General features: G+C 42.8%; 2 protein-coding genes and 1 pseudogene across 5 annotated transcripts; 1 reads left to right on the top strand and 2 right to left on the bottom strand.

Moving 5' to 3' along the window:
- The first annotated feature begins 99,273 nt into the window (after window positions 1-99,273).
- On the top strand, window positions 99,274-259,639 carry TBL1X (transducin beta like 1 X-linked). 4 transcript variants are annotated; one of them, XM_066620350.1, is made up of 17 exons: window positions 99,274-99,283; window positions 159,255-159,332; window positions 202,712-202,819; window positions 223,597-223,704; window positions 233,827-233,972; window positions 241,204-241,462; window positions 244,162-244,294; window positions 244,852-244,993; window positions 249,183-249,246; window positions 249,356-249,453; window positions 251,774-251,834; window positions 253,202-253,323; window positions 253,814-253,888; window positions 254,138-254,265; window positions 254,915-255,080; window positions 256,471-256,572; window positions 257,193-259,639. In XM_066620350.1, exons 4-17 carry the CDS (start codon window positions 223,647-223,649, stop codon window positions 257,217-257,219), a joined length of 1,581 nt encoding a protein of 526 aa, XP_066476447.1. In that variant the 5' UTR covers window positions 99,274-99,283; window positions 159,255-159,332; window positions 202,712-202,819; window positions 223,597-223,646; the 3' UTR covers window positions 257,220-259,639. The 4 variants fall into 4 exon arrangements, with proteins under 4 accessions (XP_066476447.1, XP_066476446.1, XP_066476448.1 ...); XM_066620349.1 differs by lacking the exon at window positions 99,274-99,283 and adding an exon at window positions 100,693-101,035; XM_066620351.1 differs by lacking the exon at window positions 99,274-99,283 and adding an exon at window positions 126,685-126,705.
- Window positions 232,574-232,691, bottom strand: LOC136646664 (5S ribosomal RNA; annotated as a pseudogene).
- A 4,738-nt stretch (window positions 259,640-264,377) lies between the features above and the next one.
- On the bottom strand, window positions 264,378-280,167 carry GPR143 (G protein-coupled receptor 143). Its single transcript, XM_066621791.1, has 8 exons — window positions 279,853-280,167; window positions 275,579-275,688; window positions 272,184-272,278; window positions 270,365-270,457; window positions 269,292-269,401; window positions 267,582-267,690; window positions 266,924-267,041; window positions 264,378-265,055 (listed from the first exon to the last, which is right to left on the bottom strand). The coding sequence occupies exons 1-8, from the start codon at window positions 280,094-280,096 to the stop codon at window positions 264,756-264,758; spliced, it is 1,179 nt and encodes a 392-aa protein (XP_066477888.1). The 5' UTR covers window positions 280,097-280,167; the 3' UTR covers window positions 264,378-264,755.
- Between the last annotated feature and the right edge of the window lie 8,191 nt (window positions 280,168-288,358).

Here is a 288,358-nt window from a genome sequence, read left to right as displayed (position 1 = left end):
GACTTGCACTTACTATATTTATGGAAAATTTTTGCATTGGCAGGGGAGATAATCAGAGAGATTTACAACACAGTTTTCAAAGGGCTGGAAGAAAATTAAGACCAAGCATGAAAATTCACTTAACCATTTGGTTGTTCTGTGACAAACCCCCAGCCAATTCTATCCCCACTGAGTGAATTTAATGTAAAGATAGTATTGCCCTGTAATGCACTAACCTATATCAAGATCTAAAGAAAATGTGTGGCACTGAAAGATGATTTCAATCATGTCTTCAACTCATCTCTACTGCATCGTTCCTAAGAAACATTTACAGCGTTTGACTCTCTCGTGGGTAACTGGCACTTAAGGGGGAAATTAGTATATAATATATTCCTCCCACACAACATTTTCAAAAGAAAGTGAAAAACAAAACACATTTCTCTCCCACGTATTATACCATTTCAGTTCAACAATCATCTGACACGCATCTCATTGGCTTTTTGGGAGCCAGAAATTAGAAAGTTATGTACAGAAAACGGCATATGAAGGAGGAAATTAATCAAACCTTCAGAATAGTCCAAAATGGAGACTGAATTTGAGGTGCTCCAGGCTTCACTGGGAAGACCCCAAATTTGTGACACATATATTCAGTAAATGCATTTGCTCCACAAAAATCCCAGTTATTCTTGAGTTCTGCTAGATACACATCATGACGTTAGAACTACATATGCAGATGAAATGCAGCAAAACTGGGCAGGGGGAGGGCAAGGAGAAGGGTGGTTCAGGTCCAGGGGGGGGCAGGGCAATGAAGGAGGACTTTGCCAGATTCTAAGCCCTAGAAACCCTACATGGGGCTCTCAGTTACGTGCCAGTGATTGAGCTGGTCCAGATCTGAGTAGCCCCATACAGCAGGCTGGGGCTTGCCACGAGGTAAGGGAACAAATGCTCCCTTACTTCATGGAGACCGCCAGCTGCCTCACCACTCATGCGGTATACAGTGGTGGCACTGTATCACACACAGGCAGCTACATTAGGATTGGGCTACCCATCTAGACAAGATGGAAGGGCTCTGAGTCACAGAAGGATACTGACCAGGGAAGAGAGTTTCACCCTGCGTTGGATGAGTTTGTACTCCCTCTGAATATGACCTGGAGTTGTTGTGCCTGGATTAGCTGCTGCCTCCATTTCTAGGCTGAATTCAAGGCCTACAGCATCTAAATAAATAAATATCCCCCCCCCCCCCCCCCGAGACAGCATAATCCATGGTTATGACATCAGAACTAAGACTCCCCTGTTGGGCCAGTTCTTTCCCCTCAGATCAGCCTTGGGGACAGGATTTGCCAAGATCCAGTGAGAGACAGAAGACCCTTCCCCCTGTAAGGATAACTGGGGGGAGGAAGACTAGATATGGATGACAGATTGATAAATGACCTTGTTGACCCTCCCTATCTATTCTGGAAAAATAAACCTCTTTTCAGAAACATATTTCAGTTGCAGCATGATCCCTTGAGCAAGGAAAACCCTTCTGATGTTGCACCAGACCCCCTTTGCTGTGGCTCTTCCCCCCCCCCCCTTGGAATGAGATGGAAGGAGGGGCAGCAACACTCTCAGTCCAGTTTTTTGGGTTTATTTGTTTATAAAGAGCTTTCATGCAGACAAAGTAGTTGCAGACCATCTAGTACAAAGAACAGCCTCACTATCTGAAGCAACAGCCTTTCCCCTTTGAATAATGCCTTTCCCCCTCAGTTTCACTTATCATAATGATTGCTTGAGTCTCCACCTGATAGTACATTTTCAAGGTCATGTTTTTATATTAGGAATTAAGAACTGTGAAAATGGCCTCTTTTCTTTTTTTGACTTTTGGCTTTCACTAACATAAAACCAAAAGTGCTGAGACGAATAAAGAATGCAAAACTGAAAGCTCTTTACTCATGACTTCTGCATATAATTATAGGGGTTTCACTGAGAACAGTGTTCTTTGCCAGCCGATGACTTCAAGGTGGAGCTAGGTACAGTATTTTTCAAGATGCAACATTATAGCCATCAAGACAGTTTATGGGTTTGTCAAGGAACAATTAGTATGGTGGTTGATCGTTGTTTGGTCTGCTAATTTTGTTTCTTTTGCTGTACCTCTAAATTCCAAATAAATCCCTCTAGCAATGTTTTTGCTAAAGAAATGCTGAGGCTCAGACTTGTTCTAAAGTTCCCAAAAGTTACGTCATGTTTGTGATGAGCAAGACTTTGGGGTGTGCTTCTAGCAGGTCAGTCAGCAGCACTTGACATGGCATCAGGATTCTGAAGACCTCACTCTCATTTCTTGAACTGTCTCATTTCACTCACCTCCCCATCAATATTTATTTATAGGATTTTTATCCCGCCTTTCTCCCATACCAAAGGGGACTCCATAGCATTGACCATCTTCTCCCCATCGCTGCAACAGTTAAGGTGACAAAAGACATCGTGCTGGCCCAGTTTTCCATTTAAAACCAAAAGAGTTCTCACTACATATGGCATGTCTTTATTGCTAGATTTTAAGAACCAGAAATCTCCTGGTGTAGTGCAGTACATTTCAGGCAAAATGCAAACTTGAAACTGCTTGCCTCTGCAAAAATGTCAGTTGACCCTGTGTTTGGGAGTGACAGCACAACCAAAGCTAGAGTCACTCTAACTCTGCCATTATCATGTTTGCTAATGTTGCCATTTAATCTGAGCAGAGTATGTACTATGAAATTAGGATCAGCTCTGTCCACCACTCACAGTACCTGTGATGAACCCAGAATTGGAAAGCACATGTCATTTCAACAGTCTCCATGAAATGGAGTAAGGAGTCTGTATTGGTGTCCTCTTTATAATTGACATGATCTGGTAAATTTCTGAGAAATGATACCAAACTCTGAATATCAACTCATAGCCTGCTCCTGCAGGCACATTATGCTCCTGGAACTAGTACTTCCCGCTGTCACGAGAAGCGATTGCTGGAAATGGATGCCCACCACCCAGGTAGGACCATGCAGGGTGTGGGAGGGTGGTGAGGAGGAATGGGATGGGGAGGGGTAGTGGGCAGAGTGGGCCCAGGAAGGGGGTGGGTTCAGCACCAGTTGCATGTGATAAATCCTCACCCCCTCCTTGGGACCCTCTGCCTACAAGGATCCACTTGGACTTGTAGATCCAAGTAGATTCATTGGGCTAGCAGGGCCTTCCCTATGGTAAGGGAATATTTCCTTGCCCCAAGGGAGCCTCTGGAGGTCAAAATTCCTCCACAGGATACAGTGGATGCAACGCTGGTGCCACTGAATCACTGCATGGAGTGTTAGGTAGGATTGGGCTGTTGGTAGAGTAGAATTGTGGCATTTTGCATCTGAACATTCCTTTTCCATGTACCTGTTTGGATAACAACTTGGGAGCTCATTAATGATTCCATCCTATCCCCCACCAACAGGGTGCGCACTGCATCCAATGGTGGGTATGGTGATCTGGAGGCCTGCCAGAGGTAAGTAAAAACACTTGCTACTTACCTCTGCATAGGTTTTCTGGTGGCCTGTGGATCTCCTCAGAGGAGAGAAACACCTCAGGAGAGACAGGTTGGAAAATAGGAGATAATATTGCACCCTAAGTCTGATATGTTCTGGCTTCCAATTAATTAACACATAGCTTGAGGATGTGCACTGCTTGCACTCATTTCATGATTATGTTTTCTGACTCTAATTATATTTCAAAAGTCTGCAAGCTATGAATATTATTGGATTGTGTTTGCAATTGAGCAAGTAAATTAATAGAAAGACTTTTTCTCATCCTGTTTGAACAGATACATACACAGTGTACAAAAAAATGTAGATACCGGTAATCAAGGGTAAGTTGAAAGAAATAATTGAGTATTAACTTAGCCTGCCATCTCCATTTTTGGAAAATTCATTCATGGTCTTGTGATGTTTTTCAAAATGCAATTGCCATTCATACGTATCTACTATGTTCAAAATTTGTGTCAATAGTGAAAAAACACAATAATATTCCTTGCCACAGGTTCTACTCTTTTCACACCTTATTGCTTTCAAATATTACTGCTTCAAAATGTATCTGGAAAAGGGATCTGGCAAATAGTGAGATGTCTCATAACAAAATAGTTATGTTGGAAAAGTCAATTTTTTCAGATATTTCAAATTGTTAATTCCAAATATAATTAATCTTTTATCTCAGGCAGTGCAATTCTATACATGTCTAATCAGAAATAAAGTCTTAATCCTATCCAACTTTCCAGCTCTGGTGTAGCCACAATGCAGCCCCATAGTAAGAAAATGAATGTTCCCATATCTTAAGAAAGTCTCAGTGACTGCTCCTCAACCACAGGATGCAGTGCACACGCCACTGGAAAACTGGATAGGATTGGGCCCTGAGACATAGTAAAATGTAAAATTCTACTGCTCAGCTATTAGGCAATTTTTTAACCCCAGCATACTTAATGTTCATTTGCTTTTCATGAGAAGAACTCCTTTAGATGACCTGTCCTGATTAGATGGTTTTTATTTTTTGTGACCCATTCATTAACTATGCAAACGAGTTACTACAACATATGTTTTAAAGCTTTTTTCATCTATGCGGTTTTTGTGGCAAACGGGACTTCGCAATTAAACTTAAACAAGATATCCACCCCCTGAAAAAGAGTTTAGATTAGAATAAAAATGTACTAAGATGCTTGAAATTTATCCAGGAAGTTCACATACAGTATATATGATTTTTGGTAAGACTTGTACCATATATGTCATTTTTTACTGTCCTTTTTACCTGCAATAAAAGCTGAAAAATTGGACTCCCCCATATGTAGTTTATCTTCTGTTTAAATGAATAAGATGATAAAGTGTAATATGGTGAACTCTGCATCAGGATGCTTACAAGTCATTATCCTACAGAAAAGACACCATTATTTTTTGTCAAAATATCATATGCAGCTTGAGTCACACATCCAGATGAGCATCACTTGCTTCCTCCATACTTTATTATTGCGTTATTGATGACAGGCAGCCAAATGTACAAATTCAGTTCTCCTTTGAAAAATTGTTTTTGAAGTGATGTGAAGAGATTTGAACTTCTATCTGTGATGCTGCATGTAAAGTTCCAAATCTCTTCATAGACCTGCCATCACTAAATGTTGCGATCGTGAACCTGCATCCACGTCTATTAGACCATCTTCCAGGCAGACATCAGAGCAGTGGCATAGCTGACCCAGAAATAATTGTGGTGATACAATTGTGTCTCCACAATTACTTCCAGGAGGAGTTTGGAGGCACAGGAAGGCCATCTCCTCAACTTCACTCTCTCTACTCCAAATGGCTCTGAAGGCAAAGAGAGGGGCTGCTTTACACCATCATTCAGGCACCTGAAACACTTAGCATTCTGCCCCCCTCTTTAGGAACCCCAGTGTCCACCATCAGCTTCCTCAGAGTGATAATCTAGCAAGGCAATTTAAAAAAGAGAACACACAAGGCTTTCCATAACTGGTTACACCAGAAGTGCAGTCTTCCTGCATTGGGCTTCTGATCATGTCCCTCTCTTGTAACCTGTGCACAGGGTCACTCTGTTCAAGTCTGTCCTCACAACTGTCCTTAAAATATTTTGGACTACTTAGCCCTTTTGATAATTATGCTTGCTCTGTTCCTTATGTGCTGCACTATTGTTGTCACAATTACCACCCAGAGAGTCAAGAAGGGGGATTCCCAAACTCTGGCAGGATGCAACCAACACCTTCTTTCACCAGCCTACTCCACCTAACCCTTAAGGATAATGTGGTGCACTTATAACACCATAAGTATCTAGGTTCTTTTAAAATACATTTCCTTGGTCAATAAAAATAGAAGGATTTTATTATTAAAAAGGTTAGCACTTAAGGGAGCTCCATAAACATTAGTAACAGGCATTTTCAGAAGCATAAAAAACAGGAAGAGTTAGCTAGCTTACCTAACAGGATACTAAGAGTTACCAACATTACAGGACAGCCAGCCACATGATGCTCCTTCTAACATACTGTAGCACACAGACTACTAACCCAAGTTCCCATCCTGCTGTCCACTAGTCTGTGAACCCACACCCAGGTTTTAAACTCCAGATTACCAATGAACCACACCTGGAGAGCCTCTTGTTTTCTTCTACTTAGTAACCAGCTTAAAACCTCTCTTAAAGGAAAAGGCCATTTGCCCAACCCCATGACAACTGTTGCTGACCAGAGGCAACCTGAGGGTGCATTGCAGCCGGTTTTAGGGTGTTCAGCATTCCAGAAGTTCAGGGGTTACACAGTGACATAAGCACATCACCCCCTATCTTCTGCCCTATCACATTACTTTTAATGCAATAGGCCTGCCTCCAGACTGCCTCCATTTGGTGGTCTTCATGTTCTTGCCAGTAAGCAGCAAAAACACAGTCATCAGCTAGAGGATGTCAGCCCAATCCTGAGCTGCCCTGGAGCCTGGGGCTGCAGCGGCACCAAAAATGGCAGCCGCCACATCCTGCACACTCCAGGTAGCCACCGGCAGCTCCTCAGGAGAAGGGGACTTTCGTCTTCTTCCCCCAGATAAAGCAAGTAGCCCCACAATGGGGCTACTTGATTCACCTCCAACCAGAAGGTTGGCAGCGAATCAAGAACCTCCATGTTGGGTGGTGAGCAGAACACAAAGGCTCTGGATCTGGTGCAGCAAAGCTCCACCGGTCCCACCTCCCTCTCTCCCTGCTCCCTCCCCCTGGAACACCTCCTCCCTGCCTCCCCCCCACCCGCCTCCCCTTTACCTCTCCACTGCTCAGCATTCTGTGCAATCGTCGGTAGGGCCTGCAAACGTGCCTGTTCAGGATTGGATCTTGAGGTAGCTGCGCCAAGAGAGGGCCAAAGAATGCTAAACAGAGGCTCTAGTGCTGTGGTGTCATGATGTGCGTGCACCAGCACCGCGCAGTGACGTCACTGTTGCTGGCATATTGGTACTATCCCTGTTTTACAGAGTTTTTAAAATGACAGAATTGAAAGGAAGGAAGAATCTTTTTACTCGCTTTACTGATTTTATGTTTGTATTGCAATTTAGCTATTTCTGCAATAAAGAAAATATATTTTGTTTGAAATGCCATATCATTTGTGAATTGAATAGTTCCCCCCCCCCTTTTCCTGCCTTAAATTCTGGTGTCAATAATTTAACTGGTATGTGGGACTTGAGCTATAGCAGCAGAGAGATTATCACTCCCCGACAACAGATACTTCCTTCCAAAAATGCTGGCAGCATCTCCGGTTAAAGGAGATAAAGAAGACTTTGATTTTGACTGGAGGCAGCTGCAGGAGATGAATGGCTTCATTTGGGAAATGAGCAGGTCCCGTTTTTATTTCTGCAAAACAAACAAATAAATAAATAAATCCCCGTCTGGCACGGTAATTGAGTAGCACTCTTTCTCTGCTGACTTCACATAAAACTATGTTTTCTTCCTTTCCACTTAGTGACACATCTAAGAACTCCTGACCCATAAGAACATTGGAACAGCCCCGCTAGATCAGGGCATAGGCCCATCTAGTCCAGCTTCCTGTATCTCACAGCGGCCCACCAAATGCCCCAGGGAGTACACCAGATAACAAGAGACCTGCATCCTGGTGCCCTCCATTGCATCTGGCATTCCGACATAGCCCATTTCTAGACCCCTTTTCAGACCAGGGAGGGAGGTTCTCCATGATGGCCTCTCTCTATTTAGCCTTGGTGATGATAGGACCAACAAATAAAGTTCCCAAATAATAATAATAATAATAATAATAATAATAATAATAATAATAATAATAATAATACAGGTATTTATATACCGCCTTTCTTGGTTGTCAGATTTCTCCTCAGACTTTAATTCAAGGCGGTTTACATAGGCAGGCTATACTAAATCCCAATAGGGATTTTTACAATTGAAGAAGGTTCTGTCTTTCAAGAGCCACAACATTTCAGATGGATCTTTAATGATCTGGTATCGCATTCTGGCCTCCGTTTTCCTCCCACACAGGCTGACAGCGGCCAAAGAGCAGGTGGAATAACTCAGCATAATTTGGTTGGGCTTGTCAGCTGCTTCAAGGTCTCGCTGTTCATGGTGCCGGTGGCCTCGAACTGGCGACCTTCGGATGTTATCTTCAGGCAAACAGCAGCTCTACCCTCTAGATCAGACCTCCTGCCTATACCCATAGACCAACCAGTGGAATAGAGAAGAGGGAGTGTAAGTGCCATAAACTGCTACATCTTGCACCTCTTTTGCCTTCCTTCTGCATTTTCTTCATGTGTTGTCTTCCATCATGAAGTGGAAAACCTACAAAAACTAGTTTGACTAGTAATGGTACAAAAGGTGCTGTCTGATATTTATTTCTTATATTTGTGTAAAACTAGAAGGAAATGAACAGCTACAGATAAATATTTACAGGAAATTAGCCTAAGCGTTTCCAGGTGATTTCAGCACATTAGTTACAATAATTATAAACCACAAAATAATAATGTCAGCAAGACATTAAATTAAGTGCAATAAAATTATTTTCATATTAGAGCCACTAACAGCACAATCCTAACTTGCACTGAACCAGGCATGCTGGTGGGCCTGTGCTGTATCCAGTGCAAGTTTGGGGCAGGCTGTGACTCAGTCTGAGGCAAGGGGAACTAATTCCCCTTACCCCGTGTCGCACTGCAGCAGCCCCAATGGAGCTACTCGGATCTGCGCCACCTAAAGAGGTGGCACAAATCTGAGCAACCTGGAGCTGCCCCGGCTGCCTCAGAACGGAGCTAGAATCCAGCATAAGTGCCAAACCCTGGCCCTGCCTCCCACTCGGGACTGCCCGTTGGCCACCCTCCCCCACCTTGAAATGCCTTCTCCTCACCCTCGCCACACACACCCCCAGACCCCACACCCCCCAACCCCTGTGCCAGCCTGGAAAGGCCAGTGCAAACTTGGAAAGCCCACAGTGCAGAGCCCACATCAGCGTGGCAAGGCCAGCACACATCCTTGCACCAGCCTCCCTGACTCCCAAGTCAGTGCAAACATGCCTTATTGCGACAATCCTGAGACAGCACAAGCGACTTGCGCCAGCCCAAGGACGCATTAGGATTGCATCCTAAGAAAAACAAAACATCCATTACACAGCAGAGTATACCAAATCTCTGCTTGTTCCCTTGTATTGTAATGTGCTTCAGGACGCAATCCAAAGCAGCCTCTGGTGCAGGCCCAGAGCTGTTGCACAAGCACCGTAAGGCACTTTTGTGCCATCTTGGGAGTCGGGAGGCTGGCACACAGACGTGTGCCGGCCTCCAGAGGCTGCCTCTGGAGCCATTACATTGGAGGAAAGGTAGGCATGTGCTGACTGTGTTGGGCTGGCATGGGGGTCTGGGGCAGGCAGTACAGAGGCGTTCTGGAAAGGGGGAGGGCAACCAGCAGGCTGACCCATGGGTGGGCCCAGCCTGGGGCCAGGCAGAGGAGTGGGGCCAGGATCTAGCACTTGGACTGGATCCTAACCCAACTCCCAAGTGACTGGGTGCAGCTCCAGGCTGTTCAGATCCGCACCACCTCTTTAGGTGGCGCAGAGCTGAGTAGCCCCATTGGGGCTTCTGTGGCTTTAGCTAATGCATTCCCCTTGCCCCAGGCTGTGCTGCAGGTAGCTTCAACCCCACTCTGAATACGAGGCTGGCCAGCTGGCCTCCCCGTTCCAGAGCGGGTTAAGATTGGACTGTCAGCTTGTAAACAGGAATGTGGTTCTGAGACGACTCGTATATAATGTGGAAGAGATCAGACATGAAATGATTTCTCTGCCTTCTTTCCATGGTTCTAGAACTTGTGAGAAAGAGACATTCATGCATTTCTCTAGGGGGAGATATGTGCACTCTTGATGAAGGGACAGAAGCTTCTGGAGATTTGTGAAAAGAGGAACTCATGCATCCACAGGAAACTTGAACTTCCTTTGCACAAGACCCAGAAGTGTGAAATCCATGAACAACTCTCGCATCCTATGTCTCTACTGTAGTATGAGGAGCCACTCTAAGCATGCAGCTAAAAGCAAGCACATTCCTGGAACTACTCTGGATCAAGAGGTCAGTCACTTGAAGGGCTGGAAGTGTTCTGAAAGGAGCCTCTGACAATCCAAATGGGGATTCCATTTTGGATTCTATTTTGAAGTGCATGGAACAAACAAGCCCCTGGCCATTCACTTTGTCTTTCAACAAAGGTAAGCCGTCTTTTTGACATGATCACCTGCATTCAGCTACTACTCCAACCCTATTAAAAAAACATTCCAGCGGATCCAACTGTTCAATCAATAATGATCTGTATAGCATTTCAGGTATTGATCCAGATTCTGTTTTGTTTCTGTCTTGCCTGAAATGTCAGCTTCCTGATTTGGAATTAGCAGCGGCAAATAATTCAAATTCTAAGTTATGCACTACAGACAAAATACTGAACTCAGAACATCCAGTACACAGAAGTACTCACTTTTATGTTTATCTCTATCAACGACTAGCTGGGATTTAATTTGGAGCTTTATTTATATCAGTAATGTACCAATCCCATGCCCCCATTGCATCACCAGAATGCACATTCTAGCAACACAGCCACTGGTAAGTCAGTACGGGGGTAAGTCAGATGGGATAGCGGCAGAACTGATCTAGGATAGAATTGAGTATTTCGTGTTCTGAAGATGCTGACCTATAAAAGCATTCAGTGGGCAACTGGATATAAAAATGAATGTTCAAATCAGGAACCAAAAATCAGGAAGCAGCCTCACATTACTGTGTTGGACTTCTTTCATTCTATAGGTGGTATTTTCATCTTGTAAGTGGAAAAAGAAACAGATATCTTGAGCCTGTATTCCACCCTGAGACCTTCAGCCAGGGGTTTCCAATTTATGCATTGCAATGCCCACTGGGGTAGCTAGAGGGGGGCGGCACACTAAGTTTTGCAGGGAGCCTCCCTGCAGCATGCAAGTGGCTCCTCCCCCTCCCCTTGGGAGCCATGTGGGTGGGGGGGAAAACAGAGGTGAATGGCTTCCAAGGGGAGGGGGAGGAGCCGCTTGCATGCTGCAGGGAGGTTCCCTGTAAAACTTAGTGTGCCACCCCCCCTCTAGCTACACCAGTGGCAACGCCCCAGGCTGTTGTGATGCACCCCCCAGGGGCGCATCACAGGAGACCTGCCGTCCAGTGGCAAGACCATGGTGCAAGCCTAAAAACTGTTTCAGGAAATTTGGCATGGCAGGCAGAGTTGCTGCACACAAAAACCATGCACTTGAAAAGCCCACTCACCCTGGCCTCTTTACCACTATTGTTAGACTCTGTTCAGCCTCACAAACCAGAAGTAAGTGGCCAGTGACCTTCTCACATGATGTTTTGTTTCGTTGCCATTTACTTATGGGTTCCAGTGCTGGGGGGTGGCATCACCATCCAGGTAAGTTTGGGAAGTGCTGCAAAGAGAGGCTAATAGATTCCATAAATGAATAAATATTACATCGCTCTAAGAGTGTTTCTTGTATATGTGTATTTTTTTTGTCTCTTTTAATTGGCTGTCACTACTTTTTGCACGCTGCTTGCCACCTGTACGCAACATTTGACTCTACCTTCTCTGAATCATTCTCCTAAATACATTCATTTCAAATTCTATGTGATTTCAAGCTTCCGTTTTTGCGTATGCAATTTCCCCTTGAAACGCGCAAGAGAAAATCACTTCACTTGCAGAAAATGAGGGAGATAATGAATTTCTCTTATACTGCTGATCATTAATAAATGAGGTTATTTTCCCACTAGCTCTTGGAATTAGATGTGACACAACACCATAATGCAATCGGTTTGCTCTGAGACCCTGAAATTAGGAACCCATCAGCTTGCAGACATAAAGGGGAATTCATTATCTGCCCGCTAATTACTCGACACAAGAGAGTGGAGACAATGGTGAGCACAGCTTCTTAGATTTTAAATATGCTATTCAAGTACTTCCATGTCTGGTAAGACTGCAGTTCATGAAAGGTGATCATCAGTGATATTTCAAGCATCTCTACCTCTAGAGCATCTCTAGAGATATTTATCTCTAGTAAAATGCAATTGTGCCTTATTTTCCACAATGTTAATTGTAGTTTAGCTTGGAAATATATGCAGATGGTTTCTGAATGTCTCTGTGGAGCCCACCTGTTTTCTGTCTATCCAGAGTATTATTGACAATAGCTAATCTTCTCTGAGATCCACCTTCAGTCAACAGGCCTCTTCCATGATACAATTACAGGAATGTATAAGCTTCAAAACACCTGCATGCCTTGTGTTTGTTTCCAGGGGGGTAAGATCTGTCTGTCTGTCTGTCAAGGCAGCTCACAAAGGGGCAGGTACAAAAAATAAAATCACAGTTAAAACAATCGTACTCTGCCCTAAAAAAAAAAAAAATCAATAAAACTTGAAATCATTCAAACAAACTTTAAAACAACCATAAAACATAATTTACAACCAAACAGTAACAAAAACATCCAAAAAGGACAAGCCTGTAAAAGCTGGATGTTAATTGAAAAGACCAAGACTCAGAAGACTTGTCTGAATAAAAAAAGACTTCAGGCCCCTCCAGAAGGTCTGCAAGGAGGAAACAGTTCATAGCTCAAGAGGGAGGGAATTCCTGAGACTTGGTGCCACCATTGAGGATTACAGCCTACAGGCCCAACAGAGAAAGGGTGAGGGAGGGAGGAGGGAGGTAGGTAGAGCAGAGTAGGAGAGAGCACCAACAATGGTTTGCTGCTGTTTTACAGTAGTGTGCCCATCCAGCCTTAATACATTTCCAGTTTCTTTCAGCCACTCTGCATATGTGCAGGTTATAGTAATGGCAAGAGTGGCCAGTTGTTTGTTCTGTAGCTCGAGCAAATTGAAATGTCTGTGAGTGGTGGACTATTTCTAATTCCTCCACAGGGCCACAACAAATATGAAGGCTCAAGTAACTTAGATCTACATGTGATAGAACTGAATGCAAAACACACCTGAAGGTTAAGAGAAGAGAAAAGAATTAATCCTAAGGCTGCCCTACACAGCAAAGGACACACAGTTGCATGTAGGTCAAGTCTGACAAAAGTCTAAGTACTGTTACATCAATCATGGAGGATAACAAAGCAGGGGTATGGCAGCTATTTTCATCCCACTGAATGAGCAGAAACAGTTGTTACTTGGACAATATTGTAATTTGATTTATCTCACTTAATTCAGGGTATGCAGAAGACGTGCATCTAAACACATGTACTTGGTGCTAAGTGCCCTATCTAGAAATCAAGGGTCAAACCAGTCATGTGACCACTTTCAGGAATATGGTAAAGTACCCCAGATCAGTGGGCCAGGCAGACCATACTTTTGATGTAAAGCCATGTAATCACCTTGCCCCCCCTCTCCGCCTTAATTGATCCATGGATCTCAATATCCCAAATTTGAATGGAGACTTGTTTACTCCTTAAATGTTCATTGCATTTTCACATCTCCAAAATTCAGATGAAACTATCCACCCTTCAATCTATTTACAACAGCATATTTGATTGTTTGTGACCCTAACCACTTCCTTGGACTCCTGAATTTGGGAAAAACAACTTTTCTAAAACAAAAGTTTCACACCTCCAACAGTCTTCACTCAACTCCATGACTGAACTCCATCAAGGACAGAAGCAAAGAAGCCCAAGAGTGGTCCTGGCCTCTATGGCACCCTGGAGGTGCCACCTCGCTTCTAAGGTCAGGGGGGCAGAAGGCCTTCTGAGGGCCTTAAAATGTTATTTCCAAAACGTTTTGACCAAAAACTGGAAGTGATGTTTAAAGGTGTTCCAGAAGTCTTAGCCTTCTGAGGGCCTTTAAATGTCACTTTGGTTTTCAGTCAAAAACTGGAAGTGACATTTAAAGGTCCTCCAGATGCCTTAGGAGGCCTTCTGATGGCCAGACATGCTGTGCATGGTCTCTCCGGCCCACAGAACGCTTCCAGGGGGAGGGAGCAGGCATGGGGCAGTATGGCTGGAGTGGCGGTGGCACCTCCAGCTGTGCTGCCTGGGGTCACATGGACCCCCCCAGGTACACCACTGAAGAAGCCTACAGCCCATCCAAACCAACTACCACACCAACTGTTTTCCCTCTCTAAGTGGGAAAGCAAAGGCAGAACCCAACACCCATGCCTACACCATGGCATATGTTACTCAGACCGGTGCAGCATCAGTATAGGATCACATTGTACAGCTTCATTCCTATACACACTCGCCTGAGAATAAGTCCCATAGGACTCAACAAGGCTTACTTCTCAGTAGACATGCATAAGATTGCGCTTTCAGTAATCTGCTTATATACATTCTTGCACTTCCTCAGTTAGCTGGGTTTCAAGGAATCCAACAGATATGGCCATTGCTATATTTAATAGCATTCTGCAAATGAATGTTCTTTCCTCTATTCAATCCGATTTGAAGTCACACAATGATGGCTCTGTTTGCAGACATCAGTTATTTGGCAGGCGTCACCGGCCTCCGTGTCAAATTGTCTTGCTCTTATTTTTTTTAATAGCTTGTTTATTTAATACACAGGTAACCCTTTGGATTTTAATTAAATTGTCTGAGTTCTTCACCTCTCCAGAGAGAGAGATGGTATTTCTTAGCAGAGCTGCTTAATCAGTTGTCCTGCTGTTGTGATTTCAGATAATTCCTTTTCCTTGCCGGTTATTACTGCATGACTGCTGACATTTTTCAATTATTCTGTTATTTGTCATCATCTCCATCTCCACTGGATAGGATCAACATTTTATAGGCCTCCTCGGTGACAAGTGGTTTCATTTATTTTATGACTGGCGACTCGCAAGCATGCAAAAATGTGTTTAACTTTTGCCACACAAAGTATGAAAGTCCTTCTGTTCTTCCACTTCGGCCGTTCAGAGAGGTAGAAAATAAGCGCTTATGTTTGAGGATCCACCTCATTTTGTTCACACTGACTGTGCTCTGTGATTCTCCGGCATGGGTTATTGGATATGAGCATGAGACGAAAGCTATCTGAAGCCCACTGCATGAAATTTTAATACCCAACTTAAAGCAGTTGCTCTACAGCTCACAGATTCCAACAGTTATAAAATTTTGAACAAATGGACCGTTCAAAGACAGCAACCCAGTGTAAGCAAGGGACAATATTATTTCTTGAACAAAGTAATACATTACCCTCATTAATCTACCAGGGCCATAATTCAGATCACCAGTGTGGTGTGAAATCTGCCATATCCAATATCCTCCCCAGCCAGGCTTCATGCTTTGCACAGGTTATTCGTGAAGATGTTGTCAGCTCCAACTCCAGAACTCCAGTGGACTGAGGGATTGGATAAAACCAACTTATTTGTACTAGAAATGAGATTGGGAAGGTTAAGAATATTATTGGATAGGAAAACCATTCTCTTCTTTAATATTGATTTAGCATATGCATACACCCTGAACCCCCCCTGAACTACCCACAGCCCACACCCACCACCACCTTACCAGGTCTGGCATGGGCCAGGTCCATTGGTGGCACGTGCATGGAGCTGCTGGCCATTTGCACCAGCAGCTCCAAAGCACTCAGCAGCAGTGCACTATTTAAGGTGGCTTCCCAGCATTTATGACTGCAAGTTTTGATGAGGCCACCATTTACTGCTGGCCTCAAGGCAGTATACGAGTTAAAAACAATATAAGAAAATAAGTCAAAATGTCAGACAGATGTGTGTGTGTACATATACCTAACCTGATAAAAATGGTGATAAATCAGAGTTACTACATGCTTTAGAAAGTTAAGTCTTTTTACCAACTTAAGGTTTATTACCAAGAATATCCCCCCCCCTTTTTTTTCTTGGCCTCTAGCTCTTCTTTCGTGGCCAAAAATATGTGCTGGCCGATTACACTGCTGTTTGGTAGTATTTCCTGTTCACATTGTTAGTAGATTTTGAATTTGTTTTTCCTACATTTTAAACATTATGGAAGTGACCCAGCCAAGTTAAGCACTTTTAAGGCTGCAACCCCAAGTGTACTTTCTTGGAAGTAAATCAGGCTGAGAGCTGCGGGCTTTATTTCCAAGAAAAACTGCATAGTAAACCTATGATCCATTGATATCAATGGGAAACTTAATCAAATGCTATAATCTTTCACCTTGAAAAAGGTTCCATGAGAATCCAAAGTACTGACATTTGGCTGGACCATGTTCTGTATATTTAGTAAATACTTAAAACCAAGGCACTGAGTATTATCCTGTCACCACCCTATTCCTGCACCACAATGGCAGCTGCCAAGTCTGATCTCTGCAGCATATCAACAATGGTTGGAGCTGGAATGGCAGCTCTCATATAATGGTTGGAGCTGGAATGGCAGCTCTCTAGCCCAGGTGAGCAGAGAAAACAATATCACCTGTCTGCCTTGATATGACCACTTCTCCAGACATGGTTTTCAGTTGTTGTTTTTTTTAAACTTTATTTCTAGTTTTCCAACAAAAATATAATGTACATCAATAAATATCTATAAACCATTGAGGAGAGCTTTTCCTTATCAGGCAGAGTAGCAGAATGTGGACTCCAAGGACAGAACTGGCAACCCAGTAACAGAAACACAGACAGGGCAGATATCTACCACCATGGGCCTTTGGCATATGAGGTCATCACATCACAAAGTCTGTATTTACAAATATTTACAGCGACGGCAGCAGCAAAATAGGCAAAGTAGTCATTTGCAGCACAGCGAAGAGGACACAGCAAATAACACCATCACACATGACTTTCCACAACTACCAACGACCCAGACATGCGGGCATTCACAGCCTTGCTTATAAGGAACTGTGAGCTAATCAGGATGGGCATGACATCATCCTCATATCTCGTCCTGTCTTGTGATGTATGACATCTCAGAGATTGCATCAGCCAAATACACTGTAGTGCGTTGCCATGGTTGGCAACCTTCAGTCTCGAAAGACTATGGTATAAGCCTACAGCATCTGGTATTCCCAGGCGGTCTCCCATCCAAGTACTAACCAGGCCTGACCCTGCTTAGCTTCTGAGATCAGATGAGATCTGAGGCATGTGTAGGGCAACACATTATGGAAAAGGCTTCAGGAGTCAACCTCGAGGCAAAATCCAGAGCCGGAGTCCCTGAGGCAGTTCACGGCTGAACACAGTCACATTCTGGCAACTCCTGCGACGCCGCTGGAACCAACTGTATTGGCTTCTGCCTTTCCATTGGACCATTTCAGCGACGTGGAGAGGGGGGATTTGCTGCATGGGTAACAGCCTATCCTCCATACCTACTTTACCCAGGCTTCGCGCACTGGAGAGGACACTCTGTTCCAGAGCCACCATTCAGAGCGTGACACCATAGTCTTCCGAGACTGAAGGATGCCAACACATGCGTTGCCATGATGACTCAGCATTTTACTCACAGGCTTATATGAGACTCATACATTTTGGCCCTGCCTTATTCAGGCCTGCAGATTCAGTCTGGGTCATGCTCCAACCCTGACATAAACTAACACAGAAATGTGTACCAAGACACCAAACAGAACCACACAACCAAGAGAGAGGGGGGGGGGGAGGGAGGGACAAAAGAATGTACTTATTATCAGGGTATTACTTATTGCCAAATAATCTACATGGTTCTTCAGTTTGATCCTCAGTGATGAGTGTCATCAAGCAGCAACATAGACTATCAGCGTGTAATTAATTTGTGGAACTCCTTGCCACAGGGTGTGGTGATGGTTCCTGGCCTCAATGCCTTTAAAAGGGGATTGGACAGCTTTCTGGAAGAAACACCCATCACAGGTTACAAGCCATGATGGATGTATGCAACCTCCTGGTTTTAGAAATAGCCTACCTCAGAATAGCAGGTGCAACAGAGTGGCACTGGGACGCAGGTCTCTTGATGTCTTGTGTGCTCCCTGAGGCATCTGGTGGGCCACTGTGAGATACTAAATGGGCCTTTGGCCTATGATGTCATCACATCACATTCACTATGTAATTCCTGACTGGTTGAGATCTCCTAAAAAGAAAAGAAAAAAGAGGAGCAAAATACCTGAAAGTATAAGAGAACAAGATTAAATAAACGAACCTTCCTTCAATTAAAGACATTATTTGGAAATAGCCCCCTCACACAGCAGGAGTGTGTGGATTAGCAGGGATTGAGTGTGTGGGCCAACATCCATTGAAGGGCCCATCTGACTATTGCCTGAAGCCTCAGTATGGATTTCCTTGGCAGCTACAAGAGTGCTGGGCCCATATTCTCATAGACCACCTAGTCTATTTAAAATCCTTACTCCCAAGTTACGTTTGAGATATTTGTGTGTGGTGTTAATCTAATGTTGCCTTTCCATGATGCAATGCAATTACTTCCAATTAGATCTCTCTATGAAGTATTAATAAGTCCTATTTAATACTTGGCTACCTCCCATTTTATTTAGTCAACATAAATAATTCTTCCTCTTCCTGATCAATTTTGTTGCTTTTATTGTAACGTCTTGTAATTTGTCAGTTTCTAATGAGGTGTTTATAGGGTAATGAAAAACTTGCATGTGCGCCAACAAGAAATATTTTTTTACTGAAGCCCCCTTCAAATGAGTAAGCATTTAAAATACAATTTATTGTGGTCAAAGTAAGTCACAGCTGTGTATGGTCAGTGATGATCTTTATCTACACAGCATGTTCAGTTCTCTCTGTCCCTTGATACACTCTACTCTTTTATCTGTTCCTCTCATCCCTTAGAATTTCCCAAGGATTCCTGAAATTCTACAGCAATACTCCACAGACAGACAGCTTTTTCAGAGGTATGAACTAAACTCATGTACAAATAAGTGGCATGGGAGAAAGGGCATTTTTCACGTATCCAATGCATTCATCCCAAACATGAGCACATATGAGCATATCACTTTTCACCGACATGTCCATTACATCAGCAATAACACAACTTTAATTCTGAAATGTACTGCATTCAGGGTGACCAGATGTCATAATCACAAAAGAGAATCTCAAAATGTAGGACATCCAAGAAAAATGTAGGACATGAGAAATAAAAGTTTAAAAGACTCATATATTGATTTCATGTGGTTAATTTAAACGCTATATCACTTATTATTAAATTTAAAACTATATTACATATAGGGAAAGGGAGGGCATTTAAGCTCTTTTCCAGGAAACGAGGCTAAATTAAGAGGACATGTCCTGGAATAAAACAACATCTGGTCGACCCTGAATTGAGGAACAGATAAATATATGTCAAAGAAGACAACTTATGCTTAGAAGTGTACTAATAAATAACTAAGGGTGCAATCCTAATCCCTTATATCAGTGCTTTCCAGCTGTGCCAATGGGACGTGTGCTGCATCCTGCAGTTGGGTGTGACTCACGGAGGCCTCCACAAAGTAAGGGAATGTGTGTTTCCTTGCCTCAGAGCTGCATTGCCCTTAGGTCAGTACTGGAAAGCACTGACATAAGGGGTTGGGATTGCACCCTAAATGGCATTCAGTTGAAGGTATTCCCTCAAAAAAGGGAATGCAGCCTTCTGGTCTTAATATATTTCCCTTTGTTTGTTTGTTTGTTTGTTTGTTTGTTTGTTTGTTTGTTTGTTTGTTTGTTTGTTTGTTTGTTTGTTTGTCCAAGATGTTGTCCATCTTTCACAGACAGAATAATGTTTTAGTTCATAATTCCTGCCACTTGCACTAAGAAGCTTGAAGAAGCATGTTGAGCAACCTCTGTAAACAAATGAAATGAATAATAAATGGCAGGATAATGTTACATTTAACCAAAACAAATCTAGGCTTTTCCACCATTTTGTTATCAGCAGGTACAAAAATCCCTGTACATAAGGAACTGCCTCGTGCTGAGACAGTTTATTGATCTAACTCAGCATTGGCTGCACTGCCAGCAGCTTTCAGGGTTTCAGATGCTTCCCAGCCCTAGTATTGAAACCCATTCACCTTATATTACACATGCACTCTTGAGTTTCATCAAACCGTGGAAAGTAACTTCATTTTAGTGGAAGATACAACACACAACACAGGCACACAGATAGATAGATATGAAAAACCCAGTTCATTTATTCCATATGTGATACCAACTGCAATGCTGTGATTCCTTTTGTAATATAAAAGGCCAAAACTTGCCATACTGCGATGTCTTCTTTTTTTTAACCGAAAGATTTAACATTCTCCATATTTTGCTATTTTATTATCTCGTGTTTCGAGTCAGTGGAACTAGTGGCCACAAGAGGCCACTACAACCTCAACCCTCTTTTGCAGTTCTAAAGAGGTTCAACACTTCTGCCTTTGCTGGTGGAGGAGCTGTTGACTTTACTTGAAAGAGGAATATTCCTTGGGGCTTCCAGATAAAATACTTCAGGCTGAGTCATGTTGATCACCAGAGGACAATCTACATAGCAGAAGAAATAGGAGAGACTGTCATTGGTAGCACACTATTTTCAAAGTACCAGAAATAAAATCTGCAGATATAAACCATGTGGTCACCTTATACACAATAGCTTTGCAATTTTTGTAAAAAAAAAACTATCACATAACACCATTGACTGACTCTGGCCAAAAAGGGGGGCAATTATGAGAACCGTTCTCTCAGTAAAAGAGAGCAACTAAGTGCAAAAGAGAGTGACTAAGATGATTACTGGGCTGGGGCACCTTCCTTATAAGGAAAGACTAGGTGTTTGGGCCTCTTCAGCCTAGAAAAGAGACACTTGAGGGGGGACATGATTGACACATACAAAATTATGCAGGGGATGGAGAGAGTGGATCGAGAGATGCTCTTTAAACTCTCACATAACACCAGAACCACTAAAATTGAGTGTTGGGAGGGTTAGGACAGACAAAAGAAAATATTTCTTTACTCAGCATGTCGTTGGTCTGTGGAACTCCTTGCCGCAGGATGTGGTGATGGCGTCTGGCCTGGATGCCTTTAAAAGGAGATTGGACAAGTTTCTGGAGGAAAAATTCATTACAGGTTACAAGCCATGATGTGCATGGGCAACCTCCTGATTTTAGAAATGGGCTACGTTAGAATGCCAGATGCAAGGGAGGGCACCAGGATGAGGTCTCTTGTTGTCTGGTGTGCTCCCTGGGGCATTTGGTGGGCCGCTGTGAGATACAGGAAACTGAACTAGATGGCCCTATGGCCTGATCCAGTGGGGCTGTTCTTATGTTCAGTAGATGGATGTTACTGCTATTACAGCCCAACCCTAAACTGCACTAGCTCAGCCAGCATGCAGTGCAACTCAGGAAGCTTTGGAGGTCTCCTCGGGGTAAGGGGATGTATTTCCCCTTACCCGGGGTAAAGCCCCAGCCACCTGTAGGGGGCTTCTCCAATCTGCACCAGCTATATCGCTGGTAAAAATCCAGAAAGCAGTATGTAGGGCTACCCGGCCTGGGAAGGGGGTTTGGATGTGACCTGCGCTGCTGGCACCAGTCCCACTCCCTCCTGGACCTGATTCTACCCTCATTCTGTCCTTCCCTGCCAACATGTTCCCCCACCACCCTCTCCCAGTCCCCATGCCGCCCAGCACGATCTTACCTTTGCCAGCCAGTGCTGTGATGGGATGTGGCACCAGCAAGCAGGTGCAGGCTGTTGGGCTCACAAGTACCCAGCAGTGGGCTCCTTTGGGGAGAAAGCCAGGATAGAAATACAGTAAGTAAGCAAGCCACAAACATGCCTTACGTTTGCAACACTCTGAGCACAGTGTTCAGAGTGTTCAGTGTACAGCACAGGGACAGCTCAACAAAGAGTTAGGATTGCGGTGTTAGTCACTTATATAAGACTGTACAATGCTTAGTTGTAGGATCTATGTTCATTTTCAAGTTTCAGATCCAAACAAGAGAGATTATTCCTCCCACCCCCGTTTCCTTATAATTTAGCAATTCTGGAAAAAAGAGGAAGTAGTCCTATTCTTTGCTTTATACTGATTTCACAAGTGCCACTAGAGCACTTTTGAATCTCATTCTCGCTGTTGGTTTGCATGAAAAAAAGACATCAGTTCCGTTTCAAACACTCTTTGCTTTTTTTAACAATTCAAAATGGATTTGTGATCAGATTTCATCCTTCTTGCATTTCTCTGTGTGTCACCTGAGTTTTGCCCTCTGGAAATGTTGTTATGAATTTCTTTTCTGTAGTTTTTGTGCCTAGGGTCATGTTTTTAATGGGGGTGGGGTCTGAGAACACACTTTGCAGGATTCCATTTAATTTAGACTGCATCCGGAACCTGTCTTGAGACTCCAAGTGCCTGTTTAGAGATATTTGGAATGGCTACTTGCCCTACTCTGACAGTTCCACAACAGGCTGTACAGCAGTGGTCCTTAACCTTTTGGTGGGGGAGTCATGCATCTCTTTGAGAATCTGATGAAAGCTATGGATGCCTTCTGCCAAAAAAAGAATAAAATGCACATAAACACATACAGCACACACACAGTTTTGCATACAATCATAAGAACATAAGAACATAAGAACAGCCCCACTGGATCAGGCCATAGGCCCATCTAGTCCAGCTTCCTGTATCTCACAGCGGCCCACCAAATGCCCCAGGGAGCACACCAGATAACAAGAGACCACATCCTGGTGCTCTCCCCTACATCTGGCATTCTGACTTCACCCATTCCTAAAATCAGGAGGTTGCGCATACACATCATGGCTTGTACCCCATAATGGATTTTTCCTCCAGAAACTCATCCAATCCCCTTTTAAAGGCATCTAGGCTAGACGCCAGCACCACATCCTGTGGCAAGGAGTTCCACAGATCGACCACGCGCTGAGTAAAGAAATATTTTCTTTTGTCTGTCCTAACCCTCCCAACACTCAATTTTAGTGGATGTCCCCTGGTTCTGGTATTATGTGAAAGTGTAAAGAGCATCTCCCTATCCACTCTGTCCATCCCCTGCATAATTTTGTATGTCTCAATCATGTCCCCCCTCAAGCGTCTCTTTTCTAGGCTGAAGAGGCCCAAACGCCGTAGCCTTTCCTCATAAGGAAGGTGCCCCAGCCCCATAATCATCTTAGTCGCTCTCTTTTGCACCTTTTCCATTTCCACTATGTCTTTTTTGAGATGCGGCGACCAGAACTGGACACAATACTCCAGGTGTGGCCTTACCATAGATTTGTACAACGGCATTATAATACTAACCGTTTTGTTCTCAATACCTTTCCTAATGATCCCAAGCATAGAATTGGCCTTCTTCACTGCCACTGCACATTGGGTCGACACTTTCATCGACCTGTCCACCACCACCCCAAGATCTCTCTCCTGATCTGTCACAGACAGCTCAGAACCCATCAGCCTATATCTAAAGTTTTGATTTTTTTGCCCCAATGTGCATGACTTTACACTTACTGACATTGAAGCGCATCTGTCATTTTGCTGCCCATTCTGCCAGTCTGGAGAGATCCTTCTAGAGCTCCTCACAATCACTTCTGGTCTTTACCACTCGGAAAAGTTTGGTGTCGTCTGCAAACTTAGCCACTTCACTGCTCAACCCTGTCTCCAGGTCATTTATGAAGAGGTTGAAAAGCACCGGTCCCAGGTGCTTTTCAGGTCACAGGTCACAGGTCCAGGTCCAATCTATTGCATTGGAAATTTATTTCCTTCATACAGTCTGAAACAAAAATAAATTACAATGACTACTTGAAAAGACTAAATTTTTACCTTAAAATTTACTGTCACCCAATGTAAACAGACAGATGTCCATAATTATAATTGCAGGATATGTTTTCTTTCATTCCAACATTGGGAAATTATTTTAAATATCATGACATTGTGATAATGACAAGTGTATGTTACCTGAACACGTACAGTAACATCCCATGTCACCCTACATTTCTTTGGAATGAAGAAATACTTTAAAATAATTTGACATTAAAAAATTATTTTTTTCACAAAGTTCCAAGTAACAACAAGGAAATTGAAGAAGCAATTTTTTTGTACTTAAGGGCACAATCCTAACCCCTTATGTCAGTGCTTTCCAGCACTGGCACAGCGGTGCCAATGGGACATGCGCTGCATCTTGCTGTTGGGTGTCACTTGCGGAGGCCTCCTCAAAATAAGGGAATGTTTGTTCCCTTATCTCAGAGTTGCATTGCCTTATGTCAGTGCTGGAAAGTAACATTATGTCAGTGCTGGAAAGTGCTGGAAAGTAACAGTGCTGGAAAGCACTGACATAAGGGGTTAGAATTGCACCCTAATTTACAGAGCCCTGAACCCCATTCACACATTAAAAGCAAAATGAGGAGCTACCTGAAATGAGGCTGCTATAAGGACCTTTGGATACTAATTCCCAAGACCCAGTGGAAAAATCTCTCCCTAGAGAGGTAGCGGGTCTTATACCTTTTGTTTGAAAAAGATCTGGTCTGGAAAGTAGAAAGCCATTTTATTGATTTACAGCAAGAGGTCACTAAGGGCTCAATCCTACTCAATTTTCCATTGCTGGTGCAGCTGCAGTGCAGCCCTGAGGCAAGGGAACAAATGTTCCCTGGTGGAGGCCTCCATAACTGTCCTCCCATCACAGGATGCAAAACACACACCCCATTGGCATAGCTACAGCGGCACTGGAAAGTTGGTTAAGATTTGTCCCTAAATCCCCTAATTCACACACTGATTCCCATTCATTCAGTCACTCAGAACTGGCTTGAATTTGCTACCAACCAATAGTAATCCTGGCCCCTAGCCTCCTCAACCGAATCCTATCCCCCATATTGGGCTGAAAAGACCTCCGGCAGCCTCCCAGAATCCGCAGGAAACAACAGTCACCATTTTGGCGCCTCTGTCCCTCCGGGCACTGGGAAATTTAGGATTGGGCTGCCATAATGTTGGTGATAGAATGAAATCTTGTGCAAATCTGCTTCAGATTACAGGGTGACGTGGCAAAGGGCTCAGTGACAGAACTGAGTTCTCAGATAAGCTCATACTGGAGGAAATACAGGCGTGCTGCCATTTCCCTGGAGATTCCATTCTGGAACCTCCGCAGTTAGTGAAACCACAGAAACTCCTCCCTACCCTCCAGAGCCAAGAGGAGTCCTCTGAGCCCAGCAGAAGCCACAGACCTGTTTTTAATGCCTTATAAGGTATTAGGAGGCCTGGGGAAGGCATTAAAAATGTCACTTCCAGTTTCACGGAGAAACCAGAAGTAGCATTTTTTTATTTTATTGTTGGGCTCAGTCCAAGGTCCAGTCGAGTCTTGGGGAGCTCAGAGTGAGTGTGTAGAGTGTGATTGTTGGAATTGTAGTATATATTTATGCTTGTATGTCAACGGTGCATAAATTTCATTGTGCTGTAGCACAATGACAATAAAGTTACTACTACTACTACTACTACTATTACTACTACTACTACTACTACTACTATCTCCAGAGGGGGCATGCAGGAGGGGGTGCACAGAGGACTGTAGACCTGCTCAGTGGATAAGTGGATCCACGGATACGGGATCCCTGGATACAGGGGCCCCCTGCACTTTATTTTCAGGCTACTGAGGGCTTTCAAGGTAATCTTGAATTGAACCCAGAAACAAATGGGAACCAGTGAAGATGGAAAACAATCTGCTTGGTATGATCCAATCTCCTGGTCCCAAACAAAACAATGGCAATGGCATTCTGAACAAATTGAAGATTCTGGCTGGCTTGCAAGGACAGTACCGCATAAAGCCCCCTACACAGCCCATCCATCCAGGGGTTTGATCAGCCAAGTGAAGATGCCAGTGGCAACCACATGATCTTTCGGGAGCTATAAATAGCTAAAAACAAAGAAACAGAATGTGCATGCATGTGTGACCTGGCCCTGACTTTACATATCAGAATCTGTAATAAAAGGGTGTGATCTTGGGGTGCATCCCAAGATGTCCAGCTATCTATTCATAGAAATAATGAATAGAAAGATGTCCAGCTATCTATTCATAGAAAGAATGAATAGATTTGGCACATGCTCTGACAAAGGGAAGGTAACCCAGTCTCAGTGTGCCTGCTTTTTCTAGTGTTTTTACTTCAGAAAATAATGACTTTGAAAGCTCAATCCCAGCTGCCCATGTGTATTTAGTAGCATATTCAACTTCATTTCCAAGACACAAAGAGCAAGTTCAGTAAGCAGCTAACTTTTTGAATTTTTAATCACTCCTTTTTCCTTTATTTTCACTGCGCTGGGGCACCTCTCTTATGAGGAAAGGCTACAGCATTTGGAGCTCTTCAGTCTAGAAAAAAAGATGCCTGAGGAGGGACACGATTGAGACATACAAAATTATGCAGGGGATGGATAGAGAGATGCTCTTTTCCCTCTCACAAAACACCAGGGGTCATCCACTAAAATTGAGTGTTGGGAGAGTTAGGACAGACAAGAGAAAATATTTCTTTACCCAGCATGTAATTAGTCTGTGGAACTCCTTGCCACAGGATGTGGTGGTGGCATCTGGCCTAGATGCCTTTAAAAGGAGATTGGACAAATTTCTGGAGGAAAAGTGCATAACAGGTTACAAACCATGATGGGTATGTGCAACCTCTTGATTTTAAAGGTAGGCTCTAAAATGCAAGGGAGGGCACCAGGATGCAGGTCTCTTGTTGCCTTGTGTGCTCCCTGAGGCATCTGATGAGGCACTGTGAGATACAGGAGGCTGAACTAGATGAGCCTTTGGCCTCATCCAGTGGGGCTCTTCTTATGTTCTTATTGCATTTCTAGAATTCTCGATACATTATCAAAGGTAGATGGAAACCATTCACGGTCCTTTGAGACTCCTGAACTAAACAGGAGTCCAAAAGCAGTAGGTGTGGGATAATCTGTTGGAAATGTGCTGGCAGCAGATCATTTGGGTGTGTGTTGAGCAGTGTGTTGAAACTAAAAGTGTTTGGATTCTATCCTCGATTGCTGAGGTTGGCTTAAAGATGGCCTTGGCCAGTTGACATTTCTTCCAAACAGAAAGAGCATTTAATTTGATTTTTTTTCTTTGTTTATTTTGCCTGAAAGGGAACAGCTGTAAACTGTAAAAATAAAATTTCTGGTGCAATGATTTTAGTACTTGAAAGTGTTGCCAGAGCCATAAACAATGACATTTGTAAGCTGTTTTCTTACTTTTAAAAAAGAAAAACCTTAGGAAACCTGAACATTATACTGCAAGTCCTCAGACAAAACTGGAGATCAAATTCTTCACTGACATTCATTTACAGCCTGGATCCATAAACGTGAAATCAGATTGGTTAAATTTGTTCCCAACCTATGTCAATATCACTGTCCAACTTTGCCCAAGAAGGAATACTGCTTGCTTGAAATCTTCAGCATGTCAGCAGGACATATTCAGAAGTCTTATAAATTGTTTGGTTACTCGTATGGAATAACACCATTCATATGTACTTCCTCTCTTCTGCTCCTTTCTGATGCACCTATCAGTCACTAGACTCCTAGGAGTGCTACAGTGTGCCTTGGCAGATCCAATGAACAATTTCTGCTGTGGGTTGGCTGCTTTCCCATAGTAGGCGGGGCTGTGTGATTGCTCCATACAGGGTCCAAATGTGGTACTGGCTGCAGGACTCAGCATCTTAGCAGTCTAAATATTTCAGACAATTCAAACCCCTTTGCACTCAGGTGACCTGAGTATACATGCACTTAGAATTGCACTGGGAGCCTTGGAAGCCAGGACTAGAACTGGTAGGAAGGGGTGCATGTCCACACACATGTTAAACAGAATTTCCACTGGTTAGGAGCAAGGTTCCCTGTACAGTGCCCTGTACAGGCACCAATACGCATCACCACCAATGCGTGTGCATGTGTGTGTATGTGAGAGAGAGAAATTCAACTCCCTTGTTCACCAGAATTAGGTATATTATGAGGTCACCTGCTTGGGAGAAAGTAAAGAATAGTGTTCTTCTCCCTGCCCCCAACTGCAGAGTGCATTAAGCTCACATGGCTATGCTGCAGAAGTCAAATGTGCCTGTAGGTGGTGCTGTCGCATGTCATACAAGGCTCTTCCAGGTTACAACTTTCCAAAACAAGAGAGGATCTACCCTAGCTGCTAAAACCACTCAGTTGATGTACTGCAGCCTAAGTTTCCCTTGAGATTTAGAAGGTAGAGCAAAAGAGGGGAGAGGGAAAAGGTTGTATATAGATGCTGGAGAAACAGAGAAACAAGGAAAGAAATAGGAAGTAGCACACTAGAGGAGAACTGTGGAAAGGTCTGTGGTTAGGTTGGGACATATTAGTCGTCGTCGTCGTCGTCGTCGTCGTCGTCGTAGTAGTAGTAGTAGTAGTAGTAACTTTATTGTCATTGTGCTACAGCACAATGAAATTTATGCACCTTTGAGATACAAGCATAAATATATACTGTTGTTGTTGTTGTTGTTGTTGTTGGCAACCTTCAGTCTTGAAAGACTATGGTATCGCGCTCTGAATGGTGGTTCTGGAACAGTGTCTAGTGTGGCTGAAAAGGCCGATTCGGGAGTGACAATCCCTTCCACACCGGGAGCAAGTGCAGTCTGTCCCTGGTCTGTCTCCCTGGCTATGGGCCTTCCTTCTTTGCCTTTTTGCCTCAGACTGTCGGCCAAGTGTCTCTTCAAACTGGGAAAGGCCATGCTGCACAGCCTGCCTCCAAGCGGGCGGCTCAGAGGCCAGGGTTTCCCAGCTGTTGAGGTCCACTCCTAAGGCCTTCAGATCCCTCTTGCAGATGTCCTTGTATTGCAGCTGTGGTCTACCTGTAGGGTGCTTTCCTTGCACGAGTTCTCCATAGAGGAGATCCTTTGGGATCCGGCCATCATCCATTCTCACGACATGACCGAGCCAATGCAGGCGTCTCTGTTTCAGCAGTGCATACATGCTAGGGATTCCAGCTCATTCCAGGACTGCGTTGTTGCTGACGGAACATACCAAGATCCAGGTCTACAGAGCTTGCGTCCCGAGTACACTTCTGTACTGCAGTGAGTCATGGACTCGTCGCTCACAACAGGAGAGGAAACCGAACACTTTCCACAAGCGCTGCCTCCGATGCATCCTCAGCATCACCTGGCAGGACAAACTTCCAAACAACACAGTCCTGGAACGAGCTGGAAATATATACTACAATTCCAACTATCACACTCTACACACTCACCCACACATTCTATACAACATGCATCGTAATATAAAAACAGTATAACAGGCCATAATGCCCAGGAGCATGGTAACAACTATATCGCCTTATTCAACGTAATTATGGCTGTGGGATAAAAACTGTTCAGGAGTTGTGTGGTGCTGCTCTAATAGTTCTGTATCATCTACCCGAAGGCAACAGTTCAAAGAACTTACGAGCCGGATCGAAGGGGTCTCTCAGAATACTATGTGACTTCTGCAGACAGGGAGATGTATAGATGTCCTCCAAAGCTGGTAGATGAAGGTTGATGATGTGCTGCGCGATCTTAATAATTCTCTGCAGAGCTTTTTTGTCCCCTGCAGAGCAATTTCCGTACCACACCAAGATATCATAGGTTAGGACACTCTCAATGGTGCAACGATAGTAAGACACAAGCAGCTGCTGTGACAAATTTAACCTCCCAAGCTTCCTCAGAAAATATAACCGCTTTTGTGCCTTTTTTTATCAACATGCTGGTGTTAATAGTCCATGGGAGGTCCTCTGTGATATAAATACCTAGGAATTTGAAACTAGCAACCCTCTCCACCTCCTCACCATTTATGTATAATGGTGTGTGTATATCCCTCTTTTTCCAGAAGTCAATTATAAATTCTTTAGTTTTTTTGATGTTAAGTGAGAGATTATTTTCTTTGCACCACAATAACAACTCCTGTATTAGAAGAGTCTGGTATGAGGAATCTACTTCTGCTTTTTATGTAGTGTTTACTCTGCAATAGATTTGACCAACGTCATTGTTTCTGCACTCTCAACAGACATGTCAGAGAGGTCATTTTTATTTCCAGCTTATAGATTGGAGGTTGAGACTGACAGTGGGGAAGCTTGGCTGATACCACATGGTGAATCCATTGCCGAGGCTAAACTTGAACCTAAGTTCTTAACTTCGATGGTCCCCAAATGGTAAAGCAGCCAAAATCGACCCCATTTTCTAGTTCGCCTGCTTTTCACTGCTTTTGTGTCCTTAAAGGGAGCCTGCTGTGCAGACATTAGCAGGTGACCTTTCTATCCATCATGACAAGAAAGCTTCCAACACCTGGATTATGTCAAATTATCTCCTGTTCTCTCATCAAGCCGCCTTTCAGACTGTACCAGTGCCATGATGCAATGCATCTCATATGCAAAATAGCTTGGAAGTACTAGTGAGAGCTGGTGTAGCCAAGGCATGTTGGGGATTTGTCACTCAAATCTCACTTCAGTCATGAACTCATGAGAACTCATGGGTCCCCTCGGGGAGAAAGAGAGGGTAAAAATACTGTTAATAAATAGATAAATAAATAATACCTCCTTAGACAAGCTTATTTTTCCCTCAGTTTCAGCCTTCCATCTATAGTGCCCTACTTTGGAATGCGGCTGCAAGGGTTACTTCAGTAGTGTTCGTGAAGTGCTCTAAATGGTTAAAATGAGCAGTGGTTACATAATAAAAGGTAGAAGTACATGAAAACAATGCTAAAATAATTAACAGTGCAATCCTAACCTGTGCTGGCACAGTCAAGCTACATGGCCTGAGCTGCATCCTATGCAGGGCAGGAGGTATTTGGAAGTCACCTCAGGGTGAGGCAATATATTTCAAACTGCCCCTGTGGGGCTTCTCGGATCCACGCTATTTAGCTGGCACAAATCTGGGAAGCCCAGTGCAACGCCAGACTGGCCGGGAGGATACGGTGAAGGCCTGCTCTGCTGATCTCGCCCCCTCCCGGGTCAAATCTTCCCACTGTTTTATCGTCCCCACCCAGAAATGGCCCCCACCCTAACAGCAAACCGCCCTCCTGCCATCCTCTCCCAGCCCCTGCGCCACGTGGTGCACACTTACCTGTGCTGGCCAGTACAGGGTTAGGATCTAGCCTGGTCGAGCCAGCACAGGCCTCAGAGCCGGTGCTGCCAGATACTGAGTAGGCACAAATATGCTTTACTGAACATTGGCAACATTTGTAGCTGGCGCAGAGAGGCTTGCACCATCTCAATGCCACATTAAGATTGGGCTGCCAGTGTCTCTTCCACAAGCAGATGGGGTTTCCTTTTGCACAGTGAGGAAGGAATGATCACCACCAATCTCTCCTTAATTCTGAACCCCCTGTAGCCCATGCAGTCCTCATCTGGGAGGTCCCCTGACCACCATAGCCCTTGGGTGGATCTTCAGTGGGCACAGAGGGCTCCTGTGCTGAGGAGATGGTGTGGAAGTGTGCTTCCATGAGCTTCCTTCTATACGTGCAAGCCAACAAAGCAGCAATGCAAACAATAGTGAAATAAGTCCACAACATAGCATGAAACCACAGAATAAGATGCTTCTCAGAACAGAAAAGTCTTTATCTAAAGACAGTCAAAGAGGAAGCCAGCCTAGTCTTTCTGGAAAAGGAATCTCATAAGCAAGGGGCCTTCACTGAAAAGGTCAGATCTTGATACCAGCCAACTGCAAACCAGAAAGCAAGATTCCTGATAACCCAGAGTCATATGGGAGAAGATAGTCTCTAAAGCACCATGTGAATTTTTTTCTCATTCCGCCCCCCCCCCCACCAAATTCTGACACTTTTTTTTTTTAAACTGGAAAAAAGGTTATTCTATGGTTGCGGTTCTGTGAAAACCTGTGGCATAATTCTCTAGGGAGTTTCGCTGCAGCATTATTATTAACCAGCCAACCAGCTCAGTCTCAAAACATCAGCACTTTGTTAATCAGTATGTAGGAGGTCAGGATTTTTGCATACATGTGAACCAGTTTTGCATAAGAGCTCTGGGTATTATACAGATATCTGTGAGTCTGCTCTCCTGAAGCACTAATATCAGTCCACAGCATCACTTCCCGGAGACAGTGGAACATGCAGGCACTTTCTCAAATAAGTACCTTGTAATGACACCTTCAACTCATAACCCCCTTTTAGTTTTGCTCAACTTGGCTGAAAATCCAGTCGAGGGGAGTGTATGTGAGACACTGGCCACCTTCTGCTTCATAAATGTTTCCTTTTTGTAAAGCATGTCTTGATTTCTCAGAAAAATAAAGACAAACATGATCAAATTAAAGTACTGTATTTCCCTGAAACAGCTTTTGAGTTGCTTCTGGTCTTTGCTTATCTGAAAAAATAAAACCACATCAAGGATCTTCCTAACTGTACTAAATTCTTACCAATTTGAGTGTAGCACTTTATAGCACTTGTGGTGGTGTGTTCTTTTTTTCTGTTTAACCGATCTTTGTGTTTGCTGCCCAAGCCTTCATACCTCCAACCCTATAGCCTGAGATACAGCTAAGAACATATGCCACAACTGTCAAAGGATGTGTGCGTGTGTCATTAGAAGGCAACTTCAACAGTGAGACATCACACATAACTTCCTCATTTCATAATAATTAGCATAGATAGATAACTTTTGGATATTGCAAAGCTTTCCACTTTTATTATCTTTATAACAACTCTGAGCCCAATCCTAACTCCCCCAGTGCCAATGGAGCCGTGTGTGTTGGGGTGCGTGTTGCATCCTGCTGAGGGGAGAGTCATGGAGGTCTTCCCAAAGTAAGGGAACATTAATGCCAATAAAGGTTCTCAAAATCGGTCGAAGTAAGGGAACTCTCATTCCCTTACTACTGGGTAAGGTCCACATCCTCAGTGAGTTGCCTCAGATCTACCCCCAGCTATTTTGCCCCTCACTCCTCCGTTCCACCTCCCATTTTCCCAGGGTGACCAGATAACATTACTGCAAATGAGGTCAAGGCACTCCAAAATGTGGGGCTTCCAAGAAAAATGTAGGACATGACAAAATAAAAGCGAAAAACACCCATACATTGATTTCATGTGGTTAATTTTAACACTATACTACTTATTACTAAATAAGTATAATAATAATACATATAATTTATTGCATATAATTTTAATTACAAGGAGGTAATGTTCTGCCTCCAGGGGCCCACTCACAGGAAAAAGGAGGACATTTAAGTGCTTTTCTAGGACATGAGGCTTTAAAAAGAGGATAAGTCCTGGAAAAAGAGGACAACTGATCACCCTGCGTTCTCCCCTTGCCCCCCTCCAACCAGAAACTCCCTTGCTCCTCCCTCTTCCCACCCCTTCCTCCCATTGCCTGCCCCCTGCACTGGTTTATCTGTATTCCTGCAGATAGCCAGAAGCGGCAGTGGGCCACCAACACTGCCACTATTTATGCCAGTGACTCCAAAATGGTCAGTGATTGCACACACGGTGGTGTTCCTGACGGGGGGTCAAAATGCTAAGTTTTTTCAGGTGCATGGACACCTGTGTAAAGTGTCCCCTTCCCCTTGCCTTCAGAGCCAGTCGCAGCTGCAAAAGCCTTTGCTTTACAGCCATGACTGGCTCTGAAGGCAAGGGAGAGGGGGCGCTTTACAATGGCATCCCCGCACCTGAAAAAAATCTTAGCGTTTTGCCCCCCCTCCAAGAATGCCAGAGACAGAATGCACTGCCATATCACCATTTATGATACCAATGTCCATGACAATAATATTTAATCATAGTCTAAGCTCTGGGGTCCTTATTTTCTTACTTGTTAATATAAGTATCATTCAAGAAATCTGAAATTGAATCTTCATCATGCAATCGATGTGTTACAGACAATTCTCATCTTTCCTTACAATTCAATTGTAAATTCTATTTTCAATAGAATAGAATATTTGGTTAAAAACTTCTTGATATTGTTCACTGCTGCAATACCAGTTCCTGGTGTGGCTGAAAAGCTTTACTGTACTGGCAAAATTCAACTTGCATTTCTAATCCTTAATAGCTCCATGTAGGTTAGTAGGGGGGGGAAATTGTCTGTACCAACTTCATTGTTTACTGCTTCATATATTGCTTTGTCGACTGTATAAATCGTGACCTTTAAGCTTAATACTTTTGACATGCTTTTCAAGCTTACTGTTGGCAAGGATATCCTTTTCTAGGCTGTCTGCTCTGAAGTGAAACAGAGTAGATCTGGAATAGAAATAATTAAATCCTGACTGGACTTTATTTTTTAATTAAAGAAAAGTTAAGACCGCTAGAAAACACAAGGAATATTATCTTTCTTCACTGAAATATCCTCCATGCAGTTACTTCTCTATTTGGATGGCAAGAGCATAACTTAGATGTGTACATAAAGCACTTGCTCACATCAGAGTGCCACTTCTGAATGGCTGCTGTCTGCTTCTGAGAAGAGCTTTACTGACTGCTACATGTGCAACATTAGCATAACAGCAATTTGCAACCCGCATGCTATCACTGCAAGTGTATTGAACAGTGTGCTCAGTAAGCACCTTTTAAATATGTTGCTGACCATAGAGGAAAGTACTATAGATGAAAGTGCCTCACACAGGGCAGCACTAAGTCTAAATCAGAGCAGAATAAAGATAAACAGCCTGCTGAGAGTGGTATCTTGCCTAGTAAGCAGAACTGTTCCAAAAGAGCTTCTTCTTATGTCATAAGCATATGAACTCTGGTGCACAGCAGACATTAATACACTGCATGCATCCCATAGCAACATTTAATTGGGACATTGGGCATTAGTACGTATTATCGATCAACACCAGCCTACTTGCATTGGTTCCTGACTGATCTCTAGTCAAAAGTTATGGCAGACATGGGACTGGACCAGACATATATTCTGCATTGGTGGAATAGTACCACAGCTGGAGAGCATAAGTTGTTAATGAAGGTAACATAGGATTCCCAATCCCATGACTCCTAAACTGGGCGCTGGAAACTATTTGCAGGGGAAAATTAGGCAGGAGATCATTTTTGTTTGACCTGCCCGTTACTTATTGCGTAAGGACCTTTATGGCTGTCACAAAAGTCGACACACCATTTCAAGGAGCCAGGCCACCACTGCAAGCAGTGACCCAACGGATTCTCCATGTCTCCCAGTGCTGGTAAGTCAGTACAGGGGACGGAAGAGAATGGAGAATGGAATGGAGTGGGAAGGGGAGGAACTGGTGCAGAACCAGTTGGGAGAGGCTGATGTGGAATGGGGCATGGGTTAGAACAAGGCCTGGAAAGGGGCAGTATTTGCAGCAGCAGCACAGTTAATATCTTATCCAGGCTTCAGTCTGCATTTCTGGATCCACTCAAACTTGTGCCAGTTAAACTGCTGTCGAGTAGACCCATTCAGGCAGCAGATGCCTTCCCAGAGGCAACCTCCAGGACTGCTTTCCCCTCCCCCGCAGGATGTAGTGCATGATCTGGCAATATGGCTGCATTGACAAAGGAGGGAAGGACTAGAATTGGGTTGTTACTAACATTACCCTGCTGCAACCCTGAGGAGGTGATTTTAAAAGATTTTTTCATCCCCACCTGCGTGTTGAAATTGGAAGTGAATCAGGTAAGAAGAAAACAACCTCAAGGGCATTTTCAAGAAGAATTAATTAGTGTAGTACCAAAGTATGTTTCACAGCCATGTATCTCCCCCTGTGTTTCCTGCCTGTGTTCCTGTTTGCTCAGCAATGGAGAGTTGAAACCCTGTGCTGAGATAGCATATAGTTAAATCCTTCCTTTGCTGGCTTCTTTCAGTTCTACTTTAGCATGGAAATACTAAAACAAAATGAAAGCTGTTGTCCAGTAGTTGCATCAATACCTTCAATCTTGTGCTTAACCAGCATTCCATGAATGTCCTATGGAAGATCTTTAGCTAGAGCAAAACGTCCAGCTGCCTTGCCACTAGAATAGGGCACTGCACTTCCATGGGCAGCGCAATCCTATCTTGCATTGTATCCAGTGCAAGTTTGGGGCTGGCTGTGGCTTGGCCTGAGGTGAGAGGAAATAATTCCCCTCCTGTGTTGAACGGCAGCATCCCCAATGGAGCTACTAAGATCTGCACCTAAAGAGGTGGTGCAAATCCAAGCAGTCCAGAGCTGGCCCAGGCTGCCTGGGAACGGGGCTAGGATCCAGCATAAGATCCTGGCCCCACCTCCCACACCCGCCCGCTTGCCCACGGGACCACCTGCGGCCCACCCTCCCCCACCATGAAGCACCTCCTCCCCACCCTCCCCATGTCCCTCCCCTAGACCCCTGCACCGACCTGGAAAGGCCAGCGCAATCTTACTGGGCCCAAACCCCACTTCAGCACAGGGAGTGCCCACATTAGCACGTGCACCTGCCTCCCCGATTCCCAAGTAGGCACAAAATGCCTTATGGCACGTTTGGGACAGTCTCAGGTTGGCGCAAAGGACAAGGGCATGTTAAGTCTGAGCCCTGAATTAATTACCCTGAAGTATATCATTTATGCTCCATAAAGATTTCCCACAAAGATTTAAAAGATTTCCCATAAGGATTTAAAAGATTAAGGGCACAATCCTAAGTGCCCCTTCGGCCGGTGCAAGCCCCTTACACTGGCTGAAGAGAGTCACAAAATTGCCATAAAGCACTTTCACATCACTCTTCAGGGAGATAGGCTGGCGCACGGATGTATGCCGCAGTGTCGGACCTCCCCAGCCCTTTGCCTCAGGGCAAAGGTCTGCGATGGTGCCACTCTGTGGGATGTCACATGCAAATCTCCCCCCCCCCACTTACCTGGACCTCACGGTTATGGAGCCTCACGTGACTCCAGGACACATCGGGGAAGACTCTCTGAGGTTCCCCAACGCTTTAAACAGTCCTTCCAGAAAACCAGAAGCACAGTTTCTGACTGCGTCGGGAGCCACAGATAGGCTTCCATGGGGTCCTAAATGCACACGAGGCTCTGTGCCCAGGGCATTTGCCCCATAGGAATGGGAATGGGAAGGAATTAATGGGAGGTCCGCCACTGGTGTGCTGACATGAGCCCTGGGACAGACACGCTTGCATTGGCTGCGTTCCACCAGTGCAGGGGTCTGAGGGGCATGGGGAGGGCAGGGAGGAGGCAGTAAAGAGGAATTTGGGGGCGGGAGAGAGTGGGCGATGGGCATTCCAAGGGGTGGGCGGGGAGTGGGAGGCGGGGCCAAGATCCAGCATGCCAGATCCTAGCCCCATTCCTGGGGGACTCAGTGCAGTCCTGGGTTGCTCGGATTTGTGCCACCAATTTCGGTGGCGCAGATCTGAGTAGCCACATTGGGCAGGTCAGAGCCTTCCTTCATGCCAGCAAAGTGGCAGAAGCCCACTGGAGTGGGCAAGCCCAGCGCAGAGTGAGGGGAGAGCAGCAGAGGGCGGTGTTGAACCAGGCAGGGGAAGAGTGGAACAGGGCTATGACTGGGGCAGAAAGAGCACTGATCAGGCTCAGGAAGGGGGTTGAATCAGCAGTATACACCATATTCAATCTCCCTTCTTGGCCTGATTTGCCTGCACGAATCAAAGCAAATTTGTGCCAGCTATATCACTGGTGCCGAATCGAGTTTACCCATTTTGGCTTCTGGGGCTTATTCTGGAAATATCCAGCAGCCAAAAATCCCCTGCTGGATACAGCATAGGATACACCAGCATTGATGCATTGCCATGCAGGGATTTAGGTAGGATTGGGCTGTGAAACTTCCAGCTTTTACCACTGGAAAATCTTTGATGCAAGGAAATGTTGTCTGTTCACGTCTTCCAGACATTAGAAGGCAAAACACACTGAGAGAAGAATGAATCTGACAGATGGAGTATCTTCCCTAATCTCTGCAACGTGAGACCCCTCCCCTTGTGAATAGGATTTATTCTTTGCCAGGAATAAAGAAAAAGTCCAGATGTTGCAAGGTGAGGAAAAGGAGGGTATGATGGAAAAAAACTAGCCTGGTGATATGGCAGGCAAGATGAAAAACAGAAAGATCACCCATTTCCTTTAAGCAGAGTATTTTGTAAGAGCTGAGCTAAAAAATTCCAACCTGTTTAATTTAATTTCAAATCCACCTTAGGCAAAAGTGTACCCCAAATGGCATGCCCCCTACTTTGCAAAGCACATGCATGCACCACCTCCCCCCCCCCCCACACACACACACACAGTGTCCAGGAACCAAGCAAACACAAATCCTTTTCATGCTGCCATGCCCATTTACAGCAATAGTGGTGAAAGATGAGTGTTGCCTGTTTGCCGCTCAGTTCTTGATTAAGTTTCCTGGCCGGGCATCATCAATAGTACCCAGCCAGGAAAGCTAACTGGGGAGTGGACAAGCAACTGTTCTGCTTCACTGCAGCTGCTATAATTATGGATGGCAGCATGAAAGAGAACTCAAGTCTGCTGCTCCCGCCTCTTCCCTACTTCTTCCTTGGAAGCCTCCCCATTGGACCCGGGGCCCTAAGCCTCAATGGCTTAGTAGTGGGAAGCAGCTACAGCAGCAGCTGGAAAGCAGTCCCACAGATCCTGGTATATTGGGCAATGGTGGAGATTAGTGGTAATAGCAAACTCATACTGCCGGGGGGGGGGGTTGGCTGGGGTTGGGGTCAGGGACCTATCAAAAAGGGGGAAGAATGGCAGCAGCTGAAGTTCCTGCCAGTCAAGAACCAGCAAGTGTTTCAGCTTTTGTCACAATCCCTTCTGGATCACTCTCCAGAATCTGGAGCTGGGGTGGTAGCAAGAATCAACAAGGTGGGGCACTGGCCAAGCATCCACGCCCATCAGAGGGCCCACCTGGCTACATTGTTCTGAAACCTCAATACCAGTGGCAGTGGTTGCACTCAGTATGTAGGGGTGTTTGTTTCTGGTAAGACAGAATTACAACCTAAGTCTTGCTGAACACAATGGGTTTATTTCCGAGTAAAATAAATAACGCCATTTTCAGAAACCTCTATCGGTATGCCATCAAGAGCTGAGAAGAGGATACCATGGGGGGGGGAGGCTCACTGAAGGGCTTTGCCCCATTGCCCCCAGTAACCTGGCAGTGGCCCTTTCTGGAGCAATCCAGAAGGTGAGGGTGGCAACCAGATCAATGACTTGGGGGCTCTTGGGTCTTAAGCCCCCCCCCCCCGGCTGAATGCTTTCATGTCCAAGGCTGAATAGGCACCCAAAGCCAACATACAATTCCCAGAACTTGTGGCTGAGTACAGCCTCTGTTCTCCTTTCTCCTCTTCAATCCCTCTTCAGAGCCTGAAAATGTGTCCTCATTGTAGGAAAATGTGCAGTAACATTAGTCTCCCTGGCTCACAATAATCAGGATTCTATCATAAGCAAAATATGATTTGCTCAGTTGTCCACACATTCTTTCCCTTCCTGTTTCATGCTGTCTGGAGGCTTTAGGCAGCAGGCCTCAAGGCATTGCTGGCTCCATAATGGAGATGACCTCATCTGCATGCCACACAGCTGCAGGGACAAGCTGTGTGCACTCTGCTTGAAACAACAAGATTTCTGGGGGGGTTATTTGTTCGCACATGAACAGTAAATCAGTTTTCAGGGGTTTTTGTTGTTGTTGTTTTTAACATTATGGGAAATGCCTAAGCATAAGGTTTCTATTTCACTGTTCAAAGTAAAGTGGAGAGATGCAGAATCTGGCTAACAAAAGCAATGAAAAGATAGCCTCCAGTAAACTGGAGTATCCCCACACATCTACATTCCGCCCAATCCATCAGAAGTAACTCCCACTGTGTTCAGTGAGACTTATTTCTAGGTAACTATGGAAGGCTAGTGCAGCCTTACGTATTTAACCACCCAACCAGTGTCCAAAATGAATGATTCCAAACACAATGAAGTGCAAGGGATGAAAATAAGATGCTTCCGAACCCCCCAAAATTGGTGAATTTCATGTTAGTTCCAAAGAATTTCAAGGAGAGTTTCAGGTCCTCAGCCCTGATGTGCACATGATACAGTTTAGTTTGCCACTCATAAGGCAACCATGTGGGTCAGAAACCACTTATTTGAGTAGTTCTCTAAACAGCTGGGGCGGATTCCAACCCACAATGTTCAGAAGTAATGGCTACTCTATGGTTTGGATTTCAGGAATGTGAACCCTGCTCTTCTGCTCTCTTCTTCTCTTCCCCCCCCCCCTTTTCTTATTATACATCCTAGTTCTCTCCTGCACATCCTGGTTTACAGTGGTTTCTGCAATTCTATTCATATTTTGCCTGTTCCAGATATCACTGCAAACCATGGTTACTGTATACCAGGAAGTGAGGATGGAGCTAGAAAACATAAGGGCAAAAAAGAGGGTAAGAAAGGAGCAGGTGATATGTTCTACATTCCTGACAGTCAAACCATTATTTGACAGGGGTGGAGGCCTTTGAAAGAGAGACCAGGCAGTAAAAGTTTGTTTAGCTGCCTTATACCTTCTAATTGTCCCTGAAAATTGTCCCTCTCTCTTGGCCATTTTTACCCCCAGGACTTAGATGTAAGCATGGCCAGGAAGGAATGGGCAGGGGATATTTGCAGAAGTGAATAAAAGAGAGCTGGCAGAGGACTAGGGTTCTTTCTGCTTCCTAAGTCGCATTTATTTGCATTAGGCATATTAGGGCACAATCCTAACCCACTTTCCAGCACTGACATAAGGGCAATGCAGCTCTGAGGTAAAGGAACAAACATTCCCTTACTTTGAGGAGGCCTCTGTGAGTGCCACCCAACTGCAGAATGCAGCACACATCCCATTGGCATTACTATGCCAGAGCTAGAAAGTTAATTAGGATTAGGGCACAATCCTAACCCCTTCTGTCGGTGCTTTCCAGCACTGACATAAGGGCAATGCAGCTCTGAGGTAAGGGAACAAACATTATTTGAGGAGGCCTCCGTGAGTGACACCCAACTGCAGGATGCAGCACATGTCCCACTGGCACCGCTATGCAAGTGCTGGAAAGCACTGACATAAGGGGTTAGGACTGCATCCTTAGACACTCTTGCGGAAACATTGTTGCTGTCATTATTGTTCAACAGGACTCCTATGTACATATACTGCAGTGGCTATGGCAGCGAGTGGGCGTAGCAAGTGAGGGCAGGGGCTGACCCACCCCAGGTACCAGGGGTGCCGCACAAGGCCCAACCAAGATGGCAGAAGCGGGCACCCTTTTTGGGTTCCTTCTTCTGCAACTTGGTCAAGCTCAGAACAACACCTCTTTGCTCTGAACTTCTTCACCGAACCTAGAAGTGATACCACAACATCACGTGATGTCATGATATCATCATCCCAGATGCCACAGCCCCTTGCAATGCTGCTGATATATTGTGCACAGTATTGTGGCCCCAAAGAAAGTTTCAGTAGTGACTCTAAAATGTACACTTGCTGCATTTGTAAATGTGAATGAAAAAGCCACATATACCAAAACTGCATTTAGTTTTAAAATAGTTCACCTTCTTTGAACAAAAGGAGTTCTTAAAACTGTCTGTGAAAATATTTTCAGTCCCTCCCCTGCTCCATCCCCTGTAAAAACAATTTATGATCACAAACTGGAAGTGAGTTGCGATCAGATAAAAGTACCTTTCTGAGCAGCGGGGAGGCCTGCAGGGGGAACTTTGAGCTCCCCAAGCCCTCCAGATGGCCAGCGCTACCCCCCCCCAGTACATTAGAAACCCCTTGGTTGTGGCGGTGTCGCAATTGCTGTGGCGCCATCACAGACATCCATGCTGGGCCACAGACCATAAGCAGGAGTGGGTCACAATCCATCAGTTTGGGAACTACTAAATAAACCAGGATGTATTGCCTTTCTGTTCATTTTTGTGTGTATTGTATTGTAAACCCCGTTTTATTAATCCTGTAAACTATTGCAGAATGTCTACTTCCCTATGCAGCACAAAGCCAACGGCTAATTTAGCAAATAAACTATTGATTCATGTTGGCATACATTTATCTCTTAGCTCATTGCTTCCCTCTTGACCTGAAATACACACTTGCCAGGCAAGGCCATTCTCTGTAGATTAATCAATAACACCCCACCAATCAATGACTAAGGGTTTTTAAAATGACCCACCCAACAGAATGATAGGTAGATCTCCGCTTCAGTGTGGATTTGCTTATCACACTGACCTCTGCTCCACATAAGCTACTTTTGATACTAAACTAGCTATTCCCTGTACAACTTGATCAGAGGTGTCCTTGCAGCTGTAATATTTATAACTACCAAGTAGAGGTGCAGAGCAACACCGCCCACAGCTGACTACCCTAATCACCTCAAGCAGCCAGGAATGCTGTATTGTGTTGTCTTAGCACACTTGCCTAATGAGACATGTTTCATGATGGAATGAAGAAGAAAATCAATGGATTGATGGCCAGAAAGCAGATATTCCTGTTCTGAATGGTTTCAGTTTAGAAAAGCACTACCCAAGCCCCTCTGACACTATAAACAGCTGGAAGGAAATATGTAAAGGAATAGCTCAGGGCCAGTTTATACTCCAGTGTTTTCAGGTTTCCAATGAAAACAAGGCTACCAGGACTTTTGGCCTCTCTGCTATCTGGTGTAATGTTAAATTTTTCAAATCACTTATAACCGATGGAAGGCAACATCACTAAACAACTTTTTATACAGAATGATAACATTTTCATTTAAGATCAAAATTGGACACTTCCAAGGAACTCTCGGCACTTTCAACTCTCTAGCATCACCTCCTTAGATCGTAGGCTAGCCAAAAATGCTTTCAAAGCATGGACTCCCAAAAATCAACACAGGTTATTTATTTCAGTGTGTAGCGGTTGCTGCTGCTTGAATAACAAATAAAGAACCCACATTTAGTAGTAATTTAACATCATGAACCCACATTCCTTTAGTGGGTGGAGGATTTTTTAATGGACATGTAATAGACATATGCTGTTTGTTATATGTTAATAAATGTTACTTTTGCATTTTCTAGGAAGCTCAGCCATAGGCACTTTAAGCATGAAGCTGTTCTATTGCACAACAATGATTATGGGTTCCTTCATTTAAAACTACTATGAATAGTAGTTGTAAATAGGATAGACAGCTCTACTTTAAACTTCTTGAGTGTCTTGGATATAGGTTCCATATAAATATAAGAAACAGATCTATGGAGGAAATTGTAATAAGGGCATATGAACAAAGGGGTTAATATAATGCAGTGGTTCTCAAACTTTGAAAGAGCTTTACTCCCTCGGTAAGTCTTTGTGGGGAAGGGCAAGGGCAGGGAAGCGATCCCCAGGATCGCATCCCTAAGGGGGGGCGAAAGGGGGTTCTGTTTGCAGGAGGTGCTTTGCGATGTCTCTTCTATTTGAACATTCCAAGACTTGCGGGGCCCTGTGGAGGGCTGTGCTGGGCTCCCCGCACCTCCTGCAGCCTCCAGCAGCCCTCATTGAGTCCAAGTAACTGCAAGCACACACACCCTTTACAGGATCCTGGGGATCGCCTCCCTGCCTCTCCTCTTCCCTTGCCCCTTAAAGGGATGGGGGAAGTGTTACATGAACTGGTGGGTCATGACCCATCAGTTTGAGAACCACAGATATATTACACTATATGCTTTAACACTATGTTTACATTCACTGTATATGGTACATATACAGTATGAAACACCACCAGATGGGAATCAAGGAAACAACATAATGTAAATACCTTACTTTGTTTAGATTTTCCAGTCTTTTATATATAGTATATATATTTTTGACATGTACAAGCTACACAATGCTTGTCACCAAATATCAATAATTGTGTTCTACAGTCGGAATTGGACTGGTTTCCCTGACCGTATGCTTGATCTCTTTTTAGTCTTATGCCAACTAGCTAAACAATTTCATTTCATTAGAAACGGCTTCTCTCATCACTGGCAAAATGAACGTACTGATGAAAACACCGTGCGCTTAAAAATAGCTCCTATCTCCAATTGTGGAGGTAATAAGCAATAAGACTACAGCTGTTTGGGCCACAGGTTTAAATATGCATGGAAAAGAATAACAGCCTTCCATAGAAGCTTCAGTCATGTGAAAAGGGAATCCCTTCTTTTGACCATGTAAGGTAACAAACGTGCAGTGGAAAGACAAACCTCCCAGAAAACCAGCCAGCTAGAAAGAGCACTGACAATATGATTTACAATATGTACCATCTAAATTCCTATGGGATCTCAAACACAGGTGGGGAATGAGAATTTCTTTGACCTAGACACCAGATGCCTTCTTTTAGTAAACAGAAGGGGGGGGAATCACATGCAGACATTAAAACTATATTTACATCTGACAAAACAGAAATATTTGCACAGGGAATTTGAAACAGGGTGTATGTGCAATGAGGGCAGCGGCTGAGAAAACATCAGGCTCAGTAGTTATAGCAAAATGACTGGAGAGAGCCCCCCACCCGCACATTCAAATTTAGAGTCTGTACAGCTGTAAATTCCCAGCCAGTTTCATGTCAGCTGAGTTCAGTGAGCTGTAATGTGGAGGGGGGGGAGCAGCAAAAGAAATTTGAGCTCTGTGTGTGTGTGTGTGTGTGTGTGTGTGTGTGTGATGACAGAGCAATCATGCAGATACTCCCTATTTCTTTCTGCTTGATCCAGAAGCAATATGGAAAGCTCTTGTGGTTTGCCCAAATGACCACAGACATGCTGCTTCTCTTCCCCCTTCCCCTTGCTGAGCATCACCAGCATGAAACTGCCAAAAAAGCTATAACCACAGAGTTAAAGCAGCAGTGACAACTGTAGCAGCGACCCATGGTCCTCACTCCCATGCTAGGGTGACCAGAAAGCATAGTGTATTGATACAGGTGGCCACTTGTCAGGGACTGTGCAACCTGGGATGCTGCTTGATGCTGCCTCAGGTCCATCTCCCCCTTGCAATACCAAAAAAAAAAAAATGCTTACCGTACTCTTTGCATGCTGCTATAGAACCTGGAAGTGTGGGAGTTCCTATTTCATTCACTGGGACCATGTGTCCCTGTAAATGAAATCTGTAGTCCCACCATTCTGGGTTTCATGGCAGTGTGCAAGGAGCACGATAAAATGGGGAATGATCTGCTTCTCACTTCTCATGAGTGGAAAGCAGATCTGTTAGGCCTGCATTGGCAGTAGGTCAGAGGAAGGCAGCAGAAACAGACTCCGGATTAAAGGCACTCTGAATCCACTGCCCCCTCAGACCCCTCTCATTCTGCTGCCAATGCAACCTGCATCAAGGAAGGGCCAGCACTGCATCTTGTTCTCAACCTGCTTCTCCCAACATCTGTTTTTGACAGTATTACAAAAAGGACAGGGGACCGGAAAAGCATATATGACAGGGTGTCCAACACATGGCCATGGGGCCACATGAGGCCCCGAGGCCCTTTTTGCAGCCCCCAAAGCACTGCGAAAATGGAAGAAATATACTCCCCTTACGTCATGGAAGGAATATACTCCCTGAAAGTCATGTTTCTAGGTCTTGGGGTTTGGGCTGGGCGTTGATGAGCCAGGCATACCTACATACCTACATACCTAGATAGATAGATAGATAGATAGATAGATAGATAGATAGATAGATAGATAGATAGATAGATAGATAGATAGATAGATAGGAAAAACTAGCTTTTTAAAGAAAAACCTTGAATGCTTGCGCAATCTATGCCAGGTATCAATCACAGTATTATAGAACGGCTACCCTATTACTTTTTATGGAGGATTTTCTGCAAACAGCTTTCTCTGAATTGTTCTAGGTATTGCCTGTCTCTTTGGTCTGTCCTTCCTCTCTGGCAATGGGATGCTCTTACATTAACCCTTCCATTTCTTACTAGCAGTATCCTCTGTTATTTTTGGTTTGTTATGCTTTTTGAACTGAGCTGCAGGGGAGGGGAGCTGGAAAGGAGGCTGCCTAACTGGATGTATATGTGGAAGCAGTGTTGCTACACTATATGCAATATGAAGCGGGGGGGGGGGAATGATTGAGTGCCACTACTACATCCTTGCCTGGAAGTTGCTTTCTGTTTGGGTCCCAATTTGTTATTTCTCCCTTTGCCTTCTCCCCCATTATTAAGAAAAGCTGAGCTGCTATGGTGTGTTGTTTTTTTCCTTACAGCTGACTTTCCAATGTTCAATGTTTTGAAACACCATGTGATTAAATTATCTCCTTTGTATATGCGTCTTTCTTTCTTAAACAGCCAAATTTGGGCAAAGAAGAGGCAGAGAGAGAGAAAAATCAAGACTATGAAAACTTGTTAGGAAATTGATACCGTACACAGTATTAAATGACATTGAAGGTAATCTGAGAAGATAATTTTGCTCTAGTGGAGAGCCTAAGCATTTCCCAAGCAGTCAGTCAGGTGAAGCTCAAACGTAGTAAAGCAGCTAATGACAAACTACTGTTTCTGTTTTGTACCAAGAGTAACAGCCTCAAGGCTCAGCTTAGCTTTCAGTTCACCATTTAATGTATTCTGAAATCCTGCTAGTTTGAACACACCCACAGGTCTCATCAGTGTTTTAAAGTTTCTGTTGACATGCACTCCAGTTTGGAGGGACAGGTATTCCAGTTTGGAAGGGCTCCGACACATTCCACTTTGGAGGGAAACACAAATAGCCGTTGTAGTTGTTTTATGGTATAAAAGTATTTTTTCATGTATAACAAAGTGGCTTACTGTCTCTGTACCACATAGGAAGTAGGTCAACATTTCTACTAGTCGTGAAAAGAAAGGCATGATGAATGCTCAGCAAAAATTACAAGCCTTTGATTATTTCTGAATATGGGGCAGAGGGGCTCAGAATCTGTTGTGTCTTCAGAGAAATTCAGGTTAACAAATCTACAGAATAAGCACACACAATTTAGATAGAGGGGTATGTGTGTGTGAGAGAGAAAGTATTTGCTGTTGCAGTAAATATACAAAAATACAATGTGAATGCCTGTGAATGCCATACTTCTGTGAATGCCTTAACCCAGAGACATAATGAGCCATTTCAGGCAATACTATAATTGTGCAGCTGGGCCCACATGATTAAGGATGGCACATGCATGTCCTGACTTCTGTCCCATATTAGTGCATTTTCTCAATAATTTAGGAAAGTGGTTCCCAAACTGTGTGCTGCAATGCTTGACGGCACTGTTACAAACTCACACAGGTGCCACAATAAGTCCCCATCAAGTTCCCCTTACAAATGTATAAATCCTAATCTCACTTTAGGCTAATTAGCTTCCCTTATCCAAAAATAGCCAGTTGAGCAGCCCAATCCTGAGCTCCCATGGCGCACGGCATTGACGGCACTGAAAACGGCTGCCGCCACATCCTGCATGCCTTGGGCAGCCATGGGCGGCACCTTGAGAGAAGGGGAGAAGCAGCCCACAATGGGGCTATTCGATTCACCACCAACCAAGAGGTCGGTGGTGAGGGAAGAACATTCGTGTCAGTCAGTGAGCCCCACATGAACGCTCAGAATCCGCTGCTGCCTCCTTCCCTCCCCACTCCCTTCCCCCCCACACCTCCCCCTGCCCTCTCCCTGCCCTCCACCTGCCTCCCCTTCCCCAGAATGCCTCCTCCCTGCCTCCCCACCGCCCCCGCTTTCTGCTCCACAGTTTGGCAGTCTGTGTGACCACCGAGCTGTGGAAGCTGGGCGCCCACCTGGCACTAGCCCAGCGCCAGCCAGCACTGGGCTAGCACGGGAACCGACCTGGCGTTAGGCCTCACAAACATGCCTTATGGCACATTTGCGACAATGTGTGCCAGCGATAAGCTGGCACGTCAAGCCCAGGATTGGGCTCTTAGTTATGTGCGAAGCCCTGGTGAACACCACCATCTCTGTAAAGGCAACTGGTTTGTAGCTCACCTGTTCAAGCTGTCAGGGTTCTTCTTCCCCTCTCCTGCTTCAGTCAGCAAATTCTCTGGCCCCAGTACCAACACCTTGGTTCTCTGCCATCACACAACAGTTTCCAGCCGTCTCCAACAACCTTCAGCAATCTGGTACCTGCACTCTGGCATCCCCATCCACACACCCACACACCCACATAAACACACACTCTGTCTCCTTCTACCCCCACAACCTCTGGCAATGATTCTTTCACCTTTATCTCCAAAGTCCTCATTATCCCTATGAGGGATTAACCCTAGTAGGTTACGGCTGTAAACCACACTACATTACAAACGAAAGTTCTGGAATAAACTCTGTACTTCCCAGACCCATCAACACAAAGGGTCACTGCTGACACTACACACTATCTCCTCCGGGGGAATCTTCTGCATTTCCACTACACCCTGGCGGCCTCATCTTACCAGTGCAATCCAAGATGGTGGTGCTTAGGAGAGCTGGAAGATGAGGCCTCAACAAAAGAAGGGTGTTGCAACCACAGTAAGTTTGGTGCAGGGCAGGGGTGCCCAAACCCTGGCCCTTGGGCCACTTGCAGCCCTCGAGGCCTCTCAATGCGGCCCTCAGGGAGCCCCCAGTCTCCAATGAGCCTCTGGTCCTCCAGAGATTTGTTGGAGCCCACACTGGCCCGACGCAACTGCTCTCAGTGTGAGGGCGACTGTTTGATCTCTCGCGTGAGCTGTGGGATGAGGGCTCCCTCCAGTGCTTGCTGTTTCACGTCTGTGATGCAGCAGCAACAGCAAAGGAAAGGCCGGCCTTGCTTTGTGCAAGGCCTTTTATAGGCCTTGAGCTATTCCAAGACCTTTATTCATTCATATAAGTTCATCTTTAATATATTCATGTAGGTAAATTTATGTAAAGGTATTCAAATTTGAAATGTAAATTAATTCTTTTTTCCCCTGGCCGCTACACAGTGTCAGAGAGATGATGTGGCCTTCCTGCCAAAAACTTTGGACACCCCTGGTGTAGGGGATAATTGCAATTAAGAAAACGTGTGAATGTAAAGGGTGGGGCAGATCATGAGCTATCAAGTTCCAGATACACTGTGGATCAATTCTACAGTACTTCCACCACCACGACCACCACCACCACCATTATGTCCACGCAGAGATACTTGTAAAAGATTCTTACACCTGAAGGTAAAATCCATATTAATTTTGCATTCCTGTACAGTATTTGATATATAATGTATAAGACTCTTCCACTGAAGAAAACTATCCTGCTGTGTTCCATCCTGTGATTTCTTGCTATTCCTCACCTCATTCATTATATAAAAACTGGAAAAATATGATCCTCATATGTGCACAGCTGCTAGGGACATAATGACTGTAGGAAAGTGCTTGTGAAGCCTGCAAATTGTAGTTCCCTAGCCTGTGGAGAGCCCGTCCTGTGCATCTGCCACCCCACAGGATCTTTTCCAATGTACCCTTCAGAACAATTGCTTTTCTAGAGCTTCCCAATGCCACCTAAAAATGGAGTCCTGCCAAAGGGTGGCAAGTGCACCCAACTTAATTATCCCAGGCTAGCTGCCACCATGCACCCAGGTATTTGTGGGTCTAGACAGACTGCCTGATAACTTGGTTTGCTAATTCATCCCATCCCTCTAAAACATCAGTGTTCCAACACTGGACCTAAATTATTTACAATCTTCTTGTATACCTGCCAAAATTAATCTCAATGGACAACAGTGCCTATTCTGTTTGGTTTCCTTTATGATGGAATTCTCCTTTAGAAAGCAAAGTGCTTCACCATTCTTCTGAGTTCAATTATCTAACCCTTGCACTCCACTCCTATTAGAAATGAGTAATAAAACAAGAACCTGAAATACGCCTCAGAAAGCTGTTACTGCCAACTTTCAGCTTTTCTGTCAGATTTTCAGCACCAGAGTGTGTCACTTATCAACTGTAGCATGGCATAAAAGATCTCTCCAGAAAATTGGAACAAACAAGCAGACATACACACACTTACAGAAAATCTGATATATTTAATGACAACTGCAATTGGGCACTTTTTTCCTTTTGTACCTTTCTTGCTATTCTCTTGAAACTTTATAGGGCCAAGCCTGTTCTCTGCCTTTAGTCAATTGGCATTTACACTTAACTGTGCTTTCACACTTCACAAAATTGGCCTAGGTTTGTCCCAGCACGAGGACTCAGAAGACTAATTTAATATGGAGTAAAATAAATAAACCTGAAGCAATTGGCAAAAACTGTGCAGTAACAAGAGTTTGCTCTGTATTATTTGGTCCGCTGTTCAGCCCCTGATAGTTCCATTGCCTTGTGTTTGCTCTTTAAAATGTCATGAAATTAGTCTTCAGAGCCACCCTCTTGGTGAAGCCAAAGATTGCGGTAAATGAAATTGTGCTTTGGTATTCTCTCCTGGCTCCTTAGAATACCGCTGTAAATCAACCAACTCTTTGGGATGAGGTAATGCTGTTTAAACTGTAGTGTTTTCAGATTATGTTGCTGCTCATGCAGTGTCTTCAACATGGAAAATACAAAAGATGCATTCACATCACTTGTTGAGTATTCCCAGCCTAAGCCAAAGCAGCATCCAATGTGTTCACCATATTTTCTTCCCCAGTGATGCACCAGTTGCTGTTCTTTTTCAAATCAAGGGACAGTGGAAGAAAGTAGCAACTGGTGCATCATTGAGGAAGACAATGAAGGGACATGAAGTGGAAGAGAAGGTGTGGGGGAGATGAGAGGAGCTGCTCCTCTACTCCTTTCCTAATTCACTGGAAAAGGGGTGGCACATAACCCCTGTCATCAATCTGCCAATCTGGTGTGACATCAATCTGGTGTGACTGCCTTGGGGTCCAATGCTATGGGCCAGTAGTGCCATCGCTGAAGCCCAGTGCCAGTGCTAGGTGTTTGTAAACAGCCCAGTAGATGTGCTGTAAAACATATTTGTGGCACTGGGGGAGCGCAAGCACCAGGCCAGTGCCAGGTGGACAGTGGCCGGCAGTAAGTGGCACCATCAAGTGGTGGTGTGGGGGTTGTGGTGTGGGTGGGGGAAAGCGTTCCAGGATGGGGAGGAGAGACCGGTAAATGCCTCCTCTGCTGGATCCTAACCTCCATATCGGTCTTTTCAGCCAGAAATGGAGCAAAATAGCCAGCGCAGACTTGAGTAATCCCATTGCAGAGCCTTTTATGTATTAAAGGTAGAACATAATACACAGAAACACAGTTCACAACTAATGAGGGTGAGAATAAAAGTTTTTATTGGTTAGCCTCCACTGCAAATTGCATCCTCCATTGCGTTGTTGAAAAGAAAATGTGTGTGTGTGTGTGTGAGATGCACTTTAAGAAGCTACCTTCAGGTATGGTGCACTATTGTTGATCATATTTTAGAAGTCAAATTCATACTCAAATCCTATACTGTGATATGGAAAAACAGAATTCACTTTGGATACACAAAGACTTTTTAATATTACTTCTACATCAGAATTTTACTTTAAGGCATCAGTTTCAAGTGAGAGCATTAGTGGTGCTTGTAATGCATCCAAGATTTCTGATGGATTCGCATCAAGCTCTAGCAGTTATCCCACTTGGATGTGCTCTGTGAAGAGGTCTTATTTTTCTGTCACTTCACCCTTTTCATCATAAATTTCTTTAAGAAAACAGCTTGAGTAACACTCCTCCAGAAATGCCATGGATTAGGCATACTATAAAATCCATATCTGAAAAATATGTAATGATGAGTTCCACTTTCTGTAAAGAATGTTTGTATGAATTTTACAATACAAATTAAATTATCTGTATTAGACTAGGATTCCAGAGATCTGGGTTCAAATCCTTGTTTACTCATGGGATACCTCAGATCAATTGTTAACTCTTTTTTCCAGCCTAATCCCAGGGCACCAGTTTGGATGATACCAAACCCACAGTGAGATGCTCTTATATGCATGCTGTGCACATTATGTGCATGTCCCACCCATTCCAGATGCACTGGCCTGCTACTGCACAGTTACATGAGTGATAGTAAATCTGAGCTGCCCGTCATGTGTGATTTAAATAGCACCTTAACGTAGTATTTAAATCACCACACAGAGAGAGATAATTTGGAGTTACTCCCACATATGATTACAAGGTATAGGAGCAAGGACATGCATGTACAGCACATTTCTCCCATGGGATTCATCACATTGCAGTGTCATTCAAGCTGACCCACAGTTGTTGTGAATATCAAAAAAGCAACTCCTGCATGTCCCTCCTGCAAAACAGAAGTACTTTGCACCCGCTTTACTGAACCTTCCAAGCCTTGGGGAGCACTGTGCAGGGCTTCCTGCAGCCTCCAGCACCCCTACCTACTTAAAAGTAAGTGAAAGCACCTCCTTCCACCCCCCCACCCCCCCCACAGGGATGCGATCCTGGGGATCACTTCCTTGCCTCTCCCTTCCCCTACCCCTTAAAGGTACAGGGGGAACCTTTACACAAACTGGTGGGTAGTGACCCACCAATTTGAGAAACACTGCTTTGTCTGGTTCTTTTTCCTACAGTGCTATCCTATGCATGCCAACTCAGAAGCAAGTTTCATTGTGTTCATTAGGGGTTATTCCCAGGAAAGTATGCATAGGATGGCAGCCCTGAAGTGCCAGCCTATACAGGTTTACTCATATTTACTATTGTAGTCATAGGGCTTACTCTCAGATAAGTGTTATAGGATTGCAGCCCTAGCTCATGTAGATTGTCCACCTGGCTTTTGACCTCCAACTGATGATCACTTCAGTTGCTGTAATTTGTTATCTGGTCTGAACTGAAACACCCATTTCTGACACCCATTTCTGACATTTCTTTTAGAATTCTTTGAAAAGGTCAACAGGCATGTGGATGCAGGAGAACTGGTGGACATTATATATCTGGACTTTCAGAAGGCGGTCGACCAAAGGCTACTGAAAAAACTCCACAGTCAGGGAATTAGAGGGCAGGTCCTCTCCTGGATTGAGACTTGGTTGAAGACAAGGAAACAGAGAGTGGGTGTCAATGGGCAATTTTCACAATGGAGAGAGTGAAAAGCGGTGTGCCCCAAGGATCTGTCCTGGGACCGGTGCTTTTCAATCTCTTCATAAATGACCTGGAGACAGGGGTGAACAGTGAGGTGGCAAAGTTTGCAAACGACACCAAATTTTTCCAAGTGGTGAAGACCAGACGTGATTGTGAGGAGCTCCAGAAGGATCTGTCCAAACTGGCAGAATGGGTAGCAAAAGGGCAGATGCGTTTCAATGTAAGTAAGTGTAAAGTCATGCACATTGGGGCAAAAAAATCAAAACTTCACATACAGGCTAATGGGTTCTGAGCTGTCTGTGACAGATCAGGAGAGAGATCTTGGGGTGGTGGTGGACAGGTCGATGAAAGTGTCGACCCAATGTGCAACGGCAGTAAAGAAGGCCAATTCTATGCTTGGGATCATTAGAAAAGATACTGAGAACAAAACGGCTAATATTATAATGCCGTTGTACAAATCGATGGTAAGGCCACACCTGGAGTATTGTGTCCAGTTCTGGTCTCCACATCTCAAAAAAGACATAGTGGAAATGGAAAAGGTGTAAAAGAAAGCGACTAAGATGATTACTGGGCTGGGGCACCTTCCTTATGAGGAAAGGCTACGGCGTTTGGGCCTCTTCAGCCTAGAAAAGAGACGCCTGAGGGGGGACATGATTGAGACATACAAAATTATGCATGGGAAGGATAAAGTGGACAGAGAGATGCTCTTTACACTCTCACATAACACCAGAACCAGGGGACATCCACTAAAATTGAGTGTTGGGAGGGTTAGGACAGACAAAAGAAAATATTTCTTTACTCAGCGTGTGGTTGGTCTGTGGAACTCCTTGCCACAGGATGTGGTGACAGCATCTGGCCTGGATGCCTTTAAAAGGGGATTGGACATGTTTCTGGAGGAAAAATCCATTATGGGTTACAAGCCATGATGTGTATGTGCAACCTCCTGATTTTAGAAATGGGCTATGTCAGAATGCCAATGCAAGGGAGGGCACCAGGATGCAAGTTTCTTGTTATCTGGTGTACTCCCTGGGGTATTTGGTGGGCCGTTGTGAGATACAGAAAGCTGAACTAGATGGGCCTATGGCCTGATCCAGTGGGGCTGTTCTTATGTTCTTAGGACCCAGGATGCTTCTTGATTTCACTAGTTGCCAACTTGTGTGTTTTGAAGGTGTTATTTCTCCACTCCACCTAATCTTAGTCCTATAAAGGCTGCCATATGCCATGACTTCCAACTGCTAGTTAAGTTTCTATTTTTATCCTTGAAATCTCTAGTATCCTTCTCCCCCCTCCTACCACTGTAGAAGTGAAGATAGGATGATAAATTTTTCCTTTTCTTTTTTTAAACCAGCTTTAAAAAAAAAAAAAACTCAGCCTAAGTACAAAGCACACAATACTGTGCCTTAAGCACATAAAATATAAAAAATAAAAATTAGTGAATCCATCCTCTGATAAGAGGGTTACATTATGGAACAGAAGCTATTTTTAAATGCTGTTAAATTAAAATTAAGATTTATTTTTTTTTAGTAAACAATGTTTCTTTCATATAACGTTTTCTGGTGTGCATAATGTTTTTCAGCTGTATGTCATTTTCTTTAATCAACGGCACATTTTCTCCAACTAGGTTTTGCTTTTAAAGAGTCATAATGTGAGAGTCCACAGCTGAATCCGTGGGGCAAGGTGAACAAAGTGGATAGGGGAGACTTGAATGGGGGGGGGGAGGGTGAGACTGTTTTCTCCCTATCTGTCCCATAGCTGACCAAGACAAATGATGCATCAATGCGAATTGAGAGGAGGATTCTTTCTGCTAGGGAAATCTTTAAATATATATATATATATATATATATATATATTGTGTGTGTGTGTGTGTGTATATATATATATATATATATATATATATATATATATATATATATATATATATTAAATATATATATGCCTTTGTATCTTTATATAAGCTCTGCACAACCATCGCCCACATTTCATTTGCAGTCAGAAAACCTAATGTGTGTTCAGGTTGTCTGCCTGAGCTGGAAAGGAAACTGTAAATTTTATACAGTCTGCTGGTAAAAATATTTGGCATTTGCATCTTAATAAGTCTGTGGAATGAAGCCCTCGTCTGGGCTGCTCCCTTCCCCCACGATCTGCTCTGCTCCCAGCTAAGGTTTCAGTACAGCAGTGCAGTGTGCGAGCTGCCTGCTCCCTTCCCCCACCAGCACACATTACCATCCGAATTCTGTGCTGTCTAGAAAGGTCATGTGACCCTCATCAGTCTCCTGGGGTGGAGGAGGGGAAGCAGATTGAACCTGTTCTTTGTTAAGAGGTCAACGCCAGCTCCCAGAGTAAGGGAAGAATTACCGAGCACTCTCGAAAAGCAGCGCACTTGCTTTTTTTTTTTGGCCTCTCTGCTGCCACTGAAAGGCACTTTGCTGAAGGAGGCTTTAGCTTGTCCTCCTTCTGCTTGCACTTTTTTGCTTTCCAACATGTGACAACCCGATCCTAGGCATGTCTACTCAGAAGTAAGTCCCACTCTAGTCAATGGGGCTTACTCCCAGGAAAGTGTGAATAGGATTGCACCCTGAGTCTGCGCAAGACATTGCTCTCAGCTTCAATTCTTGCCCAGCCCACAGGTGGGTATGCATTTGGTCCCTGTTGCGTTGGTGCAACGTTGGGCGGAAATGGCTTTTAAGAGGGCTCACAACCCGGTACATAAGAAAACGGCAAATTTGGAGGCTCGGCAAACGTTTTGTCCTGCTGGGGTATGGAATGCAGTAGCTTCACTAGGAGGAAGTACTGCAGGCGCCACAATGCGTGGTGTATTTGGCCCCTCTCACTCTTCTGGATGGCACCCCAGATGCAAGGGAGGGCACCGGGATGCAGGTCTCTTGTTGTCTGTGTGCTCCCTGGGGCATTTGGAGGGCCTCTGTGAGGTACAGGAAGCTGGACTAGATGGGCCTATGGCCTGATCCAGCGGGGCTCTTCTTACGTGTATCATCAGAGCCACCCTGGGAAGTGGCAGTAGTGCACATTTGGTGTGGCGAGCACCTGTGGGTTGTAGTCACTGCCCGGAATGACTCTAATGGTGAGGGGAGTGCTTAATTGGTGGCACTGCTGCTGTTGAGCCTGCTTCGGAATGTAATAATGATGGAACAATCATAATGGCAGAATTAGGACCCAATCCTATCCAACTTTCCAGCACCGGTACAGCTGCAATGCAGCCCCTAAGAACACAAGAACAGCCCCGCCAGGGAAGCCCCAGAAGGGCATAGCTTCTGAGGGCCTCAGAAAGCCTCTGGAAGCAAGGGGAGCTAAGCTCCCCGCACCTCCAGAGGGCTAGGGGCATCCATGGTTATCTGCAATTTCAATTAACCATTGGGGGGAGTGTTCTGGAATAGAACCCCCATGGATACTGGGGTATGCCTGTATCTGCATACTTAATGATAAATGGATGGTTGACTGATCCTATAGACCAGGTTAACATCAGTCATGCTTTGGAATCCATACACCATTCTCCACTCTCATAATTGTTCCATGTCTACCTCTTGACCTCATTAGAGGAAAGATGGGATACAAATGGCATAAACTTGTATTAATTTATGGTATTTAGTCCCACCCTCACTCCAGGGAGGTCAACAGGATAATTTAGCTGGTTCTTCCCATTCATTCCTTTTATTTTCCCAACAAACTAAGGCTTGAGCTCCATGGAAGTGTACATGCTTTGCATGCTTAAGGTTCCAGTCTCTAAGTAGGGCAACATAAGACCTATGTCTGAAATCCTGAAGTGTTTCTGCCAGTCAGTGTCAACAATACTAAGCTAGATGACCTATGGTCTAACACATGATGAGCCCTCTTCCTTATGATGGTAAAAAAGCGACTTGTCTATAATCGCCCAGTGAGCGATTATAGGCAGTGTCTGAGTCTCCAGGTCATTCACTAACCGCTAAACCACCCTGGATCTCTCTAGCCAGGGAAATTGCCCCTATTCTGCTGATGCATTTTTTCCACTCTTTTTGTGATTATTTCTGTAACTTCAATGAGCCATAAATGTCCATAGAATGCTTCACTGGTGAATGGGAGGGATCCCGCTGGCCAAAGAGCAGAATGGCCCTTGCATGGCTCAGCTGTTTGCAATGAGAAAGGTAACACAAGCTAGCACATGTGAATGCAGCTGCTACACTGTTGTCAGAGTTGGGTCCTGTTGCTGCTGCTACAAGGAAATGGGCAGTCCACTTGCTCTGGTATTGGGATATGTATATTGCAGAAACTCGTAGAATGAAGTTGTTGGCTCTGTATGAGTAAGCCACTACTCAGCCTTGAGTCAGATCTCAGTCGTTTCACCATTCCAGGTAGTTCCTGCTTCACCAGTGCTTCACTGAGGCAGCCCACTCACTTGTTCTTTTTCCTTTTTAATTGATGTACACATATTACATTTTCATCTCACCAGATAAAATCAGAACAGCATACATGCTGATTCCCCAGTCCCCATATTATTCCCTCACAACTCTGTGAGATAAATTAGGCTAAGGAACAGTGACTGGCCTCAGGATATCCAGTGAGCTTCATAGATGAGTAGATATTTGAACTTTGCTGTCTCCAGGCCTTGTCTGACACTCTAACCACAACACTACAAAGGTCTTTACGTGACACAGTTCACAGCCAGAGTCCTAAATCTGATAGCATAAAGAGAGGGGGGGAGGCTGAATTACCAGAGTAGAAAATGTAAAATGTTGCTCTAGAGCTCTTTGGGAAAGGTACATAATCAAGCACATGCTGACATTGAAATGCATAATGATGAACTATTTCCCAGCTGTCAGATCCTCTTCACACAAACACCTTCACACATTGGAGCAGGGAATTGGTCCACTGTTCCTGGCCTTACCCACCGCATTCATGCATCCTGCTGACCCCCTTCCTGACATTCATGTGTTTACCACAAATGTGAATGGCCCCTATGCAGGAATGCACACAGGTCACATTCCCTGTGGGCCAGTGGTTCCATTTGACCCACCACTCTCATTCTCTGAATACCTAGAGGCATTTGTGTGAAAAAGGCTGAGATCTGTGAATTTCTGGTTCACGCACTGAGTACATACTAGTATGGATAGGAAAAAGGTGCGCAAACCATCCTGGGGGTCAAACTACATCTAATATTGAACTGTCATTAGAAGATGGACTTCATTTGTGAGTGGACTGGAAGCAGTTCTTCTATCTGTAAAAATTAGCTCAGAGGCAGCATGATCTGGTGTGACATGTAGGATGTGGGTTAATAATTGCCATTGTTCTGATTTTGCCCAAAGTTACTCCGCCAACTGGTAGCTTGCCGCCCCCCAAAGGGTTCTTTACAACAAGCAGCCACTTGAGGGGTAAACCACAGCTTCAGAGCACCAGTTTTTGGCATGAAAATGGTATTGGGGTAAACTGCTAAACTCCCCCTACACTCCTGGGTCCCCCCTCCCCCACACTCCTGGGTCAGATTGGAACCCTAAAGGAATTTTTAGAGACAAAAGGACAGCTTCAGGTCTTTATTTGCATGAAGCAACACTTCTAACAACAGGTTTAAAGTCATGTATACTTTGGCCCAGAAATGTCCTGCTGAAGAGCTGGTTGGGTTGGAATACCTAATTGCAGAGTATTTTGCCTACTACTTTTCAGTTGGTATTTTTCCCTGCCAAAACAACTCTTTCTGAAGAAATGAATGCCCTTCTCCTTTCAGGTTGCCCAACAGGGAATGGAATTTCCTTGTACCACAGTAGTAAATCTCTTCCTAAAAGCTGCAATGAGGAGATAGTTGTGGCCTAGAGACGTCAATACCTCCAATGTACTATTGGTGTTATACTTTAAACAAAACAAAAAAAGCTGAGACTCTGTATATGGCCTATCAGATTTCCCACAGTCTTCTATATGTCAGGACCTTGGTAAGAAGGAACACCACCATTGCTGCCATTGTCCTAAGCCAAATAGCTGGTCTACTTGGTGAAAATGTACATACTTGTGCTTGCCCAGCCAAGAGTCTCAATGTACAAAGGGCCCCAATGAAAAATGGTGCCCATGAAAAATAGCAGCCTCGTGGCATTTTCCCATTCTATAATGTAGTAAACCTCACCAATGTCCTTATATCATCACACCACGCACTTCTGCAGTAGCGACAGCTAATGATATTTGTTTGGCAGGAAAACACAGTACGTCAGTGTTTATCAAGTTTTGTCCTCTGCCGTACCACTTCACTTTGAAGTACCACTGAAAGTAAATGGAGATGACATCATCACCAGTTACTTCTGGGTTGGGAGGCCAGATGCGACACAACAAACACCTGTAGGAGACTCAGGATGAATGGGAGGGCTTTTTGGAGTACAGAAAAGCATGATTTGGAGCAACGCTCACCTAGCCAAGTCTCCTACTGCTTTTTGTAGCATTGTTTTCCTGGTCTCACTGCCAGACAGCAGGTGTCCGGGGGGGGGGTGCTAACCTGCACATAGGGCTGCTATTTTCAGAGGCAGCCCCATGTTTGTCATAATAACTAACAATAATAACTAGGTATTTATATACCGCCTTTCTGGTCATCGGATTACTCCTCTGACTTTATTCAAGGTGGTTTACATAGGCAGGCATTTCTAAATCCCTCAAGGGGATTTTTACAATCATAGAGGTTCTCTCTCTCAAGAACCAACAACATTTCAGAATGGATCTTCCTGGTTTGGTCTCACTTCTGGCCTCCAGTTCTCCCACGCAGGCTGACAAGCAGCTCCATCTCTCACATGGAGGGCAGCCAAGATGCTTCTTGCTCACACCAGGAGCAGGTGGAATCACTCAGCTCGGCTTGTCAGCTGCTTCAAGGTCTTGCCATTCTCAGCCGTTCAGGGAGCTGCCGGTGTCTTCGAACTGGCGACCTTCTGATGTTAACTTTGGGCTAACGGAAGCTCTACCCTCTAGACCAGACCTCCTGCCCGTCATCATGTCTGTTCTCAGTGAATGTTACCGTAACATTAATATGGATGGTGCACTTTCTCTCTTTTCCAGCCTGCTAATTCATTAAGCCACAAAGATGAGTGCTACGGTCCAGCCATCTTCAAAAAACAGAAGGTATGGCCAAATGGAAAATAACAGAAAGATGCATCTTTTCCCTACTCTGTCCTTTCTCCTCTGCTTCATTGTACTTGCTTTGATCACTTCTCCAAGCTGAATAATAAATTGAATGCTAGCTTTTGACACCTTTTCCCCACTTCCTCTTCCTCTCTTCCTCTGCCCCTTCATTGTGAACTACAGACATCTGCTTTTGACCACTTAGGTTAACCTCCTCCTCCACACTGAAAGCTTAACTTTCTAAATGGGGGAAGGGAGGAAGGGACAAGATGATAAACTAGAAGCTGATTCTTGACCTTTGTCCTCTGTTTAGGCAGAGGAGTAGGTGAAAAGGTCAAGGAAAACAATTGTGGGGCTCCTTTCTTTCTCTCCCCCCCCCCCCGTCATTTACTTTAATTGTCTACGAAATAAATCCATGCAGCGGATTTTAAATGATCTATTTCTGGGAATTTATTTTTAAAATCTTCCCCCAGGATTGCACATGTTATTGGCTCTGTTGGAACGGAGGTGATTCTCAAATATTTCATGATGGGACCAGAGGCGCCTCCAACTCTGCTTCATACAGCATATTATTGCCGAAAATACATTTAAAACTAATGGCTGGGGAACCACCTAAGGATGTTATCCAACTGAAGGGTTTTTTTTTGTTTTTTGTTTTTTGCAATTACAGCAGTGATGCCTGTGTTAAGGAGCTCTCATTTCCTGTTACTATTTAGAGTGTGTAATCATTTGAGACTCAATATGATGCAAAGAAAATGTAGGCCTGGTTGATCTCATACTCCGTGTACCAGCAGTTGACTTAAAAGTGTTCCTGGCATTATACACATTTGCAGTCCAATCTTAATTATGTTTACTTAGTTATGTACTTGCATCCAAGTACATATTCTTAGGTCATCGCCCTTAGTTTGATACCATTTTAATTTTATTTATGAAGAAGTCTCTTTAGTAGAACACCCATGTTGCTTTAAAATTTTGCCCAGTTGGGTATAGTTGGTTTGTGCAGAGATACTTTGCAGCCTTATAACTTTCTTTGGTATAATTTCTTTTTTCTTTTTTTTTTTTATTAATAAAACAATTCTCTTTTCTGCTATAATGAAGCTAACAAAATATAATTGTGAAAAAATGAATGATTGCATATGCTGGGTCTGTTTATGAGCCAACTGAACATTTTCCAACAAACTTTATTTTAACTGCAAACAGATTTGTTTGTTTGCAATTTCCTGAAAGTTGTTGTGTGTGTTGTTGTTTTTTTTAACATGGAACTATACAAATGTTTAGTATTGGGTGAAACGTTTGGTTGCCAAATATCTTGGGAAAGCATTCTACAAGAACTTTGGTTTCCTTCCTTCATTAATAAGAAGAAAACCATTCAAAAATTCTAAATGGCATTTTGTGTGTGGGATTCTTCCTACAAATCAACTTTTAAGATTAAACCAGCCTAATTCAGCATCACCACTACTAAAAATTAAATAATGGTTTACCAAGGAGCTCACTGATCCAGCAAGTAGATAATCATATAAAAGCAGGATTCCAAACACAAATTTCTTAGGTCAGTGTTTTATAAATTGTTTTCCTAAGAGACTGACAGCCCAATCCTGAGCTGCCTGGCACCCAAAATGGCTACCACTGTATCCTAGGCATGTATCCTAAAAGTTGAGAAGTCCCATGTCATGCAGGCAGGCCTAACACATGGTTCTGGATCCAGTGGACTCCCCTCCTGCCATGTTCCACCCCGCTCTGCCCTCCCCTGCCTTCCTCCCGCCCCAGAATGCCTCCCTGCCCCAACTAACCTCTCCACTGCCCAGAGCTCGCCCCCTGTGGAAGGATCATTATTTTTTTTCTCCACTAAAATTGAGTGTTGGGAGAGTTAGAACAGACAAAAGAAAATATTTCGTCACTCAGCGTGTGGTTGGTCTGTGGAACTCCTTGCCACAGGATGTGGTGATGTCATCTGGCCTGGATGCCTTTAAAAGGGGATTGGACAAGTTTCTGGAGGAAAAATCCATTAGGGGTTACAAGCCCTGATGTGTATGTGCAACCTCCTGATTTTAGAAATGGGTTATGTCAGAATGCCAATGCAAGGGAGGGCACCACTCTTTGCCATCCCATCACACTACCCAGCGCAGGGACTGGATTTGGTGCCAGCAGGCAGATGCGTGTTGTTGTACCAGGGCTGCTGGCTCTCAAGTTGGCCTGCTCTGGCTCACTTCCAGGTTTGGATTGGGCTGCTCATTTGCTAATGAAATCTGTACCAATTTTTTTAAAAAGCTAAAAAACAACAGCTATTAGGTGGCTTGTAGGAAGCTCCCCCGGCATCTCAAGTGTCAAGAGTTTCCCTGTATACTTCCAAGTAGCCCAGTTTTAGGTTGGTGGACCCTTCTCTGTCGTATATACCAGGAGTGTCCAAAGTTTTTGGCAGGAGGGCCACATCAGCTCTTTGACACTGTGTCGGGGGCCAGGGAAAAAAGAATTAATTTACATGTAAAATTTGAATAAATTTACATAAGTTTACATAAATGAATATATTAAAGATGAACTTATATGAATGAATGAATGAATGAAGGTCTTGCAATAGTTCATGGCCAATAAAAGGCCTTGCACAAAGCAAGGCTGACCTTTCCTTTGCTGCCGCTGCTGCATCACAGACATGAAACAGCAAGCAGTGGAGAGAGCCCTCATCCCACAGCTCACACGAGAGGTCAAACAGTCGCCCTCACGCTGGGAGTAGCTGCGTAGGGCCAGTGTGGGCTCCAACAAATCTCCAGAGGGCCAGAGGCTCATTGGAGACTGGGGGCTCCCTGAGGGTTGTATTGAGAGGCCTCAAGGGCCACAAGTGGCCCCAGGACCAGGGTTTGGGCAACCCTGGTATATGCTAAAGATATATATCTATCTCATCACAAACAAGATGAGGGCAGTCTAGAAACTAAAATATGAATAAGCATGCTTCTTGAATATTACTAACTTTCATGTGCATGGGCAACTTGCTGTACTTTACCTTTGCTCTCCTGTTGTGAATCATAAAGGAATGGAAAACATTACTGAAATTATGCCGCAACAGTAAACGTTCGTTTATGGTGGGGCAGTGTTTTCAAAGCGTGAGATGGGCTCTCTTGAGAACACACTGAAAATTGTCAGGCATCAATTTTTTCATGTGTGGCATGAACTTCTCAACTATCTCCGAGTTACTTTCTTTTACCTGAACAGGCCCAAGTGCTATACAAATGCTAAGTACCCTCGTATCATTACTGAAGAACGTGTGCCAATTACTGCATTGGTCAGTTTCATATGGCAATAGGAAAATTCATTTCTTCAGGGCCAAGATTACTATAACTTCCTGCAATTTTAAATAACTTTTAAGATCACTTGTTCAGACATCTGAAAGCCAGTTCACATGTGCATGTATTTCAAGATTTCTCATCACTTCATTTTGATGACAGGAGCCAAATGTAACAGTTGACTCTTTGGAAATTTTTTGGACTGGTTTGACCAATCCCATCCTCTGACCCCATCCACCACATCATTAAACCCACATGCTTCCCTCACTGAATATAAGTAAGAGGTGGAACATACAAATTGCACTATTAACCATGTGGTTGCGGGGGGGGGGGGGGGGAGAGCAGATGCCATTGCACAACCCAGCTCATTGTGTTTGGGTGATCTAAGAATACTATCTCATTCTTGGATTTTGTTCATTAACACATGAAAGTTATCACTTGATGCTCATTTGCCATAGAGACATGTGACCTGGGTTTTTTTTTTCAATTTCAATTGCTTTTCTGCTCAGACACTTGGAAAAGCTAGACCTTTGTCCTGCCAGTTTAGGGAGGCTTACTATAATGTCTTTTAAGAAACCCTAGCCAATGACATTACTGCATTGTAAATAGTTTAGCACATGATAACACAAGTGAGTGTTCAAGGATATTGCTTTCCTCCCCGCCCTTACAGTTACTTCCTCAAGGTGGTGGAAATTACTGTTTGACTGCAGCAATGACACTTCTCCAAAGACAAAGGTAACCTTTAGAAAGCATAAACATTCAAGGGTCCCAGTTTTATTGTCTGGACATTGCTTATAGCACAATCAACTGTTTTATTGTATAATAACATTATGTTATGAAACCATATTGTGAGGGAGCTAGAGGAAAGGATTTATGAAGGAGATTAAATGCTTCCATAATTTTAATACAACTGCTACATCTGCTGGAGTCTATGTAGGAAAAAGGGTCAAGTTCCAGGATAATAGATGTTTCAGTTCACTGAAACAAAAGCAGCAAAATGATGCCTTTAAGACAAAGTTGGTACACATATGAGTATGGTACAGGCAGAGGGAAGCAGTTTTACACAATGTTATGGGTAATCCTGGAGGTTTCTGGAAGTATAATGAAATTTGTGATCCAAACAGCAGCATCAAAGGATCTGGAGCATAGAAAAGCGCCATACTGAGTAAGGCCACTGGTCCATCTAGCTCAATATTGTTGATCTTGACTGGCTACAGTCTCCCAAGAATTCATGCAGCAATTTTTCTCTGCCCTACCTGAGAATACCTGGATTAAACCTGCAAAGCATGTACTCTCCCCTTTGACCTACAGCTCCTCCCTGTAAATGCAGCGTGTGGTGATGTCACAGCATAGAATAAGTGATTCATCCTTGTGTGGGATTGACTGAAGATATTCCTGGAAATTTTTCCCCCATAACATTTAACATTTTTCATTTTCCAATCCTAACTAAACCACACACACAAGCTGATGCAGTCACATGAACACACACAGCATCCTGTGGGAGGTAGTCGTGGAGGTCTCCTCAAGGTAAGGAAACTCTCATTCTCTTATCCGGGGCATGCATCTGCTGCTTGAGTGGGTCTCCTCAGATCTGCCTGGACAATTTTGCTGCCCCAGAAGTGAGAAGAGTAAGGGAGAAGGAATGGGGAAAAGATCCTGACACATGCCTCTGCTGCTGGAATCCACCCCTTCCTTTCCCATTCAACCTCCCAGGTCTTCCTCCCTTCCCACCCTCTTCTTTCCACCACCCACCCTCAGCACCAGCTTATCGGCACTCCCACAGGTAGCTGGTTTTGGCAGCAGGCCACTGATACAGCCAACGTTTAAGGTAGCAGTTCCAAAATACCCATTGGCAGCACAGGTCCCAATGCCTTAAACATCAGTTAGGATAGTGGTGGACCTCCCCTCGAATTTAATGACGTGAAGAATTTGACCTGCCGTGGGGCTTGAGATATGAGCGGACAAAAACAGGACCATCAGAACAAGAAAACTTTGGTTGACTGTAAGAAAAAGACAACAGAAGAGTGCCACAGCTGGACAAGAATGGATGACTCTGTTGCCTAAAAGGAACAAACAAAACTTACAGGAAAACAGCTTCTTGTAATTCTTATGTTAGCACAGTTGAAACAACAACCATTGAGCAGTGAACGCAATGAAATGTATGTATATTGAATTTAACCAAACAGTTTTGTTTGTTCCTTTTAGGCAACAGAGTCATCCATTCTTGTCCAGCTGTGGCACTCTTCTGTTGTCTTTTTCTTACAGTCAACCAAAGTTTTCTTGTTCTGATGGTCCTGTTTTTGTCCGCTCATATCTCAAGCCCCACGGCAGGTCAAATTCTTCACGTCATTAAATTCTACAATGAAAGCAACATGTTTGCAATATTCAAACAAAAAGGAATGTGCTGTGAACTATGATCACATGTTCTGGAACTATTAGCAGTGGCCCGCTATAAGATTCAATACTGTTTGAATGAATTAGTTTCTGATGAGGATATTTTGGGTAAAAGAATGCTGCTGGCCTGGAGATTTTGGATTCAAATCACATCTCAGCTCTGAACTCATTAGATGGCCTTAGACAAACCTCTTTTTCTCAGCCTCAGCCCCTTACCTGCAATACAGGGACAATCATACCATGATGGCAGTAGGGTGATAAGCACCACATGTGTGAAGTGCTTTGAATACTCCAAAAAGCAGAACCTAAATCTTAAATATTATTATGCATGTTTTGCAAAACAAAAAGGGCACATAATTGAAATGTCTGTATGTATGTTGATCAGTGGGTCTGAATCGTTTAGCACGGGACCCACTTTTTAGAATGAGTATCTGTCAGGACCCACTGGAAGTGATGTCATGACCCGAAGTGACATCATCAAGCAGGAAAATGTTTAACAATCCTGCTCTGTAATCCTATCCACCTAGGAGTGAGTCCCATTTACTATCATTGGCAAAAGTATATACACAGTAAACAGTTAAAAGTACAGGTCTGTAAAATTTCCCCAGATGCCGTCACATACCATGGTAGCATCAAGTCTAATATATTAAAAATAAAATATTGAAATGAATGGGGACCCACCTGAAATTGGTTTTCAACTCACCTAGTAGGTCCCAACCCACAGTTTGAGAAACACTGATGTAGACAATGATACTACTTTCTGAGTGTTACAGCATGTCAACAGCCCTAGATGGAAAGAGAGTCCAAGCAGGAGACATGGCTCTGGGGATCCTTTGACTTCCTTGTACTGCACTGTCAAGGTTAGCTGTTTTCTCCTGCACAGTCCTCTTACACCCTTGACCAAATGTTCCAGGACCCAACCCTTGCCATTCCCCTCCAGACAACAACAGCAGCTTTCTTTTGCATGAGTCAGATTCTGCAGCCTGCTCAAGGGAAAACTTAAATCTTTCTTATCTCTCTTGTCAATCTGTGCACTCCCAATGGCAGTATTATGCAATCTGTCCTTTTAGCTTTCCTTTGTAATGCCCTCACAAATGCACATTTAAAACCCCTTCAGGGGAGGGGTGATTTATAGCAGACAAGCAGCTGGTAAGGAAGGGTTAAGGACTCTCCCCCCCACCCCAGTCATAATTTTTTCCACTTTCAATTGCTCCACTAAAAGCAATGCTGTTGTTTTACAATGGCCTTATACATATTTGCAGGTAACATAGGGCTAGGGCCAAGGTCTTTCTTAGTTGCTTTGTGCAATCTGAAACTGCACGCATGCAAAGCAGGTGTCCTAGCACTGAGTAATGAACCCATTCCAATGTTACATTTTTATACATTCAAGATCACATGTATGTATCTGGTAACATGGAACCCCCACATTGGTAAGCAACCCTTGAATCCACTTTCTAAAAGTATTAAGGGATTTTTCATATCTAACAAATGAGAATCTCTGGGGTATAGTGGTTAGAGAAGCAATTTTCAACCATTGGGCCGTGGCACACTGGTATGCTATGAATGGCCCAAAGGTGTGCCGCAAGAGTTTGGGGGAGAGTCATTATTAGTAGGGCCATTGAGGGATGTGAGCACTCCCACAGGTAGTGTGGTGTGCCTGGTCAATGTAAAAAAAATCTGGTAGTGTTCTTTGACTGTTTTAGTGCTTTGTCAGTGTGTCATGAGATGAAAAATGTTGAAAATTGCTGGGTTAGAGTGTTGGAGATGGATCAAGAAGACCTGGGTTCAAACCTCTATTCATTTATAATGCTAACTAAGGCTGCAATCCTATGCACACTTTCATGGGAGTAGGCCCCATTTGACACAATGGGACTTACTTCTGAGTAGACCTGCATAGGATTGGGTTGTAAATTACCTTTGGCCAGTCACTCTCTTTTAGCCTCACCTATTTCACAGGGCTGCTGTGAGAATGAGAGGAGGTGGAAGAGCCATGTACACTGCCCTAAGCTCCTTGCAGGAAGGACAGCATATAAATGTGAATAAGAAGATTGGTAATTGTAGCAGGTTTACAAATAATCCAACTGAGAATGTGGATTGCAAGTGAGGTATGTGATCTTTTGTCTGTGACTCTGGCTGGCTGCATTGCAGAATGTGAAGTGGTATGGGATAGGTGAGAGGTTGTAAGCCAAGATTGTAGAAAGGTAAGATTCCCGTTCTGATGAGACAAGGTCAGTCTGATCAGAACAATGTGGTGACTGGGCAGTGGTGGCAACTGTGCTGCTTGCTTTTGCATAAGAACAGGCTGCTCCCTTTCTTTCTGCCAGCTCTAACCACAGGAGCAAACAGAAGGCTTATACTATTAACTGTGCATCAAAATCCACTTCCTGGTCCTAAAGTTTTTGGGTTTTTTTAATAAAGGCTGGCAACCTTTAGATATATTCAAAGTGCAATCCTATGCACATCTACTTAGAAGTAAGTCCCATTGTATGCACTGGGGCTTACTGCTAGGCATGGAAGATCCAGCAAACTGAGGAGACATAACTGTATAAAGTTTGTGAAATGCTGTACAATATATCCAATACAAATAGTTGGCTTAAAATTATTTTCAAGCAACAGGCACGGAAACATTTTGTAACATGACAAGTATAACTTTATAATGGACATGCGCAAAATGCAAGAAAAAAATCTACCATAAAGTTCCATAGTGCAAGGATTAAACACTGAGATCATGTATCAGAAGTGGATGTGATTTTATTAAGACAACTGGAAACTGCTCATTACCATCAGTCCACTGTCAGCACTGTTGTTCTTTGCCCTTACTTTGCCTCTGGGGAATTTTTTAGGCTAACTTTCTATTTACAGAAGTCACAGTCTGTGCCTGACAGCAGATTTCTAAAGACTGAGATCATTAGAACTGTTTTTTAAGCATATAAAACAAATTGTTGGATTAGAACATCTATTGTTGTAATGGTTACTTTAAAAACAAAAAAAAACCCAGTTTGACAGCAATTGCAATATATCATTATTTTGTTGTTGTTATGTATTTTTTTTATCCATAAAGTATTAAAATGGCATTTTGACAAAGGGCACAATTCAGACAGAATTCACAATTTCAATCTCTGAAATGGTAATTTGAAAAAAGTGCAACTTCAATGATTTTTGGTTTTAACAGTGCAAGGCAAAGACCCCTACCTTGAAAACATCATAAAGGGGCGGTAAGACACTTCGAACTGGTTTGAGTGGCATGTTTTCCACTGGATACAGAAAGTTATTCATACACAGTAAATTGGGGTTTTTTTTAAACTCCATATGTTCTCTAATAATATGTTCTTTGTCATAATCATTGTTTTCTGGTAATCAAAGACTTTAAAGATGCTTGTTATAAATGTGTAATTCAACTCAGGAACATGCTCTTTCAAGGACTATGGCTATATTATTAACTGGAATAAAACAGGAATGTTCAGAATTAACACTCAGGAAGTCACTCCCCTAGAAACATGCATCATTAAATAATTTCATCTTTTAAGTATGCTCATGAGAATACAATAGAGGACAGATCAAATTTTACAAAATATTTTCTCCTTTGGGCCTCAAAAGACAGCTGCTTGGTATGACTGAAAAGCCAGATTCTAACACAGTGATGGAAGCCAAGATTTTACTTCTTAATTGTTAAATGATAGGTGAAACACTTCAAGTTACGAGTTAGTCTCACAGTATGAAGAAGCTGGATGTACAGCTGTGCCACTAAAATATTATATAACATTTCAGTGGCCTCTTTGTTACCAGCAGACACAGCCAGCCCAGCCATGACATCACTTGGAGGGAGGTAGGCTATCCACAGTTTTGGACAGATGAAGATTTGAGTGAAGAGTTCTCTGAAGCTGACATCCCCTCACCTGTGTTATCTGCTGCTGGTGTGAGCCACATTGATCCATTTCCCGCTTGCTAAAAGCAAACAAAAAGTGCTTATAGGTCTGTACAAATGTTGAAAGTGATATAGATTGAAACAGCCAGTTCTTGACTGTCTAGTACTATTGTGCCTGTACAAAAGTACTGACACAGCTGTCCATAACTTGGACATCTCTAACTCAGGGAGCCAGTGTAGTTTATTCCCAACTTGTTGTTAACTCATCCCCAGGTTATATCACGAAATAATAAGCCTCCACATGGGGCTGTAAAGCCTCTATCAGCTGATTGGAAAATGATGTTCTGATGAAAGGACAGCAGAACATGCTGAGCCCATATGATAAGCTGACTTGCACATTTCTTCACACCAGAAATGTTTTAGCTGACTTGTATCTTCACTGATATCTGTTCTACTGCTTAAAACAGATATTCCATCTGTTTATCAACACTGTCTTTGCAGCCTGATATGTCTGAAGGTGGACAGTTCAGACATTTTCCAATAGCAGAAAAAAAAAACATGCTTGAAACTTGTCAGAAAAATAACAATTTCTGTGAGTCTGAATGTTCTCTGTTAGTTCAATTAAACAGCCATTTTTAAAGATCTTCTGTAAACCCTTGGTTTGGGTTTAGATTTTTGTATCCCTCTGTAAAATTCTGTCTTTCTCTGGGGTCTAGATTCTTTGCTAATTAGAAAAAACAATCAGAGTAGCTGACCACCAGTAGCTATTTGTAATTAATTGGAAATTAATTTCCACCCATATTATCTTCCACAGACTGAAATTAGGTATCCTCTTCTTAATGCCTATAAGTTTTATGGCTCTCTCTCTCTCTCTCTCTCTCTCTCTCTCTCTCTCTCTTTCTCCCCAGCCATCGCAAATGGCTTTCCAAAAGCACACATAGGGTGAATTCTAACCCACTTTCCAGCACTGACATAAGGGCAGTGTAGCTCTGAGGTAAGGGAACAAACATTCCCTTACTTTGAGGAGGGCTCCATGAGTGACACCCAAATGCAGGATGCAGCACACATCCCATTGGCACTGCTATGCCAGTGCTGGAAAGTTGGTTAGGATTTGGGCCAGAATTGCACAATTCCAGAATGCCAGCAGCAAGGCACAGGGTGGAACAGCCCTGTGTGTGTTGGCACAACATGGAGCAACACTGACCCAGGTAAGTTGGCAGAAGAGGTGGGTGGGAGGAGGGTAGAATGGGGAGTGGGAGGGTGGGATGGGGCAGGGTGGGGAGCAGGGCGGATTGTATTCTTTGCTATTGAGCATCCCCAAAGAAAAGCCACACGGAAGTTATCTAGACTAGTGGTTCTCAAACTGTGGGTCATGACGCACTACGTGGGTCACGAGCCAATTTCAGGTGGGTTCCCATTCATTTTATTTTTAATATATCAGACTTGATGCTACCATGGGATGTGACTGCATTTGGGGAAATGTTAAAAGTACGTACAGGTTGAGTCTCATTATTTGCACTTCCCGGAAATCGCACTATAGCAAATCAATATAAAAAACAAAGTGCCTTTGCAACTCTTCCTCCCCACCTCCTCCTTGCCCTCCCCATGCCCCCCCAGACCCCTGCACTGGCCAAGATTGGCCAACGCGAACTTACTCTACCCTGGGGTCTGCATCAGTACAGGGAGGCCAGCGCACATTCATGTGCTGACCTATCTCCCCCAAGAATGGTGTGAAACAGCTTTGTGGCATCTTCGCAACACTCATCGGCCGGCGCAAGGGACTTGCGCCAGCCAAACGGGCGCTTTGGATTGCACCCTTAATTTTTGAACTGGAACACAGCATTGCTGTGGTTCTCATCCTGATGCATATCACAGCATCTTTTCTTCCTGAACACTATAGTTGGTGAGGCTCTCAATTTAAACGGCAGGGCACTTCAAACTAAATGAGCAGCTTTATCATTAATCTAATATGGCTATTGGCACTGCCTTGGCATAATGCAAATTGAAAAACTAGACTCACGAGGGAAGTTAATAATTTCCCAGGGTGTCTTCCTCTTTTAAGAACAGGATGGAATTGCCACACACAGTCCTGACTGTAGGGCTTAAAGGAAGATCATTGACCTTTCTGCTATTTGTGCAGCTAGCAAAGAAACTACTATATGGTAAGCGTGGTGAAACCAAACCATTAATGAGATGTTTTCTTGCCAACATGGAGGAAAGTCTGCTGTGTCCTGATTTGACACACAGTTCTGAGGAATAAGAAACAGGAACAGAATATCAAACTGTTTCCAAAACCAAATACTGAGTGTTAAGTATCAAGAGTGTACCTCTGTATGGACAGATTCATTTTGAGTTCCAAAATTCACATTTTATTTTTGATAGTTATTTTTACTTCACTTTTACATTTGGCACTGTTTGTTCCTACATGATATTTCATGCTGTAGACCAGGTGTCTCCAAACCCCGGCCCAGGGGCCAGATGCGGCCCGTGGCGAACCTCTATCCGGCCCGCAGCCAGCCTCTTGTCCCATGAAAGCCCCTGGCCCACTTTACCAAACATGACTGGAACTATGCTCTGGTTGCATCTGGAGGGTGTTCTACGCGCCAGAGAGGTTGAATGAATGAGCCCATTCATTCATTTATTCACATATCTAAGTTGCATCTCTAATTTATTTATATAAATTTTATATTTAAATTTTTTTTCCAGCCCTCAGAACCTTGCCAGACATTTGATGCAGCCCGCTGGTCAAAAAATTTGGAGACCCCTGCTGTAGACCAAGGGAGGGCAGAGGCAAAATGTTGGAAATTTTGGCATGATGTCTGCTTCAGTTGGATTTGGCATCATTTTATTTTAATAACCAGAACCATTGAATAGATTTTACAACTTGTGAACCACATTCCCACCCCAACAAAAGCACTTTAGGGCCCAATCCTATCCAACTTTCCAGCGCTCATGCAGCTGCAATGCTATCCCAAAGTAAGGGATCAGCTGTTCCCTTTCCTTGCTCCATGATGCTCTCCCTCTGGATGCAGTCCATACCCTGTTGGTACAGCTGCATTAGCGCTGGAAGGTTGGATTGGACGCAAACATGCTGTAAGGCACATTTGCAAGCCGTTATTGCAGGCCCAGTGCTGGAGCTAGCCCAGCGCAAGCCCACTCTGTGCCAGTTCTAGTGCTGGGCCCATGTTCCATCACCTGGAACACAGGCAGGAGGGAAGTTAGGATTCAGCCTAAGTGCCAGAGGCCAGTCCCACCCATCTCTGCGGCCCAGTCCATCCACCGGCCCTCCCCGCGCCCTGAGATGCCCCCAAAACACCCTCCCTAACCCCTCACACTGGCCTCCCCAGGCCTGCACAACCTTTGCTTGGGCTGGTGTGGAGGCTGGAAGTGTCCTCCATGGGCTGGTGTGTCCTTGCACTGACCCAGCCAACTCCTGAGGTACGTTTGCCTGGGACTTGCAGCGGCCCAGGATTATGCTCACAGTCACATGACTAAAAATCTTACATATGTTTACTTTGAAGGAAATCTTATTATGTCCAGTGGGACCTATTCCATAGTACATGTGTTTAAGAGAACAGCCTGAACATATAAAGTGGCCTTCATGGATATTCACAAAACATAAAATTCTAGTCATTGAGCTTTTATCTGTCACTGACAAGTCATCAAAGATAGCAGTAGCAAGATTTTTCTTATGCAACTGAGTGCAACCCTGTTACATGGTTGGGAGGCACCCTGTAAAAATGAGAGAGAGAGAGAGAGAGAGAGAGAGAGAGAGAGTGTACCTTGTTTGTTCAGTGTTAATGATTCCCTGATGACCAAGCTGAACAGGGAGTACTTCTTCTGAACTGCAGATTGTGATCACCAACCTGTAATGTCTGTTGTTCTCCTAATTTGGAAAGGTGCCAAGCTAGACCAAAGGTAAAAGAAAGGAAAAGATTGTCTGCAGACTTTTAAAAAAAGCAACTGCTGGGGCTTCAGCTTTTCAGTTTCTACCTTGTCACACACCTCATCGCTGTAATAAAGCAACCCTTTCTGTAAGGTTTAAGTGTCACCTACACTAGAGATAAAATGGTGTGCTCCTCACATGCTTTTTTTTTTTAACTGCACCTCATTTCTCCTAAAAGTATTCTTCTGATTTGATTGCCTGCAGTACTAAAATGAATTCAGAAATAAAAATCACTTAGTATTGCTCTGTCACATTTCTTATTTATTGCAACTCAGATATGCAAAGTGCCTCACTAACTCAGCAATCCTTTCAGCATTCTGTGGATAACATATACTTTTAGGAGTCTGTTCTTGATTCCATTTTACCAACTGGAAACTGAAACTTGTCAAAAGAACTGAATTATTTTTAATGGGCAGCCCAATTATATCCTTTCCTCATGCCCAGGGCTACAGCGGCACCAAAATGGCAACCACTGTATCTTATGGGACCAGGGAAGCAGTGCTAGGTCTCCTCAGGGTAAGGGCACAAATATTCCCTTACCCTGTGTAGCATCTGGCAGCCCCAATGGGTTTCCCTGCCCCTTCTCCTGCCCTTCTCACCCTTCCCCCCACCCCAAAAAGTCCTGCTGCCAGGAGCTCTCAGTGCCTGTCTTTGGGCACTGTGTTATCTGAAATGTCCCCTCCTTTGTCTTTTAGCTTTGATTTTCTCTTTCTGTGCCTGGTTATGCTATATTATGGACTCTAATATCAAGCAGTCTTATTTCACATTTCACATCCCCCCCTTCCATAGACACACATTCTGGGAGGTCACACATTCTATAGTCACACATTCTTACTTGTGTCTTAATCGCTGTTTAAGCATATTGTATGCAAACTTGAACTGCCTTCCCTGAGACCCCCAAATGCCTGCATCTGATTCATTGTACCTACATCCTGCATTTTCCACATAGCCATTGTAAACTCCTCCCTTCAGGAGGCCCAACCATCAACCCCCTGATGACATTTGCATTTTGAGCTGATAACAGATGTACCTATATCTTGATCCCAATTCAAACTTCAGGTACAAATCTGCACATGAAAGCAGAATCCCCCAAGGTCCTTTTAGCATCTGCAATCATAGGTACTCCTGCCTATTTCCAACTCTGCAGGTAGTCAACTCACTTAAACCTTTATAAAGTATTTTTCACTAGAACCTTGTTCACTCCAAGACCTGTGAGAGTGTCCATTGGCCACAGGACCCTGTGGAAGACGATTCTCTACAAGAAAGGTAAATATAATTGCGCTTGGAAACCTTTTACTATCACCCTCCCCTGCCAATTTTCCCATTCTGTCTGTCTTTAGTGGCTAGCAGTTGGGGTGAAAGAACAGGGACCCCTAAAATCCTTCCCTAAAACCTCCTTCCTTTTCCTGATCTCTCCCGGGTGCACCAAATACACTTCACATGCAACCACCATGAAAGTTAGGCACCCTGTATTCAATTACCAGGAGGAAAAAGAAACATAGTCCTTACTTCTCCATATGCATTATTTTTTACCTTTGTTCTTTTGTAATAAAACAATTATCTTTTATTGGAAGTTATTTTTCTCTCAGTCTCTTCTTAAAGCAAAAGACTGTGTGATCAGGGTGATCAAACGTCCTCTTTTTCCGGGACATGTCCTCTTTTTAGCCTAATGTCCTGGAAAATAACTTGAATGTCCTCCTTTTCCCTGTGAGCGGCCCCTGCAAGCAGCACATAGCCTTCCTGTAATTAATAAATTATATGTAATATAGTTGTAAATTTAATAATAAGTAATAGGGTGTTTAAATTAACCACATGAAATTAATATACAAGTGTTTTTAACTTTTATTTTGTCATATCTATTTTTCTTGGATGTCCTACATTTTAGAGTGCCTTGTCCTCTTCTGCAGTTATGACTTCTCCTCATCCTATGTGTGAAGCACATTAATTCTCCTAAGAATCAGCTCATTTGGTAACAAATGAGGGCCCAGCCTCAGAGGAACATTTTTAACACTGGCGCAAAAGTGGCTTATGACACTTTTGCAACAGCCTGGGTCAGCTGCAGCCTTTAGGACTGGGCCCTCAGATTTCCTTCTTGAAACTTGTGTGCAAACTACTTGCTACATAGCACTGGTGTCTGGCACAAGATTATTACATAATATGACAAAAACGTAGTTCCCCCAAACAGCAGATGAGGTAGTAAATCTGTTGGGAAATGTACCACTCCAGACAGCATGTGGAGTGCATGAGAGTGAGTGCTTCTCCATACCCCCAAAGTACAAACAAACATGACCCCTCTTGCATGTATAAAACTAAACATGTCAAGGAGAAGGCTAACTTGACTTCAGTGGGAATTAGCCCCAAGTAAGTGTGCAGAGGATTGGATTTTGAGAAATAATGTACTACAGTTAACATCTTGAGCTATTATCTGGAACCTACTGTTTTTAATCTGCGTTATTAGGTATCCTAATATAGGCCACTGTAAACACAGAATCTTACCTTCAGCCATTCTGTTCACCCAGTGAGACACAAGTTGTCATGTTGCTAAAAACCTCCCTTCACAAAAATGTAAGCAGTGTATCTTAAACTCAGCTGTGGTTATAGGTGTCAATCCTAGGAACTGTGTAGGAGGGTGTTGTAATGCTGAACTCCTGGGCCATTAGTGGGAAGGAAGGCTGTCATGTTATGGGAATCTGTGTTTCTTTTCTTCCAAGGCCTTGCAAGTTTGGGTGCCTCCTCCTGATGGAAACTAACTGGCAGCCACTACAGCAGTGATCTGACAGAGTCAGACAGCTAACCTGGGGGTTTTCCCCACTCACAGCTGCTCCTGGATTTTGTTGGTTTTTGCCTGGTTTTTGCCCATTTGGCTGATTCACCAGCTGCTACCATATGCACCAACTGAATCTGGCCACAGTAGTCCATGCTGTGGTGACATCAAGATTCACAGCTGCTCCAGTGAATCTTTTAATGTGACTTTTTAAATGTGCTCTATGTGGAACTGCTCTTGAAGACTGCTTGAAAGCTGCAGTTAGTGCAGAATGCGGCAGCTTGGGAGGGGGATTTCCTGGACCTGGAGGGCTTAGGATTGCACTCCTGAGTTTCCTTTTGTGCTGAGAAAGTGTTAAAATGATCAGGAAAAAGTAAGAGAAGCTTACTGGCGAAATGATTCTTACTTGTAACTGTTTTTGCACTTTTAGAAAGGTATGATGCATCTGAATATTTCCAGGCTGAAAATCAAAATGTGAATTTTACTGATACATTGACTTGTTTGAATGGCTACATTTTGAATTAAGGTTGTTATCTGTATTAAGGTTGTTATCTGTATTAAGGTTGTTATCTGTATAGCACTGGTCTGCTTCCTAATAATATTCAGAACAGCTGCATTACCTTTGATATTTGTTGTACTAAATGATCAAATTTAGCACATCCTCAACTTTGCTAATGATAAAAATAAATATTCTGCTCTATATTTCTTTATTCCTATATTTATTTATTTATTTTACAAGTATACCATATCTTTTTACAAAGGAACTATTACCATTTATTTTGTCTTAAAGGCTGCTAACTGGGATTTTGTAGGGATTTACAGATCAAATTGAGAAATAATGGGTTATATTTAAAGAATGCTGTGATTGAGTCCCACTGCAAGTAATGGGACTTATGTTATGCACAATCCTAAGGAAGGAAGTGTTGCTCCAGCAGAGTGAGTGCTCTGCCTGCATGCACCGTCGCAAACATGTCATAAAGCATGTTGCGACAACACACCATATAGGCCTGCCAGTGGGAAAGCCTTCCTACTGACACCAGCATGCACCAGATGAGGTATGCTCCCTGCCAAGCAGCACAGGGGTGGGGGAAGGGCAAGGGGAGAATCAGAACGGTGTGGGGGAGGGCAGTGATGGGAATGGGGGATGGGCAGATCAGGCCCAGGAAGAGGTGGAATTGGCAGTGCATCCTTTCTCAGGCCCAGTCTGGCAACATGGAACATGAACTTGCATCTGTGATTTCACTGGCGCAGGTTCAAGTAGACCCACTGTGCAGGCTGAGGCTTTCCCTGGGACATGGGGACAATATCCCCTTACCAAGGAGACTTTCTGCCTACTAAACTTACCCACAGGATGTAGGCACAGGATGTAGGCACAGTTTGCTTCCCTCTCCCTGGCTGGAGCTCAGCCAACTCCAATTCCACTTCACATTAATTGATTCTGGAATCTATATGTTTTGGATTTCAACATTCTAGTTAGAATAAGGTCTCTGTGGATGAAACAGGTACAGTATGTTGACAAAATGGTTTATCTGACTGATCTAGAGACATTTGTCTATGAAATGTCACATGCAAGCTCAATGTTCTGTTTGTTTCACCACCAAGTTTATCATTAAAATATATCATTAAAATATATATGATGGGTGATATTCAGTATTCATAATATTGCGATTGAAAACATGTAGGCCCTGGTGTGGGAGATGTTGAGGTGAATATTGATGTTATCTGTGTGAAGATAAATAGGCTAGAATATGTCAGATGTTGCAAAAAGGTAGTGGAAAAGTTATTAAGACTATAACATCAGGGTTGTGATACAGCAGTTAACATTGAGAGCGTGAGAGATGAAGAAGAGGCATGTAAAAACACAAGGCTTAAGTAATATTAATGTGAAAATGTGTTTAGGATTGGTGGAAAATATTTTATTAAATCAATCACAGATGGAAAACATAAATAAAAATGCTGATATGTTTTTAAAGTGTTAGACAAAAGTAAGGTAATAGAAAGGCATGAGGGCGTATGCACCACACAAATGCATACAAACACAAACACATGAAAGGAAACAAGGGGAGTACAAAATATTCATTCAAAGGGGACATAAGACACAATGGGCAGGGACTTGCAGCAAGACTCAGACACTTGACTCCTTGAACCACCACAATTCCTAGGAAAGGAAATTATTAGCCTACAACAGTGCTACCCTATTGGCTGGAGGTGGTACTGCAGCTCTTCAGGTGATCTGTAAACCAACAGGGGCCTAGCTGCCACTATAAAACCGTTACTCCAAGACTGATTTCTTAGGCTGAGCTTTACTTTGTCATACTACTACTTGGCCACACACCTCTCCACTACCATAGCTTCTGCCTCAGTTCCTTCTGCTCTTCATCTGCCTAGGTCAGCACACGACACCAGCCTTTCTTTATCACATCTACTGCTCTTGCCCCTTGAAGTTCATCTGTCTGTTCCAGCAGCAACTTGTCTTGGACTCAGGTCAATGCCTATCAGCTGTGCCAGTGCTAAGTAACTGGAGTGTGAAGACCAATGCTGGACCCCTGGTGGCATTTCCCACCCTGTATCTGATTGTATCACTGCCACTGGTAGTGAGGTGAGTCTTCCAATACATGTGGATTCTCGATCAGTGTCCAGTGTAGCTGAGCCCTGATGCCACCCTTACATAACCAGTTAGAATAGATCAAGTTTTGCAAAGCCCTGTTGAAAATACTACTGTTTGATGTGACTGATATGTTTGCTTTTATTATACCTCTCAGACTCTGGCTAATAAAAACATGTCCTGATCTGCTATATTGTCACAACAAATAGACTACATTGACTCTCATTTTACAGATAAGAGACATAGAAGCCTGCCCAAAGTTCAAAAAAGTGACATGACTGATATGGTATTTGAATCCATGTGCCCTGGGTAATGCCCAATGCACTGAATTAATCCATTTCTGCTCAGCCGATAGGTGTACCCATTGATCCCTGTTGCATATATGCAACATTGGGCAGAAATGACTAAAAAGTGGTGGTATATAAGAGTAATAAAACAATAGTGTCCTTCGGTCCTTCTTAAGGACAATGTGGAAAGCTGAATTGTAGGAGCTAGCAGAACACAAGCTTACAGCATTAGCAATTCTAATTAATCATGCAACTTTCATCACTGTGGAGTAAATGCTTGTGCTGCTGGCATGCACAACAGTCACAGTCCAACACAGAGTTCAGTTAGGCACGATTAAGCCCATTGAGCTTAGTGAGTTTGAAACTCCTTAACATTGTCTTGGACTATGGCCAGTGTGGTTATCTGTGTGATCCTGTAAACAGGGTATTGGTGCTGATTTTCAGCCATGAGTTCACTTTAACAAATCATGTGAGTCTTATTTATTTATTTATTGCTATGTTACCTGACTTTCTGTTAGCAAATGACAAAAAGTCATGTGATTTTTTTTTAAAGGAGTTGGTGTATTGTAGAATGAACTTTTTTGAGATTTTAGCTTCAGTATTATAAGGCACAACTCAGAGGAAGTTAATAGGTGCTTCGGTGCAGACCTTTCTTCAAGGAATTTATATGCAATCTTTCCACCACCTCTAAGGCCTTCAAGGTGGGTCACCCTGAGTTTTAGGAACAGTTCATCTTTGAAAAGGTACAGCAGACATTGATGGTGATGGGGCCCCTGCCTTGCTAGCTCACAATGACAGATGGTGCTTCTGAATATGGTTCATGACATATAACATGCAAGGGTACTTAATAGACCTCAGCTATTAAAAAAAAAACTTTCCTATGCTGCTATTTTAGATAAGATGGACGAAGGGTACATGCAGCCCTTTTCCCAATAACTGCTAGAATTTTAGGCCCAAATCCTAATCAACTTTCCAGCACTGGCATAGCAGTGCCAATGGAATGTGTGCTGCATCCTGCAGTTGGGTGGCATTCACGGAGACCTCCTCAAAGTAAGGGAATATTTGTTCCCTTACCTTGGAGCTGCATTGCCCTTATGTGGTGCTGGAAAATGGGTTAGGATTGCGCCCTTAAGTGTTTAATTGCAATCACACAGGATCAAAAAATTCCTTAACACCTTTCTGCTTTTCTAAATACACTTTTGTGGTCTTCTGAAAATGTCTGTTGTGCTGTTGGTTGATTTTTGTTTCTCTCTGTCATAGCATCTCAAATTGTGGCGATATAGTAGTAAAATTAATTCATAAGGATTGCTGCATTAATAGAGCAAACTATGTGGCATTTTCACAGAGCTGAATGATTTTACTTTATTGGAAAGGGCACGCACCTGGCATGTATTGGCTGCAGAAAGCTGCCGTTTTCACCTCAGACCCCAGGTGTACTCAGCTAGAAAAAGACACTTTTGTCTCCTTACTCCTCAAATGTGTATTAGCACTGGCAGCTTTTAGAGCTGTTGGGTGGGTACAATCGATTCCTAGGGGGGGAAAACATACCATGAAGGGAGAATGCAAAGCATGCTTTCAAGAAGAAGCTATGTGACTTTTTTTTTCTTTAATTAAGAGTAAAACTCGGGAGAAAGCAAAACATTAATTGAAACATAAAATATAAACAATGTTCAAGCCAGATGTCAAAAGAAAAAGCTATCAGTGCACAAAATGTGGAGTGGAGATGAGGAGTAATTCATTTTTCATCACTTGCATTTTTTCAAAGCACCTGCCTCACTTTATCAGTTTTCTGTCTTTCACAAAAGCAATAAGACTAGTAGTGAAAAGATGTACATGTCTTAACAGACATTTAAAATGAGGCAGATGTCTTCAGAAGGGAAAGTTGAAAGCCTCTATTTTAGCTGAGAGGTAATGAACTGTAGTGGTTAAGAGAATGAGCTGTGAAGTACTCCGTTCAAATTTCAGGTCAGCCATGACTTCACCTGGTGGTCTAGCCAGACCCATTACAATGCCTTGCTTAGGCTACAGTCTTACAGATTTACCTGGGACTGGGAGTAAGCTCAATTGAATTTAATTGAGCTTACTCCCAGTAGGCAACCACTACTCAGTCTTTAAGTAAGCCATTTACTTACAGCCTAATCCTAAGCCCCAGGTCCAGTACGAAGAACAGTGGCACCAAAATGGCCTCCACTGTATCCAGTGAGGCTGGGGCAGCCACAGGAGGCTCCTCTGGATAAAGGAACAAATGTTTCCATGTTGAGCCCAATCGTTTAAGCCAGGTGGCCCAATGGCTCTCTTCAGTGCTGCGCCAGCTATTTTGTTGGTGTAGAGCCAAGGAAGCCCACGTGGGGCTCCATGGCTTGGGAGGGGTCATAGGATACAGGTGGCAACCCCGCCTGGGCCCAATCCTCCCTTCGCCCTGAAAAGCCGCACCACCGGCCAGCAGAAGCACTTACTGCTTACTCCCCATCATCATCTTCCCAGCTCTGAGGCTCAGCATTCATTGGCACTGCGCCTTAGCACTGCTGCCAGTTTCCTCTCCACTGGCGCAGAAGTGCCTAATGGCACTTTTGCGAAGCTGTCAGCATTGCCCCAGCTGAGGGTCAAGGCCTTAGTATATTTATATACAATCTATATTATATGCAGTATTTATATACTGCATTTCTGCCTTTGCATTCAAGGTGGTTTACAATTTAAAATATGGAATCAAAAACAACTGCATATTATGATGACACCCTTCAGTAGCCAATGGTATGAACACCCGTGGCCTGAGCTGTGTTTCTTTCTTCCCTCAAAGTAGTCCTTGGGCAAGTGGGAGAGGGACTGCTCCAGCAGACCAGTGCTGGTCCCTTCAGGAGCTTTCTTGTTATATGGTTGATAGGAGCATATCAGGAGCATATCGTTGGTCTGTCTGTCTCTGGAGCTAGCTCCAGATTTCAGCAAAGGCAGGAGGAGCTTGTGCTCTGTTTGGGAACAGACAAGAAGCCATTCTATCTATTCGCAATGTAATCAGATTAGGGGAGGAAATATTTTGTGGTACAGTATATACGTTTGGGTTCCTATGTTTAGCAATTGTGTGTGTATGTATGTACAATTCTTTTTGTATGTGAAATTGTACTTGCTTGGTCTACCTGTGATTAGGCAGTTTCAACATTCTCCCCCTTTCTACATCGGGATGATTTCTTTTGCACGGAAAACGTTCCAGAAAATTTCAGGGTTGTTTGCTTCAGAACATAGACTCTAGTCAACGTAATTTGTTTTGATCTACCATGGGGGTCTTCAGCTTGTAGCAAATGGAGACCAAATGGTAATTATCTCTTTCTGAAGCCAAATCTATAATAACTACCATCACAGAAGAATGGGGGTGGGAAGAGGAGACGCTATCTTCGTAAACTGTTAACATTTGGTTTAGGGGAAAAAAAACTCTTCCAAATATATTAAAAGAAACAAGAAACATTTTTGCTTGTCAATTTTAAGTGATGAAGTACGCATGGGAACAACACATATGACTATCAGCAATACCTTCAGTTAATAGCAAACAGTTATTAGTTAGACACAAACAAATGTATTATAGAATAAGCTTTGGGCAGACTTGTGCTGTCACAGCCAAGCAGCATGATCTGCGCTGTATCCAGTGCAGATTAGGGGGCAGCTGGAGGTCTCCTTGGGGTAAGGGGATATTTTTCTCCTTATGCCAAGTAATGCCCTAGCCTGCCCTATGGGGCTACTTGGATCTCCACCATCTTTATAGCTGGTGGAAGTCCAAATGGACCTATGTAATGCTGCCTGGCCTGGGAAGGAGGATAGGATAAAGCAGATCCTGCCTCCACCAATCCTGCCCCCTCCTGGGTCTGATCTGCCCCCATCTCAAATCTCCCACTACTCAGAAACACCTCCCCCCACCGCTGAAACATCCTCTTGCCACCCTCTTCCATCCCCTGCACTGGTTGGAGTGAAACTCATTTCCCCCAGTGGCCAAGGGCTCAGATCCAGTGCTAGCGGACTAGCACATGCCATCTCGCCGGCGCTGCTTGCTCCTGAGTCGTCTAGTGCTTTACAGTGCTTTTACGATGACTTGCACAGGCGTAGATGGGTAGATGGGACTCGTCACCGGGTAGATGGGACTCGTCAGCCTGGGAAGGCAGCTCATCTGAGAGAAGGAAAACTCTGATCCCAAACCTCCACTGCCTTGTGGCTACATCCAGTTATGGAAAAGGCTTCAGGAGTCAACCTCAAGGCAAAATCCGGAGACGGAGTCCCTGAGGCAGTTCATGGCTGAACACAGTCACGTTCTGGCAACTCCTGCAACGCCAACCATATTGGCTTCTGGCTTTCCATTGGACCATTTCAGTGACGTGGAGAGGGGGGATTTGCTGCATGGGTAACAGCCTATCCTCCATACCTACTTTACCCAGGCTTCGCGCACTGGAGAGGACACTTTGTTCCAGAGCCACCATTCAGAGCGTGACACCATGGTCTTCCGAGACTGAAGGATGCCAACATGCATGCACAGGCGTAACAACCACTGTACCAGTGGAACCAGAATTGCACTGTGAGTCTGTTAAGTGGACTGCAGTCAACAAAAACTTTAGCTATCGTGAACTTGTTCGCCTTTATAAAGTGCCACAAGACAGTTGTTTTTCTGCCACAGACTAACATGGCACCCCCTCAGGAAATGATTTTTAATTAAGTAAAGCTGTGAAAATCTGACCACAAGTATTTTGTAGCTGGAAAATATGAGTATTACAGAGTGTGGGATTTTCGCTCACTTTCATTCTTAGTGTTATTTTTACAGAAGCAGATGGATAGCAATCAACTGTATTTCCTTTCCAAAATTGTGGTGCATTTTTATCATAGTACATTTGTTACATGTATGGCCATGAGAAGGATTGTGGTAACAAACGAGTGAGAGCTGAACATTTCTTCAGGACTTTGTTTTGTTAACATTGTCCAACTTCACACTGTTTCCTGCATGCAAATAATATGTGTGCATGAAGTAGCTGCCTCCTTTGCACGTTTATGCTGTGAAAAGCAGTCATGCCATGCTTCACACACTATGGTAGATTCTGATATTCCTAACTGAGGTTATCACTATTTAAGAAAACCATAATATGAAGCAGCTGTATACTCAGTCAGCCCATTGATCCATCCATCCAGTCCAGAACTATCTCCTCCGATTGTCACCAACTCTCCAAGGCCTCAGTTGGATATATGCAACATCCTGGTCTTAGAAGTAGGCAACCTCAGAATGCCAGATGCAAGGAAGTGGCAACCGGATGTAGGTTTCGTTTGTGCTCCCTCAGGTAGGCCACTGTGAGATACAGGAAGATGGACTAGATTGGCCTTTGGCTTGATCCAGCAGGGCTCTTCTTATGTTCTTATAGTTATTCTCATAGTCACCCAATGACCAAAAGCAAAAGATTACAGTAGCGATTCCCAAACTCTCCAAGAGAGTTTGGGCCACTGTAAGTTGGGGAGGGAAGGGGGTGGCACCAGTGTTCCTGCAATTGCGCCAGCACTGGGGACATTGGGGCTATTTTCAGACTTACTGAGGTCCGCAGATACCCTCCGGAGAGTGGGGGAAGCCTGCAGAACCCTCTGTAATTCTCCCCGCACCTTATAATTGCTGAATAATGCTCATGCAACCCATTTCTGGTTTTTGTCGTGACCCACTTCCAGTTTTCAACGCTGCCTTAATGGGGCAGGGTCAGAGCTTCTCAGGCTGGGGTGTTGCGATGCCCTATTTTGAGAACCTCTGAATTACAAACTGAAGCCTCAAGGCTATTGTTTCTTTCCTGAGTGACCTCCTTGAGTGACCAAACACAGGATCTTTGGGAGATTGTTGGGGTTGTTTCACATTATACTTAGCAACATATTTAAACCATTGATAAGTCATAGTACATTACTGAAAGAACTCACATGATCACAGAAATCAAAAGATACAATTGTTTGCATGTTCATCATCATGCAACTACAATGTGCAGAAATGGTTTTGTCAGCTCATGTGGTCTACCTTATTTTAGATGTATTCTTCATAGATTTTTGCCAACTTGCAGGATTTTAGTGTGTGGGCTCCTTCCTTTGGCAGAAATTCCACTGATCATAACTAACGTGTCTGCAGAAACTAATTATTAAATGAGTTTGCAATGAATCTTTCCTGTCATGCAGCAAGCTGTATCATAATTACATAAATGGAAATGTAATACCTTAAAGGTGATAGCTCCCTAGCTCAGCTAGTATGTGAGCATGAATCACAGGATTATAGAAACTAGAAAATGTTCCATTTGCTGCCCCCTCAGGGAATGCTCCTTGAGAGACAGAGCATTGTAAAGACCTCTGTGAAAAAGTGAACTTAAGCACTGTAGAGAAGCTAATTCAAGACTTGTAAAAATCCCAATAGATTTTTGGGTACAAAGAAAAATAAATAATTTCTCATCTAGTTAAAAAAATGATTCATATATAATTAGAAGCAAGGAACGGAAATGAGTTTTTTAATGGGCAAAAAAATACAATAATTGCAACAAAAATGTTTACTGAATATAGATGTTGAACAATTTCAGTTAAGGTGTAGAAATAACAGAGCCCTTTCTCAATCATTGTTAAGGGATCAGGGATATGCTATGAAATGGCATGCTCTCAGCCCATGTTCTCTAGCTTTAATTATGACTGAAGCTGCAGTCATAATTCATAATAACATCCTTATTTGGAAGTAAGTCCCACTGAACATGTAATAAATGTGTAGAATTTGCCACCATGAAAGGTGGTGATGGCTACCAGTTATTTTAAAAGATCACTTTTAAAATAGTAATTTAAAATAACTTTTAAAAGTTATTTTAAAAGATTAGATAAATTCCTTAGAACCCTTAGCTGTACATGTTTCTAAAGCAGTGGTTCTCAAACTTTTAGCACTGGGACCCCTTTATAGAATGAGAATCTGTCATGACCCACAGGAAGTGATGTCTTGACTGGAAGTGACATCATCAAGTTGGAAAATTTTTTATCAATCCTTGGCTGCAATCCTACCTACACTTACCCAGTAGTAAATCCCACTGACTATATTGTTAAAAGCATATACATAGTAGCCTGTTAAAAGTATAGATGTTTAATATTTTCCCAAATGCAGTCACATACCTTGGTAGAATCAAGTATAATATATTAAAAATAAAATAATAAAATGAATGGGGACCCACCTGAAATTGGCTTGTGACCCACCTAGTGGGTCCCAACTCACAGTTTGAGAAACACTGCTAAAGAGTTTAGGAATCTTTGAACTCTATAGAGAGTGCAAGTGGACAAGGCTAATGAATATACTGCAAATGAACATTTCTGTGGCTTATGAGACATAATTTGTTCAGAAAAAACTTCTGCATTAAACTTTAGATCTGATCAGGAAGTTAAAAGTTGCCACTTGAAGTTCTTTCACTTTTCATTTCCAAATGGATAGGGTTCTATTGTCAACGCTGTCTGTATGCATTGTACTGACAAGGGTGGTATGTGCATGTAGCCACGGAACATTACCTTAGAACAGACCCAACATGATAAAGCTCTGATGACACGGCTACCTGGAGCGTGAGTGCATTACTTTCCCCTTTGGGTAGACAAGCACAGAACACTCTGTAAGTAATATATAGGTCTGGCTCTTTTTGCTGACAGAATAAGTGTATGAAGGAACTCAGTATTTGTGAGAAGGTGACATATATACTCTCAACATTAACCTGCCTGTAGACAAAGATACTAACATCACATCTGCATTAACTCTCTTGGAGTCCTATGCCCCAAACAGTTAGCCTAGCTTCCCTTCACATTTTTAGATAAGTAGGATGAATGGTTTTCCAAAAAAGGCACCTTTGCCAGGCCACATATCGTTCCAATTTTGCAGTCATTTGTTAAACTATTTTTTCTTCCATAACACTGTAATATTTTCCATAACACTCCATTTTCCAAAGCACTATCCAAGCTTCCCCTGGATTCATTAATATGATTTATTTTCCCATTGTATTGTATTTCTGATACACCTGGTGTTTCATCAAACATGGATTTGAAGGCCTATCCTGGTCTGTTCTCCTGATGCATGCATTGACATACCACAGGTATTGTACCACTTTCTCAGTACACATTAGAGACAGTTTCACATGGCAAACCATTTGTGCGACATGGCTTAGATGCATTGGATTCATTTCTACTGCACTACTATAAACACTGTTGGTACATGAAAATCACCTGAATCACATGGAGATGCCCTTCCCATGAGCGACTTTTCACATGAAGCTATTTCCAAGGTAGCTTTATAATCATCTACCACGTCACTGTTTGCTTGTGTTAATTTGGACTGTGTTAATTCACTTATTTGATTTAGGAGGCAATCCTAACCAGCTTTCCAGCACTGACATAGCTGTGCCAATGTGGCATGCACTGCATCTTGCAGTGGGAGGCAGTCAAGGGAGCCTCTTCAAGGTAAGGGCATGTTTCTTACCTTAACTTGGGGCTGCATTTCGGCTCGGCCAGTGCTGGAAAGTTGGTTAGGATTGCGCACTCCTGACTTCCTGAACACTTAGTATCAGTAGCAGTGAAAATGTGTGTCAGACAACAGATCTGCGCTGTTTCTGCACTACTGCTCCATCCATCTACACATGGAAGTTATGTCATTGCAAGGTCTCTAGGGAATGCTCTCACTGGCCAGTGGAGAGGAGAAGCTATGACTCATCACTGCTTATAAATCTGGGGAAGCCCAGTGAGGACTTTGCCTCATGGTCACGGCGCTGCTCTCCCCCACACTGCACCATGGCTTATCCCATCTGCCCAAAAATCTGGGTGCTATGGCCACTGGAGCAACAGACGCCAGAAGCAGCAAGTTTGGGGGAGAGCAGCATTGTGACCACGAGGGTCCCCAAGAATGGTAAGTGCTGTTTGTGTCAAGGAAGTCTTTCCCAGCAAGCAGCAATCTCCATTTTGGAGACTACTGAACTAGGACAATAGGCTAATTCAAATGTAACCTGAGTTGCATACGCCCACAGCTAAAAACCATTTCTGTGTAGGTGGAATTCCTTGTTTGAGCCTACCTCTTACACATCAATTTGACTGCAGAGTAACCATCCACAGCAGCACTGGAACCTCAAAGAGAAAGGCATATGCTTGGCCATGACCATGTGTTTCAGAGGACCGATATGAGACCTAAACTTGATAATAACTGCATGGAAGTCCAACCACAATGCAGTGATTTTTTTTGTGGCATGTCCCACTGAGGTAGTATTTGAATTGATCCAAAATCTTCTGGAATGAAAATTATAATAATTTGTAGTTAAAGTATGGTGATTAAGTATACTCCTGCAGGTCTTAATAGTTTACCATTGCAATCTTTATTATAGAACAGGGGTGCCCAAACCCCGGCCCTGGGGCTACTTGCAGCCCTCCAGGCCTCTCAACGCAGCCTTCAGGGAGCCCCCAATCTCCAATGAGCCTCTGGCCCTTCAGAGATTTGTTGGAGCCCGCACTGGCCCGATGCAACTGCTCTCAGCGTGAGGGCGACTGTTTGACCTCTCGTGGGATGAGGGCTTCCTCCACTGCTTGCTGTTTCACATCTGTGACACAGTAGTGGCAGCAAAGGAAAGGCCAGCCTTGCTTTGTGCAAGGCCTTTTATAGGACTTGAGATATTGCAAGACCATCATTCATTCATATAAGTTCATCTTTAATATATTCATTTATGTAAACTTATGTAAATTTATTCAAATTTTAAATGTAAATGAATTCTTTTTTCCCCCAGCCCCCAACACTTTTTTCCAGTGTTGGAAAAATGTGTCAGAGTGTCCCAGTGTCAGAAAAAATGTGTCCCAGCATCAGAGAGATGATGTGGCCCTCCTGCCAAAAACTTTGGACACCCCTGTTATAGAACAAGTGCCCTGCCCTACTTTTGGCATGTATCATATTGGATCACCTTATAAAAGTGTATGAGTATCATTCAACGGTTTTCCATGGAGAGGTGCGCATGCAAAGTGCTATAACACACCTATTTTTTATAAGCACATTTCTACATAACACTGGAAAAATGAGTCTGGTTGCTTTGTGAAACAGGAGCATATTGGTAAAAATAGATACAACACATACAGCGCATACTTTTCTGTAAGAGTTTGGAAGTACAGTACCTTGAAGAGACAGAAGAATTATAAGAATTCAAACAATACTTCACATCAAAGACCGAGGCCACAATTCTGCATTGAGAATCATGCCCATGACCATGTCCACAGGGCCAGAACATCTCCAGCTATCCAGATAAGACCTAGAGCAAGCATTCTCAAGAAACTGCAAGATCCCATTGTTCAAGTGTGCATCTGCTGAGTTTTGGAGTGCCTTCTCTGCTGTGTTCAGCCCTCAAATGAGTGTGCAAAAACAGAAAGGAAAACGTGGAGGAATATGCCCATAGGATATGGTGTGGGGGGGTACATGTTCCAGTTGTGTCACTGTCTACCAGCATTCACAGATGTGCCCTGAAGGACTTGAAACAACAGCGTATTTTGACTGTGGATGTTGACGGCTGGATGATATGCCATCGCTCGCTGCATACCCTATGGCCTCAATTTGTCACTCAACAGCCTAACAGTGTAGCAGGTTCTCCAGGATTCCCGAAGAGGAAAGCCCTGGTTGTATAACAAGGAACTGGCTTGACAGGCAGCCAGTACAGTTTCACCATCATGACCTCTGTAACCTGCACACCCACAATAAATTTCAACAGTGGGCCAGGAGGAGAGCACTGGCACCCTGTTGAATTACTCATGGCCTACTTGACCATGACTGAGCAGAGGCCCCAGGAGCTGCCTGACATCTGTTGGAATTGTCAGTGGGAAAGGTGGGACCATAATCTCTGACTGAGAGACTGTATACTTTGTGCCTGCACTTGTGGAAATACTTGTACACAGCTGTCATGCCTCTAAAGACTCCAAAGATGAACAAGGGAAATGAAACTAAGAACATAAGCCTAACCAAAGAAAATCTAGGTAGCCTATATTTGGAATTTATTAATAATAATAATTATTATTTATAATATGTAATAAAATGTAATTATTTATTATAATATATAATAAAATAAATAATTATTTATTATAAATAATAAATAATTATTTATTATTATTATTATTATTATTATTATTATTATTATTATTATTATTATTATTATTATTATGAATGAATGGGCTCAAACATCCAGGACTTCTCCAAGCATGAACACAGTGCAAGAAATAAAGCACACACTTAAATGGACCCCCAATCCCTCACCCCACAAGCACTTGTTGTGTTTGATCAACTGGGCCAGAGGCTCTCAGGGGATCAGAGGCTGGCCGTGGGCCGGACAGAGGCTTGCTGCGAGCCGCATCTGGCCCCCAGGCCAGGGTTTGGAGACCCCTGCTCTAGCATCTGAAGTTAAAATAGATAATAACCACCCTGGGGAACAACCTCTGCCCAAGACCTTGAAGAACCAGTCAGAATCGACCATATTGGTCTTGGTGGTCTGACTATACAGCTCTCTACATCCAGAGCCCAAAGAGCAATCAGGAAGAGTGAGGGCAGCCCAGCCTGCAGCCAGGAGAAGAGGCAGGCACAGGATGTGCAGGTCACACCCTCCCTCAACTCACTTCATGCAGTAGCTGCGTCACCCTGCCTCATGGACGGCTGGCCCTGCTACTTCATATGTTCAATGCAGGCTGCAATCCTGTAACACTTTCCTGGAAGTATGTCCCACTGAACACAGTGGGGCTTATTTCTGAGTATACATGGCTAGAATTATGGAGAAAGAACTTGCTTTAGAAGGAAGCAGAATTCAACATCAGGGCATGGATGGTAACCTAAAGAGATTGTGCAATCTTTCTCCTTCAAGGAAAGACTGGGCTGGAAACTGTCCGCAATACTTCACATTTTTTAGACATGGTGCTGGAATAAATTTATGTCAGGTTCATTCTCAACTCTGTAGTTCTGTTAACTTTCATTTTGCGACTTGGATAAAAAATTTGGTCATTGAAATGAGAGAAAATGATCCCATTGCTTTTGAGTAGGTGTTGAATGGAACCACGCTGAGCATGTATCTACGCTTGTCATTATCATTAGTACTGTTTGTAGTTCTTTGTTCATGGAGGATTTTTTCTCCTTAATTCTGTGAATGCTGAAAAGCAAGAAAGAGAGTTGAGAAAGGTGATTTCTTAAAACGAAGCTGTGAATATTAGTCTCCCACACGAGTTCATTTATGAGGAATAGCAATTATCTTGTTAGGATTTTGCAAACTTGAGCTGGATGAATTGATTGGGCCCATAATCGCTTCTTCTTAGTTGCTCCATGCATCAAAATTATACCTACATTTTCAGTTTCTCAAAAAATATTTGATTTTTTTTACTAGCAAAAATATTTTTTTAGCATTTTAGTACTAGTACCTCTAAGAAATAAGTTAATGCTAAAACAACAGGAACAACTGAAGGAAATGCACCTAAGGAAACAAGGAGCACCTTTGAAAATGAATGTGATGCAGTCAATGGAGTATTAGAATTCAACTGGAAAAATTTCGGTTTAAATTTCCACTCAGTTGAAGATTAATATTTGTTGGTCCTGGGCTGGGCCAGTCACAGTATCTTTATTTAATCTACATCGCATGGTTATTATAACTTCCTTAAGGAGATCTTGGGCTGCTTAGAGGCCAGGTATCATGCAAATGTGTGCAATAATTCCTCAGACACCCAAGAGTTCATAGACAGCTCAGAGGGTGAGAACTTTATTAGATCCAGAGTGGAGTTTCTCTTGGTTCCTGCCTAAACAAAACCAAGACTGAAGTCTTATATATATTTGCCTATAAATCCCATTGAACACAATGGGACTTACGTCTGAGTAGATGCACATAGGATTGTGCTGTAAGACTGTAATTCTATACACACTTCCAAGGAATAACAGTCCAATCCTGAGCTATCTAGCACACAGGGCTGCCTCAGTACCACAGCATCCTGAGCGGCCACCTAGGTAGGGAAGGGTAGGACACCCTTCCCCTAGGTAAGGAAAGTAGCCCCACAATGGGTGTACTTGACTTGACTTGACACAATGGGTGTGCTGGCTATTTAGCTGGGGCAGAGTAAGGAAGTCACATGTTGGGCTGGGAGGCCTGATGGGGGGTTTCGGATTTGGCGGAACTGAGCTCCACTGGTCACACCCCCTTCCTGCCCCGCTCTCTCTCCCTGCCACACCTTCTCCCTGCCTCCCCCTGCCCCGGAACGCCTCCCCTCACACTCCCACTTGCCTCTCCATTGCCCGGTGCTTGTCCAGAACTTCTAGCAACAGTCACCTGTCCTCCGCCTTGCACTGGCTCAATGTGGGCTTGCGCTAAGCCAGCACCCGCCTTGGCCAGGTGGTAGGTGTCGTAGGCATGCCTTATAGCACTTTTACTTGCAACACTGGCTCCGGCAATGAGCGGCACACCAGGTTCAGGAGCAGGCTTACTTGTGAGTAGACATGCTTCGGATTGTGCTGTAAAAGTACCAAAAACAAGAATAAGTGAAATTATGCAAAAGCAATTCATTATTCCTATACACCTCAGCAGGGAACCCAATTTCTAGTCCCCCTGCCCCCTCAACAGATGCTTACCATGATAGGACAATGATATTAATAGTATGCAAAATGAATATATTTCCTCTCGGGACTTACCCACAGTGAAAGCAATTGCGCCTAAAAGGGGTTCCCAGTCAATGTGTGAATTGTGGTTGTGCAAGTGCACAACTACCAACTGGCTCATTGACCTCACAATTTACATAGGCTGCTAGCTGGCACACCTGCTCATGAAGCGTCTGGAGCAAAGTGGCACCACAGATTTCTCTGTTGTATCTTTCCTGGCACTGGAGTGCTTAGTCTTTTGTGACCATGGACAGGTCCCAACTGGGTTGCTTTCATCCATTAACTCTTAGGCCAATAGCATTCACTAATGCTACAATCAGGAAAATCCACTGGCTGGCACAATTGCTCTGGATCATGGCCAGTCATTAATGCTTAAGGTTATAATAGCCTTAATCCTTAGATATCTAATCATTCTGGCTGTTGCTGTTCACCATTCAGAGCATGGGAGGAATTTCTGGAAGCAGCAGAGAGAATGACACAGTTTTCTTTCCTACTCCTACAAAGTCTCCCCCTGCTTAGCCATGTTGGGCCAAAAGGCTGACTGCTGGGTTGAAACATGAACATTTTTTTGCCATAGCCCATAGAACAGTGTTTCTCTAACTGTGGGTCAGGACCCACTAGGTGTGTCAAGAGCCAATTTCAGGTGGGCCCCCATTCATTTCAATATTTTATTTTTAATATATTAGACTTGATGCTACCATGGTCTGTGACCGCATTTGGGGAAATGTTACAGACCTACACTTTTAACAAGCTACTATGTATATTCTTTTAACAATGATAGTCAATGGGTCTTACTCCTGGGTAAGGGTAGGAATGGGTAGGATTGCAGTCTAGGATTGTTAAAAATGTTGCTGCTTGATGATGTCACTTCTGGTCATGACATCACTTCCGGTGGGTTCTGACAAATTCTCATTCTAAAAAGTGGGTCCCAGTGCTAAATGTGCGAAAACCCCTGCTATAGAACATGAACTATGGCAAAAGCAGAAGGGGAGTCCTTTTTATTTCCTTCTTTTTGAAACACCCGTTATATATAAGTGTTTCTCAACCAGTGGTATGGGTATCACCACCAGTGATACTTGAGGTGGTGCCTGGCAGTACTCATGGAACACCTGGACTCCTGCTGCCCAGCAGCAAGACCAATAAACAACAGTAGAAGGCTTGGCTCAGTGGGCAGAGCCCCAAAGCAGACTTTTCTGCATGCTTTTCTGCACCCGATAAAGCTCTCTCGTCCACCCTTAGCCTCTTACTGGTGTTTGTCACGTTGCATCTGGCCTCCCAATCCAGAAAGAACCGGCAATGATGTAATCACCAGTTACTTCTGATGGTAACTTCAAATATAGGTGGACTGTGTGAAGTGGTATGGTGGAGGGCAAACCTTGAGAAACACTGCTGTATATAAATTCCCCATTCCCTGCCCTTCATTTTCTTTTCTTTTTTTCCTCCATCAGCTGACACCTATAACTGCTGTCAAGCACAGACTCACACAGCCTAACTTCTGGTTTCTTTTGCCACCTCCAAATGGAAGTGAGAACTGCCCATGGACAGTGGTGGAGCAATCCGGAATGTTATCATAGCTGGGGTGGCAGTGACTCCCCTCCCCTTCTGAACAAAAGGTAGAAGCAAAGACAGGAGTTCACCCATTCCAGACAGTGAAATGAGATATAGTAGTTTTACCTTCAATATTCCATAAGGCAAAATTCCATATTGCTGTGGGTCGTGACCCCAACAGGGTCACGAAACTTCATTTGGGGGATCACGACAACCTTTCAAACCCTGTGTAAGAGAGGCCTTGGATCCAATCCAATAATGGTTCTGCCTTATCAAAACTGGGTGCATTGGGTCCAAGGAGGGGGAGGTGGGATCGGCAGTGGGTCCCCAGTCTCATAGTTTTATCTATTTATTGGGGTTGTGGCACAAGAAAGGTTGAAGACCACTGCCATAAGGCATGGGATCAGTTCAGATTATACTTTAGGGCCAGAATCTGCTCCACATAACAGACACGATCATGCCATGCACATGCCAGGGCTCCTCTTCTCCCTTTTCCAGTTACTCTTTCTAATTTTGTGAAGGAAGGAGTGGTTTGCCCAAATGTTGCTCTATATGTCCTGCTAATCCTGTTACTCACCCCTACCAATTGAACTATCTGCTCCACACAGTTAAGAAAAGTAACCTGGAAGGAAGGGAAGGAGCCAGGATTTCGGGTTTATAATAAAATGTAAATGTTAATTTACAAACAGATGCATTCTGCATACGTAGGAACTTCCCCATGTATTTAGAAACCACTACCTTGCGTTAAATGGTCCTGTTCCCCTCCAAACAGAGGCCACTGATAAACTGAATTTATATTAATAAACCAGTACTAGGGCAAAAGTGATTCCAAAAATTATCAGCTACTTTAGGTCTTTTAATTAAGGGCTTCCTAAGCTTTTCTGTCCCTGCAACTTAATGGGGCAAGATGGGTAAGGTACAAGTGTGATCATAACAAATGTTTCCTTCTTTTTGCACATTTTCTATAGTCTCTCCTGTGTGAAAGAAATGTTCAGTGGCGGGTCAGTTGCTAGTCTGGAAAGAGGGCATTGGTGCAGTATTTACTCTAATGTATATATTAGAAACATATGGTTCAAGAAAAATAATAGGAGATTAGGGTATTCCCATGTGACTCTGAGACAGCCATCTTTGTGAAGGCTTCCCTAATGTGCCTGCTAATTTAACTGCATAGGTACTGAGTCTTTCAAAAATAATAAGCCCTGACAGCTCTGGCCTCAGACATTATTGGCTGCCTCTGCATTTATGTCACGACAATTTGTTATTGGCAGTAAGTTCACAAGCGGCTGTTTCTTTTTTCCTTGCACTCTTCTGGTGCTCTTTTATAAATGCAGTTTATAATACTGGAGCTAGCAACCCTCTTCTTTGCTACTTGTAATATAGGATATTTTGTATATTACATATATTGTACATTTATGTAATGCATATAGTATATTTTTAGCAAAAAGTTAATTCCCTTTTTTAAGCCTATGCGAACATCACATACACTAATCATGTTGCTGCTTAAGAACACAAAGAGACATGTTAAGGTTCTGAAGGATCTAATTTTAAATAATGTGGGCGTCACAAATTCCACTGCTGACACCATATGTCATTTTCATTGCTGCCAAACATATGTCAAAAGTCCTCACAGGTTTCCAGCCCGGGGGCTGTGATCGGGTATCACTGCCATCACCAGAAGCGTTCTTTTCAACCTATCATTCCAGGAGCCTGGAACAAACTCTGCTTGGTTCATTCATTACCAGGGCAGCATGCTTGCAGCTTTGTCATGGCTTAGCCACATGCTGTTTGGTGACATTTCAATCACAGAGTCACATGGGACAGGAAGAACACATGAGAAATTCTCACATCAGTGCAGTACCTGTCTGCTCTCCAGATAATGGAATCAACATGAGAAGGGTTGATTGTTGTGAGATCAGGGCCACAGATCTACAGGGTAGTATGGTACTGATGTGAAACGTTAGCTATAGTGAATTAATTGCTGAAATGGGAATCCCTGAACCAGGGCTTTTTTCTTTCATATTTGATAAATATGGTTCATTTAGCCTAGTATTACACTGATTACACCATGGTCAGCTCTCTAGGATTTCAGATGGAGGTCTTTCCCACCCCTACATGGAGATGCGGGGATGGAAATTGGGACCTTCTGCATGCAAGGCATGTGCTGTTCCACTGAACTTAGCCTCTTTTCTCAGAATCATAGCTAGCCCTTAAAGGGTATGTTTTTGTAGTTGCTGCGTAGAAATGTGACAAGACCTCCAAATCATGGGAGAAAGTTTTTCCAAGAAGTCAAACACTGCACAAAACAATACTATAGTAAACACTTTAATCTAATAGGCAGTAAATGGGCTGATGAGCTGACTCGTCCAAATGCACTACTCCCATTGGACAGAAGAGCTGCCAATCATGCTAGTTACAAAGAACACCATAACAAATGGTGCTAAAGGAAGCTGAATTATTAGAGACATGACTGTATTAGCTAGATAGTTTGAAGGATATGGAAGGATCACACACACACACACAAATATCTTTGCACCCCAATCCTATGCATGATTATTCAGAACTAAGCCCCATGATTCAATAGGATTTTCAGGAACTTACAGTGTGCATGGAACTGTAATCCACTTTAGATTTGCTTGTAGCACTTTGTCATAGTACAAATATGACAAAGGTCTTGGATGAGAAACTACTTCAGCAATATCAGTGTCTGGGCTGATAAAAACTTGTGTACACTAACATATTGCTTGCTTTAAAAAAATCTTAAATACAGGCAGGCCCCCGTATCCACTGGGGTTACATGCTGGGGATGTAACCCCCTGTGGATATGGAAACTGCAGATATGGGGATGTATGTTTAGCGACCCCCCCACACGTCACTGTACCTTTGTTTCATGTAGAAGCGCTTGCAGTGCAAGTGTTTCTTGTTTAACAATCTTCCTTAACTGAAGAGCCAAATGTGGAGGCAACTAGCTTGCATGCTATAGAGATTTTAAGAGGGAGCAGGAACTCCTGCTTCCTGTTAGCTGCTGTTTAGCTGCAACTGCTTTTACATAAAATGAAGGTACAGTAATGGGTGCACGGGGGGGGGCAGGGCCCCCTCGAATCCGCAGATAACTGAATCTGCGGCTATGGGGGTCTGCCTGAAAATAGAAATTTGGACCACATTGTAGAAGTAGAGGTTTTAACCCTTTAATTCTGCATAGTTTTCTCACCAAAAATTCTTCCCCCACCCAGCTACTATGGATTACAAAGGAGTCATTGTAGCAACTGGCATTCTGTGGGCCCTACAGCAGCTTTGACAAAGGGATTTTCAGTAGGAAAATTATGCAGAATCAGATGCTTAAACAGGCTTATTCTGTGCTGTGGTCTGAACTCAGACTGGATGCTATTCAGACAGATGCTATTTTTAGAATTTTAAAAATCCATTTTAGACAGTGATGCATTTACTAACACATGCGGTCTCACCCTTGAGATATATGAATTCTTGAACACCTCCTGACACATTTAATGCTATTTGCTTATATTCGTGTGGACCCAACCCTAGTTATTATGATACTGAAATATCATAAAGATGTATACATATAATTAAAAGGACCCAGTCCACACATGCTACCAACCCTCTACTACACCATCATGTGGAGTAAGTTGCCACAGCCGTGTAAGAGAAGTAACAGAGAAGCTGAAGGGATCACACTGAATCCTGTGATGATTGTGAGATTAGAACCTCCCATTCTTGTCAAATTTCCCATTGGAAACTGCAGAGTTCCTTCAGCTCATTCATTATTTTCTCCATATTGCTCTAATCATGAATATTTGCTTCTTGAGAGATTGTGGGCCTGATCCAATGCGGGCTGTGCCAGCTAGCATTGCACACACTGTCACAAACATGCCGTAAGGCAGGGGTGTCCAAACATTTTGGCAGGAGGGCCACATCATCTTTCTGACACTGTCTCAGGGGCTGGAAAAAATAATTAATTTATATTTAAAATTTGAATAAATTTACATAAATGAATTTATTAGAGATTGAATTTATATGAATGAATGAGGGTCATGCCGTAGCTCAAGGCCTATAAAAAACCTTGCACAAAGCAAGGCCAGCCTTTTCTTCACTGCCACTGCTGCATCACAGATGTGAAACAGCAAGTAGTGGAGGGAGCCCTCGTCCCACAGCTCAGGCGAGAGGTAGAACACTCACACTGAGAGCAGTTGCATCGGGCCAGCATGGGGTCCAGCAAGTCTCCAGAGGACCACAGGCTCATCAGACTGGGGGCTCTCCACCCCCGAGGGCCACAAGTGGCTCCCTGGCTGGGGTTTGGGCACCCCTGCCGTAAGGCATGCTTGCAACTGTCTACACTGGTCCAACACTGGAGCAAGCCCACACTGAGCCTGTGCAGGGTGGCGGATGCTGAACCACCACCCAAAGCTCTGGGTGAGCACTGGGAGGTAGAGAAGTAAGTCTGGGCAGGGGGAGGTGTTCTCAGGTGGGTGGAGGGCAAGGGAAAGGTGTTGTGGGGGAGGGAGTGGGGTGGGAGGGGTGGAGATGGCAGTAGGTCCTGCTGCCATATCCGGACTCCCCTTCAGGCTCAGGAGACCCAACATGGATCTCCTCAAATCTGCTCCCGCTTCGTAGGGGGCACAGATCCAAAGAGACCCATCAGGGCTGCCTGGGGATTACATGGGATAAGGGAACATAAGCTCCCTTACCCCAAGTAGCCCCAGTGCTGCTTCGCAGCCCAGCTGAATGCAGCAGTAGCCATTTTGGTATTGCTGCAGCCCTGGGCGCTGGGAAGCATAGGATTGAGCTGTGTAGCACTAGCACATTTGGATCAGACCAAAAATCCATGGTAATGTGGATGTCCAGTATAGTTAATAGTGTCCTATGCTGTGAGTCACAGTACGTCTCAGCTATGTACAATCTTTTGAAAGCAAATTCCTCTGAAAGCAATGGTGCCTTCGTCCATGTAAATGTGTATAGAGCTGATGAATAAGACTCCTGAATGCATATCAGCGCCCACACAACAGCCATGTATTCATTTAACTTTCCATCTGAGCACCACTTCAAAATCTATTCTTTCTCACGGTGATCCACCAAAACAAGCAGAATTCCCAGCCTGTGAGTTTTTTCCTCTGCGCAGCTAATAGAGAGCGTGCGGTAGCTGAGGAATGTGTCACAGTAATGCAGAGAGCTGTAATGATGTCAACTTGTTATTTACTTTCCAAATCTGAATGACTGAGCAAGGCGAAAGGAGAATCAATCAGCCACAATGTGACCCTGCAGGCGGAAAAAAACACAGCACTCTCACCAGTAAGAGGTTGGGGGATGGGAGGAGGCACATGTAACCAGGGCAATGTTGCATCATTGACTTGCTTGCTTTTTGTACTGCTCCCTTTTCCCCCTCTCCATTGAATGTTAGAGCTCAGTAGGAAGCTGTACAAGTCTAGAGAAAAATAAGGGAGAGGAGGGCTCATCCAAGACAAAAGAACAGCCACATCTGCTTTTAGGGTTGAATGGCAACTCATATGTAATAAAACCCATTCTGCTGAATCACAATTATGGAGATGGTGTAAGTCCATATTTTAATGTGCTCTAATTATTGCATAGAAGCATTGGTTTTAAATCACCCAGGACAGATGTAGGGTATATAAATATTATGGGTTGTGTCCTGCTTTTACTAGGTGAACTCCCAATTAGATAATACTTAATTTACAAAAGCACTCCTTGTGTCTTTGGATTGCTCATTGTTGGCTTGTGTTTCAGATGACACAGATTGCTTTAGGCTGCAACCCTAGCCACATTTTCCTGGAAGTAAGTCCCACTGACTATAATGGGACTTACATCTGAGTAGACATGCATAGGCTTGGGCTCTTAGTTTACTGGCTCAGCCAAGAGGAAATAACTTCAGAAGCTGGAAATAAACAAAAATAGATGGGATGAATTTGTGTCCCCTGAGACGGGAGCCTTGTGCAACCTCTCTGCTTTGTACCTGCATGTGAATATATATTTTGTAGAAAAGTAGGCTACATTTATTTCCAGTTGTCATCTATTCCACTTTCATTTAATATTATAATTATGACCACCCTCCTATTCCACTCCTTTTCCTAATGAACACGGTATTGTGAAAATATTATCTATCTATCTATCTATCTATCTATCTATCTATCTATCTATCTAAGCCACAGACACTATGTGATGGGTTCAGTGTTGATTTTTTTTCTACCTTTGATCCATTTTTGCTGACTCCACAGGGTTAACATTTCACTTGAATGCCGAAAGAGGGGGGGAGGGGTGGATATGTCTTGTTTTGTTGTAGGGGAACAAAACAACATTTCAATAATCCCTAAAAGTGACTTAAGGAGTTATTTCAGGACACAGTAATTGGGGAGAGGGGGATCAATTTGATGTTTCAGGGAGGTTTTATTATTTTTTTTCCTGGTTTAGCACATGCCAAGCTGGAAAAAAATTAATAAAGGCAAGGAGGGAATGTGGTGCCTGGGCATCTATATCTAAATAATTTGGTTTCTTATTTAAAATCAATGTGGCAGATTGTGTGTGTGTTTTTCTCCCCTAAGAGATCACTGGCTGTCTCTATGGATCTATCTATATGTGTTTGCTTCTCCCTCTCCCTCTCTCTGGGCTGCTGCTGTCTCTGGAGGAAGACTCACTCTGTCTCTCTCTCTCTCACACACACCAAACACACCAACTGCTAATGAAGTAGTGAGCAGCAGCAGCAGCACCTCCTGACCGCCATTCCGCACCCAAAAACTTTCCATTTCCCTCTTCCCACTCTCTGGGACTTCCTTTTGATCCCCTCCACCTCTTGTGTTTGTGGAGGAGGAGGAGGGAAGAGGAAGAGTGTGTGAGGGCTGCTGGAGATTTACAATCTGCCTTCACGCTTGTGGGACCTCGGGAAAGAAGAGTTCCACCATGGACTGACTGCAAGTGGAAGGAAGTCTCCCTGATGTGTGTGTGTGTTCTTTGCAGAAGTTGAGCCTGTCCTCTGTTGCTTCCAGAAGTGCAAGCGGTGCCTTTAACACACACACACACACACTGAGGGAGGTGAGTTTGGAAAGACTCTTTCTTCAGCTTCTGGGACGCTTGTTTGGTGCCTGTGGATGAAATTGACCAGTGCAGTTGGGCAGTGTGTTGGTTTGCCATATATATCTATTTTTCCCCTAGTGTGGGACTCCCCACTTCCTCGTGTTTCCCTTCCTGTGTTGTGTGTGTGGCTATTGCAGTGTATATATTTGTATATACTGGAGTGGCTTTGGAGCTGGATCGCCCTCCAGATCCCCTTCCTCCCCCTCCCCTTATCTTCTTCTTCCAAGTGTGACTTGGGTTTATTTTTGTTTGGCTGTTGAACCCCCCCCCCCAAAAAAAAAAAAAAAACTGTGATCGGCTGCAAAGTCTTGCTTTAGGAGATATTTTCTTTCCAAAAAAGGAAACAGTGATGCATGAGGTGGCAGATCTCACTTAGGGAACCAGGATTTTGTTTTTAAGTAGCAAAAAGAGGGTCTGGAAGTGCTGGCTGGGAGTTGGGGGAGGGGAGGAGAACCGCCTTGCTTGCTTGCTTGCTTGCTCTCTGATCGCTGCCCTGCTGGTGGAGGAGGGGAGAGGCGTCATGAGGAAGGGTGCTGTTGATATGATGAACGAACTTGGATGTGGAGAGTGTGCATTTTAAGTTAAAAATGTGGCGCGGTGCACGGTGGGGGGAGGGGATGCCAGGCATCCACCCTGTAAAATGGTGTGCAGAGTTTGCATAACCCTCAGCACTGGGGGAGGGGAATCCCATTCATCTCTGCAATCTCTACAGGGCTTGGGAGCCCAGCCCTATGCTTGTCTCCTCAGATCCATTAAAGCCAGTGGGGCTCACTCCCAGGAAATTGTGGAGAGTATTGCAGCAGCAGGACTCTGGTAGCCTGCTGAATTTTTTTAAAGTTTTGCTCCAACAAGGGATCCCATCTCTTATCATCATCTTCCCCCCACCCCCTTCTGTGCTCTGTAGGAAATCAACTTGGTTGCTTTGGTGTTAAGGGGGAAAAAAATTATATATTTGGGCTGCACCCTTGTAAGCGCAGGGCAACATTGCAACCTGTTGCATGCAAATGTGAAAATATGGAGTGCTCCCTTGTTGAGGGCCCTGCTAGGCCACAGCTTTCCAACTGGGCAGCTACCTTGCACCCTTGTTTGCTGCTCATTCCCCTCCCCCACTCCTCATTAAAAAAAATCTAGTCCTTGGCCTACTATCTTGATTTTAACTGGGTGCAAGGACAAATTATTGTCACAGCCTAGTATTCAGCTAATGACCCCTTGGCCTACTTAATGACGTACTGGTTTGTCCAAGAGGCATAAGTGACCAAAATGTCCCTCCCCCACCTTCTGAAACTTTCAGAGCTGCCTCAGGTAGCTCACACACCTTATATAAGGAGTGTGAGGAACCTGTGGAAGCCTTTTGGAAACTATCTGTACAATATTGGTTGCTTCTTGGGGGTCACAAATGTATCTGATTTTACCTAAAAATCAAATTAAATAAAAGATTTCCTATTTTCAACCTACAGTGCAGTAATAATAACAACATTAGAGGTGGTTTTGGTGCCTGATGTTTTATGGGAATAAATACTGCATGTGAAATAGGATTTCTCTCTTGTGGTTTTAAATTGATAATTTTCCTAACACTAGTTGTGGTGTTGTCCTGCAGAAAAACTAAGAAGTAGGCAATGCCTGCAGAGCAGTTTCTGTGCCAGATTTAATTCCACACCTTCCTGCCTTGACCCATTTATTGGTTAACCTTAAACTAAGCCTTTTCATACAGAAAAGACAAGGTTAATGTATTAAACCTTCCTTGCCACATGGCTGCACATGCTGAATTAACATCTCTCCTTTGGCCTACTCCCGAACAGAGAGTTTTGCAGTTAATGGGCTGCCACATATCTCAAAATGGAGTTACAAACCATCTTTTTGTGATATTGGACATCATGAGTCCCAAGACAAGGGTTTGCTGATGCAATCCAGGAATATCAGAGGTTGCTCAATTGGTGTGTTTTTCCCCCTGAAACAGCAAGTGCATTGCAGCTTTGTTTACATGCTTGGCAAATCCCAGTGGCCTCCTCAATCCTTGCAGCTCTGGTTAACTATTTTGGTCATTGCTAGTGCTTAGTGTGAATGGCTTAATCAGACTCCACCCCTCCATGCTACTACCATGATATTGTTTACATAGTCTCACATCCTGAAGTGGCAATTCCTTAGTTTGTTTTCACCTTGAATTTGTCTGCATAGTTAAGAGGCTGAGCTAAGAACTTGCATCTAATTGGGAGTTGGGTTGATTTTTCTTGTCACTGTAGTAAATAGTACCATCTTTCAGTAAATAAGTAATTTAATTTAAAAAGTGGCTCACATCTATTTTATTTAAACTTGCTGCTACATTCAACGTAGTCCTTAATAATGTAAACAAATCTGTTGTCAAAATGAGTTATAGTGTTCTTACCTCATGAGAACTGATCATGTAAACAGGTCCATGATAACTTGTTTTGTGCTTGTGTGAATGCTTGATTAAATTATCAGAAGGGGTAGATTTGGAAACAGTTGAATAACTGTTTTTGCAACAGAAGGCTGAAAAAAGGCCTCACTGGATATTGAAATGTATTGGATTGAATCCCTACGGCAATACCTTGACTTTTCTTCTTTTGTCCTTGCTGAGCACCTGGAAGGTGTCCACATGGAAGTTGGCTTAGGAGAGAGCCTCTCGCCTAAGTCCCTGTAAGAGATACAGGTATTCCACAAGCCTAGGTAGGTGACTTCGCCATTCCCCATCTGGCACATGGCAAACTGGGTGGGAGGCAAAAGCCAAGCTCTGGTCACTTCCAGGTGCTCAACAATGTTAAACAATGGCTGGCCTCTTTAAACAAAAAGGTTGCTGACTTTCATCAGTGCCCATCCTACAAAAGTGCAGGGTACACCCTTATTTGGTTATGTACAGTATTGAAAAATTTGCAGAGATTTAAATAGAACAGTAGTATGCATCTTGGTTTACATCCTTCCAACCATGATTTTCATGAAATCAATAGTAATTTGTATAGCAAATTAACATTTGTATAGAACTTTTTGAGTGCACAAAGTACTGCATGGGTATTATCCTGATGTTATCCAAGCAACCACTTAGCTGGGGCTGAAAGAGTTGCCTAAGGCCACCTAAGGAGTTCATGGAAGAGGTGAGATTTGAACCAGGGAATTCCTGCTTGCAATAGTCTTTAATGTTGCATCCTGTGCACACTTATCTGGGAGCAAGGCCCACTGAATTCAGTAAGGCTTTCTTCTGAGTAAGCACTCATAGGACTGCACTGTAGTGTTAACCATTAAGCTACATCAGCTTTTTGTCAGGAAATTGCACTTTTAAACTCCAAATATATTTATCTGTCTTCAGAGGATTAAATTTTTAAAAAATCCTTTTTTTTTAAGTTTTAAATATCAGTCCTCATGCAGACACTGGCAGCTGCACAAAAGTTCCAAATGCCTTCTATAGATAGAAAAAGACAGGCGCTAGACATTACAGGCCATTATGCTTACTAGACACCAACAGTGGTGCTAGTGTTCCTGTGCATCTCTGTGTAATGATAAATGTGACACGGGAAACCAGTTCAGTTTAATACCAGAAGTAAAAAGGGCTGTGTTGGGACTGTGCACTAGGGTCAGATATTTCTGTAATGCAGTTGTCTTTTGAACCTCAATTTATAATGGCTAGGGAAATGTAGTGTTCATATGTTGTGCGCTTACAGTAAACAGGGATGATGGATCTTACACAATGCATTGCCTGTGAATATTTTTGTGGTATTCTAGTTATTGTAATTAGATACAATAAGTACTTAGGCATGTGCTATAGTGTGGAAAAGAGCACAGGTGAGATCTTTTCTGTCCCTGAAAGATAGTGTGGGGAGCACTGGAGCTCTGTCAGCCTTCACTATGTCTATATATAACTGGACTTACTCTGTTTTCATGCTTGAGTAAGATCTAATATTAGGAAATTAATACAGTCTTCTGCAGCCACTGTTTTCTTCTATGAGGAAACTCTGAAGAACTTGGACCTTATGGGTTAACATTCCTGAGTGTACTTTGAACCAAATAATAATTCCATAGAGGAGTGATTCCCAAACTGCATGCTGTAGTGCTATATTGAATTCACAGGGTGAACTTGGGGTGCTGTGTCAAACTGACAGGGGTGCTCCAGGATGCCCCCGGTGGCCTCTTCTTCCAGACTTTTCCAGGCACCAGCATCTCATACAGTCCAAGGTGGTGGAGACTGGGAAAGCCAGGAAGAAGAGGCTGCCATGAAAGAAGAGTGCCATGACCATGGTAAGTTTGGGAACTGCTGCCATAAAAGAAATAAGATACTTGATAAATACTAATCTGAAGTTAAAGGGATGTGGCAAAGTGCAAGGCCTTCACTATTGTGACACCATGTCTATAGAATGAACTGAGGAAAGCTTCTTCTTTATATGTCTTCTGGTAGGGCTTTCTTTGCTTAGCCTTTGAGGAGGGACAATCCCCTGGTTACCCTTTTCTAATCATTGTTTTATTTAAGTGCTGCTCCTATTATTTTTATCCATTTTTAAAAGATCTTGCAGCTATTAGGTGTTTTATTCTGCTTGTATGGTATTGGTGCCAGTTGGTATTATTGTTGCCTGCATAGTTGAAGCTCAGGCCTGGAGGGGGGGGAGGGGGGGCAAAGGCCCTGAGCACTGCAGCCGCACAGCATTGCAGACCATGCAGGAAGCCTTCTGAGGCTTCCAGTGTGGTCTTAAACATTCCGATCAGTGGTAGTGTAGCCTGGTGACAAGCTCAAAATGTTGCCCTGGAAGTGATGTCACAACAGGAAGTGACACCACGCCTGGGCTTTTAAAAAACTGAAAATTGGGAGGAACCCACCTCCTCCACCCAGCAGCTTGCCACCCACTTGCTCTGCTGCCTCCCCTCAGTCAGTGGCATAGCTAAGGCATCTATCTGCTACCTGGGGTCAAAGAAGATTTGTAGGCCCCCCCCTCCCCGGACAAAATCAAATTTAATTACTTATCAGTCAGAGACACTGTGCTGGGGTGAAGAGGGATGGGTTATTCTCCCCTTGCTAAATATAAGAGGGGCACCACTTGAAAAAGTGCCTTTTTACCCAGTTAGCAGGGGTAACTGTATTATGATACATGAAAATGAGAGCTGACTCATAACCACCTTATTGGTTTCATGCTGTATCAAGATAACATGTCATTGCAACATGTCAATAACATAATAACCTGTCATTTCCTCTCAGTTTCATAGGTCAGTTTTGAGTTAAGAAAATCCATTTTGTTCCATAAGGCAGTTATGTTTTCATTTTATGGTTAACTGGCCATAACATTTGATAGAATATGAGTATTCCAGTGCAGTTTGTTTCATTGCATTCAGCATAAAATTACCTTTCCAATGATATATAACAGGGGTGTCCAAAGTTTTTGGCAGGAGGGCCACATCAGTTCTCTGACACTGTGTCGGGGGCCGGGGGAAAAAAAGAATTAATTTACATTTAAAATTTGAATAAATTTACATAAGTTTACATAAATGAATATATTAAAGATGAACTTATATGAATGAATGAAGGTCTTGCAATAGCTCAATGCCTATAAAAGGCCTTGTACAAAGCAAGGCTGGCCTTTCCTTTGCTGCCACTGCTGTGTCACAGATGTGAAAGAGCAAGCAGTGAAGGGAGCTCTCATTCCACAGCTCACATGAGAGGTCAAACAGTCGCCCTCAAGCTGAGAGAAGTTGCGTTGGGCCAGTGCAGGCTTCAACAAATCTCCGGAGGGCCAGAGGCTCATTGGAGACTGGGGGCTCCCTGAGGGCCGCAAGTGGCCCCCGGGCCGGGGTTTGGGCACCCCTGATATATGATATGATGGTGTGGTCAGTTGTCCGGCTCAGCTTGATGCCCTCCTAAAACTTGAAGCCCTGTGCAGCTGCTACCCCCTGCACCCCCTTAGCTATGCCACTGCTTCCGATTTCCCAGAAGTACTTCTTAAGGCTGTGTGGGAAGCTTCAGAAGACTTTCTGAGTCGTTCCCAACATTGCGCGAAGCTCTGTTTCGCTTGGTAACTGGCGGGAGCAACATGGTGTGGGGCGGCGGCATTGTGGACCTTTGCACAAGGGTGCATCAAGGAGCAGGTCCGTTTCTGTTTAATATATATTTTAAAATCTATTTTAAATTATGTATATTCGATGTATTATATGCTGACTTTTAATAAAGTCGGATAAAAAAAGTCAGATCTACAACCAGAGTGAGTTATGTTAAATGTGTGTAAATTGTTTATTTTTTCATAGTCTGTATAAGAACCAGATTATTAGTGTAGTGAAGTGGGCAACAGTATGGCTGTAGTTACCATCGTTTATGACTATAAGCAAGTTTTATGATTACCTAGCTAGGATTTAAAAAAAAAAATCTGTTTTAAGTGGGCCTGCCCTTGCCAGCTGTCAGAAATTCAGCTAGCATAGCCAGCCTCCTGATAAAAATGGGTAAGGGGAAACTGATTTTATGTGTTTTGCTAGTTTATAATTATAAGCCAGCAACTACTATAACTACTGGCAAAATTTAAGGTTTTGGTTGACCCTACAATACCATTTGTGCCTGGATAAACTGTATTTGGGATAGAGCATTTCCATCCACAAAACTCTGATAGGAAAGCGCTGAGTTGCCTCAGTTGAAGATGTTGTATCTGCTAGTGCAGTGTTACTCAAGTGTGGTCCCCGGACCAGTTGCCAATCCGCCAGCCATTGGCTGCCAGTCTGTGGCGTGTCTCCTGGGGCTTCCAAATTCTTCCAGCTTTCACAGCCACAACTGGTTCTGAAGGCAAGGGGCAGGGGGCGCTTTACACAGACATCCCTGTGCCTGAAAAGACTGTGTGTTCTGCCCCCCTCCAGGAACACCAGTGGTCTGTATTTGGTTGTTGTTGTTGTTATTATTATTATTATCCTTACTCACTTTTTAGCTGCCATGAGTATTAGAACATTTTCATAATATACGATCAATAATAATATAATGATAGTAACCTATCTAAAATGATAAAGGGCCAAATACTATCCAGCCAATGCTGCTGTGCCAACAGGACTTACACTGCATCCTACAGTGGGGGGGGGAGCAGTCACAGAGGCCTCCTCAAGGTAAGAGAACATTTGTTCCCTTATCTTGAGGCTGCAATGCAGCTGCATCGCTGCTGGGAGGTTGGATAGGATTGGCCCCTAAACGATAGTATGATGGGTAGAGAAAATTATCCATGGGGCAAATCAGAGATGCCCTGCCTTTTTGATGACTAGAACTCCAACACAGCCATGCTCATCTCTGCTTTTGGAGGCTGGCAGTGCATATTGCTGCCAACTTATATAGGCAAACACCCAGCTGCTGCTTCTCTACTGCATAGTAGCACTTAGCAATTAGCATTAGGGAAATAAGGGAAGGAGGTATGGTACTTAACCTTCTTTGGGACTATGCCCGCTCTGCTTGCTCCTATTCCTGCTGTTCTATTCATCCCCAAGGTATTTTCACCCCTGGTACTTCAAGGTAATTCCTCTGGGGGATTCCAGTCTATATAGAGAGGACAGCGTTGGTCTTCTTCTTTCTTGGGATGCTGTGTGAATTTCAAGTGTTAGATTTCCATATCTTTCATAATAGTGTCTGTAGGCCTCAGTTGCTAAAGGATATCTATTGTTACGCCGACCCACATGCCTGAAATTCTGCAACTGTTATTTTCAAAAGCTTGCATAGTCTGGCACCAACTTAAGTGGCTCAATAAAAGATATAGTTAAATGTACTTTGTATCTTCTGTTCCTTTGGCCTAGTACAGCAGCTGCTGCCTCATGACATAATACAACAGGGAAGAGACCGCATGTTTTGCCCAGTCATCTCAACACCGCCATCTTCTAATATGTTTCAGATATTTGTAATTGCTCCTCTCTGTTAGCTGGCTGAAGGTTGGGATATAATTTTTTTAAATAAACAAAATAAATATTGCCTCACTATCTCTGTGGGAGTGGTGGTAAAATCCACATTGGAATTCTGTTGTTGCCAAAAACCACTCTCGCTGGGAAAGGGATACGCTTTCTGGCATTTTCCCTTGTACTTTTTGGCTGTTCTGAGTTTTCATTACTATTTTAATGTAAGTCCTGGTTATGTTCCAGCCGTATTTGAAGTGCGGAGGAGCAGAAACCTCCCTCTAGTTCTTGTGAGTAGTCTCATTTTTTCCATATTTTTTATCATGAGGCAAGATGGAAGTAATTTTGTAAACTATTTTTCAGCTGGTAAATTAAGCGCCTTTCTCTCCCTTGACTATTTTTAGATGGAAGGAAATAACTGACCTCTTTACTGCAAGAACCTTCGTCTCATGGGTGCAATTTATAGGTCTCTATCAAATGGCCTACTTGGCCAACTTGGTTGAACTAGAACAACAACAACAGTGGAACTAAAGATCACTGTAGTAATAACAATCTGCTCTGCAAATTCAAGGCATAGGTTAACTTTCTCAGAGGAAGAATGAAAGGGTCAGTTGCCGTGGGTGTGTGTTTGTTGCTCCCTAATGGTCTGTTTTTAAGGCAGAATTGGGAGCCTTAAATACCGGCACTTGCTGAATAATTATAGCACATCAAATTGTATAAGACACTGAATGTAACAAAAAAGCCGTTTGGAACAGTGGTATTCATTTTAGAACCAATGAAAACGTTTGACAGCTCACCTACTGATCAAGGCTTTCCTTGAAATGCATAGATATATTCCATATTGAAAAAAGAGCATGCTATACTATAGTTTAAGCAGCATCCTCAATTTAGTGCAGTGATTTTCAACCATTGTGCCACAATTTGGGGGGAGGGTCATTTATTAGTAGGGCCACTGGGGGGATGTGAGCCCCCTGCCAGCAGCACAATGTGCCTTGTCAATTATCCAAAAGCTGAAGTTACGTCTTGACAATTTTAGCACCTTGTCAGTGTGGAGTGAGATGCAAAAGTAGGAAAACAGCTGATTTAAAGAGTATTGTAACAATAATATTCCTTGCAACCTATGTGTACTAAAAATTAAATCCCACTGATTTCAGTTGGTTTTCCTTCCAAGTATTCTTAGAATAAATGCTTCACTAGTCCTATCACTTCACCTGGCAGCTCCAAGGATCTTTGTTTTGGAACACTTTTAACATTCAATGTGAAAGACTTAAATAAAATCTGGTAATTCATAAGGGTGCAGCCCAGTTCATGCCCTGCACACTGCAAAGTGAATTTAGCCTTTATACAGGTCGATCCTTGGTATCCGCTAGGGTTCTGATCCTGGAAATCCCATGAGTGCTGAAAACCGTGAATAGAGAAATTTGTAGTCTGACCTTTTTCTGAGGCATGGGGAGGTCATGTGCAGCCTCCCCACACCTCCGAATGCCTGTCAGAGCCTTTCAGCAATAAGTGCTTGCCAGAAGGCTGCCTAGTAAGCCTTTCAACAATGTAATTGAGTGTGCGGGGAGCCACAGAGACAGGGGTCCCCTGTATCCATGGTTTCCGTATACACAAGGAGCCCTTGAATGGATTCCCCGCAGATAACAGGGGCTCATCTGTATAGTAAAAAATACATCCAATAATTTGAAGTAAGAGTTCAGTGTTGTTGTTGTTTCTGGGGAAAAAAATTTGTCCTGTAAATTTTGCAGTGATCACATGATGAACTCGGGCTGTCATGGTTTTTGTCATATTAACTGGGATTGGAGTATATATTAGAATACAGTCATTAGAATTACTGTCATACAGAATTATTAGAATACAGTCATTCCTCATTACACACATGATCTCTTTATTAGCTTTTGCTATTACAAAGTATACAAAATAATACCACTAAATTCATTATATGAGATTTCAGCTCGTAAAGCACTAAGGGCGCAATCCTAACTCCTTATTTCAGAACTTTCCAGCACTGGCATAGCAGTACCAATAGGACATGTGCTGCATCCTGCAGTTGGGTGTCACTCACAGAGGCTTCCTCAAAGGAAGGGAAGGGGTTAACAAAAGGGGTTAGGATTGTGCCCTAAGTTACATGGATGAAGCAGTATGATATACAGTTCCGAAGCGGTATAAGGAAACCATGCTGGGAATTCACTTTAGCCTTCAAAGTCCCAGGTTTCAAGTATGCTTCCCTCATAGCAGGAGCTATACAGCAGTATCTTGACTTCCAACCACTTGACTTTGCATTGCTTTGCTCTTTTAGTTGTTTTCAGTTGCAGGCATCCCCCCATATCCACAGAACAGGTATCTGTGGATTTAGTTATCAGTGGATGGGGGGGGGCCTGCACACCCTCCCTCCTACGTTCCCATGAACATTGTTGAGATACTTACCGGAGCAAAGTGTTCCTTCATTTTACAGGTTGCTATAAGCATGCAAGCTTATAGCACTTGCAGGCAAACTGCAGGCAGCCTGAATGCTTGAAGGGATTAGCTCTAACGTTAACAGGAAGCAATTAGTCTCTAGTCTCTTCAAGCAGTCAGGCTGCCTGCACATGCTATAAGCATGCATACTTATAGTGACCAGTAAAAAGAAGAACATTTTCGCTGCAGTAGGTATGTCAACAACGTTAATGGATGCAGAGGCCACAGAGATAGGGTTCCCTAGTATCTGTAGTTTCCATCCACCGGGGCCCCTGGAATGGATCCCTTTTGGGTACAGGGAATACCTGCATAACCACATTTCAAATTTTGTCCATGTGCTTTCCTCTGTTGTCTAATTTCATCCAAACTTCCAGGACATTTGTTAATGTTCTTACGTTTATTTTTCTTTTATGTCTGTTTATTTAGGTTTTGCACACATTCACTTGAGTTATATAGATAGTTATTGACATTTTTCAGTGACCTAAGGAAATTCACAAGCTAAATAAGTCTAGACTTTGAAATTCATCCGTTTTTGACTTTCATCCATTCTCTGGTTTCTAACCAGATGAAAATGCCAGGTATTGCTGTACATCACACTGTTTAGCATATATATTGGAGCTATGTCTTGTACAGCTCTGAACTTTCCTCTTTGAAGTGTTATTGTTTGACAAAATCTGTGAGCACTATGGCCTCTAAACATACCTATTGCTAGGATCCAATCAGAAATATAACATGGGATCCTATGGTGAAAAACATTTTTGCTATACAGGAGGGTCCCTGTATCTGTAGATCCCTTATCCGCAAATTCATTTATCTGTGGATTGGGTCTGCAGCCCCCCTGTGCATGCCTCCAGTGCACGCCCACTGCAGAGGCAAGGGGAGGTCCATCCCCTTATCTCTGGAGGGTCCTCTGAGCCCAGCATAAGCCACGATTGCCAATCCATGGCCTCTGCTGGGCTCGAATTGAGCCTTTAAGGCACAAAAAGTCATTTCTGGTTTTTTGTAAAACTGGAAGTGACTTTTTAATGCCTTATAAGGCATTAGGAGACCTGGGAAAGTCCTGGCCCAGGGAAGCCTCCTAATACCTTATAAGGCATTAAAAACCACTTCTGGTTTTATGAAGAAACAGGAAATGACATCTTTTGCCCCCTAAGGTTTAGTCTAAGCCCTGCAGAGGCTGTAGATGGATGACCATGGCCTCTCTTGGGCTCAGAGGGTCCTCTGGAGTCAATGGGGGAGCAGACCTCCCCACTCCTCTGGACGGTGGGGATAGGCATCCCCTCATATCCATGGATTTAGGTATCCATGGGGTTCTGGGATGGAACCCACACAGATATGGGGGCATGCATGTGGTTTTTATGAAATGAGTCAAGTGTGTTTAATGAGGAATTACTGTAATAGCCCAATGTTCTGCTGCAGAAGATGAAGGGCACTCTCATCTATATAGCTATTTGCAAAGCCAGCCGGCTTTGGATAACTGAATAGTAGACTGACTTCGGACATAGGTAAATGAATGAGATAATCAAGTCAGAGACTGAAAGTGGAAAAGTGGCAGTTTTCAATTGTGTCCCGTCCCCCCACTGGATAAACTTGAGAGGGGAACTCCTGGCCTAAACCACAAATTTTGTAGGCTTTGGCAGTTTCATAGCTTTTGGCTGTAAGAACTCTGGCTTCATTATACTGAAATGAGACCTTCCTAGTCATTGCCCTGGCTGGTGATGTGTTATAGATTATTATGAACATTTCAGCTACTTAAGGTTAGCCTAATTGAATGGTATGTGAATGTTCTGTGTGTGAGACAGAAAGGTGAAAATGAACTCATCATTACCTCCAGGAAACAACTCAACACATCTGCGAAAAATATGCATGTCTCCACATGTAATAAATGATTTCAACACTGATATAATTTAAACATGACTAGTATGAATTACCCCAGAATTGGAAAGTGTGGGGGGAATGTGTTTCGAAATCTGCCAAGGTATATATTAGAAATAATTCAGTCTTGACAATTGGATAAAAATGTCTACTTAACCCATTTAAAACAATTGTGATGTCAAGTAACAGGTGTGTAACCAATGAATAATCCATTCTGCTTCTCTACTACCCCTCCTGCTAAGAATATGTGCCATTTTAAATGGTTTTTAACATGGGTTTATTTATACATTCTTTGTTCCATTGCATGTTGTTCTGAGTACTTAATAGACAAGTTAATGTTTGATAAATAAATATTCCTATAACATCCTTCCTTTACCCTTCATGCCCTCTATAGACTCCCAAAGGCTCCTGGTAGATAAGTCCCTGTTAACTGACATTTGCCTTTGAAAGAGCTCCAGGTAGCTCCATCTGCCATTTTTGGGGGTCTGTTCAGCAATAAATATTGTCCAGGCTCCACCCTTCCCTCTGATTGGACTGGAATAAGAATTTGGATAGTAGAATGTACTTAGAAACAAATAACATGTAGTTGGATCATAATATTTTTATAAACAAAAACAGTCTATAACATTTTAGACATGTTTTGCATTAGGAGATATAATGCCGTTATACAAATCGATGGTAAGGCCACACTTGAGTATTGTGTCCAGTTCTGGTCGCCGCATCTCAAAAAAGACATAGTGGAAATGGAAAAGGTGCAAAAGAGAGCGACTAAGATGATTACTGGGCTGGGGCACCTTCGTTATGAGGAAAGGCTATAGCGTTTGGGCCTCTTCAGCCTAGAAAAGAGACACCTGAGGGGGGACATGATTGAGACATACAAAATTATGCAGGGGATGGACAGAGTGGATAGGGAGATGCTCTTTACACTCTCACATAACACCAGAACCAGGGGACATCCACTAAAATTGAGTGTTGGGAGAGTTAGAACAAACAAAAGAAAACATTTCTCTACTCAGCGTGTGTCTGATCTGTGGAACTCCTTGCCGCAGGATGTGGTGATGGCATCTGGCCTGGATGCCTTTAAAAGGGGATTGGACAAGTTTCTGGAGGAAAAATCCATTATGGGTTACAAGCCATGATGTGTATGTGCAACCTCCTGATTTTAGAAATGGGCTATGTCAGAATGCCAGTGCAAGGGAGGGCACCAGGATGCAGGTCTCTTGTTATCTGGTGTGCTCTCTGGGGCATTTGGTGGGCCGCTGTGAGATACAGGAAGCTGGACTAGATGGGCCTATGGCCTGATCCAGTGGGGCTGTTCTTATGAGATGACACACTTCTAGTGCTGGAAATCTAAGACCCAGTCTAAATGGATACACTCACCTCATGATAAGTGAATTCATGTGATATAGGAGTTTAGGTTTGTTTAGGTCTGTTGCCACATGAGATTTCCTCTCTGTTCCACCTCAGAATTTACTTCAACCTCCCCATAAACCATTTCCAGAAAAAGTTGTGTTGCATTTCTAGCATTTATTTGAGTCTAAATCACAATCTATAAATATTATAATAGAGCTTTTCTTAACCTCAAATGGCTTTTGTCAAGGTGCACCTTATGCAAGGTATATGATAGTACACCCAATCGCTACATGGAACTGAATGCTGTCCTGCGCTTTTTATACAATTTGAGTGGGCTCAGGCCATAATTGGTCTCTCACTGGATCAATGAAATTCTCTTCAGTCTTAGACCCAACCCTTGTGTCCTAAGCAGTTGTGTACAGAAGGCTCTGTGCCACAAGCCTGAGGAGGAAGGAGTGGGAAAAACTGGATCATTACATGGGAGGCATGGAGAGACTTCTATTTAATGAAATGGGAGGTTGCATTTCTATTTGGCTCACAGAGCCACAGTAGGGAAAATGACCTTATAAAATACGGGAATTTCCTCTTGTGCAAACAGTGCTGTACTGGCACAGAGTTCTGCACAAGGAGGAATGGATTGTGCTATTACTTAAAAAAATAAACCATGTTCATTAACTTTGCAAGCAACAGTTTAATTGCCATGTAGCTGGCCTATTTATTTCGACTTGGCCTCTGTACTAAGCAATGAACTACTACTTTAAAATTTGCATACAATTAAATTAATAGATATAAATTAACAATTTCTCCCTTCCCTGTCGGAGATATGGCAAACTTAGAAACATAGTTCTAACCTGTACTGGGCATCAAATTTATCTCTGAGTGATCAGGTAACCAATCTTGGCGAACAGATCCGTTTATTCTAATATAGTCATTTAATGGACATTTTAATGTATTCCACAGAAACTGGCATTTTTGAATACATGACTTTAAAAAACAATCTGCTCCCCACTCCAGTATACTAGTAATCTAAGGCTACAATCATATGTATAATGTCCAGTATACTAGTAATCTAAGGCTACAATCATATGTGTAACTTTCTGTCTTGTGAATGATAGTTGTGGCCTCACCTTTGTCCATATTGCACAGTGGAAGTTTGACGTCCAAGGGAAGTGGAAATGTTCTTCTGTCCTTATAGAGCAGGGGTGGCCAGATGTGCTTTAAAAAAATTAATGCTTTATTTTATACAAAAGAAAAACAAAAAGCATACATAGATGTGATCATTCTTAATTTGCTGGTTGCAAAAAAGGATGGCTATATTGGCAGTCTAAAATATTGAACAGATATATGACATGCTTCACATGGCTTAAAGTGTTTCATCGAGGATTGACCTCCGGATAATCTTGAATACATCCATACACAACCGATGTTGATAAGTCATTCACTTGGAGCAAATGATAGGCACAAATGACCATCCGTCCATTGGGCACTAGTCTGTGGGCTTCATTTCTTTTAATTAAGTAGTGTGAGTCTTTGGCCAAACTTGCTTAATGTAAGAGCCACATACCATAAACTTCAGATGTTTGGGAGCCGTAATATTTAAGAAGCATTTAAATTCTTAAATATATTTATTCACCCTGAACATTAAACATATTGTAACCCAGTATCTTAAACTTATTTTAACCTAGTAGACTTCCTGTTTATACCCAGTAAATAATTATAAAACATGAAAAAATTTTATTTACCTTTTATATTAATTGCGGTACAAGAAAGAGCTCAGCCCACATATTTCCTTAAGCTGCACATGATATATGCAAGAGCCACACGTTTGCCACAGCCACTTTGGCCAACTCTGTTATAAAACAACACAAAGAGGCAAGAGAACTAAAGCTGATGATGACTAGGAAAGCTTATGATTAAAGGTTATTTGCATGGGGAGAAAATAGAGAGGTGTTGCTCAGTGAGTCCACATTGGTCATAAGCTCAACATCTCAACCTTCATTGAGTTGTTGAGATTGGCTTACAGGTGAGGTCTCCATACTCACAGATTCTGTATCCATGGATCTGGCTTGGGTCACCTCCGGAGGGCTTTCTGAAGCCCACAGAGGCAGCACCTGTCTGCCTGCTGGCCTCATTCCAATCAGCTGGACTCACTTCAGCTGTACTGTACGTGTGGGTTCATAGGCTCTCATTGCTTGGCAGTCACACTTGCTCCAGCTAACTGAAAGCCCCGTTCCGTTCACTGTGGCTCTCTGGAAGGCCATGGGTCCCAATAGCTGTAACACATCAATCAGGATACCATACAGCTTAACATTTCTGTCTTGTTGCAGGCAAAATCAACATCTTAATTATTGTTTGGTGAAGAAACAAAATAAGCCACAATGGATTTCCACTTATGACCTCTCACTTTTGCAGTATGGCCTTATCAGCATTTCATTAATCCTATACAAGAGAACAGCATTTTGCAGAGTACTGCACTGTCACTGAACATGAAAACACAAGCATTTACAGCTCAGCTTTTGGGAAATGAATAGTTTTGTGTTTTAATGGCACTGATGAAAGGAAGCTATTGTGCTATCTTCTTGATTATTGTGCATACAACTCTTACATAAGATTTGTACTCTGAAAACTGTTGTGATGAGTTGATGCTGATTTTAACACATTCCAGTAGCCTACAGCACATTGATTCACAAAGTCCTGCCAAGAGTAATAAGCGTCATAGCATACAGTGAAATGTACACAATGGATTTTGTTTTTGAGAGTGAAAACATGGGCCTCAATTGTTTGTTATAAAGATATACTAATTTTATTGCCAGTTTGGCAGCAGCTTTGTACCTTAGTAATTCATTGGCTTTTTTCCTACTTTCCAGTGGCTTTGGCTTTTCTTTGTTCAGGAGTGAGATACATGTATGATTACTTTCAGTGTAATTGTGACTTGTCTAACACCAGCAATTGAGTGGCAAGCATTAATTTACCTACTCATCCCCCAAAGTCTCTCTAACCTAATTTCCATAAGTAGATTCTTGGCAGACTGAACTGTGCTTAGGCATAAAAGGACAAATACACTATAAACTCAATAATGGATTATATATGTAGACTCACCTAATTAATGTTGTGGTTGATATTCTTATCAGAAAGGTCAAGTGCTGAGTCATTGTCTTGAGTGATACTTTTCCCTTAGAGAATGTAAGAATTGTTTTCCTGGGTTCAGACCAATGGGCCTCTAGCTCTGGGATTTGGAGCTCTCCTCAGCAAGGTGGAAGCATGAACACTAGATTGTCCCATGCTTACCTTGGCCTGCTTAAATACATCGTATAAAGTGAGCATGATGCTGCTTTTAGGGAAGCATGCACATAGTCAATCTTGAGGTCCCACAAAATGCTTAATTTTGTCACCTTCCGACCTGGCTCAGTTGTACCAGCTACCTTCTTCTGAGTGACAGAGCCCCAATGAATACCTACAGAGTACCTTTTGTGGTAATGGGGTGGGGGCTTGGCTAAAATGGTGGTTTGGTAGCACAAGTGTGTGTGGTGTTGTGAGTTTGTGTGTAGAAAAAGAGCCTCTGATTTGCTTCTTGATACTCTTAAGTATGGTTTGGATATACAGAAGGGGAAAAAATCTCTGCATAACCTACATTCATGACAATACAGCCTACATGAGTTCATGTGTGTACATATTATTATTATTATTATTATTATTATTATTATTATTATTATTATTATTATTATTATTATTAACAGTATTTATATACCGCTTTTCAACTAAAAGTTCACAAAGCGGTTTACAGAGAAAAATCAAATAACTAATGGCTCCCTGTCCCAAAAGGGCTCACAATCTAAAAAGATGCAAAAAGAACACCAGCAGACAGCCACTTGAAAAGACACTGCTGGGGTGAGGTGGGCCAGTATATTCAATTTGGGTTTTTAATAGGAGAATGGGTGCAATCTTAACCAACTTTCCAGCACTGGCATAGATATGCCCAGTGGGGTATGTGCTGCATCCTGCAGTGGGGGGCAGTTATGGAAGCCTCCTCAAGGTAAGGCAATGTTTGTTCGCTTTCTTCATTGCATTGCCCTTATGTCAGTGCTGGTAAGTTGGTTAGGATTGCTGCCAAAGTTAGTTTAGATCAGGGGTGCCCAAACCCCGGCCCTGGGGCCACTTGCGGCCCTTAAGGCTTCTCAATGCAGCCGTCAGGGAGCCCCCAGTCTCCAATGAACCTCTGGCCCTCTGGAGATTTGTTGGAGCCCACACTGTCCCGACTGCTCTCAGCATGAAGGCGACTGTTTGACCACTTGCGTTAGCTGTGGGATGAGGGTTCCCTCCACTGCTTGCTGTTTCACATCTGTGATGCAGTAGTGGCAGCAAAGGAAAGGCTGGCCTTGCTTTGTGCAAGGCCTTTTATAGGCCTTGAGCTATCATCTATGTAAACTTATGTAAATTTATTCAAATTTTAAATGTAAATTCTTTTTCCCCTGGCCCCTGACACAGCATTAGAGAGACAGTGTGGCCCTCCTGCCAAAAACTTTAGACACCCCTGGTTTAGATGGATCATTACTGCTTGATAGCCAACTAAATTTGTCACTAATCCTGGTCTTTATGCCCCCACCCCATAATACACTGGCCCTTGCATATAAATACTTCAGATGTTTCACTTGGCAAGAGACTGAGGGCCCCCAGTGGAAGATGATGCCTGGTATGACTGGAAACATGAGGTTTCCTCAGAACATTTTAAGTAAATTTGGCCTGAAGTGAATCTGAAATGAAGTGATGCAATGCCAGAGCAGGACTGCTTCGAATCCCTAAGTATGCCACCTCCAGTTCCATGTCAGAAGAAAGACAGTATATACATGAAACACATCAAATCATAATTATATAGATTGTGAATCAGGGGGTTGATAGAACTTCAAAGATGTGAATTTGTATGTGCGTTGGGTACTGCACTGCATCCAAAACAATAATCCCTCCTAGATCTTGAGCAAAGGTTTTTCCTGCCCTACTACTTCAGATTCTTTTAACAGAGTATGCTAGGGCTGGAATCTGGAACTTCTGGCATGCAAACAACATGCTGTACGGTGAAGCAATAGGTCCTCTTGTCCTTTGTTCTCTTGTCTTTTGTATGTATTAAAGCAGAATTGCACTGTATATGGATAACAAAATGGCGTTGTAAAATTTGCCAATTTCACATTGCTGTGTAGTTTAAACATCTTTCTTGGTTATCTTGCAATGAGTTTGAATAAGTTTGTATAAAAGAGTGTGAAAGACTCAATATAATCTTTACAACACAATTAGTAGGGTGCTAGCTTTCACAACTTAGTAATTATAGAGGCATTTAAATTACTTCCCTATCCACCTTCCTCACAGGAGTACTAAGAACATTAATTAATGTTTGGAAAGCCTTTTAAAGATAAGTGTTGATTAGTGTTTTTGTAAATGGGAAAAATATGAATGTAAAACTCTGCGTGTAAACAAATATCCAAGCCCTTACCCCCTACTTGAGTTTAATTATCACCATTAAGTTTGCCACTGATTTCGGGCTTTGAGGATAGATCCTTTAAGGGTTACTTAGGCTAATCTATAAGTTCATGAAATAACAACATAGCAAACATGGTATAACTGTACTGGAATGGTACCATGTGAGAATGGAGATATGGGACTGTATGCCAGAATGTTTCTCTGTGCAAAAAACTTGTACACAGAAAACTAGACCAATGAGGAGAAAATAAACCCATAAGCCTTCTCCATGATGTGCTATCTTTCTTCAGGAAGGGAGATTTTGGCATGAGCGATTATTCTGACATGCCTTCCACCTTCATTCTGAAGTGTTTTTGCCTGCAAATAGGAAATGTGTGTAGGCCAGAGCTAATTGAGCTGTTGTTTAATTGTTTCACTAACAGCCCAATCCTGAATTGCCTGGCATGCAGGACAGCCATGGCGCCAAAAATGGCTGTCAGGGTATCCTGTGGCACTGGGCAGCTCACAGCGGCTCCTTGGGGGAAGGGGACTTTTGTAGCCTTCCCCCGCGTAAGAGAAGTAGCCCCACAATGGGACTACTAGATTCTGCAGTGACTCTGGAGCCACTGTGGGCCACACAACTTGACACAGGGCTCAGGTGAAGCTGAGCTCTTCCCCCTCCCGCCCTGCGCCCTCCCCCTGTCATACCTCCTCCCCGCCCTCACATGTCTGGTTCAGAATATCATACAATTTGGTACTATGAGAATTAGGCCCAAATCCTAACCCACTTTCCAGCACTGGCATAGCTGTACCAATGGAACATGTGCTGCATCCTGCAGTTGGGGGGCACTCACGGAGGCCTCCTCAAAGTAAGGGAATGTTTGTTTCCTTACCTAGGAGCTGCATTGCCCTTATGTTAATGCTGAAAAATGGATCAGGACTGGGCCCATAGTTTTTAAGGCAATTGTGCTTCCTCTTTTCTTCCTCCTCTCTTTGTACATGGGATTCTTTTCCTTTCTTTTCTCTTTGGAAGCAAACTATTGTTTGGGCAAACTAGGAAATCACAGGTTACAGAAGTGGTGCTGCTAGTAGATAAGGTGAAAAGGAAGAATGCAAGCCCAGGACCGTACTGAAGTTTCCAGTTATGGTAGCCTGAGCAGAGCAAACCCTAGTTTGTATGTTTACCCAAGCCCTCTCTGCCAGACATGAGATGCCCCTGGAAACATACCGCTTAGCCCTGCTTCCACTGATGATGCAAGCTATGCCCTGCCCACCCCTCTGAAGTTCAGCATTTGTCTCCACAAATGAAAACATTTGAATGGCATGGCTAGCTCACCATGTCATAGATGGGTGTGATTTTAGTGGACCCCTGTGCATCCGGTGGTGAATACGTTTCTGGCCTCCATTAATGTGAATGTAAGCGATTCTGCTTTTTCATGGTCATGGGTGCAAAAAACCCTTTAAAGAGAAAATGAAACAAAAGATTGTCAGGATAGTGACTTCTGTACCTAATACTAAATTTTATATATGTTTCTCCACCTATTGGAAAGTACACACATCCGTTGACCAAATCCCAGCCCCCAAATTATACCCCGGTTGATTTTGGTAGGGGACTAGGTTCCTGATATTGCCACAGTTCTTACAGTCTTGGAAATATTGTAACCACCACATGAAAGCTGATCAGTATCTGCATGGCAGCTGGTCCATATGGGACCCATAACGTGCAGATGTTTCCTTATTTTCCTTTGATGTAAGCAACCCGTGTAGTTGCTTGTAGATGTAGTCATTGCATGTAAGAAATTACATTCTTATAATTCCTGAGTGTAAAGGAATATATTCCTGACTATTTCATACACACTGATAGATTTGCAAGGTATTGCTGGGACCAATTTGAGTCTTTGATGCAGCAGTCTTTGGTGTTACAGATATTAAGACACTTATATTTAGATAAGGCCTAAAGATTGGACAATCATACCCTCAGTGTCCCACAACAAATAGGTTTATTTTCTTACATTAAAATTTTATGGGTCGTATTCTAAGGAGTGCATGTGGATGTGCAAGAGGACCAGGCTGTTTCACATTGCACAAGCACTTACGGAAGCTATTGCACAACCATGAATGTTACACTTAATCAGTGCTTCTCAAACTAGGGTGTTGCGGTGTCCCAGCCTGAAGACTTTGAACTCTTTCCCCTTAAGGGGCGGGGCAGGGGGAGGCAGCGACACGATACCCAGGATCACATTGCTAAGGGGGCTGCAGGGACTTGCATTTACTTAACAGTGCCTGCAGCATACCTCCTGGGATTGCAGGGAGCCCTGCACAAAGCCTCTGCAGGGCTCCCCAGCCTTCCAAAAGTGAAAGTAGAGTGATTGCATACCACTTCCAGTTTTGCAGAGGTGGGGCGTGATCATGCCCCTTTCACTTTCTGAGCTTCAGGAAGCCTTGCAGAGGGTCGTGCAGGGCTCCCCACACCCCTGGGAGGCTGCTGCAGGGACTGGTAGTAAATCCCTGCAGCCCCTTTAGCAATGGTGTTGCTGCCTTCCCTCTGCCCCTGCTGCCTTCCCTGCTCACATACAGGCACTTCTGCAATCCTCAAATTCCCTGAGAGTTTGCGAACCACAGCACTTACCAATGAAACATTATACAATATGTTGTAGACATGCAAAGGCTAGTCTATATACCATTTGGATTTCTGTGTGCAACTACCTTGTGGTACCACTTCCATGCATGCAAGCCCCTTTATGCAAGGGGAAGAATAACTTGGGATACAATCCAAAATATAGGAGATAATATATAAAAGATTGGTCACATTATATTTTATTTCAGTCAAAAGACATAGTGACAGCTTAGTCTCAGTCCATTGTTTTCTCAGAAGTAGGACCTATGGTGGTTTACATATAGGATTGCACCAAATTCCTCCTGGATTGGGCCCTGTTAAAAAAAAAAAGTAACAGCTCTGGACTTACTTTACAGTCAATAACTTAATTCATAGCTTTATGAATTTTATTTCAAAATATTACAGTAATATATGTTCCAGTACCAAAAGGGGAAAAAAGAATGGATAAAACTACCATCTTTTTAAATCTCCCACTCCGCCCCCTTTTTTAAACATTTACAGTGCAAACTAATAGAGAAGTGTTTAATATAAGTTCTTTTGGAATAATATAGTATCTGAACCCGATGACCTTGTAACCATTTTCTCTTACACTGATATATTATAAGCAAGTATTACTGTAATTCAAATACTGTATATTACCAGATATTAAAGCTGATTTGCTTTGCTAAATTTTTGCCCTAGGTAATCATATAGTTTTTAATTTGATCTATTTCATGCTGGAAAAGTGTGGTGTTTATGCTGAACACAGAAATTGTACAAAATTGTTTTGCTGAACACTTTCAGTAAGTTCAAATTTGACTCCATCAGTGCACTGTTGCAGCTGGGCTGAGTGGCCTACACCATATCCAGTGCAGGTTAGGAGCAGGCTGAAGAAGGTCTAAGGCAGGGCTTCTCAAACTGGGATATCACAGCACCCCAGCCTGAGGGCCCTGGTCTCTGCCCCCTTAAGTGGTGGGGCAGGGGGGGCAGTGACATGATCCTCAGGATTGCGTCGCTACGTGGGTGCGCAGAGACTGGCATATACTTACCAGTCCCTGCTGTAGTCTCCCAGGGGTGCAGGGAGTCCTGCGCGACCCTCTGCAGGACTCTCTGAAGACTAAAGCAATCGTACTCACTTCTGGTTTTGCGGAGGCAGAGCGCAATCGCTCCGCTTTCACTTTCTAAGCTTCGGGAAGCCCTGTGGATGGTTGTGCAGGGCTCCCCACACCCTCAGGAGGCTGTAGGGACTGGTAAGTAAATGCCAGTCCCTGCGACACAATCCTGGGGATCATGTTGCTGCCTCTCCCCTGCCCTCGCAACAACTTGCTGCGGCGCAAACTCTCCCAGAGAGTTTGAGAACCGCTGGTCTAAGGGAATATAAGGGAATATTTCCCCTTACACTTTGTTGAGCCCCAGGTAATTTAGAGTTACTGTAATTCTAATACAGTAATTTAGACCCAGTAATTCTAATTCTGAGTCACTGACACAAGTCCGAGTAGCCCCGTGTAGGACTTGCAGGACCAGGAGGGAGGATAGAATATGCCAGAGACCTGCTCTGCTGATCCTGCTCCCAACCTGGGCCTGATGCACCTTGATCCACCTTCCCCTTACTCAGAAATGTTCCCTCTCCACTTTTGTTCCACTCTCTTAAAAAGCCAAGAGCAGTGAAGAAGGGTTACCAGATGCCATTTACTAGATTCCACTTTAACTCTGCATAAGTGGATTTGTGTGATATTAACCCCATCTCTGTGCCACTTGGTGGAGTACTTACCTCCGCCAGTGGCTGAAGATCCGGATACGGTGCTGGCAAGTTGATGCAGGCCTTCCTGCTGGCACGACTTACACGTGGATTGTCGCAAATGTGCATTCCAGCATGTTGGTGACATCTAGTGCTGGCCCAGCAGCTGCTGTGCCGGCACAAGCAAAGAACGCAAATGTGCTTGGAATAGGAATGGGACTGTGAATCTTGGAAGCTGGAAATGACCGCTATTGGTGTTGATTTAGAAAGTTTGATTCTATTTTTGTACATCTCCCAGTTAAGACCACAATCTGTCACAGACAGGGAAATAATGCTTATCTTAAAGGTGTTTGTGTTACAAATAGTTTCAGATGACTTGAACGATCAAGGGCAATTAATACCACACAAATCCACATATGCAGGGTTAAAGTATGGCATCTGGTAACCCTTCCTTACTACTACTTTTTAAGAAATGAGTGTTTCTATAATACAGGAGATCTTATTTCATTGTTGGTATTCATTGTACTGGCACACCTGTCCTAAATAGATGGCTCAAGAGAGTTAGGTTATATCAGATTAGTCTGCTTCTGTTGAAATGGTAAGTAAAAGCCAATCCTGTGGTCTGTGCTGCGCCTCTGCGGGGGGCGGGGGCGGGGGGCATGGTCGGGGAGGGGGGAGGCATGGTTGGGGGTGTTCTGGGGCGCAGGGAGAAGGCAGATCTGTGGAGCTGAGCTCCGCAGGATCCTAGGCGCTCGTGGAGGGCTGCGCGCCCTACATGACCGCCTTCACTTTAGCGGTGACCAAACAGCGCTAAAGTGAGTAGCCCCATTGCGGGGCTGCTCCCCTTACCCAGGGGAAGGGGACAAACGTCCCCTACTACCGGAGGAGCCTCCCGCGGTAGTGCGGGAGGCTCTGGATCCGGCGGGACCCACGGCTCCGGGCAGCTCAGGATTGGGCTGCCTGCCTTCCAGTTTTGCAATCCAATGAAAGGATATAGTCATATCATTTTTGTATCTCCAGCTCTCCACCCTCATACTGTACCTCATTCTTTCCACCCTTTAAAAGTTCATTTGTTTGCCCTTTTGTTTCTTCAGATCAGTTGTCCAGATCTGTTTATGTACACTTATTCATTCAGTCACCAGACATGACCTTCATTTATGTAGCTTTTTGTTAGGACTCTGTGCTAGTGATTAGATGTGTGATTGATTAAAGCCCAGTACTATCTTTTCTTCCACCCCTAGACTACAACTACAGGGTGTGTCAAAAATGTACCTACATTTTAATGAGCTCTAATTAATACATACTCATTGTAGAAAAGCTTACAACACTTGAACATCTAAAGGAAGCAATTGAAGAGGTGTCAGAACTATCCCAGCTCATAGGTTGGTGCATGTCTTCAGATCTCTTAAGTCCCAATACTATCCTCTCCACAACTGCAACCATGTCAAAAACAAGCATGCTACGTATATATCGTGGGAAGGGGGTGTTGGTTTGGGAAAGATAAACAAGAAGGATTCTATTCAGAACATACGCCATTTGATAGAATATTATTAGAAACAAAAGAAAAATATATTAAAAGAATATATATGTTCCTATTGGATTTTGAGATGCAGGAAGAAACAATAAAAGAATGTATGATAAAATGGGTGCAAAATATAGGCCATAATATTACATTAGAACAATGGGAACAGATTTGGAAATATAATATAAAATTTACTAGAGCAACAAATTTTAAAGAAAATGTATATAAAATGTTCTATAGATGATACATGACAGCAGTAAAACTGGTAAAAATGAACCAGAATATATCAAAAAATTGTTGGAAGTGTAAATATGAAGAAGGAACGTTTTATCATATGTTATGGACATGTAAAAAAATGCAAGTATATTGGAGAATGGTAAGGAATCTAATACAAGAGATTGTTGGATTTACGATACCATTGAAACCAGAATTATTTTTGCTTAATATTACTTTAGATATTATAGATAAAGAAAATGATGTGTATTTAGTTATTACGATATTAACTGCTGTGAAGATTTTATATGCTAGATACTGGAAGGACATTAAAATTCCAACGAAAGATGAATTAATAGAGAAAATAATGAATGTGGCGGAAGGATAGACTTACAGAGATTTTGGATCAACAGCGCAAACCAACACAGATAGAGCAATGGAGAACATTCTATGCTTGGTTGAAAATGAAGTTGTAGATGTATAAGATAGGGCATTTAGATGAATGTATTGTATACATCAGCCATTTTCAACCTTTTTCAGCTCACAGCACTTTTTCAGCTCACCGACAAGGCACTAAAATTGTCAAGGTAACACTACTAGTTTTTTTACTTACATTAAATCACTACATTACAATTAATTGTTAATATAATTAATACAATTATATTACATGACAAAGAAACTCACAAGAAGCTTGGAGAGGGAAGGATATGTGATTGTGAAAAGGATGAAAAATGTTATTAAAGTGTTATGCGAGAAAGTGCTGGCAAAGAGAGGTCAGGTTGAGCACATAGGAGAGCTGTGGGGTGAGGGGCAATGAAGGGAGGGACAGTAAGAGGTACTGACTGCAGTTATGAGGTTTGGGGGGCAATGTGCCTGTGGGAGGGAGTGGGCTGGGGAGAAGTGCCAATTGCCTGCTCATGTATTTAAGAAAAAAAGTGTGACCAAAAGCCCAATCCTAGGCATGTCTACTCAGGAGTAAGCCCCATTATAGTCAATGGGACTTACTCCCAGGTAAGTATGGAGTGGATTGGGCCCCACTGCCCTTCCCCCAAAAGGCAATGCAGGGAGTTGCAGGCAAACTGTGGCAAGGAAAAGGGACTATCCAGGATCCTTTGAGCCAGCCAGTTCTTAGGCTGGTGGCCTCAGCAGACTCACTCATACCTGCTTGCCTGCTCCTGACTCCCTCGCTCTCACTCACTCTCCAAGCTTCTCTGGTCACCCAATGAGCATGCAGAGGAGGCAAGGACTTAATACCCAATCCTAGGCATGTCTACTCAGAAGTAAGCCCCATAATAGTCAATAGGGCTTACTCCCAGGTAAATCAGGATGCAGTCTGCAGGAGCAAGCTACAGCAGGAGGTGCAAAGCAGCCTCGAACAGCCTGCTCCTTTTCCTTCTGCTGCACTTAAGGTTCAAAGCAGCCGCTTCCCCCCCATGTGCCCTCCCACCCCGCGTGCGTGGCTGCTGCCTGTCTGCTCTGATCTTCCGGCACACCTTAGGCAGCCTCGAAGTGTGACGTGGCACAGCGGTTGAAAAACGCTGGTATATAATGATGTATTATTTATGATATGATAGACAAATGATATTAAGAGGCTAAACTAGAAGAGGAACAAGATTAGGAGATGAGTATTGATTGATTAGGTGTACTGATACATGATTGCCTGCACCCTCCGATGGTGTGTTTTTGTGTTGTATATTGAGTTTGTGTTTATGTGTTTGTTTATATTTGTTCTTTTTTTCCTTTCGGAAAATAATAAAAAAATTAATTAAAAAAAAGGAAAGGAGTGTCAGGAAGCTTCAGAGGTGAAAGGGGAATTATCAAGCCCCCCACTCTGCAATGGGACTCCTCAAACACCCAGGATAGCCACCTAGGTTCTGTTTCTTGTGTTAGCCTTTTACAGTAGGGGCAGGCAGTAGGCTGCCCCAGGTGCCACTCTAGGGGGGGTGGAATGACATCACTGTGACCAAAACTGCAAAAACTGTGGTTGTTAGGAATAATACCATCATGTTATATATCATGATATACGTAATTTACAGCAGAATGTAATGAAACAAACTGGAGTGAAATATCTCAATTCTATCAAGAGTTATGGCCAAAAAAACTAGAAAACAAATATGTAACAAAAAGTAGATTTTCTTAACTCAGAACAGACCAAATGAGACTAATTGTTCAAAGAGCCTATGAGATTTGTTATGACACAGCATGGAATTTGACACCATTGGGGGGGTTGACACCACTAGTGACAAAAATTGTGATCATCATGGTTTTTAGGAATAATACATCATGTTTATATCATTCAATGTATGATTTAATGCAGAATGTAATGAAACAAACCACATTGAAATATTTGTGTTCTGTCAAAAGTTATAGCCAAATAACTAACACAGCTGATTTCTGTAACAAAGTGGATTTCCTTAACTCAAAACTGACCAATGAGTCTGAGTGTTCTGATAGCTAGTGAGGTGTTGTTATGACACAGCATGGAACCAATAAGATGTTGTTATGAGTCTGCTGCCTTTTCCATGGATCAGAACTAATATGAGAACTCCTATTCAGATCCTTGAGTGTCATCAGGTTGGCCACTTTTTTTGTTGGTTACTGATTGGTTGAGTGACCTGTACAGTTCTATAGTAAAATAATTAAAGTTAATGGGGGTGACACCATGGGATACCAGACCAGGTGACACTAACCCTAGTGATGCCACTGGTGGGAAGTTTGGGTGTTGGTGGTCACTGGCTTAGATGACTTTTAAAGTTGATTCTAAACGTTCATGGTGGATTATAGTGTATCAATGGTCATTAATCATGATTGCTACATTGAACCTCCAGATGCAGGGACAGTATGTCACTGAGTACTATTTGCAGGGGACCAATAGCAGGGGAGGGCACTGATGTTCATCCATTGCGGGGCATTTATTTTCTGGTCATGACTATTGTTCATTTTATGTCATGACTATTACTATCTTTCTGCCTCATCAACCTCACAGGGTTGTTGTGAGTACAAAAGAAGGCGAGGAACCATGCACAAAAGCCTGAGCTCCTTAGTGGAAGGGTGGTATAAAATTGTGAAAAATATAAATTAATTAAATAAATAAATAATATTGGTGTATGGGGGTGTCAAAAATGTATGTGCCTCAAGGGACCTGACGACCTAGCTATGCCACTGGCCTTTTGTCTTGTTCCTTATTAATTTTTTTTCCATCTTGTGTGGTTTCAGCTTATACAGCTTTATCTGGTGTAGGAAAATCATAATTTAAAATGAAAGCAGTGAAGTTTGTAGAAAGCTGGATGGACAGTAGCTATGAGGTTAGGGGAAAGCGATGGTGCCAGCATGGCTGCTTTGGCTTGCCATCTTCCCAGGCTCAATTTGCGTGGTGAGAGCTTTTTCGCTCATCCCAGGCTGTTCTAAGGGTATGATATTATGAGCCAGGTGAGTCACAACTGACAACTTTAGTGCAGGACGGAAAGCAGGAATAGGAATTTGGTGTGCACTCTGAGAGCACCTTGATGAACCAGAACCAATTTCAAGAGCTTTCTTGTTTGGGGATACTGGCTGGTGACTCCTTGAGCTTGGATTCCAAAATCAACCTTAATAGCTGTCCAGCTTGTGGGAGGCAGTGCAATTCAACTTCCTGAACACCCCCCCCCCCACTTTTGAAGGGGATACATGGGTCTGCAGCAGCTAATCTACAACTTTGAGTAAGCATTGGGATGCTCAAAGATAATTAATAGGAATTGGGGAATAGACACTGGTGTGCTGTCTCCTCCTGCCTCTGATAATGGAAGGAAGATTGTCCAGAGATAGGAGCCACTGCAAGGTTTACACAGCCTGTTGATAGGCATTATTTTAGTAAATGTGTTAATTCAAACCTTGTCTTGTGTGGTATGGGGGGGTTTTATGTGGACAATACAGAGCCAGACCCTACCCCACTTTCCAGTGCTGTTGCAGCTGTGCCAGTGGGGCTTGTGCTGCATTCTGTGGTGGTGGTATGCAGTCATGGAGGCCTCCTCAAGGGAAGGAGATTTGCTCCCTTGCCTCGGGGCTTCACTGTGGCTGCATGAGTACTGGAAAATTGGATAGGGTTGGGTTCATAAGCTTATGACTGCTCTATTCTTCCTCCTCCTCCCTATGCTATTCTTCCTTTAAACCAGTGGTTTCCAACCTTTAAGAGCCTGCGAACCACTGAGGCAAAAATTGGAATCATTGTGGACTACCATGCGGCTGTGGGCGGTCTGGTCTCTGCCCTCTCTGGTAGGCTGTCTCCCAAGTGCTCAACCACAGACTATCAAAAAGGATGGAGAATGGACCACCCACAGCCACATCTGACACTTCAGTGGCTGTGGCTGCAGGCAGTTTGTTCTCTGCCTCTCTGATGGTCTGTGGGAAATTTCTTGCTCAACAAGATACTAGAAATGATCAATGGTGATTGCTTTCCTGTGGACCACTTCTTGGGGTCTTGCAGACCACCTGTGGTCTATGGACAACAGGTTTGGAACCAGTGCTTTAAAACATAATATTCCTCGATGCTCTTCTGAGAATTAAAATCTTATTTATTGCAGTTAGTTTGCATCTAATTTGTAATATATGCAATCTGATATGGAATTCTGGCTGAATCCTGCAGTGCCAGACTCTTGGTTTTTGTTATGTTGGGAACAGGATGAGAAAAGAGACAATAACTTGCACCAAAGGAAGCTGAGGAAGGAAAGCAGGATAGGATATTAAGTGCATTTTCTTGAATATTACTCTTTCAACTTCATTACTTAAAAATGTATTCCCTACAAACAGGTTAAAATTAGTGGGGCCTGCAGCAAAGCATTGTAACACCTCAATCTTAATGCCCAGTTGGCTGAAGCAGGTCAACTCCCCCCTCTTCCCTGCCCTTCGTTCCAATATTTTCCAAGTAACTCCTCAACTTTCCATGGCTCCTCGAGGGCCACTGAACATTCTCAGGTTGCATCAGGTGTCCCCTTCCCTTTAATTTATGAATGTATCAACTTCTTCCATACTTAAGAACTCTTCCTAGCATGCAGAAGCTACTACCACATCTGTAGATGGTCCCATTTTACATCCAAACTGGTAGCCAACTCAGGGCCCAATCTTATCCAACTTTGCAGCACTGGTGCAGCCGCAGTGCAGCATTGAGGTAAGGGAACAAATGTTCCCCTACCTTGAGAAGGCCTTCGAGACTGCCTTCCCACCACAGCATGCAGTGCATGCCCATAAGAACATAAGAACAGCCCCACTGGATCAGGCCATAGGCCCATCTAGTCCAGCTTCCTGTATCTCACAGCGGCCCACCAAATGCCCCAGGGAGCACACCAGATAACAAGAGACCTCATCCTGGTGCCCTCCCTTGCATCTGGCATTCTGACATAAAACCCATTTCTAAAATCAGGAGGTTGCGCATACACATCATGGCTTATACCCCATAATGGATTTTTCCTCCAGAAACTTGTCCAATCCCCTTTTAAAGGCGTCTAGGCTAGACGCCATCACCACATCCTGCGGCAAGGAGTTCCACAGACCGACCACACGCTGAGTAAAGAAATATTTTCTTTTGTCTGTCCTAACCCGCCCAACACTCAATTTTAGTGGATGTCCCCTGGTTCTGGTGTTATGTGAGAGTGTAAAGAGCATCTCCCTATCCACTCTGTCCATCCCCTGCATAATTTTGTATGTCTCAATCATGTCCCCCCTCAGGCGTCTCTTTTCTAGGCTGAAGAGGCCCAAACGCCGTAGCCTTTCCTCATAAGGAAGGTGCCCCAGCCCAGTAATCATCTTAGTTGCTCTCTTTTGCACCTTTTCCATTTCCACTATGTCTTTTTTGAGATGCGGCGACCAGAACTGGACACAATACTCCAGGTGTGGCCTTACCATAGATTTGTACAACGGCATTATAATACTAGCCGTTTTGTTCTCAATACCCTTCCTAATGATCCCAAGCATAGAATTGGCCTTCTTCACTGCCGCCGCACATTGGGTCAACACTTTCATCGACCTGTCCACCACCACCCCAAGATCTCTCTCCTGATCTGTCACAGACAGCTCAGAACCCATCAGCCTATATCTAAAGTTTTGATTTTTTGCCCCAATGTGCATGACTTTACACTTACTGACATTGAAGTGCATCTGCCATTTTGCTGCCCATTCTACCAGTCTGGAGAGATCCTTCTGGAGCTCCTCACAATCACTTCTGGTCTTCACCACTCAAAAGTTTGGTGTCGTCTGCAAACTTCACTGCTCAACCCTGCCCCATGGGTATGGCTGCACCAGCACTGGAAAATTAGATAGGATTGGGTCCTTAGGTAGTTGAATACCTGTGAGTCAATCTTATGATGCACTTCTTTGAATGCTTATCCATATATGGGGGATACTATACAGGAAAGTTGAGTACCTTGTAAAACAGTGAGGCAGAAAAAGGCACTTAATGGACCTATATGACCCAGAATGTGCTGTTCCCATTAGCTACTATAGCTGTCTGTCATACTAGGACCAAGAGCACTATAATGAAGCAGCATTATGGGAGATATTACAGTATAGTAAAAGAAAAAAGAGAATTCCATTATCTGATCAGAATATAATTGTTATCTAGTTGTAACATTAAACATCAATATGACTGACTTACTCTTTAATTACTTTGTAGCTTGCCTTATGAGACCATCAACAGAGCTATTTTGGCTTTACAAGATATCACTTTGAAGTGATGGCTGTTTGCCATTCCAATGAGTTCATAAATTAAGTTTTGTGCTACTCCATGGGTATCTGGGCTGTACGTGCTGCCAACAGATGGTAGTCCCTACAGTGAAGATTGATATTATTTATTTCTAAATTTGGAGCATCTCAATAAGCATTGTGATAATGTAAATCTATTTTAAGTAAAAAGCCTGTACAGTATATAGCAACAGTTTTGTAACTTATCATGCTAATTATATACACATATTTTACAGCATAGCTTGTATATTTGGATAACTTTGTTCTCTAGGAATGTTGATATTGTGAATCAATTATCATACTCTCTGTGTTCTGCATTGACATTTTCCACATTGATTTGTTTGCCATGAAATTTCTGTGTATTATTGAGGATTCGAAGACATGTCCTAAGTTTTACTATTAAGGTGACGACAGATGTAATAACAAAGATCACGGTCACCTTATCATCCACCCACCCTCCCACCATCTGATCCCAGTTTCACTTTTTTATTTATTACATTTATATGCTGTCATTCTTCCATTATGGAATTCAAGTTAGCATACATGAAGTTTTTCGGTAATTGCCAATCCAAGCACTGACCAAACAAAGACTTGCTTAACTTCAGGGAGATGAAAGTGTCCTGTGCCATCAGATCATACCCTGATGATCTGGTTTTATTAGTATGTAGGCCTAAATAATATACACACTAATAAACAAAATCCTGGCTTAGCCAAGGGTCCAGGGACTTAGTGAAGCTGTTGTGTGGGGCAATTCAGCTGGTAACCAGAAGTACTACTATGTATTCATTACATCTGTGACCCCTCAGCAAAATTGACTCAGGACTAGGAGACAGCACAAATGTGTATGACTGGCTCCATCCAATTAACAGGTTCCACAGCTGTCTTTTCTGCTGCTTGCTTTTTTTTTTCTTCTTTCTTCCAGAGTCCAGCATTGGAGAGGGAAAGTTAAATTTAAATTAAATGTAATGAAAGCACTTCCAAACTAGCGCTACTGCTCTTTAATTTTACTTCACCATTTGATCTCATCAAGCTTTGGCCAGGCCTCTTGGGGACCCAACATCGTCTCTTGTGAACTGAATGTGTGATCTTGAATGCAGTTAGTGCTCTCCTTTGGCTATGCATTTCAGGGGATTGCTTGTATGGTAGGAAAGATTCCGGGGAGTTTCAAGGTATTCCGGAAGACATTTGAAACCTGGAGCTTTAACTGAACATGGTGTCTGCATATTTTCTGTGTTCAAGCCTTTCTCATCATCTTAATGTTACTGAATTATCTTCACTGTGGCTACCTGTTTTGGGGACTGTGTACACTTGAGCATATTGAGAGAGGAAAAAGTCCTTCTAAGAGTCTAATGAAATGCTGTAAAGGATTGTGTAGAGTTATCTGGGAACAATGATTTCACTTGGAATTGATCATAAACTTGTCAGCAAGGTATGGGAGGCTGGGTTGTGAAATCTACACATAAAAAGTCTTAAGGATAACTTGCAGTTGACAGGTTTCTCAGATATCCTACTGATTGGGGGCAGGGGAGAGAAAACTGTGATGTGCAGAATAGTGGTGGGGCTTAGATTGGTGACAAATATGTACTTCTATTTGATTTTACTTCCTTCCTCTTCCCCACCTTTATACAGAAAAAATTATATATGAAATATAAAATATAGATAGATATAAAAATATACCCTCTTGCTGATGTGCTGAGCAGTAAAAGAGCACAGTGTTCGTTTGCACAATAGAGAGGTATTTAAATATTTTGTGCTGAGCAGTAAATGCAATTTGCTATTTTTCTCTAGGATCAGTTTAAGAAGGAATCTTAGTGAAAGGAATGCTACTAATTACTGACAGCAAGGCTAAATTTCGCCCTTAAGCCAATATTTTTCTGTTAAGTTTATCTTGTACTTTTTGTACAGAATTGGCACTGTACACAAAACTGTATCACTAATACAATGATTAAAACATCCCATTGTGACCTCTGCCGTTCACAACCAAAGGTTATCCCCGGTTCACTGCTATTGTTTGATCAAATTAGTTTTTATTGACTGAGAAGGCCTTAATAGGTTTCATTTATGTACCTTGGGTTTATTACTGTTTAGCCCTCTAAAATCCCCAGGAGGCTTCCGGAATAACGAAGATATTGTTAATGAGATCTTAAAAGAGTGTAAACTTTTGGAATAGTATTGTTTCTTACACACATGCTTGATATGAAAGTTGGAGACATTTTCCGTGTTCTTTGCTACTTACATTGAACAGACAGTAGATTGCTTTATGTGTAATCTAGTCTCCTTCCTGCTTTGTTAGCATACCTTCTTAAAATAGCCTTTGAAAAATATTTGTTCATGTAAAGGGTTTGTTTGTTTTTCATACTGAGCAGTGTGGATCAAATAGAAATGTTGAGGTCCAGAGGTTATTGCATTTTTCAGGGCTGGCATTAATGACTTTGACTCTGCTAAGTGAACAAGGGCATAACAACAGTTTGTTCCATGGTTGTTGTTTTGTTCCATGTAGAGTACTGCAGTGGCATCACTAGGACGTGTGTCATCCGGTGCAAGAGGCCACTGTGTCACCCTTATGATCGACCTCTTATGCTGTGGGCGGCGCAATGGCCCTGGTGTTAGACCATTGTCTGGCCCTGCTATAACTTTTGATAGAATAGCATTATTTCAACACAACTTCACTGTATTCTGCATGAAATTACACATTGATTGATATGCGTACATCATGATGATATACATGATGATATTCAAAAATACAAAGTTTTTAAAAATTTTGACCAGTAGTGGTGTCAACCCACTGTGTGTGTCACCCGGTGCAGCCCACATCCTCTCACATCATAGCAACGCCACTGGAGTACTGTCTGATTTGTTTTGGTGTACTACAGTGATGCAATGAGGAAAGTAGAATCTGATGTGTTCTAAATCTCCTATATGTACACATGCACTTGAGATGGTTTACTTAATACTTTTCTTTTCTTGGAGATATGCCTGTGGGATGGGGTGGCATTCTGATCTGCACATATGGTTGCTGGAAATGTATTTTTGTTATAGTTTTACAGGTTATACATTTGAGAAATCCATAATGCAATACAACCTCCCACATGGTTGGTCATGCTTTCTAAAGCATGCTTTGGTGTCACTTTGTTTAGGCTTTAAAAACAGATTAATGGAATATTAAGGCTGCAATCCTAACCACACTTTCCTGAGAGTAAGCCCCATTGAACAAAATAGGACTTACTTCTGAGTAGACCTGGTTAGGATTGTGCCCTAAGCTATTGGCCATTATAGTTAAAGGAAGCCCCAGGATGTTGTCTTCATGCCCTGCCTGTGGGGTTCCTGAAGACATTTGGTTGACCATGCTGGAAAGAGGAGGAGCATCTATGCTCTTAGCCAGAGTATCTTGGTTAAAGAAAAGATACCTTCCAGATTGGCAGTGGTACTTTGCCTTTAGGTACGTGCAAATCATAGAAATATAATGAGAGTGGATATGAAATATACAAGCCATCTTATTGCATTAAGGAAGAAGTGAGTAAAGAGGCAAACCTCAATAGCTGGGATTAAACAGGCCATGACCTTAGTAAAGGAACATGGAACTAGCATGTTAGTTATCCAGACGATGGTGGCAGGCATATGTGTGCCCATTGGTTATAATTATTTGCAGAAGAGTCTGACATCATTGGGGGTTGCTAGCTGCCACTGTGGCACAACTATGAGATAGGCTGTTTGTTGTATTATATCCACTACTTTAGACAAATGTTCCCATTTGTGGTCTGTGCATCCTTGTGAATCCTCTGTTGTCACTCATCTCACTTGATATGATCTTCCTAAGCAGGAGCCTTCTCCTACTGGTTTTGTTTAGGATGTCCACACACATCCTTCAAAATACAAACGGACCAGTCTATTTTGGCTGATCAAAACCTTGAACAACTCTTTAATAGCCATGCTGTTAAAATACTGCAGCACATCATTCCTCAAAAAGCTACACCGGAGATATTCCTAGTTCTTACAGTACTCTGTCCCCTGCTGCACCATAATCTTTACTACATCACTGCTTGCCTTGTCAACCTGGCAAGGTTCACTATCCCCCACCCCAATAGTTTTCCTCGATACCATTCTCATCTAAGCTAGGAATTAACTAATTAATTGGCTAACTGTTCACCAAGTTCTTACTGGTGATTTGAAGGCTTGATGTGTTTGCAAATGTTTTGTTTTTTTTTTTCCTCCAGGGGTGGATTACAAATATCTTAGGAAGTTATCTTCAGCTTGCCTTTTTGGGGAAGCACAGGCAACAGCTGGTGTCACCTTGTACTTGCCAAGCAAATGTTTTCCGAGTGGGTTTCCCAGCCTGTTAGTGGCAAAGGATAGTAGTTCATCCAGGTCAGCTACTTAATATTCTTCCAACCTTCTGCAGGCAAAGCTATGTCGCATAAGATTAGTAGTCCTTACTTTCACGGTGGTAGGAAGTGCAGAGAACACAAAAACCCAATGCCTGGGGGGGGGGGAAATATCTTAGAGGACTTGTGGCTGATTTCTAGATTCAGAAATGAAAACAGGAAACTAAAGGCCAAAATAAGACATCACATGGAAGATCTTTTTTTAAGACAGCATGTTCTTTGATTTTGATTGGAGTAAAATGTTCTGATCAACATTGGAAACCTCCGCATTATATCCAATTCAGATGAAGAGTTTTTTTTAAATATTCAAATGCTTGTTTTCTGTTTTGCTTATACTATGGAACCCCTGCCCCAAACAACTACTATTTTGACTTTCCTGTTATTAGTGACTGTTGGAGAGAAAGGAGCTTCACAACAGGAACAAGCCATCACATTATAAAGGATTGGGGGGGGGGGGACACACACAATAATTAATGATTGCCCGGCTACCTGGGCAAGAAGCACTTTTCAAAGTGGTGTCCTCTTATATTTAGTAGGGATTTTCACCCCAACACGGTGCCTTCAGCTGTTTCTGATGTTCAGTCGTTGCTGATGACTGTACCATTTACAGTGGTGCCTCGCATAATGAAATTAATCCGTTCCGCGAGTCCTTTCGTTATGCGAGTTTTTCGTTTTGCGAAGCGCGTTTTCCCATAGGAATGCATTGAAATTTAATTAATGCGTTCCTATGGGCAAGAAAAGTCAGAACAAAGTCAAATTTGGTTTACAAAGTGTTTATTAAGTGCTCTTTAAAGGCATACATACTGTACAGAGGATTTCAAAAACGGGGGGGATGCTGAGTGGGGAGCTTGAAGGCTGTAATTCTGTGCACACTTTCCTGGGAGTAAGCACAATGGGACTTACTTCTGTGGAGACACGCACAGGATTGTGCTCTAAGCTGGGGAGGACACAGCAGCTGCACTCAATTGCTTGCTTTTGCCGTGATCATGGGGGAAAACGAAGGAAATGGGGCAGTGAGAGGGTGAATGAGCGATGGGGGAATGCTGAGTGGGGAGTTTGAAGGCTGTAATCCTGAGCACACTTTCCTGGGAGCAAGCTGACATGAAGATCCTCCCCTTACTAGGGTGGATGGGATCATAAGGTGACATGAAGATCCTCCCCTTACTAGGGTGGACGGGATCATAAAGGGACATGAAGATCCGCCCCTTACTAGGGTGGACGGGATCATAAAGGGACATGAAGATCCACCCCTTACTAGGGTGGACGGGATCATAAAGGGACATGAAGATCCGCCCCTTACTAGGATGAACGGGATCATAAGGTGACATGAAGATCCGCCCCTTACTAGGGTGAACGGGATCATAAGGTGACATGAAGATCCGCCCCTTACTAGGGTGGACGGGATCATAAGGTGACATGAAGATCCGCCCCTTACTAGGGTGGACGGGATCATAAAGGGACATGAAGATCCGCCCCTTACTAGGGTGAATGGGATCATAAGGTGACATGAAGATCCGCCCCTTACTAGGGTGAACGGGATCATAAAGGGACATGAAGATCCGCCCCTTACTAGGGTGAACGGGATCATAAGGTGACATGAAGATCCGCCCCTTACGGGATCATAAAGGCACATGAAGATCCGCCCCTTACTAGGGTGAACAGGATCATAAGGTGACATGAAGATCCGCCCCTTACTAGGGTGGACAGGATCATAAAGGGACATGAAGATCCGCCCCTTACTAGGGTGGACGGGATCATAAAGGGACATGAAGATTCCCCCCCCTTAAGACAAACCAGGACAATAAAAAAAAATTCGTTATGCAAAGCATAAGTCATAAAAATTCGTTACGCGAGTTACCAAACTTTGCACACCACTTTCGTTCTGCGGGTTTTTTGCTGCGCGGGGCATTCGTTATGCGAGGTACCACTGTACTTATTTATTTAGCTAGCTAGTTACGTAAGCAGCTTTGCGTTGAAAAGCAGTACAGGTCGAGCCTTTTTATCCACGGATTAGGGACCCGTTGTGTTAACTAACTGTGGCTTCCGAACCCATGGTGGAGACTGGACTTGAGCTCCCAGACACCACCAGAGATGCTCCCTGGTGATGTCTGGGAGCCTTTCTGGAGGCCACATGTGTCACAATCTGTGGATTTAATTATCTGCAGGTTTTGCTATCTGTGGGGGGTGGGGTGGGGGGTCCAGGAATGAATCCCCCATGGAAACTGAGACACGACTGTATATAAATATTCTTAATAATAATAATAATTTGAGATTCAGTCAAAATGCTGGGTTTTTTTGCATCTAGTGTGACACTTTCTGAATTACAGCTCTTGGCAGCAAATTCAGGGAATCCTTTAATATCTTTTACTTGATGCCTTTGCTGGAAACAAGTTTCATACTTGGAGAATTATTACTACTTTAGTAGTGATGCCGACAGAACTGGTGTGATCAACATTGCAAAATTCAGTGCTGCCATTTTGAAACAAGAAGTCTGTTCTTTCATGAAACTAGTAGGAATGGTGCTGTTAACTTTCCCCTTTGAATTCCACTGACATCTGTTTAGGGCATTATAGTCAGACTGATATTATTACTTATGATCCGGGCTATATGAAATTGTATTCCCACAGTAAATCTAAATGATCTGTGTTCTGAACTTTGCAAGTATGTGTTAGTCATCAGAGATAGGCAAGTACCACAAGGGAAAAAAAAATCTATGGTTCTCACATTTGCTAGTTAAATTACCATTCATATACAATGAGTGGTAGCTGTTAATTACATAACCGAGGTTCTTGCATAAGACAATTCCCAGACTCTTAAGGTGAATGACCAAGATTACTGTATGAGTAACAAATGGTGCAACACGTCATGTAACCGAGATGGGTAGTAAATGTCCAAGTATTACTACATATTGTCTGAAATCTTTAATGTTTGGATTTCCTTTTTGTCAGGTGTTTTGGTTTTCTTACCAGGAACTTAAGAGTGAGGAAGGAAGGAAGGATGGAAGACTAATTCTCTGTGGTTTGCTTTCCTTCTTGGCGGCTTCTTCAATTGTGTACCTAGTAAAAATTTAAAGACTTCTGATCATCTTCTTTTATTCATCCACATTTGATAGCACAATTTACTTTTTCTGATCAGAGCACATAACTATTTTGAATCTTCCTCAAATGCAGTTCTCATAAAGAATGCTTCTTGACAGCAGTTTCAACTTTTGCTCCACAGAAATAGAATTTTGCCTGTTTATTTCAAAGTTCCAGCTGACAAGGTAGACAAATAGACAAGGCTATGATTTTATAAAGTGTTCATGTACACTAAAAAGTTTAATGTAATTGCAGAGTATTCTACAAGTTAAATGATATTTCTACTCAGTATTCATGCAGGCTCTCCTCAACTTATGTAAGGGTTCCTTTCCAGACTGTAGTTGAATTTTATGTAAGTCAGAACTAGGCTGTGCAAGAGGAGTCGCTTATGCTTGTTGGTCTGTAAAGCTCACCACTCGCTTTGCTCTGTTAGCTGGGATCAGCCCCAGCATGCCTTGCGTTTTCTCTTTCATTGAAAGAGCCCACATGGAGGAAGTGGTGAGATTGCTTTGCTGAGATCATTGGGTTGCAATCGTTGGAGCACAGCAGTCTTGCTCCTTCGTATGTACGTAAATGAAAGAGGAAATGTGAGCTGCACTGGGAATTATTGTAGCTGAAAGAGTAAAACAAGTGGTGAGCTTTACAAAGCACTACAGAATGGTGAATGGTGAGTACAGGTGGCTCCTCTTACAATACTGTCCAGACCTTACATAAACTCAAAATTATTTAAATTGAGGCTCCCATAAGTCAGTGCTCATATGCTGATTTTTGTGGAGTGCAGCTCTGTTGTGAAAAGCTTCTTGCCTGGCTGGGGCATTCTTGAATAAGCCCAATGCCTAAGGCATTGGATATTAAAACGCTATCCACCAGGCAAAAATTGAGCCCAGCTACAAAGGCAGGGAGCAGTCAGAACCATTTCTGAGAAGACAGGGAATGTTAAATTTATAACATTTTCTTTCCCCTGCTGTTAAGATCATTATCTCATCTCTGTTGACATTTTTTCTTAGAGAGGGAAAATATGACCTGTAAAGTTTCCATTAGCCTATATAATATGTATTGAGTGTTGAAAATACCAGTTTGTTTCTTGGCTGAGATTAGCAGAGTGTAACATTCACAGGGATTTATTCCTTCCAAAACCGGAAAACATTCTTTAGGACAAATGAAGAATTTGGCTTCTGTAGTATGCCTCTCCTGATGGTACCCCACCTCTCTGTTGTAAAATTAAACATGTATGACTAAAAGTCAAGCTCCTAATAAGGCAAGTGAAAACATAGCTTTAATTTGTAGTTAAGAAAACTGGTCTGCATTTGTGGCCACATGTTCTTTTGGCAAGATGTTTTAAGTTCCTCTGAAGCATGTAATTATTATATCATTGCTTAATAAGAGTACTTCTTAACAATTCATTCACCTTGGAGTAGTAAGCTTTTTAAAATTCCAGAATTTAATAGACCAGTTTGAAGGTGTCAAGAGAATTGAATGTTGAAGTCATCATAATTTTGTTTGATTTAAAGTAATACTATAGCATGCTTTGCAATTACCAGCTTTCTGCTGCATAGTGTGAATGGTAACTATAATGATATAAAGGAAACCTGCCCTGTCATGCGAGACTGAAGGATGGTTTTCCTGCTTATTTACACAATCAAGGAATTTTCAGTGTTCAAGGCAGTCTTTGAAATATAAAACCCCTCTCAGCCTTTTGTTTGTTTGTTTTTGTTTGCAAAAGGGTAATAGACAATGAAAATGAAGAACATCAACTGGTACAGGCGCTTGCTATCTTCTTTTCTAGTGTTCTTTCCTGTATTGGGGAAAGAGAGATCTGAACACATCTGTCATAGTTCCACCAAGCAGTGACTTTTACAGATCAATCCTGTGCCAGCTGGGTGCTGGCATTATGTGTGTTGAGCCAGTGGAGGCTGCTTTATGGCAGTACTGCTGGCAGAGAGCCTGGAGCAGCTTCCAGCATGTTAGTGGGCGGCCAGAGACCCACTGGAGCAGTTAAGGCCACGCAGGGGGTGGAATGGAGAGGGAGGGTGAGGTAGAGGAGGGGGTGGGTAGAATGGATGGGATGGTGAAGGGGCAAAGAGGAGGGTGGATCAGGCCTGGGAAGGGGGTAGATTTGCACACTGATTTCTGAATCCCTCCCCAAGCCTGATTCACCTTCCTGAGTCAATGCAGACTTGTGCCAGTTAAAGCTGGTTCAGGTCTGAGTTGACCCACTGGGTCTACAGGGGCTTACTCCAGGGCAAATGTTTCCTTACGCAGAAGAGGCCTCTTGAGGCTGAAACTCCCCTGTGAGATTCAGTGAAGCTGGCACCAGTGCTGTTGCATCACCATGCAGGGAAGTGTATGTGTAAGTTTGAATGACTGACTTGCAATACTACATACACTTACTCATGACTACATCCTATCATACTCAGTGGAACTTGCTTCTTGGTATAATACAATGGCTTTCACTGTACATCATTTTTAGTTTCCAAATATCATGGTTTTTTAATTAATTAAACACTTCATAATTAGAATTGCACTCATCTTTTGTTATGCATACCTAATTCCTTCCTGTAAACCGCCTTTATAGGGAAAATCCGTAGAGTACAGTTATTACATTAATTTCAAGGGGAAATTCCCAATAATATCCTATGAATGAACACAGCAACTTCTCCCCTTTTCACATTTCAAATTTTCATGCCAATCAATCCAATAACCTTTATTAGCATACATACATACATAATATATGTGGCAACAGCCAGCTACAAGAGAAAGCATAGAGGTTAGGATAAAAAATTAATAAAATAAAATAGGGAACATTATCTATAGTGGGCTTAACAAGTATACTAAGGGTGCAATCCTAGAATGGACTTTGGCTGACGCAAGTCCCAGCAGCTTCAATTGACTCCGCTCTCCTCTGACTTGCGCCACCTCCAGAGGTGGCGCAAGTCAGAGGAGACCCATAGGGGCCAGTGGCCCTTACCCAGGGTAAGGGGAAAAGTTTTCCCTTTCTTCTGGCTAAAGCCACTTCTGGCCACTATCCTGTGTTGGATACAGTACAAGCCTCTTGACTTGCCTGTTCCAGCGCAGGATAGGATTGCACCCTAAGCATACTTGGAGGACACTGAGACTAAGAATTTAGAAATCATCTCCATTATATCAATTGGACAATCATTGAGGAAAAATTTCAAGTTCTGTAAATCAGAAAACCCATCTCTATTAAATATCAACCCTACCAAATAGGTGAAACTGACATGACGGGGACAGTAAAACAAAATATGTTGAATAGTTTCAATATGACCCTGATTGCAGGGGCAGATACATTCTACATAAGGGGTCTTGCTATATCTCCCCATCATGACCATGGAAATGTTCATACAATATTCTTCTTCTGGAACATACCTCCTTAATAATATGTCTATGCGTATTTTTGTTTATCTATTTACAAGGTTTGATTTAAAGTAACGCTATGTTAGACTCACAGTGATCAACATGTGTCATACAACATTTAATAATAATAAATAATAATAATACAGGTATTTATATACCGCCTTTCTTGGTCTTTATTCAAGACTTTATTCAAGGTGGTTTACATAGGCAGGCTAATTTAAATCCCCGTAGGGATTTTTACAATTGAAAGAAGGCTCTATCTTTCAAGAGCCACAACAACTCAGATGTTTCATTCTGATCTGGCCTCCATCCTCCCACGCTCAGAGCAGATGGAAATAGCTCGACTCAGCTTGTCAACTGCTTCAAGGTCGCACGGTGCCGATGGCCTCGAACTGGCAACCTTGTGGATGTTATCTTCAGGCAAATGGAGGCTCTACCCTCTAGACCAGACCTCCTGCCCCTACCCTACATTTCAATCTTATTATAAAAAAACTTTTTAAAGGAAGTAGTAACAATTAGCTAAACATTGCCAGCCATAGACCAATACAACTAAGCACATAACAAAAGCTACTAGAACACCTTTGCAAATAATAATTATCAAAGGCAGTGGAGTTGCTAGGGAAGTGGCAGGGATGCGGATTGCACCAGGTGATGCAGTTGGGGGAGGTGACACCACTAATAGCCAAAACTGTGAAATGTTGGGTATTTTTTAATAATACCATCTTGTTATACATCTTTTGATGCAGAATTTCATGCAGAATGCAATAAAACAAAATGCACTTAAATATCTGTATTCTATCAAAAGTTATGGACAATTAACCAGAAAAGGAAAACACAACTGCCTTATATAGCAAAAAGTAAGAAATTCTACTTTTGCAGAATGTTGTAGAAATTATCATTTCCATATGTCAGAGGTAATACTAGAACTCTTATTCAGTTGCATGAGTGCCATTAAGTTGGCTCCTGGTTTCTTATTGGTTACTGATTTTGTTGGGTGACCTGTACGGCTATATATTAAAATAAATAAAGTTAATGGGGGTTACACCAACCCTAGTGATGCCACTGCATTTAGGTTGTGTGTAGAATATTGTAATTTATTCTGTCTGGCACAGGAAGAGGTCCGTCATGGGGGTGATGCAATGAGCTCTTGCACAGGGTGATGCAAACTCTAGTGACTCCTCTGATCAAAGCAAGATTGCGAGGTCCTCCAAATGGACTATGGAACACAACCAAATGGCAAATATAGCTCACTTTCAATAACTGTGAACTAGGAAAGTGATGCTTGGACCCTGGTGGATAGCTCATTGATCGCTTAGTTCAGTGGTTGAGGTGCATGCTTTGTATGAACAAAGGTCTCAGGATCAATCCCTGGCATCCTGTATGCACTCAAGACTCCTGTATGCACCCATGGACATCTAATACATGTCAATGTAGAGATGCTGAGCTAGATGTACCAATGGTTTGATTAGTCATATAGCAGCTTACTTTGTTGATTTTAATCTATATCAGGGGTGTCCAAACTTTCTGGCAGGAGGGCCACATCATCTCTCTGATACTGTGTTGGGGGGCACGGAAAAAGAATTAATTTACATTTCAAATTTGAATAAATTTACATAAATGAATATATTAGAGATGGAACTTATGAATGAAGAGATGAATGAAGGTTTTGCAACAGCTCAAGGCCTACAAAAGGCCTCGCACAAAGCAAGGCCATCCTTTCCTTCACTGCCACTGCTATATCACAGATGTGAAACAGCAAGCAGTGGAGGGAGACTTCGTCCCACAGCTCACAGGTGAGAGCTCACACCTCACAGTGAGAGGTCAAACAGTTGGCCATCATGCTGAGAGCAGTTGTATCAGGCCAGTGCAGGCTCTAGCAAGTCACCAGAGGGCCAGAGACATTGGAGACTGGGGGCTCCCTGAGGGCCGGATTGGGAGTCCTCAAGGGCCGCAAGTGGCCCTAGGGCCGGGGTTTGGGCACCTCTGATCTATATCAATAGCAGTGTTCAGTGTATGCACATAAGGTTATGTCCAACCATGCATATTCATTGGCCTTGATGGTGAGATAGGCATGGATGGTGAACAGGAAAGGAAGGCATTATCTTGCTTCTTAAAAAGTGTGGAGAGGAGAATTGTTTAAACCAAACCAAAATTTATTATTTTGTGTGGGAATGTCTCACATTGTCTCACATCAAGCTAGCTTTGCTTCTACTGTTGAAATGGAACAGAAATAATCTTAACCAGGGGTTTTCAAACTGGTGGGTCTTAATCCACCAGCCAGAGAAGCCCTGCGCTCCCCCTTAAGGGACGGACGAATGACAATGACAAAATCGAAACAATTGTGCTGCCGTCAAGGTTACAGGTTGTGCATGGCCTCCTGGGACCTTTGGAAAGGAGGCAGGGGGTGGCAGGCCACCAGTGGAGGGGTAGAAGCTCAGCTGGTGAGGGAGAGGTGGCAGCCTGCATTCATGGCCTCAGGTGGTACCAGAATTGCTGCTGGTTTGGGGAGCCCCGTGGAGCCCTTTGTAGGGCTCCCTGCACCTCTAAACATTGAAAAAAATGTGATTGCGACTCACTTCTGATTTTGCAATTGCAACAGAGGCCACCACAGACGGGTAAGATAAAAAAGCCCCCTTGTGGCCCCCTGCAGTGGCACAATCATTCCGACTGCATCCTCTCCACATCACCAGTCCTCCCATTAAACTTCTTGTGAGAACTGCTGATCTTGACAAAGGAGCACAATCTTGGTCTGAGATGCTTGTGTGGAAAGAAAATCCCCTTCTGGTGATCACTTCTTCTCAGCCTTCTGGTAAATGCTTGGTAAAGACAGGCAAAGCATTCTAAGAAAAGTTGTAGAGCAAGCTCATTCATCAGCTTTGAAGTCTGAGGTGAAAACTTAGCCTGCTTCAGACCTGCTAGGAGAGAAAACGAGATGACTGGTTCCATTAAGCGCTGAAACTCTTGTAAATGTGATGGAGAAGCAAGAGACACTATGTGGTCACGGAATGAGAGCAGAGCACCTTCAGAGCTGGTGTTAACTTTCATAACCTATTTGGCAGAAAAATCTTCTGGCTGCAAAATTGTAGGATTGTGGTTCTTCGTTGGAAAGGGTCCATGAACGTTGCCATCATTGAGGCAGAGAAGCAGAAACAAGAAGCAGCAGAGCCACTGAAAAGACTTGCAGTGCTCTACCTTTCTTGTTGGCAAGATGAAAGACAATTGATGTGACAATTAGTCTACTGTGACAGTCCCATCAGAGGCACATGATATTGTCTCGGAGGCTATCTGAATGAATGACACCATCATACTTAGTTCATATGGTATGTCTGCTTGAGATGAATTTGCACTCAATGAGATAAGTAACAGCTATGAGTAAGATGACAGCCACATGACATGTTGCTAACATGACATTTATCAACCACAGTGATCAAATCCTTTTGACACATAGTCAGGAAGCCTAAATGTTTTTCAATTTGGACCACACCACACCCACAAGGCAACTAGAGTGAGACTATATCTGCTTTAGTTCAGATCAGCGATTTTCAACTCTTTTAATCTTGTGGCACTCTGATAAGGTGCTAAAATTGTCAAGGCACACCATTAGTTTTTTGTTGTTGTTGTTGTTTTACAATTAACAAGACACACTGCACTGCTGGTGAGGAGCTCACATCCCTCAGTGGCCCTACTAATAAAAAACCCTCACCCAAACTCCTGCAGCACACCTGTGGACCATTCACTGCACACCAAAGTGCTGTGGCATAGTGGTTGAAAATTACTGGTCCCGATAATGGTAGTGGGCACTGGGCAATAGGGGTTGAGATTGTAGCCCATATTACAGGATAATTATGAAGATGATACCTCTGAGTTGATCTCCAGGTGCAACTCTTTGGCTATCTTGATAGCCAAAGTCACAGTCCTTGCTCTTATAGAGAATTTTGGCTAAGAAGGAGTATATGAAATTCCTGCCACATTGCAAGAATCCTTAAAATTAGACCCAATATTGCATATTCTAGACAGCTTTATGCCAGTCATTCTACTAATGCTGCACGGACTATTGAAGTTAGTGGAAATGGCATGGAGGAAGCTGCCATTGTGTAAGGTAGCTGCAAGAAAGATGGGTTATATTTACGCCACTAAACAAGTTTGGGGCATGTACCTTGAGTTGACTGAGGGTGGGAAGCAGATTGTGCTGAGGACAAAGTTGTACTCTTGGGGCTCCCTCCATAAATGTTTCAGTCTATCAACTCTTCATGACCAAGTACCAGTATGTCTTTTGAGAGAAGCTGAGGATGTCTGTTTTCCATGTAGAAGCACTCCATTTGTTAAAACCAAAGGTATTGTAACAAAATTTGTGGAGCAAGGTCTGTCACCTCAGTTTAGACTCTGGCTTCTTGCTAAAACTGAGAGCAGCATAAAGACTAAATCTTGATAGTGGTTTCCTTCCTGCTCCTAGAGAAGCACATACATTTCTTTGTTACCATCAATGAAAACCCTCAATGCCTTGCCATCCCTTTCATCACTCCATTATTTCTCTGTGATCTTATCTGATCTAGGTCTATCAGGCTACTGGTCCCTTCAAACAATTCCACTTTTTGCTGCTCTTTGCTACCACCTCTGCTGTGGTGCTGGGGGGGGGGGGGGAGGAGAGGAAGCTACTTGCCATGTTCCTCACATGGTTTTTACAAATATACAAGTATGAGACTTCCAGTTTTATTTAAAAGAGGCTGCGTGAACAAAGGAGCTTCTTCCTTTGCACAGTCCCTGTAAATAAAACTGAAAGATTTGCACATTTGGGTTGGAGAAAATTGTGCAAGGAGCTCACTGAGAGGCTGATGATCTGCTTCTAACTCAAGTGAATGGGAAGCAGATCAATGTGGCTTGCATCTGTGGCAGGCTGGAAGGGGTGGGGGTGGGAGGAAGAGTGCTCCTTGCCACTCCTGCAATCTGGGACAAGGCGGCTTCATGGCTGAGCTGGCAGTGCCTTTAGCCTAGAAGTGCCTGCCACAGTATCTCCACAATTCCCTCTCTGATTCCTTTTAGATTCCTTCTTCAAACCTGCCTTTTCTTAGAAGCCCTTAGGCCAGTTCCTTAGTCCTTTTACTCTGTTGTAACTTATCCTACTTAAGCATAAGTGAAATATTCACACATTGTTCCCAAGTTTATTTCTGCCTACACTTCCCCTTCCTCTGTTGCCACACAGCTAATGTACACTTGCATCAGGCTATCTTGCCCTGAGTCAGACCATTGGCCCGTCTAGCTCAGTACTGTTGATATTGATTGACAGTGGCTTTCCAGAGTTTCAGACATTTATTCCTCCTGGAGAAGCCAGGGATTACACCTGAGACATTCTGCATGCAATGCATGTGCTGTATTACTAAGCTACAACTTCTTCCCTCCCTTGAGTTGATTTTACAGTGCAATCCTATGCATGTCTCCTTGAAAGTACCATTTTGTTCAATGGTACCAACTTCAAGGAAAGTGTTTGGCATGTCTTTGTCACTCTGTATAAAGCACCAAACATAAAATATGTAGTATATAAAATAATGAAGAATTCCCCTTATGTTCTTCCACTTTTCATTGATGCAGGAAGTAAATAATAACTGCATGATAATCAGGCCTAACCTGCTATACTCCTCTTTCTGCTCTGTGCTAAAGTTGAATGCTGCTGTTACAGAGAAAAGTCATTAGACCAAGACTTTTCAATCTTTTGTTTTGCTTATAGCACTTTTGCACATACTTTTACGTAGCAACTTTTGCACATGTGTGCAATAGTGGCATCACTCTTGCACATAACACCACTGTCACTAGAGGCAATAGTTAGGCAAGAGATAAGAAGTAGGTAACTTATCCCACAGCAGAGACTTCATTGTGCATCCTCCTTCTTCAAGCCATGCCCCTTTTGAAGGACCAGGCAGCTGTGCAGCCACATCTTGCCCACTGGTGCACCATTTCCTTGGTCATCTCTATTTATAGTGGGTCATCCAGGCAGAGAGTGTAACGTACATTCCAGGGGTGGACAAAACATGGCTTGGGAGCCACATGTGGCTGACATATGATGTGAAGCTCTTGGAAATATGTTGGCTGAGCTCCTTTTTGCAACACAATTAATATCAAAGGTAAATAAGAAATTTTCAAGCTTTATAATTATTTACCTGGTGTAAACTGAGATTCCAGTAGATTAAAATGTAAGCTTAATGTTCATTGTGAGTAAATATATTTAAGAGTTTAAATGCTTCTTAAATATTGTCACTCTCAATAACCTCTCTTACGGCTCTCAAACATCTGCAGTTTATCATACATGGTTCTTAAGTTTGGCTACCTCAGTATATACTGTGGCAGTGGAGCCAAATACTACCTACCATACTATATACTGCTAGTGCTGCATAATAGAAAGGTATTTTGAGGGTGCTCAACAAGTGTGGCTGAGATTCTATTAGTCTAAATCAGCCATTTTCAACCACTGTGCCATGGCACACTGGTATGCCATGAGTGGTCCACAGGTGTGCCACAGGAATTTGGTGGAAGGTTATTTATTAATAGGGCCAATGGGAGATGTGAGCCCCTACTGGTAGCATGGTGTGCTTCGTCAATTGTCAAAAACCTGGTGGTGTGCCTTGAGCATTTTAATGCCTTGTCAGTGTGCCATGAGATGAAAAAGGTTGAAAATCACTGGTCTAAATGAAACAGTTTCTCTGCCTCTGTCACCGAACAGCGGCAATCTTTAAACTGACATGCTAACCTGATTCCTCTGATACCTATATCCAGAGTAGAGTCTGCAATTAATGCTTTCTAAGTAAATGGCTTGTCTATTTGCACCCATTGGCAGGCTGGCTCTTCTTGTGGTCATTTATCTTCACAGAGAGGAAACGGCTATCAGTACATAAATGTGGTGCACATGCATGCACCAACCTCATAGGAAAAATGCCGTACTCTAGTCAAGAACAGATATTCAGTTATAAAAGTAGTGTTGACCTTCCATGCCAACAAAGGTGCAGTGTTTCTTATTGATACTTGTTTTCCATGCCTCAGGATGGTGCTGACAACAAATGGCTGATCAAGAGTGGTCCCCTGTGCAGTTACACATCTTATCTTCCAATCTCACAGGGGGATAATGGAGAAAAGAATTCTTCATGGTAGTCAAGATAGAGCTGAGTAGACATTGCTGGTTCTCCTGTCCACTGTAGGCCCAGAAAGAAGTACGGGTGAGAGTATTCTTGAGTGGAAAGAGTTCAAGGGAGTTCCACACCAGGCCTGCTCAAGCACAGATCCCAGTTGTGTGACTGCATAAAGGACCACTCAAAGAATAGTAGATTCAGGCAGGGCTTTTCAAACTGTGGCGTGATGGCCCTGGTCTCTGCCCCCTTAAGGGGCGGAGGCAGCCAGGAAACAGGAAGGAGGCAGCGGCGTGATCCCCAGGATTGCTCCGCTCACAGGGCTGCAGCGGCTTGGGTGCACTTACCAGAGCCTCCTGCAGTCTCCCAGATGTGCGGGGAGCCCTGTGTGACTGTCTGCAGGACTTCCCGAAGCTGCAAAAGTGAAAGTGGAGTGATCGCGCTCCACTTCCGCTAAACCAATCGCTCCACCTTCACTTTTGCAGTTTCCGGGAGCCCTCCAGACAGTCGCGCAGGGATCCCCGCACACCTGGGAGGCAGCAGGAGGCTCTGGTAAATGCACCCAAGCAAGCCCCTGCAGCCCCCTGAGCAGTGCAATCCTGGGGATCGCGCTGCTGCCTTCCCACCGCCCCCACTGCCACCCCGCAGGGACTTAGTGGTATGCAAACTCCTGAGAGATTCAGGGATTCAGGTAAGCTATGCTGATTTATTTACACATGTTTGAATTCAGCTCTAAAGAGCAAGTTAAATGTACTATTGTTAATTTGTTAAGATTTAATACCCAGTCCTGTTGCATTTCCTTTTTTGCATGTAAGTTTCCAAGACTGAAGTACCTTTTCTTAGTCTGTAAAAAGTATGTGACATGCACTGTAAAATTCAAAGTATTCATTTGGGCCAAGATATACTTGTGTCATGGCAGTTTATATCACAGAAACTCATACAGCCTGTATTGCCAGAGTCTTGGCCAGGAAAGAAAGAATGGCTGCTGCCATCTCATGCCAACCCAATTAAATTGCAAGCATAAACTTGCCAGTGGATATTCTGAGGCACTCTTGCTTCCACCCTTATCAGGGTGTGGTATCCCAAACTAGGCCAACAAATACCTAGGAATGTGGAATTGACTTTAATTAGGGATATCATTTCATTCTGTAGTATTTAGAAGTTTCAAGGTTCAGCTGTTGCATAGTACTGTATAAGGAAACAAATCCTAACATGGTATGACCATAGAGCCCAATCCTATGCATGTCTAGTCAGAAGTAAGTCCCATTATAGTCAATGGGGCTTACTCCCAGGAAAGTGTGGATAGGATTGTAGCCATAGGGTACAATCCTAACCCCTTATGTCAGTGCTTTCCAGCATTAACAAAAGGGCAATGCAGCTCTGAGGTAAGGGAACAAACATTCCCTAACTTTGAGGAGGCCTCCTTGAGTGACACCCAACTGCAGGATGCAGCACATGTCCCAATGGCACTGCTATGCCAGTGCTGGAAAGCACTGACATAAGGGGTTAGGATTGCTCCCATAGTCAGTTATACAACTTTCAACATATTCGACAATGAAAGCTACAGAATAAAGTGCAGTTGTGATTTAACTGGAGCAAGCTGTCTTGTTGAAAGAGTCTGACTTTGTCAACTTCATGGAGACATCTTTGCCATCTATGAGACCACAGAATCTGTAAGTTGACGCTGCAATAATCCCAGGAGGTTAGAAAAACCAAGCCACATATCTTGGTTATTAGACCTACACCAGACTCTCATCTTTGAGGGTGTTCTTCCCAGTCCTATGATTGCCCACATAGATACAGGAATGGTATGGACACTGCTTTCTCCAATCTTGAACAGGTACAACGTGTCTGTTGCTGATCTGTTCATGTCTTGATCCTTCTCCTTGCTCTCCAGTTATTTTTGGTTATTGTATACAGATATTATGTGGCAACAAAGCTCATGGATTTCTGACAGATAAGGAGACCCACATTACTTTGGCAATCAAAGCCAAAGTAGTCATTGGCTTTGTCATTGGCTCCTGCAGTCATTGGCTTGGTCACAAAAGTGAGATTTCTGACTTTGGTATTCTTTGATTAGCAGATGCATTGCCCTTGCAGGATGCCAATTCTGTGAGAGAAGCTCACAAGATGGGACCCATACATGCAGTGGGTAATTTAATTGGTACCCAAGCTGTATAGAAGCCACTCACCAAAAAGCAACTCCTACTTAATTAAGTGTGCAATCCTAACCCCTTATGTCAGTGCTTTCCAGCACTGATTTAAGGGCAATGCAGCTCTGAGGAAAGGGAACAAACATTCTCTTACTTTGAGGAGGCCTCCATGAGTGACACCCAACTGTGTTACATGAAAATCCCCCTTTTTGCCTTTTAGCTGTGATTTTTTTCTCTATATATCTGGTTATGCTATTATGGACTATAATATCATGCAAGCTAAACTGTTCTCTCAGCATACAGGCCACATTTCCAGGACTTTGGTCAAGCCACAAGTTCATTGTTACACAACCTCCCCCCCCCCCCCCCCAGTAGTCACACATTATGGGAGGAAGTCTTGTGTCTTAATCCAATCACTGTTTAAGCATCTCCTACATTACTGTATGCAAACTTGAACTGCCTTCCATGATTTTGGTGTTGAAATTCTGTTTCTGATTCATTGCATTTTATCTATGTTTTCCACAGTCTTTGTTAAGTTCCCCCTTCTAGGAAGCCAGCCATCAACGCTTGATTGAATTTTGCTGATAACTGATACATACATCCTGATCCCCATTCAAATGTATACATACTTCAAGCACCCAGCCTTGTGTTAGCAATCAAGCTACCATCCAGCTCAACATGTAGGCACTGTCTCCCAACCCCTTATAAGCGAGGGCTTCCTCTCACACACTCTCTCTCTCTCTCCAAGACCCAACACATCTGTGTTCTGTCAGAGGGTCCTCTCCACAGGACTCTCCCCCCCCCCTCCAGCTGGCTCTACAGGACTGGTAATTATCTTGTGCCTGGAACTCTTTCCCTTCTTCCCCCCCTTTTTCTCCCCTTCTCTCCCCATCTTTAATTAGCAGCTGGGGTTGGCAGAGCAGGGACCCCTAAAGCCTTCCCTACAACCCCCCTTCCTTATCTGTTTTCCTCGGCTACACCAAATACTCTTCACGTGCAACCACCATGAAAGCTAGGTATACTGGATTCAAGCAGTAGGACCAAGAAATATCATTTCTCCGTGCGCATTATTTTTACCTTTGTTCTTTTGTAATAAACCATAATCTTTTATTGAAAGTTATCTTTCTCTCAGTCTCCTCTTTAAGCAAAAGGGAATTTCTCTTCATTACGGCTGTCCTGTTATCCAGCCTATGATCCTAATGTTCCAATAAGGGCAGTGTAATAATTCCCCTAAACAAAACAGCCCTTTTGGTAACAATTGCAGGAGGATTGTGCCCTAAGGTAACTAAATGTTACCTTAATTAAATAGGTCCTCATGCCATACTGCAAACAGCTTTTGAAACTCCTCTTAGTTTCAGGAGAGTTTTGCCAGGCGTCATGGAAGACCACTGTTCAAGAACCAAAGTTGTTAACTAGTTAACTCAGTTTAGGATGTTTGTGATGTTAAATGATTTTCTTTTAAGAAAGATGCATATAAACAAACTAGAAGGATTCCCATATGCCATGCTAAAACACAAAGCTGTTTTAGCATGGCATTTTAAAATTCTGCATATTTTTTTGTCTTTTCAGCCCTGTGGACACTTTTTTTGAAAAGCTTCTGTTTTGTTCTGGTTGACATGCTCTAGAGACGTGTGTTATTAAATTATACAGTTTAAAACCCAAAAGTTTAAACTTCCTACCTTCCCATCCCTTCTCTCTCTTCATAATGGACTATAATACTAGTATAGATGAAAGAGGGATTCTGGGGATCAAGCATAATATCAGCAAGCATAGCACATTTTCTTGCCTCATTCTGTAATTGTGTATTAACTACGACCTGTTGTGCTGGTGATATTGGAGTTTTTAATGTTCATGTGCAACAGTGGTTGTTAAACTGGAAAGTTAAGGTCACAAAAAAGACATCTGGCACTGAATAGCAAAGCACTCTGGGCTCTGTGAGATACAGGTTTTTAATAGACAATTTGTTTTGGAAGTCTTTATCAAGAAACTTAGTTTTATTGCAACACTACTTTTTACATTATTCTTTTAATTTGACTTGAAGGATAATTGAATAACCCCAGATAATAAGTCTTCTGGATACTTCTGTGAAATGCATAATAATGTTGGGCAGTGATAACAGTGGAGTACAATAGAATATTAGGGAACATGAAGGAGCTCATGCAGTTTGTTGCCCGTTTGTTTAATTACTTGCAAATAACGTAGGATGCTGCTTCCTCTCCTATTCTAATATACAGTGGAAAGAGATTGCCTCTTTAATTAAAAAACTGACTTCACCATCATATTACTATAGCTAGAGTCTGTTTAAATCTGAATTCTTGAGAGGGAAATGAGTGCTTTCACAGTACTTCCATTGTGTGGTACATGCATTCCACATATGAGACAATCTTTCAAAACCCTAGAATCAGAGGATCCCCAACTTGGTTCTAGGACTTCAACCAAGAATGTTGGGGTCAAAACAGAAGTGTCACAAAATGTTTCCACAGAACTGAAGTGATGCAATTATGCATAATTTTCAAATTCTAGGGATAGTGAGACTGTGGACTGTGTTCTCAGCTGCTGGAGCTTTCATCTGATGCTGAAGGGACTTGAGATGGGGCAATTTTAGGATTGGAATGGGGCAATTTTATGATATCTGTATCTTGGCCAAGTCTTCTGCCCATTCCTGGTCAATAGATGTTAATCTTCAGCTTGTTGCACTTGAGCAGTGGTTCCCCACCTTTAGAAGCCCATGGACCACTGAGGCTAACATTGGAATTGTCGTGGACCACGTGCAACCCCTTCCATCCCCACCACACAAAAAATACAGTTCAATAGCCTGTGAGCGAGCACTCTGCAAGACACTGGAAATGTCTGCTACCTCCCCCCCCCCCCCGGTCCATTTTCTGCCCTTTCTGATGGTCCATGGGGAAGCATATTGCTGAGTGAATGCTCCTCCACAGACCCTTCACCCTTCACAGAAAGGGTGAAAAATGGACACTGTACCTGGCACTTCAGTAAGCTTTTGACCACTAGAGAGGGCAGAGAACAGATGACCTACAGTCACAGCTGACACTTCAGTGGTCTGTGAGGCAGCACTCATTTGTCAAAACACTGGAAGTTATCAAAGGTGATCATCTCTTTTTTCCTGAGAACTTGGGGGCCACTTCTCGGGGTCTCATGGACCACCTATGGTCTCCGGACCACAGGTTGGGAACCACTACACTTGAGGGACCCACTTTCACTAAGCTCAAGAACAGCTTTTAGGTCCAGAGTTGGGTATGGTTGTGCCTGCATACAAATGGTCCCATCCTAATGTGTGTCTTCAATTACATTTCTTGATCACATGTGAAATGGTTATATGCTTTTCAAAATGTTGGCCTAACAAAACTGAAATTGTTGAATATCTGTAAAACTTGTGTATAAGACTATTACATTTTTATACTTTAACATGTATATAAAATAGGTATAAAAATGAAATATTTTATCAGAGTATTTAAGAATAGAAAATGCAGAATCACTATGTTGATATAACCATTTGTTTGTACATCTTTGAAGCTATGCTTCTGTCCTATTTTGTGAAATGAACCAGGCACACAGTGATGAAGAAAATCCTGGTAGCTTGTCTTTCATATTGAAGTATTGAAGTGTTTGACATTGAAAGAGTCCTGTTAATGTAAGCATTGGTGTCAAATTTGCAGGAAGTTTACCTGGAAAGTTAGAGCTCTGAGGCTGAAGTGAGAGAATTGTATAGCAAAATTCCTAGCCAGCATAGAAACATTTAAGCCTGAAGTGCCTTCAGGGTTTGGCTGGCTCTACTGATATTTTTCCAGGATGTTTTCCAGTCAACACCTTTCCAAATTCTTTAATGACTTACCTGAATATAACTAGTAAGCACAGAGGACAGTGTGGTATGCATGGGCATGTTTCCGGAATGCGAGAATGTGTGTGAAATTTAAAGGAACAAGCCCCCATAGTTAATATCCCAGGTGCAAGATTCTCAAGGAAAACTTTCTGCAGGAAGTTTGTGAAATAAACTGTTGTGAAAGAAGACTATTGTGTTGTAACTTCCTAGAAATCATATTTTGAGAGATCAACAATATTTTGAGGAAATGATAGGAGTAAGTAACCATAAGAGTTTGAGCTCATGTTTTCGTTCTCTGTTGTTGTGTTAGGGTAATTTTCCATGCTGATTTTTGAAAAAATGGGAGCTGGCACTTGGGGAATGAGGGAAAAGACTTTGGGTTATTTTTATATATATATATATATATATATATATATATATATATATATAAATAGTATAGTATAATAGTATATATATAAATAATAGGCTTTCAGCTATTAGTAAAGGTTGACGTGTGCCTATCCCCCTTTCTGTGCCTGGTCCACCAACACAAGTCCAAGTTGATCCATTGCTCAGACTGGGACTTACCCTGGGGCAAGGACAAATGTCCCCTTACACCAAGGAGACTTTCTGCCTACTAAACTGTCCTGTGGGATGCAGCCTGTGCTGGTGCCACAGCATCATCACAGGTAAATATAGGTAGGATTGGGCTGGGTTTTTGTTTTTTTTAATGTTTCGAACAAGTTTAGAGACAATAGTTAAATATTAAACATAAATATAAGTTTTTTTCCTTACTGTCGATAAATGGAGTTTGTCTTTTGATAAGGTTTTAGGCACATTTACATAATTAAAAAAAAATCCTCCCCTGAAACCCTCCATTCTGCTAATTTGCTTATTTCACAAACTTTGCAGCCAGAGAAGTGTCTTGTAGCACAGCCCTGGAAGGGAGGGAGTGTCATCCAATTTGCTTTAGCAACCAGGTAACTACCTGTTTTTTGGTTCTGTGCCATGGTGGCTCACAGGTTGTAGGCAGCACAAGAGAGAGAAGTGTCTCCTTGTTGCCTCAGCAATACAGGGAGGGTTCTCCATTTTCTTTGCCATATGCAAGATGGGTGACCTTCACCCATCTTTGCAACTCGCTTTTGAAGCAGTAATGAGGGTAAGGGACAGCACTGCAGACTGTGAATGAACTTGTGAAGTGGTTTTTTTTTTTTTTTTACTCAGTTCAGCTTTAACTTGTAAGATAAATGGCAAGAACAGCTAATAGTAACTTAATTGTCTTCAGAAGCAGTTTGTAACCATGTTTGTCAAGGGAAAGCAGCTGTTCATAGAGAACATGTAAAGTGTTGATTTAGCAGGACTACTGGAATTGTCATTCTGTCTAAAATAAAATTGAATCCATGCAGCCACATGGTTTGGTCTGTGCAAAGCCACACTTGGTGCACAGAGCTTCTTTGTGATCAGAATAATGCATCCATGTAGAACTGTTTGTAGGACAATGGTGCATGGACCCTGGGTGTTCCTAATCCATTCCATTATTAACAAGGCATAAACAAATAATGGTTTGGTTATACATGTGAATTGATCAACAGACAGCATAGCAGCCTGGTATTAAACTGAAGGACAGGCATAAACAATCTTCCCTCTTCTGTATTTTGTAGCCCGATTATATGTGAAGTGATTATTTCAGATTGTCATTTCAGATTGTGAGGGCTCCTCTTCATGCCCTGTTTGATCATATGGATTAAGGATCTCCAAACTACAGCCCACAGGCCAGACCTCCAACCTACAGCCCACAGGCCACAGATTCAGCCCATGGCTGAGTTGTCTTGCCCTGTTGGGATTCCCTGCCCCATCCCCATGTTGCGAAGCATGGGCTCACCTTGCCTGCCTGCTGTGTCATAGGCAAACCAGCCTCACGTGACAGGACCAGCTGAGAGACTTCCCAAGTGGTTCCGCAATGCTAAAGATGGTGGCCCCGCATAATAGGAAGAGATGCCAAATAGCAGCTAGGGAGTGGTGCTAGGAAAGGGAGCATGTGCGGAATGCAGCTTAGAATTTAATGTCTTGGCTGTAGCCCAGGATGAGACTGGCTGGACATGAAGCAGAGGGCTGGACAAAAGCTTCCTCCTGACAGAATAGAAAAATGATGTGAATTTTGATATGTTGACAAACTTCCTTCACTTATTTAATTTAGAATTTAATGTTAGAATGGCATAGCAGCATGTTTTTGAATATGCATTTTTTTCCCCTCTCTGGCCCATGAAGCCCCTTTAAAAAAAAACTAATGAGGCCTGTGTCCCACAAAGTTTGAACATACCGGATATAGATATATGCAATCCAGGACCTACTTCTCACTCTTTCTAAATTCACTATTAAGTATTTACTGCTCGTTTTTGTATTAGAAATGTTCTATCATAGAACAACTAAAACAGTTCCCAATTTTCTTGGAACATATGTAATGTATATTATTTTAACTCTTGTTTTTGTTCTATTTCTTGGACAGGATACCTGAAGATAGAAAGCTGGCCTGAAGTGAAATAGGGGAAAACTGGGGATTTGACAGCATTCCCCCACCCCCAGAGTAAGTACGCGATTGAAATTATATTCCTGTTGCGTAACTATGAAGAGCATACCTGGTTGAAATCAGTGAAGTTTAAAGTTATTTAAGTTGTTGTTTCGTGCCCAGTTGTGTTTTTTTTTGGAAGTTGAATACATTGAAGAACTTGTGTGGTGAAATGGTGAGGATGTCAGAGTTAGACTGGTAGACCAGGATTCTAATAATCCATTCAGCCTTAAATTCACTGACTGTTTCTTACTTCTGAGTAGACATGCATAGGATTGTGCTGTGTGTTCCTGGACATTTAAATTAGTTGTGGTATTTACTGTATGAGCAGTTTGATCCTCAAAATAAAACTTGCTATGCTCAGTGAGGTTTATTCCCATCAATCTGTGCATAGAACTTCAGAGTTAGATTTACTCTTGTTTATTCAGAGTTTATTTACCAGTTTTGAATAGCACGTTGTGAGTGGCTCAAACAAAACATTAAAAAAAAAAGAGAATATAGGCCCTATCAGCACCACCAGTTAAATATTTCTCTTCACTAATGAAAACTGACCTCTAGCAATTAGTTAGCTAATGCTTCAACTGTTCATTTTAAACGCAATCCTAAAACTTAAAGGCCTGATTAAAAAACCTTATGACCTGTATGTGAATCTGAACAGGGGCAGAGAACCAGTTCCATGGTTACCCTTGGTGTTTAAATATACAGACACTGCTGCTTTACTAGGTTGTAAATGTGATAATTGATTCTGACCACTCGTGAAGCATTTGGAAGTAGATGTGTTTCAAAGACCAATACACTGTTTTACGAGCTTGTTTAGAAGTTGGATGTCTTAAGTGATTCCTGGGGACACAAAGGTTCCTTTTTATGATGATGATGTGGCTGTGATAAATGTAAGAGCTGTATGTTTTTTCTGAATCGTGCTTGGTGCCTGTCGAATGCTATGCACATACAATGCACGTTTACATTCTTGTACACAGAGAATCTTCATAGCAGATAACAGGTGCTGTTTTCTCACTAGCCAAGTAAATTAAAAAGGGTCTGTGCTTAATGGGTTGCTAAACTGGTGTTCTTTGACTGAATGTTGGGAGGGAGAGAAGGAGGGGCATGAGACAGAAACAGAAAAACTATACATCCTCTTCAGGTGACTGAAAAAGATGCTTCTGACTGGCTGGGCTTGACTCAACGTGTGGGTGGGTGGATAGATAGATACTTGCCCTTTGATATTTACAGTAGAAAGCATTGCTCCTCATCCATTTGAGCAAAACCAGCTTCTGCAATAACAAAAAAGCAGAAACAATCAGCGGTATGCTATTGGAGAGGGGGAATCTAAGGCTCCACTTTTAAGAGCAATGGTTAACAGCCCAATCCTATCCACACTTTCCCGGGAGCAAGCCCCATTGACTCAAATGGGACTTACTTGTGAGTAGACATGCATAGGATTGGGCTATTAATCCTCTAAAATGGAAACCATGACTGCTCCCCCCGAAAAAGCTTTCACAATTGGACGCTAATGCCTTTGGTTGTTCTAGGGAGCTGCTGGGTTTCAGGTGTGTAATCAGTAATTAATATACTGTACATTATTGTCAGGAAAGTTGAAAAATCCTAATAATCAAACGTAGAAGAGTGTGAAAGCATGTAGGTAGCAAGGAACATGAAGCTGGAGAACTGAAATAGTGTTTTGTTGATAGTACCTAAGTAAAGCTGTATGCGTCAGTAAAACAAGTGTCCTACTGTGCTGGAATACAAATGGGCTGTCTGTGGCAGGATACAGCAAAGACATTTGGCAAAGAGGGATAGGAGAGCTTCTGGCGTAATGTAATTGAATTGACCATTTCTCTAAAGATACAGCAAATTGTTTGTTGCAGCATTCATCATCGTAAGGGAGGCCAGACAGCTTGCCAAACATAAGAGATTTATAATAAAAGGAAATAAAAAACACGCAGCTCTTGCACGAAAATGCAAACGTAATAGAGCAATTTGCAGGAAGTGCAGTATTTTCATGTATTTGACATTTATTTCTCAAAGCCTTGTTTCTTATGCTTCATTTTGAAGAAGAGAGACTATTATTAGGGCAAGCCATTTTAAGTATTAGCCAGAATTGTGAGTCCCTGCCCTTTTAAAGCATGCTGGCTATTCGGCCATCCACACCGTTTCTTGGCTATTCTGTTTTCTTGGAGTAATGGGCACGTTCATGTAAGAGGAAACTGTGATGGAGCATAATGGGAGAGTTCCTCGGGTAAATTATATGATGTATAGTTTCAGTGCAGATGGAGTTATGTTACACCTGGTGGGCTAAATTCACACTGGCATTTTCCTCAGTTAAATTAACCTTTGCCCAGTTTCTATTTTTTGCCTTGTGTCAAGAGCTCCTGGGTGTTACAAAACTGACTCCAATGTATGGCTCATATCAGAGTCCAATTTGTGTGACTCCCTCCTAAGTGTATGTACCATAGATACTCCATGCCTATAGTATGTGAAATTTTTGCCAAGTAATCAAGCTCCAATTACCACTTCCGCCTTATCTCCGGGTCAATCAGAGGGCAAAGCCTTTCAACTCTGAAAAGAGTTGAAAAAAGTTTTGTTTCTAAAGGGCAGGCAGGCAGGCACAGCTCCTTAGAAGCAATTTGTTAACCTTTTATTCTCCTTCCTTCTGCTGCAGCCTGGAAATGCTTGCAAAGCAGGTCTGTTTTTTGAAACACCAGGATGGGAATCCTCCTTTCCATTTGAAGCAGGCTACAATTCAATACACCCTTGCATAAGAATAACACCCATGGAAAGCAGTGGGTCTGCTTCTGAGTAAAAAGGGTTGCAAATATATGCAGCTGCATCTCTCTGCTGTGAATTGAATTGCACACTCCCAGTTATGTGTTATGGGTTGTATGTTGTACGTAGAGCTTCTGGCTTAACACACCAGACACCTTAAAGGTGGATTTGATTCATGGTTCTCCTGCAGTGTTTCCCAACCTTTTTCACTGGCATATCCCTTGGCAGCCTATTTCCATAAATTGTACCCTTCATATTAGCAAAATGTTTGCAATTAATAATACAAGCCCTCATCTCCTCTCTATGGAAGCCCAGACTTCATCTATTTATCACAGTGTTTTCTCTTTTTATCTGTTTGAAGAACAGAAGACTCTGCCTTTGCACTGTTTTGCACCAGAAGTGTGCTGAGAAATTCTGGTTGATTGATCACTTTCCATATTATGTTTCAGCTTTTTTACTGTGCTGTTTTTCAATCACTGGTTCGTGCGTGAATTGATGACCAAAAACTAGCTATTGGTGGGGCTTTCACAGCCAACTAGCTACCTCCCTCCCTCCCTGCCTTGCTGGTCCTTGCAAGGCATTCTGGAGCATGACCTGCCTTTTTCTGCCATTATTCCATTCTTTTTCAACTACCCCTAAAGGTCCTGTTGAGTGTCCCTGGGAGTACATAAATACCAGGTTGGGAACCACTGTTTTGCTGGTATGTTGTTTACAGTGCACTTACTCTGATAGTGCTTACAAAAAGGTGATGAAGATCAGAATTTAAAAAGAATAAAAATGTATCTTATGATCTGTTACTATGTTTTTAATAAATTAGAGACTACAGTTCGTAGGTAACAATTAGTGGTGGGTTATTTTTCAGGATCTGGCCTTGGGTAAAATCAGACAAAACTATAGTCAGACACCCCCCTAAGTTTAACCCCTGACTTATCCGAGGGTCATAGAAAATTCCGTGATTGGTGGCTCAAAACCTGCCCTGGGCTTATCTGTGGGATCGACTTATAGGCGAGTGTCTACGGCACGTTTGTGTGGCTGGTTTTTGGTGGTAGCCTGTTAAGTAAAATGGAGTAAGTTCTCTTTTAAAATTGGAGGAAGATACTTGAGTCTCCTTTCTCTGCACTGTTCCTTGTTTGAGTTTTCTGTGGTGTGACTGATGATGCAACAAGCAGCAGCATATCTGAAATAGTCTGTGAAATGCTCAGACTCAGTGCATGGGGAAAACCCTCTCAAACCAGCTCCAGAAGATTGAGCATAAATTCTATTCTGACAGTGCCCCAAGTCATTCAGTGATGGCTCAGCAAATGAGATGCGGTTTGCTTTTTAGATTGCCACATATGGAGAGGACAGGCATTTTGATTTCTTGCACCACTGCACCCCTGATAAAGCTGGAAATTGGAATCAAAATAATTAGATTGGCTAAACAGGTTCTCGCAAACAAGCCAAGTTAATTAAGGGGAGGGGAAAGACCTTTGAATTCCAAAGCACTCTGCACTCTCATTTGATAACAATGATATGTGGCTAGGATAGTCTGGAAGAGAACAGTTGTGTCATGTTAGGCAGGCTCTCATTTTCTCATAAGATGCACAGGAAAAGTAGTTGGTGTAATTCAGGGCGTAGGAGAGGGGGATAAAGGGGGTAATTTGTATCCAGGCCCAGGGTCAGAAAGGGGGCCCAGGACCCAAAGGAGGGGGCCCAGAAATTTCCTAGGATCTTACATTTGCCAATCTCACCCAGACTTCCTGCCCACATGGGATGCACATGGCGGCAAGTACTGCCAGAAGCCACATGTACCAGGCCCAGGAATGCCTACGTTCCTTAACAGTGTCACATCTGGGAGGAAACTGGCCTGCTCCAAGAGCTCTTTGGCTTGTGGATCTGCTTGCCATGAAGAAGTGAATGGAAGCTGTGGGGCTGCAGCTACTACAGAAGGCTGCCCATCCCATTGTCCCCCCCACTTTTGTTTCACCCCCTTCCTCTTTGGGAAGGGGCCCCAAAGAAACTTTGTACCCCCTAGGCCCTTTTGTAATTGATACATTTTAGAAATTAGTCTGTTAAAATAGAGCAGTGTTTCATTCTGAACTTTTGCTTGAATGAGAATTAGAAGCAGCATTTTAAAATGTTAGCTATCCATCCAAATTACATTTGTGTGGTGACAGCAGCAAAGCCGGAAGGTGTACTGCCCTGGGGGCACAACTTCCAGAGCTGCCCCCTGATGTGGGCCCTTTGCACCCTCTGAATGCAACCTGGACTGCGCTCTGGTCATGTCCAGAGTGTGTTCTGAGGCCTCCAGTTTTGCCAAAAAATTGGAACTGACATTTTAAGGCCTTCCAGAGGCCTTAGAAGGCCTTAAAGCATTCACTTCTGGTTTTTCCTGAGGCACAGCTGCAGTTGGAGGGAGCACGGGAGGTGAGCGAGGGGCGGGAAGGACCGCAGCAGAAAGAGTGCCGCATGGGGTCCTATGTCCTCTGCTACCTCCCCATGCTACTGAGTGAAGACCAATACTACCTGTAGAAACAGTTCTTCAGATTACAGTATTGTTGAGAATTGTGCATGCATTTCCAACCCTGCCATACCTTACCACTGTGTATGTTCAAAGGAGTTTACAGCACTGGAATTCTCTTATGTAAAATGTGGCTTAGCTCATTTACCTGAATAATGTGGAACTATGCCTGCTGTATACTTGTAGTGTGCCAACAGTCTGTGTTGAATTATCTGTGTTGATCTTTGAAGAACCTTATAGCTGGAGGTTCCTGCATGGGGAAAGTTTTGAATTTGATGAGCTTCTGGTTCTTTCCAGTTTACTGAGTTGTTTGTTTTGTCACTACAGGTTGTCTCTACTGTAATATGAAACCATGATTTGGTATTATGGTGTTACAAAAGTGAGCAGGGTGCTCACACATTTCTGACCTTGTTGGGACCAAACCATAACCAAATCCTAGATCCTAATGAGGCCATCTCTGGAGAGGAGGAGGAGCTGATCTTTACAGGAGGTGCATTTGGGAAAGCACTAACACTACAACCAGAGGCCATCCATTGAGAGCTTGGTGGTCATCCATTGACCTCCACATTATGATCTCTGCCTTCCTTGACCTGAAGAACAGCAGCAATGCTGAGTTGCTGAGAAGGTCTAAAATCTAGAACAGGCGTTGAATTAAGTTGCATGCCTCAGCTGAAGGCATGCAACTAGGAAGGGTGGTGCTCTTCTGTTATAAAATCTCTTCAGTGTCCATCAGTCAGTTGCTTGAGCAACAGCTCCATATTGGTAGTTTCTCACAAAACCTGTTATGAGACTGAGGGTGCAATCCTAACCAACTTTCCAACACTGACCTAGCTGCAGTGCAATCCCAAGGGAAAGTAACAAACATACTCTTACCTTGAGGAGGTCCCAGTGACTGCCTCCCTACTGCAGGATGCAGTGCATGCCACATTGGCACAACTATTTCAGTGCTGGAAAGTTGGTTAGGATTGTGCCCTGACTCTCTATCCCAGCCTTCTGCTCAGCTCTTTGTTCCTGTTTCCTTTATCAGGTCTATCCCCAACCTCTGTGCCAAGCTCCGCATCCAGAATCTCATGAACTGTAACCTTGCATTCTCTCCACCATACTAGGCAAACTATGATTTACTGCTAAATTGGAAATAAGAGGCGAAAATGGAACCCATGAAGGGAAGGAGGAGATGGAAGCACATCGTTTGTTTATGTAACTCCATCATTTGGCATTATTTCTGAGTACTGAACTTCTCTTTCAGTACCCTCTTCCTTGCTTATCTGTAGGAGGTGAGAGTGGATAAACAAATTCTCTTTCGCTTACCGGAAGAAGTTCTCTTAGATAATTGTCTTTAGTTATTTAGGGCACAATCCTAAGGTGCAAATGTGCCATAAGGCACGTTTCCGCCTCCTTGTGAGTCAACTAGGCCAGCGCACGGATGTGTGCTGCCCTGTGAAGGCTGACTTAATCCTCCCCGCAGATGGAAGCACTGAGCTTTGCATCAGCTGAACTCGGCCAACACAAGACTCTGGGGTGGGCAGGGAGGAGGTGGAAGGGACACATTCCGGACCGGGGGTGGGGTGGGGAGGGCGGCCGGTGGGTGGCCCTGGGGGCGGGCAGGCAGGTGGGGAGTGGGAGGCGGGGCTGGGACCGGACAGTTATACTGGATCCCAACCTTGTTCCAGGCCTCAGGAGCTGGTGCAAGTCTGAGGAGACCCATAGGAGCTGCAGTGGCTTACCTCTTGGTTGAATCACTTTGGGCACCTATCCTGCGCTGGATATAGTCTAGCCTCCTGGCTTGCCTGTTCCAGCACAAGATAGGATTGTGCTGTTAGTGAAAGATTACATAGCCTTGTTTTAATAATAACTGCACGTATATTCCCATAAAGGATTCTATTCTATTCTATCCTAATAACTGCACATCTACAAATAATACAATTTTCATGCATTTTTTTGAAAGCTCCAAAAGTTAAAATCTGGAAGTATAGCTTTGTTTTGAATTTTTTTCCTTGCAAGATTGGTCTCTCAAGAAGGAGCTGCATTTTCTGTGGAATACCACCACTTTGTAATGCTCAGTTCTCACAAGGCCATCTTGAAAGAATATCAAGACATTGGTTTTCCAGGGAACCACTGAGTTGACTGGTTGATTCATGCTGCCATTGTTGGGTTTGTTTGTTTTTTTGAGTGTTCATTATTTCTTTTTTCAAAAGAAATGGCTTTGTGAGCATTGGAGGCGTGGGGCATGTGCAAAGAAGATGTGCATGTGCAAAAAAATGGGGAGGCAGAAAATTAGGGAGATACCTCTTCAACTTGGGCCAGGTTTGAGTGTGCCATCACCAGTTCCTTTTCCAGACTGCAAATATAGAAGGGGATATGAAGTGCAAATTCATTTATAAAAAGTCAAGATTGATTTCCCGCTCCCCACAAATGCACACAAACCTAAATTTGGCCAATAAAAACTGAAGACAACTAGAGTTAGTAAGATTAATTAAAAACACTGACATGCCTTTGAAATCGAAGCTGGGCACATTAATACAATCTTTATGTTACTGACGTTATGTTCTTTTAGAGCCTTTATTTAAACTGGTGAACAAATATATTTTGGGAAGGGAAGGAAATGGAAATTGTTTATAAAATGATTAACATTAGGATGTTGCTAGAACAATGAGAAGCTGTTTTTATTTCACTTCCCTGTCTGAATCAAGAATCGAAAGGAATACAAATGCTGGGGAAAAAATGAAGATTCATATTTAAGTTCATTTTTTCTGCCTTTAGGAGTGGATGGAAAGACTTTGCTAACTACGGATGGCTGTGTTAACCTGTTTAGAAATTGTCTAAATTTGTGTAGTGTGTAAAATTTTAAAAATGGAAATATGCAAGAAATACCTAGATGTGTTCAACATTTTTATAATCTTAAGACCTGGCCTTGCTTGGTCACAACTGCCTCCCTCAGTTAAGGGAGCTTTTGCTCCATAACTGTGAATGAATCTGAGTTTTTGATCCAAAATGTAAAATTAATGCAAAAGCACAGTTTTCCAAGGTTATTAACACATTTCCAACCACTAAGAGTAATGTTATCAACCACATCCTTTGGTTGAAATCGATATTTGCATAATATGCTTACTATTAAGTGGGCCAAAGTAACAGAAATTAACCACTTCACTTTTTGGCTGGCCTATAACAAGACATAGGCTGGCCTATAACATCATGCACTAAGAACATTGACAGGTTTGCCAGTCACCTAGTTACAGGGAAGTGAAGACTCCTTTAGAGGAATCAATTCCTACTTTTTCCTCCAACATCTGCATTGGTTATCCAGGATGCAGTAATTTCCCCAAAGCTTTTATGCTTGCCTTTTAAAGCAATGCTACTTGATACCAACAACAAGCATATAAAGGGGAGTTTAGCTTTAGACTAGTGAAAGAAATTCTGGTTGGTGTCCCAAACAGCTGCCCATTGATTGTCGTTATAGGTTGCTTTGTCATCTTTTCATTTCTGGCAGCTTAATATGCTTTAAAGAAATTTAATTAAAGCTTCTACTACTAATTAGTTGAAGCCTGATTCAATTTTCAGTGCAATATTGCAATCTGTGTTCTAATTCCTAGGGATTTTGTGGACCAAGAAAGCTCCAACAGCAAAAGACATATATGGAGTTCTTTCACAAAATGCCTGTAAATTGGGAGTGGGCAATTTGGCAAGACAGAGTGGAAGAGGGGCATTGAACTGTCTTTCCCACACACACCCCTGGCTGCTCTGACGTGTGAAACTTTTTAAATTGTTGTTTTTCATTTTTAAAATGCATTTTTAAATGCAATTCTCTTTGGTTACATAAAAAATAGATGTAGTTGAAGAAAACAGAATGTTGAAAATAGTCACAGAAGTTAAGGGCCCAATCCTATCCAGTTTTCCAGTGCTGGTGCAACCATGCCAATGAGGCAAGTGCTGCATCCTGTGGTGGAAAGGGCTTCTCAAGGTAAGTGGACACTAGTTCCCTTACCTTGGGACTGCATTGCGACTACACTGGTGCTGAAAAGTTGGATAGAATTAGCCCCTAAGTCAGTACAGGCATCCCCTGGTATCTACCGGGGATGCGTTCCCCCCTGGCGCAGAAACCGGAAATTGTGGAGGGGGGGACCCTATCCTTCACCCATTACCTTAATTGCTTTTGTTTACTCCTGCACAAAGTATCTTGCTTGTACAGGAGGCTATAAGCAGAATTCTTATAGACAGACAAGTGGGCAGGAAGTCTGCATGCTAGAGGGACAACTCAGAGAACATTAACAGGCAGCATTCCTGTGTTTGTCTGCACAGGAAGTCTCCCTGGAGAGAACAAGAACCTGTGATTGTGAATTTTCAATCACCAGGTATTGACCATTTAGGGACAGTTACTTATGCACTGTGTGAAGAAGTGTTTCCTTATGTCTGGCCTGAATCTCTGGCCAATCAATTTTCTTGAGAGAATGAAGAATGTCACTATCTATGCACTCCGCGTCACTCAATAATATCCTGTGACATGGTCATGATATTTACTTTAAAAATACAAGGACCATAATGCTCAAATTATCGACAACAAACAGTTCGTACAGCCTGGAATCTAATTAAATATGTGGTTGTAATAGGCTGTTGTAATTAGTTCATACAAATTTTATATTTGATGCAGGCCAGTAACAGTAATATGTGTCTTTTTGTACAGTACTGCAGTACTTCTCCGATTTGACTGGTGAAATGAAAAGTCGTTTAGGCTTAACTTTCTTGTTTTTCTATACAATTACAGGGAAAATAGTTGACTTCAAAATAAACTGCAGGAAGGGTTTAATGTATATTGAACAAACAAGATGCATAAAATGTAAGCTCTTTGGGCTTTATTTTTGTTTTTCCACCTCTTTTTATTCCATCCAAGTTGAAGTTTGATCTGGGAGTCAAGAATACTGTTTCCAAGATGTATTTTTAGGTATTGTCATCACTACATAATTCAACAGAAACTACAAAACTTAGTAGATGTTTTGTACTACAAACAAATGAGGGATTCTAGTTGGGGCTGAGGCACAATTGTCTGTGTGATAGAACCCCTGCATACTTGTCTGTAAAATCACAACTAACAATGAACAGCCTAAAACTTCCAAATGCTTAATTTTCCCAGCTAATTGCATGTTCACGGTGACAGGTTGTGGTCTTTTATGCCAGCCCCACAACTCTTGACTATTATTCTCTTCTTTTTAGGGGCACATATGAGTGATTGGCCAGACTTCTGCTGTATCTTGCAGTAATTTGAAACCTTTGTGAATGTACTTCTGTTGTCATTTAGTATGAAGATACCAAATAAGGGCCTGTTTACACATTCCTCCTTCCATGTGGGGCTGCTTTAAATCTCTCAGTATAGGGCCTTATATAATATAAGCCATTCCCAAGGAGTTGTTGGCTCTGTTGTTGGGGTGACTTTCTTATGGCGCACACTCCAGGTGTGCCGCTTTCTCCATGTCAGCAGTGGCATACAGAAAATAGCCCTCATCGTATGGCAGCCTATTTAGTATGAAAGGTTTAACTGCTTGATGACAGCCACTATGTGCAACTTTAAGGTGACCCCTATGCAACTACTGTGGCACGGACACCCAGCTGCCCTTGTTATGTGAAATTTAATTTCTAAAAGCTGATACTGTAGGGTTAACCCTGCATGTATTAAAATGTCACTTCTGTATTTATGTTTATTGAAGCTTGGCTTCACATTTTTCTTCTTCTCCTCTTTCCAAGTCCCCATCTGTTGCTGAATACAGTGTAGTTGCTGAATAGTGTGTCACACCAGGGAACTATGAAAATGGATGTGGTTGCTACCTGTTTGTGGTTGCTTGGCTATTTTCCCCCCTATGATTGCTGCAGGCATGAAACAGAGCCGCAGCTTATCAAGCACTTCAATCTGATTTGCTGAGCTTAACAGTGTGAGGAAAAGAAATGGTTGTCTTGTTTTTCCAGAGTTCGCTAGAACTGACCGTGCAAGAGAAAATAAGGAGCTGAGCATGAGAAGCCGTTTCCTGGCCCATTTAGCCTTTGTGAATACTTCATGAAGGATTCTTTTCTTTCTTTCCTGCTGCATGACTTAGTTTTCAAAGATTTGCTAAGTAAAACAGTGATTTCAGCCAACCTAGTAAAAGGATGTCTTGTTTTGGAATAGGAAGAAAATGATGCAGAATGTGTCAAAAATGTCAGGTTTAGACTAGAGGATCCTACACATTGGCTGTATAGATAATACTGGGCTGTTATACAGATTTTTAAAAAATTACATTACCATTGTCAGAAATGATTGTAGCTGTTAGATGCTTTTTCTAAAATATATTGCCAAAGAAAAGAGCACTTAAAAACATCTGGGTCATAAAGTTTGCTGTAATAATGCACTTAAAATTAACACTGATTATTGTGTCTAAGAAAATTACAATTCATGTGCATTTTCAAGTACATGCGTGCCCCGGAATCCAAGGGTTCCGTTCCACACCCTTCCCCTGCTGATACTGGGGATCCATCGATATCAGGGGTGCCCTTTAAAAAGATAAAGTGAAAGGGAATGCTAAAAATAGCTCTTTCTACCAATGTGCAGCAAAACCACTGTATTTTCAAGGCTTGCAGGAGGTCTTCTGAGCTGGCTAGAGCCTCTTCCTGATTCACTCAGTGTTTCCCCAGAATGCATTGATGCATTCTCTTCTATGTCGCGATGTATTCTGGGGCATCACTGAGTGAAAGGAAGAGCCTCAGCACAACCAGGAAGAGGCTGCAGGCAGCTCTGAAAACTGCCTGCTGCCCTGAATACACAGTGGTTTCACTCCGCTACAGTAAACATAACGGTTTTAACATTCTCCTTCACTTTATCTCCTTCACTTTATCTTTTTAAACCAATAAGGCTGCAATCCTGTGGACTTCCAGGATTTGAATCCTCTTTTGCACAACTGTAATGTTCCAAAGTATGTCAAAGCAACATTTTGTGATAACTCCAATGCAAGTCAATGGGACTTCAGACCCCTTTAAGTCTCAAAATATACTGGTGTGGGCCACTTAACAACCTTCTGCTTAATGATGGTGGTCAAAGCACAACAAAGAGCTCTTAATGAGGCAATCAGGTCTCCCATAGCCTGCAGCAGAGTGTCTGTTTACACAACAAAGAGGATCTTAATGCAGAGAAAGGCAATCTGTCTCCAGTAGCCTGTGCAGTCAGCTAGTGTCTGGCAGGGAGTATCTGTTTACACATCAAATGCACTAGATTGGGCTGAATGTTTGCTTAACAACATACTCACATAACAACAGGGATGGGAGAAATGCCTCTGTTAAGTGGTGCACACCTGTACTAAAAGCAACGTTTTTCAGATATATGAAAATACCTGAAATTTTTTTCTGATGGTATAAATCTTAGTTCAGGTCCCCTAACAAGGAGACCACCACCACCAACCCCCTCCCCCCAATTACATTTTTTTATCCCTTGTCCTTAATGGTTCTAGCCATGAAACAGTCTGGGAAAATACCCTTTTCCTCAGTATCACCTGAAATGAATCACTCAATCATGGGGCAATTTGTGGAAATGTTTCTACTTTGGAAAAGCCTCAACCTTTACCATGCATTAATTTCAATGATAGAAGCATCATTGGCATCCTTCAGTCTTTGAAGACTATGGTATTGCGCTCTGAAAAGTGGTTCTGAAACAGCGTCTAATGAGACAGAAAAGGCCAATTTGGGAGTGACAATAAACTGCTGCTTCCCGTGTTGTGCCGACGCTGTATGGTGAAGTTGGAGTGTCCTCTCCAGTGCGCGAAGCCTGGGTAAAGTAGGTACGGAGGATAGGCTGTTACCCATGCAGCAAATCCCCCCTCTCCACGTCGCTGAAATGGCGCAATGGAAAGGCAGAAGCCAATACGGTTGGTTCCAGTGGTGTTGCAAGAGTTGCCAGAGCATGACTGTATACAACCACGACCTGCCTCTGATTTTGCCTCGAGGTTGATTCCTGAAACTTTTTCCATAACTGGATGTAGCCACAAGGCAGTGGAGGTTTGGGATCAGAGTTTTCCTTCTCTTAGATGAGCTGCCTTCCCAGGCTAACGAGTCCCACCTACCCGGTGGCTGCTTGCACCATTTTAATATTATGACCTCAGAGGACAGGCAGATTCATATTGATGTTATCATTGGGATCCATTGGTAAGAAAGAAAGTGCAATAAGAACATAAGAACATAAGAAGAGCCCCGCTGGATCAGGCCAAGGGCCCATCTAGTCCAGCTTCCTGTATCTCACAGTGGTCCACCAAATGCCTCAGGGAGCACACAAGACAACAGACACAATTTGCGTCCTGGTGCCCTCCCCTGCATCTGGCAATTAGAGGCAGGTTGCCTCTAAAGCCAAGAGCTTGCACATACCTACTATGATTTGAAACCTCTAATGAACTTTTCCTCCAGAAATTTGTCCAATCCCCTCTTAAAGGCATCCAGGCAAGATGCCATCACTACATCCTGTGGCAAAGAGTTCCACAAACTAATTACATGCTAGGTAAAGAAATTTTCTTCAGTCTGTCCTAACTCTCCCAACACTCAACTTTCGTGGATGCCCCCTGGTTCTGGTGTTACGTGAGAGGAAAAAGAGCCTCTCTCTATCCACTCTGTCCATCTCCTGTGTGATTTTGTATGTCTCAATCATGCCCCCCTCAGGCACCTCTTTTCTAGACTGAAGAGGCCCAAATGCTGTAGCCTTTCCTCATAGCGAAGGTGCCCCAGCCCAGTAATCATTTTGTTGCTCTCTTTTGCACCTTTTCCATCTCCTCTGTATCCTTTTTGAGATGTTTTGATCAGAACTGGACACAATACTCCAGGTGTGGCAAAAAAAGCAATAAAATATTTAAGCAATAAAATATTTAAAAAATATTGCAAAAAAGCGATAAAATATTTAAGAGTTATTTTACATTCTGACAAATTGCTGACTACAATTTTTTATTTTAAGTTCACTTTGAAAGAGTTCTTTATTTCGCCCCAGGCATGCTGTTATGATTTCATCACATTGTCATATAGAATAAAGACTCTTGCACCTTCTGTGGTTTTCATTTCCAAATCAAATTAATAAGAGACAGCACACAGTGTGCAGATGCTTGTTTTTTACAGTGGCACCTGTGGCTCATCCTCTATCTCTTTTTATAATCTTTGTAAAGGCTCACATGATATATCCTTGTTAACCCACCCTCTTGGTGGGTTAGACAAATTCCATGACTGGCAACTCTTTTTCAGAGAAACATGAAACATCTGTTAAAAGAATGTTCTTTATTTGAGAGTATTCTTGCAAGTATAGTAAGGTCAAACCTTGGCCCTGGAATTTCCTCCCTTGCTGATAGTGGTTACATATGGTAAACACAAAATAGCAGAGTATACAGTCACCAGGGGTCAGCCCTTGTATGAAAAATGGGAGGGAGCAACAAGATCAGTTTCCAAGGTTGCATCTGAGAGCATGAAAACATAATCACATATACTTTGCCAGATTGGAAATAAAATCAGAAGCACAGACTCATAAAGTGTTGTGCATGTAGGCGTATCAGACCTTTCTGTTTGTCAAACATCATTCAGTTCTTCCAGGCTTTCCCCCCCTCCTGTATGCTGTAGGTGGGGAGCTGTGTGGGATGAATAGTTAGAAGTATGGATGTCATTTTTATGCTTCGTGTGTGTAAGAGACAATTTATTTCAGAATGATGCTCAATGAATAGCAAGAACCTGGTTCCTGCTTGGACAAAAAAAGAGGTTGAAACTGATGGCACAAAATACCTGGGTCAGTTTCTACAACCTGAACCAAATTTTGTAGGTAAAAAAAAAAAAAATTAAGGAGTTTGCAATAGGTTATCTCAGAAGCCTCAAGTATGAAGAACTCAGAGCAGGTTTTATTTATATCTAGATTTAAAGGGCCCTCAATCAGCTTTTTCCCCCAGACTAGTTCAGAAATGCTGCTCTGAGTTATGTATTATATTAATAGTGTCCTTCCCTTCCCCTGAGAATTCACACATAGTTTCCTTCTGGTTTCACTCCAGACACTGATGAGATCCAGAACTAATTAGCATTAGCAGGATTGCTGAATGATGCACATTCACCATGTTCTGGATTGCGTGCTGTCCATGAACACATAACATCTGAAAGTGTGCTGTGTTTGCATTGTCTCATCCTGTAAAGGAGAAACATGGGGTATTGCCTATGTGAGCTAGCTCCATTGATGAGCACAGTGTGGGATAAGGAGATGGGAACACATCTTTCCAGTCAAAGGGGAATCTTTCTGCTCTGTGTGTCTGTAGTTCAGTGGCAGAACATGTGTTTTGCATGCAGTTTCCATCACCACAACTCCAGGTAAGCCAGGAAAGAGATTTCTGTATGACACCCTTGAAACCATTTCCGATCTGTAGGCCACACCGATTTAGATTGATCAGTGATCTGATTTCATGTGTATGTCTCAAAAGTGGGAAACTTGAATAGACAGCTGCCAATTCGCACACTCAGAAGATGCATGAAATGTAAGTTTGAAAGTTCTCCCTTTGCAAGGCATAGCTCATCCATGTTTTTGCTGAAACTGGCAAAATGGTTAGGAAGTAGGGAAAGGGAGATTGGAATTTCTCTTACCTTTATTTAGAACATTCAGTAATTATTCACAAAACTACCAACAGAGAGAACAAAATCATATCTTTATCACTGAAGAGAAGGGCACATTCTTAATAAACTTTTTTATGATAAAAATATTTTGATGTCAGGTTATTGTTGTATCTAGGAAAAGGATAGCCTTGCACAGATTTTTCCTCTTATACTCATGTGGCAGAGCTTAGTCATTTCCATGCTTGTAAATAAATGTGTTGGTATAATATTTAAAAAGTCATTTAATACAGATTAACATTTACAGACATTGGTGTAAGCAGCAGTGGGGAATTTATATCATCATTAGGGTTGTCACAGGCTGCTATCTAAAAATGTACTGGTGATATTGTTTACTTGCTGGAATTTTTATTCTATCCCATGGCTCTTAAAGGCTCAGAGGGCATCTTAAAACATACACTGGGAATAAAAATGCAATTAGATCAATAAAAAGTTCCACATACAAAAAATAGATAAATCAGTGTTGGCACAATGACAACTGAAGAGAGTATGTGTGATAGTCACACAAAGAAACGCATAGTCACACAAAGCACACCCCTATCACAGTAGTTTCACTTGTGCTTCATGGAAGGGGAATCTGAATCTTTATAAAACCCCTGAAGTAAAAAAGAATGAGATGACTGAAGTGTAACTAAAAAAGAAAACAGAGAAAAGAAAACCATTATGTCTTGTGAGGACTACTTTCAGAGCTCTGAAAATTCATTATCTGTGCATCTCCTAAGGAACATATCAGAGAACCAAGTAATTTTTCTAAACCAAATTCTCCTATTTTTTTAGAAGCATGAGAATGATGAGCTGCAATGGTACCATTTCAGTGTACACATTTCATCATTTGTGATGACTCACAGCTGTGGACTAAGGACTGATTAACATGATCAGCCATGGCTACATGCAAGTTCATTACTGCTGAGCAAATGGCAAAGTGGTTGTCTGAATACACTCTCACAATGTCCAAATCAGTGGTGGTGTTGAAGTGATTTCTTCCACATGCTTAATCTCAGGCTGTAAATTGATCTTGACTTCAAGGCAAAGCAGACAGGGAACTGTTTTTGTTGTTTGCTTAACTGTACTGTACAGTGAATTTGTTCATACTTAGGACTAGTATTGAGTGGAGTGAATCAGCCCCAATTTCTTAAGGCTGAAATAAATCTGGACTTTTGGATGTTGGGGTAAAATTAATTAATGTTGAGAGAAGAGGCATTTGAACTCTTGGAAGAACTGTTTTTTGCATTCTGTACAAATTCTGCAACAAACACACAACAAACAAATCAAGTGAACACACATGATAGAGACGGAAAATGCCATATGTTTGTGTTTATAGTAAGTAATTCCTATTTTAAGACTTTTTCTTGGTTCAGTTGTACTATATTTGGATCAGATTTTTTTTTTTTTGCAACAAAGTTTATTTATTTATTACAGATACAGGTAAGGAAAATAGGTTAGACTTAGGGCTGGGACTACACAGGTTACAAATGAGGCTATTGGCCATCGATTACAACATGCATTAGTCCGTCCCCCCCCAAATTGATAATGACTAAAAACAAAATTATTCATCAATACAAAAATTATCATATTTGTTAATCTACTGATTAATAATTTAACTAAATCAAAATTATTTATCTAAAATTATCTATCCAATCATAAAAAGGCTTCAAATTTTACTTATACACTATTCTTGCCACTCAACTAATATTTAGAATAAAATATTTCTTATCTGGTTCTTAATTTCTGATGTCGCATTTAAGAGGAATATTTCCAGTTTGAATGGTAATACACACTTCAGTATCTCTTGTAACAGTTTATATATCATTTTCCAATATTTCTTTGCTTTTTCGCATATCCATCACATATAATAAAAAGTTCCCTCAATTCTTTACTTATCCAACATTTGTTTGATGACCCAGGGTACATTTTTACTATTTTCTCTGGAATTAAATACCATCTATAAAACATTTTATATAATTTCTCTTTAAAAAAATAACCCTTTTAGTTATCTTAATACCACTTTAATTATCACAATATTTGTGTTCCAAATTTGTTTTCATTTACATCTGCTTTGATCTGATATAATTAATGGAATACTCTTCACTCCTAAGGAGAATTTGGTCAATATCTACCCCCCAAAAAAATTTCTACTTGTTGTTCAGCCATTTTCACTTGTTGGTGTTTTCCTTCTTGCTCCTCCCACTGCTCCTTCCACTTCTTTTTCCTCTTAACTCTCTTGTATTTCTTGATCCCTCTCTTTTCTTCTTTCTTTTTCTTCATTCTGTTCTTTTTGGATTTAATGCAAAGATTCTTCCTCTTCTTGAAATGACGTGCTCTCTGAAAGTTCCCTCTTTTTTCCCCCCCTTAAAATTCTTAATTCTGATAATAACGGTTGCTTTATCCATCTCCTGTCTCATTTTAAAAATCTCCACTTCTTTAGTTTCATCCAACATTTGATCCATTCTTTTTTCTTGTCTGTTATTTGTAATCTGTTCCTGAATGCTCGTCAGGGAGGAGTTTATTTGCTTCATTTGTTCAGATAATTTTCTGACCTGTTGCTTCATTTCACTTCTGAAATCCCACAACAAATCAATTAATAAGGACTGGCTTTTACTAACATCCTTTAAATTTTTGAATGCCATTCTTATCAATATCAAATCAAGCCTATATACCTCTGGCTGTAAAAAAAACAGAGATAAAATGGGTCCAACAATTAAAAAAATCAACCAACTCTCATTATCTTGTTTCACCTTCTTGTAAGGCTAATTTCCAAGTTTTATATCCAAAAGGGGTAAGTCAATATTCCACTTCCATTCAATAACAATGTCAAATCAGTCAAACAATTAAAGAGTCATCCAAGTCTTATTATCTTGCATCCCTCCTTGTCCAAGGTAATCCTTAATTTTTAATATCCAAAAGGGGTAGATCAGTAATCCAGGTCAATAACACTGTCAAATTAAGTTAGTATGCCTTTAAATGAACAGGCCTGAATTGAGCCTTCTTGCTAGGAAAGCAAAAGTAAAAGTTATTTCAGTCGTTAAAGCAGTGATTTTCAACCTTTTTCATCTTGCAGCACACTGGCAAGGCACTAAAATGGTCAAAGCACACCATCAGCTTTTTAACAATTGACAATGCACATTGTGCTGTCAATGGGGGCTCACATCCCCCAATGGTCTTATTGATACTCTCCCAAATTCCTGCAGCACACCTGGAGACCATTCGCGGCACACCAGTGTGCCACAGCACAGTGGTTGAAATGGCTGCATTAAAGGTTAGTTATTTATTCCTTTTCCATGCATACCATTTCAGCAAGGTGATCTTTTATCTTCCCTTATTTATCTTGTCTTATCTCTCGCCTTTTCTTCCAGTCACCCTTATTATGAAAAAGAAAAAAAATACTCCAGCAGGGGCTTCTTTAAATCCAGGTTTGCTCTTTTCCCCTCTGGGTGGCTACCAGCCAAAGTAAATAATCTTAAAGTTATCTTTCCCTCCTTCTAACCTCTTGATTGCAGTTCTTTTTAAACCAGTAAACTGGTTACTCACAGTTTAAAGCTTTTTTCGCTGTCATGTTGTTGTATCTACGCCATGGGGGGGGGTACCCAGCTATCCGAATCTGTCTTCTCCTAATCTTCTCCAAAGATGGCGTCCGGTATATGATGTGATCCAGCATAGAGCAATATCTGGGGGTTTCGTCTGCGACCAAGGTCCCTAGAGATCCCCCGAGTTCAAGCTCTCAGCCTTCATTTCTTCTTTTTAGACAATGAAGAGTCCCTCATTGCTGAGGTCCTCTGGAAACACATCTATTTAGCAGTCCGTCCCCCCCGAATCCTTCGGGGTTCCCTGCTACTGCACTGAGTGTTAACTCCGCCTCCCAGACTTGTTTTACTTTAGTTTGTATATATTGAATTATTCAGTGTTAGAAACTTGGGAGGACACCCCGCCATATCTGATTATTTCATTGACTATTATACTGCTCATTGTGAGTCACAGTTATTGTTGGAATGTATAATAAGCGACTTTAATTAGAGGGTCGCATCCATACTGGTAGCGGGATTGACTCAGTGGGGCTGCTCTTCTATAAGAGGCTAATGAATGCAATGCTTCAATGCACTTCATTGCTTCAAAGTACCAAAGACAACTTTGAAATGAGAGATGGAGGAGGGGTTCCTAGTAACTCACTTGAGACAGCACCATGCTGATTCCTCTGTAGCTTGTCTTTATTGTGTTTTGACACCAATCTGTCACGCAACATAGATAGGGCTTACTGCCCAAATGGCCAGCCTGTGTCAAAAACACAGCACTTAATACTTCAGCCACAAAGCCTACCCATGTTGCATGGATGGATCTGTGTTTAAGCTGTTGACATAACTGCAGCTCATGCTGAGAAACTGCACTGATTTGTGCAGGAGCAGTTAAAAATTTTTAAAGCAGTGTTGGCTTCATTTAGCTGTCCTATTAGTTTACACTATGCAGAAGTTCATTCATTCATGCATTCATTCGTACATTTATTTATTTATTTATTTAAAGCATTTTTTTGCCCCACCTTCCCCCCCAACCCAAAGGGAGGCACCCAAGGTAGCTTATAGCAGTTAAAATAGTAATTAAATTACCCATAATGCATTCCAAAGCAGCATAAATAAATTTAAAAGAACCCATCACCAGGAACAATACAGCAACATGGTTACAAAAGGATAAAACTAAACACCTTACAACAGAGAAAATTAGTAGGTTTTCAGCTACACCCAGAATGCTGGGTAGAGAGAGTGCCATCCTGCTCTTTAAAGAGCCACGTGAGGCTCTTTCAACCATAGAGAAGCTCTTCTTGCACATCACTTTGAGCTGAGCTGCATGGCAGGGGAATGTGTAAAAGGGCTGACCTCAGAGGAGACCTAAGACCTCAGCAAGGGCCAGCTGCCCTGGTCTCAAGCCTTTAGAGCAGTGTTTCCCACACTGTGGGTTGGAACCCACTAATGGGTCACAACCTGATTGTTGGTGGGTTGTGAAACTGACAAGCTGATAGCTAAGAAGAAAAATGTATTGAGCCCTATGGAAAGTGAAACTGAGCTGCATGTGCATGTTTACTTCTGAGCAGAAGACTGTGCCTCGGGCCGAGAGGAATGCAACACCATCAGCATGTTCCCAATCCAATGAATGCCACTCAAGAAGGAAGTCCCTCCCCCCAAGCTGACAAGGAAAATGTATTGAGCCCTATGGAAAGTGAAACTGAGCCACATGTGCACGTTTACTTGTAGGCCAGGCAAACAGAAATGCAAGGCCTCCAGAACAGTCCTGATCTGCTGAACATGGAGATCACAAAATACTCCAGAAGGCAGTGTCCCCTCCCTCATGATCGTAAAAAGGATAAAAACAGAGACTTGAGCGGTAAGGTAAAACAGAGACCGGTAAGGTGAAACCGGTTTTTTTAAAAGCCTCATAAAGCTACATGGGTCCCAAGAGAGTAATTTATAAAAGGGTTCCAGTGCTAAAAAGTTTGGAAACCACAGCTTTAGAGTATTCAAGATGGTTGCCCGCACTTCGAATTGCACCCAGAAGCCAGCGTGGCTGAAATAACAGCAGTGTGGCATGCATCCGATGAAGAGAGCTGTAGCCCACAAAAGCTTTGCTACAATAAATTTGACAGTCTTTGTGGTGCCACAAGGCTCTCTATTTTCATTATCCATCTTGTTCACAGTTATGCTATTTTTATCTTGCAGTTGCACATTTTAATTGATAGTCAAACCCTTTGTTGCTAACATCTCTTTTCCCCTCAGTCTTCCAACTGATTAGGCTTAAAATAATACATGCTATTCAACTCAAAACAAATGTATCCGTATCAGAGTTAGCAGGAACTGAAGCCTAATTAATCTTGGAACACAAGAATCTGTAAAAGCGCAAATGTTCCATATTTTATGTCAAGGCAATCATTGCTAGAAAGTATTAGCCCAGCTCACTGCATATCTATCTCTATTGCACTATTTCATTTTCCAGGATTTGGCTCTGTAGAGTTAGAAACTATAAATCCACTTAAATGAGGAAACCGAGTGCCTGTGGCTAATTTGGAAATGGTAAAAGGTCAATTAAGTACCTGGAATTTTGTTTTTTAATCCCCTCATCACGTTCATACTAAGAGCTTGATGTCATTGCTAATTTGTTTGTAGTTTTCCCCCAGTGTTCTGTTCTTTGAACTACAAAATAAAGGTTTGTGCTAGTCTATTTTGAGTAGAAAGCCTGACACTTGAGTGATCTAAGTGTGTTCATGCTGAGGTTATCACACTCTGGAAAATATCAAGGAACTAGATGCTAAGGAAACAAATAATGGAAATGCTTATTCTGCTGGGGAATGTTAACAGTCAGCTCCTTAAATTGGGCCTGACTACATGGAAAATGTACATTCTTCCCCCAAAAGGAGCAAGATGGCAAAGCTTGTTTGACTGATTTTAAACATGCAGGTGCTCATATGGTACAGCCCTCTTGTGTGATGGTGCCCAAACCTGCTTGCTTTGAAGCCTTAGTCTCTGATGAAAGCAAAACACTGGAACAAACAACAGTAGCCCCAAACAGGGTACAGCAAGGAAAGCAAAAGAAACTAGACTACAGTGCCAAGCCACAAACAAATTTTTCCTAGCCCTAAAATTGTCATCCAACAAAATTTGTAGCAAGTCCTAGTGGTGTAACATGAAATCAAACCAAATGGGATAGATAGGAAATTTGAAAAGATCTGATGTGGACTTCAATATATTCAGTTCATAAAGGGGGGTGCTTCCTTCCTGTTCCTGCACAAGATTCTGTGTGTTACACCAATATCAGTATGTGATAGAAGTCTGGGGCTATGCATACGCTATACCAGAGGTTATCACACTGGGGCATTGCGGCATCCCAACCTGAGAGCCCTGACCTCTTTTCCCTTAAGGGGCGGGGACAGGGAGGAGGCAGCTCAGGGGGCTGCAGGGGCTTGGCTGCACTTACCAGAGCCTCCTGCAGCCTCCCGGGGATACAGGGAGCCCTGCGCGAGTATCTGCATATGCTTCCAAAGTGAAAGTGGAGCTAAAATGGAAGTGGAGCGCAATGGCTCCACTTTCACTTCTAACGGTGCTGCAGGGACTGGGATGCACTCACCAGTCCCAGCAGCAGCCGTCCTGGGGTTCCTGGAGCCCTGCACGAGCCTCTTCAGGGCTCCCCAGGTCAGCAGAAGTGAAAGTGGAGCAATCGCGCTCCATGCTGTTATCTGATGAGTGTATCCCAGTCCCTGCAGCCCCCTTGAGTGACACGATCCTGGGGATTGCGTCACTGTTTCCTCCCTCCCCTGATGCCTCCCCCTCTGTCCCCACAAGGAATTGCTGCAGGTTTCAAAGTCCCAGAAAGTTTGAAAACCACAGCTCTATGCCCATGCACAAGGCAGATTACTCCAGTTTCCCCTCTCTCTCTGGAATAGAACACTAAACACACATCTGCAAGGTCAATGGCATGTGCAAAGGGGGAATTCAACCATCTCTGCTATGGGGAGATGTGACAAGTTAGTTGTCTTCAGGTCTGGTGTACATATATAACTCTGTTGGATAGATACAAATATTCCCCTTTTGCATGACACTTGGGCAGCCGCTATGCAGATATCTTGATCATATGCAAAGCTGCTCTCAGTGAAAACCATAGATGAGGTAGAGTACACTGAAGTTTCCAATTTTTCAGTTTCATTCAAGTGGAGCAACTGTTTCTGATAATATGGGCATTGGTTATTGAAAGAAAATACAGAGCCAACAAATGAAGTACAAAAATATTTTAGGTGCGTGTTGTAAAAATGTAGAAAAGTGTACAGTTACTGTTTTCAATCAGTGATAATTGTGGGATAAAGCTTCCTTTCAGCATTTTGGTACTATGACCCATGAGCCACCAGCTCATCTGAGTCAATTTTTTTGGTGTCTACTTCCTCTCCTAGTAGATGTTGACTCCTAAGACTTTCAAATTCTAACACACATGGTTAAATAGTAAGGTGGTTTGTACTTGGCAGGATGGTATGCATTACAAAGCCAAGTCAAATTTAGGCTTGGAGACTTGCCAAAACTTGTTCATCGATGAGGATGAAAGTGTGTGGGCAGGAAGAATGCTCCCATTTGCGCAATTTGGCAGATGTTACCAAAATTTTGATAGTGCTATGATGTTGAGCTATTGCATTATATAATTTGTGTTTTCTTACATATGACCAATACAAATCCCAAAGAAAATATGTTTAATAATGAATGTCTGAGGTGGATGATTTTATCCAAAATCTATTTTTGAATTAAATATAATGTTCTAAGACCAAGTAGTGAAACCATTATAAAGTTAGGTTCTGTTTTGGGTATTTTTTAAAGTTTTCCATACAGTTTTAGTTCAGGCAACAACTTTAAAAATTGCTTTGGCAATTGGTTTGTTCCCCAATCCTGTGTCGGCGAGGAACTGGTGTACTTCACTTTGTGGCAATGGAGGCTGCTTACAGCAGTTGCAATGCAGCTTCCGTCAACGTGCAATATTGGGCCGCTGGTGGAGAGGCCAGAGTGGCCTTCTGCGTGACAAAAGTGGCAGAAGAACTGTCGGAGGCGGTCAGGCCACACATGTGGTGGAAAGGGGTCGTGGGACGACAGAATGGGAAGGGGCTACAGGAAAACGGCAATGATAATGTGGAGAGGAGAGCAGATCAGGCCCAAGAGGAGGTGGTTTTGGTGGAAGAGGCACACGCGAAATCCTAACCCCCTTTCCGGACCTGACCTGTCTTTATGGATCAACCTGTACCAGTGATTGATCTGACTCATGGCAGCTGCTGGGGCTTATCTGAGCCAAGGGGACAAATGTTCTGTTACCCCAAGGAGACCTCCAGCAGTTAGGAAATCCCCACTGGATGTTGCAGAACCTGCTCCTGCACTACTGCATCACCACACAGGGATTTCATTAAGTTTGGACTGTTTTGATAATTTTTTTACAATTTTTACAGAGGTTTCAACCATGTACATCTAGCCGAATAGAATGGACAAAAATAAAACGATGGTAATATAATTGAAAGGTTAGTGCCCTCAATTTATTCACTAATGAACTGCTTTGAACTCCTCTTAGTTCTTCTTTTCTTTAGGGGTTCAGTTCTGACTCAGTTCAAGACAAGGAAGGTATTTTAGGTTTGTTTATAGTTCAGAGAAAATCCCTCTTGGAATCTTTTTTGGCTCAGACTTTCTGCTAAAAAACAGACCCATATGTTACTGTTTGCCAATTGTTTTTGTGAGCTGGGAAACACTGGGAATGGCACAGTGTTTTCACTGTCAGATAGATTAGTGTATTTTGGAGCTTCCCTAATCATGGCACTTGGGGTGGCAGCCTCACATGACGCCCTGGTTTACGGGACTAGATTTTTGGATTCTTGTACTGAACAGGAACTGTGTTGTACTGTACCCAGTATTTATATGCTGAAAATGCAGGCTGGTCCAAAACCACATAACATTTAAAATTGTGGGAGAAGTATGATGAGTATCTGTTTGTCTTGGCCCTGAACCTTCAGCTGGTTAGAAATGAATTACAGTAATAAAATTGTGCATTTTTGCCATTTTTTCCCCTTTTAAAAATGAATCAAGGCAGCCTGGCTAGAAATACTTAGAGATTACAAGGAGAAGAGCTGTATTTCAATGACACTCTTGAGTCTGCAATAGTGGTAATCCATTTTATGCTATAAAAGTAGAAAATATAAGTAGTGAAATGCAAGGATTTCTTGGAATAAACTGAATGTGTCTGGCACTTTGAAAGCACTGTTAGCAACAAACATGGGTGTGGCGCCAATGCAGTGTCATACCCTGTGTTGATGTGCTGCCAGCACTGCAGAGAGATCCCACCCGTGGTGTTTATTCTTTGGTCCATGAGGCCTTAAGAATTATACATGAATTCAGCCACAAGGTATTGAGATAGCTGAAGCAGCTGAGTGTCTAAGCTATAAGTAGCATGGGGATGCGGACAGGCTCCTTGGGAGAGTAAGGTCTGCATCTGCATCCTTGCCCTTACTGTGTTATAAAAAAACTGCTTCTGGAGGACTGGCCAAGAGGGCAGTGAGGGTAACCAATTTGTCACAGACAGAGGGAATCTGTTTTTCAGATGGAGACCTCTGCTGAAGATTATTTTGGATAATCACCAGCTTGTCTCCCACCTTCAGTTCCTGGACATAGCGCTCAAGTGTGTAACAGTGACTCTTCCACGGATTCCTAGATGAAGCTGAATTTCTGGTCCCTATTCAGTCTGACTTTTGATCTGGTTTTGGAAATGAAATGGTTTTGTTCACTCTAATAGATGATAAATAATAATAAATAATAAAACTTTATTTCTATCCCGCCCTTCTCCCCAAAGGGACCCAGGGCGGCTAACAACATATAAAACCAGGAGAGCCTCTGTCTTGTCCGGATTTAATTTCAGCTTGTTAGCCCCCATCCAGATCCTTACTGCTTCCAGACAGTGCTCCAGGCCCTCAACTGCCACCCTGGAGTCTGGAGGAAAGGAGAGATAAAGCTGGGTGTCATCAGCGTATTGATGACACCCCACTCCAAACCCCCGGATGACCTCTCCCAGCGGTTTCATGTAGATATTAAATAGCATGGGGGACAGAATTGAACCCTGCGGCACCCCGCACTTCAAGGGCCAGGGTGTCGAACAAGCATCCCCCAGCACCACCATCTGGGACCGACCTTCCAAGTAGGAGCAGAACCACCGCAAAACAGTGCCTCCAACTCCCAGCTCGGCTAATCGGCCCAGAAGGATACCATGGTCGATGGTATCGAAAGCCGCTGAGAGGTCCAGCAGGACCAACAGGGACACACTCCCCCTGTCCAGTCCCCGGCGTAGGTCATCCACCAAGGCAACCAAGGCAGTTTCTGTCCCAAAGCCCGGCCTGAAACCAGATTGAAAAGGATCTGTGCCTAGGAACGGAATGGGTGTGTGTGTGTGAGGAATGTGTCCCTGATTGCTTTCCCTCTCAGTGGCCTTTTAATACCCTCAACCACTGGTGGCGGCACAGTCAAAATGTTGGCCATGACCTTTGAAGTCCTAAATGACTTTGGACAAGGGTACCCAAAGACTTGTCTCTCAAAAGGGACATGTGTCCCTCACATGTTTCTTTGTGAGGGAAAGAGCTTTCTTCACATGAATCTGTACCCTAAGATCTTCAAGGGGGCCATTTTGTGCATCCCTCAGTTGTCTGATACGAAGCTGGAGGAGCCACATAGGAGAGCTTTTTCAGGAGCAGTAGAGAGCTGGATAATTTAAGGATGCAGAGGCAAGCATAATTTAATCTTTATAACTGCTTTTATGTGGTGTTACTTATCTGCCATCCCCCTGTAGAAACTAAAGCATTTCTATTATTGGGAGGAAGGGAGCAAGGGAAACTCACTGTTAATTAGACAATGTAGGCTTCAGCGATATTTCCCAGGATTCCTTTGAGAATATTATGTGGTGGGGTTATTATGTTCTCCCAGGCATCTCTAGCAGCGTAACACAAAATAGTTGAAAATATAATTGTTCACAAATGAGGAACTTGCCCAAAGAGATTAAAAAAGAAGAAGAAATTAGCAAAGCAATGTTTGCCTTAAGCCAAAACAAACAAAAACACTGTTTAAATAGATTGCAAAAGGTGCCTTCAAATATTGTTGAGGATCATTTTGAAGACATTGATGTGATGTCTACTCCAACAGAGATAATGTCTCCTAATGCTGAAATGGTCCGTTGCATATTTGCAAAGAAAAACCCCAGAATTATATGCAGATAGTTCGAAACAGGGATGTCAACTTTGAGTGCTGGTGAAAGCTGTGTGCAATGCCAGAATCTAGCTGATACAGATCATAAACTTATCTGGAGTGTTCAGGAGATATGTAAACGTAGCAGTACCGGTGTGTCAAATTAATTGTGGTCCAACTAACCTGGGATGTTCAATAAGGGCTCAGGTTCATTCATTGTTTTGTTTTTATGAGTGCCGTTTTACTTTTATTGGAAAGGGTTGTTCATATATTGGTTGCATTGTGTATTGGCTGACATTTACAGACCTCCAAGGAAAGGCATTCTGTCAAAATGCATTTTTAATTTAGTTATTTTCTGCACTTTGTTGTAGAGCAGGGGCGCCCAAACCCCGGCCTGGGGCCACTTGCGGCCCTTGGGGCTTCCAATCTGGCCCTCAGGGAGCTCCCAGTCTCCAATGAGCCTCTGGCCCTCCGGAGACTTGCTGTAGTTCATGCTGGCTTGACTCGTCTGCTTTCAGCATGAGGACGACTGTTCAACCTCTCACCTGAGCTGTGGAATGAGGACTCCCTCCACTACTTTCTATTTCACGTCTGTGATGCAGCAGCGGCAGTGAAGGAAAGGCTGGCCTTGCTTTGTGCAAGGCCTTTTATAGGCCTTGATCTACTGCAAGACCTTCATTCTTTCATATAAGTTCAATCTCTAAAAAATTCATTTATGTAAATTTATTCAAATTTTAAATGTAAATTAATTCATTTTTTCCCCGGCCCCCGACACAGTGTCGGAGAGATGATGTGGACCTCCTGCCAAAATGTTGTAGAGTATCTCTTTTAAAATAATGTTTCCTCAGCTGGGTTCTGAAACTCAAAATAATTAGCTCAAAACTCAACCCTGTGAGCACGTTCCCGAGGGAGGGTTTAACTATCCCTCCCTCGCAACTGTCTGGTCCGGCAAGAGTCTTGTTATCTTTGCAAATGCAGGTTCGGAGTTTCTGCGTCCACATAATGGATGGTTCTGTTGTAAGACAGATCCATGTTTGTTTGCTTGCCTCCTCCACCCAGGGTTTATTCATTGGGTGGGTAAAATCTTCCTAAATTATGGGTCATAGAGTTTCTAGTTGCTAAATATCTGAGTTAAAATTCCGTTTCTGCCAGACTGTATCACTAACTAAGGGCTCTAGGATGAGATTGTGTGTGTGTTTTTGTTTTGTTTTAAGCTAGCAAATTTTGAACCATGGACCTTTTTTTCATAATCCAGTCTCTTTAGAGACAACATTCATTCTTGGTATATAATGAGCATATGACATAAAGTGTATCACAGTAGAACCCTATGCATGTATACAGTGGGCCCTCCTTATCTGCAGGCTAATCCGTGGATTCTACCATCTGTGGTTGCCTCCCCACACCTCAGAAGGCCTCAGAACACCTCTTGAACGTGAACCAGTTTGCTGTAGATGGTCATGTCCCAGAAGTGTTCTGAGGTGCTGGAAGGCCTGCAGCTCACTAAGTAGACCTTCCCCAGCCTCAGAACAACTCACAGACATGACTGGAAGTCACATACGCAAACTGGAAGTGGCTTCTGGTCACAGCTGAAAGGTCTTCTGAAGAAGCAATAAGGCACATTGAGTGGACTTTAAAGTATGTGATTGTGGTGTTAGTACCCCAATTCCATCCCAACTCAAGCATTCATGGATTTGGGTATCCACAGGGGGTCCTGGAATGAATCCTCCACAGATACTGAGGACCAACTGTACATGTTTACTCAGGAAAAAGTTCCATTATGTTCAGTTGGGCCTAGACTCAGGTAAGCGTGTATAGGACTGAGGCCTCAGTGTTGTATTGTAGAGGAGTTTTGCAAGCAGAAGATCCCACATTTATCCCCTGGCATTTCCAGGTGGGGCTGGAAAAGACCCCTGAAGAGTCTCTGCCAGTCAGTGTAGATAACATTGGGCAAGACAAAGCAATTGTCTGCCTCAAGGTAAGTTGACTTAGTTGTCCCTGAGCAACATAGAAAAAAATAATTCTGGGAATAAATATGTACAGTTGTGTCCCAGAATCCATGGGAGTTCTGGAGCCCCTGGGGTTAACTGAAACGACAGATACCAGGGAACACCCCCCACCCTACTGAGGCGAGGGGAGCTCTGCTCCTCTGAGGACTCTGAGATACCGCTGCCTGAACGGCCCCTCCTGACCAAGGAATTAAGTCAGATAGAGGTTAAAAGAGAAGATGTTTCAGACCTCATTGATAAATTAAAGATCAATAAGTCACCGGGCCCTGATGGCATCCACCCAAGAGTTATTAAGGAATTGAAGAGTGAAGTTGCTGATCTCTTGACTAAAATATGCAACTTGTCCCTCAAAATGGCCACGGTGCCAGAGGACTGGAGGATAGCAAATGTCACGCTGATTTTTAAAAAGAGGAGAGGGGACCCAGGTAGTTATAGGCCAGTCAGCCTATCATCTATTCCAGGTAAGATGGTGGAATGCCTCATCAAAGATAGAATCTCAAAACACATAGACGAACAGTCCTTGCTGAGGGAGAATCAGCATGGCTTCTGTAAGGGTAAGTCTTGCCTCACGAATCTTATAGAATTCATTGAAAAAGTCAACAGGCATGTGAATGCGGGAGAACCCGTGGACATTATATATCTGGACTTTCAGAAGGCGTTTGACACGGTCCCTCACCAAAGGCTACTGAAAAAACTCCACAGTCAGGGAATTAGAGGGCACTGACTGAGAACTGGTTGAAGACCAGGAAACAGAGAGTGGGTGTCAATGGGCAATTTTCACAATGGAGGAAGGTGAAAAGTGATGTGTCCCAAGGATCTGTCCTGGGTCCAGTGCTTTTCAACCTGTTCATAAATGACCTGGAGACAGGGTTGAGCAGTGAGGTGGCAAAGTTTGCAGACGACACCAAACTTTTCCAAGTGGTGAAGACCAGAAGTGATTGTGAGGAGCTCCAGAAGGATCTCTCCAAACTGGTAGCAGAATGGGCAGCAAAATGGCAGATGTGCTTCAGTGTAAGTAAGTGTAAAGTCATGCACATGGGGGGGGGAATCAAAACTCCACATGTAGGCTAATGGGTTCTGAGCTGTCTGTGACAGATCAGGAGAGAGATCTTGTGGTGGTGGTAGACAGGTCGATGAAAGTGATTTTTTTTTCACCTCTAAGGCTCAGTCTGAGCCCAGGAGAAACCATGGATGGATGTTCCTGGCCTCTGCTGGGCTCAGAGGACTTTCCGGAGGTGAAGGGGGCCCCCAGAGTCTCAATCCACGGATAAGTGAATCTGTAGATACAGTGGTCCCTCTATGAAAGTTGTGCTAGAAAGTTTGACCCTCATGTACATCAATCTTAGTATGTCAGCTTCTGGGTTCTTATATGAAAATGTCAAGGCTCTAGCTGCTTATGACTTACAGCCCAATCCTGAGCTGCATCCCGCCGCATCCTGCACTCCTCAGCCTCGTCCGCTTCTCCCAGGTAAGGGAAGCAGCCCTGCAATGGGGCTACTCACTTTACCTCACTTTATAGGTAAAGGCGCTGAGCCCCACACAAACTCCTTGGATCCGGTGGAACAGAGCTCCACGGGACCCGCCTCCCTCCCTCCCCCGGCACGCCTCCTGCCTGCCCTCTCTGCCCTCCCCATGCCTCCCCCCTCCCTGGAACACCTCCTCCCTGCCCCCCTCTCCGTCCCTGCTTACCGTGCCATGGCTTGCGCTAGCCCAGCGCCGACCAGCGCTGGGCTGGCATGGGCGCTGACCCAGTGGTAAGCCTCACAGTGCTCTCTGGCAGAAAGCCGGAGCACAGGGCTCAGGATTGGGCTCTTAATGCCCTGTATCAAACTTTACCACATAGACGCAGCAGCTGTTAGCTAATTTTACAAGAGGAAAACCTTTTAGTTTTAGTTTATGCTGTTAGTTCTAAAAACGAACTAAAATTAAAAATTTGGTTTAATGACTTTTTGTCTTTGCATCCTGAATTTGGGGATAAACAGGGTTACTTGCTGCCATTTAAAAACTGTAGCACAAAAAGACTTTCAGCTTCTTAAATATTTAAAATGTGCTTGTCTCATTAGGCTTTTTTATTTTTTTTTTTAAAGTCTGAATCATCTTACTGTGCTGGTGATGACACAGTATCCTGTGGAGCCACTTAGATTCATTTCATATGTCCACCATATCCTTCTGTTGTCTGGTCCCATGTTGTACTGGTAACATCTGCAGGGAAGGCTTCACATAGGTAAATGACGTGATTCTTTCTCCATGGCAACACTGATCCAGTGATGTTGTTTACCCAGCCCATGTAGTTCCTCTTTACAGACACTATCGGTGTGGCACAGACCAAAGCAGTTCCAGTGATGCAACAATAGTGTGTTAATTGATCCTTATAATTGAATCGTACAGTCGCTGCATACATGTGAGGAGCCTGTTGTCTATAGTGGCTGACCATTTATTGGAAGGCAACAATTATTTGTCACCACCAATTTCTGTGCAGTAACTGAGAGATGATAAACACTATTTTTAACATTACCCTTCACTTTATCTTTTAAAAGGGCGTTCCCGGTATACACAGATAACTGAAACAGCGGATACCGAATCTGTGGATACCTGGGTGTGCCTGTACTTGAACTGTTGCTTTATACAGCCTCCAGGATGGAGACTGTTTATTGTACAGTGTTCATACTGAGCTTTGAGCATGAGTAAAGGCTACAATAAATAGACTCCACATTTGGAGATATGCGAAGCAACACAAACACACTCCTCTCCAATGTTCAAATTTGTGATAATACAGGTATTATCATTATCGTGATAATTGAAGAAGTGATTGTCGGTTGTCATTTGCTAGAGCAGGGGTGCCCAAACCCTGGCCTGAGGGCCACTTACAGCCCTTGGGGGCTCCTAATCCGGCCCGCGGGAAGGCCCCAGTCTCCAGTGAGCCTCTGGCCCTCCAGAGACTTGCTGGAGCCCTTGCTGGCCCAACTGCTCTCAGCATGAGGACTGCTCGACCTCTCACCTGAGCTGTGGAATGAGGGTTCCCTCCACTACTTGCTGTTTCACGTCTGTGATGCAGCAGTGCCAGTGAAGGAAAGGCTGGCCTTGCTTTGTGCAAGGCCTTTTATAGGCCCTGAGCTACTGTACCTGTTGGCAACCTTCAGTCTTGGAAGACTATGGTATTGCGCTCTGGATGGTGGTTCTGGCATAGCGTCTAGTGTGGCTGAAAAGGCCGATTCGGGAGTGACAATCCCCTCCACACTGGGAGCAAGTGTAGTGTGTCCCTGGTCTGTCTCCCTGACTGTGGGCCTTCCTTCTTTGCCTCTTTGCCTCAGACTGTTAGCCAAGTGTCTCTTCAAACTGGGAAAGGCCATGCTGCACAGCCTGCCTCTAAGCGGGCTGCTCAGAGGCCAGGGTTTCCCACCTGTTGAGGTCCACTCCTAAGGCTTGCAGATGTCCTTGTATCGCAGCTGTGGTCTGCAAGACCTTCATTCATCCATATAATTTCCATCTCTAATAAATTCATTTATGTACATTTATTCAAATTTTAAATGTAAATTAATTCTTTTTTTCTCCAGGCCCCTGACACAGTGTGAGAGAGATGATGTGGCCCTCCTGCAAAAATGTTTGGACACCCCTGTGCTAGAGTGATAGATCATTGCTTTTCAAAAAACATGGGGAAGTCCCAATGAAGGGCTTTTATTTGGCATATGTGGTTATCCAAAAGTGTACATACTCATAAGGAACGTGTACACATGAGTAACTGCAATTGTTGTACTGGTGTACACCATGCGTGAACAAAAGGCATTGCCCCCACCAGCCCCCCCTCCTTAGGACTGAGTATGTAGTTTTTACAGAGCCACTTTTCATTGTGTGATTCCCTCCTCACAGGAAAAAAATTGGTATGTGAACCAACCCTGTAACTCAATTGTTAATGTATTCTTGAATTAGGATCACGTAGAGTCAAATAGAGTGGTTACCCAGTGACTTTCTCTCAGAGTTCAGTTATCCTTCTTTAATGTACATTCAGAAATGTCACCTTTAAAAAATGATGAAATGCTTTGAATCATAACTCTTATTTCCTAGACTTTTAGCCGAGACAAAAGTTAGTGATAAATAATAAAGCTTCCAATGAAAATGTATGCCTCCCTCACATGACTCACTATGGTCAAAACCCAATGCAAACATGTTGTATTGTCTAAGTTGTGTAATTTTTTATTCCCTTTAATTTAAATGCATTGTAAAATTTCTCATGCCCCTGGCAGACACATCTAAGGGATACTATAAATCAGCATACTTCTATTACACTATCTGCATGATGCCAGCTGCAAGATGACTTGCTGACCTAAATGTAATTGTTCCAGCGAAAGACATGGAAAACCAAACACGCTCCAAGTCTCTCCAAAATATTTTAAATCTAGAAAATCATTGCAGAAAATTAGCATCTTCCTATTTAGAATCAAACTAGAATGGAAAGTGTTTGCATTTCCTGTGCATTTCAAAACTTGCTTCTGCAGCAGCTGTAGTCCCACAGCTTTGTCTCTGAGCTCCTATTCTCTTCTTCATGGTAAGCAGATCCACAAGCCCAAGAGCTACTGTAGCAGTCCAATTTCCTCCCAGATTTGACACTGTGTTAAGGAGTGCCATGTATGCATTCTTTGGCCCAGCATATATGGCTTGCCGGTAGCTGCAGCTGCATGCTCGTGGAAGTGTCCCAGGCATCTCGTGTGGGCAATAGGTCTGAGTAGATAGGAAAATATAAGGTTCCAGGAAATTTCTGGGGCCCCTCCTTTGGCTCCTGGGCCCTGTTTTTTGACCCTGGGTCTGGGTACAAATTACCCCCTTTACCCCTCTCTCCTAGGCCCTGACAGGAGGGTCTGGCATGCTGTGGTCCATGGGGTCACAAAGACACAACTTAACAGCTGAACAACAAATCCACGTTGCAATTCCTAATCCTAACCAGTTGTATCAAGAAAAAGGTTCAGTACTGGAAATGTAGACTGAAGACTAATTAGTGTCGTTACCAGGCATGCATACTTGGTAGGCTTCCACTCATTACCCTTGCCACTTAAAACATCCCATTGCACTCTGGTAAATGTTATGAGATGAAACCCAGCTTTCTTCCTTTTTGTGCCCTGTGTTTCCTTTTAATTTATGATGGCATGCTTCCAACATGAAGTTTGCAAAGGTGTAACCAGGTAAGGATTTTATTAGGAAGGAAATAATCAAGCTTAGCTATCATTCAGAGGTGGTTTAAAAAATCACAGTTCCACGAAAAGAAACTTGTGTGTGTGTATGCATGTATGTACATAATACCCCCTCCCCAGATATAAATATGGATGTATAACATAAACATTGATGCAGACACACAAGAAGAAAAACATTTGTGAGTGTCTGGAAATAGTCCTTCCAGAATGTTTGTCTTATTGGCTCATAAAAGTTTTGTATTTTCTTCTGATAATTTGTGTGCATTAAGAAAGTAATTATTTTCTGGGTGGCTTTTCTAAAATGTATCTGGCCAGGTATGTTATCAAGGAAAAAAGGTGTATGTCTCATTTGTTATTGTTTACCTTCTCTAATTGATGCAATTGTAAAACTGCATTAATGGCAAGCTGGCATTTTGACTTCAGCAGTAATAATGGAATAAGGCCCCTATTACCAATGATTCAGTCATCTGTCAGCCTGATAAATGGATTAGTGTAAGAGGTATTCCAGTGGGGAAATGTAGCCCATAGGGCTTCCAGCTAATTATATTTAAGTTGTTTAGTACTGCTGGGAAGCAGCATCCAGGCAATTGCTGAAAGCTTTGATGCAATGTGCCCCATTAGAGTTTGTGTTCAGAAACTCATTACCCTTTCAGGCTTGTGTTAGATGGATTCTAGGAAGCTGACATGAAATGGAAAGCAGCAATAAATAGCCATGGAAACATTATAATTCAGCTTCCAATCCATTTTCCTGATTCAGCAACTGTTGGTCTGTGTGATTTTATTCCATACCTACATGGAAGGCATAATTACACTTTGATATGTTATCTCTAAACAAGAATACAATTTGATCTTTATAAATTAAAATTTAGAGTGGAGTGTGCATGCATTTTAGCCGTTCTCAACTGGCACCAGCAGCACAAAATACCTTTTCTAAGTTAACCATGGTGGTAACCTGACCAATTGTCTTACTAAGTGTCTGGCCTTGCAACCATTATCTGTGCTGGAAGACACCCTGAATTTGACTAACTGTAGTGCACTTTGGGCAGGGCTCTCCTTTAAAACCACTTAGAAGTTACAGCTAGTTCAGGATGCAGCACTTCCCAATAGCCAGAGACAGCATATTACACTACTTGTTATAATGTTTGATTCCCGGTAAAATTCACTTAGTTTCTACTCATCCTCACTGTGTGAGTTGCACCTTGGTTGCTCTTTTATGCACACACGGGTCTTGTTCAAACACAACAACAAATCATGGTTTTCTGTTACCCACGCATGCTGCGGCTCATGCATCCCTGCCTCCTTTGCACATGAGGTGTGCTAACTAGGAGCTTCCATCCATGATTTGCGACAAAATTGTCTACCATTTTGTCCAAAGTGGCAAACTGTGGTTTGTGCAGACTTCATTTTATTCAACCATAACTGCTTTAGTTAATTGTGCTAATCCTTGTGAATGGATGCTTACATTATTTTTGACTGTAATTTTGACCAATTAAATTGGTATTTTTTATTTTAAGATGATATAGATTGGGCTTTTGTCTGGTGCCTGATAAAATTGTTGAAGAGTGAGTGAGTGAGAAGTGTACAAGATAGCAGTTCTTGGGCAGGTAGGACTTTTCTATTAATTTTGAGTTATTCGGTGATCATAGAGGCCTGTGAATTAGCTGTTGCCGTAGTGGCTGACAGCCCAATCCTAACTAATGTTTATGACAATGGAACAGAGGTTCCATTGCCACAAATGGTCATATGGTAGCATGTGCAGCAGGCCATCAGTGGCTATTTTGGAGCTGCCTCCACAAACATCACCAGTGTTGGTAGCTCCACTGTCATAGCCAACAACCCATGGGAGCAAAGGTGAACCAGTGTGAAGCTGGGCAATTGGAGGAACTGGGGAGTGTCTGGGCAGAGAGGGGGTGGGAGGCACATTGGGAAAGGAAAGGTGGATCCTGGCGGTGGCAACTGCTGCTGGAATTCTATTCCTGTTCCTTCTCCCCTCCCTTAGGGCACAATCCTGAGATGCCCTTGGGCTAGTGCAAGTCCCTTGCGCCGGCCCAGGAGGGTTGCAAATGTGCCATAAGGCATGTTTGCATCTCCTTGTGAATCGGTTAGGCTGGTGCATGGAGCCTTGCGTTGGCTGAGCTTGGCCAATGCAAGGGTCTGGGGTGGGCAGGGAGGAGGTGGGAGGGAGGGGCTCTGGGGCAGGGGGAGGGTGGGCAGTGGACATCCCCGGGGCAGACGGGGGAGGAGTGGGAGGTGGGGCTGGCATCTGGCAGTTATGCCAGATCCCAACCCCATCTTGGACTTGCGCCATCTCAGGAAGTGGTGCAAGTCCAAGGAAACCCATAGGGGCTGCAGTGGCTTACCCAGGGGTAAGGGGGAAAGTTTCCTCTTACCTTTGGCTGAGCCACTGTGGTGCCCTATCATGCACTGGATACAGCACGAGCCTTCTGGCTTGCCTGCTCCAGTGCAAGATAGGATTGCACCCTTACTCTCCTTGGACTTAGGCCAGCGAAATATCTAGTGTAAATTCATGGAGGCTTACTCAGAGGTAAGAGAACCTTATCATGAGGAGACCTCTATGATTTCTCCCCCACTGCAGGATGCAGCACACATCCCATTGGCAAAAGCTGCATCGATGGGGGGGGGGAGTTAATTAGGGTTGTGCTCAGACAAATGACTTGCCCTTTCTGCTTCATCCCAGAAACAAAGAGCAGGTGTAGTTAGCATTTTGATGCCAGGATGGATGACACCTGGAGAATCCTTCCCTGATTTCTCTTGCCAGCACACCCTCACAGCCACCAGAGACCTTCCTCTGTGTCTGTGTGTGAGGTTTTTTTAATGGAGCAAAATATTCCTGTTACAGAGAGACAATAGTCATTTGGTTTGAGAATTACTGTCTGCATTCATTGTGCTTGTTTTATTGAATATTGTTTTATTGATTCTTCTTGTGGCTGCAGATGCCTTTTTACTCGTCATCTGCTACTTTATGTCCTCTAGGAAACAATGAGAATGCAAGCTGTAAAAAATTAAGTGTGGCAGGGTACAATTGCCAAATTGGCAAATATACCTGTGAACATCCCTAAGACTCTGCAGATCCCAGTTTGTAGATTTGATGTGTGTTACGGGCTAGCTTGTGTAGTGTTTGGTGCATGTATAGCAGCTGAAGACATGGTTTGCAACACAGAAAGGTTCTTGCCTTTCTGGTGCCACATTTAAGTTGGATATAGGTCAGCCATGGAATCTTCAATAAACCTGCAGTAAACAGCAAGGTGGCAAATAGTACCTGCACATGTTTGTCTTTCCACCTGTTTTCACTGCTGCTGAGCAACATCTACTGCTATTTCAGTACCCAGAATGTTTGTACTGGACCTTTGACACTGACATTTTGTAGCAATGTGCTGTGTCTACATGGATGGAAAAACACAATGCAGTTGTAAAGTGGCTGTGCTCACCACATTTCTCTCTGTCTGTCTCCTGGCCTTAAAGCATTTTTGGGGAGAAAACATCTTGGTTTTAATCTTCAGCTTTAATGGCAGATTTATTGATGATATGCTACAGTGTGCCATGCATTCTGATATATTCATGCAAGAATTATAGACTATCCCATAAGGAATGTTTAGTAATATTAAAGCTGTTCATCACTGCAGAAGAGTTCAAAATATTTCTGTAGTGTGTATGTCCTTGGTTTTCAGAAACTGGGCATGTTGTTTCTTTTGTGTTTTTCCCCCCATAGAACTAGTAGTGACCTGTTTGTGATTAAATCAGCTAGGTACAGAGCTCAGGATGGATCCAAGGGGGGGCCATGGTAGCGTGCCCCCCCCAAACTGTTGTGCCAGCAAGGAAGGGTGCCTGCTGGGATTAGGAGCAGCCCAAGCATTGCTGGGAGTCCAGGTCTACCCGCCTAGAAGAAGCAACTCCAGAGGCCAGTCAGAATGGGAGCCCAGGTCTACCTAGTAGGTAGATTTGGGCTCCCAAGTTTGGGCAGGAGCCCAGGTCTACCTAGCAAACCTCGGCAGGAGGCCAAAGTTCAACCTGGAGTCCAGGTCTGCTCTCCTGGTTGACCTGAGTTACGGTAGTACTCATGCCCCCCCCCCCCCCGAAACACAAACACTGGATCCGCCCCTGATGGAGCTGTGGTTACTGTTCTGATAGTATTTCCTCTTGTAGAGATACACAGCTTTCCTTATCAGTGATGACTCTAGCTTTTGTGGCTGATGCACATGCGTATGCCAGTTAATCTCTCATGGTATCTGGGAACCAGCAAACAGAAGTGAATTTTCATTCAGCCCTCCACATTCAACTTATAGTGACAGTGGTGGTGGGCTCACACCCATCTGTACCCTGGTTTCCAGTTCACTTTCATGGCTGGGCACCCAAAGGGATACTTACCAGAAGGCAGTAAGGAGCAAGCAGTAGCAGTGGGCCACCCTCTTTCTTTCCCCTAGCACTGTTTAACAATTTCTAGGTGACTTACCCCAAAGTGATGTTGGGGGACAGAATATATGGGAATTGTAAAATGGAACTGGGAGAAGACAGACCACTGCTGTCGCATTTCCTGGTGTCACCACATCGATCATGGATTACCCGGAAGAGGTAGGGAGCAGCAGTGCAGCAAAAGACCATCACTGCCAGGCATGTTTGTGGGCTCTTGCCCACACCCCAACCCCCATAAGCATGCATTCTCACAGCTCAGAGTAAGCATCAAGACAAGGCTATCAATGTCACCTTGCAATTGGGAAGCTTCTTGATCCAAGTGAATGGATGAATTAATCAGGGATGAGGTCCTGTTAGTACAGTACCTTGGATCCAGAAGCTTAGGAGTAGCAGTAGTAGGTTGAAATACTGCATCCATGCCAGGCTACATGCACATTCCTAAATTTTCTGTCTGCTATCTGTGCCTTTTTTGTCCCCTTAAGCACATGGCTGGTAGTTGTCTTATAGTCTTGACAAAATTCCTTCACACAGGCACAATAAATAAATTTAGCAGTCAAAGTCAGTTTCTTTGTCCTCCATCTGTGGTCACATTTTCACAGGTACAAGAGACAGAGAAAGGCTTGATGAGGCATTGGCACATAAAACAGCTAGATTGGCCAGTGCTTTATGTATCACAAAACGTGCTCCATGTGCCTTATGTGAGCCCATGTTGTTACCTCTCTCTTGTTCCAGTCAAGGAGAACAATTGATACATGGCAGCACACTTCAGTGCACAGCCTAGGGAAGATAACAGGCTCTAGATAGAAGGGTCAATAGAGCTTCCCCAAAATGACTTTCCTTTTTGCCTCTTCTGTTGTACAAGCTAGTTCCAAATATCCAGCTCTGACTTGAACATTTCCAGAGAAATTCAGTTCCTGGTTCTGAAGAGGTTCTTGTATAACCCCCTTTTGACACTAAATTGGTTCTGAGCCATCCTATAATGGAGGCTCATGAGCAAGTTTTGTGATGCATAAAGTATTGGGCAAACTGACAGTTTTACATGTCAGATGATGCATCAGCCATCATAATTTGCTACCATAATTACTACTTATATGTATTATGAATAAATCCTATGAAATAGTCAATCAGAGGACTTTTTTGTGATGTGTCATAGTGGTATCTAATATAGCTGAAGCATTTCCAGGTTGGCAGTTACATTTTTTTTCAGTTGGCAGTGAAAGGAAAGATAAAAGGGCAACAAAATAAACTTACATTGAGCATGATGTTGCCTTGTGGAGTACAATGTGACATCTTAATTAAGTGTTATTTTAAAATGTTGCAATGATAGAAGATAACAATTACTTTTTTTTAATGGAAATTCAAAATAAATAGGAGAGTTTAAACAGGTTGTAGGTTTGGAGGTTGTATTTAATGTACAATCATGCAATATAGAAAAGAAATACATAGGACCAGTAAGGATATTTATTTTTATTTTGTTTTATGTATTTGAATAAATTAATAAACCCTGCCAATAATGATAATATTAAATAGCTGAAGGTGATTCTCTGCCTAGTATTTATTCTGTTATGCTGGCAATTTTATTTCATATGTGCCAAATCATGGTAAGCTATGGTAAATTAATGAACCATGCCAGAGAAGCAGTTAGTCTGCTGCTGTGGCATCACTAGGGCAGCGCAGGAGGTGTGGGCTGTACCGGGTGACACCATGGGGGGAGGGGTGACATGAAAAAGCCTTGTTGGCCCACTTCCTCTTTCCAGCAGCTGTGGCTTCAAAAAAGGGCCCTACACCTTTCCATCTTTTGTGTCCTTTGTGCCACCTCTTCCTGCTTCCCCCTGAACAGTCTTCTGCAGGCCGAAAGCTAGACTGGGGCTGCCCTGCCATGTCTGTGCTCTGCCAGGCTTTCTTGTGGCTTGATGCACACAGGAACTGCCCTATGTGTCTATGTGTCTGTGCTCTGCTGGCCTCTCCCAAGAAGCTGGCAAAGGAGAGTGCACTCCTGCAGCTTACAGGGCCTCCTGGCCTTGTGCAAGCTCCAGCAATGGGGCCTCAGTCAGCATGCTGCTGCAGGAGTGCAAGATCTGCTAGTGTGCTTCCTTGCCGGTTCACTGAGAGGCAAGAGGTGTGAGCTCTCGCAGCTCCTGGCCGGCTTCTCCAGGTTCATCCAGCTGCTGTGCTGTGCTTGAGTGTGCTGCATGACCAGTAAACCTGCGCTTTTAAACAGCATTTTAAACTAAAATGTCATTAAAATATGGAAGTGCAATATTAACCTCATTGCAAGAGTTCATCAGGGACCATGAATAATATCAGTGAATAGGAGAATGAACAGAACAGGGTTTCACACACATTGATTTGCTACTTTTTTCTCTCCCCATTTTTTTTCCAATTTAAATTTTATGGATAGGATGTAAAACAGGGAAAGTTATGATAGCTATTGTCTCATGCTTTTTTGAAAGCTTCTAGCATAACTGCCAAATTCTGGAAAAAGATTGTAAAACTATCATAGAAACACAGTGGGTCCATGGGATGCTTTCTTTTATCTTAATACTTTATTTTTTTATTGCTGAATTTATGAAACACAAACTGGAGGGATAAAAACTATGAAATGATGTTCTGATTGGTATTTGGGAGGTCATACAACATATGGAGAATGTTCCAAAGTCAAAACTATTTTTAAACAAGTTTTACCAAAAGACACAACAAAAATGTCTAATATTAGGAACATAGCAAGCTGTCTTAATTAAGTAGTATACTATCTCTGAAGAACTTTTGCAATGTGGCTATTACTGCATTTCTGTATTTTAATGACATTTTAGTTAAAAATATTGTTAAAAATCATGTGTTATGAGTCACGCACCACAATCCTAAATGCTTGCTTCCTTAAGTTAGTTGGGTCACTGGTCACTGGTGTTACTGGTCACTGGTCAACTTCCTTAAGTTAGTTGGGTCACTGGTTTGCCTAACTCAGTATTGTCAACACCATCCAACAGCAGTTCTTCAGGGTTTCAGGTAGGATTCTTTCTCTGCACCTCCTGAAGGTGCTGGAACTTGAATCTGGGATCTTCTTCTTTCAAAACCACTCTCTACAACTCTTCCCCATTTGAATATTGCAGCAGGTTGCTCTGCTGTGTTGGGATTTTGTGGTAAATATCTTCTACTCTTGTGAAAAGGAAAGCTATTCCAGAATCCAACTGTGGTGTTAATTTCTCATTGTACTATGAGACCTAAAATATGATCAAGAGGGAATAAGATATGTGATGATATGGGTTGCCTTATTAGTATGCTTTTCTCACTTCCAACTAACATGAGAACTGGTAAAATTCTGGGCAGCAGATTAAGATGATCCATAATGCTTGTAAAGATAGATTTAGATGGGCAACTGAGAGTTGGACCTGAAGTGGAGACACCGGGCAGCAACAATTCATGTGAATGTGCTGACCTCATTGCCTTCTGGTTCACCCCATCCTTTTCAAATAATATTCAGCCCAGTCCTTCTTTCATTATATTGATGAATAGATGCACATATGCAGCTTTTATTAAGTAAGTTCAATCTAGCTATCCGTCTGGCCTCGTACAGTCTACTCTCAATGACAGTACCTCTAAAAAGACTCAGGCAGAGGTCTTTCCCCCCCTTACTACCCACATTTCTTTCAACTAGATAGCCTGGGTATTGAACGTAGAAGACATTGCTTGTCAAGCCACTCTTCTTGGCCTCTCTCTGTTGAACCTTTGCCATATGCTGCCTTCCTGCATTGTCAGGTATTAGTAGAAGGTGTGAACCACCTAAGGGAAGTCCACACTGCTATTCTTTTACAAGCCAGTGTTGCTTTTCAGAAGACATGTGGAAGGAGCCTTTCTAGGCTTTACCATAATACCCTATTGATGTGCAACCAAGTCATGGCTTGTATGGCACTAGGATAATGTAAGAAGTGAACAAGAGATACAGAGTGTTTGTCTCGCCACTTCGCTGTGTTAGTATTTTGCAGGTAGGATCATGGCTTTGATCCTCCATGGCCACACTGTTGAGAGGAATTTATGAATGTGTAAGTTTTTTTTAATGCCCCTTGGGCAACTGGATGATATGGGTAATGGCTGGTATATTGAAGAAGAAAGTGGCTATATTCTTATCTTTTAATGCAAACTTGATCTGACTGACAGTGGGATCCTTTCATTCCAGATTTCTCCACTGTCAAATGTAAAGATCTCCATGGTAACTCAAACCCCCAGCCTCTTCTTAGCAGCCTGCAAGAAGCAGTCTTCAACAGCTCAGAGGTCTTGCGACTAGGTAAGCAGAAGAAGAGTTGGAACTGTGTTAGAATGTGCTTTTCTGCACTTTTTCTTGACCGCTTACATGCCTATGTCAGCTAACTTTTTCAGTTTTTAAGCATGCTAAATTGTGACAATTGCTATCTCTGAGACTATTATAAAAACAAACATCATCAATAAAAGAGAATCTGATTGCTCTTAAAAATTGAGACAATGGAACTGAAAAATTAAATGGCTAGCATTATATATATTCTGGCAATGAAGTGATTCTGTTATTGTTCAATCTTCTGTTCAATCTTCTGAAGTATGTTAGGTAATAGGTTTTGTTTTTTAAATATCTTTCCTTGCTGCATACAAGTAAGTTGTGTGTAATTAGTGTGCAATTTTTCTTGCCCAATGTTTTGTACTTGGGTATAGGTAACCAAATATAAAATGCAAATGCTGCATTAGCTGTGAAGCACATGCATGTATTTCTTGCTCCTTTTCACTTTAAAATACATAGAAAAGGGGGAATAGTATTGGCTAAAGGAAAAAGTAGCTTATAAGAGCACATGTCTCTCTTACAGTTGATATAGCGCATGTGTATATTGTACTTGGTATCTGTACCTGAGTCCAAAATATTTTGTGAGAAGCCACTTTGATACCGTTTCACAGCTATCAGGCCATGTATTTGACTGATTTTTCAAGTGCAAAGGAAAGGTGGTGACCATATTGTTTTGGGGATATAATATCAAATTGCCTTCATGTCAACAAAGTTCATAAACATTGCGTGCCTGACAAGAGTCTAGGGTATAAGTAGTCAGTTCAGGACGTGGTGAAATTTGGGCTTGATATATTGTTCTAGTCTTCAGCTGAGTAGGTAAGATGAAAATGAACAAACATCTGAAGCAATAGAATAAGGTTTCTCCTAAATATTGGGACACAATAATGCCTTTTTAACTTTCCCAGTGGGGAAAGTGTCTTTTTATTTTTGTGCAAACTCCTATTTACATCAGTGTCGGGAAATTTTGTTTTTTCATGTTGACTGTCTCTGGTTCTTAATGCTGTTGGTGAATATCTGATTTCTAGGTTTTTACTCTAGATCTGATAAACAGAATAATCTCTCGTATTTTTATTTTTATCATATTTTTATCAAGGCATCTTAAAATAGTTTTTCTTTTTCTCACATAAGAATATTGAATTTCTCAAATTGTTAAAGTTCATGTGTTTTAACAATCGCTTAATTAAAGAAAGAGAAGAACCCTGACTAGGCAAACATTGTGAAGATACTGTCCATGCAATGCTGGAGAGAGAGACTATGCCAGCTAAGCACTGCCTCTGCCTCCTATGCATGCCGTGTTTGTCTGCACTGAAAAATACTGTGTCCGAAGGGCCTCCTTCCTGTGATCTGGGCTGCTGATTGCCCAGCATTCCAAAGGCGCAGTGTTTGTTAGTGCAGACAAATCCTATATACTGTAGGGTGGGTGTGCTTTTGGGGCCCCCTCAACATTGCATGGACACTGTGTTCATTTGATATTTGTCCAAAAAGAGCTGAGGTGCAAGCTAATTGGTGTTTCTGTTGGAATAGTTTATCTTCTAAGCACAATCCAACTTAATACTTTGTGATATAAAGAAAGCTTAGCACAGAAATGTGTCAACCGGAAGTACAAAGGACTGCTAAAAATCATAGTGGGCTTTGAGTAGCAAGCACTGTGCCCTGTTCTTCATGAATAACACATTCTTTCTCTGTCCTTCATGGATGATTTCAGTTTGTAAAGTAGTATTTGGGCATTTGATAGCTTTGCATAAGGTATGAGGTGGTGCGTTTGTATATTCGTGTCATGGTATGTTTTTATAGGATTGGTTTAATTTAAATTTGTAGTGGCAAAGAACATAAGGGCAATTCTAGACTATATCAACAGAACAGTGGCCCCTCACTTTACAATTGGTTCACTTTACATTTAAGTCACTTTACAATAGACTTTCCTGAATAAAACAAACTTCAGTATCATTTATCAACATCATTATTTATTAAACAACAGCATTGTAACAAAGCCATCTTGATCAATGTGCAATAGAACAGCCAGACCAGTATGCGTTAAACTTGTTGAGACTAGGGACCATTTTTATACTTAGTAAATCTTATTCTTGCACAGGCCTGAGTAATTGATTCCTATGCAAAGCAATTTCAAGACTCACAATGGAAATTAGACAAATTTTAGGTAAATACAGGAAACCAGTTTACCACGTGGTAAAGGCAGTAGCATCATTAGGTGGGTGTGGGCTGCACTGGGTGATGCGCACGGGGGTGGGGTTTTGACACCACTACAGGCCAAATTTTTTTAATCTTGGTATTTTTGAATAAGGCAATCATGTTATATATTGTTCAATGCATAATTTCATGCAGAATGCAATGAAACAAACTGCGTTGAAATATCTCTATTCTATCAAATGTTATAGTAAAAAAAACTAATGGGGTGGGGCAGTGGTGCACCACCACACCAACTGCTTGGGGCGTCGCCCCACCCACTGCATGGGAGGAGTCCATCATGGTGACATGCTGGCCTCCCATGCTGGGTGATGGCAAACCCTAGGGACACCACTGGGTAAAGGGTTAGCTGTTTGCTCATCTTTTTAAGAATGCTACAATTTGATAAAGATTTTTCTTATGAGAGCCATAGTAGCCTTAGCTCAGAATGATAATGCTGTAAGTGATGCTTTAAAAATGAATATACATACCAACAGAATCTTTGTTAATACTGTGTCCATTTGTCTCCTTCCATATAGAAGTTGCTTTCAATTCGTTTTCTTGCTAAGTCTACAATAGGTGGTCTTGCTGTTTTATTTTTTGGAGCAGACCTACTTTTAAAAGGGTTTGTTCTCATTTCAGCTTCAACTTCCTTTGAAGTAACAAACTATGATAATTAACCCTCCTCAAAAAAGAAGTGTATACTATACAGTATATGGGGAGATGGTGCATGTGGTTATGGATTTTTCATGTATGGGCAAGTGAAGTAATGATAATTTATAGTAGAGATTTTGTAATCTTTCACCTCTGATCCATGGTCAGAGGTTAAAGCCTTCCTACTTCTGTCTTCCATTAGAATGGATTTACTGGAGATATGGAAAGGGATGGAGAAGATATGATAACCTAATCTGAACCTACTTCATCCTATGAATTTGACCTGGATTTATGCTGTGCCATGCCAATTGTTGTATTTTCTGATGAAATTTAAATGAGTCTTACATTTGGGAATGGGGAGAGTAGCTGATGCTTGCAATGCCTACATTTGGGGAGTGTCAGAAGGAGTAGTGATGCCCTAGACATGGAAAATTATTTCCAGCGCTGACATAAGGGCAATGCTGCTCTGAGGTAAGGGAACAAACATTCCCTTACTTTGAGGAGGCCTCTGTGAGTGCCACCCAACTGCAGAATGCAGCACACGTCCCATTGGCCAGTGCTGGAAAGTACTATGCCAGTGCTGGAAAGTACTGACATAAGGGGTTAGGATTGTGCTGTAAATTGTACAAATGTTAGCATCTTTCCAAATGAGACATTCTATGCAGCCAGATTAAAGTTCCTTTTTTTAAAAGAAGCTTTTTTTAAAAAAAACAACAAGATATATATACTAGAATAAAAACAATGGTGTAGTTGATGATTAGCAATATGAGGGTTTTTTTCTGTTGTGGTAAACTGGATTAAGAAACCAGTTTATACATGGTTCACCATTCTGTGCACCCATTTATGTATTTCTGCCATCTTTTAGCATAATTCTTGTGCTGGATTTTTCCCTATTCATATTTTGTTTACTATTTTTTTCCTGCATTGAAATACAATGCATTACTTTTGTGGGCCTAAGCAATGTAAATGTTGTTGAGTTAAACCCGTTAAACCGTTCCTGTGAATTGTGAATAAGTGTAGGTTCTGGTAGGCAAACTCCCATGCTGATAACCCCTGCGAAGGATAGCATGCCCATTAAACAACACTGCTAGTATCAAGTGTTGATTATTCTCACCATATAGCAATGATTTTTTAAAAAAATCATTGTTTTATTGCACATTGTACTTCTGATTTGTGTAAATGATCCTCGTTTGATGCGAACAACCAAGCCACCCAAGGATGAGAGCGTTCACCCGGGACAGTCTGTATAATTGCTCTGCCCCAAAAGAATTTGATTGCCTTTCACAATATAAGAAAGTTAATTATTTGACAGTTAGCACAATAATTGCCTGGTTAAGCAGGTAGCTGCTAAAAAATGTGGTCTAAAATATTAAAGCTGATGAGCATTTAAATAGGTTTTGACTTGACTGAGTGATTCTTTGGTTTAAACAGAGGTGGATGAAGTAGCGTACAACATATTGCTCTAAAAACAATTTATATTATTAATAATTATTCAGTCCTGGGTTGTTTTAAATTCTTAGGATACTTGCGGTCAACTTGAGTTGACTTCTTTGAGTTGAGTTGACTTGAGTTGAGTTCTTATTGGTGACTCTTTCACCCTCTCCCTATCCCTTCCTTAGCCCCCCCACAACTCTCCTCCATATTTCACATTCAGTAATGGGCGGTGCAGTTCAGAGATCAAGGCGTCAGATTATCTAGTTCCTGATCCTTTTGCCCAGAGCATGTCAGCCACCCACAGTGCTAATTAACAGGTGTCACAGATAGGTTTAATGGCAAAGATGACTGCTGTGTCTGTGCCCTCCCTTATTCCACAGCTGTCATAAAGACTTGCCAGATTCCTCAAGGCTGCATGGCAGATTGAGAATATGGAAGTGACCATGGACTGTTGCAATGTATGTGGGTTAATGTTTCTAATCACCTCAAATATGTTATGACAAATGGACCAGGAGACTACTTTAGAATTTATTTATGTTGTAATATTCTTGGAGAACTGTATTATTTTATGCTGCATTGTCTTGGCATAACATGTGAATGGAAGACTGGAGCAGATTTTGTTTCATGTGAATTTAGGATCCTATTGCACTTCTCACTAACAATGTAAGAACAATAGAGTTGAGAACTTTCTTTTGCTTCACATTTACTTTACATTTTAGTTGCAACTGTTTTGTGTTTCTTCGTTTTGAAGGAGGCGAAATGCTTTAATGATCCATTTACAAATGCACTGAAGTCTAATATGACCCTAACAGGCTTTCAATTCTGCTGGAAACAAATCCTATCATTGTGGTGGTTCCCTGGGAGAAAGGAAAGGCTTATAAGATTCTTAGTGAGTCTGATGTGGCTGTTTCAAAGGCTGTGTGTAAGGAAAGAGAAAGCAGGTGGGAGATGTACAGTTGGCAGGCCTTCAATAAGAGTTGTCAAACTTTGGAGCAAACAGGGCAGGTAGAGGACTAAGTTAACTGAGGTTGGTGGGATTGCTGATTGGGTGGTCTAAGGAGAAAAAAAAATAGGCTCTGGAACTCACTTTGGAGAGAGCATGAATGGATGGTTGTCCTCACAAACTGTTATTACGGCTGGGAAGTCCAGCATGAGTGGAGCTGGAAGAATGATTGAGACAGTTCCCTGTGAGTTGCATCCTATATAAAGTACGGTGGACCATCGCTTTACATTGGTAATCCATTCCAGAATAACTATTGTACTGTGAAAATAGTGTAATGCAAAACCAATAAGACTTATTTTTTGGTAATTTCTTCTGAGAACTTGGAAGTTGAAGTTTCTACCATAGAACTAAACTTTTTCCCTTTCTAAAATGTGAGTTAAAAGAAGTGAGCTAATGCAAAACGTGAGCTAATGTGCTCATTAGGGGCCATATCAGATGACACAATATCATAATTACAAAACATAAATTGCAAGGCTATATCCTCCCCACCATACACACAACCACAATGTTTAAAACATGCTATTGACTGAGACACTTCCAAACGCTTGCATTTGCATCACTGTTTGGCTTACCTATCACCCAGGAGATCTTGCTGATGGCAATCATAAGCTCATCATAAAATGAATAACTTATCTTATAGTGAACCTTGCTTTACTGTGGAGAATCCACCATAAAGTGATTTGACCGTATGCTGAACCTATTGTAAAGCAGGGGTCCACTGTATTATTACTGCTTTTCTTTCATTATGAATAGCAATACAATGTAGAACAGTGAACCAGCAAAGTAACAACCAAAATTCGGGATATGACAGCTGCATTAATGATGCCATCATAATGGACCTTATCTGCATTACTATGGGATCACTATTCACCTTGGTTTTTAAAAAATATATACATATTTATTATGTTGCTCTACATTGTGGGTCACCCAAGTCTTGATTTGTGTAAACGTTTCTTTCATGATGGATGTAGCATATTGATTACATTATACTTATACTTTTTAAGCCTATAGTTGTGGTGAACCAGAGCAGATCCCAGGTTGGCCCTGAAGGTTTCCATGGCCCATCTTATTTCTCTTCTTTTAAACAGAAACTGCATTGGGACAGCTCTTGTTCCAATAAATATGGCAGTTCCCAGATCAGTACATTATGTGTGGTGTTAAAGGGATACCAAGAAAGGAGTTGGTAAAGCTCAAGATCCATTCCTAATCTCACCGCAAGTACTACCTTCATGTGTGTAAGAGGGAGATGTGAGGGAGATGACTGCAAGTACAACCTCCATGTGTTTAAGAGGGAAATGCGCCTTGTTTGGCTCCAAAGAGGGAAAAAACCTACCCACCCCTCGGAAGAAGCAGTCTGAGATTACCTGGTTGCCTTATGGGGCTGAGTATGAAGTTTTTGCTCCTTAACTGATTGGCTGTGAACTTTTTCACCTACTCAGGTTTGTAGAAGGGTATGGTGCAGTAATTTAGTCACAACTGGCAGTTTTAATGCAGGTCAGGGCTCAAAATAGGACAACTGATGTGTACCTTGAGGTACGTGAAATTGTTCACAGACCTGACTGATCTCCAGAAGCTGTTCAGTTTGGGCATGCTGGTTGGGATCCCCCTTAGCAATGAGCACAGAGTGAACTTCAAGACTGACTGGTTTGGGGTGGGCAGTGCAATTCAGAGCTTCTGGGACTCCTTTCAGGCATCAATGGTGATAAGCTAGAATTGGCTGGAAATGATCTGCAGCTTGGAGTCTGTAGCCCAAAGAAATGGCATACTTGTGTACAAAAAGAATGGCAATAGCAATGTTGCATTATCTCGTCTAAGGAAGAAGTCTGCACTAAAGTACACCCATTACAGTATGGTAATGTTCCATAACAGTTGTGGCCCATTTATAGCCAATGACCTTGTACCGGGGATGTTTGGCAAAAGACTATTCAGTTCTGCAATTCTTGCTGCTGGAACTTGGGTAGAAGGGACCCATCTCTTCGGCTTGAATTTTTATTTAATGTTGGTGTCCTTAATATTAAATGATTAATTACAATTTAAAATTCTGTTCTTAATTGGAGACCACTTGAAAAGTTAGCTTCAGGCAGTGTGTTAGACCAGGTGCCAAACTGGCAAGGGTTGTCCTATAAATTGCGCCCACCTGCCTCCTCCTTCCAGCTGGTAGCTGTACGGGGGGGGGGGGGGAACATTCCTGGGGAGCATCTACGAGAAAAAACCTGTGGCTGCAGCAGGACTTAAAACACGCTTACCTCTTCCCTGTGATCCTTTCATGTAAACATCCACTCCTGCATTCCTGTAATCTCGATAATCTGAAGTTTCTGAACACACACTAAGGTAACATCTAGTTCTGTGACTTGATTCACTTTACAAGGTTGTGACCTGGATGGCTCAATTAATATTGCTTAAATGCATTATTTGCTTTTGCAAATAAAGTCAAATTATTTTAATATACAAACCCCTTTTCACCAGTATCATATTGAAGACTTCATAGCTGAAAATCTGACAGCTTGATGCTGTCATTCTTATCTACTCAGGAAGTCATTGTTCTTGGAAACAAGAGTCTGCAGCTTTGGCTGTGATATAAATCAGATTATTTATGTATACAGGGTCAGTCCATAAGTGAATGTAAACAGGTTATTCCATGAAAGCATTTGCTGTAATTTTCATGTTTATCCACTGTAGAAACATTGCCCAAATTCAGCTTCATAATAATGGTGTACTTAATTTATACCAAGTATATAGCCCTAACGCGATTTCTATATTTCCTGCCAGTCCTTGATTCTTCAGTTTAATAGTTTAGGATTTTTTACATTTTTGTTTTTTAAAAGAGTCACTGAAGTTGCTTGTCTCTCAGAAGTAGGTCATGGAACAGAATACAACACAATCATACTAATTAAGAGGACTTTCTTTTCTCCTTAGCAAAGTGCCAAGAAGAAAAGATCAATACAGCAAAAACCCTTTTCACTGTGGAGCAGAGGGAATTGGAAAAGATCCACTTGTGCTTTCAGACTTTAAATGCTGGAGACTGATGTCATTAAGAAAACCAGCTGAGGACTGAAAAATAAACCAAGCAAACTAATAGGTTTTAAGTGTAGGGAAAAGGGAGGAGAAGAATGTACACCACTAAGATCTGAAATTGGCATTAACCTTTAGAACAGTGTTTCCTAAATTTCTGGCAGTTAAGGTTGACTATTTTCTATAATAATTTTGCAGGACATAGCACCTGTATATTGGTATGTCCGTGTGTATATATGCATTCATACAGTATACAGCATATAAACATCTCTTTTCTGTAAGAGCACTAGTTTCTCAAAATACACACGTTTTCATACTTGAAAACCTCTCTACTTTGAGATAATTTTTTCTGTATCTCTGTTGGGAACACCTTTGGATTGCTCAGGTTTCTGGTTCACATGCAGAACTATTCCGTGTATTCTAAGGTATACTCTCAGTTTATGTGAGGTACTGGCTAGATCAGTTCAGTGGAATCACTAGGGGGTGTGGAGGGGGTGTACTACACTGGATGGCATACTTGGAGGGGGGGTGACACCACTACAGGCCAAAATTGTGAATTCTTGGTACTTTTGAATAATACCATCATGTTATATATCATTTGATATGTAATTTAAAGCAGAATGCAGTGAAACAAACCACAATGAAATACCTATATTCTATCTAAAGTTATGATCACATAACCACAAATGGAAAACGCAACTTCCTCATATAACAAAAAGTTTTTTCTCTAACTAAAAACTGACCAGTGAGACTGATTGTTCCAAGAGCCAGTGAAGTGTTGTTATGACACAGCAAAGAAACAATAAAATCTTAGTATGAGTCAGCTCTCATTTCCATGTATCAGAGCTAATAGTAGAACTCTTATTCAGTTGTGTGAGTGCCATCACTAGTTTTGTGTTGGTTACTGAGTTGTTGGGTGACCTAGGGTGCAATCCTAACCCCTTATGTCAGGTCTTTCCAGCACTGACATAAGGGCAATGCAGCTCTGAGGTATGGGAATAAACATTCCCTTACTTTGAGGAGGCCTTTGTGAGTGACACCCAACTGCAGGGTGCAGCACACGTCCCATTGGCACCACTATGCCAGTGCTGGAAAGCACTGACATAAGGGGTTAGGATTGCGCCCCTATACTGTTACATATTTTTTTTAGTTAATGGGGGGTGACACCAACCCTAGTGATGCCACTGCATTTAGGTTTTACCTATGGTATTGTAATTTATTCTGTATGGTCATGGTCTGGTATGGGAGGAGATCCATCTTGAGCTGTCAGACCAGGTGATGCAAACCCTAGTGATCGGTTATACGAGGGTCACCCAGAAAGTAATGCACCACATTTTTTTCTTCAACAATTATTTATTGAATACAATGAAACTTACGCACAAGAAAGAATGATGTTTCTTCTACACTCCCTATTTTTCCACGTAATCTCCATCCAGTTCTATGGCCTTCCTCCAGCGAGACACAAGGGCATGTATGCCCTGTCGGTACCACTCCTTGTTCTGGTCACGAAGCCATTTCTGCACTGTGCGAATCACCTCTTCGTCATCCTCAAAATGTCTTCCGCGAATGGCATCCTTTAATGGCCCAAACAAGTGGAAGTCTGAGGGAGCTAGGTCAGGGCTGTAGGGTGGATGGGGTAACAGAGTCCAACCCTGTTTAGTGATGTGTTCCGAAGTCCTCAAACTTGTGTGAGGCCCAGCGTTATCATGTTGAATCAAACATTCACCTGGGTTGTTATGGCGCCGAAGTCACTGGAAGCGCTTCTTGAGTTTGGTTAATGTCTTCACATAAGCTTCAGAATTAATGGTGCTGCCTCTTGGCATCACATCAATGAGTATGACGCCCTCACAGTCCCAAAACACAGTGATCATGACCTTACCGGCGGAAGCAGTTGCTTTGAATTTTTTCTTCTGTGGAGATTGAGGATGACGCCATTCCATCGACTGTTTTGTTTCTGGCTCAAAATGGTGAACCCAGGTTTCATCACCTGTCACAATCCTGGACAAGAACGCTTCCCCCTCATCTTCAAAACGTTTCAGCAACTCAGAAGAAATGTTTTTTCTGAGAGATTTGTGGTCCACCGTAAGACAGCGCGGAACCCATCGTGCACACACTTTTGAGTAATCAAGAGCACAGATGATTGCATCCACACTTCCCTTGCCGATTGACAGCTTCAGTGCCAACTGCCTAGTCGTTATGCGTCGGTCCTTGCGAATGAGCACATCAGCAAGCTGCGTCTTGTCAGGTGTGACAGCCATGGATGGCCGCCCCGAACGCTGCAAATCTTGGAGCTCTGCCGAACCGCCTTCTAATGGCCTCACCCTCTGTGCCCAGCGACTAACCGTACTTCTGTCGACTGCAGATTCTCCATAATCTGTACACAAACGTTTGTGAATGTTCCCAACAGTTTCTTTCTCTGCAGTGAGAAATTCAGTGACGACACGCTGCTTGTAACGTACATCACTTACAGACGCCATTTTGAAACACTGCTGCAGCTACGCTATCTGTCTGAAGAAACCAAAAATTTGTGTGCGCACTCCTGAAAATTCAAATAATGTATATCTAAAGTTTCGCATTCGTACCATTACTGTAGGCTGAGAAAAAAGTGGTGCATTACTTTCTCGGCGACCCTTGTAGAATGTAGCTAGGACACACCAAATTGTCCTTCACAGCTGTACATTTCAGCGATAGATTAACCATTTTGAATAATCTGTCTTTAGTGATGCTGGTTTCTGTATCGAGGAATATGTTATCTTTCTGATGGGCCTTAGGATTGCTTTCTGTTTTAAAGAGGAAAGGGACTGGTATATGTTGGATCTGGTCACAATACCATTCTCAGTATGGACAACAGTATAAGATGATGTTGGCAAATGATTTGTGGTATGAGATTAATAAATTGATTATAATATCAGGGTATTAATGAATGGGTTATGGTGTGAATAATAGTTTTATAGCTCTTTTTTTCATGTAGTTTAAGTGTGGTACAATATTGAGGTTCCCTCCAAACCGCCATGTGAGGTTGGTCATTATTTATTTTGTGGATGGGAAGGTTGCACAGTAAGAAGATTTTAAATGGCATGTTGCCCATATGAAGCATTGTCATGTACAAAGTTTTTTAAGGGGCCTTCATGTGGTGGTTGAAACATTTAGTATATCCCAAATAAAAGTAGAAAAGTGAAAGAAGGGTGTGTGTGTGTCTGTGAAAAACAAGCGAAAGCTACTAGTTTCTGTTCTTTTTTTTATAAATAAATTGACTTCTGTTCCAACTTGAATCTGACATCAATGTGATTCTTTGTCTTGTGATGTTAAATTGTGGAGCGACACAGAAAGCAATTCTCAGCAGTGCTGCAGCTGTGAAAGTTAACTCAAAAAGTGAGAATTTTGGCTTTCTTCCCCTTGAAAGAATGGGAATGGTAGTTTGAGTATAGAAATTCTCCCATTCTAGTCTACCACTTTTAAACATATGAAATTTAATTAACGGGAACAATTTAAATGAACAATGCATGACGAAAGCAGCACTGACAACGTGCAATGTTTGATGCCCAGTTCTTGTCCCACCCCACCCCCCAGCCCCGTACAGCATCAGCCTCCGTGACACTGGTTGTGTTCAAGCTCTGGATATAATACAGTGGACTGCACAAACCTGCGCATGTCTACTCAAAGGTAAGTCCCATTGTGTTCAGTGGGACTTACTCCCAGGAAACTGTGTATAGGATTGCAGCATGAGTTTCTTGCCCCCAGATGTAAAGGGTATTGCTCTGGGCTCACTTTATCCCAAAGGCAAGTATAGGTTGCAACCCACTGGTGGGTCACAAACTCATGTGAGGTGGGTCATAGGCTGAGCCCTCCCACCTGTCCTTGCGTCTGAATGGCTCCAAATCGGAGCCATTCTGGAAGCATTTGGTGGCCCTGGAGGTTTCTTCTGAGTCGTGTCAAGCTGACGACCCACTCTACTGGCCTCTACGGATATTCCGGATAACAACATTTCAGTCAACAATGAACCTCATATATGACCGTGATTCCATAAGATTAAATTTATTAAATCGCCCTCCCCCACTCCTGCCGCCACTATTTTTTTTATCTGTAAGCAACCCTGTTATCTGACAATGAGCCTGTCAGTTTGTAAATTTTTTGTCTATGTCATAGACGCTCAGAGCAGACAGTAATTGGTTTTGAGAATGGCCAATAAAAGGAGACATTGTTTGATGAACTAGAAGAGCGACATTACCCAGTAATGGAGTAGGAACTATTCCAAGGCAGGTCCTGTGTGCCTTCTTCTGTAACTGTGCTGGAAAAAAATAAGCAGAAGAGGACCCAGCAAGATGAAAAATATGAATGCACGGAATTGGCTTCCAATCCTTTGCCTCACGGAGAATGATGACAGAGAGGTTGGGCTTGGCTGGGAGCACTGTCAATTTTTTTTACCTAATGCTGTACAGGGGACCCTCATTCTCCTTGGGGGCTGTGTTCCTGGAAGCTCTACAGATATGGAAAACCATTTTTCTGGTTTTCCATATCACATCATAATCATATCCAGTTTTCCATATCGATAATTTGGTTTCTTGGTTTGTTAGTTAACACATCACAGTTATCCATGTTCATACCCAATAGGGATCTGTGGTTTGTTTTAAAGTGAAAGCAAAAGTTTTTACTTGTCACTTGCTTATCACATGCCAGCGATGTGAGGTATGAATGTCTTGTGTGTGGTGTGTGATTAACAGCCCAATCCTATGGTTCCCACCAATGCAGCAATGCCAAAATGTCTACCATTTGCATCCTTCATGGGGGCAGTTGCAGAGGTCTGGGTAAGGTAACATTAGTTCCCTTCCCCGGGGGTGTGACTAGTGCTGAAATTCCTTCAAAGAAGGCTTAAGGTGGTAACGCCTGATCCAGCAACAGATTTTTTTTCTTTCCGTACCTTATCTTGTTGAGCATATCTTCGTTATTCTTAACTCTTAAGAGCACTCACATAAATACTCTTGCTTTGTACACTTAAAGCTTATCAGTGAACCATCCTAGTGAAAGCAGGAGAACATTCAAGACTGAACGTTTGCAAACGTGCACAGAATCTCAGGACACTTATGGTGATCACCTTGCAGGGCCTCTGAGAGGAATTTGGTCAGGGGGTGCATAGTTTCTTTTGGGCCCTTTTCCAGAGGGGAAGGGGGCAAAGAGCAGGGGAGGGTGGTGATGGGATTGGACAGAATGGGAGCAGGGAGGAAGCAAAACAGGAGGGAGGCAACAGCTAGAATAGTCTTTGGAACCCAGGTCTACCTGCCTGTGTAGCACAGCATTGCCAGCAAGATACAGTAACACAAAAACATTCCTAAGTCTCTCTAAAATCTTTTAAATATTAAATTAGCACTGTCGTATTGAGGCTTACATTAGAATGGAAAATGTACCAAAGGTTTTGGAAAATGTACCAAAACCTGTATCTGTAGCAGCTGTAGTCCCGCAGCTGTGTCCCTGAGCTCCTATACATTTATTCATGGTAAGTGGATACACAAGCCAAAGAGCTACTATAAGCAAGCCAGTTTCCTCCCAGATCTGACACTGTGCTCAGGAGTGTCATGTATGCATTCCTGGGGCATATGACTTGCAGCAGCAGCTGCCCACCTCTATATACCCATGGTTGTACTTCCAGGATCCCGCATGGGCTGTGAGTCCAGGTGAGATTGGAAAATGTCGGATCCCAGGAAATGTCTGGGGCCCCTTTTTGACCCTGGAACCAGGTACAAATTATCCCCTTTGCCCCATTCTCATGGGCTCTGTCACCTTGCACACATACAAGCTGACATAGACCAAAATATCCACTATGGATAGGAAGAGACCTATTGCTCTGTCTCTGAATGTGCATTAACTTGCCTATGCAAAACTAGGCATGACTTGGGTGGATTTTCTCCTCCAGTCTCAGGTATGGGATAGTCACTTCTATCCTCAGATGCTAATACTGTAGTTATCCATTTCCAAATGCTGGTTTGACCATATCTACATCTAATCTGTGCACCTGCTTCACTCTTCTGCACTGAGCTCTGTGCGCCAGGTAGTCTTTGACATGTGAGCATATCTAGATTGAGGCCATGACCTTCCATTACTCAGCCTTAATGTGCAAGGCACTTCCTTAACAACCCAAAACCTTGGATTTCTTTTGAAAGCAAGGTTCCTTATCATTGTTTATAGATAATTGGTATAGTACTGCGATACTTTACACAAAAGTGTAGGTGGAAATAACAAAAATCATCTAGTCATTTATGGCACCGTAACACTGGGTATGAATATATAGTCTGATATGTTTGTGTCATATAAATTCTTGTTTACTGACTTCAAAACAAAATGCCTTTATATATCCGGAGATATATGTGACCTGAATGCTAATGCAAAATAATAAAATGTAGCTGGTTTGAAGGAGGATGGGGATTGTCTGCCATTTCTGTTTGGTTGTGTGTTTTTTATGGTTCAGCAATTTTGCAGAGTTGGGTTGGAACCACAGTAGGTTTTCCTCTGAGCAGAGTGGAAAAATGGGGGGGGGGGCAGTATCAAGTCAAAATGGAAGGAAAAAGGATGCCGAGCCTAACCCTGGATGTGCAGAATCGGAAATATTTATTAATAAGCGCATATTCCAGTTACATTAGAACTTGGGGCCATAAAATTTTGTTTTTAATGGAACCACACAAAGTCACATGCATTGGTTGCTGGTCACTTGTCAGTGCTTCATGGCAATGCTGAGAGCATCAATGACAATGGTTTTGTGCTGTGCTCTATCCATCTGCATATCTTGTATGCATAATCACTTTTAAATAGTGATATTAATTCTTTTATAGTTGGGGAACAAGCAGAGGGAAATGAAATTAACATGCCAGAGACTACCTTTGAATGTCTGTTGCAGGCCACATAGATAAGGATCTATAATGATAATGTAATGATAATGATAAGACTAATGACTAATCCATGATCTTTGAAACTAATACTGTATACACACACACACACACACACACACACACACACAAGACATTACATAGGAATCAGTGGCATAGCTAAGGTGGTGCAGTGGGTAGCACCGGGCTACAGCTGCTGGAGGGGCAACATCAGGGGCTAGGGGGGCAACAACTTCCATGTGCCACTTGAGAGGCAACAGTTGTCTGCTGTGATCACTGCATGCAGCCAAGTATAAGTCGTGCATGTGGCGACGGACTACACTGTTGCTCCCCCCCCAGCAGCTGGGATGGAAGAGGGAAGCCCCTCGGAGGGGGGTCGGGGAAGCCCTGCCTGGGCTGCCCTCACTTGGGTGGGAAGGGAAAGCAAATGAGATGTGGTGCAGGCAGAGCTGCGGGCAGAAGCTGAGCGGGAAAGTTCCTGATAAAAAGAGCCAGCTCTGCTTCACCTCAGACTTTGGCAGGGCTGGAGGAGATCTTCGTGGGCTACCTCAGTGCTCGCGCCACAGCCCCCCCACTCAAGAACCAACAGTCACCCCACCGAGGTGGGGCTGCAACTGCCTCCATCTCACTCCTGGCAGCCTCAGGAGGGGAGGAGGAGAAGGCGCATCTCTGCCGCCGCCACCTCCTGCATGAACTCACTCAAAGCCAATCCTAGGCACATCTAATCAGAAGTAAGTCCCCTTAGAGTCAGTGGGGCTTACTCCCAGGGAAGTGAGGATAGGATTGGGGCCTCAGTAGGGCAGGCGCGGCTTCCTCCTCAAGTCCTGCCCCGAGTCCTCTTCCCCCTCAGCCCTGCGAGCCAGTGAGCAGGTGGCAGCATCACCACAGCCTCCTCTCCCCCCCCCCCCGGCAGCTGCAGGACTCAAGCTCTGCCCGCCACACAACCGCAGATAGTCTGAAAGCCCCATCCTAGGCATGTCTACTCAGAAGTAAGTCCTATTAGAGTCAATGGGGCTTACTGCCAGGTAAATGTGGATAAGATTGGGGCCTCCGTCAGTCAGGTGCGACTTCCTCCCACCTGCCTACCCCCAGTCCTCCCCCCCAGCCACTGTGAGCAGGCGAGCAGTCTGGCTGCTTCTCCACAGCCTGCTCTCCCCCCCACGTGAGGCAGCTACAGGGCTTGAGATCTGCCTGCCAAACAAAGCGTGGCATATTTTTTATTTCTCACTTTTCTTTGAAAAGTGAGTATGAATTCAAAACCCGGAAGTGACGTCACTTCCAGGGCATCATTTTGCGCTCTGCACCGGGCAACAGGATCGTTCGCTACGCCACTGATAGGAATAGTTTGTAGATGAAAATATCATGAGTCAATAATGCAGAAGAATTGAGTGTTGAGGACTCCTATAGATAACTCATTTCAATGTCATTTGTCCATAGTGTTCATTGGATGGCAGTTATTTCAACATGGAACACTACATGGAGAATCGGTCTGAAATCTCGCAACCAAATGTTTGAATTGTGCTGAGCTCTATAAGATTCTAAATTATGAATATCTGGGCGGTTTAATTATAGATTGAAGCTAAGATACATTAGACTGGAGCATCGCACATCTTGAGGCCGTAAAAAATATTGAATTCATAATGCAACCTGAATACATGTGGTTGTTTGTAGAAGCATCTCATTGCCACAAGGCACTTTTGTTTGTCTAGGATGCATGATGCATTTAATAGAGTCAGGATTTGCTTGAGTTGGCTTGGGGCAATTTTTTTCCGTTCTAAAGAAAAATGTGTCACGGCTTATTCTATGCAAGGCAGGCAGAGCAACACCATCATGTTTATGCTTCTTATCAAATTCCATAATGGTTTCGGCCAATGATGGCTCCATTGTGGCCAAAATGCTTAAGGTTAAACCCACTCCAGCTCAGGTACCTGTTTGTTTATGGCAGCAGTGGCCAAACTCGCCACTGCTGTGCAACGGAAATATGGTCCCCATTTAGACTGCATCTTACCATGCCGCCGGGTCGCCACGTGTATTCCTAGTAGATCAGGGAGTAGGGACTCTTTGGGCAGTCATGTCTGTTGTCTGGCATCCCAGAAGGCTGCACAATAGGACATCCAGGCAGACATGACTGTCCAGAGTGTCCCTGTCTCCCGATCTGCTAGGAATACATGCAGCGACCCAGCAGAATGGTAAGGTCCACTTAACCAGGTGGATGGGTTCATCCGAACCCCAGATCCAGCCCCTGGGCTGGGGTTTGGACAGCTCTGGTTTATGGTATAACACCTCTGTGTGACATCCCTGTAGATCTGAGTGCCATTGGTCCATCCTGCTCAGCTGACACAAATAAGCTCTTTTAAGTGGCGCTACACAACAGGTCATGATATTAAACTGATAATGACAGCTGTAACTTTTGTGTTCACAACAGTCCTTTCCAGATAATAAGACAGATAACTATGCCACTTTGACCATTTTGTTCCATTGAATACCAATAATTTCTGTCTTTCTGTACTGTTGATTAATCCTCACAGCCTCTACATTTTAAAGACTGTCTTTTTAATCATAGCTTTAATGAGAAAATCATCAGTATTTTCCTCCAAAGATGTTAGAACCTTTAATTAAGAATACGAAGGCAGGCCTTTCCTCAAGGAAAATAAAGGAGGTTTACTTACTTATCTGTGTTGCAAGATGCACAAATTACTGCAATAAATAAAATTAATACTTGGGAAGAAGGGTCCTAATTTACTATGATAGTAAAACTAAGAGGGGGAAAATCAATCTGAATTGTTGATGAATTATATTAGGACAGTGAAATAAAAGCACCACACAACTCCAAAGTACTGCTCACATAAATAATGCAGAGACATCTGCTAGAGTCATGCATGACCTTCAGCTTTGGGGAAACCTGTAGATGAGAATAGCTGACTTGAAGCAGCAGATGCTACTCCAAGCAAAATGACTGAATAGAGTTTCAATGAGCAAAGACTATCTGGTTGACAAAAAAAGACAGTGAGAAACATGTCACATATGAAGCAAAGAACGTACTCCTTATTCTGTTGAAAGAGTTCTTAATATTGTATATTGTTTAATGCATATGAAGTGTTATGTTTATCATATACGATCTTATATGGTATTTTATCTTTTGCGTACAATCCCTGTCTCGATTTTCCCTGCCAGACTGTCTAGTCATGGAAACGGTTATATTGCTATAGCTACCATTACATTTATTAATTATTCATCCTGTACTCTTGCAGCTTAACTGCTAAATACAGTAGATCCCATTAACTGCAGCATCCAGTTGTAGGATTGTATCATGACAGAACAGTGCTTCATCTGCAGTAACGCTGTGGGCCCAATCCTATTCAGCTTTCCAGCACTGATGCAGCCCTAGCAATGGGGCGTGCGCTGCATCCTGTGGTGGGGAGGCTGTCACAGAGGCCTTCTCAAGGTAAGGGAATGTTTGCTCCTTTACCTTGGAGCTGCATTGAAGCTGCATTGGCACTGGAAAGTTGCAAGGATTGGGCCGTAAGTGGTTGGTTCTCTCAATTGTGCTGGTCTCATGACCACTTGTGTTAGTTTCATTTTCTTCCCACCCAGATCTGCATTGCAGGACAGTAGAGTGGTTTGTAGATGGCGAAGGAATATGTAATTAGTTTCCTTGGCTCTTTATTTCCATGTTGGAACAATGTGATGCCAAACAAAGTATAAACATATAATTATGACTAGAGGTGGGAGAACATAGTGATAATGAAATAAAAGCACATAACACCACTTTCTGCACTTCTCACTTTTGTAAAAAAACAAAAATTCTGAAATCTGCAAAAGAACCCGTTTTATTTGGTTTTTATTATTTAATGGGGGGATGTAAATGGGAAACGTCTGTGGCCGCATCTGCCAGGGATGTGCAAATGCACTGCAGCTAGACTTGCATTTAGCCCCAATGCCCCAACCCCTTTGACTTGATTTGTGTTCAGATCTTAATGGGTGACTGTGGAGACTCATCCAGAGGGTTTTTGGGACTCTGACTCACATCAGAGTCTTTTTGGCAAATGAGTCAGGTACAGCTCCGCAGAAAAAACGGAGCTGTTGCCAGGGGTGTGTGTATGTGCTGGAGCTCTCATTTAACACTCCCCTGATGTTCCTGTCCCATCTGTAAAGAAAAGCTCTGCTGTCCTTCAAGTGAGGGCAGCAGTACAGAAAGCGCCAATTCATTTGGTTCCTGATGAATCCCAGCCACGATCCCCCAGTCACATATGATTCCTGATTCCACCTGGACGAACCTACAGGGAGGGAGGAGGAGGGGACACCCTTCCAGCTCACAAGGTGGGAGTGGATGGGCAGCGCAAGTGAGGGGACTGAAACAGCTGGTGGGCAGGTCCTGAGCAAAATGTAAGCCTCCCTCTTCCTCTCTATCCTCTGCCCCGCTTCCTGGAGCAAACCTGCCCTCCTCTGTCCAAGTCTCCTGCTCATGCAGCTTCTTCATTGCCCACAATGTCCTTCAGAAGCTGCTGGGAAAAAGTGCGTAAGTGCACACAAACAGAGAGACACCAAGCAGAATGGTGTTTCCACTTGTTTCTAAGAAAAATTCCCCAAGTTCCAAATCACTTTTTCAAAGCAAGCATAAAGTCAAGCCTGCACGAGTCACCAAAAATGCGTGTTTTGAGTCGAATCGCCATCCCTGGTATCTGCTGACACAATATCACCTATCTAGAGCACTGTTAAAGCTATTATACTTTATAATTATAATGTACATTTTGAATAAACACACATAATGCAGCTTTCTACACTTCTAACTTTTGTAAAACACCAAAATTCACGAAAAAATAAAACCGTTTCCTTCCACCTCTGGTTTTAACATGCACTGAGCCATCTTGGTCCATCTAGCTCAGTATTTTGACTGATCAAACGTGGCCCTCCAAGTTTCCCAAACAGAAACCTCTTTACAACTCTACTTGGAAATGCCAGGAATTAAACCTGAGATCTTCTGCATGCTCTACCGATAAGCTGCAGCCCCTCCCACAAAGTACATTATATTAAGTACGTTATGCGTCAGTAATTTCTGCTAAATATACTTCTGCTGTTTACTCTGGGATGTTTCCATTTGATTGAATATTATACTATAGCACTCTTTAAACAAGTAAGCCCAACAAATGAAGGGTGATAACAGTATTTGACGTGCTAACATCTAGTATGATTCAGCTGTAATATCATTTAGGGGATTGGGGGGGAGCGGTTTACTGACTGAAAAGTAGCAGAAAGGAAGAGGCAAACTGAAAAAAAAAAATCCTTTATAACTGTTAAGCATCCTTTTAATGCAGCAGAGTAAGAAAATAAGAGAAAGCTCCTTTATAACGTTTTAAGTCTATAAATGTTTTCATAATTCTTCTAGATGATAAAAAGGTGCCCTAGTGAAGCCTTCACTTTGAGAAACTCAGCTGTGATCATTTTTCAGGGTTATAATCTATTGTGGACATCTCTTGCAGGAAAAATCAGGTGGTACTTTTTTAATAAATAAAATCAGATGAAAATGAAAACACTTGGAAACTGGCTATATAAAGCTTTTTTTGTGGGTTTTGTCCTTCCTCTTTCAACAGAGCGTGGATCGCACTTCTTGCAGACCTCATCATATTGAGGTGGGGCTAAGATGAGCATAACCAGTGATGAAGTGAATTTTTTGGTGTATCGCTATCTCCAAGAGTCAGGTAACTGATTTTTTCTTACCAATAACTAAATGTCTTTGAGAGTGTTTATATAAAGCTTGATTTGCCCTTGTTTCCAAAACTGCACAAAGGGTTAAGAGGATGGAAATCTTTTGCCTACCCAAGGCGAAGGTTTATATTATTTAAGACTGCCTCTTATTTGAAATAGTTTTTGGTGGGACACATATTAAGGCTGCAATTCTGTCTTCACTTACCCGGGAGTAAGCCCCATTGGCTATAATGGGGCTTACTTCTGAGTAGATATGGATAGGATTGGGCTCTAAATTATACTTCTGTAATCTTCCATTAGCTCTTTTACACCCAAATGAGGTGAGATGTGAGCAGAATCCTGATGGTTTTATTACTGATTAAAATTCAGAAAGTGCCCATCCAGTGCTTATACCTCACGGGGTAAATATGGAGATTCTGTATCTTTTCCACCATCAGCAGGAAAGCAACTGGGGAAGTGTGGTTTTCCATGTCTCATTTACTTTGGCCTATTGATGTTTTCTGAATTATGAGATTTGAAGTAACCTTATCAAGTTAAGTTTCATTAAAGTTGTTTAACAGCTCAGTTCTATTGTTTCCCCTTCTTTTGCGGATGCAGTGACACCAAAATGGCTAACTTCGCGGGGGGGGGGCAGTTATGGAGGTCCCCTGTTCTCTTACCTGGGGTTAAAGCTCCACAATGCAAAGGGATCTATTTGGACCTACACTAGTGAATTTGCTGCACCATGGGATTGGATATGGGAAAGGGGGCTAGGATTCAGCAGCTGTTGCCAAACCTGTCCCCCTCCTGGACCTGATCTGCCATTCTCTCACCTCTGTCACTACTTCATTCTGCCTTCACCCCATCCTGCTTTCCCTGATGTCCTACCTGCCTTCGTAGATTCCTCTGGGTTCCGCTGACGCACGTGGGAAGGCTCCAGCTGGTGCTGCTTCAGCGCACTACTCTGTGTAAAAGGCTGCCGCCTATGAAATGCATGTTCTGCTGGTGTCTGGGCTCGATAGGATTGGGCCGTAAGATTCTAATCTGCCAAATGAGATATATACCTAAATTCCACAGTGAAGCAAAATGGAAAATAAAAATTGTGACCTTGCTGCTAATCTGATAGTATTTTTCCAAGACAGTTCTGGCTGCATGCTTTTGACAAATGATTTGCCATGGCAGTTCATAGCTGTAAGCAAGGAAGCGTTTGCGGTGATTGTCTAAGTTATTTTCTTTGGTCTGAAATAATTGTCTATTCAGAGGTCTAAATGTGGCCTGTTAGCATTGGCTATGTTATTGTAAAATACAAAGAAGACCTTTCGAGGAATGAAAATATGTGGTTAGTCCAGGTAACCAATGTCAAAGATACTGTGGGTACTCTGAGAAGTGCCAGAGACTACAAAAGTACCTGGACAATTACCACATTCATCCCCATGTAGCATGGAAGATGCACAGATGCAGCTGGTGCAGATGTCATTGTGATGCTTAGATCCATCTGAATAGATGTGGATCTAAGATGTGGATCTAAGATAGATGTGGATGTTATCTGATATGGATCTCCACCCAGATCCTCTACTTGCAGTCTGATGCATACTTCCCTGGGATACGTGCAGTTAAATTTCATGGAACTTAGAGCCCAATCCTATGCATGTCTACTCAGATGTAAGTCCCATTATAGTTAATGGAACTGGCTCCCATGTAAATGTGGATAGGATTGCAGCCTTACTTCTGAATAGACACACATAAGATTGTGCCTTTAGCGTGATGGGGTTTTTGCTTCTCCTATCCTGGTATCTGACCCCTTTTACCCACCAGCACAGAAGCTTTGTGTTTTATTTTCCTTTATATGATTGGTCATCTGAGCATAGAATAGTTTGTTTATTCAGAGGAGGGGGAAAAAAAAAACACCAATGATGGGAGCATATGGGAATGTATGCAGTTTCCCTTCAGGTTCAACAAATGTATACACTTTAATTTGTTCATTTAATTTATATCCCACTTTTCTTTTGAATGGGCACCCAAAATTAGGAGGAATAAAACCTAGAAAGATTGCTTTTACAGACATCTAAGCCCGTTGGTGAACAGACTTACAGTGCTGAATGCATAGTGTCTGTAGTTGTGCCAGTTTTACTATACAAATGGACTTGATGTGGAGCCAAGGCATGTGCCCTTCAACAGATTATTTTGGATTAATAGAGCCCATGCAATTCTAAATCTAGTAGCATCTAGCTAACATAGAAAAAAGAGCATGTAAAATTGCTGCCTGTTCTTAGAAGAATGGTTTGACAAATTGATTCTGAATCCAGAGTTTAAAGTTTCAATGATTTGAGTAGAACTGGGAGCTTTGGTTCTTCCTATAACGTATATTTGAATAAGATGGAATTAGGGTTTATATGTTGCTGGACAAATATTTTTCACCAAAGGATAAAAGTGACTATCTTAGGAGAGGAATATTTGGCATGCACCACGCATAAGTCAGCAGGTGTTTTTGAGCTATGCTTTTCCAGTACTTGGTTATTTTGGGCAGTACTGGTGCATTTTTTTTAAAGAAGATTTAATAGCTGAATAGGGCAGTTTGCACCATGCCAGAGTATGATGATTTTTTTTTTTAAAAAGGGAGGCTTTACTGTCTTGGCAACTGGAAGAGCTGCAGTGCCCATATGTGGAAAATTTCAATGTTTGAAAACCTTGAGAGCTCATTAAAGTGTGTCGGCAATGATGGCCTATTCCCTATTGCAGCTCACAGGTGGTCATTATTATTGACTGCAGCACACAACTTAAGGCAAAATTTAAATTGATTTTCCTTGCTAGAAAATGAATCTGGATACAGTCTCCATCACCACCTGTTACCTGTTTTGTCACTAGGCAAAAACCGAAAATAATGTTCATTTGTTTTGGTAAATGGAGATCTGTCCTGTACTCTGGCACTATTGAAAAGGTCTCGTATTTTCTGGATCTGCACGTGGGATTAAGATAAATGGCAGAATACATGGTACTCTTAATGTATAATGCAGTGTTTCTCAAACTGCTTTGGGTCGGGACTTACTTGGTGGGTTGTGAGCCAATTTCTGGTGGGTCCCCATTCATTTCAATATTTTATTTTTAATACATTAGATGGGTATGTGACTGTATTTGGAAAAATGTTACAGATCTCTACTTTTAACAGGCTACTATGTATACGCTTTAACAATGAAAGTCAATGGAACTTACTCCTGGGTAAGTGTGGATAGGATTCCAGCCTAGGATGATTAAAAATTTTCCTGCTTGATGATGTAATTTCTGATCATGACATCACTTCCGGTGGGTCCCGACAGATTCTCATTCTAAAAAATGGATCCCAACACTAAAAGTTTGAGAACCACTGGTCTAATGTCATATTAGACAACTGGTGTAATGCCAGTGCAAAAAAGGGTTACTTGAATGTTTTTTTCTTTCTAAAAAAGCTGACAAATAGGTTTACAGAAGTAGTAAATGAAACTAATCAAAAGCTTCTTTCTCAACTCATTAAATTTTTCCACAGTGCTTTCCTATTAAAAGTCTTTTCCCCCTTCCCTGACAGATGACTAAATGTTGAATAGCTCTAAGTTCTTGGCAGATACTATTAAGATCAACTATCCAAGTAAAAATCTTGATTCTAAGAAACGGAGTCGTCAGCCATGTGTACTATAATTCTGGCAGCAGTATAAAGTACAGCAGGAGGATCCTTTGTCTTCAATTCCCAGGAACTGTGGGAAGGCTTGTAATATAGGATGCATTTCCTGAATCTCTGGAAATAATTGTAGCAACACAGGAATTCTCATCTTAAAAATAATATTTCTAGTAATGTAAGAGATTTATGTAACTATGCTGTAGATTGGGTGAGGGGGAGAAAGCATGAATTAGAATTGCTTACCTAATAAAGTCATTTGTTAAATAAATGCCGTTAAATGCGGTCCGGAACTAAATGGGCTTTACAACAGCTGAACAGCAGTTCCACGATTGTAAATGAACTTATGGTGGCACACACAGCACGCAGTCAGAGGCCATTCCAGAACTGCCACCACAAACAGTGGTGGTGTCTAGAGGCCAACTGCCGTGGCTGGCTATCAGCAGAAGAGCATGAACCGAACTGAAGAGTGACATGAACTTGCTGCACTGAAGAGTGACATGCAGGCATTGAGCCTGCATGCTACTGGTAGGAGACTAGCTGAATATTAACAGAAAGCACCTGTTCAGTTAGTCTCCCTCTAGCATGCAGGCTGGTTGCCTGCACATCACTCTTTGTTCAACAAGAAAGTTGCTTTGTTTAAAAGAAGAAATTCCGGCACTTCCAGTACTACTAAACAAAAACTAAGGTACTGGAATGGGTGTGGGGGCACGTGCCCCCCCGATCTGCAGATTCGCTGATACTGGATTCGTTGAGAGGGGCCCTACTTCTACTTCAGAGGAGCAGGTAGTTTCTCTGACTGGCTGCAGCATCCCGTAGTCTTGGGGAGGGGGTTAGAAATGTTCCAAAATAAGAAAAATGAGAGAAAAAACAGGACCACGCCACCATGGTAGATGCAGGTGAAAAGGGACGGAGCTGAAAGAAATAGCAGTGTATCTTATCATTGATCTAATGCCTCTCTCTGTATCATTTGCCTGTCTTGGTCAGCCATATTTCAATCAAATCTTGAGAATTGAGGACAAACCAATCCATTTGGTTATTTTGGGTAATTAATTTCTCTACATTGCCTTGATTAGTTTGAAAAGGTCACTGAGTAGTTAACAATCTCTCAATTTCAGGAAGTACATCCAGTTGGACACACACTACTACCACCTTTCAATGCTCAAGGCTAAATAAACCTTATGTGCGGGGCACAAAATGCAAATGTTCTGCCTGGATTCAAGCCTGGGTTTGCATTCACCATAGCCTTGGATTTAAGCCTATCCTAAATCATTTCTTCAGTCTGGGCAAATGTCTATGCATGTACTGTAAGTCTAAGGGGCTTGTGCCTATCAAACAACTGAGCTGATGTCCTTAAGGATACCTGAATCCTTAAGCAGGTTTTGAAACTATGAAAATGTGCTTCAGGGAAGCAAAACCTGTCTTTGTGCAACCAATGTAAAATGTTGATGTACATCTTCAAAATACTCCGTCTTCATTGTGCACAGCTGGGAAAAAGCTTTAGAAAGATGTTTCTTGTTAGGCATCTACTAACAGGCCTGTCACTGCCATTATAAGTAAAAAAGTTGGGTTTGGAAAACTATTTATTTGCAGGGATCAGATTACACAATTTTTCCTTTTTTCCCCTCCCTACTTTGTGTTAGAAGGCACTCCCAAGGCCCAGATGGTGTTCTGTGGATGATATTTTCCAGTAGACGTATCTGGTTGCTTGGCTAAGCAGTCAAAGCTATTCAAAGCCAGAGTTATGGCTACAATGCTGCTGAGATTATCCCCCTGACTGCCACATTTTTGGACTCATCTGTAATTTTTGGAATTGATTGAGTTTCAATCCTTGTGCAAGGCTTATTTTCTGAAATGACCGTGATTTCCATAGGTCTTTAATACATAGTTGCCAAAATGCTTTGCACATGCTTTTTTTTTTTTTTTTTTTAAACAAAAACCTCTGCATGATTTTTACAAAAATCTTTTTTTTATACACTGATTTGACTCAACATGAATGGCCACTGCAAGTGTGAAGGAATGTTCCCCTGGAGAAGAGGAAAAAATGTACCCCTTTAAAATCACAGTTTTAGAAACTGTTTTCTTACTGCTGTAGAGAGACAGTCATGCAAGTGATCCTTCCATTCTTCAGCTGAGCCAGGCAAAGCAGGGGGTCCTTTGCATTTCTAATTGCTGACTGCCAGCCCAATCCTATGCATGTCTACTCAGAAGTAAGCCTCATTATGTTCAGTGAGACTTACTCCCAGGAAAGCATGGATAGGATTGCAGCCTACCTCTCTACAACAGTAAGATAAGCTGTTTTTAAACCATAATTGTAAACAGACAACACTCTTTTATTTTTTAAACTGCTTTTATTTAACACATTTTACGGTATCAGCAGGGAGTTCCAGAATCAAACCCCTGCGTGTGTTGAGGCAAGACCTTATTCCATTAGGAGCAGTGGAGGGGCTCATGCTGGGCTCGCTGTGGCACTGGGGCCATGGTAAGGACTCGCAAATGTGCCTTAAGGCACGTTTGCTACAGTGCACACTGGCAGTAAACCAGCACACAGGTCTCTGGATCGGGCCGTTAATCATCTGGACAGAGAGTGGAATAACTGTAACCCATTTCCAGAAATTTCACCTTATTGCAATTGTGCATTTGTGATGCTGGACACTGTTTCTCACTCAGTGTTTTATAGGTGAAATGGGTGTTTTATATCTCCCAACATGTGAAATTGCATCTGTAATGCTTTCTGGGCCTAGGCCAAGGGGGAGCACAGCAATGGTGAACTTGGTAAACCTGGGATTGCCTGGTGCATTGGGCCAGGAGAGTTCCTTTAAGTCATCCCCTGTTTTGGACCAAGCACTCCTCAGTTATGCGGGTGGGAAAGGGAAGGGGTTCGCAATCTCACCTTAGCTCATTCCTTCAGTGATGATTTCCTCTTTGAAGCATAGAACATTTAGTGGTTATTCTTTATGATGTTATCTTGCTTCTCTGACCATTGTGCCCAACAGTCATATTTAGGTCTTACGCACACCACTTCCTTCCTTGCCTTTAAAAGATAGCAAAGAAGGACTGAAGAGACAGGGAAGTGGATTGCCACTGCCCATACAGTTTTGTTTTGAACGCAGGAAGCTCCTTCTTTATGATTTTATGACTTTCCATTCCAATATTTTAATTCTTTAACTATGTGGCTCTTGTCTGCAGAGGGCGGGAAGGAACAGCAGTAAAAGGGGACCCCAAGATTACCACTCTCCTGCCACCTACTGCTTGTTGCATAATTTACACCATAGATAGGCTGGTCTTGGCTCTAACTGTGCTTAATTGACATAGAAGTGGGTCTGTTGTGTCTGAATGGCAAAAATGACTCTGAAGTAGGCCCCTGTTTAACAGGAGATTGAATTAGGAAGGCTTATAATTAATTGGAGGATAATTTGTTTTGTCTGTGTGCAACCTTAATGGCCCAGTGCAGACGTAACTTGCCCACTCTCTTAAACGTGTTGAAGCAGGGCTGCTTCCTTCCATGTGCAGTTATGCCTGCACCAACTCTTAACTGTGACTCGCTTAAGTTAGTGTGTACAGATGACTTTTACGCCGAACATAGTTAGCTTTGGTGCTGTTGTAAATTGGCACTGTGGTGATATTTTTCTCTTTTCATTTTCATTCAGATTGTTTTTTATTTCCAGATATCTCCTGAGGAGAACTGTATATGTGAACCTGCATTAGGCAGAATATATTTACAGTCAATAGTAGCCCTACTTAGAAGTGTATTTACTCCGTACATGGGGGAATTTGGAGTGTTGGCTAGCCACACCCTTGCTGCCAATGCACCTACAGAGCTTGTAATTCTTTGCTTTCTTCTCCTTCTGGTTCTCTTTTCCCTCTTCATGTTTAGGCAGCTCCAGATCATTTTTGTTTTTTTTTTACTGAAACAAAGGGCTTCTTTTCAAGTTACTTTACTCCTGTATGGTATTCATCATATTCTCAATCCTGTATGGGCATATTTGCAAAGGCACACACCACAATTTGCTATGTCGTTTTTAAAAATTTAATAATACATAGCATATGTGTTTTCCGATTTTCTTTATCCAAATGAAGTGGTAGTAACACTATGTCATCCTCCATTGCAGATATCTCAGTGGTTCTGATAAGTGTTGTGCTTTTCTGGGTACTCTCAAATATGTCGTGTTTGATGATTCTAGAGAACTCCATACTTGTAGAACTTTTTGTTATCAGCTTAGTAAAGCATTTGAAGCATGTTTTAACCAAATACTTCAGAATCTGACTCTACTATAGTTTTGTGTAAGAGATATTTGAAGATGAGTCTTCTGAATAAACCACAGCTTGCATGAAGTTTAGATGTTTAGGAATTAACTCTTCATAGTTATATATGGCAATGAAGACCCTGTGCAAGCCATGGAACAAATGGGAATACTCAGAGATACAACTCTGAGCGCTCACATTTGTTCCAAGGCTTGCACAGGGTCTTCATTGCCAGAAGGCTTGAGTACTTTTCCAAATCAAACTATTGCATAATTCTCTATTCCTCATTTGTATCAACTTCTGAGTTTCTTGGTCAAATCTGCTTTTGCTTGTCAAACTTTTCATGGTTAATTAACTTCTCCTTGACCTTCTTTTCTTGTTCTTGACTTCTTCATTCTTTTTTAGTGCTCTACCCATCAGAACAAGCACTTCAACCTTTTGATTATCTTCAGCCTTTTCCATATACTCTTCCTCTGTGTTAGCATCACTCATCTTCTTATGATCTTCCTCAGTTTGCTGTAATAAATGGAGCATGTATCTTCAATGTTTCCTTGATTCGCTTTGCCCAGCTAGTCCAACATTCTGTTTTCCACAGTGGTACAAGAGATGGCCACAGCCAAAAGGCTCATCATTGTCCAGTTTGGAAAAGATCTGAATGATCTCTGAACTGAAAATGTCCAAGCATACTGGTTGTCATCACTGTGTTGGTTTAAATACCATCACTGTCTCAACAACCAAAAATGATCAGTGCTGAACGGGGACCAATGCAAGCCCTTCCTGGCTTTCCAATCTGGCCACCCTAACAAAAGTTAATGTTTAAGTTGCACATGCAGAGCTCTGTGGAAGAATTTGGGACAAGCAAGAAAGAGCTGTGTGAAGAGAAGACAAGCGGTCATGTGTTATTATGTCTTACAGAATACTGTGCATTAGTTTGAAATTAATTAAGTTGGTTGATTGGTTGGCAACCTTCAGTCTCGAAAGACTATGGTATAAGCCTACAGCACCTGGTATTCCCAGGCAGTCTCCCATCCAAGTACTAACCAGGCCTGACCCTGCTTAGCTTCCAAGATCAAACAAGATCGGGTATGTGCAGGGTAACAGGCTAATGTAAATTGGGGACCTTCTGTAATAAACATACCTGCTTTACTATTCAAGGCCATTATGATGAACTTACCAGATTTGAAAGCATACCAGGATTCGCCAAATCACTTTTGGTTATCACTGTGCTGGTATGCTAGCATCTCTAATAGTATCTCTAATAGTCAAGATCATGGTTGTGTATGAGGTCAAGGAATAAGGTTGATTTTCAAATCTTTTCTAGAATTCTGTTTACTTACATCAGCGACTTTTGTATCTGATTTATATCCAGAGCATCACATAATCTATATCTTGCTCGAACGCCTCCATCTTCTCCTTCATCATGTGATCTTGTGTCTGTACTTTCTCTGGCACCTTGGCCGTGTCTAGATGAGGAGCTGCAGCTACAGTTAGTCATTCTCACAGCCCCACCTCCCATTGTCTTACATATTCAGGCCGCCTCCTCTTTGTAGAGCCATCAAGAACCATAATTAAATTAACCATAGTTCAAGCAGAAGGAAAGGAGATTTAAAAAGAATGCACACGGGGGTGGGGGAATGCATGAGCTTGCTGTCCATTCCCAATCATTAAAAAAAACCAAACATAGTTATTGGCAGTGTTACAATTGGCATTGGGCAGGTGTCATTTGCTGTTGCCTACAAAGAAAAGGAGACTGCCTTTTTGGGGTGGGGTGTTGAAAGTTCTCATTTCCTGTTACAATCATGAAATAGTACTTCTCAGATTAAGCTGGTAGTGAGAACTGTGGGCAGAAGGTTGATAGGATGACTTTTTCTGTATGATAAAATAGTTCCCCTGTGTGAGCTCTGAATTGCAACTATGCCTTTGGCAGATAAATGCAACCTGTGTACTGAAATAGATTTTTCAGCATCATACTATTGTATAAAAGAGAGACACATCATCTTCTTTAGCACTAATGATTTTCCCAAGCCCTCATTTTCTGCAACGTATGTTTGCAGATGAAACGTTAGGGCGGGGAGCAGAGTCGAGAAGGGGAAGCTTTCATAGTTTGTTTGCCAGCATCTGACCTAATCTGATAAATTGATCTCCTTGGGTTGACATTTCACAGTTTCAAGCAGTGTTGTATTTAGAGCATGTGTTGCATTGAGGAGTGTTTAGATTTCATATCATGGCTTCCCTTCTCTTTCAGGTTTCTCCCATTCAGCCTTTACATTTGGAATAGAGAGTCATATTAGCCAGTCCAACATCAATGGAACACTAGTGCCACCTGCTGCCCTCATCTCAATACTTCAGAAAGGACTGCAGTATGTGGAAGCAGAGATCAGCATCAATGAGGTAGGTATCATTGTTGCCACATGTGGCAACATGCTGTTTGAGTGTGCATATGGGGAAGTTAGTTATTGACCAACGCAACTGGGATCACCTTAACCCCTTTCTGCCCGCCCACAGATGTACATACTTGATCCCTGCAACATTGGGCAGGAATGGCTTCAAGGACAGAAGCATGTGACACTAACAGATAGTGGTTGTTTTCTCCCCCCCCCCCATGAGATGGAATTAAAATTTTCTTATCTCACTTTCCACGCTGTACGAGAAATGTTCTAAGATCTACCGGTTTTTGGATCAGATCAGCAATGCATCTTTGCAGTGTTCATGGCAAAATAAAATGGTTTGATTTCAGACACCACCTGCAGGAGACCACAAAAACCTCTCAGGAATCGTGTGAATTGTGGATCCGAAGGTGTCTTTCAGTGTGCCCAAAGGGTCTAAATTTTAACCTGATTTTGTTGTTGTTCAGATTAAATGATACTGAGGATTAACCCTGGAGTTTTTTTTCTACATAGTAGTAGTAATAAAAGCTGCATCAGATAGATAGGTTTTGTTTGTTTCCATTTTCCCTTTCATGCGTTCATTTCCTACGTTCACTTCTTCCTTTGTAAATGTATGGTATGAGATAATTCAGGGAGAAATGTGGGGGTGCAGGCAGTTGAATTTTTATTGTCCAATGGTAATTTTTAAAAATAAAATCAGTATCAATTATGTACAATCTTTGGCAGTCTACAGGGAAACATTTTCCAACTGAGTGCTCTCCCTTGGACTACAAGAGAAGGCAAAAAATGTACTGCCCACAGCTGCAGCCCAGGGCCTAGGAGAAGGAGGTAAAGGGGGTAATTTGTACCCCTACCCAGTGTCTAAAGGGGGTCCCAGAAGCCAATGGAGGGGGCCCAGAAGTTTCCTGGGATCTGACATTTTCCTATCTACTCAGATGTCGTCCATACGGGATGCTGGGGACACTACTGATGCCTCATGAGTGGGTAGATCTGGGCTTGTAAGATTTCTCCAGCAGTCTCTACCCTACCCTCACCTTACTTTGTCTCTCCCCGCTCCTATTCTCCTTGCCCGTCACCACCCTCCCCTACTCTGTTTCACCCCTCCCCCTTTGCAAAGGGGCCCAAAAGACACTTTGTACCCCGTGATAAAATTCCTCTCACAAACCCTGCTGCAGCCGACACTCCAGTGCTGGCTGCAGCAGCATGTAGTCCGTTTTTCACCCTCTCTGGTGGTCCGTGGAGGAGTGAGACACTGGTAATGTCAGCTGCGGCTGTGGGTGGTCCATTCTCCTCCCTCTCTTGTGGTCCATGGGGAAGCATCTCCTGAGCAAGTACTTCCTCACAGACCACCAGAGCGGGAAGAGGGCGGATCGCACACAGTTGACATGTCTGCACGTGGTTCATTCTCTCCCCTTTCTGGTGGTTCTTGGGGATGCACTCGCTTGGCAAGATGATGGAGGTGATCAAAGGCAGTCTCTCTTGTTTTGAGACTTTGCGAACCTCTTCTCAGGGTCTTGCAGGCTACCTGTGGTCAGTGAACCATAGACTGGGAATCAGTGTGTTAGAGTGATGTGGTGTAGTGGCAACAGTGTTAAATTTGGACCAAGAAAACTCTGGTTCACATCCTCACTCAGCCATGTAGCTCACTGGTGGTTCTGAGGCCAGTCACTATTTCTCAGTCTTACCTACCTCGCAGAGTTGTTGGCAGAATAAAAGAGTTGTACCCATGCCCGCTGCCCTGAGTTGCTTGGAACCAAAAAGGGAAGTATAGAATTGTGAAAAATAAGTACTTATTCTTCCAGATTTAGCCCAATTAACTAGTCTGTAACAGCTGAAGGGTAGGGGAATGAATCTTGTCTCTAGTACTCGTGTAGTACACTTCCTGCCATTTCACACACATCATCTGTCAAAAATATGTTGTAGGACAACTGTTTTTTCATATCTATCTTCAACAAAGAGAACAAAACTGTCTTGTTCTTTTAGTCAATGGAGGAGGGGCTATTGCAGAATAAATGAATACATTGTGTGTTGGGAGAAAGGGAGGGAAGACTCAATAAAGTGATCCTTGCTATGAGAATGTTACAATCATGTAACATGGAAGCCTATCAGAGAAAAAGCTGTGCCTTGATATTGTCCTTGAGCCTAAACTAGAAATCCCAAAGAAAGGAGCCAGGAAGGAAGACTGATTTGGAAGTCATAAGAACATAAGAACATAAGAACAGCCCCACTGGATCAGGCCATAGGCCCATCTAGTCCAGCTTCCTGTATCTCACAGCGGCCCACCAAATGCCCCAGGGAGCACACCAGATAACAAGAGACCTCATCCTGGTGCTCTCCCCTACATCTGGCATTCTGACTTAACCCATACTTCCATACTTAACCCTGACTTCCATTTGAACCTGGAAGACCTGGGTTCAAATCCCCACTTAGCCATGAAGCTTCCTGGGTGACTGTGGGCCAGTTACTCTACTTCACAGGGTTGTTGTGAGTACAAGGGACCATGTACATCCCTCTGAGCTCCTTAGGGGAAGGGTGGTATGGAAATGTGAAAGGTAAAAGGAAATAAGAAGTCCATGAGAAATGATGGATTGACGCTCAATAATATCTGCCCATTTCATTCTAGTAGCAGGTCACACAGCCTTCTGTACTGTACTTGTAGGACTATGTAGGACTCGGGAATCGTGGAAAGACCTGTGTCTCCCTTGTCAAACTGACATCACTTGCTTTAGGAAACCTGCCTCAAGCTAATAATAGAAACATTTTGAAGGCTTGCGCTAAACTATGTGCCCTTTAGCACAAATATCAGGTTTTATATTGTTGGAACAGCCTAGGTGGAACCTGATACTTTAGGGAAGTTTTATGTCTTTATTTAAAATACTAATATCCTGCTTTTTCCCTTGTGACCAAGACCAAACGTTTTGCTTTTGATGGCTTCTCTGCTTTAATTAGCGAGTAAGTGACTGCTTACTACAAACCACATGCAGAACAGAACCCAAGTAATGGAAATGTCCATGTTAAGGGCTGGTTTTCATTATGTACCTAGTTATGCAAAACTGCAAGCACTACTTGGAAAGTAAGAAAGGAAAAATTTCTTGCTAAATTGCACTGCTTCACTTCGAGCGCAGGCCTAATTTGTACTGCAACAGGTAGGTGTGGGCTGGGTGACAACTTCAAAAAACTTTATTCCCCTTACCCCATGTTACACACCAGCCAGCCCTATGGGACTACTGCGATATGTGCCTGCGATTTCACAGGCGCAAATCTGAGCAGCTTGTGTAATGCTGGTTGGGCTGAAGCATTGTGTAATGCTGGTTGGCCACATCTGGCAGCCTGCCACCTCCCAGGCCTGATTTGCCTCCTGGGCCACCCTCCTGCCACCCTTTCCAGCCTGCCTGGGCCAGCAAAAACTTAACTTCTCCTGGCACAGATCCCGCACTCCTAGGCCAGCGCAAGTGTTCCAGCATATGTGACCACTTGTGACCACTTGGGATCCGGCACAAGGGATTTGCACTGGCTTAGGGGTGGGGATTGTGTTGCTCTGTTATTCAAAAATGTTCCCAGCTGAATTTCTTTAGTAGATATCAGTATCTAAATTTTATGGATGCAGCTTGTATGTTTGCACATGAAGCAGGTGAACTTTTGGAGGAATCAATTAAAAATACAATTTAGATTGTATCTGAAACTCTCCAGTGCTAATTGGAGCTTTTAAAGATGGTTAGATGCACATACAAGTGCCTCGGTTTTTTACATGTGAAAATACTGAATGTGCTGTTTGTTTTCATAATCATAAATGAATGGCAGTAAGATATGCAACATTAATAATCTTGCTAGGGCAGGGCAAGGATGGAATCAGTATTGGATTTACTTCCAGATATATGGTTTGACATGTGTTATTTTTAAAAGAGGTATATATATTATGATTCTAGATCTTCATACTTCTGCAATGGCTGTTTATCATATTCATTGAACAAATCACAGATTTTGGTTTGTATGTAACAGCTGCCATACTGCTAGACACTTTCATATTGTTGTTCAGTCATTAAGTCATTGTATCCAACTTTTTGTGATCCCATGGATCACAGCAGGCCAGGCTCCCCTGTCTACTACTAACATCTGGCATTTGTCCAAATTCATGTTCATTGCCTCCATGACACTATCTAACCATCTCAAATTCTGCCATCTCCTTCTCCTTTAGCCTTCAATTTTTCCCAGCATCAGGGTCTTTTCTAAAGAGTCCTCCCTTCTCATGAGATGACCAAAGTATTTAAGCTTCAGCTTCAGCGTCTGTCCTTCCAGATGAAGAGTCAGGGTTGATTTCCTGTAGGATTGACTGATTTGATATCCTTGCAGTCCAGGGGACTCTCAAAAGTCTTCTCTAACACCATAATTCGAAAGCTTCGGCGCTCTGCCCTCCTTATGGTCCAGCTCTTGCAGCCATACATTCCAATTGGGAAAACCATAGCTTTGACTATATGGACCTTTGTCGACACAGTGATGCCTCGGTTTTTCATTAAGTTGTCTAGGCTTACCATAGCTTTCCTCCCAAGAAGCAAGCCTCTTTTAATTTCATGTCCGCAATCTCTGTCTGCAGTGATCCTGGAGCTCAAGAAGCTAAACTTTGTCACGGCTTCCATTTCTTCCCCTTCTATTTGCCATGAGGTGATGGGACCGGATGCCATGCTTGTTAATGTTAAGTTTCAAGCCACATTCTGCACATTCCTCTTTCACCCTCACCAAGAGGTTCTTTAGATCCTCCTCACTTTTTGCCATTAGAGTGGTATCATCTGCATAATATTATTATTAAATTCATCAAGCCCAGCCTTTTGCACAATGTACTCTGCATATAAGTTAAATAAGCAGGGTAACAATATACAGCCTTGTTGTACTCCTTTCCTATCAACCAATCAGTTGTTCCATATCTGGTTCTAGCTGTTGCCTCTTGACCCACATACAGATTTCTCAGGAAACAAATAAGGTGGTTTGGTACTCCCATCTGTTTAAGAACTTGCCAGAATTGTGATCCACACAATCAAAGACTTTAGCGTAATCAATGAAGCAGAAGTAGATGTTTTTCTGGAACTCCCTTGCTTTCTCCATAATCCAGTGAATGTTGGCAGTTTGATCTCTGGTTCCTCTGCCTCTTCGAAAACCAGCTTGTACTTCTGGTCGTTCTCTGTTCACATACTGCTGAAGACTAGTTTGTAGGATTTTGAACATAACCTTGCTACAAGTGAAATAGGCACAACTGTGCGGTGGTTTGAACTTTCATATTGTCCTTCTCTAATTATCCCTGCACCTTTCATCTTACTTCTCCCATTCCAAGTATAATACAGCATTGAAAGGACTTTCCATGGCTCAGTGCCATCATCCATTGTCCCTCTAATAAACTTAGTTCCATCAGTGTGCATGGTGCCTTATAATAGAAGAGAATGCAGGTCCTACCCCAAAAAGCTCACAATCTTAAAAAGACATAAGGAAGACCACCAAGGAAGAAAGGGCAGTGGGGAAATCTCCAAGATCTTATCCCCTTTGCAGATATCTTCTTGTTCTCTCAACTGTCTGTTTGGGCAATTCAGAAAGCACTGAAAGCAGAAAAGTTGTATAGCTTTGCATATAGCAGGCAAGGCTAATTTGTCCTTGACACACACACACACACACACACACACCCCCATGGCTCAACTAATTTGTTCCCCTCTGGTGGCTTGACAATGTGTATTTGGCTTTGCTTTGTTTTGACATTTTAGAGCCCAGTCTTATGCTAGAAGTAAGTCCTATTATAGTCAGTGGAGCTTATTCCCAGGGAAATGTGGAAAGAATTGCAGCCTTAGTGTTTAACTGTTAAAATTAATGTTTTAATGCCCTGTCTTGTTATTTTCCCCCTTAATTGTTGTGATGTATTGTACATTTAATATGGAGCTTTGTAAGCCGCCTTGGGTATGTGCTTCAGCATGGGAAAGGCAGGATATGTATTTTTCAAATAATTTAAATAAGGTTGCTTCATGGTCTGTTTGACCATAACATGACAGAAGAATGCTGTTTGGCTTGTTGAAAGGTCCAAGTCATATCACTACATTCTTCAGGTTCCATTTTGAATCTCAGTTTCCAGCTCTCAAGGCACATGCAAAAGGTCTCTGAATGCTTTATCTCTCACTCATTCACTCATTAATTATTTGAAGCATTCCTTCCTCCAGCAGTGATCCCTTCAGGGAAGGAATGATTGAGTTCTTTTATCCTCAGGGTCTGCAGTCATGGACCTATATGGGCCTATATCAGTCAGCACAGAATGATAATGGTCAGACATTCCTGTGAAAAAGGCCTTGTTGTCTGTATGCGATGGCATGTAACCTTTTTAAGTTTTGGTTTGTTTTTTTTTTTAACAAATGTGGCTCTTGTTATTCCACTTCATTAATTACATATTTGTTTTTGAGGTGCTTTTTGTTTTATTGTAATTTTTGTTGCAGTTTGGTAGTATTGTGAGCCACCTTGTGAACTGAGCTTGAGAAAGATTAATGTTTTTTTTTAAATATATAAGTACATATTGAACACATAAGATACTGTCCATGACACAGGTTTTGAACTTATTTAAGGTAGGGGTATAAATATATGTAGCATTATTTTTTTTTTCATATTGTAGTTCTGGGCATTCTTTCCAGTGTTGTCCCAGTCTTCTTTCTTCTTGGTGCACGAGATAATCAGGGGGAGGTGGGTGAGCCTCACCATTGTCCGCCTCATGGCCATCAACCAGTTGACCATTCTGTTTCTTTCTTTGAGCTTTCCCCCCTAACCTTAAATTCAGCCCAGGAAGCTCTCAGTGTGCCCATAAACCCCACTTTTGCAAGGTTTCTCTATCTTAGACTGATGCCAACAGTATTTCCACCACTATGGGAACGGAGGCTGGAACCTCCATGCATATCACTTTCCAGATTACAACAAAGGGCTTTCTGCCCCCTGCAGCAGCGGGGACTTCCTCCCACTGGGATAAACATGCAAGGCAGAACCCATCACCATACTGGCAAGGGGCACTCCTCAAAACATATTTTGTTCTTATTGTTCATTACATGTGTGTTAATTAAATACATCAAACCAGAGTCCTTTGGGCCACTGGGTGTCTAATGATCTGGCATGCTTATACAATGCTTTCCAGATTGCTGCCTAAATTTTTGGCGCTTCGTAGTCACTTGTGCCTAACCTTACCTGTCAGCCGTCTAATTCTCATTTCATTTTTCTTCCCTCAGGATGGTACAGTATTCGATGGCAGACCCATAGAATCTCTGTCACTGATAGACGCAGTAATGCCTGACGTGGTGCAGACCCGACAACAGGCTTTCAGGGAGAAATTAGCTCAACAGCAAGCCAGCGCAGCACCGGCCACTGCGACAGCATCCGCTGCGACAGCCACCACAACCACAACGACAGCTGCTGTCCCACAGCAGAACACACCAAAGAATGGAGAAGCCACTGTGAATGGGGAGGAGAATGGGGCACATGCAATAAGTAAGTTAAAACCAGCCTTCAAAGGGACATGCCTTGAAAAGTGTGAGAATTCCATGATTAGAGCTTTTTTGGAGGAAGTAGCACATGGTTATGTGTAAGAATGTTTTTTATCTTTATAGGAATAAAGAATAAAGCAACCTGCCAGTTGTCCATATGGTCCGGTGGGAGGGCTACATGTGGTCCATCAATATGTTTTGTGTGGGCTACAAGATGGGACACATACTGGCAGTATTTTGGTCTATGTCAGGGCTGGTCCGTTTTGAGACTTCTACAGTAGAACATTTGCAGGAGTCCCCAGGTACTCTTTTCAAAATCAGTCACTTGAGCTGTCATAGTAGGTGCAGCAGGTGACTAAAACTGCAATCCAATATCAATTTACCTGGGAGTAAGTCTTATTAAACTTAATGGGGCTTACTTCTGAGTAGAGCTGCATAGTACTGTGCTGTAAGTGTCCCCTGCCTCACCCAGTTAAGTCTTGTGGGTGCTGCCAACAGAGAATTCAATCTCTTTGAAATTCAGGCTATTTGAGATTCTCCAGGCAGCCTATAACAGAGGAGGCGAGCGGCACTTCTGCATTTTGGACAGGCTCACTGAACACAGAGTAACAGCTTTGTATATATCCTGGTGCTGTTAGCAAAGACTTGGCTGGTGCACTAGCAACAGAGGGAATCTCGAAGTCAACCCTTGCTGTGAGAGGGAGAACAAAGTGAGAGGAGATGGCTAGAACAGGTGGTGACAGTAGAAGTGGTGATGAGGGGGGTATATGTGTGTGAGTGGGGGGAGGGTTTGAAATAAAAACTGGAAAGCGACTGGAACAAACCCCTTGTAGTTTGGGGTTATTTTATTCCTTGTCCTCTGCCCTGTGCTTGCTGTGGCAAAAATCGCTTTAAGTGCCCTCTAAGGTCTCCAGAGTTCAATCCATTTTCATTTAGAGTTCAATCTATTTTCAGAGTTCAATCTTCAGAGTTCAATCCATTTGCAAACCATCCATTTTCAATTGTCCTGAGATCTGTCTTTTCATGTTCTCCCCACCAACCCTGAAAATGAGAGCTTTATGTTAGCTCAGTGCTCTGTAAAAGCCAGAGACACAGCTAACAAATTGGTTCAGGGACAGGTGCAGGCTGCTGAGTCAGCTGAATCAACCAGCACCTGTGACTACCACACCCTGGGTGTAACTGAGCCTACACTGATTGGCTATTCAGACTACTTAAGGGTTAGTCTGCTGAACCTCCAGTGCAGTAGTAGGAGTGGAGTGGGAGACAACTGTTGAACTGCTGCCTGGAGGCTAGATTTATGTATGTATATGTTGTTACTGACTGTGGACTGAACTTTGACTGTGTATTGTGGAAAGCTGATTTGGATTTGTTAATACTGAACTGACTGCTCATCGTATATGGCTTGGACTGCTTACTGACTACTCTGCTTGTGAAAACCCTTGCTCTATAATACAACTGCTGCATTTAAAGGACTCTGTTGTGTATGCTGTATTTGTGCACCCTCTTCACACCTGGGGAAAGCCAAGGTTCCATCTCTTGTAACCTTAACACTTTCTCCTCCCAGCTTTTACTTTTTCTAACTTTTCTTACTCCTAGCTTTTTACTTTTAAACAAGACTATTGTTTAAACGCATGCTGAGCAATCAAGTCTTTAGTACAGCAATAAAGTGTACCCATTCCAAAACTACCCAGGTGGCCAGCCAATAGTTTTCCCAAAGTACAGTATCTGTACATTAAAAAGAGCCCTTGAAGGAATTTGAGTAGGACCTGTCCTAGACCTAATGTCTGCCAGGAGCCCAGTCAGGAAGAGACTATTCAAATGTAAATTCCTACACCTCCTTGTCTTTCCTAAAGCCTACCTGAGAGATAGCATAGAGATAATCCAAACTAGATTAAAAGTCTTGCTTTTCTCTGCTGATGTCATTGACCCCATCCTTGGTTTGGTAGGGTGAAGGAATTAGTACATAGGAAAGAGGGAAATTCTATTTGTTGAGGTCTAGAAACATGGAATTGCACTCAGTATCTGAAGGGGAACATACAACCCATTTAATCACACATGAGCTTTTTATCTTATAATTAATGCCATCCTATCAACAGTTCATTAAAAACAGTGTGATATATATCTTGTTTAAAGCATTTAAGTTTGTTCCTAGTGTGAAGAAATGAAATGTATTTTTAGATGATTCAAAGAAATTGCTAATTTTACTGAAGTTAAATGGTTATGTTCAGCATTCTCTGTAAAAAATGAAATTTATACTAGATAAGTTTTTTCTTTAGTAGATGCTGCTGAGTTTTCTGCTTGTTTTTACCCTTTTATGGCATGTGTGTCCCATTGTTTTTATAGTATTATATTTTAATAATTTTATTGATTGTAATTTTTATGATGTTCCTAGCTGCCTTGGGTATCTTAATTTTAAAGGGAAAGAGGGGTATAGCTTTTTTAAATAAATAAGTTTATGAACAAATGAGAGCAGTGGATTAATCCTAATCTTGCAATCCATGAATGGATTTTTTCATTTGGCGGTTTTTTATTTACGATATATTTCTGTGAACCAAGTCTCAATTAACTGAATAAGATTTATTTTTGAGTAGTCATGCATACGACTGTGCTGCATGAAATAAACCCAAAACGGAAAACTAGCAGTAAAAAGCTATGGTTAATAAAACATAAAATACACCTAAATGGTAGTATTTGGCCTTGCAGATAATCATTCAAGGCCAATGGAAATTGATGGGGATGTTGAAATTCCTCCTAACAAAGCAACAGTCCTTCGGGGCCACGAATCAGAGGTGTTTATCTGTGCCTGGAATCCAGTCAGTGATCTGCTAGCATCGGGGTAAGTTAAGAAGTTTTCATATCTTATGATATCAGACCATCTAGGGTCCTTCTAGTCCAGTATTCTGCTTTTCGCCACTGTCAGTCAGATGAGTTGTTAGGCAATGCAAACTGTAAACTGATTTAAAGCACCTTTATTCATATGGGACTTGCTGTCTTCACTGTTATGTGCAGCTGACATGCAATGTCAGCTCTAACAAAATAATGGCCAGTGTATTATAAAAACATGGTATATGCTTAGAACTGGAAAAACAAAAATCCAGATTGTGATTTAGTATCTGTTAAAATAACATTCAGGCCACCATCTGTGGAAAGCATATTGCATTCCTTAACCTGCCAGGTGGAATCATAGGTAACCTTGTTCTGCCAGGCTTATAAATACAATACTGTTGCAGTTTTGCTTTATGCTGACATGAAAGTAAGTTTTTTTTTTTTTCTTTAACTTGCAATTTTTCTAGAAATTCAACTGTTTTAGCATTTTATATTCTGTGCATATTTTGTTTGTCACAGTCATTTTGGGGGGAATGCATTTAATTAACACATATTTGTCTTTGTTAGATCTGGTGATTCTACTGCCAGAATATGGAATCTTAATGAAAACAGCAATGGTAGTTCTACCCAACTAGTTTTGCGGCACTGTATAAGAGAAGGAGGACATGATGTCCCCAGCAATAAAGATGTAACGTCTTTGGACTGGAATGTAAGTCGACTGCTAGCTTGTATGTTGACTGCTATTCCTAGACTTGGAGGATTTTTCAGCATGACTTCCTGTGAACTTTAATGTTTATTGCTTCTGCCTTAACTTGATTTTATTTTATGGAAGCAAAGTATCTGTCATTATAGTGGATTGGGAAGATGTAGGTATGGAAATCATATAGCAAGGATTCCTGGGTACAGTATGTGTGTATGTATGTTTATCTAGCTAGCAGTTTATATCCCAATCTTTTGCCTTTGACCAAGCATCCAAGGTGACTCACAAAATGCAAATACAGAAATAAACTTGTAAAAAGAGAGGTACACTGTAGGCCCCCAGTCTTCACTGTCAATGAGGGATGAACCACTCTGTTTTAGAGATGGAGAAGATTCTTTTCACACATTTTTTTTACCCAGTAGCCCTTTACTTTTCCATTAAGAGTAGGTGGCAGCCATTAATTTATGTAGCAAAAATTAAAGGAGTAGTTTGTATATTGCATTTATATGATTTATATCCTGCCTTTCCCCAAAACAATCAGAATTGGAAACTGGTCTGGTAGATAAAGATATGGAAAGAAATTGGGTAGCTAGTCATATTCCTAGACTTGGTTTATGAATAACAATACTGAAGATCTGGTTACCTGATTATGTGGTTGAAATTGTGTCATCTGCCATCTGTGTCAAGTTAAGACCCTCAACAGGCTAGTGGCTCAACCCTTACATCACCACCTCTAAATATTAGATAACATTTTCCGCCTCCATTCATTCCTTTCAGCAAAGCTATTCTCAAAGTGATTTTCACAGCAAAAGATATGGTCCCCTGTTCTAAAGGGCCTCTTCCTCTAGGAAAGAGCTCAAGGGAGACCGCCACTAACAACTTTTCTGCTCAAAGTTTAGTTCAGTTTTACAAATACAACATTTTCTGTATAAAAATTTTTGGAAACTGCTCTTGCTGTTTATGGGAGATTGATTGATTGTAGTTTGATACTGTTGAAAGAGTCAGCAGAGTTCCTTTCCAGACAGTGGGTACTATCTCAATTCCGACTAAGGTTTGCATGACACAGTGAAGCAGAATGCAGAGGTGATAGAATGAACTGTATAATTTCAGACTGAAAGTAGGGAATACAGTTTTGAATTTCTCTACAAGTTAAAACAAAGAAATGAACACAAAAGGGAGGAAAGGCACAGATCACTTTTTGTTGGGCAAGTTTTCTTCTTGACGGAAGTTGTTTTTGTTTTCTAAATGTACAAGTGTGTTCAAAAATGGTTGACCCAATCTACAATATGAAGTAATACATCCTATGAAGTAATATATTCTGTTCTATTCTATCATGAATTCCTTTCTGCCATTAACGTAATAACTAAGGGCGCAATCCTAACTGGCACATAGGGCAGCATAAGTCCCCCGGGAGGGTCCGCGGCAGCTTCCTTGCCGCCGCTAGTGTCAGCACACCCGCACCGACACAAGCGGCAATGGTAGGTTTGGGGGGCGGGGAGGAGGCATTTCTAGGGGGGCGATGGGGCAGCCCCAGGGGCAGGGCTGGAACCTGGATCCCAACGCCCGTCCCCTCAGAACGAAGCGGCTTCAAGCCAATCTGCTCTCCTCGGACTTGTGCCACCTCTGGAGGTGGCGCAGGTCCGAGGAGACCCATTGGGGCCAGCAGCCCTTACCCAGGGGTAAGGGGAAGAGCTTCCCCTTGCCTCTGACTGAGCCGCTGCAGCCAACGAACCTACGTTGGATGCAGCGCAAGCCTCCTGGCTTGCCTGCTCTAGTGCAGGTTTGGATTGCGCCCTAAGGTGACTCATAACATTTCAATGTAACAATAAAATATAAAATAAATCAAGGAAGTTAAACACATCAACATCACATAATAAGAGGAACCCCCACTCTTGCATTTTGCACAAGCAGTCAAGAGTTTATTAAACACTTTTACTAAGTGAATATGGAGAGAAAACTAGAAGCATATTTCTGTTTTCTCAGTAACTTATGCTCCAGTAACTATGGCTCAATCCTCGTGGTGCAATGGCAGTTCTCGCAATCCTCCATGGCATCATGTGAGCCGTCCTCTTAATGAGCCGCTCCAATAAGCCTTACACTGGCAACAGCAGGCAGCAGACTGGCTGTGGGAGCAGGTAAGGTGGTGGCAGGCATGAGTTGGGCGGTTGAATCTCAGTGGCACGTGGCAGTGGTGTTTGTGAGAGCCAGTCCCCCTTCCAAGGCCCGACATGCTCCCTTGGGCCTAATGGATTTCCATCAGCAAAGTCGCTGGCATAGATCCATTGGGAGCCCATTGGGAGCAGCAGCAGATGTAAGTAAACAATTTCTCTACTTATCTCTCCCAGGCTGCAAAATAATGTAGACCTCTTCCCAGCATAGTGAAAATCTAGTTTATATCCTATTGGTATTCACTCAACATGCTAGAGCTGATGATCCTCTGTTTGTACACTGTGTTGTATGCATAACTGTTTCATTAGCCCCACAGATGCTGTCTCTCCTATGCCCAGTTGAGGATTTATTCTCTGGAGACATCTTCCTGGTGGCTGATGTAGACAAGGCTGTTCTGATATTAATCTCTAGAACCTTAGGGAGAGAGCAAAAGTCAGAATGACATGCATGCAAACAAAAAACATAGTTGATTAGCAGCTATGGTTACACTGTTATTATTGGGAAATCATTACTGTATATGTAATAGACTGTCCTCACCCGGAGGCTATTGTTAATCCCCATGGATAGGTAGGCAAAGGATTATTTGTACGTCTGGCAATTTTCTTGACAACATAGGCTTTGTTAAGGGCTTTGTTAAAAGTGTGTCCTAAATTAAATCCTAAAATTTTTTTTTTTTAATGTGAAAAGTTAACTAAACCACAGCTTAAATTCCACTTTGGGTGAAATCCTAACCCTTTATGTCAGTGCTTTCTAGCACTGACATAAGGGCAATGCAGCTCTGAGGTAAGGGATCAAACCTTCCCTTACATTGAGGAGGCCTCTGTGAGTGACACCCAACTGCAGGATGCAGCACACGACCCATTGGCACCGCAATGCCAGTGCTGGAAAGCACTGACATAAGGGGTTAGGATTGCACCCTTAATTAATTTATGAAAACTTTATTGGCATAAATAAAGAATCATATTTGTGTGCTGTATTTATACAGCATTTGTGTAAAGCAGTTTTTCTCAAACTGTGGGTTGGGACCCACCATTTTCAGGTGGGTCCCCATTGAAATATTTTATTTTTAATATATTAGACTTGATGCTACCATGATATGTGACTGCATTTGGGGAAATGTTACACATCTGTACTTTTAACAGGCTACTCTATATATTCTTTTGACAATGATAGTCAATGGGGCTTACTCTCCAGTAAGTGCAGATAGGATTGGAGCCTAGGATTGTTAAAAATTTTCCTGCTTGATGATGGCACTTCTGGCCATCATTTCCTGACAGATTCTCATTTTTAAAAAGTGGATCCTGCTGAAAGAATCACTGGTGTAAAGGGCTCTTAAGTGCTTCGCATATATTGTCTCAGTAATCCCTGTGATCATAGTGTAAGGCAGGTCAGTGTGATTGTCCCCATATTACAGGCTATAATGGAGTTTGAAGGTTAGAAACAGTGACTTCGCCAAGAGCCACTGTATGAAGAAGCCTTAAAAAGTAGTTTCACAAGTTGCTAGTCATTCTGTTTTTCCAGCAGAAAAGCAGACAAAGGATCTTATGACTGTGCATATCTGCCCCTTGGCAAGGTATGGGAGTTCCTGTAGAACTTGTATGAACATTCCTCCTTCCTGTGTTGGGTTAGAGGAGTGAGTCACTTTGCATACACTTTCTTCTGTTTCCAGTGCCATGTAAAGCTACAAAATACCCAGTGAATTTATAACTTAAGCCAAAGACTTTTGGCTACACCAATTCTGTTTCTTTTCTGTTCTAGCAATACAGAGAGAATACAGTCTTAATTCTTCTGGTCAGCTACTGTGTATTGCATTTATAGCATACATGCTTGTGTTTTTTTTATGACTGTGTCTCGGTTTCCTTTCTTTAATTTGGGATGTGACCTTGTAATGATACGTAGATTACCCTCCTTAGCAGAATTTCCTTGATTTGAAAACTTAGACATGATAAAGCAGCAGATCACAGCTGAATCAGTACTTTGCATATGTCATACAAAACATCATTTGATTCCCTTTTTACATGTCCTACAGAGTGATGGAACGCTATTGGCTACAGGATCGTATGATGGCTTCGCAAGAATATGGACAGAAGACGGTAAGACTTAACAATGTCTCTTTCCAAATGATTAGATGGTTCATAGTGCTGAACTATTCCAATCTGCAAATAATTTGGAATGTTAACTTTTGTTTTTCATATATTGCAGGGAATCTTGCAAGCACCTTAGGTCAACATAAAGGACCCATCTTTGCCCTGAAGTGGAACAAAAAGGGGAATTATATTTTAAGTGCTGGTGTTGACAAAGTGAGTGGTGAAATTCATTTTTTCAACCATAAATTAGCTGATGTTTTGAGGGCTTTGGCACTGGACTGCTGAAATTTTTGCAACATTTTCCCAGAGAATACAACACTATTTATTTTCACTATTTATATTTATTTATGGCACCTTCCTCCAAGGAGCTCAGGGTCGCATACATGGTTGCATCTCTCCTTTTGTCCTCACAACATCCCTGTGAAGTAGGCGAGTCTAAGATTTAGTGGCTGGCCCAAGGTCACCAAGGAAGCTTCATGACTGAGCAGGGATTTGAACCTGGATCTTCCAGGTGTAAGTCCAATGCCTTCCATCCGGAAGATCTTTTTGTTAATCTATAGGTGATTTTTAAAGGACGTGATTTCATCAATTGGGGATGGTAAATTAAGGGATGGTAAATTTGTACCATGTTTCTAACATTCCTTTGTTCACTGTATAAACTCAGTTTCCTTCTAAGTTTTAAATTTTAAAAAATATCCCAGTATTTTTGCGTGCACATATGTCTAAACATTTGTAGACTCAATTTTTCAAGGCCTAAAGTATGGCAGAGGAAGAATTTTATTCCCAAAGAGTTTATACCTTCTAGTAATTACAATGTCATCCCTTTGGGAATAACTTTTCAAAATTCTGATCTTATTTCAAGTACTGTTGACATAACTGTTGTCAATGTGTACATTCCAACTGCAGTTTCTAGCCTTCCCCTAAGGCGTTTGCATAATTTTCAGGAAGCAACATCTTGAAACCTGAAATTCAGGGACAGTAAATGAAGTTTTGAAGTGGAATGATTCACTGATTATTCCACGGCATTGCATGATTGTGTCATCGGAGGAAGTTCAGTGGTGTCCTAGTGATCTTAATAGAGCATCATGAAGAACTTCTGAAATGTCCATCCATGTCTGAGTAATAAATGGCCACAAATCTTGGATATTTGTTACCACATTCTATTATCTTCAGAGATAGTACTGTGATGTGTTTGACAGCAGATTGTCTTTAGTTTGTTATGACTTAAGACTTGAAATCAATGGGATGTAGTCATGACTAACTAAACTTAGGATACAACCCATTGTGATAAAATACAATGCTTCTGAAGATGGTTCAATATATTCATAGTTTGAGTCTTATCTAAGGAAACATTTGCATGATTGTATGCATTATGGTGTCTGCAGTGGGAGACAAATATTATCATACCTGCTACGCTATTAATTGCAAATATAAGGTTGTGAAGGCATCACAAAACTCAGCATACGACTAGGTGTTACAATGTAGTACTTTTTAACCAGTGAAATGAATACCACTGATCCTACTTCAAAATACGCCAGGTAGTACTTGACCTCACTGTCATGGTGACTGTGTGGTGCTGGTCTGCCCTTCTTGAGCCCACTAGAAGTGGAGGTGACTAGGGCACCAGTATATAGGTGGCGAGGTGTGACCTGGCAACACCTTGGCCCTTCAAAAAAGGTGTGATTTGGAAAAGAGGATGAAGAGAAAAGGAAAGATTAGCAACTGGAACAGCTTTTCCCTCAATGCAGAGATACTAAGTGTATGGCAAGCAACCCATTCTTGTGCATAGCAGCCATCTCTGATGGTAGTGGTAGTCACAACAGTGGTACTCACAGAGGTGCTACTTGCAAAAAAATAAAAGAAAAAGAAAAGTTGTGAGGAAGCCCAGTCATAGTGGCTTTTTTCCTCACAGCTGTAGTCACACCGCAATTTACAGGTAACCACCATGCATAACTGATTGTGTGAAGCTCAGTGGCAGACCTCCCATTCATTTAATGGGGCAAATACCCCAGTTGCGGAGCCTTGCCCAGCTTTAGGACCCTGCAGAAACCTCTCTGAGGTTCCCGACGGGGTTGGAAACTGTGCTTCCGGTTTTCGGGAAGCACAGTTTAAACTGTCGGGGAACCTTCAGGAGGCTTCCCCAACGGGTCTTGGAGTTGTGTGAGGTATGTGTGCTCCAGGTAAGTGGGGGTGTGGATTTGTGCATGGGGGGTTACGGCATCCCATGGGGGGGCACCATTGCAGACCTTTGCCCAGGGGCGCGGGGCTGGGGAGGTCCGCCACTGGTGAATCCACCAAAAAGGACATTAGAGAATGTTGGTAAATATTAGTCGTCTTTTAGATGCATCCTTCACTTGCTATCATTGACTTTTTTTATGTAGTAGTGACTGACAGTAAATACCGGCTTATTGGCAGTGGTGTATTACCGTGATTGTCAGTAGTCACCAGTGGGTTTCCTAACAAAGCCTCCTTCTCCATTTAGAACTGAATGTCACTGATGTGTGCGTGTTTTTCTTTCCATCTGTCCTCACAGACGACAATAATTTGGGATGCTCATACAGGGGAAGCTAAACAGCAGTTTCCTTTCCACTCAGGTAATTAGCCTAAAGTTTAAATTTAAACTTAAACTCTTAATTTTTATATGTCAGCAAAATGCAAAGTGGCTTATACTTCCATTACAAAACAAACAGCTTTACAATTTAAAAATCACAATAAACCAGTTGATTGTTAATTAAATGATCAGGTTAGACAGGTAGGTAGGCTTTGGTTGATCCTCTTTGTGAGAGCATTCTGTAGCAAAGGGCCGCTTGCAAAGTGCCCTGCTCTTTAGGTTGGCTGATGATACCTACCTAGTAGAACCTTACCTACCAAAGTAGAATTCCTGGAATTATGCTTTGGTGAGGGCTGTGCACATGTATGAGAAGTGTTTTTTGGTTAATACTTGCCAGCAACTGGAAACAGAAAGACACTTCAGCCCTGTTGTATCATTAGCCTTAAGAACCATCATTTTTAACTTTAAAATTTTTAACATTCTGCTGTCGCAGGCTTATATTTTGTACACATTTTTATCAGTTGTACCAACACTGTATGTGCCCCACTTGTATCCTGGGCGGACAATTTTCTGATATGTACTCCAGAGCAGAGATTTGAAAAGCTGTCCTAGGACAGATGATTTGGAAAGGTATCTTAAGCACTGTATTTTTCATTCTTGGCAGATGTCCATCCTGTTGAATCTTCCTTGAATCTAGTTTGTTTTTGCACCCCCTAAAACCAAGGGTCAGTAACCTACAGCCCATGCATAGCTCTACTTGGAAGGTTTTGTTTTCTGACAAATTTGCCACATGCCGGACAAGGAACAACAGACCAGCATAAGGACTTTATTTGCCTGGGAAGGCAGCTGTGCCATTCTTTGTCCTGTTTGCAACAAATTTGGCAGGAGGCAAAGTGCTGCTGCTTTCAGTAGCTTGGCAACCCAGAAGTTCAGCAATGATGTGATGATGTCCTCACCAAACATCTGGCCCCTTTGCTGTAGTGGTTGCCAACCCCTGCTCTAAACTAACAAGCAGGGACCATAGCTCAGTAGGAGGATGCCTGCTTTGCATGCAGAAGGTACCAGGTTCAGTCCCTGACATCTCCAGAGTCTCTGCCAGTCGGTGTTGTTAATACTGAGCTAGATGGACTGATGGTCTGATTTGTTATAAAGCAACTTTCTATGTTCCTAAGCAGTCTGTAGCTTGTTGAGAGCAATGGTCTGGAGAACCTTCTCCTTTAATTGATTGAGAAGTTTGGGGCATGCTTATTAACTCAACACAGTGTTGCAAACCATGGTATTATGCTGCTGATGCAGGAATTTGGCATCAGAGTGGGATACATTAGCACATGCGTTTCAAATTAAAAAAACAAAAAGTAAGTTTTACTTCTCTACCAGATTTCCTAATCGTCTTTGAATGTTCTTTCGCAGCCCCTGCTTTAGATGTAGATTGGCAAAACAACACTACTTTTGCATCCTGCAGCACTGACATGCGTATACATGTATGTAGGCTTGGCTGCGATCATCCTGTCAAAACCTTTCAAGGCCATACGGTACGTTTACAGAGTTGCTTTAACATTTTTCACTTGTTCCATGTGACTATTGGAACAGCAAGATTTTCAGCACAGTTTCAACGATGTTGTATGTATCCTCCTTATCTATGGCACATTTTGAATTAATGAATCAGTTACTAGTGAACTGGATTTAATTTTTTTCAAGTGACAAAGTTGGGGCATGAGAGAGAAAAAATTATTAGACATAGTACAATAAATGACACATGAAAGTAGTGTTGGTGAGTTTCTTGACTATTCTCTGACATGCAATCAAGACAAAAGATATTAGCTAACTGTATTTATCATATAAAATACTTCCTATCATTCCATTTAGATAATCAGTAGGAGCATTTCATAATCTTTCATGAATGTGTGAAGCCAGCCAGTAATATAATGCAATTGTTGCTGTAATAAATTCAATCTAGAGGGCCCTCTTCTGGGCAAATGTTGCAGTGCAGCTAATTACTGATAAAGGAAATCTTTATTTCAGAATGAGGTCAATGCAATCAAATGGGACCCTTCCGGCATGCTTCTAGCATCCTGCTCAGATGATATGACGTTAAAGGTAATTCATTCTGACCTCAAGTCTTTGGCTGCTCTATAGTTTAAAAACCTGTTGTACACAATAGTAATCTTAAGAGTTTTCATTTCAGTTGTTAAACTTTTACCTGTGTGCGAGTTGTGTGATTATATATCATCTTCCTGTAGTGTTAAATTGAAAACAGGATAGTCTACATACATCTTTTATTAGTGAACCGTAGTTGGAGAAAAGATTATTGTATACAAGTTTTTTCCCCTCTTAATTCTTACACAGATTTGGAGTATGAAACAAGATACATGTGTACACGACCTTCAGGCACATAACAAAGAGATTTATACTATCAAATGGAGTCCAACAGGACCAGGCACCAGCAACCCCAACTCCAATATTATGTTAGCAAGGTAAAAAAGAAAACAACAAATAATATTGCATGAAAACGTGAAAGAAAGGGAAAAAAACACTTGGGAAATGACATCTGTTCCCAACTTCTAGGGCTTCTGTGTGCTCAGATAAATAGGGGGGCTGTTTTAGACTTTTTATTAACTGTGTACTTATTGGGTTTGTATCTCTCCCTTCAGGGAGTCAAGGGAAGAATTGAAGGGTTCTCCCCCATTTATCCTCACAGCAGCTGTGTGACAAGTTAGCAGAAAAATAATGTGGTCGCCTAAGCAAACTCCATGATTAAACTGGCACCTGAATTTTGAACTCCACAGTTCAACAGTCCCACTTTATCCACAACACCCCAGATACTGCCAGCCAGAAAATGAATGGCAGAATCATTTTTTTAAAATATTTTCTAAATTGTGGCTTGTATACAAGGTTCTGTTCCATTAGTGACAGGAGTCCAGAAGAAGGGAACCATTGGCTCTAACCCAATGGTTGTCTAAGAAGTTCAAAGAGATAACCTTGCACAAGGGGGTCTTGCCCATGTGAGATGTTGAGATGTTGATACAACTTTAATAAAATATAAAATGCTCTTAAATTTGATAGAATTGTTTTAGCCATCAGGCATTCTGTGTGAAATGCTTTGGTTTGCCATGTTTTCTGTAGTGCTTCGTTTGACTCTACTGTTCGACTGTGGGATGTTGAAAGAGGAGTCTGCACTCACACGTTAACCAAACATCAAGAACCAGTCTACAGTGTAGCTTTTAGTCCTGATGGAAAATACTTAGCCAGTGGGTCTTTTGACAAATGTGTCCATATATGGAATACTCAGGTATGGAAAGTTCACATCTGATATTAAAAAGGGGTTTGAATAATATTTCTTGCCATATATACATAGTGTTTTCCACAGTCTACAGGTGTGTGTACACCCAAACACACACAAACATGGGAAAGGTTGGGAAAGATGTTATCAAACGGATATTACAAAGTGAAACCAGAAGACCCAGCGTTGTGAAAAATAGGTGCATTGAATTACTGTGGAGAGCAGAAATGAAAATGAGAAACAGTTAAAAAAATGTAAAGTTCCCACCAAGAGTGGGTGACTCTACCCCAGGTTCATAACAGAGGCAAGATTAATACAGGAAAGTCATCATCTGGCACTGCAGTGCTCTTTGCTCAGTCTGTGGCAGTGGCTCTCCAAAGATCCAGGTAGTGATCTTTCTAGCATTTCCCTGAGATGCTAGATATTTAATCTGGGACCTTTTTCCTATGTCTTGTCACTGAGCTATGGTTGTTTCCCTGCAAAGGTTAGACAGTAGTCTACAGCTACAGCTCTGCATGAGAATGTTTAACAGGAGAGGGCAGTTGTTGCCAACAGAAAGGGACATTGGGGATCCTAAGAACTAAGCCTGGGCTCCTCACCTATTTACCTGTACCATCTGAAAGCAAGGTTCTCAATTACAAACAGTCAGGGTCAGATCAAGTGTTTGGGGGAGGGGGTGAGGAAGGGCATCGGGCAGGCCTCCCCAGGCTGTCTCCTTGGAGCTACCAAAGAAGTGACTTCCCTCCTCGATAGCCTGGCTCCTTCTGAGCCCAGCTGCTGGGTCAGGGAGCCCCACCCCTTCTGGCTACATGGGCTGCCTAAGATCTCACGAGACCTTGGAACAGCCAGAGCATTGACTAGGCACAATCCTGCCACCAACTGCCCACCTAGGGCGTTCCCTTGGCACCCAGTTTTGCTCATCCTGGTGAGCACCTTTCCCCACAGATATGACTGTTCGGGGGGGGGTCTGTGCACCCATGGCCCCGCCGTGGATCTGCCCCTGCACACAGTGACCTTCACAGGTGCAAGTAACTAAGGGTACAATCCTAACCAACTCTCCAGCACTGGCATAGCTGTGCCAGTGGGGTATGTGCTGCATCCTGCAGTTGGGGGAAGTCATGCAGTTGGGGGAAGTCATGCAGAAGACAGTTGGGCAGTCATGGAAGCCTCAAGGTACGGCAATGTTTGTTCCCTTATCTCGGAGTTGCATTGCCCTTATGTCAGTGCTGGAAAGTTAATTAGGATTGCAGCCTAAGACACATATTCATGGACCACAGGCTGAAACTGATCCCAGCATAATTTAAGTGTATTACTTTAAAATACCAATATTGTTTTTTGAAAAACAAAGTCATGAATGCTAGCTTTCTGGATTATGATGATTTTGTTTTTAATTTTTTAGAGTGGAACTCTAGTACATAGCTACAGAGGCACTGGGGGAATATTTGAAGTCTGCTGGAATGCTAGAGGAGATAAAGTAGGAGCCAGTGCATCAGATGGATCAGTAAGTTCTTTTCAGTCATACTTTTAGATACCACTATTATATTTATCCCACAGATGAGCATAATTTCCTTGTCTCAGGACTGGTTAGAGATCTCTGTGTTAGTGTATACACTCCACAGGAACAGAGATACACTTGTCCATCTGAATTATGACATAAAAGCCAAGCTGAGCGGATGCTCCATGAAATGCAGTGTGGTGAAATCTGGGAATTTTTAGCTTATGCACCAAGCATGCCTCTGTTGCATTGGAGAAGGTTGATATTTCACTGCAGATGGAAGGAACGACAGGTTCCCAGTTTGAGGCTGAAAACATGATAGCTGCATAGTAGTGGAAAGTGGGAAAAGAAAGGGTATCCTTTTTCTTCTCTTTCCCCTGGAACTATTTCTGTATTTATGGAAGGATGGGTAACTAGGGAATCTCCAAAGAATGTAGAAATGACTGCTTAATTCTGAGGTACCCTCATTTTGCTTCCAGTGTGACAGACACTTGTGTACTTGAGATCACTATTATTGTTGATATCCCCAATAATTATAAACCCCAGAGGCTGAAAGAACAGTGTGAACAGCGCTCAACAGTGTTTCTGATTGTTGCCCATTTTCCTTTTCTGTCTCTGCTTTCCAGGTTTGTGTTCTAGACCTGCGAAAGTAAATTGTTTTAGAAGAAATTGCAAATGGACCAGCATTGAATGTGTGGGTAGAAGCACTCTTCAGAACTATTCTTAACATCTCTAGGAACCGCAAGGAACTGGGGGAACAAAACAGAAACCGAGGAAAGCTAGAGTGTACAACAAAAGCAACTCTCCCAGGCCACAGAAGCCTGCCATGTTTTGTCCATAACTTTAACCAAGGAGTTAAAACACAGTCACTTTGGGGGAGGGGGTGGGGATGGTGTCCACCTGGAGCCTACAGCCTGTGGAAGCAGGAGGCCAGCACCAAGTAAAACCCTGCACTGTTTGGTTTTGGTCTCTGAGAACTCTGCTTTGATGGCTGCAGAAGAGGAAAAGCTGTGCCAAAAAAATAAATAATAATATTAATAATAATAATGGAAAAAAAAATCCTATAAAGCAAAATGCTTTGATAAACCAAAATGGGAAAAAAGAATCCTCCTCCATCTGGTGTTGTATTTTTTTCCTTCCAATCTGGACACTACAAGTTGCTCTCCCAAAGGACATTCAGAGACCAGTTTGTACTGATGACACACGCAACTTTGTAATCACAACACTTTCTATTTTCTAGACTACTTTTATTTGTTCAGTGGGTTTTATTTTCTATCAGCTGGAATATTCTAGCCTTGAGCATCATAGGCTTAAGTTTGAACTGAATTTTTTCTTTCTCCTTTCCATTTTTCGTGGTCCGCCTAAGGTCTTCTTCCTTTGTGCCCACAGTAAATGCAGCCAAGTGGGCATAATGAAAAGTTGTAATGAACTGTTTGTCCCCTTCTTTTTTGTTTTTTCCCCAGACCACACTCTCCTCAATCTCAGATTCTTCTACTTAATTTTTTTTATTACTTCCACACTTCAGATCTTAAGACTCTCAAGGGCACGTTCAACAAATTGTGTAATAAGTGCTTTATGTAAGAATGCAGTGCTGGGAAAGCTTTTTACAGGAGAAAGATGACTTTTTTTAAAAAAGAGAAAACCCAGTGTATTTTTGGAAAAAAAGGTATTTTTTGTGTTGAAACACAGTTTTAGAAGCTTAAAATGTCCACCAGATGTAGACTGAATTGTGTTAGTCATTCCAAAAACCAATTCAGATGGAATCCAGTACACTTTTTAAAGATGCAGTATCCTTTTAATCTCCTCCTCACAAAAGGCAATTTGCTAAAACAACACACTAACGGGTGCCGGTTCTTTTTTGAACGACCTCCCACAGGAACAGATATGCTAGCATGATTTTATTTCATTGGCAGAACTTAGCAGTGGGGAGTGTCATTGCAGTATTCAGAAGTCTAGTCTAAAAACAGATATTTCTTTTCAAACTTCTCTGATTCTGCTGTCAAAATGGCTACTTTAAGTTTCTCAACATTTGCTTTGCAACATTACTTTACCTGGCTTATGGCCTGATTTATACCAGTTTATTCAAAAATAGTATTTTTCTTCTTCCTCTGTTCTCTAATAGTCCCAGTTTTGTGACATATAGAAACCATCTATGTTATTAGCTGGTCATCTCTGTTTACAAATATTGCTGCATTAGTGCCTCTGTATAGTATCCTTTGCAGTGTGTTTTCACTGTATTCAGTGAACTGGACCTCTGTATAGTATCCTTTGCAGTGTGTTTTCACTGTATTCAGTGAACTGGACTGCTGCACCACTGCCCAAAATATAGAGAGAGGTAGTACGATTGTAATTTAAAATATGGATTTAAGCCAGCAATAGCTGCTGGTGTTTTCAAAGAACCGACTGTTGTTGCTCCTTTTTCTCTACAAACAATTCTGGAATATCGCAGACCTTGGTCCACCTTTGCACAGATCAACAAGCGCCTTCTGAGAGGAGGAGACTTTGTATTTAGCATGGTTAACACTGGGTCCCTATATGGGGCACCACAAGCCAGATTCGACACAAAGTAATCCCCTAATATATATTAGAAATTGTTTTTCTTTTAAAAAAAAAAACACACATACACAACAAAAAACAAACTAGCTAATCTTAGAGCCAAGTGAAGTGCACTTTGTAAAATGTAAGGGTCATCTTTTTTATTGGAGGGGGGTTTGGTCCTTGTTTTGGTTTCTTTCCTCCTTTTTTGCCTTTTAAAAATGCGGTTCTTTTGTCAATTGCAGAATTGTTCTTTCAGCCACTCACGGATATTCTGAATTCTGGCTTCTAAAGTTTTATTGTCTGTGTCAGACTTGAAGCCGGGCTTGGTTCTCATTTCAGCATTTCCCAGGTTCTGTTGAAGCAACGCCTCCCATTTTTCTCCATATCCCCCCATCCCTTCTCATACACACGTTCTCTTTCTCTCACTCTCTTTCAGCAAATCACCTTGTGTGTTGTAGTTCATTTGTTTCAAGGAGAGAATCAACAGATCATATTCAGTGTCTTGAATAAATTGCTATATTTTGATATTAGAAAACTCAGTGTGAGTTGCTTCTTATTTTGTCTGTATTGTCTTAACATTGGCTGGCTCCTTCAAGTATTGAAATTGCAGTGTGTTGTCTTGCACTCTTTTGCATTAAATATTAGCCCAATAGGTATATCCTCCACAAGCTGAATTCCGTATAACCTATGCAGCTTACGTTATTCTGTTCATGGGGGAAAGAGGCTTGAAATGCACTGAAACCCCATCCTGAACAGTCTCTGTGCGTGCAGCTTGTTTCAGACACATTTTCAGATCTATACTGACTGCCTACAGCAGGAGTGTCAAACATAAGGCCCGGGGGCCAGATGTGGCCTGCAGAAGCTTTTAATCTGGCCCTCAGGCTCTCAGCTGCTGAGCAGTGCCAAGATGTTACTGCTGAAAGGGCAGCCCACATGAAAATTTGGCTCTGCCATATCTCGAAATATGATCAAGATTTGTATATTTTCTCTTCTGCCATTTGCAGCTAATGAGTTTCTAAGTGAGAAAGAAGTTCTTATTTTTGGTTGTGACCTCTTTAATGACATCATATCCTGCCTAATGGCATCACCTCTGACCCTCAATAGGCCTCATGAGTGTGCTATTCAGCCCGCTGTATGAAATGAGTTTGATACCCCTGACCTACAGGGCTAGAAACTTGCTTTTTGAATTGCCAGGATGCCATTCTGCCTCCTCTGCCATGCTTGCCCAGTGCAGTCAAGGAACTGATGTTGACAATAGCTTACTCTTTTATGGGGGGAAAAATAGCATTCATTAGTCCATATTTCATGGTTCTAAGGTAAACATTGATTTATATGAATGTCCAGGTGACTTCATAACACATACTGATTTTGTGAACTTTTATTCACTAGCATTTCATATGCCCAAAGTTGTTATTCTGACATTTGACCAGCAATGCCTGTTTCACACATGAAAGTGTTCACTTGATTTTGCAACAATCAAGCATTATGATATTTCCTCCAAACACTTTCCAAATAAGTGAAAAATTGTATGTAAAAAATTAAATTCACAATAAAAGTGAATAAGACAGATAAAAGTAAAGGTAGTAAATTGCAGGATAAACTCTGACCTGTTCCATTTGGCTAGTCCAGAGCCACCCTCAGGCCTTACAGGAATACAATATTCATTCATTCTCAGCATTCTTGAAACACAACAAATTCCTTTGCTGTAAGGTGACAGATCCATTGAAGGGATCGAATATAAACCACTTCTATTATGTCAGGAGAGAGTAAATGACAGGACAAACGTTTTCAAACCCAGGAATTTTTAGTGAATCAATTGTCCTCTGTGTGTGTGTGTGTGTGTGCGCGTGCGTATGTGTGTATTAAAATACAATTGATCAGGAAATAGAAAATGAAAAACACTTGAGAACAGGAAAGCTTTGTGATACCTTCTTGATATTTGTGTACAACTTTTGACATTCTTGCATACACCCAAATCAAACTGGTGGCAAAAATTACACATGCAGTAATTACTTAGCTAATGAAATATTGCTTCTGGCTCTGAACAGGGCTAGTTTCAGGATATCTACACTGATCATGCTTTTGTGCATTTTGAAAAGCTAGAACATTGTAAGGGCTAAACATGCTGGGAGCTGTGGGTGGAATGGTACAGGAAGTTTGGTGGGAAGTCTGAACTTCAAAGAAAGAAGTGTAGCATTCTTTCTGCACATTAAAGAATGTTTCAGATCTCTAGCTCCTTGCTGTAATCCTTTTTCACTTGTTCAATGTCTGCCTTGTTACTACCTAATTAATGGATTCTACATGAGATGTGGATTTCAGCTATACTAGCATCAGAACTTGGCAAAACAGAGAGATTCTTATATTCAGAGAGCAGGCACTGTGCAATCTGTGCCACTGATTTAAAAGTAAGTTGGACACTATACTGTGCAAAGTTTGTATTTCAGCCACCAGAATAGGCCTTTTAAAAGTCTCCTTTAAGTCATGAGAATTCTGACTGCAGTGTATACAAGTCCAGTGAGTATTTCTTTTGACTACAGTGTATGGTATCGATTACATTGCACAAAATGGCTTTAGGGTGCTCATGGCAAAGATATGTTAAAATAAGGGACCACACACCACTGTCCTTTTTAAATACCAGTGGCTGACATGCAGCCAGCTGCTGTTACCTGTTTTCTTTGTCACACTGATATTGATATCTACTAATGTCCTCCTGCTCAGCAACTGTAGTAATTTTGAATATGGGTCTTATTAAATGTCCATCAGAAATTATATTTTGTGATACAGAATACAACTGGAACAAAGGCAAGTAGTATTTTGCAAGAGTTTTGAATGGTAGAGAAAGTGTTTAGGGTAAAAGGACAATATATGAATTATCAGTGGCCTACAGGCCCCCCCCCCCCAGCTTCTGTTTTTAGATAGTTATTGAACTGGGAGCACTCCCAAGGCAGTGGCCTCGCTAGGGAGGTGCGGGGGGGGGGTGCTGGGGGGTGGGCTGCACCGGGGGGGTGATGCGCCCTGTGGGGTGACGCGCTAAAATCGTGGCATTAGGAGTTACCCCATCATTCCATGCACCGTTGGATGCGGAATGTCCAGCAGAACACAATGCAAAAAAACAGTATTGAAATGGCTCCTTTCATTCAAAAGTTATGGCCAAAAAACCAGAAAGAAAAAATGAATTGATCCCTATGGAAAGTGAAAGTGAGCCATAGCACATGTTTACTCGTGAGTAGGCATACTTGCCTTAGTCTGTGGGAAAGGGCAGACAGAGGAATCCAACGACACCAGAATGGTCCCAATCCAATGAATGCAGCCCCCCAAAACACCTCCTTCCCAGCTGAGAGTCTATTGAGCCCTATGGAAAGCAAACTCAGCCACATGGTCATGTTTACTTGTGAGTAGGCAGACGTGCCTTGGCTGGTGGTCCAGCCAGGCAAAGGGGAATGTGAGGACACCAGAATGGTCCTGATCCGATGGAACTGCAGCTCAACAAATGCTTCAGAAAGCAGCCTCCCCCCCTCACTAAAAAGGACACAAAAAGAGGCTTGAACTGGTAAGGGGATTGTTTTCTGTTTTGCACTTGCAAAGCCAGGAGGGTCTTTAACTTGATATGCCTGAAATAGAAGAACTTTAAACTGGGCACTGGGAAGGGCTGGAAATCTCACTGGTTCTTTGGGGGGTGGTTATTGCAGGCAGGCTACAGAGAAAATTCACTTGGTGGAACAGGACTGGCTCCCCCTTATTTAATTATTTATTTTAATTTAATTTAATTTAAAATTATTTATTTTAATTTGCTTGATGATGTCACTTCTGGCCATGACATCACTTTCAATGGGTCCTGGACAGATTGTCATTCTAAAAAGTAGGTCCCAGTGCTAAAAGTTTGAGAACTGCTGCAATAAGGTGCTAGTAAGTTGACACAGGGGTGTTGTGTGTGAGAGAGACTACAAGTTTTCAAAATCACTAAAATGAGAGTTTGGAGGAATAATCCCATCATGTTATATATCAATCAATGCGTAATTTCATGCAGAATGCAATGAAACATCACATTGAAATATGTGTTCTAACAAAAGGTACAGCCAAAAAACCAGTGGGGGCGATGGTACATCACCACACCCACCACCTGGGGGGTTGCCCCCCCAATGCATGGGGTGATGCGCAGGCCTCCCACACTGGGTGATGTGAATCCTAGTGATGCCACTGCTCCAAGGAAATGCATATTGTGCTTTCTCTCACCCTAACCTGAATCAGGAAGACCTGTGTCTTCCTACCACTGTCATACCCAGTTCCTCCCCCGCCCAACACTTATGCTTGGAAAGTAAACCTCTAACAGTGCAATCCTATGCATGCTTACTCACAAGTGAGCCCCACTGAGTTCAATGTCAATGGGACTTACTCCATAGCAAGTGTGAGACAGACTACAGTGGCACCTCATGAACAATTTCCTAACCATTCCTGTTGCCTTACAATAACGTCAAGCCACCTTAAAATATAAGTATACCGAGGCTAGCAGGTACCATAATTAAAAGTGGGCTAGGAAAATCATTAATAGCCCAATCCTAACTAACTCCCTGTGCAGTAATGCACATGCACCAACGTATCATCCATTGTGTGTGTGTGTGGGGGGAGAGTTTTGGTGTGTTGAAGCCTTCTTGGGGGAAGTGAACCTTTGTTCCCTCCTCCTGCATTAAGCTGCCATGGGCCAACCTGGACCTGCACCAGGAAAATCACTGGCACAAGTCCACATTGACTGGTGAAGGCGAATTGGGCCCGGGAAGGGGGTTAGCCTTCTGCTGCCAAACCCACTCCCTTCCATGACCCAATCCACCCCTCTCACCTCCCTGATCTGCCCACCCTATCCTTGCCTTCCTCCCATCCCCTGCACAGTCTTAGTGTTGGTGGCGGGTGTCCAGTGTCCGTCATTGCAGGGACCCAGCTGCTTGTGACAGCGGTTAGGTTACTGGCATTGTGCCACTGGAGAGTAAGAACTTGTAGAGTAAGCTCTTCCTCGTGCTACAAAGGTATAATAAGGCCATGACACAGGCAGATATAATTGGAATTCAATGTATATTTCCAAAAAGCACATCAACTTTTGGTAACTCTACAGTCACCTGCGCAGGACAGCAACTAGAAATAGCAATTATAGGTTGAGAAAACAAAATTACTAGACATACACATTACAAGAGACATTAAAATCAAGTCTATCAAAAGAAATCTCTGATACCAGAAAGCAGACAAGGGCAGAAGAATGCTGCTATTCATCAAAGTTGCCAGTCTTCTCTCATTTTTGCTGCCACAGACATTTGCATTTTGTTTCTTTCTTCAGCAAGAACATCTAGAGGGAAGCACAGCTGACTGGAAATAGAGCCTGTAGTTATGTAGCCATTGGTGAAGCTGTTGACCAAGGTAAGGGAATAGGGAAGGATAAACTCTCCTACTTGACCTGCATCCACACGTTCACGTACATCTCTCAATTTTTCTACCTTTTATTACAGTATGCTTGATGACTGGCAGTTGAATGCGTGAACTCTACTGAGAAGACTGTTAAATGCAATGTACACTGCCACGCTTCCATATCTGTGTGGACCAGTTCACGTAGGCAGATCACCATGTGAGGAATGTGTATGAATGAAGAAGCCCATAAATGTTGTGAGTTACCAGCCCTGGTAGACAGGAGAGTTCCTAGGTAGCCTGTCATCACTAGGAAGGTTACCTTCAGACAGCATGCCTAAGGCCTCGTCCGTCTGATGGTTAGGTGCTACAGTAGTTTTCTTTGAGTCATGGAAGTTCACAGAGTTTCCATCTGGTAAGGCATAAGCATTGTCGGCAGCAGTGGAGGTGGACATGGATTCCCATGGTATTTCACTCTTTCGCCACTGCAGATCCAGCTTCCACCCAGTCCATCCGTAAAAAGCCAATGTGAAAAGGAAACCTTGCATTGGGTTCAGTACTCCCTGGAAGACCCAAGAGAGGGAGATATTATCTGAGGGAATTGAAAAGCAATATCACTATGAAGGTCAGTATATTTTGGCAGTGAACTATGACAACCACTGAAGACCCCAGTCTTAAAGTGGTTCAATCCGTCTCAGAAACGGGACAGAGCTAGAGTGTGGTGGAAGACTAGAGAGGAATAAAAGCAGAGTGAAGAACATCAGTAAGGGAAAGAACAGAGAAATGTTTGATCCAAGTGGAAAGATCAGCAGAGGACAGCAGATAAAAGCCTACACATGCCTGAAATTCAGAGAAAGTTGGACAAGGCCTAGTTTCTGTCAGTTGTCATCATTGTTTTCTTATTAGAATATGCCAGGAAATGAGGTAATCCTAATAATTAAGTTCATACAAAAGAGGAAGTATTGTGATAGAACAGCTGCTTTGAGTTACCCGTTAGGGTTAAGAAAAGAGGGATATGAATATTGCAAATGAAATAATAATAAAAATGTATTTGAAGAAGAAGCAAAGGCAGGCATTTTGCAAACATGTTTTGAGGTTCCTCGGTATTCGTAAATGCAGCTAGCAGGATGGCAAAACTAAAATGACTCAAGAGTGGTCATGAGATTTCCAGTAGATGGAGACTATTAAGCTGCGAGGAAAGGAAAGGCAGAAAGAAGAAGCAGAAAACAAGACACTTAACCAGATACTGCAAAGCAGGGGGCAGACGAGGGTAGAGCAGAGAATAACCCACAAGAACAGAAGGGAATGACTGACATAAAAGGCCTTAAGAACAGAGAGAATGCAGTAGAAAGTCTACTGTGTTTCAAGAGAGGGGAGAGGAGAGGAAGCAGATGACACACAACCCAGTGTTAGACAAGACAAGGTTATGTAACAGTACGAAAATGCTCAAGAGAGAACAGATACAAATGGGGGGATTTTTAAGGGTTGATTATGAACCCAAAGAGTCACCTAATAAATGGTATCTGATCAATTAAATATCAGCAAGGTGAAAGTATGCAAGTCACTCAAACATTCTTCTGGCTGTAAACTATATGTGGTATAGAGGCCTACAAAAGTTTGGATGATCAATCAAGGCTGCAATCCTAACCACACTTTCCCGAGAGTAAGCCCCATTGAACAAAATAGGACTTACTTCTGAGTAGACCTGGTTAAGACTGCCCCAAATTGTCAACCAACTTCAGGCTTCCATGTTTTTGCATTGCTCTGCACAACCGTCCTCTCTGACCATTCTATCTCTTTCCCTCTCACTCCACCCTGTAGATTTCTCCTTTTCCTCATGTTTTGGGCTACTATCTACTCCAACCACTGAGCTTAGCCCCCCACCCCCACCATGTTTCCCTGGCCCTGATGCTTTCTCAAGACCTGCCTCCTCCTTTCCTAGAGCAGTAGCAGAGCCACAGGAGGGGCAAAACAGTAAGTACTACAGGTGCCACAATGCGCTGTGTAAGCAGTCCCTTCCGTTTACCGTAGGAGCCATTCTGGGCAGCAACAGCAGTCCGCAGGAGCTTGCTCAACCAAATGTCATCTCCTGTGCATTGCCATCACTGCCTGGAATGGCTCTGATGGTCAGTGGAAGGGGTCACTTACATGGTACATTATGGTACCTGCAATACTTATCATTTTGTGTGTGTCCCCAGCTATGCTACTGTCCTAGAGAACTCACCCCTTTGTTGGCAGCTCTGCCAATCACCCAAACCTTCTGCCTATTGCACAGTTTCTCATTTTTTTCTTTGCCCTCAATCAAACTAAAGCGTCACAGAGAACAAAGGCGATCTCCTGCCAAGGAGACGGACAGGTCCATAACCATGGTGTTTCAGATAACCTTGCTGCAGAGAATGGGATAACCCACTAGCATTCAGGATGCACTTGCCATTATAATCCATGTGATCAGGGCAGAATTCCGGACACTTTTCAGGGGGCTCCCGTTGATATCTGGCTGCATTTCTAGGTAGAACAGAAGGCTCTCATTGATAATATTTGATGACCAGCTGTTCCAGGAATAAAGATAAAAGGGATAAAAGCAATAAAGGGAGGCTGCTTTATATACATTGTCTGTATTCAAAATTAAGTTGTTTCACTGACGAAAGGTGATTAAGGCTTTCTTTTCCCTGCATGTTATATTTCATAGCAAGCAGTACCAAAAAAAGTACAAAATCTTCTTGTCATAGAATCCCTTTTTCCAGGCATGCACACCAATCTAAAATGATATTTTAATATTTAAAATGACATTTAATATCTTAAATGTAGCTGTTGAATTACATGTTGTTCATTTGCATTCATCCCATACTGTGTCACGTTATATGATGAGCAAAAATTCAGTGCTACAGGCTACATAGAGACAAGTTTTAAGCTGCAATGGTAGAGTCGTCACAAACCAAGGGAGAACGTATCTTCAGAACTGAGCCATAATTTGTGGCAACATTTCAATGGTGGTACAGTTTGTTTTTAAACGTAGAGCTGATGCAAAACCAACCTTTGGATTTCCCATCCTATTTACCACCTTAAAGGTAGAAAAAAAATTATCTTACCAAATAATAAACACCAGCATAATTTTAAAAAAGCGGACTTTGATTTCTGTTCCCAGGCGCCTTTCGTTCTCCGTGTAGATCCCTTGTCTTCCTTTCAGTAAAGAAGCAACTAGAAAGCAGAAACCAAATAGACTGGGTGGGTCATATTTGGCGATGGGATTGCTCTAGCACAGTGATTTTCAACCTTTTTCATCTCATGGCATACTGACAAGGTACTAAAATTGTCAAGGCACACCATCAGTGTTTTGACAATTGACAAGGCACACTGTCTCTACCATGATCTCAGAAGCTAAGCAGGATCAGGCCTGGTTAGTACTTGGATGGGAGACCGCCTGGGAATACAGGGTGCTGTAGACTTATACCATGATCTTGGAAGCTAAGCAGAGTCAGGCCTGGTTACTACTTGGATGGGAGACCGACTGGGAATACTGGGTGTTGTAGGCCTATACCATAGTCTTTCGAGACTGAAGGTTGCCAAGCACTGTACTGCCAGCAGGGGACTCACATCCCCCAGCGGCCCTACTAATAAATGAGCTTCCCCCAAACTCCCACAGCACACCTGCAGACCATTCGCGGCACACTAGTGTGCCACGACACAGTGGTTGAAAATGGCTGCTCTAGCAATTTGAAGATTGGCTTTGGACATGCCTGGAATATGCCATTGGGGTGTGCTCCTATGTGAGCCTCACTGAACTGCTCTTGCTCATCTGTTATTCATGTCTAGAGGGTTTGCACAGGACAGCTTCCCAGAAAAAAGCTATGCCCAGAGACTCTACTAGATTGTACTATGTTGAGAAGATAGCAATTAACACAGGGATGATGTGCAGACTTTTAGCCCTACACCAAAACAACAACAAAAACCTACAGGCAATAGTGTGGAGCAGTGAAATATGTGCTATAAAACCTTTTAAGGATACAAGGGCAGTGAAAATCCATTGGAATCCAGAGTCAAAACTATCGTGTGTGTGTGTGTGGGCCAAGGTTTGATCACGGAGCCTTCATATCAATGTCTGTCACTGTTTCTCACTTGTATCCTGCATACACCATGTTCATCTGCTGCAAGCCACCATGACCCTTGCCTCTCCCTTCCAAGTTGTCTGTGATACTTTCCTCTCACCTCCGACATCTTCTGAGATTGCCCATCTCTTCTTTCTCTCTTTCAGTCCCCATCAATGCTAATTGACTGGGCATTTTGCTATAGATTCTCTCTCGCCCACACAGTCATAAGAACATAAGAACAGCCCCACTGGATCAGGCCATAGGCCCATCTAGTCCAGCTTCCTGTATCTCACAGCGGCCCACCAAATGCCTCAGTCACAGAAAGAGGCTGATCTTTCTTATCCCAGCCTAACCCATGATTTTCTCTTCAAACACAAGCGCACAGGCCCTCTATAGAGATGCTGCCGCTATGCCCGTCAGGTTCCAGCAGCTTTTCTAACATGTGGTTATGTGAAGTTGAGTCAGGAATGATCAAAGGAAAGTCACAGTCCTCTTGGAACTGCCTCAAAGTCATATGACATGACTTTGAGTTGATTAAAGTCACGGGTCACTTTTTATTTGCATTTTAAAATTTCATTTCCCTTTCTGATTATATGTACATTTGGGGGCTGGGGGGGGGGAGTACGTAAGGGAACTGTAATCCATTTAGATAGGAATTCAACACAAAAATTGAAAATATTGATGAAGTTCAATTGCCCTTTGTAATCTTACCAGCTGTCACTGTTCTACTAAAAAGAACTGGATTGGCCACCAAAACCAGCAGTAGTGGAACATATGTTGTGACATAATGAGGAAGCGCATGCTCCAGACCATTTTCACAACTGAGAAAAGAAAATGAGCAGCTTTTAATTCTTTGGGCTTCTACAAACCTAGGACCAGTTCAGACATATACACACTCAGACAGTCACCATGCCATCACTCAAGCAGTGCACAGGTGTGTTCCTGGGCTTGCAATCATCTGTGGGAATATGAATACTCCACCCATGGTCACCCAGCTTGTGAAGATGGTGTCTGTGAAAGTGATCATAAGGAGCCCACCCCACCTCAGAATTTCCACTTAATGTGGGTAAACAGGTTTTTCAAAGCCTTGGGTCCTCTTAGGGGGAGAGCAGTGGGGTAGAAATCCATCCAAACTTACTGCACTCATGGAAGTTCCTTCTGTTTACAGAACCATCCTTCATGAATGAAGGAACCTATGTGGGCCCAGTGATAGGTTTGGCTCTATGCCAGTATCTACTAACAGAGTTGTAATTTGCAACATTTTCTATCCAGAACAGGGAAAATTTTGTTTCGGTCTTCGAAGCCCAATTTGAGTAAAGGAATTTAGAGATACATGGATATGATTGAAAAGAGTCAGCAACAGACCTGATAGATATTAACTGAGTCATAGCAGTGAATATAAAACCTAGACCAGTGGTTCCCAACCTGGGGTACGTGTACCCCCAGGGGTACTTGCCAGGACCTTTAGGGGTACTCGAAAAAGAAATGAATAATGGTGGGAAAAGGCAGGTCTGTATTAGAATGCCTTGTGTGGCTGGCAAGTCTGGAAGGGAAGCAGCTAGCTGGCTGCGAAAGCCCCAAGAACTGCTCCTTTTTGGTCATCAAATTGTGTATTATCAGATATAGACCAGCAGTTGAAAACATATACATTTGAAATAACAGCAATGATATTAATTACAAACATTATGCTAATATGAGGGGTACAATTTATGGAAATGGGCTGCCAGGGGGTACGCAAGTGAAAAAAAGTTGGGAATGACTGACCTAGACTAAGGTACGCTTACCTAGAAACGGAAGGGTAGTACAGCATCGCAATTCCCTCGACACACAACAGCACTGCCAGGCCCCAAGTCATCATGTGATACAACACAATTGTACTGAAAACACATGACAGAGAAAACAAGGTAATGCCAACCACAGCACATTAAAAATGACTTCAAAATTATACTAATCATGGCTGCATGCCATTTAACAGCAGGAGCCCTTCATTTCCAAACATCCACCACTGCACAGGAGCAAGCTTTTTGTGAGAAGTTTCAGTTTAGTCTTGCAACTCAATTCTTGCGGTGTTTTTTGTTTACATTTAACCAACGACGTCATCTGGCAAACTTCAGCGAAGGGAAGAAAAAAGCACCTTGCAATATAATTGAGCAGAGCACAAGCCAACTGAATTGGGACAGAGAATTTTACATAGTAGTCGGAAAGTTCAAAAAGGCAAATATCCAATTTCCACGCAACTAGGTGCATTGACAGAATTGTGCATGCCGCATCATAAAGAATGATAATACTTAGCACTTTCTGAGAGTGTGAAGAGTGTTACACAGAGCCTCTGAGAGGAATTGTATCAAGGGATAAAAGTTTCTTTTGGCCCTCCTTACCAAAGGGGGGAGAGGGAGCAAAACAGGATGGGGGAAGGGGCAGGTGGAATGGGGGTGGGGGAGAAATGGGGTAGGGCAGCCAGAAGTGTCTGGAGCCCAGGTTTACTGGGCTTCTGAGACAGAACCCAGGTCTACCTATCCAGTAGACCTGGCCTCCTGTTTGGCCCAACTTCCATCTTGTTATGCAGGATCAAAAGAGACCACTGACACCAAACTAAGTTTAAGGCTTTTATTAGGAGGAATGAAACCAAACCAAACCAAACCAAACCAAACGACCTTATTTCAAATTCCCCCAAATGAGAGAAGACCTGAGGCAGGCAGACAGGCACTAGGCAGGCAGGAGGCAGCAGTACTTGAGGCAGGCCAAGGGATGGAGGCTTGATGGAAGTTCCCCACTGGTTCTCAGCTCTGGCAAGGGGCACTCTCTCCCAGAGCTCCTTCAGCTCTCCTGCAGAACTCAAGGTTCAGCTCCATCCCTGATAGTCTCTCCAGCTTGCTCTTCTAGCTCTTTCTCTGCAGAGCTTCCCTGATGGTCCCTGAGCTCTTTGCTGGTGCAGCCCCTTTTATAACCTCAGTCCCTCTGCACACAGCAGCCTCTACCTTTCCTCCACTGGTACTGCAGCCTTCTCTCCTGCACCAGTTTTCCATCTGGTCCTCTTCAGAAAAGCTCAGACTGACTGTCTGTTGGCTCATGAAAGGCACGGGCTATGATCCCCTCAGGCCAATCTACAGCAGTCAACTGAGCCCAAGTTCTGCACATATCAATCTTTTGCTCTCCACAAGGCCATCTGGAATCCCAGCAAATTTCCCTCCTTTAGTACCCAGGTCCCTTTTTTGACCCCAGGCCCAGGTGCAATGTACACCCTCCACCCCTTCTGAGGCCCTGGTGTTACACATATAATGCTTCATACTGCTTTTACAAGAACCCTGTAAAGTAAGTATTATTTTCCCCTTATTGTAGCGGAGACCTGAGTCTGAGAGGGAAGTGATTTGCTAAGGCTGCCTAGTGAGTTCATAGTAGAGGCAAGATTGAAATCAAGGAAGTCCTTATAGCCCAGTCTCATACTCCAATCCTATGCATGTCAGAAGTAACTTCCAGCGAGTTAAATGGTGCCTACTCCAAAGTGAATGTGTAAAGGATTGCAGTTTTTGTCGCCATGCTACACCAGCTCACTGGAAAATACTGTCCCCTTTTTATTAAGATTATTTCAGTTCCTTTTGGTACCTTAACCCTGCTGATCTTCGGACCACCAAGTAGGAATCTACAGCATAACAGAACAGCCACCAAAAGCCAGCACTGTACAAGAGTTGGATCCACATCTGTAAATGGGGAAAAATTCTATACATCAGAGTTGGTGAAGGTAATGATAAAATACTGCTTTAAAGCCTCAAAATCTCTAATCCAGACATCTTTGTTCATTCAAGTGTTGCACACGCAAAAACAAACTTAAATGTAAGCCATGGAATCTGTTTCATTGAAATCGGTCAGGTTCAGAAATAGAATTTGATTTATTGTATTCCTTGAGCAGTTCTGCAGAAGTTACAAATGCAGATATAAAATATATTGGACTACAGACTAAAAAGAAAAATGTATGGCAAAGATGTTTAAAAGTTAGAAGATGAAAGGCTTGTGAAACATCACGCCTTCTTAGATTTGGTTCCCACAGTCAATTCCTGCTACACAAGAGCAGCTGCTGCCCCTCCTTAACCACATGCAAGCCTGCAGTCATGATGGGAAACATTAGGGTGACCTAACATGGGAATCTAGCCACTGCTTCTTTTCCATCTCATCTTGGCACATCATGACCAGGATCAGAGCAAGAATGGGGGGGGGGGGCTTTAACAGCAACTGCCTGGACTCCTGGCATTGTGCTCCTAGAAAAGATACAGAAACATCCCTCCTTGCTACTGCTTAGAAAACAATGCAACAGTTCACCTTTGAAAGTGAGTTTTATTATTCCAAATTATGGTTTATATCTATATAAACATTTGTCTGACCAAAGCCAAGGGAGCACTTTCTCACTAGTCATCTGGGTGTCAGGTGGTTGGGAGCCCTGGAGCAAAGCCATGCACTGGGCCCCATGAGAGCACATTCAGAAGTACCACTACCACCAGCACTAGGACCTGTTCACTTGGAAGGCAGTCCAATGATATGGACCAGTCTTTAGTTTAACAGCAGAGTGGCCACATTCCAAAAGGCACATATCCCCATTCCCAAACAGCTGATCAGTTCAATTGTTGTGCTGCTCAGCTGTTGGTGAAGGTGGGTGAGCTAAATGCAGTCTCCTATCCCCATTCCCAAACAACTGATCAGTTCAATTTGGGTTGTTTTTTTTCCTCCTCAACAGGGACCATACATGCAACCAGTACCAGCACTGGAGGAAAGGACAATGCACACAGCAAAAATTTGTGCACATGGTTTGTCAACCAGTTAGAGAACAGTGTGAAGAGCTGGGGTCCTTGGATAGAAGAAAACTTACTACTTGTAATGGAAATCCATAACATCCCTTGAGGAAATAGAGTGTGGTGTCAGCAGTGACCTTTTGCTCTGGCAGGCAATTATGAGGTCAACACCAGGCCCTTAGATTACAAGGAGTGTGCTGCACAGCTGCAGCCACTTGGAGGCAAAAAGGCCCTCAGTGTTAAAAGCAGCACTTACAGGAAGGAGAAGGGTATGGGTAGTAGAAGGAGGAAAGCTTGGAGGGAGGATGGACAGAGAACTAAACTGATGAATTAATGGACTGAGAAACTGATGGACCTGTTGATTGACCGACCAATAGATTAACAAACAGTTGGGTGAATAGACTTCTGAGGATTGCTAGAATTGAGACTGCTGGAGACACTGGAGATTGGTGTGTGGCTGCCATGCCCAAGACCTGCTGAGGACCAAGATGTTGCTGTGGTGGTTGGAGAAGCTGCTGGCAGGAGAGTGGAGGAAGGAGTACCTCTGCAGGTTAAACAGGCAAGCTACCCTGGTCATGGGGTCCAGCAGTGCTGCTGTGCAGAACTAAAGCCATTGTTGGGGAATGAAGGGGAGCTAATTAGCTGAAAGTGGGCATAATTCTCTTAGTGAAGCTTGGACTGGCAAAACACTACTATATCTAAGACTTTTTATTTTCCTTTTTGAAGAAAAGAGACAGAAGGATTATCCACATGGGGAAACTCTGCTGTATATTTTCCTCATGAAAGGCCAAAAGAGAGTGGAATGCACAGGTTTCAACCAAACCAAATTCCATGGCACTTATCTGTGGATTATTCACATTTTTCCCCCACAACTAGATGTTAGATAACTAATCTTTTATGTCTGTGTTTACAAGCTCCAACATTCTTCAGCATCCTACAGGAGCTGGATTTTTGGCACATACCTTTCCTTTTAATTTGTTATCTTTTTTTTACCCATCTAAACTCTTTGCTGCTGGTCTTTTTAGCTTGAATCCACTCTTTCTTTGTATGATTTCATCTCCCTTCTTTATTATGCCCAACAGCTACTGATCAATTTACCTGGAGATAAGTCACAAAGTAATCGTGCTACGTTCAGCTATTTGCATTTGTGCTCCACTCCTTCTAAAATGGAACAAAACCCTAAGCTTTACTTGACCTGTCAACACTTGCAGCCTTAAGCTGTTTCTGCCCAACGTTGCGTATATGCAACAGGGACCAAATGTGTACATCTGTGGGCCAGGCAGAAATGGGTTAAACAAGGCACACAATTCACAGGCATCAAGAGGTTTAGGGCCCAATCCTAAACTCGCCAGCAGCACATGTCTACCGCTGGTACTAGGAGCTGCAAATATGCCGTAAAGCACATTTGCACAACCCAGTGAAGAGATATGACCAGTGCTGGGCCTCAGCACCAGGAGGAGATCATCGAGCCACTGGTGGTAAATAGCACCACTGGGCAGCAGTGCAGCTTTTCAGGGTGGGGGAAGATGGAATAGGGGGAGGAACCAGATCAGGAGGGAGGGTGGGACTGGCAGAGACCTTCTATGCTGAATCCTATCCTCATATCAGGCTACAAAGCCCATCACAAGGCTTCTCAAGTCTGTGCCAGCAAAATAGCTGGCGCAGACTCGAGTCGGCCCATTGCAGGGCCTGGCGCTTTCCTCAGGGGAAGGGGCTGAAAGTCCCCTTCCCTTGAGAAGACCTCTGGTAGCCTCCTGGGCCCCGCTGGTTACAGCAGTAGCCATTTTGACGCCAATGTAACTGGCAGCATCAGAGAGGATAGGATTGGGCTGTTAATGGCCTTATGTCAAATAGTTTGACATAAGATGTTAATTTGTATAATCTGATCATTTATAAAATGTACGTTTTCTATATAGAAAGGAAAATATTGAATGCCCTTAAAAAAAAAAACCTATAGGAGAGAAAACTTTTGTAAGTCACAGAATAAGGCTTTCAGAACGACTTTGTGACAGGTGTGGCACATGTAAGGGAAAATATTTTCCCTTGCCTCTCCCGATCAGCTCCCATCCACCAAAACATTCAGCATAGGCAGTATTGGTGCAGCTGGAAAACCATAGAACTGGGCTGATAATTCCCAAGTTTCTTGGACAGAAATATGATCAGTATGTACAACATAGCAGTTCATTCATTAGAAGCATGGCTATACTTTATACTTACCGCACTTCCCACACAGAAGGCTGCAGGCCATACATCAGTCCCATTTGCCACAGATATGTTTGCTACAAAGCCTGGGAACCCTAACCAGACAGCTGACCGGAAGATTATACCTACAAGAGGAAAAAAAAAAAAGTGTAATCAATGGTAATATGCTGTGACAATAGTCAGTTCTATTTTTTTAATGTCTTAGGCAAATATACCCCAAGATATTACATAAGAACACCTTCCATCATCTTTAGATGGTGCTATAATGAATATACAGTACTAACATTCTGGTTAAATGGACTGATTCCTTTAGGAAGGAACTCCTATGGTTTGCTACTTCCATGTTACACCCATTGACAAGAGTCAGAATGAGGACAGGGGGTTCTCAGCACCAGAGAGTCACATGCTTGCTTTGAAGCTGAATTTTCAAGCTGCAGCAGGATCATGTGAGCGGCTAGGAGTTTCATTCATGAATTGAGACAATTCAGGGATTAAAAGCTCAACGGTTTCAACCAAATCCACAGTACAGCTATAGCACTGAAGGGTGAGGTAGCCAAAACTGAACGTCCTTGAACAGATGCCTCTTGCTTGCATCTAGTTCCACCTTGTTGCTTGACCCCAAGTCTCTCTCATATGACCCATGTACAGATATCTGTGTTAAAGGTACACCAGAGAGCATTATTTGCAAATCAAATATACATTCTAGCCAACATTAAGTGTTGCATTGCAGATAAAGGAGATGCAAATAGCCATTTAAGCATTCTGTGAAAACAACTTTAGAAGAAAGGAAAGCAAACAAAACCACAAACAAATTCCTTAAAATGTCCTTTCAAACAGAGATACTCAACATATTAATTATCCTTTTTAAATTTATGGAGGCAATTGACAGTTTGGCTTAAAAATGGGGGTACCATTGTAAAAACAAGGAGTTGCCTCAGTCTGCATTTTTGAGGATTATTTAGAACAATATGCAGTATAGACAAAAAGAACACTCCAGTCACAGCAAGAAAAAGTCATAATTACAGCTAAGGAGAGGGAAACAAAAACAGCATCCAGAAAAGAATAAGCAGATAAACCTCAGCCAATTCACACATTCAGTCTGTTCAGTTTGAAACAAATTTCCCATTCTGGTGTGTCAAACTATGATTTGCCACAGACTAAGAAGGCAGGAGCCTGGGACACAGTGGCGCAGCAGATTAAACCGCTGAGCCAACGAGCCTGTTGATCGCAAGGTTGGCAGTTTGAATCTTCGCGATGAGCTCTCCTTGCTTGTCCCAGCTCCTGCCAACCTACTAGTTTGAAAACATGTAAGTGCAAATAGATAAATAGGAACCACTTCGGTGGGAATGTAATGGTGTTCCGTGTGCTTAGGCGTCTAGTCATGCTGGCCACATGACCACAGAAACTGTCTATGGACAAGTGTCTGCTCTTTGGCTTAAAAACAGAAATAAGCACTGCCCCTAGAATCAGACATGACTAGGCTTAACATGGGGGGGGGGGGAACCTTTACCTTTACCCAAGGAGTCAGGAAGACAATGTGAGTAGAAGGAAAGAGAGCACATGTGCCCAAAGCTTGCTCACATGACATGAACTAATGGTTTGGCGTTACATGTGAACTGTGCCATGTCCTCTTTTAAACTGATCAGAACATATAAACCAGCCAGGTACTTTAAAGTCTTACACAGTGGTAGAGTTTTAGCCACTTTTACATTTTTAGGACCAAACCAGATGCAAGACGGAAGATCTGCAATTGGAACTCCAGGTGTCTTTCAAAAAGCAGCGATGGGGGAAAGAGAGAGAAAAAGAGGACAGATTAGGATTATAGCCTGCAACAGAGAATAGGGGTTTAACGCTCCCCCTGCCCACACCACCTTGCAACTCTGATTTAAATCACCTCCCTAAAGCTGCTATTTATTAGCAGTCTAGGGCAGGGGTGCTCAAACTTTCAACTTTAGGGATGCTGGACCTTTAACAAGTGTATAGAAGAGAGAATTTCAGCAGGTGCAACTTGTCATCCCACAGATGACAAGCTGCACCTGCTGAAATTATCTCTCCTACACAATTTTAAAGGTCCAGGATCCCTAAAGTTGAAAGTTTGAGCACCCCTGGTCTAGGGGGAAAGAGTCATTAAAATTATGCCCATACATTTCCTGGCCCCTCATGGCAAAGACATGAGCCATTTCAATCACAGACCTCTCATGTCATATCTAGTGTGGTCCTAGTCTGTGTGATTGATTGGATAGTTTAAGCCATTTCTGCCCAACGTTGCAAATACACAACAGGTATCAAATGTGTTCACCAGTGGGCTGGGCTAAAACAAGAACATCTAGCAAAGGCAAACTTGAATTTGTCACTGAGTGTGTGGATTCAGGACCAGTGATATTAGAGTGGGTGCAAAGCACTGAGTTTTGCAGGGAATGCAAGCATGTAAGCGGCCCCTACCCCTCCTCTTCAGAGCTATTCTGGGCAGGGGGAGCAAAATGGAGGCATTTGCCTCTTCTCTGGCACTTACCTCCATTTTGCTCCCACTGGCCAGAATGGCTCCCAAAAGGAAGGGAAGGGGCTACTTGCATACCACTGGGAGATTCCCTGAAAAACTTCGTGCTTCCCTGAAAAACCCTCTAGCTACACCACTGCTCAGGACATTGCATCTCATCACCACTCCCTGACTATGCACACATATTATATATTTTCCATTGCATTGTATTCTAGTTGCAACATTGATCTTAGCAGTGGACTGCTTTGGGGAGTCAACGTGGCTGAGTAGTGGTAGAAAATAAATATGCACTTGAAAACACTTCTACACAAGTTAGGGTCATCATTGGCATCCTTCAGTCTTGGGAGACTGTGGTATCATGCTCTGAAATGGTTATGGAACAGCATCTAGTGTGGCTGAAAAAGCCAATTTGGGAGTGACAATCCCTTCCACACTGGGAGCAAGTGCAGTCTGTCCCTGGTCTGTCTCCCTGGCTATAGGCCTTCCTTCTTTGCCTCCGTCTGCTGGCCAAGTGTCTCTTCAAACTGGGAGAGGCCATGCTGGGTATCTCTAAGAATATGTGAATACCAATTTTATTTTGGATTTTCAGGTCCTTTCTATCCTAGTAACCTCTAAGTCTGGAATCAATGCAGTTCTCTCTGGTGTAAGACAGACAGGCAGACACACACACAAAATGGGTTAAGAATTTCATTCATACTGGTATATATGGAGGGGTGAGTGTCGGATTAATAGCCTTCTGGGACAACAAATATAAAAGAATATAGTTTAAAATATAGTTTATTTTATTGTTTTTAAGATAATGTCAGCACAATCCTATGCATGTCTACTCAGAAGTCAATGGGACTTACTCCCAGGAAAGTGTATATAGGATTGCAGCCTTTGTGTTCAAAGAGGGATCTGCTCTCTGCCGTTTGGGAAAATGGGACAGGAGAACAGACCTCCCCCCCCCCCTTCAAGGATAATGGTCATAAGCTTATTTTTGAAGAATAATGGTGGAGTCAAGTCCTCACATCCCTCCAACAGTGCGGCCTTAATCAAGTTCACTCAGAAAGTCATCCCCACTGCACTCAATAGGGCTAACTCCGCAGGAAGTAATACTAGAATTGCAGCCTAAAGCTGCCATCCAAAGGGATTCCTACTCACACTTATATTCTCATCCAAGGAGCTCAGAACAGTGTACAGTACAGTGGTAAGGTTGCAAGCCATCTTGAGGCTCCTTTCAAGGACTACAGAAACTACAGGGATACTCTCTCTTTTATACTCTCTCTTTTATACTCTTGGGCAGAGAGATAACAGCAGTGGCTAACCAGGATCACTTTGTACCTGGGTCCAGATTTGATTTGAACCCAATCATAAGAACACAAGAAGAGCCCTGCTGGATCATTCCAAAGACCCATCTGATCTAGCCTCCTGTATTTCACAGTAGCCCACCAGATGGCTCAGGGAGCAGGCAAGAGACCTGCATCCTGCTGCCCTCCCTTGCACTTGGCCTTCTGAGCTAGCCTACTTCTAAAATCAAGGCTTGTGATCTATGGTGGACTTTCCCCTCCAGAAATTTGCCCAGTCCCCTTTTAAAGGCACCTAGTCGAGATGCCCTCACCATCTCTCGTGGCAAGGAGTTCCACAGACCAATGAAACGCTGGCTAAAGAAATATTTCCCAGTCCCACCCTGGAAACAGCGACACCCCTGCCGGCTTTCCGTGGGTCCGGCGGCCTTCTAAGCAGCAGGCTCGCCCCGGTGGGCCGGAGAGCGCAGCTGCTGGTTCCCGGGCTGGGCGGAGCGCCCCCTTACCTAGACCGCCGAGCATGTCGCAGGCGGAGATGAGCAGCAGGATGGTGGTGGAGGAGGAGGCTTTGGGCGCCTTGCGGCGGCCCTGGCCCTTCTTGGGGAGCAGCTGCAGGGCGCTGAGCAGCAGGCTGGCCGAGGCGCTGCCCAGGCACACCGCGCAGAAGACCCCCGGCTGAAAGGTCAGCACCAGCTGCGTGGCCGCGTCCCGGTTGGGGCAGCAGAAGGTCTCCAGGCGCGGAGAGGCCATGGACGCTGGAGCCGGAGCCGGAGCCGCTCCGCCGAGGGAGTCCCGCGCTGCTTCTCCCCGCCGTTCCCATTCGCAGTCACGGGACGGGCCGATCATGTGCGGGCGGTGCTGCCGCTGGAGCTCAATCCCCTGGAGCTGCCAGCCGAGCCGGGCGTAAGCCGCAGCAGCGCCCTGCCCTGCCCTGCCCTGCCCCCGGGGTTGGCGCGCCAAGAGCTCTTGCAGCCCAAACTATACCTGCCTACTCCGAAGTGTGCAATGGGACTTACTCCCAGGAAGGTGTGCTTAGGATCCACATCCTATCCACACTTACCTGCGAGTAAGCCCCGTTGACCCTCATGAGGCTTACTTCGGGCAGTATGTGAGGAAAAGACTGATGTCTATGTTGTGGTGTCTTTGTATATTTTTGTTTTGTTTTGTTCTTTCTCTGTATTTTATGCCAATAAAGGTCTACTGAACTGAACTGAACTGAGGCTTACTTCTGAGTGGACATGCATAGGCTTGTGCTCACAGGCTGCAATCTTATGCACACTTTCCTGGGGGTAAGGCCCACTGAACACCATGGGACTTGCTTCTAAGTTGTTGTGCATTGGAATTGTGATGTGAGAGAGCACAGCCCTAGGCATGTCTACTCAAGAGTAAGTCCCATTGGGGCTTGCTCCCATGTAAACTGTGGGGAAGACAGGATTGCATAAGAACAACCTCACTAGATCAGGCCATAGGCCCATCTAGTCCAGATTCCTGTGCTTCCAGCTTCCATCTAGTCCAGTGGCCCACCAAATCCCTCAGGAAGCACACAAGACAACAAGAGACCTGTATACAAGTGAGGTTGCAAAGTTTGCAGATGACACCAAACTTTTCTGAGTGGTGCAGACCAGAAGTGATTGTGAGGAGCTCCAGAAGGATCTCTCCAGACTGGCAGAATGGGCAACAAAATGGCAGATGCGCTTCAATGTCAGTAAGTGTAAAGTCATGCACATTGGGGCAAAAAATCAAAACTTTAGATATAGGCTGATGGGTTCTGAGCTGTCTGTGACAGATCAGGAGAGAGATCTTGGGGTGGTGGTGGACAGGTCAATGAAAGTGTCGACCCAATGTGCAGTGGCAGTAAAGGAGGCCAATTCTATGCTTGGGATCATTAGAAAAGGTATTGAGAACAAAACGGCTAATATTATAATGCCATTGTACAAATCTATGGTAAGGCCACACCTGGAGTATTGTGTCCAGTTCTGGTTGCCGCATCTCAAAAAAGACATAATGGAAATGGAAAAAGTGCAAAAGAGAGCGACTAAGATGATTACGGGGCTGGGGCACCTTCCTCATGAGGAAAGGCTATGGCATTTGGGCCTCTTCAGCCTAGAAAAGAGACGCCTGAGGGGGGACATGATTGAGACATACAAAATTATGCAGGGGATGGACAGAGTGGATAGGGAGATGCTCTTTACACTCTCACATAACACCAGAACCAGGGGACATCCACTAAAATTGAGTGTTGGGAGAGTTAGAACAGACAAAAGAAAATGTTTCTTTACTCAGCGTGTGGTCGGTCTGTAGAACTCCTTGCCACAGGATGTGGTGATGGCGTCTAGCCTGGACGCCTTTAAAAGGGGATTGGACAAGTTTCTGGAGGAAAAATCCATTACGGGGTACAAGCCATGATGTGTATGCGCAACCTCCTGATTTTAGAAATGGGTTATGTCAGAATGCCAGATGCAAGGGAAGGCACCAGGATGAGGTCTCTTGTTATCTGGTGTGCTCCCTGGGGCATTTGGTGGGCCGCTGTGAGATACAGGAAGCTGGACTAGATGGGCCTATGGCCTGATCCAGTGGGACTGTTCTTATGTTCTTATTCTGGTGTCATCCCTTGCATCTGGCATTCTGAGGTAACCCACTTCTAAATCAAAAGGTTGCACACATATGCGTCATGGCTTGTAACCTGTGATGGACTGTAAGAACAGCCTGAGTGTGGCCCAAACTGACAGGGAATCACCTGAAGAGGGATTGGGACACTTGTCAGCAAACCCAGGCCTGCCAAGCCTGTTTGAACAGCTGCAGATGAGCCAGTCGGCAGCTCTGTGTTTGCAGAAAGCTGGGCTGACACATGCTCCAGTGTGGCTTCAGAGCTGAGCTTCCATCAACAGAAGTTGTTGACAGAGGGGTGGCGACCCAGGAACCACTGCCAAGATAAATCCTATGGCAGATGCAAATTCTCTTGAATTACTTCCACCTTCTTGCACTGGCACACATTAGAATGGAAATCAGCACATAACCCCCTAACCATGAGCTAAAGAGGTGGTGGTGGGGCTCTTTTATTACGAACATGGCTATATGCAAGTTAAAACACCAGCATAGCTACACTGGCCCAGCTCTAATCTGTAGTCTGTCCTAGTCCAGCAAAAAAATGGGGGATAGCAAAGCAGCACTCCAAAACCCAAGAGAGGGGCAACCCTGTCAACCACCTCCTATGGTATCTCTGGTACAGCTGTCTCAGCCCCTGTGGCTGAGATTAAAGAGGGAGGCTTTCAACCAATATTGTATAGGGCAGCCTCTCTAACTACTCAGTCATAGCAGGAGACATTCAGAGAGCATGGGTTCTCCCCCCCCCCCCACACACACACAGAGCCTGCCTATGGAATGCCAGTGCAGTGCAGCTGTCTCATACAGGAGAGACAACAAGTTTAAACCTGAGGTGCTTTATCTCACTAAAATGAGCTTGGAGGAACAGGCAAGCATGCCTGTGGGAGACAGTAGCGCATGGGCTACATACTGTAATCCTTTGGCTGGCATGTGATGAAGGCTCTCCTTTGCATCAACCCATCCATCTAGCCACACACCAAACCCATTTGCATCATTGGCACCTGCTGGTCTTTAGCACTGAGTATAGCTCTTGTCATGCTGTCTGTCAAGAGAGCAGTGATTGGGTTTTTTCTAGTTCCAGATGGTTTGATGTTCTTTGATTTGACTTTTTAAACTTCCATATTGTTAGCCACATATTGAGTGCCTTAAATGTAAGGGAAAGGGTGGAATATAATTGTTTTAAAATAGGATACTAAGACAGGGTCTTGTGAGTTGCTAAGAGCCTGGTTCTTCCTCCTTCAGAGCCCAAGGAATCAGAGTGTGGGGATGATGCAGATGCTGGGATTAGAGAAGCCCCTCTTTGCACAGTTCTGCCCTGAGGCAAGAAGCCAGTGGGGTGGAGGGAAGGACTCCTTAACTGCCTACAAAGTAACAAGGGGTGTGATCTAATTGACTTTTTGATTGAACAGTGTCAGAGATGGAGCAGCATCTCAACAAGTAACAGACAAATGGTGCCAGCCACCTCATCCCAACAGAGCTCTTGTGCCTTGGTTCCTTCCTTCCCCTGTGGCCTTCCCCTCTCCGTCCCTTCCCCTGTGGGGAGCTACAGTGCTCCCCTGTGGACAATTACAGTTCTAGTTTGTGAGGCAATTTTGCAATCCTGAAAACTAAAAGAGCTCAGGGTGAATGTTTGGGCAACAGTAGCAGCATTTGTGGGTATCCGGCATTTATCTGGCAGTATGGAAGAGTGTAGGGGTGGGAACACATACATGAGAGATATATGAAGTATCCATATCTTGAACCCACCCCCAATCTGTGTGTGGTGCATTGTCATTGTACTCCAGGTTCACGGATAGTGTGGTGCATTGTCATTGTACTCCAAAGTTCCAGTTGGGTCTTAGTGTGTGGAGTCCCCTGGGGCATGGCACCTGCATGGAGAATTCTGGTGACCTATCACCACATGCCATGCATTCTCTAATCTGGCATCCCAATCATAACAAAATTTACCCCCCCCACCACCACCATCACCATTGCAGCAGTGCCACCAACCCTGCTCTTCTCTTGGCAACAATCTGCCTACCCTCTGCTCCTCTCCCCGCCTTCCCCCCAACCCCTCTGCTGCCCAGCATAGAGCTTACCTGCTCCAAAGCAAAACAACCTTCCAGAAGTGCTGGCGGGACAGTACAGGCCTTTCCGCCAGCCCAGTGCTTCTGGGCTGTCTCAACCTGCTTTATGGGACATTTATGACAGTGCACACAGGCTGAGCAGCCGCTCTTCCAGCATAAGGTGAGTATAGGATATTGTGAATCATGGTATCCATGGCAGGGGCTTTAATATTATGGAGGGAAAACTGTGATTGACTGCAGAGTTTAGTACATACCCTATACTCAGTTGTAACAAAATTGGGTGGAGGAAGTTGGATGGTGGTTTTCTGCTTTTCATTAGTATACAATGGCACATGGACACTCCAATCCTACCTAACTCCCTATGCAACAATGCAGCTGCACTAACGGAGTGCACACTGCATTTCACAGGGGAGTTTCATGCTGGAAAAGCTTCCTCAAGGTAAGGGAACATTTGTTCCGTTGCCCTGGGGTAAGCCCTACTTGGACCTGCACCAGCTATATAGGTGGTGCAAATCCAAGTGAACCCAGGAAGGCAGATCAAGGCCAGGAAGGGTAATAGGATATGAGCAGTGCTGCTGCCATGGATACCACCCCCTTCCCACCTCAATCCATGCTTCTCCCCACCCTGATCTCACTATTCCTTCCCTTCCCTGCCCCAATCTGCCCACCCTCCTATCTACCCAGCGCTGACTTAGCTGCACCAGGGCTAACCAGGAAGCTGCTGGTGGGTGGACCCAGTTGCTTGCTACTTGTGGCAGTGGCTGGCCACACTGTGTAGTGTTTTGCATGTCACATTTTGTGACAGCTGTAAAGGACTTTATGCTGCCAAACTGCTAGCTCCAACATCGTATGGTTCTGTTCGGATTGGCCCCTTAGACTGCACTGGTCAACTGGAAGGGGTAAGGCACCTAGAATATAGGATAAGGCAACTTCCCCTGCCCCACCCATATCTTGTAAGCCAACTCATTTGGGGGCTTATGCTAGCTATAGTTGTATCACCATGTACAGCTGAAGTTGTGGCATGATGTAGTTGGAATAGAGTTCTGCCAGCATCTAAGGCTTTGTGCCATATCTTATGCCACTCAGAACTTTTTTTTTTTTAAAAGCACAAGATTGCTGCCATGACATCCATGATCCATGGATATCATCCATGAAACTATCTACTACTACTACTACTACTACTACTACTATTATTATTATTATTATTATTATTATTATAATATAATTTTATAATATTATTATATTAATAATATAATAATTAATACTAATAATAAACTATAGATCCATGAAACTATAATTATTCTATAATTTTTTAGCTATTATTTAGCTATGCAACTAAAATATCTTCTAATTTCTAGAAGTATCATCTTTAACTACATTTATAACCTGATGCTGAAAAGATGTACTTCTTGTTGGTTTATTTCCAGGAAAGAGCCTGCCGTTCATCTTAAATTCATAATCTTATATTGGTTTTAATGTTTCCCTATTCCACCAAAGTAAAGCATTTTGAAATTGCACAGAAGACAGCATATTCCCGTAAAAATGGCCATAACTGGAACAGCAATACAGATTTACTACAAATCTTCTGCGCAAGAATTTTCTCTTGAGACACATATGAAGCACATTTTGCTGCTGAGGCAGAAATATCAGTCAAAAGCATTCATAATAGTGCAATAGAGATAAATAAATGTGGCACATTGACCCAGATTTTCTTCATGTTTAAGCCAGTATTTCTCTATTGATTTCATATTATCTCCTTGTGTGATTAAAGTGAAGGAAGTCAAAGGATAATGGAGCAAGAACGCAGGCACTAAGAGCTTCATTTTTACTGACACTGCAGCAGGCAAAAGAGGGAGTCAAGGTGAGCTCCATGGCTGGCATTAGTAGTGGTCCCTGCCAGGGTGGTGAGGACATAGCATCTGCCCAAGGGTGTCATGTGCTGACACTGACACCAATTATTGATTTCATGTGGTTAATTTAAATACTATATTGCTTATTAAAACATTTAAAATGATATTACATATAATTTATTAATTACAAGCAGGTTATGTGGTGCCTGCAGGGGCCCACTCACAGGGAAAATATTGGTTCTTTTCCAGGACATGAAGCTAAAAAAGTAGACATGTCCTAGAAAAAGAGGACATCTGGTTACCCTGTCCCAAAAAGGTTAACAACCACTGCTCTACAGCATGCTCCCACTGCATTTCTGACAGGAGTACTAGCTGCCAGAATACCTTTTTTTAAGGTGCAGTTTTTCCTGTCCTTATAAAAAGCTCTCAGGCTGTTGTGTCAAAAATTAGTAAGCCAATTTTACCCAAATATTCTAGATGGGGCCAAGCAGTGCTCTGGGTGGGGGATGCATCCACTGGCCGTATCTTGGCTACAGCCCGGTTAGGGGATATTGTTAATGATTTTTGTGGTTGAGAGGATTCTCTTTTCCTGTAGGACTGTACAGCAGACAGATGTGGAAACAAGAGCAAAGGAGAGTGAAATCCTGTAGAATTGGATGATGGAAATGAGAAAGAGAAAGCCGAGTGTCATCAGCATAAAAGGAAGCTGGGCAAAGATTTTTTGAAGGCATTATTACTTATGCTGGAGAAGCATTTCATTTATGAAATTGGAAAGTAATTGCCTCAAATAAGTCAATAAGAAGTTGGGGAAATGACTCTTCACTGTACTAATTTGCCGTGGCTATTTAAAAGACCTCTGAATAATAGTTCAGCATTTAAGTGTTTTCGGGTAACAACACATCAAGGAAAGGAAATGCACTCTCAGCTTTCACTTCCCCCATCAAAGACTCCCTCCCCATTTCCATATTACAGCAGTGCTTTATTGCAGCACTTTGTGCCCATAAAAATTTTGTTAAAATATTTCAGCTGGGCATTGCATCAAAAGCTATACTGCCCTCACTGGTCCTCAGATGTGAATTTCAAAACAGACTTGTCTTCTCTTGGGAATAAAGAGGCCAATCTCTCAGCAAAATAATAAAAGAAGATTGTGCAAACAAATTTGTTTTCCTTCTTTAAAAGAAGCAGTCCAAAATAATCCTGTTCTAGATGCAAAAAAAGGGCAGTTTTCAGTGATCTCTTACAAACTTTTAATGCTAATTTTGCTTTTGTTATACAACATATTAAAGTCTGTTTTGAGAGCCAGGGACTGAGCAGGAAAGGGGAGCCTTGAAGAGTCAGAATTGGGGGGGGGGGCAAAGTACAAGAAGGGCACTGGTGAAAGGCAGGGGGCCTTTGAGCCAGTGGGATCAGGCCCTGCAGGAAGCACCCACCAGGAGTGTGTGGTCCACAGTAGACCATATAGGCCACAAGGGGGGGCTGTGAATGAGGGGACTGTGCAGAAGGAAGACTCCTGCAGTTTGCTGGATTTATGGTTGGATCAGGGCCCCAGACTCAGGTATGTGCCTGGCCACAGCTGGTGGAGGAGAAATTTGGGTGAGACAACTCCCAATGTCCTGCAGCTCTCATGAGACCCCCAGCCAGAGCCCAGTGGTTTCCGGGCGATCTGCTGCAACAGAGACAATGGCCTCAGTTTTTGCCTCCCCTCTTCTGAGGAGAACCCAAGGCAACTGGTCCTTCTCCTGGGGTGGAGGTGGGGGTCGCTTACTCATAGGGAAATGTGCATAGGAATGCAGCCCAAAGCATTCTAAATTCCAGTGGTTTTAGTGCAGTGCTTCCCAAACTATTTAGCACCAGGATAAGAACATAAGAACAGCCCCACTGGATCAGGCCATAGGCCCATCTAGTCCAGCTTCCTGTATCTCACAGCGGCCCACCAAATGCCCCAGGGAGCACACCAGATAACAAGAGACCTCATAACAAGAGGATAGATGACACTCCAGCGCTACCCACTAGAAAAAAAAGAAATCTAGAAAGAAATAATATTTTATTAATAATTAATTATTAATAATAATCAGGTTCTGTGCTCCCAAGTCTGCTAGAGACTTTACATATATAGTATGTGTGTATAGACATTTGCTAGCCTCTCGCTAAAAATGGAGTTCAAGGACTGTTCCTCCCAAACCTTTGCAGTCATTCCAGGGTACCCGCAAACCTGAATGGAAGAGCAAAATGTGCGGTTAGGGACACCCAGGGCAGACAAAAGGGTTCACTTGTGATCTGTGGCATGCCAAATACTAGAGAAAATTGGAAAATGGGACATTTTGATTTGGGGGTCTGAAGATGACCTTATACCACCACAAGTGAGCACTCCAGCTAACCATGTTCTTCTGCAAACCCAGCAAAGGATGCCAGTTTTTTAAATGTTGCAAAAACTTTTCGCGACCTGCCAAAAATCAGCTTGCGACCCGCAGTTTGAGATCTGTTGAAGCACC

Source organism: Tiliqua scincoides, chromosome 3, assembly GCF_035046505.1.
Source record: "Tiliqua scincoides isolate rTilSci1 chromosome 3, rTilSci1.hap2, whole genome shotgun sequence".
Taxonomy (NCBI): domain Eukaryota; kingdom Metazoa; phylum Chordata; class Lepidosauria; order Squamata; family Scincidae; genus Tiliqua; species Tiliqua scincoides.
Note: the sequence above shows the minus strand (reverse complement) of the source record. Positions and strands in the feature narration are given on the sequence as shown.

Excerpts from the sequence above, each read along its gene's own strand:
- TBL1X (XM_066620350.1), top strand. The coding sequence starts at position 223,647 with ATGAGCATAACCAGTGATGAAGTGAATTTTTTGGTGTATCGCTATCTC. Across the intron at positions 241,463-244,161 it reads GAATGGGGCACATGCAATAA|ATAATCATTCAAGGCCAATG; the intron begins GTAAGTTAAAAC and ends TTGGCCTTGCAG. Across the intron at positions 249,247-249,355 it reads AAGAATATGGACAGAAGACG|GGAATCTTGCAAGCACCTTA; the intron begins GTAAGACTTAAC and ends CATATATTGCAG.
- GPR143 (XM_066621791.1), bottom strand. The coding sequence starts at position 280,096 with ATGGCCTCTCCGCGCCTGGAGACCTTCTGCTGCCCCAACCGGGACGCG. Across the intron at positions 270,458-272,183 it reads CGAAGATCAGCAGGGTTAAG|TACAATTGTGTTGTATCACA; the intron begins GTACCAAAAGGA and ends ATGTGTTTTCAG. Across the intron at positions 267,691-269,291 it reads TAGTAGAACAGTGACAGCTG|TTGCTTCTTTACTGAAAGGA; the intron begins GTAAGATTACAA and ends TCTGCTTTCTAG.